General features: G+C 51.7%; 3 protein-coding genes across 4 annotated transcripts in view; all 3 read right to left on the bottom strand.

The window, feature by feature from the left end:
* The window catches only part of MIPEP (mitochondrial intermediate peptidase), a 127,349-nt gene extending 34,982 nt beyond the window's left edge, over nt 1-92,367 (bottom strand). The window contains exons 1-16 of the mRNA XM_075562822.1: nt 92,088-92,367; nt 89,328-89,501; nt 88,318-88,406; nt 85,385-85,471; nt 80,684-80,747; nt 77,941-78,123; nt 76,306-76,462; nt 73,127-73,175; nt 72,434-72,494; nt 69,600-69,652; nt 58,649-58,802; nt 56,672-56,749; nt 54,174-54,378; nt 51,119-51,228; nt 18,790-18,864; nt 15,906-16,025 (exon numbers count right to left, since the gene is read on the bottom strand). Of these exons, the coding sequence (XP_075418937.1) occupies nt 15,906-16,025; nt 18,790-18,864; nt 51,119-51,228; nt 54,174-54,378; nt 56,672-56,749; nt 58,649-58,802; nt 69,600-69,652; nt 72,434-72,494; nt 73,127-73,175; nt 76,306-76,462; nt 77,941-78,123; nt 80,684-80,747; nt 85,385-85,471; nt 88,318-88,406; nt 89,328-89,501; nt 92,088-92,276 (1,848 nt within the window). The 5' untranslated portion in view covers nt 92,277-92,367. The remainder of the gene's footprint in view (nt 1-15,905; nt 16,026-18,789; nt 18,865-51,118; nt 51,229-54,173; nt 54,379-56,671; nt 56,750-58,648; nt 58,803-69,599; nt 69,653-72,433; nt 72,495-73,126; nt 73,176-76,305; nt 76,463-77,940; nt 78,124-80,683; nt 80,748-85,384; nt 85,472-88,317; nt 88,407-89,327; nt 89,502-92,087) is intronic.
* Nucleotides 92,368-96,844: 4,477 nt separating this feature from the next.
* LOC142461638 (uncharacterized) lies at nt 96,845-104,440 on the bottom strand. The gene is made up of 3 exons (XM_075563589.1): nt 104,275-104,440; nt 100,811-100,873; nt 96,845-97,617 (listed from the first exon to the last, which is right to left on the bottom strand). The coding sequence occupies exons 1-3, from the start codon at nt 104,438-104,440 to the stop codon at nt 96,845-96,847; spliced, it is 1,002 nt and encodes a 333-aa protein (XP_075419704.1).
* A 15,093-nt stretch (nt 104,441-119,533) lies between these two features.
* Nucleotides 119,534-256,747, bottom strand: SPATA13 (spermatogenesis associated 13). Of its 2 annotated transcripts, XM_075562820.1 has the most exons (13): nt 256,529-256,747; nt 200,815-202,512; nt 185,615-185,977; nt 183,406-183,550; nt 140,895-141,031; nt 139,082-139,261; nt 138,600-138,785; nt 137,203-137,382; nt 134,877-135,109; nt 130,882-131,011; nt 129,436-129,808; nt 125,748-125,822; nt 119,534-124,877 (listed from the first exon to the last, which is right to left on the bottom strand). In XM_075562820.1, exons 2-13 carry the CDS (start codon nt 202,417-202,419, stop codon nt 124,702-124,704), a joined length of 3,783 nt encoding a protein of 1,260 aa, XP_075418935.1. In that variant the 5' UTR covers nt 202,420-202,512; nt 256,529-256,747; the 3' UTR covers nt 119,534-124,701. The 2 variants fall into 2 exon arrangements, with proteins under 2 accessions (XP_075418935.1, XP_075418936.1); XM_075562821.1 differs by lacking the exons at nt 183,406-183,550; nt 185,615-185,977; nt 200,815-202,512; nt 256,529-256,747 and adding an exon at nt 159,366-159,749.
* Nucleotides 256,748-286,916: the final 30,169 nt, after the last annotated feature.

Genomic DNA, 286,916 nt, shown 5'->3' with positions numbered 1-286,916 from the left:
TCAGCAAGGGCTTCAAGTCCTCCTCACTTTCAGCGAGCAAGGCTGTGTCATCCGCACACCACAGGCTGTGACTAAGCCTCCCTCCAGTCCCGATGCCTCACTCTTCTTCCCATAACCCAGCTTCTCTGCCGACTTGCTCGCACACTGAACAAGCATGCTGAGAGGATGCAAGCCCGACGCACACCTTTCCTGATTTCAAACTGTGCGGCATCCCCTCGTTTCGTCTGCACAGCTGCCTCTTGATTCTGACACACAACCTTGAAACATTTCAGAGACTACAAGTCCAAATGCAAGACTCAGTCAGGCTCTAGGGAAGCCTTTCCCTCTCTGTCCACTATGGACAGGGTCCTTGTCTCCTTGCAGTGCCTGTGAATCCAGTGTTTCTCGGATCCATCGTCCTCTGTCCTGTACGATGGCAGTGCGCTTCAGCTACTCGCTGATGATGTTTGTCACTCACAACAGGGACAACCGGGACGAGTGTCCCTCCATCAAGCAGGTCAGCGGCAAGGCATCCAGTGTCAGTCTTCCAACACTGCTTTCCTCAAGGAAGCCAAGGTGGCATCGCATCTGCCCAAATCTTCTCAGGTACCCTTTGAGTTAATTTTAATTCCATACAGAGTTAGGACAACTTTTCAGCAGCCAGACAGACTTGTGGGAGGGACGTCTGGGTGGAAAGTGGCTGTGCAGAAAAGGTCATCAGCCCTCCTTGGGTTATAGGCGCCCGCTGTTTTCTTTTAAAAGGCTCAGCTGAGTGAACAGGTTGTTTAGATTCCACTTGGCCCTGAGTCGGTGGAGGGGAGGAGGGGTGTTATTGCTGCAATTGTATAAATCATTTCACATATTGTTTGATTTTTAACTTCTAAGCGTCTGAGTCCCCCTTCCACCGCACCCCAAGTGCCCCGAGAAAGTCTGGCTGACTTTTCACTCTCCATAAATCAGCCAGACATTTCAAAGCTTCCCTGAGACACGGAAAAACATACACATGGGGAAAGAAGGATGGCGTCGCCGCTAGGTTAGGGGGCTGGGCGCCTGCAGAGGAAGGGGGAACATGGATCTGGGGCCCTTCCTTACAAAGGTTCGCTGTTCGTCCCAGCAATGCCGCTGTAAGGCCGTCAAACGCAGAACAATGGTGCGTGGCGGTGGATGGGGCGGAAGGCCACAGATCTGCCTGGAGTGCCCGGGGACAGCGGCCTGGATGTGGCGATGGAGATGCTTTGTGGGCTGGCCGGGGTCACCCTCAGAGTTCCAGAGAGTCTGGTCTGGAGGATTCCCAAGTTCTCTGGTTTCTCAGTTTTCTTCTGATGATCTGGCCCATCCTACACATGAGAGAAACTTCCCTCGCACGCAGCTTTTGCCCTTAAAACGCCCTTTCAGCCTGCATGCACCTCATTTTTCCTCTGATGCAGACGGAGACTCCACCAGGGTCCCCTCCTCGGGCACTACTCCTCCGGCTCCCTGGCTGGTGCGTGGGTGGCAGTCCCCTCAAGGGGGCCTTCCCCACCCAGGGTACGACACCCCCAGCCCAGCCTCCGCACCAGGCGACAGTCTCCTTCAAGATGAGTGTTATTAAGGTTTGGGGTCACCTTGGCTGGGCCAGGATGCTCAGTAGTCCTGCAGTTAAGAGCTTTCATCCCCCCCCACTAGGTGATCTAGCGCAAAGGAATCAGTCATAAGGGACCTGCGACAACCTCGCTGGGCTCACAGCTCTGATCCAATCCATGGAAAGGAAGTTCTCAGGAGGGGTAGCCTGCTTCCACTCTCTCCTCGCTCCCATCCAGCCCATTCTGACTGCCGGCAGCCCACGGGCAGCGCAGGACTGCCTCTGGTTGCCTGAGACTGTGACTCTTTACGAGAGCAGGAAGCCTCGTCTTTCTCTTGTGGAAAGCCTGGTGGGTTAGGAAGCCTTACTTTTTTTGGTTTGTATGGCATAAAAGCATAACGAATTTAACTACAAAAACCCAACAATGACAAACAAGTGCACACACAAAAAATGACAAAAATGAGAACTATATATAACAATATTAGGAAAAAGAAAGTCAGTATAAACACAGCAAAAAGATGTGAAGAGGCACTCCCCCCTATTAAAACTAAGTCACTTGGTGGTATAGCGGGCTTATGCATTGACCTGCTAGCCCAGCGGTTCTCAACCAGTGGGTTGCGACCCCTTTCACCGAGGTCACCCGATTCATAACAGTAGCAAAATTGCAGTTATGGTTGGGGGGTCACCACAACGTGAGGAACTGTATTAAAGGGTCTCGCCATTTGGGAAGGTTGAGAAACACTGCCATCAAGAGTTACAGTTTCAGAGACCCTGAAGAAAATCTCTGCCCTGTCCTACAGGGTGGCTGTGAATTGGAATCAACTCAATCGCAGGTTTAAATATATATATGTTAAAAGAAACCCAAACCCCCCCACTGGCATCAGTTGCATGGTGACCCTACAGGGCGAAGAGGAATTGTTCCCCTGGGTTCCCACCACTGAGTCTTTGAGCGAGCAGTCAGCCTCCTATTGCTCTCAAAGAGCGGCTCGTGGGATCAAACTGCAGACCTTTCAGTTCAGCAGGCAAGCACTTAACCACGATGCCGTCAGAATCCGGCCGTCTGCTCAGTCAATAACACAGGGAAAGACGTTAACTTCACTAGTCAGGGAGAACTCGATGCAAGCACAATTCCAGCGGTGAGGGTCTCTCAGATGGCACTGATCGAAACCAATGACTTCAGCCATCCGAGTCATCGGGGTGCGGAAGGTGAGCACTGTGATGGACTGCTGGTGGGGTTGGTACTGTCGGTTGGTACAATGCCCTGCAGTCTACGGTTGCGATGTGTACTCACATATAAACCAGACACCCATGTTAGCCCACGCAGCTGCAGTGTTACCACAAACACGTTTTTCATCAGCCCAGCTTGCATGTGTCAATATTATCTAACGAGGCTAAAACTCTATCCTTGCTTACTTCTCAAACTTTCTAACGCGCTCAGGTCGGAGGTGGTATTAGCAGCCAACACAAGAGCACCTGGTCACACGGACTTGTCTGCGCAGAATGCAAGCAGGCATGGTTGCTTCTGTTGCTGCCATTGTTTCTAGAGTTGCTGATTTTGTCCAATTGCCTGGCATTTTAGCTGCTGTGTTGTGCTGAGTAGCATTTGCTTCAGTGGTATCGTGGGTTACATGTTGGGCTGAAAGGTTCAAAGTTTGAAAACACCAGGCGCTCTGTGGGAGAAAGATGAGGCGCTCTACTCCCATAAGAGTTACTGTCTCGGAAACCCACAGGGGCAGTTCTACCCCGTCCTAAAGGGTCTCCGTGTAAGTAGGTATCAACGCAAGAGCAGTCGAGTTTGAGTATTTGTAAACCTTTATCCGTAGCTTTTGGAAACGAAGTAGTCGTTAAAGGGAAGGCAAGAAGAACAGCGAGAAAGGGCTTCTGCTCAGTGAGTAAGGATGCCGCCGTTCAGTGCAGACAGCTGGCACAAGCAACGCTGTGATTACTGTTCAGACCGTGAGCCATGGTGGATGGTGGGCAAACAGCCGGCCGACATGCCGAGCACGCACAGGTTTGTGACAATGCTTGATCAACAAACAGGTGAATGAAGTCGAAACTGCGTTTCAGGAGCCATCTGAATTTAATCCCGGTAGAGGCACAGTAAAGAGTTCTGGTGGCACAGTGGGTCAAGCACTGGGGCGGAGCCAAAGGGGTGGTGGTCAGAAGCCAGCAGAGCTCTGAGGGAGACGGCTGCCGCCGTCTCTGTAACATGCCAGCCGTGGAGACCCTGTGTGGGGCAGCTCTACTTGAGAGCAACACATAGGATTTCAAGGAGATTTGGGGAAACTAAGAGCTTCGGGTGCAGACCAGTTCTAAGCCAATCCGTTATTTTTCATTTATTCGCATTATGGATGAGTTTTATCCAGACAACATGTAAGTTTCCAGAATCTCGCTGTCATCTCACAGGGCATCTCTTCTAGGATATACCTTTGCTGAGGCAAATCCAGGGTACCTTAGCTTTGATTCTTCATCTACGTTGGGTTGCCCATGTACACACAGGGCCCAAGCAGCTACTACAAGGGGGCTTCCAAAAGTTCATGGAAAAGTGGAATTAAAAGATAATACTTTAATCAACTAGAGTCAGAGAACCGAAGACCCACGTCACTGGGAACCACCTAGAAAAGGCAGTGGTGTGAGTGTGTGAACGGTGTGTGTTCTCATCTGATTTTTACGGGAATACACACTCAACCCAGAATAAAATGCAATGTAATCATAATAATAAACCATCTATCCTCACTTCCATTACTATGTGACATATTTGTTAATATTATAAATTCGTTCTTAGTCTATTTTCAAACTGTGAATTCACCCTGTATCTAATATCTGTTTTTCACTGGCCTTCTTTGAAGAATTCTTTCCTAATATTAAATATTAATATTGACGCCATCAAGTCAGTTCTGATCCGTAGTGACCCTTGTACAACAGAACAAAACACTACCTGGTCCAGCACCATCCTCCAAATTGCTCCTATGTTCGAGCCCACTGCTGCAGCCACTGTATCCATCCAACTGGTCAAGGGCCTTCCTCTTTTTCACTGCCCCTCTACTCTCCCAAGCATGATGTCCTTCTCCAGAGATTGGTTCCTTCTGCTAACGTGACGTATCCAAAGCGGTGCGTGTGGGGGTGGGGGGTAGGGAGGATTGCAAATCAGGAACTGACTTTCATTCATTCAAATCTGTTCCTGCTTCCCTTGGTGCTACTGCAAGTGTGCATCCTTTTTGCTTAGCCCTCACACCACTGTCGACTTGCTGGACAGAGACCTTTTGTCTAAGTGGGTCTGTCATCTACAATTTTCTGAGAAAGCAGACATACCAGTAAGTCTATCAGACACCCTATCTCCACCCCCACCCCACAAAGATCTGTAACACAGCATCTGAATCAGAATGACTTCAAGGAGTAGAAGCTCCTTGCTTCATCACCCAAAAAGAAAACTTAATAACCTCTAGCCGTCTCCCACCTGAGCTTCTGTCAGTAATTTCTGAGAATTTATGGGCCACCACCTCTGCTGATTTAGGGCACATTATTTATCAGCAGAACCCACTAAAGTTCAGGGAGAAACCTCTAGGCCTTTACTGAGATGCGGCCAACACTTCTGTAAACAAAAAGCCAGGAGGGATGACGCCCATTATTTAGATGGTCTTTTCTAAGGGACCCATTGCTTCTCGCTCGAGGCCTTGTAGCACACCTGCACTCCCTGTTAAGAAATCTAAGAATAGAACTTGGAGATGTGTACGATTCAAGAATTACTAACTGCATTGCTATGCCGAGATTTCCCGCAATCCCAAATCTCTACCTACTGATTTCTAATGCCATCCCTGATTCGATGCATCCTACTGTGCTTGGTCTGTGTAGAACCTCTGCCTGGATACTTGTCCATGCTGAGAGCTAACATTTGTTTGCCTTCACGTGGAGGGGGGAAACCTACTCTCTACATGGACTGTAATGTCTTTCGGTTTCCTGAATCTCCCACAGCTTTCTCTCAGATTCTCCATGCTGGTTAGAGCCAATGACTTAGTCATATGGTCCCCATTAAAATGTCTAGTCATTGGAGGCCACACTAGAACAAACCAAACCAAGCTCACTGCCACTGAGTCAGTACTGACTCACAGAGCCCCTAGAGAGCACCCCGTGAGCTTCTGAGGCGGTAACTATGAGCAGGAGTAGAAAGCCCCGTCTTTCTTCGGGAGAGCCCTGGGTGGTTTAGAATGGCATCGCACCCGACGTGTTACCGCCATACCACACGGCTCTCGGACGACATTAGGTTTCTGTTTACAACGACAAAAATTATAATGAGCTCAGTCTCCTCTTGGGCAGTTAGGTCTTTTGATTTCTGCCCAAGGTATTTTTATTGATCCTAAGCAGAAAGAAACTACTTTTGCTTTTCTGATGCCCTAAACTATGAAACAACTCTGTGGGTTTCTGTGGCTTTGTAGTTACTGCCAAGTATCCCTACTACTTCGACTGTGTTCTCACATACGCCGTGTTATTTATAGCTGTAGCTGTATAGGTAAACAAACAGGTAAATAAATAGAAATGAAGAAGGACGATCACAGAAGCAGAGGGCTAAGCTACAGCTTGGTGCGCATGTCAGTGTTGATGCTCGGCTAGCTACTTGATAGCGACTGGGGTCTGGGAGGCTTCTCAAGGGAAGCAGCCCCCAGTGAACACACGGAGCCCTGCTTCCTTTCATGGGCAGTGCCCAGGTCTGTTTGGGATGGGAAGCCATTGAATACGCATGATAAAGCCCTTGTAGAAGATGAGTTGCTCTTTTGCGGGGGCAGGGAGACTTGGTCACCCTGAAGATGAGGTTCCCCACAGAGCAAGGTGAAGAGATGGTAAGTCCACGCAGAAGACGCTTTTCAAACCATGGTCAGCTAATTTCCATGGACATTCCTGACCGGATATGGGGATTATGAAGGCGTTCAGAAGATCTGGGGGTGCAGCATACCGGAGCGCCCTCCATCAAAGATATACCAGACCCCTTCTTTAGCCTTCTCTTCACTCTCAGCTCACTTTCCAAAGCCAGCTGGGGTGCAGGCCGCAGAAAGCCTGCAGGCACCCCTTCCTCTCCCCACCTCCATCTCACAGCAAGCTCTCGGGAAGCGTAGTCCTCTGTGTTGAAGCTCTGGGAAAACTTCCTTTCTCTGCAGAGAATCCAAGAACTAAAAGACAACTTCTCCTGCTTGACAGCTACCACCTCAGGCTGTAACAGGCAGGAGGCAGTGGCAAGGCCCCTCCCACATTATTTTGCTAACTGTCGATTTGGAGTCACTTAGCATGGCATTCTGGGGATATTCTGAGGGCCAGCCACGAGGACTGTGAACTTCTGTTGAAATGAAAGCATTTATTCAAAGAACACAACAATCCTTATAAGGTACTGCCCAACACAGGATGGATTTGTTCTTTCAATAGACTCGTTCATTTCAACAGACTCTCCGCTCTGCTTTCTGACACTCGTACTGCAAAGGTTGCCTGCGGAGGACCTCGTTGGTGACAAGATGTCCAGGCATGGCAGCAATTCCCTCTGGATGCCGTGACTCCAGGGACAGCAGAGAGGTCGCTGAGTCCCACTCGAATTCCTCAAGATCAGAATACGATCTAACTCAAGGCTCCACCGTGTAGGCCATGATCCACCCAGCACCGAAAATCCCCCTAAAACACATGCAGATCCTTTAAAATGCCACACTAAGCCGATTGCTCTTAAAAGAAAAATTCTAAATATTCTGAATGTGTATTTCATTATATCTTGTCTATCTGAGTTTTCTGACCAAAAAAGGCATAAAAGCATGATTCATGAGAATCGAGACAAAAATGCAAGTGGGTGACTTGGCTCAGAGGGCGGTATTGTAAAAACAACCCGAACAGTCGTCTAAGTTCCTCATGTTTTCAATCAGGGAAATCTAGAGCCGCAGCTGCCTCACAGGCTGCAACCAAATACATCTTTAGAAATGAGTCAATCAGTGAGATTAAAGTTCCGATTTATAGCACTTCTGTGTTTGGGTTACAGAGTCATAAATGAATCTAGCATGGCAGAGGAGGTAAATATTTTCTCAGTTGTTTACACTGCGGAGAGCAGGGGGATTTAACATGTGATTAGCCACTTAGGTGTTTTCAGAGAAGCACCACATGGTCTTTGTGTTTCAGACAAAAATAAAACAAAACAAAAATAAACATTGTTCTGTTTCATCTAACGGGGAGCTTAGCCAAATCGGATATTCACAACTAGGGCAACTTGGGCAGCAGCCTCTCAAGCTTACAACAGAGTTTTCTCATTTGCAGGGGACTGGGACAGAAGAGGCAAAACACGTTCACTTCTTCCCCGGGGAGAAAAGACTACATATAAGGGTGAGCATTGTTACCAAGGACTTTAGGAGAAACTCTCTGAAGAGAGTGTGAACTTTTAACCACTCCACAGACAGTATTTTGTTCGCTTTAAAATCATGTTGGAGGCCGTTGGGGGCACGGTGGCAGCCAGATAACAACCCAGGAAGACCTTAGCGACCACGGAGAGGTTCCCACCAGGAGGGGTGACCTGCACTTCCTGGCAGTGAGGAAATCAACTTAAAAACTAAGTAGACCAAGGTATCTTCATCAAGGAGAGCAGCAACCCTGGTGGATAGAGTCCCCACTGACTAGTGGTCCAAGCTGCTACCGTGAGCCTCGATCCTCCCAACACAGGAGGAGCTTCCTCGTTGGGGCTGGTGTGCTTGAATCTACTGGCCGGCCTGCTTGTGCCTGGGGGGAGTGTGTGTTCTCAGCTAGATGGGGCCCCAGGGAGAAGGAGGGTGGCCCTGTGTCTGCAGGTGCTGCTGACAGGAGGGGAAGCACCTGGGGCTCCCAAAGCTGCAAGGTGGTCACAGAAGCAGGCAGTCGCATCGTTCTCCCACAGAGTAGCTAGTGCAGTGGTTCTCAACCTGTGGGTCTCGACCCCTTTGGGGGTGGAATGATCCTTGCACAGGGGTCGCCTAAGACCATCGAAGAACACATATTTCTGATGGTCTTAGGAATGGAGACAAGACACCGCTCCTCGATCCATCTCCAGGTGGTGCTCCCACAGGCAGGCGTGAAGACTGCTACCCATGCTACAGCATGCTTCAAGACAACATTTCATTGATTTGTCACAAGAAATAAACATTTCACAATATATGGTAACATACAATTTTTGTAATGAATCAAAATGATGTTCAATTTGTAACAATGAAAATACATCCTGCATATCAGATATTTACATTATGATTCATAACAGAAGCAAAATGACAGTGATGAAGTAGCAACGAAAATAATTTTATAGTTGGGGGTCACCACCACATGAAAGGGCTGTGGCAAGAGTAAGGTTGGGAACCACTGGGCTAGTGGGTTTGACCCACTGACTGTTCAGTTAGCAGCCCACCTGTCCCACAATACCACCAGGCTGCTAATCTGGATGACAGAAATCATTTAAAGGATAATCATTTCTTATCTTTATGTATTTTCTATGAATGATTCTTAAAGCTCTTCTAAAGGAATTAACAAGGCTCGAGGATAGGTAGATCCATAAGCTGGAAACATGTTACATTAAAAGTAACTACCAGCATGAAGCAGGGAACCAACAGAGGGGTTTGAGGGTCTGGCCCCAACCCCAACTATGTGGACACCTCCCCCCCCCCCAGAAGAATTCACTTCAGAGGACAGCACTGAAGCTACAGCTCAGGGAGAGGGGCATGTCTGATCAGAGCACACAGGAGCACATGAAGGGAGAGGAAGAGAGAGTGGAGCACATCCTGACCCACCAAGTCTTGAGGACAATATTCCTGTTCAGAGCAGCCAATACAGAGAGGAACAAAGGGCCGGCCCCACTATGAGACAGGACATCCCTCACTAACCCATAGCACTACAGAGGACAACACTGGAGACACAATACGGGAATTGCACCCAATCTGACCCCACCACACTGAGGTGAAACAGTAAGGGCGTGCAACAGAACAGCAAGGGGAGCAATGAAATCCCGAAGGAATACCAAAAACAGACTTTGGGGCCAGGGCATGGCACCCCATAAATCTACTGGAAGACACTCCTGAAAGTCAACAAACAGACCTTGAACTATGTACAGTCTTTTCTTTTTTGTCATTGGTTGATTGTTGTTATTTTGTTTTCTTTTGTTGCTTTGTTTTGCTCTGTCTTGTTTTTGTGCATATTATTATCTCTGCAAGACTATCTAGATAAGATAGGCAGGATAAACAATCTGGAGGAGAAAACAATGGACTGATGGTTCCCGGGGGACATGGGAGAGGTGGAGGTGGGGGAAAGGAAGTGGGTGTTAACCAACCCATGGACAAGGGAACAACAAGTGATCCAAAATAGATGGTAAGGAGGGTGTAGGAGGCCAGGTAGGGCTTGATCAAGGGCAATGTAACAGAAAGGAATTACTGAAACCCAAATGAAAGTGGAACATGATAGTGGGACAAGAGGAAAGTAAAAGGAAATAGAGGAAAGAACTAGGAGGCAAGGGGCATTTATAGAGGTCTAAATACAGGCGTGTACATAGGTAAATATATTTATATATGAGGATTGGGAAATAGATCTATGTGCATATATTTATAGGTAAGTATTAAGGTAGCAGAAGTACTTCCTTAGTGAAAGAAAACTTTGTTCTATTAAACTGGCATTCCGTGATGCTCACCTTCCCTACATGATCGCTGAAGACAAAGTGGGTGCAGAAGCAAATGTGGTGAAGAAAACTGATGGTGCCCAGCTATCAAAAGATATAGCATCTGGGTTCTTAAAGGCTTGAAGATAAACAAGCAGCCATCTAGCTGAGAAGCAACAAAGCCCACATGGAAGAAGCTCACCAGCCTGTGTGATCATGAGGTGTCGATGGGATGAGGTATCAGGCATCAAAGAACAAAAAAACATATCATTATGAATGAGGGGGGGTGCAGAGTGGAGATCCAAAGCCCATCTGTAGGCATCTGGACACCCCCTTACAGGAGGAGACAAGCCAGTCAGGGTGCAGTGTAGCACAGATGAAACATCCAACTTTCCTCTGGTTTTTTAATGCTTCCTCCCTGCACCCCTACTCCCACCCCACCCCCACTATCACAAATCCAATTCTACCTTATATGTCCGGTTAGACCAGAGGATGTACACTGGTACAGATAAGAACTGGAAACACAGGGAATCCAGGGCTGATAAGCCCCTCAGGACCATTAATGAGAGTAGCGATACCAGAAGGGGAAGGGGAAGGTGGGGTAGAAAGGGGGAACTGATCACAAGGATCTACATATAACCCCCTCCCTGCGGGACAGACAACAGAAACGTGGGTGAAGGGAGACACTGAGCAGTGTAAGACATGACAAAATAATAATACTTTATAAATTATCAAGGGCTCATGAGGGAGGGGAGCGGGTAGAGGGGAGAAAATGAAGAACTGATACCAAGGGCTCAAGTAGAAAGAAAATGTTTTGAGAATGATGATGGCAACAAAGGTACATATTTGATTCACACAATGGATGGATGTATGGATTGTGATAAGAGTTGTGCGAGCCCCCAATAAAATGATTAAAACAAAAACAGTAGAACAAAAACGGTGAACTCTCCTGTAAAAGGCATTAAAAGATACATTAAATAAAGCAGGATCAAAACCTACAGTGTCAACTGCTAGATCCTCAAATGCCACATAGCTACCAGCACTTCCCTGTGCACATACTCACACGCATATGCTGAAGGAAATTCCTCAGAACTCCCCAAGGGCAAATGCAGGAAGGGGGGTGAGGAGGAATGGAAATGGTAAACACAGGGAGGAGGCAAGGTTAGGGAAGCCACGGTGTGGGGGCTAAAACCAATGACATGAAACAATACGTGTATGAATTCTCGAACGGAAAACTGATCTGCTCTGTACACCTTTGAGCACGCGCGCGCGTGCACGCAGGCACACACACACACACAACCAGTGAAGACAAAGTTCTTCAAAACTGACCAGCCAGTGACCAGGGAGGAAAGTAAACCTCTAGTAACGCTGCAGCAAGGCTCCACACACCCACACCGTGGGCAGCAATGCCCTGGCCTCCTCCTGGGCACCGTTACAAAACAAGAACTCCACCCTGGCGTCAACCGGCCAACGGGGCCATCAAAAGCTTTGCAGACACGTTCGTTCTATTTATTTCGTCTCCCTGCTCCCATCCTTGCCCGTGGTTAAGAGGTCTGTTTGAAAGTTGATCTGGGATGAGCGCACTGTGCAAACAACTGGGTTTGCCACGCTGGTTACGCGCCATCTCCCACTGGTAAATTGGTGGTTACTTCCCTTTGCACATACAGACATGCCAGCAGAGGGTCAGCCTGTGAAACTGTTCTCGAGAAGAAGAAAAACCCACCAAATAAATAACCACCCCAGGGATTTCAACACCAGAAGCCCTCAAATTACACATAAGTTGTATTCTAGAAGGGAACTTATTAGTCTGTTATTGGAACTCAGACCACGCTTCCAAAATAATTTCTCTATAAATATTGGTTACCCTCCAACCTACACACATAGCTGCCCTGAAATAACAGACGAAGGCAGAGTGTGATATGGTTGGGATTGAAGGAGTTGGAACAGAAAATGAAAGAGTGTGCTTAAAAATGAGGGGGTCTGGCGGGCACTTGAAAAGAGACTGGGCCAATGAGGTCCCCACCACGTTGGGTTGGCCGAGTTTGTGCGCTGGCAGACAGCCTTTCCACACCTCACTTCAGCATTCCTCTGGGCTGCTCCCAGACTCTCCCCGCATCTCAGCTCCCTGGCTATGAGCGACTGCCTCCTTAGCTGGCGTTCCTGCAGCCTTGACTGACTCTGAGATGCACACTCCTCCCCCATCAGCTGCTCCTAGGCATTTCCACACGGCTCCCACTAAGATCGCCCCCCTATGGCCACCCCACGATGCTGCTGCCCACCCGATACTCTGTGTTTCGCTGACCTCATCTTCCTCCACACAGGTGGCTGGCTGAAGACCCGGGTGTCCTTCCTCATTCTATCCTCCCTCTTGTCACTACCTCCCACCCTGTCAAACCCCACCGAGGGCTGCCTGATGGTTTACCGGAGTCTTAATCACTCTTCCATCCTGCCTATCGATCTCCCAGAGGCCGAGCAGTGCTGACCTGTGGTGTGGCCCCATGGCTACCTGCTGATGTAGAAAGCACAGGTGTAGGTTGCCATGCCAGCAAGAATGAGGCAGAATGCAGTCTGATGTACACACACACACACACACACACACACACACACACACACACACACCACCTCTTTTTCTCATGACTATTCCAGGAGCCTCCCAGTGGCTCACTGGAGGGTCAGCAGCAGGGAGGGAAACCCTCCAGGAGATGGATGGATACAGTGGCTGCAGCAAGGGGCTCACGCAGGGCAACCCTTGTGAGGATGGTGCAGGATCAGTGGTGTTTGGGTCTCTTGCCCATGGCCTCTCGATAGCACCTGACAACAACAGAGCAAACTCAAACCGCCCCACAGGGCCCTGAGCTTGCAAATCCTTACAGAACAAGATGGACACATCCTTCCCCCAGAGAGCGGCCAGTGAGCTCAAACCACTGACTTTTTGGTTCTCAGCCCAGTGTGCTTAATCACTGCACCACCAGGGGTCCTTTGCGAAAACCCAGGCAACTGTGGATCCTGTTAGCTCCAGAGGAGAATCAGTAGATCCTTCTTGGTGACCACAGTGTCAATAACACGGAGACTCGATGGCTCGTCAGGCCCAGTACTCTAAACAGTATATTGTAAGTAAGATGACAAGTGAGAAGCCAGCAGGACCAGCATGGATACAGCTTGAGTAAAGGACTCTGCTTCTAACACAACAGAGAAAACCTAGCAGAGAGTACAAAGGCCACAAAATACCCCTCTACTCTGCCGGAGCCAGACACCTCTCTCTCGCTGTCACTGAGTCGATTCTGACTCACACGGGACCGGGGAGAGCTGCCGTGTGGGTTCCTGAGACTGTAACTCTTTACAGGAGCAGACAGCCCCAGGTTCCTCCTGGGGAGCGGAGAGTGGGTTTGCACTGCTGTGGCGGCTAGCACCGAAGCACTCCACCACCACCGACATATCCCTGGACTTTTCCGTCATGAGGCTGTTAGTGCCTAAAACCAAAGGGGCCCCTACAGAGCCCCAGTTTCACCCTCAGCCTTGAATCAGCCCTAAAGGCACCTTGAGCACCCCACACTCACTTTCTCACCAAGGAGACAGGGAAGGGCAGGAGCCCTGAGCCATCCAGGAAGCCCTTGGTAACCCGGAAGGTGGGGGGAGCAGTACAGACAGACAACGGAGGAACAAAGACATGGAATAGACAGAGAGATGAAGGAGGAACATACACACAGGACGGAGGTCAGAACAGAAACTAAGGGCAGACTTAAGGAAGATCCCCTCAAGACTGATATGCAAATAGGGGAGGGTCTCCTTTGACCTCCCTCCCCACCTCTGGCCTGATGATCCACAAAGACCCCTCCAGACGGGTCTTGATCATAAAACCTCTGATAAAGGTTTCGTAGAGTCCAGATGTGCTTTATACAATTGATGTATGTATATGTATGAACTGTGATAAGAATTGTATGAGCCCCAATAAATTGTTAAAAAAAAAAAAAAAGGTTTCGTAGAAGCTACTGTTTATCTCATTTGTTGTAAGACCCAATCCACAACCAACATTTCAGATTTGGTCAGACGTAGCTTTGACCGTTCCTCCTCTCGTTTCTCTTTGCTGCAAATGCCGAATAGAATTTTGTTTCCCTCACTAGCATCATGGCATGCTTTCCCCCTAGGACCAGACTCAGCGCACTACCTTTTTGGTAAGACGGACGAGTCGGGTTTCCATCACACGAGACTGAAGGAGTTCTGCATGGTGAGAAAGAGTCTCTCCTGGCCATCCAGTCTGCGCTGAGTCACAGCGACCCACTGGGGAGCTCCGAGGCCGTAACTGTTGACGGGACTAGGAAGCCCGCGGAGCTTCTGGTGGTTTCGAACTGCCGACTGTGGGGACTGCAGCCCAACTCATAAGCTCCAAGCCACCAGAAACAGTCAGACACACGGCATATTGCCACAGCCAACACAGCAATTTTACACAAGGAACACGTGTCTTCTATGTCTTGCCCTCTCTAAAATGATATTTTTGGTCGTGCTATTATGTCCATTTTTAAAAAGATGTTGCTGTTAAAAAATAGGTATAACTCAACTTAAATAAAAATACCCTGTCACAACATCTATAAGAGCTCCCAATAAAAGGATTTTTAAAAAGAGGAAAGAAAAATGCCTCACGGAGGGAAAGCGTGGTTGGCATGCACAGGCAGAAGGAGAACATCATTTGCATTAAGACGGGTTTTCTCTCCTCGACACCCAACTGTCTTAGGGAGGGAGCATGAGGGAGTGGACAAGGCGTGCCTTCAGAACTCGGTTCTGGATCTCAACACAGCCACTCGCTATCATGGCTGCTAGTGGCTGTCGAGTGGATTCTGACTCTTGGCAACCCCGCATGTGCCTGGCAGAACTGCTCCCCGGAGTTTCCAAGGCCGTGACCTTCCAGAAGCAGAGCATCAGGCCTGACCTGAGCTACCTCTGGGTTGGGTTTGAACCACCATCCTGTCAGCAGGTAGCCGAGTGTATAACTGTTTGCACCATGACACTGACGTGCATGAGCCTCGATCTCAGCCCCACAAAGAGGAGTATGACTTGATCTTCCAGGGTGTTTTAAGAGCTGAGCAAGATCTTTTCAGAAAGCAATTGGGAAGATTTTCTGTCTCTTCAAAGACTCTCAAACTCACTGTCATCAAGTTGGCTGCGACTCAGAGCAGCCTCATATGGCAGAGTGGAACGGCCCCTGTGGGGTTCCCAGACTGTAACTCTTTAAGGGAGTAGAGTGCCTCGTCTTTCTTCTGATGAGCTGCTGGTGGTTTTGAACTGCTGGCTTCAGGGTTAGCATCCAAGCCTGGTGGACCCCACCAGGGTTCTCAGCCCCCATTAAATGCTAACCACAACCCTGCTAGCTGCCCTGACAGGCAGACTTGGTAAGAGAGCTATTACAGACCCTGCTTGTGGGAAAGCACCTGGTTGAGCGCCTGCAGCACTGAGCATGCCCAAGGAGTGTCAATCACCTTCATCTGACATGGCCAGCTCGCTCTCACGAGAGAAGAACTTGAAAAAGCTGGACGAACTTCAGCTGCCTTTTCTTACTGCCACTTCCCGGAAACCCAGGAACACCAACTTCGCACAAAGAACCAGACACAGCAAAGGGCTGCTTAGAGGGGGTGACGCGAGAGGCTGAGTGAGCACTGCTCCCAAGCTGTGAAACCTAGACCTAAGTATAAGGATGCCAGGCTCTCCGACAGGTACAGCCGGGCACCGTGCACAGGCTGGGCTCACCGTATTGGGCACATAGGGCAGCCGGTAAAACTTCTCCTGTGTCTCCTTCAGGATGTCTGTGGTCGAGCGCCCCAGGGGATGCTTGCCGTGGTAGAGCTGGTCCAGAACAGCATAAAAGACCTAGGAGATGAAGACACCACTTACTCCTGAGAGCCAGCCCCTCGGCCAACCGGCGACGCCCGAGCTGCTCCAGCGCCCCAGAGGCATTGTCACGAATCAGTTCTACAAAGGGCCGGATACAAAGGCAGCAGCTTGAGGTGCAGCTCTTACCTAGTTCATGTGGAACTGGGTGTTCTCAGCCCTCTCCTGGTCAAGGGGATTCAAGAATTTCCAACCTTACCCGTTGAGGATACTCTCTATGTGCAGAATGTGCAACCCCGAGACTGAAATTTTGCCAACATCGTGACAAAATTTCATGATATTTTCATCCTATTTGTCCCCCACCAACACCCCCACCCAGAGTTTGAAGACCCCTCGTATATGTAGTTGGGAGACGTGGTTAAACCCAGGGTCAAAACATGTGATTCCCCCACGCCTGCACCCCCACCCCCACCCCCACCCCAACCCACCCAGGATCTTTTGAGTCTGACGATTTCTCCCTGGACAACTGGTGCTTCGTGAAGGAGAGAAGAGGGAGTCATCAGCATTTGAGTTCTGTGACATGAAGAGAGGGAAGGGGTTGGGGGGGGGCGCGAGCCCACATCTGGGGGGCTCAGATGCTGCAGGGGATCCGGATGCAGCTGTTGGTGGGCCTGGAGGTCAGGTCAAGTCAGATCCCAGCACGTGACCTTGGGGGCATACAACGGAGCAGCTGCTGAGAGGGGCGTGCGCTTCCAGCTCCCAGAGGGGCTGGAGATACAGCCCCTTGGCGTACAGAACGCAGGGTACCGGGACATCGAAGGAGAATTGAGAGCAGCAAAGGCACTGGCAGGCGTGCACTGCTGAGAACCACGCGTGCTCAGAAAGCCGAAGGCCACGCTAATGAAGGTCCTGTTCCATGCACACACGTGAGCTTGATCAGAAGCCCCGTGGGCTCAGGTTTCGGGAGAAGGTGGGCAATGCTTTGTTCCCAGGAGGCGTTCTGACAGAGAAGTACAGTCTCCTGATGCAGAAAACGGAGTTTGTGGAGAATGTGCAGCTGCGGACTTGAAAGGAGCAAGGATTAGCTTGGATGAGAGAGAAATGCCTGTGACATCTGGCTGCAGGCTTCGTCTAGATATGGAATTATGGGTCTAAATTATACACTCAGGCTGAAACACCCCTCCCGAAGGAGGGGGGAACACACACACACACACACACACACACACACACACTCATTTCCTTACTCTAATGGGTGATCTAAACACACAGCTAAGTATAGCTCTCTCCACTCTACCTTCCTCAATGAGCGACAATGCACACAGTGCAGCAGAAAGGAGTCTCTGGCCTGCCTTCCCGTCACCGGAGAAAGTCGCAGCTTGGAAACGCTGGACATCAGCCGAGGGCAGGCGCTTTGTCGTCCCCCCGCCCGGGAAGAGAGTCCAGGTGGAAGGCTTTCTTGTATTCAGCTGTGCCTGTCACAACTGTTTAAACATGGAATGACTGCCTTTTTGTTTCTAATCAGAAAAAGCGCACACGCAATTAAAGGTGCGGGCGTTTGTTGCTGGCTCACTTGCTGCTAAAACCAGTGCTGGACGGAGGGGCCTCGCCACCTCCACAGGGAGTCGTTCATTCTGGAACCAGGCCCGTAGCAGCACAGAAAACCAGGCGGGGTATTTAACACACTGCCCACTCCCCGTAGGGCTCACTTCCTTTCCAAGCGGGTTTAATCTTCATTGGTTAGAGGGCATCTGGCCAGATCGGAGTGGGCAAAGCTGTCCAGCCAGGGCTGCCTTCCTTCTCCCAGCACCGGGGGCGGGGGCTATCTTTGCGAGGGGAGAGGAAGCAGGCAGCGTTGTCTTTTTGTTTGAAAAGAAAAAAGCCACCTCACACATTAGGGAATGGCCAGTGGGGATGGCTGAATCAGTGCTAACAGCAGATGTTTTGCTCTTATATTTACCCCCCCACACACACAACATAAACATATGCACACAGGTTATTACACATGTTATCTTATACACATACATGCACACGGTATATTAAAAAAGAAAGGGGGTACATAGGATTCCTACTGCAGATGGCAACACACTAAAAGACTTTTGCTGAGGTATGGTCATTTTTAAAAAGAAATTTCAAGATCCTCAAGCCGCTATCTTCCTTTGCTTCTAGTTCTAGTGATGTGGCACAAATGGAAACGCTGTGCTTTCGTGGACAGTCGGCATGTCCTGCACGGAAAGATTTCTCCGAGTGTAAAACATGGTTTTGTTTAGCATGCTCCCTAGGGGTTGCTGTTACAAGGTAACATTACAGAGCAACATTACAACATTTCAAAGCCACTCAAGAGCGGCCCATGTAAGCAGATCATGGCCGAGAAGAAAGCAGGCGTGGGGGCCATGTTGCCACAGCGCAGGGACGGGAGAGGCCATGACGCAAGCCTCACCATCTGCGGTCACCATCTGAGTGCTGTCCAGATGGCTCCTGAAGCCCTCCCATTCCTTGTTAGAGATCTGAAAGCGTGGGTTTGGAATCCCGCCCACCACTAAGGGCTACGCATGTGTACACACGTCCCCGCAGATCTGAAAAGGGCGCAAAGCCAGTCAACAGAGCGGGCGCTTGCGCCCTGGCGTGGTGTAACTGCCCCGAGCTTTGGGGTCCCGACTGGAAGCATGGGAACTTCGCTTCGCACCGGCACTGTGAACACTCAGTGAGTCCATTGCGCTCACGTTCTGATCTGAGATATTTGGACGCGTTACTGGGCTAATCCACGTACAGCCCCGACGAGTCTGAAGGTAAAGGCCACACGTACCTGCAGCTGCATGTCGGCTGCCGCACCGACCTTTTTGGACTCGCAGAGGCGGGAGACCATGTCTTTGGGCAGCGGCTGGAGAGACAGAGAACACAGGCGTCAGTTGCTTAGTGAGCCACTGCACCGCATCGGCTCCCCAGGGGTCGTGGAAATTCACCGAGGTTCAAAAATAGAAAGAAAAATGGAAGTTGATTACTGTTTAAATAACCATCACTCCTGAATGCCTTCGGTGACCAGGCAGCAGGGATGAAGGCGTGCCGGTGCATTTCAAAACGTGATTTGCCAAACACGGCCTGTACATGAAGATGCAAGCTAACAGGGGACAAAGACACTGAGGTTGATATTTTTATGCCACTTAAAACCCTGAAACAATCCTTTTGCTGTGCCTCTGAGAGCCCACTTAGGGACTCTCTGTACCTCTAAGTGCACACAATAGCCGGTGACGGGGCCCAAGATTAAGACGTCAAGGCAGGAATCATGACTCACGGCACCAGCTGGTATTAACGTCACTGAACGATAGGTAGCTCAGCAAACAGCCATGATCACCAATGGTCTGTTCCCTTCTTTTCTAACCTGAGGGAGTCCCAGGTCTTGTAACCCGAGTCCCATGGCTCGTATGATTTACTTAATCATTAGCGAGGCCTTGGTCCTCCATCAGTTATGTTCCTAGGCCTAGTCCAGCCTTGAGACAGGAGAGGCTTTCTGCTCCCGTGCAGATGAGCCCTTTCACACCCCCGGGGCGGTGCCACCCTGTCCCACAGTCGCTCTCAGGTGGAACTGACTCGACGGCATTGAGGCTGGTTTTCTGGAGAGTGTGCCAGACGGGGGAACACTCACACGACCTCCCCGGGGACGCAAACGGTGGCTGGTGCACAGGCACTCGGGAGTCGGAGGAACTTAGGAGCGCACGCATGCGTGCGAGCGTGACGCTCAGGGAGTGGTTTACGGAGCGGAAGATGACGCGTGTGCAAGGGGAGAGCTCCAAGACGGTCCCTGTCCCTTCTGCTGTGGTTCTTTCAGGGTGACCAGGAGGAGGGCAAGCCGGGCCGCTGCCCCTGTGCGAACGAGGGCGTTCCATGCTACTCCTGAGGCGGGAAAAGCCAACGGCGTCCGGGACTAAAGGCACCGAACAGGGACGAAGGAAAATGAATTTCTGCAAATGGAATTTTCTGGTCAAGATTCGGCTAATTTGTCTCTAAACCAGTGGTTCTTAACCTTCCTAATGCGGCGGACCATTTACTACAGTTCCTCATATGGTGGTACCCCAACCATAAAATTATTTTCATTGCTGCTTCATAACTGTCATTTTGCTACTGTTATGAATCAGGTGACGCCCGTGAAAGGGTCACTTGACCCCGCCCAAAGGGGTCTCGACCCACAGGTTGAGAACCACTGCTCTGAACTGTTCAGCCTTCTTCAGGTGGAACTCTATATGATGCCTTATGTGGACCTGTTTCACTGGCCGGGTCAATGTGACTCATCATGAACAAGTACAGACTCCCCGGAACTATGTCTTGGCAGAAACAATCTGCCTCATCTGTCTCCTGTGGAGCAGCTGATGGGCTTGAACCGCCGACCTTGTGGTTAGCAGCCCCGTGGGCAGCTGGGATCTGAACTGAGATTCCCACAAACGCATTTGTTGTGTAGGATTGGTTATCCCCGGAGCAATTTGGCACCAGAGGGTAATCTTTGTTATCCTGGGCTCATCCACGAAGACGATGTTATGTAGAAGGAGGTGGGATTGTGTTTCTGTAAAAATCCCGTAGGGTGGATATAGAAGTAAGACAAGAGTAGATTACTGGAAATCAGGAAATCGCAGGTATAAAGACCATGACAACTTGGTCAATGGTGGCGTACGACACAAGAGCTAAGTGTGTCCGGCAGGGTGGGAGGTGAGTAAGCAAGGAACGTGCTGGGTAACTTAGATGTGAAATGCACGCAGCTCTCTTCACTGTGGATCAGTACATTAAGTGCAAGGAAGCCTGTGCTTACATTGCTTGCTGGGTGTTCCGACCCAGGCAGGGAGCGTACATTTGAAGAGGCTTTGGCTTTGTAAGGAAGGTGCTGTGGAGCGGGGAGGGGAACAGACAGCAGCCATGCCTAGAAGCAGAGTCTTGAATGCGGCAGAAGCAGGAAACTGTGCACTGCAAAGCAGTGAAGGGGCACGGGCAGCGGGCCCATACCTGTGCGTGTGCACAGCCCGCCCTGACCGGGCAGTGGGCAGGGAGACGGGAATTGGAAGTTGAGTGAGGGGAGGGATTCTCATTTGCTTACGGTGGGAAAGGCTTAAGGAAACAAGCCCGTGGTAAAGATGCACCCAAGAGCAGACCCTCCAGGTGTGGAGGAGAGAAGAAAGAGCACTCGGTGCCTGGGAAGGGAGACCGTGCAGGTGAGAGAGAGGGCTGGCTTCAGTCAGAGGAACAGGCGGCAAGAGGTGCCAGGGATTGCATTCTGGGAAGAGAGGGCCAGCTGACTGAGAAGTGTGGCCGGGACCCTGGTGAGTCCCCCAGTGAGGTTTCCTGCGAGGCCTCAAGGCCAGCAGAGTCAGAGGAGGAGGAGAACGAGGAGGAGGGGGAGGAGGAGGAGGAAGAGGAGGAGGAGGGGAGGCAGACTGGGGAAGAGAGAGCTGCAGGGCCGGAGGAATGGTGCCAACACGGAGCTGTGCGATGGCTGGGGAGGGAGGCGCCCAGCTGTGCTCAGGGCCTCGGAGAATGACGGGCAGGGAAATTCCAAGTATTAGATCTCTGAGCCAAGCCCAAACACCCCTTTCCGTCTGGAAGGCGTGCACACGTCTATTTAGAGGCTGCATATCTTAGAGAGCCAAACCTAAATAGAAGGGGCGACTGTTGAGACAGTGAACTTGGTTTCCTTTTTCCCTTGTCAGGCTCACACCCAATGGAAGGTGTAAGGAAAAGAGCAGGCAAGAGCAGGGACAGGTGGTACATGGTGGGTTGCTAACCCCTAGGGCAGCAGTTTGAAGCCACCAGCTGCTTCTCGGGTGAAAGATGGGGCTTTCTATTCCCATAAAGAGTTCCAGTCTCAGAAACACAGGGGCAGGTTTACCCTGTCCCAGAGGGACGAGATGAGGGTGAGATTGATACCCAGGACCTATTGTCCATCCTGCAGGGAGTCCAACCGCATATCAGAAGCCAGTATAAGGAAACAAGGGTGGATGTAACATGAGGCCTAGTAGAACAGCACAAATGACAGGTATTAGCCCACCAAGGCACAAATCAGAGTGCACTTTCATGATGTGTGGAGTTAATAAGTTGCCCTACTGGCACAGCTGTTAAGTGCGTGGCTGCTGACCGAACGGTCGGCTGGTCCAATCCACCACAACCGGGGCTCTGAAATAAATTAGATCTTGTAAAATATTCTTGTAGAACACATCTTATAAAAATCTAGTTTCCGTATTGCCAACCAGATTAGCAAACACATTGCAGCTCTGGGAATGGAGTTTTATTTTTATTCCCTTAAAGGAGATTTCTTTTCTTTTTTTCCCGCCCCTCCCGCCCGGGCATTTCTTTTTTTGATAAACAAACAAGACCAGATTCCCATCGAACTTTATATGCCAGTTTGTGTGTGTGCACGTGCGCGCGTGTGTGTTTAAATAACCAATATTAGAAGTTAAATCTTAAACTTCAAGTGAGGAACGTGTTAGTCATGATAACCAATATTGAAGAAAGAGGTGTTTCTGTCATTTCAAGAGTGGTTAATGTCTAAGAGCAGCACAGATGTTTGACAGGATTGTCTCTGAAACTGAAGGCGCTTGCCCCTCATGCCCTGAAGAAGCAGGAGGAATCCATCCACGATGACAGGGGGAGCGCAATTACACACAGATGAAAACACATCTAAAACACCTGAACCAGCTGCATTCCAGAGAGTTTTCCGTATACACCACTGCTCACTTATCAACATGGCCGGGTTCCAAAGACCAGGTCATTATGCGAACATGGCTGTTACGCAAAACACACACACACACACACAAGCCAAGATGACCACATGGGATTACGGGATGGAAGATCACTCCGCCATCAACACACTGCTGCAATGTGGTGAGTGGTTCCGCGTGGCTGTTGTCGTGAAAGCCTTCGTTACTTCCACCAAATGAGCTTTTGCTGGATAGATCTGGGCAGGGGGAGGGGAGTGTGAAGTGTGTGAGATGCTGATGGGATTACAAGGTTCTTCTGAATGACTTAACAGGGTATTGTGATTGCCATCCCACTGGGTATCCAATGAGCCATCCCAGAAGCAGGAATCCCACTACCAGCAAGGGAAAAGAGGCAGGAGTGGAACACGTCCTTGGGAACCCATAACCCCTGCATATTGAACCTCCGTGATCCAGGAGGCAGCTGTGTCACCAGAGAGGCAGGAGAAGAAGCAGTAGCAGAACCAGGAACCAGGGTGATGGGCTCCCCTGCCCACCGAGCAAGTGAAGCTGAGTGCCTTTGGACAGAAGACCGGCTGTGGAGTAGGGTCTCCCTGGGCACTTAATTGGGGAAGCCTTCTTTATAGTGGAGTGGCACACTCTCTGGGCATTTATTGGCAGCCACAAGAACCCTTTGTAACATTGCCAGAGCAGGGCAGTGGTTAAGGGCCAGAGAAGAAAACTATCCTGACTGAACAACGGTGCCCTGAGTATTTCTTGCATGAATTGTAACCTGTTATGTCCTACTACACTTCATAATCGTGACGACTGCCTGTGAGTTCTTGCGGCCATGATGACCAAAGCCAGCAGAATGGGAGAGTGCCCTGCGAGGGATCATTGGCATCAGAACAGGGTAGAAAGGGAGGAGGGTGAAGCTCTGTCTGCCTTATGGCAACTGCTCTCACTGTTCTCCTCAACTGCCCATTTACGTCCTTACGTACCAGTGGGAATCTGGGCCCAGCCAGGCAGACGCCTAACCTCACCCATCCCAGCCAACATTAGTTACACTTGCCTCGCACCTCAGCATTCATTACTGCCAGACATGTCGCATTAATTGAAAACTGTTGGATCTTTGTTTTTTAACTATTCTAGTAAACATATCAGATAATAAGAGAGTTGATAGGTCAAGAGTAAGTATATGCAAATGAAAAGGTATCTGCGGCATGAAAAATGGTAAGTACTTCATTACATAATCAACTGTCCTGACTCCATTCATACCTTCTTCAAGGGTAAAAAACACGCCCTTCCTTTCCACTGATGAGCAAATCTTGCACCCCAACAGTGACATATAAAATGTCATAGTTCTTATTGGACATACTGCCCTATGTAAAAGGATAAAAAGAGTCTTACCAGCTATCAAGAGTGGGACAGGGAGAACTACTATTACCCAGACAACCCTGCAACAAAAGTCACAACGATCTACAAGTTGATAGATCTAGACAGGCAAGCTGAACGAGGGTGGGAAGGCGAATGGAACCACACCCACAACCACGTATATGTTTTCTAGGTCATTTCCACACGTGTGGTTACATGTGCTGCAGAGGTACCCAGGAATGCAGGAGTATGTACAGGGGACCAAGATATGAAAACTTCTTAGCCACAGTCAAGCATTAGGGGGCTCGGCAGCAGGGCCTCACACACTGGACCCGCGGCTCAGCATCATGGTGTCCGGGGACATGGAGGGCAAGCGTCATGACAAAGTCATAATCCTAGCTGAGTGAGTGGCAAGTGGGGTCTGGAAAGCTTCGGAGAGGCCCTGTAAGGTGAAACTACTGATCGCTCCCAGGTGTGCAGAGAAGAACAGAGCACACCAAAGACATATGGAAACAGTGCAGAGAACTAATGGGCCAGAGCCTCGGCCTCTATGACCCTGAGACCAGGACTACTTGGTGCCCGGCTGCCACTGCCGACCACTTAGAGAAGGGTCACCATAGGAGGTCCCAAACAGAATGGGAGAGAAGGGTGAATCAAAACCCAAAATGGTAAAAATGACTCGTGGTTACGTGTTGGGCTGCTGACGACAAGGTGGACAGTTCAAAACCACCAGCACTCCTTAGGGGAAAGACGGGACTTTCTACTCCCATAAAAGGTGAGCACTCTGAAACTCACAGGGGCAGTTCTAGCCTGTCCTGCAGGGTTGCTGAGTTGGCATTGACTGGATGGCAGCGAGGTTTTTGGAGTTCGGATCGGTCCGATAGAAAACAGTGGGACCCTCAAGACTATGACCTTCCGACACCCTCCAGGGGCTGGGCCTTGAACTCACCCCATTGGCTGCACAACTTTCTGCCAAACAACAGACAGGCCAATCAGGCGACCACCACCAGGGAGCTGGCACTCCTTTAAACAACCAGTCACAAGTGACGTGGCCAGGGAGACAGCTCGGAAGGCGGGAGGGAAGGCTGGATGGGAATGGTACACACAGATGTTACCTTGGGGGGTAGGGGGTGTTGGAATCCCTTCTCAAAACAACATGTGTGTACAATCTACTCTTCAAAATCTCACCCAAACGCAGAAAGTGGCAGATCAGGCATGCAGGGAGAGATGGCATGACTATGGAGCATTGGGGGCTCTGAAGACCTTGCCCAGCTTGCTTAGCTTCTGCCCGACCCCAATTTACATCATCTGGCACCCCCAGGAATGGGATCCCTCCCACAGACCTGACCCTCTTAGGCCAGGAGAGTAGGAGAACATGGCCGCCCTAACACCACCGCCTGCCTGCACTGGAACCTCCCTTCTCACGCCCTCAGTCACAGACAGCAAGGGCCCCGCTGCTGGAGTCTGGCTCAGAGATGCGAACTTGCAGGCTAAGTGGAATCATGGTGGGCATTTGACTGACCAACACTTCTCATCTGAAAAATGGTGACCACACTTTTCAAGGGATCATAAGAGAAACCGCCCCCTACCCCCCACCCCAAAAAAAGGCCCTCAAGGAGATGGAATGACGCCGCTGGGCCCCTCCGGCACAGGGCACCTGTGAGGGTGGTGCAGGACCGGGCCGCTGTGTCGGATGAACAAGGTCTCCCTGTGGGTTGGAACCGACTCGATGGCACCTAACAGCAGCAGCAGCAAACATTATGTTCGCAAAAGCCTTGGGGCCCAGTTTTAGCACAGTGTGGGCGCCGCACCCCTGGGTGGTATTAGCTGCGCTCCAACCGATCGACGCATGGCGGCCAGGGTTATCAGCACTGTGGGGACCACCACGGACTCTGCACAGCGCTGCTCCCGCTGCCACTGTCACCGATCAATGCCCACTCAGAGAGACCTGGCAGGACAGGGGGGCACTGCCCTGTGGGTTTTCCAAGACTAACTCTTCACGGGAGTGGAAAGCCTCGTCGTTCCCCCAAGGAGCCGCTGGTGGTTTCCAACTGCTGACCTTGCACAGCCAAATATGCAGCCCACGGTGACACGGGGGCTCTGGATAAGATGGTTAGGGAGATCTTAAAAATCCAACATCTAACCTTTCACCAATGCACCTGCTTGGCCAGGTCTGTCTGGAAGAGACTCTCTCCAGTCAATCCCCTGCAGGGCCATGCCTAACTCCTAGGTACACATGGAACGCTGGGGGTGCACCTGAAGTGCAGGCACCCCTTCAAGCAACAAACCCATGTCCCCAAATCAGCTGAACGGAGAACACTCCCTCCCTTTGTAAAAGCCGCTTTGCTACCAGGCAGTGACATACATGACAAGGGGTGGGAAAAGCTGAGGCCTGGTGGTGTAGTGGTTACATGTTGGGCTATTAACTGCAAGGTCAGCAGTTCGAAACGCACAGGGGCTCCTTGGGAGAAAACTGGGGCTTTCTACTACTATGAGTGGCAGTCTGGGAAACCCACAGGGGCAGTTCTACCCTGTCCTATGGGGTCACTATGAGTCAACACCGACTGGATGGCAGGAGTTTGCATTTATCTGGGGGGGGAGGGGGTGTGAGGTAGAGGGTTGGGAAAGGTATCTTGAAAATATGACATTTAAATTGCCACATGTAAAAGATAAATAATTATATGTGAACCTGCCTAGATAAATACTTGGGGCTTCAAAAAATTTCGTGGGAAAAGTGGCATGAGAAGATGAGGGACTTGTCCCAGGAGCATTTCGAAGGCCCCTGGTGAACGCATAAGTAGATGCACGTTGGCCCTGATCTCCGGCCTTCTTCCCAGTCCCGGTGGGCTATTCACTGCTCAGCTCTAGCTCTGGGAGTTGGCAAACCTTCTCTCTCTTCCCCTGCACCCAACTGAGTGCCTGAAGGCAGCCCTCCATGAGCAAGCTTCCTGTTGGAAAGGACTCTCCATGAGCTGGGAAGCCCACCACTCTGTCTCGGCCAAAGCTCTGCCCCATCTCCCACCATCTCTGGTCCTAGTGCAATGGCTAGAAAGGCCAGAGATCCGGTCATCCATGGGACTGCATCTTGCTGGAGTGTATTTATAGGATGCCTGTTTTTCCCTCTAGAGTCCAGTTGGGTCCGGAGTGGCCACAGCCCGGGCCAACTGACACCTGTACCTGTGGGGGCAATGGCAGCGTGGGAGGCAGGTTAGGCCTGTGGGCGAGACTACTGGCTCAACTCTGCTGAGCAGCCCAGAGCCTGATATCAGGACAAGGGGGGATGAGGGCCACAATGAGCGACGTCAGAGAAAATGCGCCCTGCGTCACAAGAGGCCCAGGGATGCCCATTTAAGCATTCAGGAAGGGAAATCATCCAGTGTCTGGAAGGTGACTCTCCTAACAGCTGAGCATGCCTTGGGCCCTGGGGCAATGATCTGTGGACTTGAGGGGGGTGAGGGCTGTTCGTGGTTTTGAGTTTTGCCTTGTTTCCGAGGCTGTTACTCTTTACGGAGAAGACAGCCTGTCTTTCTCCCAGGGGGCGGCTGGTGGCTTCGAACTGCTGACTTTGAGATTAGCAGCCCAACTGGTGACACCACTGCTCCACCAGGGCTCCTAGCAGTCACCCTCAGCAGACTACATCAGTCCCTAGATCCCCCACCATCATCTCTGCTCCCCACTCCCGTGTCTGTTGGAGGAACAGCGAGCTGGCACCCGATGATGGCAACCAGGAAAATTCCAGCTAATGATGCCAAACCAAGTTTCCTTTAAACCCGAAGGACGGCACTAAGTCTAGGGAGTGCTCCAGGGTGCAGCTAGGTGCTCCCGAGCAGCTCCGGTGTCCAGTTCTTACATCACTTCTGGGACTCCCCCTCACCCAGCGTTGTAGCAGCACCGCGGGAGCAGGCGCCCCAGCCGCCTGGGTGCTCCCAAAGCAAAGAGCTGGGACAGAGCCGAGGGCCAGCGCTCACACACTTGTTCTGGTATGAGGTTTGTTTGGTTTTTCAATGTCAGCACACAATTACGCACCCCTCCCCCAAAAAAGTAGGGAGGGGAGGCAGTGGGAGAGGATGGGACACCATCTCCTTAATGAAACTGACCCCTTCTTCTGGCCAGAAAGCCTGGTTTCCTGTGTAGAAACACAATTGCCTTTTTCCTAAACAAGAGCCCTACAAAGGGTCCTTACCCCACTACGTGACGCCCAAAGCAGGCAGCGACCAGCAGCACCTGGAGGTTTCTGGGACACGCAGACTGACTGGGCTCTGCGTCACCGAGAGTCCACGTGGCCTGGGTGGACTCCGACTCCCAGGGTTACTGCATTTGTAGACCTTAATGGGACAGATGGTCCCACCTTCCTCCTGCCAAACTGCCTCGCCTAATGGTTAGCACCCAACACCTACTCAACAGCACTATGGGGCTCCCTGAAAGTATCCCGAATTTTACAAAACCTTAAAGTGCTCTGAATTTAAGAAAAACAAGAACATCACAGGAACCTGGAGAATGAAGGTGAGCAACAAGAAATCATCCTGACAGGCACAGAAGCCATGTGGCAGACAGGGCAGCGAACAGGGGGTGGGAGGTGATAGGTCTTAGGTTCCTGGGCCCCCGACTTCCCCCCCTCACCCCCCAATCCCCAGGGCTGCTAATTACTTTGCGGCCTCCAGCAAGTCTCCGAAATTCTTCTGTGTTCCCCTTTTATAAAAAGCGGGCAGACAGACTTAGCTCACAAAGGAAGTAGGAAGGGTCACGGAGATAACACGTACACCACCATAGCATGTACGCCACCAAATCCCCCTGCCTAACACATGGACATTCTAGGGGGTGCAGCCTCGAGGGGACCGCATACCAGGTGGGCTGGCGCTCCCCAGGGGGCCTGTCCTCAGGGTGTGGAGACGACAGCACCCCTCGTCCTTCTCAAAGTGGCCTGGATTGGACAACACATGGCTCCGCCACCCTGGTGGTAGAGCACTGCTCCTGCGAGCTGCTGGTGTACTAAGCCTGCTGCCCACGAGCGTCAGAGGTCCAGCCTAGCTGTCTACTTTCTCCTGGAGCTAAGCAGCGGCTGCTGACTATGCCTAAGGGCAGGCGCATTCAAAGAACGCTTCCCATAACCTTGAACAAAGGGCCATCTCTCTCTCTCTCTCTCTCTCTCTCTCTCTCTCTCTCTCTCTCTCTCTCTCTCTCTCACACGCGCACACACACACACACACACACACACACACAAACACACACAGCAGAAGCCTTAGCCAACTTGGCATTACATGAGTTCTCCAAGATTCTCTCAGAACCCTGACTTGCCAACCTGGCACCTCCTTGGCTTGCAGACCCTTTGTCACCTGACGGATGTGGGCAGGGCGGGCTGCCGGCTCTGCTGTCGTTTGGCTAGGACACTTGGGGAATGTGTGCTGGCCGGCCGCCTCCATCGGAGAAGACATGGTTTCCTGGCATGGGCCTGTGTTCAGGCAGCCACGCCACCCGCCATGGAGCAGAGGACTCCGGCATCGCTTTGGAGAATGTGGTGGACCGAAGGCCCTAGAACTCGAGGAGATGTGGTCGGGCAAGACCAGAAACTACTCCAGGAGGCAGCAGCTGGGCGCCAAGGCTGCCCGGGCTGCGAGGGTAGCGTGGAGCTCTGTGGCCTGGCGGGGCTGTGGCCGCTGTGTGTGGTGGCACCATGTTGGGTGCAGGCAGGCATGGGAGGGTGTTGGACCTGGACTGGCCTCGCCTCCGTGTCCCCGGTTCCCAGGACACAGGGTGAGAAGCGTGGACACTGTGCCCAGGCTTCTCTCTGACCACTGGACAGGACACCATTCGTCTTACTTTCTAGTGGTTTTTTCCCATCCAGCCGGCTGGCCCTGGAGCAGGAATGACCAGTGAGAAATGTCATGCGTTCTCTGAGATGGTGCCGGAGGCCCAGCCTCAGAACCCAGAAGGTGCGCTCCAAGTCCAGCCCGATTTTCCTCTCTACGATACGGCAAGGGTTCCGTGATGGCCAGTTTGCGCGGCCCTTCTCTCACACGTGAATCCGACGGACCAAAATGCCTGAGGGTGTCGAGGACAAAGAAGCGAGGGCTAGGAAAGGAGCAAAGGCGGACAGACAGACGGGCACAGGCCACCACGGGGAAGGAGTAGAGGAGCGTCAGCGCATTGAGGGGACGGTCCCGGGGGGCAGACACAAAACTGCTGAAGGTCAGACTGGTGAGCCTCGTGGTGCACCTGACCTCATTCCCACTAAAGGATGAAGAGTCAGAAGGGGCGTCTGTGGTCTGACAGAGAGACAGAGAATGTCGATGGCAGGATTACGAAAGGTAAAAATTCCAAAATAAGATGCGTGAGGTTGGTAGAGAGGAATTATTAACCTTCGGTTTCGACATTATCAAATTTTCTAAGAAGCGAGCAAGGAGGTCTGAGAGAAAGTCGGGGGACAGACGCACAGTCCTCTCCCCCTTGTGGGGTGGGGACACAGGCGATGACAGTCCAATGCTCCCGTCTAGACTCAGTCGGCGAGAAGCATTCGAGCCTGAAATGGGGAAAGGCGGACAGCCCTTCTGAGCTTGCCCAAACGCATCCAGCTCCCGGTGTGCTGTAAAGTTTATCCGTGGCCCGGCAAGAGCGTGAGTGACAGCCCGTGATGAATTAATTACCAGTCTGAATGCCTCCTTGGAAATAGAACTGAAGTAATTTTGGCCTTGGGCTGACTCTCACAGAGACGGCCAGCCAAATCCTTGCACGGCTGCAGCGCACGGCAGGCTGAGATGACAGGGCTCCCCAAACTCCCTTCCATCGCGCCCCTTCTGACTCATCGCGACTCCGCAGGGCAAAGTAGAGCTGCCCCTTTACATGTCCAAGGCCGCAGAACTTGTTTACAGAAAGCCTCCTCTTTCTCCCACAGAGCAGCTGGGGGATTCAAACTGCTCAACTCGTGGTTAATAGCCCTATATTTAACCCACAGTGCCACCAGGGCTCCCGCTAGTCTTTAAAAAGTCAATACTGAGAATGGAAATAGGTCTGGTCTATGGGGAGACATATTTTAGGAATATGGGTTTGTTCCTATCATCTTGGAGGGTTCTTCACTAGAGGAATCAGGAGAGAGAAAATCCCGCCATGATATTATAACACTGACTGAATCAGAATCTTCAAGAACTTCTAACATAAAAGCAAAGCACAGACTGGCCTAATTCTTGTGGAACCTTTAACGAATGACTTACCCTGTTTGAGACTCGGTGTATCCTTCTGCAGAGCACAGATTAACTATATACCTGCTCCCTGGATTGCAGGAGAGAATTAAATATATCTTTTTAAAATGTTTTTAAACTCACAAGACAACAACTGTTCATTTCGATTATGCCTTGTCTGATGGGTATTTTGTAAGAACCTTTTAGTGCTGTGGCTAACAGTAAAGTGATGACAAAACAGCCAGGTTCTCTGACAGACCTCCTGATTAGGAATACAGGAGACACAGCGTTGATGGGTGCGGTGGGAGGGTGGGAAGCAGCTTCTCAAACGAGTAGCACCATGAGGATCAAGGGGCTGATGCGGGTGGAAAAAAAGGATGTCTGACGCATCAGGAAGATGCAATGACCCGAGACTCTCATGCACCTGAAAAGATCTCACAATGTACAGAGCAAACGTCGGCAGAGGGGAAATGATATAGCCACCAGCCTAGCTGAAGGTTCACAGCTTCCTATTTTTGCTAAATAAAGGGCATTAGATCTACGTGCATGCCACTCACTTGGGCAATGTCGGAGGGTCCTGATGGCATACCGTCCTGGTGGCGAAGTGACTACTTGATGGGCCGGCAACAGCAAGCTTATCAGTTGGAAACCACCAGCCACTCTGTGGGAGAAAGACGGAGCTTTCTGCCCCCACAGAGAGTTTCTGTCTCAGAGATTCATAGGAGCAGTTCTACCCGGTCCTAGCGGGCTACGATGAGTCAGCATCGACTCGATGGCAGTGAGCTGAGTTTGGGCCAATGTCTGACTGCACAGCCACTCATGAGCCAGGGCACCAGGCCTTATTCTTGAGGTTGGAGACTCACTTCCACCTGGCTGCTGTGTGTCACCGAGAAGCCTCGTCCTCTACCGCACTGGAGGCTCAGGCCCAAACTCCCAATAGCCTGGGTCTCCCTAGGTGCCTGTGACTCAGTGGGCCTATTCGTGTGGTTCTGTGAGGCACAGACAGATGGTATGTGCCCTGGGCACCCCAGGCACACTACCCTTTGCTGGGCAGGTTCTCACGGGCTAGCTGGCTGAGCAGAGAACACTACCACAGCTGGGCGGACCCGGCCGGCCGGGAGCTCACCTGAGGCGCCCCAGCTGGAGCTGTCCGGCAGTGTGCCAACAGCAGCCCCTGGGCCAGTACACCTGGGGTGCAGGTGGCTTGCACCGAGTCCAAGTCACATGACGTCCTTTTTCACAGCACGTCTCGGATGATACCTGTTTACTGAAAACCCGAACAGCGCCAACTTGCAACGCAGGCTGACCGAGCAAACGCTGTGGAGTCCCAGGCCCCGTCATGACAGACTACCTACAATCTCCTCCGTCCTAGCGCAGCTGCTCAAGCACAGGTGGAACGCTCGCAAAAAAGCTCACAGGGGTGAGGAATCAATACCAGGTAAACTAGCTGATTTGACAGACATGACCAAACGATATATGACTCCTCTGCAGAGGTTTAAGGTGCTAGAACTGCACTTTACAGCAATTCACTGGTCCAGGGAGGGCGTGACAATGGAGATGAGACGGTACGAAAGCTATACAACAGGATCTCCTGCGTGAAGACTGGGATAGAACTTACACACAGAGAATTACGGGTGAATTGTGTGTGCTGAAAAAGAAGAGGGCTGTGACCCCGCTAGCTCTATGCTCACCTTAAGACAACAGGGGCGGGGCGGTCAACAGACACAGAGAAGAGGAGTGGGTGAGAAAAAGCAGCAGCAGAAAATGAAGAACTGGAACAAGCCATGTAAAGAGGACAAGCAAGGGCAGCCTCTAACTTTCTCCCTCAAGTCCATTCCCACCCACAGCAACGTGCTACAGCAGTGGTTCTCAACCTGTGGGCCGTGACCCCTGTGTGTGGGGGGGGTGTCAAATGACACTTTTACAGGGGTCGCTCGATTCATAACAGTAGCAAAATGACAGTGATGCAGTAACAAGGAAAATCATGTTATGGTTGAGGGATCACCACCACATGAGGAACTGCATTAAAGGGTCTTGGCATTAGGAAGGCTGAGAACCACTGCTCTACAGGGTCCCCAAGACTAAATCTTTACCGGCCCACACAGCCTCCTCTTTCTGCAGCTCCGTGGCTTGAACTCCTAGCAGACCAACGCTTACCAAGAAGTGCCACCACGGCTCCTACATCAGTCTCAGCTCCCTAAAAATACTAAGAAAAACAGGCAAACCTCTGGAGACTGGTGGGGAGGGAAGGAGGGGGAGGGAGGGATATTTCTTAAGAAATGAAAAGAGCATAACTATAGATTGAGCATGATGAGAAGATGACGAGGATCCTATAAATAGCTTTATGCCAATAAACTTGAAAGCTTGAATTATGGATTGGTAGAAAATTGCAACGTAGCAAAGCTTACTTAAGAAGAAAGGGAGACCTGCATAGCCTTGGAACTATTAAAAGAACCACCGGGCATTTAAGAATTCTTCCCAGGGAGAAAGGAACACGCCCTGAGTGGTGTTATAGATGAATTCTGACAAAATTTCAATGAACACAGTATTATTATTTTATGAAACTGCTTAGAGGGGAAAGAAGGAGAGAGAACACTTTATGAAACAAGTGTATATACTTAGTAGCAGCACTAGCGAAGGGTGGGAAGCAGAAAAATCACACGGCTATCGCTCATAAACATGGATGCAAAACAAACCCTCTCTCTAAAGTACCAGGAGGCCCTCGCTGCTTTAGCCTGGAATGCAAGGTCTAGTGCTTACATTTGCTCTGTTTGCAGACCAGAGGAGAAAGCACCCTCTGATGACTTCAGGCCATGAGAAAACATGAACTCTGAAAAGGGGTGACCAGTATTGATTTTTTTTAAAAAAAGGCTCAGCAAACTGGAAACAGAAAGGACTTCCTTCTCCTGATTAGAAATAAAAAAAGGAAAACAAACCATCTCCAACAAAACCGACAGCAGACCGCCTTATGTAATGGGGAAACTGCTTTGAAGGGCAGGATCAAGGCACAAGGGCCTCTAGCGTGGCCGCTATTCATCCAGGTATTGGAGGGGCTGGCAAGTGCAGTTGGCAGGCAGGCCTGTGCTCCAGGAAGGATTGGGAAGCGGGTATAAAGCTCTGGTGTGGTTTGCAGCAGGCTGAACTCTGGTTAAAAAACATCAGCGATTCTACAGTTCAGTTACTAGAATGACGGGTAAGGTTTTAGTCAGGTTCTTGAAAATAAGATCAAGCTATAAAAAATAAGGTATGTATGTGGGGGCTGCAATTACACTCAAAACACCAGCAACAAAGCATGATCAAACACACTTTAAAATAATACACTATTTACAGTGGGCTGAGCATCAAAGGGCAGCGCCTGTAGGATCAAGTCTAACAAAAGATGAGCAAGACTTGGAAGAGGGGAAGTTTTCACCTTATTAAAAGCTGGGGTGTCTGGGGTCTTACAAGTTCATGCGAGGCCATGTAAAATGTGAGTGGTCTCCATTCGTGAGGAGAAAAAGAAGGGAACGGAGCAAGTCCCAGGATAAATTACAGGATCAACAGGCTACATGGACCGTGCGGCCTCTTCTACAGTGAGCCCAGAAGAGCCAGGTGGTGCCTGGTTCTAATCAACACACTGAAGAGACCCCGATCCAATGGGAGAAGACTGTGAAAGAACAGGACCCCAAATTCCTCACCACAAATAAAAACAGACTTTACTAGACTATTTCAGGCTGGAGCCCTCACCAAGACTACTGCCCTGAGCAAATTAATCTTCAAACTTTGAACCAAAACTAACCCAAGGTCACCTTGTAGCCAACACATGGCTTAAAACAAACCAAAACCAAACAAACTTAAGAATAGCACCAATAAGGCATGTTCTCCCTTAAGAAAACCAAAATCGCCCACAGTCAATGACGACTTTTAAACTAAGATGAAGGAGACTGTCAGGGCGCGGGGACTAATAGACCCAACATTAACGGACATGGAGCAGGAAGCAAGAAAACACGGGAATGTCCGCTCACTGTGACGCACGTAGCAAAGTTCACCGAATGCCCCGTGCAGACACTGTTGACTGGCGATCGAAACTGCTGTCAACCTTCACTACAAACAGATCTGCCAACCCACTGCTGTGGAGTCGGTTTTGACTCAGAGCGGCCCAGCAGGACACATGTCCAAGACTAAACTTTTGCTGATAAAAGAGGGTCACATCTTTCTGCTGGAGCAGCTGGTGGATTTAAGCCACCAACCCTTGGGTTACCAGCTGAGCACCTTATCACTATGGCACCAGAGCTCCTAAAACCCAGGGAAGTGTTACTTATTAGAACTTCACTAGCTCCAAATTGGCCATGGCTGATGATTGTACAACTCTTCTTGATGTGACTGAACTACTGAGTTGTGTGCTGCGTGAATGATACGCCAACAAAACGGTTTTTAAAAAGAGAGAAAAGAATGTGCTGATAAAGTATCATGGTACGCCTCACCCATTTTTCAAATTTTATTTCTTAATGGAGAGACTTTTAAAAACAACTATCGTTTCTCTCCCTGCCTGACGCACAGAGTGAAGAAATGTGAAGATGTGTTGAAAGGCTCAGCCCCCTGGACTACTGGACCATGTGAACCTCAGCCTCCACGACCCTGACACTGGAAGAACAAGAAGGTGCCTGCTCCCACCAGCAACGACTCAGACAGGAACCACATTAGAAGGTAAAAAAAAGTACAGCCAGGTGTTCCTTAGAGTAAAAAGTAGCACGGCTTCATCTGGTGTCCTTTGGACATGTTCTCGGAAGGGACTCGTCCCTGGAGAAAGACATCATGCTTGGTAAAGGGGTGGTGAAAACGAGGAAGACCCTCGACAGATGGACTGACACAGTGGCTGCAGCAAACGGCCAGGTGAGCACGGCGCGGGTCAGGCAGTGTTCCATTCTGCTGGGCACACCTAGCAATGTCTTCATGGCACGTGTGGAGGGAAAAGGGGCAGATGTACTGGGACAGGAGGGGACAGGGTGTGGGGTTGGTACTGGTTGGACGCTGGGGGCAAAAGGCAACTTACTCCTTAGCGGGACAGGGTGGGCAATCAAACACCAGGTGCTTGGGTAAACCAATCCATCAGATATAAAAACGAAAATTCACTGCCATCCAGGCAATTCCAACTCACATGGAGTCTACAGGACAGGGTAGAACTGCCCCTGTGGATTTCCAAGATTAACTCTTCAAGGGGCAGCTAATGGGTTCGAACCGTTGATCTGGGATTAGCAGCCCAACTTGTAACCAACCCGTATGCCCGCAGGACTCCTGAGTAACATATAGGCACTTACCCTCACAGAATCCTAGGGAAACTTCAACCTGAGACCCAAGGAAAGGACAAAGCTATGGAAATGCAAATCAGAGCTGGTGGATTCTGGGAGCAGAGTGAGATCACCTCAGAAACCCACCTAAACGCGGCTGCGTCCCGGTCCCCAATGTGGGCCGGGACCCAGAAGCCTCGCCCCTTGAGGAACCGGGCTCCAGGGGAAGTCGGAGAAAGAGGAGAAAAACTCTGGGTCCCCCAACAGTAAGGCACAGGCTAGGCTCACCGGCCCCGGGGGCTCTCTGGGGAGCAGCGGGGAGCGAGCACTTTCCCTTTGGATTAGGGGTTGTACTGTCTCCAGTGCAAGAGCCCGACGCTGTGCCAAGCCCCTGGGACCAACAGGAGTCGGAGGGAGGGGAGGACCATGTAATCAATCGCCTACACGGCCCAGGGGGTGTCAGGGGTCCGTGGGGGACATTGTACTGAAAGGTGATAGATATTTGCAAGCACATTCTGAACTACTCTTGTGGACTACTCTCACAAAGGCCCGGTTTCAGGAGTTGTCTCCCATGAAATAACGTCCCACCTTAGCCTGGTTGTGGAGGGTGAGGGCTGACCGAGACCAGGGAGGGGCTGGGCTGAGCTGCAGGTAGGGACCAGTGGGAGAGAGACGACTTGCCACCTGTCCCTCCTTGGAGACGGATCAAACAGGGCTGGAGGGGACCGTCACTATACTTCCTGGGCCTTCGGGTCAGCTTTGAGGGCCTTCTTCCCGGTGTTGTCTGTGCCCCCTCCGGGCTGGTGCGGCTGACCTTCAGAGCCATTGACCGTGGGTTCGGTTTGAGCGGGGAGCTGTGCCTTGTCTCGAGTGCCGCGGCTAGACTGGGGACCTCGGGTGACAGCCGCGAGGCACCTGTGATCTGACAGGGGAGCTGCTCAAGTGTCCTGCCACCAGGTACAGAGGTACTGGCTACGATCTGCCTTAGTTCAGATGGAAGACTTGTAGGCATTTATCAATCACAGTCACAAGATGATAAACTTGGAGACCGCAGCCCTAGTGGCCCATGGGCCACGTGCTGGCTACAGAAGAGTGGGAAAAAGACGGGGCAGCCAGCTTCCCTCAGGAGGACAGCCCTGGAAACCCTATGGAGTGGTTCTACTCTGACCGACAAAGTCGCTCTGAGTCAGAGTTGGCTTGGTGATACCGGTGAGTGCGTTCTGTTTTATACTTGAGGAGAATTCTCTGGAATATGCCCACGGGAGTTTAAAAGCAGCTTCTTCCCTGCAGCAAGGCAGGGCAGGAAAGTAAGCACAAGCAAGGCTGTCACACTCTTCAATCTGAGTTTAATGCCTTCTCCTCACAAAGGTGTGCCTTTGAGGGAATGAATTACCGCCTTGTCCTGGGGCCAAGACTGCCCTTAGAATGCAAAGAATCAGGCCTCTTGGTGCCTTAATTAGTGACAAGAGGAGGCAAGCCCCTTTTGAAAATGGGAGGCACTTGCAGGTCTCTGGCTTAAGCAACCCCGGTATCACCAAATTACTTTAAGTTCCTTGAAGATTGTGGTAGCAAGTCCCTTTAGGTCAATAGGAAGTGTCCCTGGAGTCAGGAAGCGCATATTAATGTAAAGAGGCTTAGTGCTTTCTCTTGGTCTTATCAGTCAAGGAGTCTAATCTGGACTGGGCACTGCGTGCTGGGAACGCTCCAGTAAGGGACCAGGTATAAGGCATCATGAAAAAAAAAGATATATATATATATGTATGTGTGTGTGTGTGTGTGTGTGTGTGTATATATATATATATACCATAGTGAATGAAGGGGGATGCGCAGAGTGGAGACCCAAGGCCCAAGTGTCGGCCACTGGAGATCCCCTCGTAGAGGGGTTTAGGAGAGGAGATGGGTCAGTCAGGGTGCAAGGTAGTACCGATGAAGAACACAGCTTTCCCCCAGATCCTGGATGCTTCCTCCCCGCAACTACCATGATCCAAATTCTACCTTGCAGGGCTGGATAGGGCAGAGGCTGTACACTGGTACATATGAGGGCTGGAGGCACAGGGAATCCAGGGTGGATGATACCTTCAGGACCAAGGGTGTGAGGGGCGATGCTGGGAGAGTGGAGGGTGAGTGGGTTGGAAATGGGGAACTGATTACAAGGATCCACAAGTGACCTCCTCCCTGGGAGATGGACGGCAGAGAAGGGGGGAAGGGAGACCCCGGATAGGGCAAGATATGACAAAATAACGAGGTATAAATTACCAAGGGCACATGAGGGAGGGGGGAGCGGGGAGGGAGGGGAAAAAAAGAGGACCTGATGCAAAGGGCTTAAGTGGAGAGCAAATGCTTTGAGAATGATTGGGGCGGGGAATGTGCGGATGTGCTTTATACAATTGATGTATGTATATGGATGGATTGTGATAAGAGTTGTATGAGCCCCTAATAAAATGTTTTAAAAAAAAGAAAGTATGTTCACACTGACTGAGAGTCTCTGCTTGTTCTGGACGTGCATCTCCGGCCAAGCAGCGGCCTGAGCTCTTCTTTGTTCTCCTGCCTGTTCTCTAGATAGTCGACTTTTTGAAACTGCCCGTTGGTGTTGCTAGTGAATCTCAAGCCAAGATTTTAACTTAGTTTTCTTGTTCGGCTCAAAAACCAAAACCTGACCTGGCTGCCATCGAGTCCAGGCCTACTGGTGACAGGCGACGCTGCGGGACAAGGTCGAAGTGCCCCTGAGTTTACTGGGATTCTTTGCTCCAGGAGAAAGCCCCATGCTCCTCCGGAGGGGCAGCTGGTGGCTTTAGACTGCAGACCTTGCGGTTAGCAACCCGACTTACTGGAGCCATTGAAAGGCTCCGGAGAGGCTTTAAAAAGTTTTGTTTCTGGGACCTGTGGGCACTCGCTGATTTATACTCATTTTATTCCCGCTCAGTCACTGCCATCCCGAGGATCCTGTCACTCCTCTCTCCGGCCCCTGCGGTTGCTGGTTCCACTACTCCTTCTCCTCCTGAACTTTGTCCTTGCGCAGATGCTGCCTCTTGGTCTCAAGCGCTTGACCATTCGACAGTGTGCGTACCTCCTGAGCGTCATGTCCCCGTATGACAGACCACGCCCACTGCCATGGAGTCGGTGCTGGCTCACAGGGGCCCTGGGGGTAGAACTGCCCCAGGGAGGTTCTGAGACTGTCACTTTGTACTGGAGCAGATAGTCCGGCGAACTCCCGAGTGGCTGGTGGTTTTGAACTGCGGATCTTGCAATTAGCAGCCCAACTCGTAAGCACGACAAGCTACCAGGGCTCCTTGTGTACTGAGGCACCAAGGGTGAGTTCCGTTCCAGACCTGAGCGGGCACTAAGGACCAAGTCTCAGGATCCCACCAGCGTCTGTCCAGCCGATTCGTCAGGTCTCTTTTATGCCAGTGAAAAATTCCATTATCCTCTCATCCCGTTTCCCCACAGCCCTGCTCAGTGCCCTCAGCTGAGTGTGTCCGCACACTCTGCATTCAGGTCTGTTAAAATGTGAGACGGCCCATTGCCTAGTGATGCTGGTTGCCTGAGGTGCCTCCTGCTGCGTTTCTCTCAGGGCAATTTCAAATCTCCCCACGTTTCCAGTGCCCTCTCTAGGCCCCTTACTCTCTAATATCGACAGCATTTGACACCCGAGCTTCAGATGGCCAGTGGCCTGGTGGACGGTGATGACATTAACCGACGTGCCCAAGAAAGTAACTCCGCATTGTTTCTGTTAAACTTGACCTTCTTCCGGAATCCCGTTTACAGAAAGAATCTCCGTGTGTGGGCTGCCTCCCTCTCATGGCTGACATCTAACCAGCCTCGAGGTCCTTCCATCCAGTCTTTCACACGCCAGTTCTGCTTCTGGGCCCTCACCATCCCTTGGCAAATACCTTCACCTGGGCTCCTGCTCAAGACTGAGAAAGGCCGAGTGGAGGAAGGTGGAGTGCAGGTCAGCAGGTTGCTGACGGCCGATGAGAAACTGGGTGGAGGCGGAGTTGTCCAGGCGTCACTGGCCCCAAGGAGTGGACACAATCCCTAGAGGAGGTCCGGCAGTGAGAAGCAGTCGTAAACCATGTGGGGGGAATAGCAATGCAGCAACATAGGGGTGCCAGCAGGCGAGCTGGGTGGGGCAGAGCCAGGGCAGAGACTGGGTGGGGAGAAATTCTGGAACCAAGGACAGTCAGCCGGAGCCAGGGCCAGAGAGGTCTCTCAAGGAGCTGGGCTCGGAGGCCGGGAACGCGTCCTCCACAGCTCCTGCACAAATACTCTCCCACAAGGAGGGGCGTTGGGAGGCTCCCCAAGCATAGGTCCCGCAGCCACGGTCAGCCTTGCTTCTTAAGGAAGCCCTGGCCGTTGCTGGCCCTATTAAGATTTAAGTCCAATCAAATTTCCTCCAATCCATTGTCCCCACGCCATCAGGCTTCGTTTGCAAAGATCAAAATCATAGCATGACACTTCCCTGCATAAAGCTTTTAATGATTTCTCGCTGACCCCAAGGTGAAGTCTAAACTTCTATTCATGATATGCCGACATTTCCAGTGTGAACCAGAGCAACCTTCCATCCTCACGTCTTTATCTTTCCTCTACCCTGCTGTCCTCTGCTCTAGGTACACTCACCTCCTGGTCACCCACGGAGCTCTTCTCTCAGATCGCCCTGTGCTTTGTACGACCTTTTCTCTCTGGCTAGAGGCCTTTTCTATAGCTCTGCCTTCGTCCCCTGAGAACTGAAGGCCTCGAATGCTGGGATGGTGTCTTATTCTCGGCTCTCCCTCAGTGGATACGCAAGATGCAGCACCAGTGTCTAGTATAGTTACAGAATGGCTTTACTAAAGCTCTTTATTCATATAGATTTAAATGACCATCTACAGTCTCTTGCTTTCGACCTGAAGGGCGGTCCCCTTTCCTATTCTTTGTAAGGCAGTTCTGCAAACTATCCATTTTCATTTATCTGGGAAAGTTTGTTTTTTTCCCCTTCGGCTCTGGGTGAATATAAGATTCGTGGTTGACAGGATTTGGGGTTTCTTTTTCCGTTTGTGACCACTCTGAATATGCCATACCATAGCTTGCTGGTTTTCATGATTTCTGCTGAGACATCGGCTGTTGCTCTCCTTGAGATGCCCTTGAGAAGTGAGGAGCTATTTTTCTCTTGCTCCTCTCAAGATGATCTCCATCTCTGACTCCAGCATTTTTATGAGGATGTTTATATTTGTGAGTCTCTCTGCGTTGACCTCAGAGCCTCTTGAGGCTCCTGGACGCGTTGGTTGTTTTTCAATACGTGTGGGGGGCGTTCCTGCCGTGGTGACTTCTTCAAATATTGTCCTTCTTGTGCCTCTCTTCTCCTTCTGGTATTGCCATGATGCACATGCTGCTGTGCTTACCGGCGGACCACATTCATCTGGGGTCCAGTCATCTGTCTTCATTCTTTTTTTAATCACTCTTCTTTAGCTTGATCTCTCTTCAAGGCCTGACCAAATCGACTGGTGTATCCTCTGGTGAATTTTCTTAAGTGTTTCTACTTTTCAACATCAGAAATTCTATTTTTACTTTTAAAAACTATCTCCTATTGATAATCCCCGTTTGACTCAACACTGCCGCCATGTCTTCCTGTACTTTCCAAACTGCTCTCCTTTAGTTCTGCAAGCCCACTGATAATGGTTACTGAGAAGCCTTTTCCTGATAAACTGGCCTCTGGGCACTCTCACAGGTAATGTCTGTTGCCTGCTTCTGTCCTGGTGTATGGGTTACACGTTGCCGTTTCTTTGAACGCCTCATCATTTTCCAGTGAAAACTGAACACTTTAGACTGTACAGAAGCAACTAGGTCCTGGAGTCTCTGCTCGTGGTTTATTTGTTTAGGGGCTGGTTGGATCATTTCACTGAAGTCTATTTCCCTGTCCCCCTGCAGCCCTCCCCACACACACATACACAATGTGTCTGATCTTGCTCCTTAGGGGGGTGCAGCTTTTGATATGTCCCTAGCACCCTAAGGGAACACTACTATTGGAAGGCTCTCGTTTCTCTCCTAGATCACATTCGGCTGCTAAATTCAACTGATTACATGCAGACTGATTATTGCTTCCGACAACGACCTGGGGCATTTGGTGCTACAAATAGATCCAATCAAATTGTGGCTCTTTTGAAGGAGCAGTTTGGGATCAGTGTTTGAATCAGGGCTTGGAGCCGGTTCTTATCGGTTCACTCATGGTTGACGCGGTGAAACGCAAACAAACCTGGGTTTGTAACAGGTATGTGTAGCAGAACGATAACTGGAACAAGAATTAGACGAGGAACCAGTGACACTTTAAGGGGCCGGATACAGTAAAGCAGGCTGCTGCCAGGACTGTGGACAGTAACCCACATGCAAAGTGATGCAGGCACCTTGAGGCCTGACTGAAGCCAGCTTGTTTTCAAGTGCCTCGTGGGCAAGCAAGAGCTGGAGAGAGCAGAAGAAAGAGAGGGGAAGAATTGGTGCATTTGAATTGTACTGGTGGAGGGACAAAGACCAAGCAAATGTGCCTTAAAGGAAGCGCTGCCAAAACGCCGCTGAGAAGTGAGGATGGAGGAAGCCCGTGCTACCAGGCTGAAGGGAGACTTACTAACAACCCGTGGGGTGAGCACTGCCAGCTCAAGGTGAGTAGGCCGGGGCACCATCTCCCAAGGGGGATGAGCTTCTAAGGGGATATCGACGGTCATTTTTCACATTCCGGTTATCATTGCCGTCCACCCTTCTTTATAAATTTTAGATCTGCTCCAGTTTTGATTTGTTATCCGTGATTGTACTGGATGCCCTGGCTGGAGTCTGTTCTGATGAGGAAGGTTCCTCTTACCCAGTCGCCACAGCCCCTTCATCAGATCCAGCACGCTCCTCTCCATTCCCTTCCCCTCAGCCTCCACTGCTTCCATAGCGCTGTCAGGTTCACACTTCTCCATCTTGGCTGCAAGTGAGATCCATTTCTTTGGGAGGAGCCTAAGAGCTGTGTTGAGGCCAACTAGCCTGCACCGCACAAGTGGCTGGACTGGCTGCCGAAGCATGGCGGTCCCAGCCCACGCAGGGGTCCTGCAGAAGGAAGACCTGGCAGGAAGACTGTCAAACAAGGCACAGACCCTTTGAGGGTGCTCTGCTCTGGAGCACATGGGGCTGCCAAGAGTCAGGAGGGACTTAAAGGCCACGGGTTCTGCTTTCTTCACTTTGATTGTACAGCCTGCTTCTTTCCCCAGGGCAAAACCCCCCAGCTCCGGAGCAAGGGGCAGACATACGCTAGGCCTCCCTCTAAGTGGCACCTCGGCCTAGAAGCTGAGTCTCGGAGGAGGGGAGGGCAGCAGCCTGAGGTCTTGTCGTGGAACCACCTCCTCCTGGGTCAGTAAAGGGCATCAGGGCTCAGCACTCTCAAGGCACCTCACCCAAGGCAGAGAGCTCTGCTCTGTGAGTGAGGGCTGAGGGGAAGAACAACACTGCCCACCTGTCCATCGCACACTCCGGGACTTAGCCTTGGCAGCAGGTAGCTGGGGACAACTGAGGAAGAAGGCCCTCTGGCTGGAGCTAGGTGACCAGGAGCCATGTGTCCTTGGCTGGGATCACCTGGAGAGGCTCCTTGGCTTCTATGGGACGGGAGGGGAAGTCTTGGCCCAAATATTGCGGACTCTCACTGTTCTTCCCAAACATATGTTTATAAATGCTTCTGAAGAGATGTTTCCTCATTGGCTGATAGCCCTTAAGATCATTTTCAGGGGCTTTACATAATTGAGGGCTCTTGTTTTTCCATGTTAGAAAATAATGTTTCCTGGTATCACTGAGGATGGGCCGTCCATCAGGGCTCCTCGAGCTGGCAGGCAAGCGCTGGAGCTACCAAGTCACCCAGGCTCATTCTGGGCATGTCCATGACAAATGGTCAGTTGGATCACAAATACTTCCATTTTCTCACTTTTAGTATCGGGAAGTATAGATTCTCACAACAATTCACTTAAATTAGTTATCCAGAAACTCACCCGCTTTTCCACAAAAAAAGGCGAGCATCAAAGGTTTGTGGGAAGATCCCATTAATATCATTTCCCCCACAAACTTTGATGGCTACCCTCATGATTCATTAAAGTCATATGGATGAAAATAAATGACTAAGTTATATTATGCATCTGGAGACAGAACCAGAAAAAGAGTCACAAATAAAGGTTTTTGAATGCTTCTTTTTCTGATTTGATTCATTCATTCAACTGCTTTTGAGTGTTTGTTCAAGGTGGGGCAGACATGCTAACTGTGGGGAACTCAAAGATGCATCGGATTGTATCCCTGTAGCGCCTAGGAGGGAAGCTCGTGATCTGATGGAAGAGTAAACCATCTATTTTCCCGGAGAATAGAAAGAGTGCATGCAGATAGGGAACCCTCTGATGATGATACGAACAGCTAATTTACTGTATCTTTCATTTCGAGCCAACTTATTTCACAGAATTGAAAAAAAAAATCTTTTAAATGGCAAGGCATTAATTATTTAAATCATAGGTTCACAAACTTGTTCAGCCTACCGCCTCCTTTACAGAAATAATAAGTTACTCAGCGCCCCCGGCAATTAAAATCTTTTGTGCTAGAGCCCACAATTCAGCCCCCTGGGACTATCCCAGTGCCCCTCAGAGGGGTGGTATCGCTCCTTTGGGAAACACGGATTTAAAGATGACCTCAAAATTAGGGAATTTTCAGACCCATAGACATCATAAATGGATGAATAGGTTGTTGGCAAACAGTCCAATAGGCTGCAGGTAGCATGTACTCTCGGATTACTACCATCCACGCCCTCACCACCCGTATCAGAACCAGTGTTCACATGTCCCCCTAGGCCCCTGAGAACATGAGCTTCCTGACATAGGGCCCAGGCCATTTTCCTTTGCATCCTACCGCCTATAAAGTGCCCGACACCTTATAAATATTTATTAGGCTAGACGCCTTCATTTCTTTTATGCCCGTTTCATCGGAACCATTGCTGCAAGTAGGGAGGGCTTCAGCAAGTCTCTGGGGCAATGGAGTTAAGAGACCATGTCATTTCAGACTTTTTGAAACCTCAATAATTCCCAGTCTACGACAGGCAGTTCTCAAAGTCTGCTCCGCAAGCAGTGGGGGCTCCTTAGACGTTTCCTGCAAGTCTGCACGGTTGAACCTCTTCGCACTAACACTGAGCTGGCATGACACCTCACTCTTGGACGGACACTGGCCCTGGCGAGGCAAAGACGGGGTGGAAAAGGCCGCTGGTGCGTCCCAGGGCGCCCGTCCACGCAGTGGCCCCCAGCAGCCCAGCAGTGCCGATATCCTTCACCCTCACACACTGTTTAAACCCCAAACAACGTGTTGCTGAATTCACCTAAGAATGCCCTTGACATGGGGGAGGGAAGGCGGGGAAAGATGAGGAGCTGATACCAAGGGCTCAAGTAGTAAGGAAATGTTTTGAGGATGATGATGGCAATGCAGGTACAGATGCGCTTGATACAATGGATGTGCGTATGGATTGTGACGAGAGCTGTCGGTGCCCCCAATAAGATGATAAATTACAAAGGGGGAACGTCCTGACGAAGCCGTAAACTCATTCGTCTTACTACACCTCATTCCTCGGGCACACGCCGTTTTGGTGTTCCGGGCGATGACATGAGCGGCAAATGCAACACGTCTCTGCTGGGCGAAGGAGGCTCCGAGGGAAGACCCTGCGGAGAGGGGCTGAGCCCCGTGAACACACCAGGTGCTTTCCTCTCGCAGGGCGTGCTTTGTATTCGAAAGAGCGGCCAGCAGACGAGCCACGGCCACTCGACTGCGCGTGCAGCAGACATTTCAAAAATGAGAATGAAGCGACCCTGCCACTTGCAGAAACACACATGATGAGAGGAGGAGGCTTCAAAAGGGTTCCTGGAGTTTTCCATTAGCTTCTGTTCCATTTCCCACGAACTCCGTGAAGCGCTCCTGTATTTGTAGCTAGTGATAAGACTGAATTTTTATCAAAGCCTAGGAGTTTGGAAAACCCTCTCCCACGGTGAATGCAATCACGTGGGAGACCAAAAGGCATTTCCAGCCGAGATTGGTAGTGACATTTAGTGAACTGGACCTTTAAAAGTAAACATCACATAATGAAATGTGTCCACTGAAAATCTGTAACACTTAGCCAATGGTGTTCAAGGGTGGAAAAAGGCACTCAAAAGGCAAGCCGGACCAGTGGGCTCCCTTAGAGCCGAGGACGAAAGAAAGCCTTACTGCTGGGCTCCCAATTCCAAATGCTGAGCTTTAAGGAGCCTCCACTTTGGGGTTTGAACAGAGTATCAGGGAAGAACCCCCATGAATATCTGCACTGGCTATTAAAATCCCCCCCCCCTTCCATCTCCATATCGGTGTAGGTTGGGGGGGGGCGGGCGCTGTTAAGTTACACATCCAACTGTGAACTGCAAGGTCGGGAGGTTAAAGCCCTCAGTCGCTCTTCAAGAGAACGGTGAGGGTATGTGCTCAGGGAAACCCTCACACACGGGGTCATTATGCGTCAGAATCAAGGGGACAGCAGTTCAGCACAACGTACCAAAATGGGTTGGGGAAAAAAGAGCTATGTGATCTAGCTAGCTTCTCTTAAGACACATTACAGACACAACATAGGACAAGCTTCTTCTCACTGTGCTAAAATATAAAGTTATTTTCAAGGAGCCCTGATAGTCCTATAGGTTAGGAAATGGACTGCTAACCACAAGGTCAGCAGTTCAAGCCCACTAGCAGCGCGGTGGGAGTAAGACAAGGCTGTCTGCTCTCAGAAACCGTAGATGTTAGTTGTTGATAGGTGCCATGGAGACCGCTCCAACACCCAGTGACCCCGTGCACAACAGAGCGGAACACGGCACGGCCCTGTGCCATCCTCACAATAGTTCCCATGCCTGAGCCCTCTAGTGCAGCCACCAAGTCCATCCGTCTCGTCAAGGGCCTTGCTCGGTTTTGCTGCCCCTCCACTTCACCAAACATGCTGTCCTTCTCCAGGGACTGGTCTCTACTGACAATATGTCCAAAATGCGTAAGACGAAGTCTTGCCATCCTTGTCTCCAATGAGCACTCCCGCCTTACTTTTTTCAAACAGATCCATCTGTCCCTTCAGCAGCCGTGTGACTTTCAATGTTCTTCAGCACCACAATCCGAATGGATCAATTCTTCTCCGGTCTTCTTCCATCTCCAACCTTCATATGCATATGAGGCAATGGAGGATACCCTGGCTTGGGTCAGGCACACCTCAGTTCTCGAAGGAACATCCTTGTTCTTCAGGACTCTAAAAAAGTCTTGTGCGGCAGATTTACCTAATGCAGTACATCTTTTGATGCTTCCGTGAGCATTGACTGTGGATCCAAGTTAGATAAAATCCTTGACAACTTCCGCCTTTTCAATATTGTTATCTATTAGTCCAGTTGCGACGATTTTGGTCTTCCTTAAATTGAGTTCTAATCCCTAGTGAAAGCTACAATCCTTGAACTTCCTCAGCAAGTGCTTCGATTCCTTCTCACGTTCAGCAATCAAGGTTGTGTCAGATTGTTAATACATCTTCCTTCATATGACCCAGCTTCTCTGATGACCTGCTTAGCATACAGGCTGAATAAGTATGGTGAGAAGACACGACCATGGAATTCACCTTTCCTGATTTTAAACCATGCACTATGCCCTTGTTCTGTTTGCACAATTTCCTCTGGGTACAAGTTCTGAGCGAACACAGTGAAGTGTTTTAGAATTCCCAATTCTTCTCAAGGCCATCTACAGTTTACTACGATCCACACAGTCGAATGTCTGCATAGTCAATGAACACAAGCAAACATCTTTCTGGTATTCTCTGCTCTGAGCCAAGATCCATCTGACATCAGCAATGAGATCCCTTGTTCCACGTCCTCTTCCGAATCCAGCCTGAGCTTCTGGCAGTTCCCGGTCAATGTTTACTGCAATGGCTGTTGGCTTATTACACGCAAACGGTTACTTGTGTGTGACAGCAATGATATCAGTCTATAGTTTGAGCATCTGTTGGGCCACCATTCCTTGGAAAGGGCACAAACATGGATCTCTTCCAGCCAAGTACCTCTCTTCCAAATTTCCTGGCACAGACAAGTGAGTGCGTCAAGTCCCCTTCAGTTTTTCTGGAACATGTCAGTGTGTGTTGCGTCAATTCCTGGAGCCTTGTTTCTGGCTAATGCAGTAAATGCAGTTTGGGCGCCTTCCTTCAGCACCATCGGGTCTTGCTCATATGCTAGCTCCTAAAATGGGGGGCTGTCCACTAGTTCTTTTGGGGTACAGTGACTTTGTGTCTTCTTTCCACCTTCTCTCGATGCTTCCTGCATCATTCAATCTTTTGCCTGTGGAATCTTTCAAAATTGCAGTCAGAGGCTTGAATTTCTTCTTGGGTTCTTTCCGTTTCAGACATGCTGGGCATGTTCTTTCCTTTGGGTTTCTAATGCTACGTCCCTGCACATTTTCTTATAATATTTGGCTCTGTCTTCTCTGAAATGTTCTATTGCGCTCCTGACTCCATCCTTCCTTCTCTTTGTTTTAGCGACTCTACAATTAAGGGCAAGATCAGCGTCTCTTCTAACATCCACGCTGATCTTTTCTTTCTTTCCTGTCTTCTTAATGACCGTTTGCTATCTTTATCTCTCTATCACTCACCAAGTCCATATTTTCTAACTACTGACCCTTACTGTGTTTCCAACTTTGGCATTCCAAGCACCAGTAAGTATCAATGCAGCTTGATGGCATGCTTGATCATTAGAATTCTTCAATTTCTTCATCACTAGCTTGTGTGGTTGGTGCATAAAGTTGAATAACAGCTGTATTGATTGGATAGCTTTGAAGGCAGAGGTACCAATCACTGAGCATCATAGTTCATGATGGATTTAGCAAGACCCTTTCTGACAATGAATGTCGTTCCTCAATTGTGTTATTCCTGACATTGTACGTCATATGATGTTCTGATTCAAAATGGCCAGTCCCAGTCCATCTCAGCTCACTAATGCCTAGAATATTGATCCTTATGTGTTCCATTTTCTTTTGACGCCATCCGATTCTCCTGTATCATACTTTGCACAGTCTACGTTCCAATAGTTAGAAGATTTTTTTTCAGCTGTTTCCCTTTACTGTGCGTCAGGCCCATCAGCAAACAAAGACCCTGAAGGCTCCACTCCCGCAGGCCTTACCTGACTCACGTCACCAAGGTCCACTCCCCTCCAAGAAGTCATCTCCTCGTCAGTCACATTTCCAGTGCCGTCGGACTGAGGGGCCCAGCAGCCAGCAGTATCTCTGATCGTAGTCTGCTTCCTTTGTTCAGGCTCTCCGTACTCGACGGTGCTTCAAAGCTATGTATAAGGTTTACAACGCCTTCTTCCTCCAAAGTGGGAGCCGGGTCTTTCTTGTCTGTTCTTGGTCAGGAAGCTCCGCTGAAACCTGTTTACTTTGGGTGACCCTGCTGGCCTTAGAAATACCAGTATGGCACGCTGACAGACCAGCGGTGGGCCCTACATAAGGTCACTATAAATAGAAAGTTATTTGATGGCTGTAGGTCTCAGTTTGGTGTCGTTATTTTCAATCAAAATGTGTTAATTAACATAGAATCCACTTATCGTTTTGAAATGAATGAATAAATATTTTCTCCATTTCCATTTTAGTTCCTAATATGGTAGATGTTGGTAAACACAACCTGGCACACCGAAAAGCTTGATAGGACCTCAGAAACTTGTGCCAAGGCATCGTGAGACTGAAGCATCCGAGAGCTGGAGCTTTCAAGGGTCAATCCAATTGCCCTGTGAAATTAGTGGTCTGTACTGTGGGGGGAAGGGTTTAGGCTGCCCTAAAGTACGGAGGCCTTTGTCCACGGTTGCTGAGCCAAGACTCTAGGCGTCACTGTGGCACCTTGGCCTGGACCTTTCAGGGCACACCTGACGATCCATGGATCCATGCGGGTGTGCTGACTGCGCTGGCCAGACCAGACCAGGCTCGCCTGGCAGGCTGCTGCCATTAAGCCTCAGGACGCATGATCTAGCACAGGGGTCGGCAAACTTTTGAGATGGAAGAGCCAATCCTGTCCCTCACACGATGTAAAAATTATTCCCGAGCCAGAAATGAAATCACCATTATCTGAATGGTATCCTTTCAATGAAACGAGGGTAGTTTTACTCCGGAGCCACCCGCACGTCCAGAAAGAGCGGCGCATGGCCAGTGAGCTGCACTTTGCCGATGCCTGGCATGCCGGGTCGCGCAGGCCTGGCCTGTGAAAGCACAGCATACAGAGGCTGCGAGAGCTTCCTGGCCAGTCCTGCGCACGTCTATGAGACATTGCCGCCTGCAGTAAATCCACAGTCATGAGTAATGCCAGAAAATTACAGAGCCCAAAGGTGCAGGGGACAGGGGGCCTGGAGGAAGAGACTGGGAGGTTGTCACAGTGAAAGTGAGGCTGGTCACTCACCTGTCTGGTGTCCGTGCAACCTGTGAGGCCTGTCCTGGGTGTGGGCAGTAAGAAGAGATGCACCTTGTGGGCAGTAGGTGTCAGAAATGATGGAGAAGTGGGAAGGTGAGGACCAGACCAGTCTCACATTTGGGGGGTTGAATCCACACGGAATCTTCTCCGCCACGTGACCACTAGGTACCCAAAGGGCACCATCGTATCGCTGTCCCCCTACCTGTCCGGTTTGGTAGTGCCTGGCAAACTGGCTGACCACTCGGTAATCATTGGCGAAGTACTCCATGAGAATGGAGGGAACCTCAGCGAAATCGGTGGGGCAGCGGGTCCCTGTAACGTAGAGAAAACAGAAAATCCAGTCAGACTTCTCGTACTTTGCGGGGGCCCCCTTTAAACTTTTATTTGCACTTCTGATGATTAAATCAGTATTTTGCTTCTATAAAATTTCTGTACAGATTTGCAGGCAAGTTTGCTAGAACCCTCAGTATTTGACTTGAAATTGCAAGTGAAACCAAGTGTTTGTGCAGCTGGAGACAGCACCCCACAAAGCAATGGTCCACACCTTCGGCAAACAAACCTGCCTGTGGCGCTCCCGGCCACACGGGCAATGCAAATTAAACTCTTCTGACAAGTCAGCTCACATTTGTACTGAATTCACTGAACGTCGCTAGTAAATGCCTTTTATCCTCCTGGATAAGAAGGACTTAATTCTACATCGACTTGTTTTTGTAGCAGGATCGGTGAGGACTGCCGTAGAGAGCAGGGATGTGCTAGACTAGGGACGGACGGCTCGTGGCAACAAATCCGGCTCGTTTCCTGGTGATGTTCTACAAGACAGCTCAGCCACCTACGGACTTTCCAAATAGCTTCTCCGGCCCTGGGTACTGTATGTGTGGAGTAAACTAATAAACAGAGGGTGCCAACAGTGGACTGGGAGGTTGAATGCTGACCATCTAAGGCAGGGGTCCTCAAACTACGGCCCGCGGGGCCACATGCGGCCTGCCGAGGACATTTATCCGGCCCACCGGGTGTTTTTGCCCCATTTGTTTTTTTACTTCAAAATAAGATATGTGCAGTGTGCATATGAATTTGTTCATAGTTATTTTTTAACTATCGTGCAGCCCTCCAACGGTGAACTGGCCCCTGATTTAAAAGTTTGAGGACCCCTGATCTAGGGCAATGAGCTTAGAGAAGTGACAACTAAGAGGAAAGTCTGTAACGTCATCAAATGCAATACGACCGCCGCACATCAGCATGTGCACACAGACCCACACACATCAACACACACACATCAGCATGTGCGCACATACCCACACACACATCACACACACACACATCAGCATGTGCGCACATACCCACACACACATCACACACACACACATCAGCATGTCGCACATACCCACACACACATCAACACACACACATCAGCATGTGCGCACATGCCCACACACACATCAACACACACACATCAGCATGTGCGCACATACCCACACACACATCACACACACACACATCAGCATGTGCGCACATGCCCACACACACATCAACACACACACATCAGCATGTGCGCACATACCCACACACACATCAGCGCCACATGTGTGGGCACACATTCACACACCCGCACAGACAACCTAGCAGATTATCAATTTTGAAATATCGTATCATACTTTTTAAACATCATTTATTATGTGTTTTAATTGGCTGTGAATAAAACGAGGCAACATTGTGTAAAACAAAAAATGTTAAACCTGACACTGAAATACCCTAGTTTGAGATCCTTTAATCTCTCTCTCTCTCTCTTTCTCACACGCACACTCACACCAGCTTAATAATAAAATCCAGCTATATCTGGCATGCTCTCCTCACAAGGTTGTTGGGAGGCAAATGAAATAAACTGACACTAGTAAACTTACAAAATTGTGGCTCTCACTCTTTCCCTCTCTCTATATATAGCTGTGTGTATATTCACATGTACGCATATATACATATATGCAAGTGCACACACACATACACCATTAGCATCATCTCTGAAGTATGATATTCTTTCCCCCTGAATCTTCAAGCTGAAAAGGCAGGGGTTCTGTTCACTTACTAATAATCAAAGCTCACCTCACTGACAAAGAGTCGGTCCCAACTCACAGTGACCCTGTGTAGGCTTGTGAGACTAGCAATCCTCACAGGGCGGTCAGCCACACCTGTCTTCCTGGGAGCAGCTGATGGGCTTGAACCACCGTCCTCACAGTTGGCAGTCCAATGCTTACCTGACAGTGCCACCAGGGCAGAAAGTATCCTAAAAGCCATCATCTGCCTCATCTAGCACACTGGTTCCAGTAAACACACTGGTTGTGTCAGGCCTGTGTGTGTTCACTTGGTGTCCCAGTAACTGTGCGAGGCACTGAGCAGATGCAGACGTGCACATACACGTGCACATGCCCCACCACAAACTTCACAGGGCCGTGTTGCCATGCAGTCACCGTGGGACAGAGCACAGCTGCCCCACAGGGGTTTCCAGGCTGTCCTCTTTCCTCGCTGTACCACGGGGCTCCTTGAATTCCACGTGAAAAAACGACACCGTGTAAAAGAGCACCAACGGAAAGAGGGGCAGCTACGACTGGTTCCCGCATGCCTGTGGGGGCGCTGCTGGCCAGAGCAGAGGGATCGTGTGCCCGGGGAACAGGGGCATGCTGGAGTCACAGAGGCTCTCTGAGGTGCGTGACCACAGAGGTCCCTGCCCCGCGTCCCCTCCACAGCAGAGCGACGCCAAGGGCAGGGTCGGTGATCTCCCCCTGATATCCCAGCGTTTCATATTCTCTTCCACGGAGGGGCGCATCGGTTTTACTTCGTGACTCCTGTCAGGTGTCTCTTTCCTCTCTCCTGTATGTGAAACCCAGGAGGGGGTCACTCTAGAGAGGCGGTACCTGGAGGAGGTAGGTGTGGCAGGGGAGGCTGGGGCGGATAGTGGGCGGCCAATAGCAATGAGGACAAGAGGGAAGAGAATGTTCTGAGACGGGTTGTGGTGGTGATCCCACAATCCTCTGCATGCGACGGAACTACTGAGTTGTATGACATGCGCATTATATGCCAAGGAAGCTGTTTTTAAAGGGGGGAGGGCGGCCCAGTCGAACTGCCCTGTAGGGGTTCCGGGGCTGGAATCTTCGCAGAAGCAGCGATCTGCTCTTCCTCCCGGGGAGTGACTGGTGGGCCATCAGCAACCACCCTTGACCCGCTGAGCTACCAAGGTGCTCAGAGCCCAGAGGACACGGCAGACTCACCGGTGACGTGCTGGTAGCGCGTGCGCCCCAGCATGGAGTGCATGGCGTGGCCCATCTCGTGGAAGAGGTTCTCCATCATGCCCGGCGTCAGTAAGGTGGGCGAGCCCCTGGAGGGCTGGGGCAGGTTCAGCATCAGGACCACGAGCGGGAGCTGGTAGTCGCCGTTCGCCTGCCGCCTGCCTCCGCGGATGGTGAAGTGGCAGTCCTGGGAGGGCCGGGACGCAGGCAGGACGTTAGCAATCAGACCACAGCGCCCTGGACCCACGTGCAGGGGCCCCCGCTGTCCTTTCATGTGAGCTTGGGAAAACTGGTGTCTCCCACACGGGTAACGAGGACGTGCACCGAGCCGGTTGGAGATGTACTGGACACGCACTCATCCGAGGGCTCCGGCCGACACCTTCCAAGAGTATCCCAACCAGGGAGGAAGGGCAGATGCTTAGCTCTCTGAGGAAGGGACCCTGATGTTCCCTGAGCCCCTTCTATGGGTAAGAAAACAAACTAATGGGGTTTCTCGTGCCTACTTTTAAAAAAAGCAGCTCCATTGTGAACGGGGCGAAGAGAGGAAATGCACGTTCTACCCAACAGCTCATACACGCGCTCCTTCAGCTCCTGCACCGCCGCCTATCCCACCTCTGCCCCGTGCTTCCTGCTCCCAGTCCTCCCTCTTTCCTGAAAGCTTCTGCACTTGTCCTGGGGCAAACGCTGCCCTTTGTCTCCCCAAGGGCCAGTGGTTCTACAGTGTGGCTGCCTCCCTGTGTTCCCCTCGTAGACTTGTCCCCTGTGGGGGTGAGAAGGGAGCCACAGGGCCCAGTTTAGTTCCACACATGGGAGGTGGCTTGGGGCCGGTCTCAGGGTCCCACCAGTCTCTGTCCCAGCGTCAGCCTGGACGAGCTCCCCGCTTATCACTTGGAAGTGTCGGCCCTAACACACCACAGAGCGAGGCATGTGCAGCCGCAGGCCGAGGCGGGCACACTAATTGCTCACTCTTCTTCACAGCTGCCCTGGGGGCCAGCATGATCCAGGAAGAGGTCGTGGGAAGACTGCTGTTGTCTTGGAATTCCGCACCGATGGCCTGCGCCAACAGGCACTAAGCACAGGCAGACCTTCGTCCCTGAGGTGTGCTCTGTTCCCGCAACCACGCAGGGAGAGAGCGCAGGACTGAGTCCTGGGCCCCTCTTCGGCACCAACCAGCATCTGCTCTGAGCCTTCTCTCTAGGACACCACCTCATAAATCCCACAGCGTGCCTCTGAAGCTAGAACACGCTACCATCTGTTAAAAGTGCTTCGAGCTGTGTAATGCACCCACCCAAACCCAACCCAAAACACTCCCTCCGAGTCACTCCTGACTCAGCAACTCCAGGGACAGAGTACAAGGGCCCCGCGGGCTCTCCAAGGTTGGGCGTCTTTACAGAAACAGACAGCCACGGGAAGCTTTGGGTCAGCAGCCGGGTGCTTCATCCCTGGATCACCAGGGCTCCTCGGCCCAACACAAGGTACCGACACTCTCATTCCTGTCTGCCGTCCCAGAGCATGCGGCCCAGCGCTCCCTGCAGCCGGCTGTCAGGCAGGTCCGGCCTGCAGAGGTTGATAACGGAGGCGAGCCCCGCCTCTGTCCTCGGAGAGCGAGTCTGGCAGTTGGCAAGCTCTCCGTGGGGGCCTAGCTTCTGTGATTCCAAACTGGGCTCACTGTCCAATGTGTAAGCAGCTGAGAGCTGGAGCTCCACTCAAAATGTGTGGGTTCAAATCCTAGCACTTCCAGTCCAGTGACTCTGGGTAAGTAACTTAGCTTTTCTGTGCCTCGGTTTCCCCATAATCAGAGTAACTAGTTGGCTTGCTGCCTAACACGTGAAAGAGCAATAAACGTCAGCTCCCATTACTAGGAGGCCTGGTGGCATAGGAATTATGCGTTGGGCTGCTCATCCCAAGGTCCACAGTTCGAAATCACCAGGTGCTCCATGGGAGAAAGGTGGGACTTTCTTTTCCTAAAGAGAGTTAGCCTTGGAACCCACAGGGGAGTTCTAGTCTGCCCTACCCTGTCCTATAGTTGCTGTGAGTCAGAACTGACTCAATGGGGGTCTTTTGCTGTTGCTTTTTCCCCATCATTACAACGATCATTGTCTCAGTGCCCTGATAGAAACAATGGATACAGATTCGTATCATTGTTTTCATAAATTTTACTCTGAAACTTACCCTAGTTTCAAATGTATGTATTTACTAATTTTAACTGACCCATCCTCTGCCATCAGGTAGAATTCCAACTCACAGGAACTCGACTTAGGGTTTCCAGGGCAGTAAATCTTTACGGGAGCAGACAGCCTCATCGTTCTCACAAGGAGCGGCTAGTAAGTAGCTGGCAGTCCTACTGCGCACCCGGCAGGGCCACCAGGGCTTCTGGATCCTAAGTAGGATCTCTTAAATAGCAAGGGATAACAACCATGCTCTTGAAAGCTCCCATAAACTCTGATGAACTGCGGACAAGTTTACCGAGACCAAGTCACCTGGTATGGTTTTTCAGCTCGCTGGAAAAAATCACAGTAAATGTATCCCAGCAATCCTTGGGCCTCATGAACCACAGCCTGGGGAGAAAGAAAATGTCAGCGACACACAATGGTGAACGGGGCCCATCCCATACACAGAAACATCATACAACGCCCACAGCCACCTCAAGGGCACATCAGAAGGTTCGAGGAAAACTGTGTTAAAAGAACATGGGCATTTCCCCACCAACTTTTGAAGTCCCTGGTGTTGCCAGAGTTTGGGTTCTTGTCTTTCCAAAATAAAGATTTACTTTGGGAAACCTAGGGGATCCAAAAGAGAAGTTTATTGCGTAGCTCCTCAGAGGAAGTAAACCTCCCCAGGCAGCGTGGCTGGTCTCAGTGTTGCTGATTCCACCCTAGTACACACAGACTCTTAAGCAATTGGTCACGGAAGAGATTCTCAGGGAAATTCCTATGGGTGGGAAACATCCGCTCAAGGGAGCAAAGGACTCTGGGAAACTCAGTCCTCTGATATTGCACGAATTCTGTGCATGCTGTGTCCAAATTTCCCCCTTCGCGCCCTTGACCTGTCTCGTTGGTATATGGACAATTTCTCCACATCTCACCTGGTCTCAAATAGAGTCAAATCGCCGCCTCCACCCCCCACACACATCCTTGTATGTACTCTCTGTCCAATGATCCTGTCCCAGGAAGGCTGGGTCCAGGACCGGACAGGAACTTGTTTAGACCCTTTGTCTTAACTGCCAAACCTTTATAATAACCTCCCCCCAACACAAGTAATCTCAAACCACCCCACAATGGAGTCAGGAGTAAGTGTTCACTAAAGAACTACAGTGGCCAAATGAATTTGCCTTCAAGTGGAAAACCCACACACCTTGACTCAAAAAATTAGACAACGGAGCTTCTGGCCTCAGGTGGAAGCTAGCAGCACTTTCATCAATGCCCATCTCAGAGGTACCCGTGGTCATCGAGTTGATTCGGCTTCCAACCAGCCCTTTAGGGCAGACTAGAACTCCACATGGCTGTGGTCTCACAGACGCAGATAGCTACAGCTTTCTTCTGGAGAGCAGCTGGTGGGTTCAAACTGACTGTTTGGTTAGCAGCTACGTGCTTTAGCCGTTGCACATCAGCGTTCCTTGACCCCAAACAAGCCAAATCCCCTGCCGTCCAATTCATAGTGACCTCTGGGGCACAATATAATCGGTCCATAGGGTTTCTAGGGCTGTCGATCTTTACAGGAGCAGACAGCCTCATTTTTCTCCTGTGGAGCAGCTTACTGGGTTTGAACTACCGACCAATTGGTTAGCAACCTGTGTGAGCTTAGCCCACAGTGCCACCAGGGTACCTCTCTCAAGAATAAATCAAGAAAGCCCAATTGCCATTGAGTTGGGACTCAGACCACACCTGTAGGACAGGGCACAACTGCTCCCCAGGGTTCAAGGCTGTACATCTTTACGGGAGCAGGAAGTCTCGGCTCTCTCCCTCACAGAGGCTGGCAGGTCTAAATTACCAACCTTGCTGTTAGTAGAAAGCAGGTAACCCACTGCATAACCAGGGCTCCTATCTCAGAAGTAAAAAAAAAATCAAAACAAAACCAAGCTCACTGCCATCGAGTTGACGCCAACCCATCATGACCCTACAGAGCAGGGTAGAACTGCCCCTGTGAGCTTCTGAGCCAGTGTAAGTCTTTAAGGAAGTAGACAGACCCACCTTTCTCCCAAGAAGCAGCTGGTGGTTTTGAACTGCCCAATGAGCAACCATTATGCCACCAAGTGACTTGGAAGAAAAGGTTTCTCTGGACAGTGTCCTAACTCAGATGGAGCAATTTGGGTTCCTCGGGACACACAAAGGAGGGGGGATGCGCCTCCCCTGGGCCCGACCAGGGCACAGCTGGGCTACAGATGAAGGTGCTGCTCACCCAGTGGCCCGAACGGGCAGGTCAGAGTCATGAGGCCCTATGCCAACGGGGATGCTCACCAGCTTTCGGACGTCCTCACACCACACCTCCCCTTTCGCAGGCTGCTCGGCATACAGGGAGATCCCCAGTAGCTGGTTAAACAAGAGGTTCAGGCCTTCCATGCAGGCTCCGAGAGAGAAAAACGGGCAGTATAAACTGGGCTCGATATTATACCTGGGGGAAGGAAGGTCAATTCAATTTCCTGTCCATTTAGTTATTGAGGATCACAGTAGCTGAAGAACGCATTCAAGTGTCTAACTTCACTTTGAGGGATTTTCTGACCTGGTTTTCTTCCAAGGTGGCAGCCTGGTTCTGACTCACTTATCAGCATGGTTAGCACCCGACCATCATTATGCAAATATTGGTGGGCCAGGCCTCGCTTTGGCTTCAGCGTGCCCCCAACCCCTGCCCCTAGTCACTCACCAGCTGCGCAGCGCACCAGCCAGTCTCGGATAAGAACAGCATGGTGCCCCCCACCACCTTCACCACACCTTCTCCACCAACACACAGCAGGGAGGGGCTGGGGAAGTGGGAGAGGTCAGGGGTTGGCAGCCGCCCCACTCCAGGTGTGTTGAAGGCCCCTGTGGGGACCTCCAAGCCTTGCCTCTCCACCTTCCTGTTCCACCTGCACACAGGTGAGGCCCCGGCCACCAGGGCGCAGAAGTGGCTGTGGAGATGGCAAAGAGACCTTTGTGAAAGAGATACTTCTGAGTCTCCTGCCCCAACTCCCACTGGCCTCTTCATTTTCTCTAAAAAACTATAACATATCACGTATGTGTGTATATATATTTAAAAATATATATTTACATATATAAATTCTGTATCTATATTTATATAGATATAAAAATTTATATATATAAATTCTGAGGAACGCAAAGCCAGATTCAAAGGACTGATAGCTGCCCTGCAGTGGGTTCCGGTTCATAGCGACCCTACAGAAAACAGACCCAATCACTGCCTGGTGCTGTGCCACCCTCCCAGCTGTTGTTTGGTTGGAGCCCGTGGTTCCAGCCCCTATGTCAGTCCATCTCGCTGAGGGTCTTCCTCTTCTTCACTGACCTCTACTTGACCAAGCCTGATGTTCTTCTCTGGGGACTGGTCCCTTCTGATAACTGTCCACAGTATGTGGGGCAAAGTCTCACCACCCTCACTTTCAAGGAGGACCCTGACTGTAAGACAGACTTGTTTGCTCTTTTGTCAGCCCACGGTACTTGGAATATTCTTCACAAGCACCATAATTCGACAGCATCAATTCTTTGCTCTTCTTACTTATTGTCCAGTTTTCACATGCACGTGTGGCAACTGAAAACAGCTCGGCCGGCCTTGGGTACAGATGCTCTCTGTACATACTCATAGACCTGCTGAGACAACGTCAAACTCAAGATCTGCCTGTGAATTTGGGGGGCCACCCCATCTTTACGTAGCCAGGTGCGTGCAGTGAGGCAGATTCGACTTCTGGAGACTCCCTGGTGTGTCAGAGTAGAACTGTGCTCCCGCGGATGGGTCTTCAAGGGCTGATTTTCCAAAGACCACCAGGTCTCTCCTCCAAGGGGCCTCTGGCTGGACTGTCAGTTAAGCAGCTGAGCGTGCTCACAGCTGGTTCCTCATTTGCAGATACTACCTGTGAGACTTGTCCTGGCTCACTGGGAGACCCAGCACAATGAGCAAGCACTACAGGCCGCACAGAGACCTTTGCCAGCCAGTCAGAACCAGTGTCTCACATCAACATAAAACAAGCCCGGACCATCGGGTCAACTCTGACTCACAGTGACCCTGAGGCTGTACCTCTACGTGGGCGCAGACAGCCTGGCCTTTCTCCCAAGGAGCTCTAGTGGGTTAAACCAGCAACCCTGCGGTTAGCATCCAACTACCTACCCGACAGCACCACCAGGGCTCCATAAACAAAATGCACCAAGATGTAATTGCATTCTAAGGATTTTATTTCACTGCCATCCTGTCATCACCTGAAATTCACTTATCACTCTACTAGAGAGTTATACTACTATTCTTGAGACGTGTACCTCCCTGGCGGTGTAGCAGTAACATGTTGTACTGCTAATCACGAGGTCTGCGGCTTGAACCCACCAGCGCGCCTCAGGAGAAAGACAGGGCTTTCTACTCCCACAAAGAGTGACCGTCTCAGAAACCCCAGAGGCAGCTCTACCCTGTCCTAGAGTTGCTGAGTCAGCAAGGACTGGATGGAAGTGAGTTTGTTGCGGTGTTGTTGTTTTAAATACGTCGCTGACTTGGAGCCAGGAATAATAATCTTCGAATCCGTTGGTTCCCCTCAACGAAGAGACAGAAATAAAAGCACTGTCATCCAGCACAGCTGCTGAATGCAATTCAATGAAGGCTCTGCTTTGCATTCTGGCTAAAGACAGCTCGTCTATTACCCAGTGCCTGTGACTCAATTCAGAAGCCTGAGGGCCCTCCTGGACACAGGGGAAGTGCTCCCGAGGGGTTCCAAGGCTGCCAGTCTGCACGGGAGTGGACAGGCTCATCGTTCTGCGGAGCAACTCGCGGGTCTGCCCACAGGCCTTTCGGTTAGCAGTCCGGCACATGCACCAGGTGCCCCAGGACTCCTTATGCTACCGATGGCTTCACCCATTCTCAAGAGACAAACTACGTCATCAACCTGTTAAGCGGGTACAGGATAACTACGCCTGTCTGCTTTTGATTCAGAACAGAGTTGAACGATATCACCAAATCCGCATCGAGGCCACAAGTACAGAGCCTCACATGTAGCCATCAAGAAGAGACCCTCGACAGGCAAATTCTCCTCCGTAACCACCGACGCACTCAGGTTAAGATGTAACACCCCGCCTCTTGGATTCCCTTTTAACCCATTTTAAATATCTTCAAGTTTTTAATGTTTTCAGCTTTCTTTTTGAGAGGTTTCTATGCGTTACTTCATTACTGTTAGTTTAACTTTGTGTTCATGTGTTTTGTACATGAAATCCAGGAGAGGCGAGTCTTTGAGATAGCAGCTGGATGAATGGTACCTTGGGGGCAGAGCAGGCAGGTTGGGGGATGGGAAGCTAACTGTGTTGAGCACAAGAACAAAGAAACATGTTCTAGAGCTGATTGTGATGATGGTGGTGCAGCTCTTCTTGAGGGGACTGCATTACTGAACTGTGTGGCATGCGAATTACATGCCAAGAAAACTCTTTAAGAAAAGAAAAATTCCCTTTTAGTTGCCTTCTGAGTTATATGAACCATAGTCTGAAGCACAGTGTGAGTCAGACCGATATTTTCATCGGGATGCGCCTGGGATTAAGGTAAAGAAAGAACTTGGACATTCACTCCAAAAACCTTGGCTCTGAACTGAGTGAAAATTTACCGCACAATGAAGTGCAGTCACCGAATCCAGGACGGAAAGACGGGTAAACAGAGGCCGCGGCTGCCCTCGTTCTATTCACTAACTGAAAGCGAGTGTAAAGAGAACTGCCGCTGCCCCGGTGCCGCAGCTCGCCATGGACCGGACCGCCTGCCAGAGGGCCTGTGTGGACCCGGCCAGAACCACCCACTGGAAACAGCAGTCTGACCGGGCTGTCGGAGAAGCCACCTTCAACTTTCTCAACAGCCGGTGAACTGCAACAGGCTTTGGCACGAGGAGCGATTGCCTAAGCGTGGTTGCAATGTCACAGCTGGATGGCATCTTGGAATGTGTGCCACTGCTCCTCGGTTAGACAAAGGCATGACAGCTACAAAAGAACAGAATGGTTCTGGAAACCTGTTTAACTACCTCCCAGGTAACCGTGTTGTGGTCGTCGTTAGGCGTCGTCAAGTCAGCTCAGGACCCGATGTGCAGCAGGACACAGGGCCCAGTCCTGCCCCGTCGTCACAAGTCTCATATTGGAGGTCGTCGCTGCAGCCACTGTGTCCGTCCATCTTGTCAGGGCCTCCCTCTCTCTCACGATGTCCTCCTCCAAGAACTGACCCCTCCTGCTGACATGCCCACAGTGCGCAGGGCCAAGTCCCATCCTCTTTACCTCTCTGGAGATTCTGACTGCACTTCTCCCAAGACAGATTTATTTATTCTCTGCAGTCCATGGTGCGCTTCACATTCTTCGCCAACACCATTACTTCACACGCGTTGAATTCTTCTCTGGGATTCCTTATTCCTTGTCCAGCTTTGGCTTGCATATCAGGCAAAGGAACCTACCTTTTGAAAACGTTAAAGGTGTCCTTTCAGCAGACTGTCCACTGCACTAGGTCATCTGATTTCCAGACTGCTGTTTCCATGTCCAAACAAAATAAGATCCTTTCTTTTCCCCGTCGATCTTGATGGTGCTTATTGGCCCAGTTATGAGGATTTCCTTTTTGTTTGCGTACGTTGAAGTGGGACCATACTGAAGGCGGCAGTCTTCCACGTGCATCGGTAAATGCTGTAAGTCCTCGGGTGGCACAGACGTTGTGTGTTGAGCTATTAACCACAAGCGAGTCTGGCAGCTTGAGACCACAACCGGCTCCACAGATAGACGGGGTCTTCTACTACAGTAAAGAGTTAAGTCTCAGTGACCTGTCCCTCCGGGTCCCTATGAGTTGGAATTGACTCAACGGTGGGAAGGTTGTTTTCTTGTTGTTGTTTTGACGTTAGCTTTCAACAAGCAAGGTTGTTATCTGCGTATGGCAGATTGTTAACAAGCCTTCCTCCAATCTTGATGCCACATTCATCTTCATATACTCCAGCTTCTTGGATTATTTGTTCCGCATACAGATTGAAGAAGTGCGGTGGAGCAGACACCCATGACCCACGTCTTTGCTGAATTTAAACCACTCAGCATCCCTTTAGTCTTCTTGAATGATTGCCTGTGGTCTAGGTACAGGTTCCACATGGGCACACAGAAGTGGAATTGCCATTCTTTTCCATGTCCCCACAGAGTTAGCTATGATGCGCACAGTCCGGTGCTTTTGCAGTCAGTGGCGCCGGCGGGCGTCCTTCTGGCATTCTCCTGCTTTCCATCACGCGCCATCTGACATCAGCAGTCATATCCCTTGTTCCATGTCCCCTTCTCAATCAGCTTGAATTTTGGGCCGCTCCCTGTCAATGTAGGGGTTATTATACCTAAAACAAACCAAACTCAATGCCACTGACTTGTTGCTGACTCATACTGACCCTAAAAGACAGCATCGATTTGCCTCTGTGAGTTTTCAAGACTATTCACTGGAGTAAAACACCCCATCTCTTTCCTACAGAGAGCCTGGTAGTTTTGAACTGGTGACCTTGCAGTTAGCAGCAAACTCATAACAAGTACACCACCAGGGCTTCTTCAAACAAGATAGTTGCCCATGAAACAATGCTAAGACTTTCAAAGAAATAGGAATATAAACTGGAGAGTAGATGATGCCAGTGAATTACTGAGAACTTTCTGAGGCAATGAGGATATTGGGGTTACATAAAAAAGCCCCTACTCTTTAGGGATACATAATTAATACGTACCATGGCATGAGGTCTAGGGTTTATTTTTAAAAGACTGTGTTTGAATACCAAAGGAGAAAACAAGAACAGAAGCAAAGAAGGAAGTACCAAGAAGGGAGAAAGGAAATGAAAGGCAAGAAAAAAGGATGAGTGAAGCCCATCAAGCAAATTGTTTGAAAATGATTCAATCTGGGAAGTGACTCTACACTACCTTGGCCTATCTGTAAAGATTTAGTCATTCTACTTTTGCAGATTTGGAAGGCTTTATGAAAAAGAGGCTAATTTGTAAACAATACCCCCCCCCCAAAAAAATCGCTCAACAAGACATGTGTATAGGTTCACCATGTGTGGTAGTCATCTAATCTGGTGTCAATTTAAGGATGAAGAGTGTAGGGGTGGAGTCTAGGCTGTCAATCTGGAGACAGCCAGTGAGACTTCTGTGTGGGCATGGCCTTCTCCTGAGAATTCTGGTTCTTCCCCCTTGGAGGCAGAAGACATATCTCTCTCTCTTTCTCTCTTTCTCTCCTACTCCCTGGGAGACATTGCAGAAGACAAGTCACATGGACACAACCAGACCTCGGAAGTCGGAGAAGCCACAGAGAGACCCCTGCCAGCACTGAGATGCTTACAACGCCACTGGCCCCAAAGACTTTCTACCCACTGGCTTGTGATTGTCCTGATTTTGGCTTCGTTGCATGTGTTTCATGAGTCTGAAGAGGACTTTATAGATTGGTATCAGACATATGGGCTAACATCAGACTTATGGACCTGATCTGGACTGGGCTGGGATGTTTTCTCAATATTCAATTGTTCTTGAATATAAACCTCTTTCTTATACATATATGTGTGTCCATGGATTTGTTTCTCTAGTCTACCTAGGCTAACACACCATGGAAAACCACATTACCATCTTCCCGTGAGAGTGTATAGGCACTCAGTGCTTTCTGGATAGTTCTACCACAGAGCATTCTTATTGCATTTGGTGAGGGGAGGCTTCGAATAGCATGTGGGGACATCCCATAACATTTTCATTCCATTTGTCCACAAACTGCTTGAAGCCCTCTTGTATGAATGCCCTTTAGACTTTTGGACTCCATCTAGCAAGGAGGAGACGCTATGGGATTCCATTTCCTGGTCACTATCTTTATATAAAATAGCACAAAAATAAGTGGACCGTGAGGCACTGATATCCACTGCTGGCAGAAGAGAAGTAAAGCCCCGGAAGCATTCAAAGATAAAATCAAATCTGGAGAGGCACCCTAAGCCTCCAGGGAGGGGGGAGGGGGGGCAGGGAGACACATTCCCATGAATGTGCCTGAGAGACAATTTGGTTTTTTTTGTAATTGTATGAATTTATTGACTACTCCAAGCTATAATTCAATGTTGATTTCATAAATACTTATGCTAACATGAAGCATTCGTTTTACTCTCTAATCTAAAGTAACAACCCAAACACTAAAACTAGACAAAGAGCTCTCCTCCTCCCTCTCTCTGTTCAGACCTGGCTGCTGAGATCATGGCTGTCCGGAGGCATCGCCACTCTCACCACTGGTCCTGAAGGGGTCATCCCCCCTGGATTCCCTGTGTTTCCAGTTGCTATCTGTACCAGTGTACATCCTCTGGTCTAGTCAGACTTGTAAGAGCATCTCTGGCCACAGAAATTACCTCGGGCCCCCAGTTTGACTGCCTGGTTTACGGGAACCAGGCAGGCATGCTACCTCGTTGTTTGGGGACCAGATCAGAAGACAGCATGACTTAGAGCAGAAACCTGTGCTAGTCTTCGTTTTTCAACTTGTGTTTTTAAAATGTGTCTATGCAAACTTCACCTCCTTGCCCCAAAGTATCGCTGGCAGTTTATAATTAAATAGTTTATAATAAATAACAAGATAATTTATAGTAAAATAATAAATCTGGAGAAGCCACAAAAAACTGGACAGAGAAAAAAATTAAAAATCTGGCTGTTCCTTAAGATTTACAGATTTTTAGGCTTGCTCACTTATCTCCCCCCCCCCATTTGTCTTAACTCCTTCTCCTCTAGCCAACAGACTCTTTTCTCTCGATGGACATTTCAGAAGCTTGAAATAAACCAAAAGTATTTAACATAAAAGAAAAAAAAAACAGCCCCTGGGTTTAACTTGAAGAAAGGTTCAAAGCAGAAAAAGCCCCTTCTATTTTCATTCCATGTCAAACCGCACATTTAAGGCTTTGCTCGAAAGTCAACGAATCTTAAAAGGATTGTGAAATCATCACGCTGTTCACTCTTCTGGTTCCAAAATCAAACTAGTGTGTTTTCCCTCTTTTCTTTTATATTAACAGTGCCTCGGCCCACTTTTGTTTTGCTCTGCCTTATTTGAAGCCTCAAGTCAAAATAGAGTCCTTAGCTCTTAAGCTACTTAAAATAGCCCTTTAAACCCCTGAATTGTTACAAGCCCTTCTCAGGCATTCTACATCCCTTTCTTCTTGTTTCTCTTACTCAATCAGTAACTGGGATAGTTAGATTCAGGGTTGCTTGGCTAGGTCAGGAGTCTCAATCGTTTGGTAATTAAGGCTTAGAAATTCCCCATGATGGGGCCTAACACAAGTCAACCAACTCCATAATGCAATCAGTTATGAATACCCAACCAGCTCAAAGAATATTGGGGTGGATGCAAACCCCTTACTTACATCACAGCTCTGATGTAAACAAAAGAAAGTTTCCTCAGAGGTATGAACTACTTCCTAAATAAGGGGATGCTGTGGCAAAGCTTGGGTGTGAACCCTGCATCTGGCCTTTCCATCTCTGGTCCTTTAAACGCCACCGGACAGCCTGCCATATTGCCTGCAATCTTAGGAGCCATCAGTGGCCTGCCATTTGACTTAACTGAACTTATCGATTCATTCACCTGTAGTCTTCCTGCTGATCTTGCGTTCACGATGTGGGTCAGAAGCCTTCAGATTAACTAACATCTGACCCATGGACTTAACATCTGACCTTCAGACTTGACTTGACTGCTACTACAACTTTGTGAGCCATTCCCTTGATGTAAATGTACACACACACATACACACACACACAATCACTAGCTTTGCCTCGCTAGAGAATCCAACTGAAAACAATAACCAAATAAGCAAACTAACAATGAAACTTGCTAGAAGTGAAAAAAGCTTGAAGCATTTACTGAGGAAGATCAAAGACTACAGTCTTTGGTGTGAATGTAAAGAAAACCAAAATCCTTAAAAACAGAGGACTAGGCAACATTGTGAAAAACAGAAAAGATTTAAGTTGTCAAGGATCTAATCTTGCTTGGATCCACAATTAATACTCATGGAAGCAGCAGATTAGATACTAAACTATGCATTGCATTGGGAAAACATGCTGCATAGACATCTTCAAGTGTTAGAGCATGGAGATGACCCTGAGACCTAAAGGACACCTGACTCAAGCCATGAAATTCTCAATTGTCTAATGTGCATGTGAAAGCTGGGCAATTCATGAGAACAAAGAAAACCGATGCATTTGAATGATGGTGTCGGTAAAGACACTGGAAATGCCAGGAGGTGCAAGAACACACACATTTTTTTGTCTTGGAAGAAGTCAAGCCAGAAATGCTCCTTCAGAGTGAGGGTGGTGACACTTGAGAGAGCAGTCCCTAGAGAAGGATGTCATGCTTGGTCAAGTGGAGGACCAACAAAGAGGATGACCCCCAAAGAGATGGATGGACACAGCGGCTGCAACCATGGGCTCAAACCTAACAACTGTCAGGACGGCGTGGGGCTGACCAGTGTCTTGTTGTTGTTCATGGGGTCCCTAACAATCATACGGACCCCACAGCGCCTACCTAACATCACAACTGAAACACGAACCCAGATCAACTGAAGTCCTCTGGTGTCAGCAGGTCACGTGTGTCCCAGATCACCTTGTGGTTGTTGAGTGAGAATCGCCACAGAGTCTAATTTTGGAGCGTTAGCTTCTACTTCTAAAGAGCCCAGGTAGCGAAATGGTCATGAGCTGGGTTGGTAAGCGCAAGGTCAGCAGTTCAGATCTACAAGGCAGTCTGCAGGGAGAGAGATGAGGCTTTCGACTCCTGTAAAGAGTGGTAGAGCGCTTGGGGATTCTTTACTGCTTCAGGGGCCCACGAGACCGCTGCTGAGCGCCTCGGCCTGCCCCCCCAGCCAGGAGGTGGCACAGCCAGGTTCTAGCGGGCCCCAGTCCTCAGGGCACTCACAGATGAGAAGGGAGCTGGAGGCTGCATCCCAGGAATAAGCTCCGCAGGTGAAAAGACAAGCTTGCTCGTGCTACGTTCCGGTACTTACTATCACGTTAGATGTGGTCTAGTAGGCAAGCGCGAACCAGTGTGAACTGAAACTGTGCGTGCATGGTAGACACGACACAGCAACATCTCTGCGGCAGTCACTGCATGCTACCTCAAACAGACGTAAAGGAACTTCCCTGGAGCAGAACTGAGCCACGTGCTCGGTGGGTGGGAGTTTCACACGAGGAAATTACTGGAGCACTGGAAGAAGGGGCCTTGGCGGGATTTGGCGGTATGGGGCGGTGTCCAGGTAAAGTGTGACACTGGGACTAAGCATACCCTTGTGGCCAGGTATGAGCGGGCCCTGCCAGCAGAGGGGGTGAGTGTGAGAGGCACACAAGTTTCTAATGTGGACAACGGAGTGGACAGTAAACCTCACTGCCGTCCAGTCAATGCTAACTCATAGAAACCCTACTGGGCGGGGCAGAACTGCCCCTGTGGGTTCCCCAGGCTGTAACTCTCTATGAGCACAGACAGCCTCATCTTGCTCCCAAGGAGCTGCTGGTGGTTTTGAACTGCTGACCCCGTGGCTAGTAGCTCAATGCATAACCCAGGTCACCAGGACTACCAATTGGATCACAGTCGCTATAAAAACAAAGGACCAAACCCAACATTGAGTTGACACCAACTCATATCGACCTTATAGAACCAAGGAGAACAGCCTCCACAGAGTTTCTGAGATTTACCGAGCGTGGACAGCCTCGTTTTTCTTCTATGGGGCAGCTGGTGACTTTGAACCACAAACCTTTTGGTTAGCAACCAAGCAATGAACCGCTACACTGCCAGGGCATCCTAGACATGATAACCTACTTAGCCATCGGGTCGGTTCCAACTCACGTTACCCCTACAGGACAGAGGAGCACTGTGCCCATTGGTGATCTGAGGCTGTAGAGCTTTACCAAGAGTGAACAGCCTCATCTGTCTCTTGAAGAGTACCTCAGGGGATTGAACTGCCAGCCTTTACGATAACAGCCGAGCAATGAAAACACTGCACCACCGGGCTTCTTAAGAGACACAGAAAGTCAACCAAACCAGTGTGTCGATGCCCAATCATCGCACCCGCCAAGATAAGATGTAAATCTTCACAAGCGCAAACAGCCCATCTTTGGCCCATAGTCACTGGTGGGTCGAGCCGCTGACCTTACAGTTAGCAGCCCAACGTGTGACCCTCTGCACCACCAGGGCTGCTGGCAGTTGCCAGGTGCTCGCTAGATGCGTTGCCTTCCCCCATCTCCCACCTGAGCGGAGCACACTCACCTCTCGGCACGGAGCACCCCGCTGTAGTAGGGGGGATCCCAGGGCATCAGTTCCTGCGAGGGGAGAGGTCACAATTAGGAGGGCGACCATGGTCTCAGGATGCCAACCGAGAGGCTCCTAAAACACACACCTCACACACGACCTTCACCTGTTCTCACAGCGTGGGCACCACCTCCCTGTCTACCAACCTACCAACGGGGAGAGGCAAGACACACGTAAGCCCCAGCCCCCGGGGTCCCGGGGAGAAAGCAAACAAACTCTGTAATAGACATGCAGGAATGTCAGCAGGAGTGTTCCTCCCCAATCGACCTGGCACAGCTGCCATCAGTGAGAGGCACTGCGCCCAGGAGAAGACCAAGCCTCGCTCAAAACCCGACCCGGGACACTTATGGCGCTTCCTGGGTGCTTCCCATACCAACGCAGCAGTTCAAATGCAACCCAAGCGAAGTGGGAGCGAAGGGCGGCCGAGAAAGCAGGCCAGAAAGAAGGCCCGGGCTAGCCGCTGCGTTGGACGACTCGTATGGAAGACTGACACCCAGGGAAGCGAGAGTTGCTGAATGCATTTTTTTATTAAAAAAATATATAAACAAACAAATAAATACTGCATTCCCAATAGATTCCGACCCGGAGTGACCCTGTAGGACAGAGCAGAACTGGCCCAGAGGGTTCCCAGGGCTGTACATCTTTAGCGAAGCCAAATGCCTCATCTTCCTCCTGTAGAGCGATTGCTGGGTCCAAACCAGCGATGGTAGGGTTAGTGGCCGAGTGTTTTTCCCACTGAGCCACCAGGGCTCCTTCGGCTTCTCATCTCCCCCAAACTGTCCTGTGAGCTATGATGAGATTGGGCTGTGACGTCAGGCTGCCTGGGGTTCAAGTCGACCGGCCCCCATTGTAAAACCTGGGGAAATTCTCCCTTGTCCACCGGGCCCTTGCTTACTCCAACACAGAAGTTTCTCCCCTGCCAGCTTCTCGGCCCGCCCAGCACTCAAATGCCTGCCACTGGCTGCTAACGCAAAGGCTGGTGATTTGAAGCTCTCTGGGCAGCCTTCACCCCTGCCCCCTGCCCCCAGTACTAACTCACTTGCCCCTGCTTAGGGCTGTCACCTCGCAGTGGAGGGTGAGCTGCAGGAGAACAGGGAATTGGTTGGATTCTTCCCTGTTATGTCCCCGAACCATGCCTGGCACACACCAGTCTCAGCATAAACCTTGTTTTATGAAAACAATTTTTAAAAAACTCTACTAACCCAAACCCACAGCCACTGAGTCAATGCCAACTGATAGCAACCCTGCGGAAGGTTCCCAAGGCTCCAAGTCTCCATGGGAGCAGCGGCCTCATCTTGCGCCCTCCCTCAGAGGGCTGAAGCACGAGGCAGGACACCTGCACAGACCAGGAGCTCTGGAGACGCCACCTACCGTGCTCATCGCCCTCCCACGGTCAGGAGGCTCAGCGTGGGCCTCAGTTCCTCCACAGCGGGCCCTTTCCCATAAGCAGTCACTGTGCGCTTCTCATGGGAACTTGTGACAATGTAGAACTGCCCCTGTGGGTTTTGTGACTCTAACTTTTTACAGGAGAGGCACGTGGTATTAACTAGATCCATGGAATGCCAGCCATTTTTCTGGGCAGGACAGGTTTGAACTGCAGACCTCTTGGATAGCAGCCCAACACTGTGCCAGCACACACACACACACACACACACACACACAACTAGAACCCGCCAGCTGTTCTGTGGGAGGGAGAGCTGTCTGCTTCCGCCAAGATTGACAGCCATGAAAACCCAATGAGACAGGGCCACTGTGTCCTATAGGTCACCACGAGTAACGGACTGCATGGCAGAGTCCCGGGTCACTAGGACTCCTGTGAGTTTGCTAGGATGAATAGCTGGAAAGCTGGAAAATGGTTCCTAAATCCATGCGGTGCATTTAGCAGAACCTTTCCTAGGACCAGGGCTCTGGCAGCAGCCACCAGCTCAAGAGGCCTCAGCTGCAGCTCCCATAGAGGGACCGCAAGCCAGCCCCAGCAACCCAATGCAGCCTCACACCAACTGGAGCTCCAGCACGCCAGCTGCAAGCACAACTGTGCCTACTGCAAGGTTACGTCAACCACTCAGAGCGGGGACACACGGCCGGCTCAGCTAAGCTCCATAAACGGGGGCTAGCACCGATGGGACCTTAACACTGCTGACCCAGACCTCGGTGCGGCTGATCGGCTTCAAACCACGCAGCCACATGTCTACAGAGAGGCAGCGGCCTCTGCCTGGGCAGTATCCTTGTGTGCATCTGTTCCCCTTTCTTTATATGTGGGAGCCCTGGTGGCACAGTGGTTACATGTTGGGCTGTGACCAGCAAGGTCAGCAGTTCAGAACCACCAGCAGCTCCTTGGGGAAAAGCGGGGCGTTCGACTCCTGTAAAGAGTTCCACTCTTGGAATCTCACAGGGGCAGTGCTAGGCTATGTGCTCGCTCCGAGTCGGAATCAATTCAATGGCTGTGAGTATGGGGTTTATTTTACTCTTTTTATGGATGCGTGTGTACACGTGCACGTGTGGGTGTGTGTGTGTGTGTGTGTGTGTGTGTGTGTGTGTGTATGTGAGAGAGAGAGAGAGAGAGAGATGTGTCAGCGAAAAACCAGAAATCTCGGATTTCCAGGCCCTGTAGACTCGGCCGCCTGGACCTTGACACTCACCAGAACCAAGACTCAGAATCAGGATCCCGTGGACTGTCTGTCCCGTGGACTGTCTGCAGATCACAGCAACCTTGCAGACTGAACAGACAGTGATGGGAACTAATTGTTTAGAGGACGGTTTTAAAGGAACCCTCCCGCGATGGCGTGACTCACGGCATGCTGAGGGCTGAGTTTCCTTTTCGTCCCCCGGATCATCTCGAAGTCGCGTAGGGTCCTAGAAGACACGGGCGTCACCATGGTTAGGACAAGGTGGTGATCGGCACGGCAGGGGAAAGGACGAGCTTGCTCGTGCTGCGGTGCTACGGTCCAGGACTTCTATCAAGTTAGAGATGGTCTGGACGGCAAACGAGAGCCGGGGCTAACTGAAACTGTGCATGCGTGTGTGCTAGACACGCCACAGCAACACACACGACAGCCACTGCGTTTCTACCACAAACAAACAGAAAGGAACAACATGCACAGGCTCTCATGTTGAAGTCACGAAGGCGAGGGCAGCACTGGGAACGTGGCAGGACACTGTAGAGGGAGCCCTGCTGACCACGGGCCAGGGGTGTGCGCAGTCTGGCTGTCATGGACCCGCCGTGGTTGGATCCCCGGCCGTGGAACCTTCAGACACAGGCTGGACACAAGTGCCGGGCAGTTAGCCAGCCAGGGGTAGGGGGCCGGGGGGCGGGGCAGGGTGGGTGTCAGTTCTGGTTTCAGCATCAGCAGCTGGAGGGCACTTGTGTCCTTCCAACACTGACGTTCTTAATCGGTCCCTTCTCAAATACTTACAAATCCAGACTTTGTCTTTTCTTTTGTTTTTAAATAAATGACAAATACTCTAAAGAGTGGAGAAGAACTGACCTTTCAGAAAGTTTCTCTGAGAGTTTCTCAAGGAATTGCATGACAGTCTCTAAAAGTGAAATGAAGGGGGAAAAATACAAAAGAAGTTCACACACGTGAAATAAAATGAACAAACGAAATACAATTACGTAACGGCGATCCTGACATACGCACTTCGGGGGGGGCCCCCAGAGAGCTGACTTTCAAGCCGGCACGGGGCTGCTAACAGACCTTGGGGACAGCACTAGAGGATGATGACCTCTTTAACAGACAAGCAGACTGTGGCATGGTAATGGCCCAAAGCCCTACATTGCGCCCCGGAGTGAAGAGTTCATGCCAATCCAAAATCAAAGCCGCTACCATCGAGTCAACTCTATGCAAAGAGAGCGTGGGACAGCCGTCCCTGGCCTGCAGTTCTCTATTGGAGCAGGCAGCCTCCTCTCTCGCTTGCAGAGCGGCTGGTGGGTTCAGAGGGGTGACCTCGTGGTCGCAGCCCCAGTACCTAATGCACCGCACTAATCGACCAAACCAAACTCATTGCCGAGGAGGTGGCTCTAGCTCATAGCGACCCCGTGGGACAGAGGAGAACTGCCCCTGTGGGTTTCTAAGATTGTGACTCTTTATGGGATCAGGCCACCTCTCCTTCTGCCCTGTAAAGAGGCAATAGAAAACTAAAAAAAAGAGTGAAATGTCAATGTTTCTGTCTACTTCAGGGAGAAAGATGGGCTTTATATAAACCCCCGCGGGCAGTGCTACCCTGTCCTGTAGGGTGGTCCTGTGGAGTGACCCGGCGCAGACTCCACAGCAGTGAGTTTGGCTTGGGTTACATCTACAATAAAAGGAAAACTTAAGCTTTCCAGACATGCCCAACATTCTGGCAAAATTTAAAGACACGAGTTGATGCTGATCCATTTATAAAAATCAGTACAGTTTGGATACACCATTTATTAAAAATTTGGGTTTTTTTAACATCAACAATCTTCCAAGTAAATATGTTCATGTTGACATACCAGAAACTCAAAACAGACCCCTGCCATTGAGTTCATGCCGACTCACGGCGGTTAATACCAAGAGGTAGTGAAAGGAGAGCATTAAATGTCTAAGTTGTACATACAGTAAGGGGCATTTGAAATACCAAACACAAAAACAAAACAAAAACCTGCCATCGAGTCAATTCCCACCCATAGCGACTGGACAGGACAGAGGAGAACTACGCGTTCGCATTTCCAAGGCTGTTCAAATCTATATGGAAGCAGGTGGCCTCATCTCTCTCCGCTGGAGAGACTGGTGAGTTTGAACCACTGGCCTTGTGGCTACCAGCTCAGCGCATACCCTCCTGTGACACCAGGGCTCCTTAGTCTTGTCGGCTGCAACCCTGAGAGCACTTGCAGTGCCATCAGGAGGTCCAGACACGGCGGTGTGGAGGTCGGGAGATGTGAGATGGAAGCAGGCGGATAGTAGCTACTTAAAAATTTAATTCTGAATGCAGGCTGTCATACTAGCTGCCTCCCAGAACTATTTTCAAGTAGCTCCGGGAGCTTGTTCCCCCTAAATAACCTACTTCACACTACCTTCGGCTTTTTACCTTCCCCCTAGGAGAAGCATCTACTCCGAAACGTGTACCTGGCCAATTCTCCTTGCCACACTTGCCCGCACTTGAGAAAGGGCTCACTGTGAACCAAGTTCCTGATTCACCTGTCACATCTAGGCTCCCCTCTCACCTTTGCCTCCACCCCTGCCTTCCTCCTCCTGGTTGCTCAGGTGTCACCAGCCCTTCCCTGTCCATCTCAAGTTGCTCAGCTTCCTGACACCGTCCACAGCCACATGCCCAGATAGACTCCTGAATGGCCCCAACGCCCACAGCATTTTCGGCTTCTGAGGTTGGGACCCTAGACATGTCGATAACCCTCTCTTTCTCCCTCGGAGCTGCTGGTGGTTTCAAACTGCTGACCTTGAACTTAGCAACCCAATGTGTAACCCCAGCACGCCTCCGGGGCTCCACCTCAGTCAGTGTGCAATCACGACTATTTGAATCTCTCACCACACGCCCCTCACTGGGACTCTTCCTCACACCTGTCAGGTCCCTCCCTGTCCCCCCATACCTCTCCTTCCCTGCGGCCACAGACTCATCCCCCCACCTCCTCAAGTCTTCACTCACAGTCATTTTCTCAGCGACTCCCTGCCTCCCACACCAACCCCACTCATCCCCTTCCCTGCACAATCTTTCTCCTCAGCAGGGACACCTTCTCCTCAGTACTGACGTGGTCAGGTGGTTAGGAGGAGCAGTGTTAGGCGAAAACAGAGGATGGCCGCGCCAGATCGGAAAACAAAGTTTGACTACACAATCACCTAGCTGCCAGAGTACACCATGACACAACTGCCAAATCCCGTCATCCCAGAACTGCCAGATCAGATCGTGACGCAGTTGCCAGACTTGAAAGGTAGCGAACTGCCAAAGCACCGAGCCACGGCCCGGCCACTGCCTCAGCACCCTGACAGTCACCGCCAGCACAAGACTCTCGCCTCTCACTCGGCTCCCATTGCTGCCAGAGGGGCGTGGCTAATGCTCCAGCGCTTAGACAATCAATACCTGGGCAGGTGCACTTACTAATATTTATCTTGCTCTCTGTCCTCCACAAGGAGGTAAACCACTGACTTATTTCCAGTGCCCGTATTGTCATCGACGGAGCCCTGGGAGATCAGCAGGTCCGCAACTGGGCTGCTAACGGCAACTGCCAGCCATTCGACAACACTGGCCGCTCTGAGGGAGGAAGCGGGGGCTCTCTCCTCCTGTAAAGTGCGAAGAATCGCTGAAACTCAGGGGGAGCCATCTACCTGTCCTTTAGCGTCGCTATGAGTCAGCGCTGACGCCACGTCAGCGAGTTTGAGAATGCCGTCGCGAGCCCGGTGGAGTAGTGAGTTATGATTTGGGCTGCAAACCCCATGGTCAGCAGTTCGAAACTACTGACTGGCTGATGTGGGGGAGAAAGGCCAGGCTTTCTACTTCCATAAAGAGCAATGGTCTTGGAAACTCACAAGGGCAGTTCTACCCTGTCCTGCAGGGTCACTGTGCATTAGGATCAGCTCGATGGCGGTGGGTTTTTAACTTTAAATCTTCGCAGGAGCGACCCAGTGCTTAGCCCACTATGCTTGGTTTCTTAAACACCCACCTTTAGCCTGAGAGCCAGCATGAGGCTTACCTGGAGTTTGGGCGATAGTGCCTTGGAGAGCTCTGTGGGAAAAGCTGGAGTACCCCACCAGCTTCGCCAAGCGGTCTCTGTGGCTGAGTAGTTCTTCTAGGCAGTTCAACTGGCCCGCATTGGGATACAGGAAAATTTTATAAGCAGCTTCTCGCACCTGTATTTCGAGAGCAAAGGTACGAGATGTAAATACCAGGATGGAAAATCTTACATATGATGATAGGGGCTAAGTCTTACCGTGTGCTCTGCAGAGGACGGATGACTGGTTATAAAAGTACGTCACAGCAGGTGGAGGACCACAGTCTCCCAGGAGATACCAAGATCCCTTGCAGAGCACTGTGTACGCGAGCGATGTAATACAGTCTACTTTCTACTCTGTTCGCCAAGGAGCCACACAAAAGTCAGTCTCCACAACCAAGACCAGAAGGGCTGGGCGGTGCCCGCCGGCCATTGACAACTGCTCGGAAAAGGATCGCAGGGGAACATCCTGGAGCGAGAGGGTGAAAAGTCTGGAATAAAACTCCCAGTCACAAAAGAGACCAGGCTGACTGGTTGGAGAGAGACGGGCAGGACCTCCCAAGACTGGTCCTTCGTCTGACTTCACGTCTGGAACGGAAGTCATCCTGGGTTAGAACCATTTCACCCAAGGACCAGGTTCAGACAGTGAGGAAAGATGGAGTTAGGAAGGCCAAAGGAAAACTGGGACACACTGGCGGCACATGTAGAAAGCAAATGTTTTGAGAATGATGATGGCAACAAATGTACAAATGTACTTGACACAATGGATGGATGGATGGATTGTTGTTGTATGAGCCCCAATAAAATGATTTTTTTTAAAGCCAAAACAAACGGCACAGGGACTGCCAAGTGCGAGGCTGATGACCTCGATAAGCCTTTCCCGAGTTCATGGCTTCAACGAAGCGAACGAGGCTGTCGGATTCACACACCAGCACAGGCTGCAGCAGCACTCGCTCCTGGAGTTCTAGGGGCTGTCCCGGGGCAAAGGAGGACATAATATACGAACGACAGCGTTGGCGAAGGTGGTGGCGCACACCGTGGGCTGCCAGGAGCAGGAACAACTGTCTGGGAGGAAGGACAGCCAGAGGGCCCCTGGCAAGCTGGGATGACAACTCTTGGTCTCACCTACTTGGGCCTGTTACCGGAGGGGACTGGGCCACAAAGAAGGACATCAAGTTTGATAAAGTAGAAGGCCAGTGAAAAAGAGGAAGACCGGCCCTCAACAAGTCAGACAGACAGCCATGGGAACACAGACAGGAGCGCCAGTGAGGATGGCACAGAATGGGGGCCCTGTTTTGTTCTCTTAGGCACAGGGTCGCTCTGGGTCGGCATCGACTCCATGTCAACCTAACCAGCAGAGTTTAAAATCTGCCTCCCAGGGCATGAGTCTCCATGCCCGAACACACACTTCCCTGAACGGGGGAAACAGCCAAGTGATCTAGCATGTCCGCCACAGCTGCTGTCAGCCAGACAGATGCTACGATGAGGACAGAGCTACGGGACAGGAGTGCCTGTTCTGTTTCCCACAAGCACCGCTGGGGGGCTTGGCTACCCGGAGGCTCTTCTGCGGGTGCTGCATGCTAGCATCAGCATGGGCAGGGCAGGAGGGACACTGACCCAGTCATCGGGGGCTTCGGCGTGCAGCCCATCCACGACCGCGTGCTCGCCCTCCAGGAGGAAGTGCCGGTGGAGGTGCTCCGGCAGCAGGTGCTTCCCGATCTTGTTGGGGGTGTTGGTTCCCATGAGAAACTTGCTGCTCAGATCCAAGATTTTCACATTGAGGTCCACTGCTTGCTTACGCTGTCGGGGGAGAGGGGGCGTGTGACGCTGGAAGAAGTACAGTAAGCAGAGGCCCGATCCACGCCCTCCCTCAACGGGGCGCACTGGCACGTTGGGACCGATGGAACACAAGAGCGATGAGGAGGGTGGTGCTGACTCTTTACAGAGGCGTACGGCCTCATCCTTCTCCACTGGGGCAGCTGGTGGGTTCCAACTGCTGACTGTGTGGTTAGCAGCTCAATGCCACCAGCGCTCCTTAAAGTTACTGAAGGTATGTCAGATTAAGATTCCACAATTCATAGACAACCTGGACAGACAGTAGGTCGACGTGTCTAGTGGAAATGTGTTATACTTTAATAAGATGTTAATTGAAACTATTTTAAAATGTAAACATAAGTAACCTATATAACCCACTGCCATTGAAGCACTTCTGACCAGTATGGACCTTGGAAGACAGGGTAGAACTGCCTGAACGTTTCCGGAGCTGTGAGTCTTGACGGGAGCACACAGCCTCATCTTTCTCCCTTGGAGTGGCTGGTGGGTTTGAACTGCCGACCTTGTGGTAAACAGTCTGCTGCTTGGCCCACTATATCAGCAAGGCTCCTTCTTTAAGATGCTATAGGAGGACCAATCAAGGTCCACATGGCTGGTGGGTCTACCAGAGAAAGAGGGGTACAATTGCCACTTCTTGGCCTTTTGGCTAAGATCAAGTGTAGAAAGAGGGGTGCAGGCTCAGCTATTCGTTCCTGGAGAACAAACTAGGCATTAGATGAAATTGTGCGTACATCATTCTGGGAAAGTTTTCCAATCATTAATCATATATTCTAAGCCAGCAGTTCTCAACCTGTGGGTCGCGGCCCCTTTGGGGGATCAAATGACCCTTTCACAGGGTCGCCTGATTCATAACAGTAGCAAAATTACAATTATGAAGTAGCAACAAAAAATAACATGAGGAACTGTATGAAAGGGTCGCAGCACACTGTATGAAAGGGTCTCAGCACGAGGAAGGATGAGAACCACTGCTCCAAGCAATGCCTTAATTCAACAACGATTAAGCAACATGGATAACTTTTAAAGGAGCCCTGGTGATCCTCTGGGATAAGTGTTGGACTGTTATCCACAAGGTTGGCAGTTCAAACCCACCAGCTACTCCGAGGTAGAACAATTCAAACTTCACTCAAAATAAAATGCTCAGAGACTCCGCTGAGGAGTCCTGGTGTTGGGCTGCTAACTGTGAGGTCGGCAGTTCGAACCCACCAGCCACTCCTAAGGAGCAAGATGAGTCTGCGCGCTCCCATAAAAATGTACCGTCTTGGAAATGCACGGGGGCAGTTCTGCCCTGGCCTACAGGGTCACCATTGTCAGATCGAACCTCAGTGGCATGAGGTTTGACTCAGAGTCTGGTACCTTGTTATTTAGTCCAGGATTTCTGTCTGCCTACAGAGACCGAATTTTCTACTCCCGTCAAGAATTCCGTCACAGAAACACACAGGGCAGTTCTACCCTGTCCTATAGGGTTGTTACGAGTAGGGCATTGGCTCCGTGGCAGTGAGTCTGGTTTTGGGTTTGTTGGTTTTTTGGGGGGTGGGGGTGGTGGTGGTGAGGTACTTTGTTTCTCACATGGCTATTTATCGCCACCTGAAGGCAACTGAAGGAACAGCAAAAAAGATGATGTATTTTTTAAAAGCGAAGACACCATTGCATTCGAGCCTGTCCCCAGTGGCCTCTCCTCCCCAGAGGTTTCCCACGGCTGTCGTCTTTGCAGAGGCAGACGGCCTCGTCTATCTCCCAAAGATCGGGAGGTGGGTTCAAACCGCCGACCTTCCCATTAGCGGTCAAGTGCTTAATCACCATGCCACCAGGGCACCTCCAGCAAGAAAGCACGGTCGCTGGCTGCTCACTGCACTGAGGTTCCCAACTGTCCCCCAAAGCTCTGACTCTCGTTGGTTGCCACTGAGTGCCTTTCGACTCCTCCCAACCCCAAGTAGCAGAGCCCGGGGGGGGGGGGGGAGGGGGGAAAGCAGATGGCCAGGCCTTGTTGCCACTGGGCTGCCGGGTGGGTGGACCACAAGCCTCTCACAGGGCTTCTCCCCTGATAAAATCCCTGGGGAAATAAAAGCCGGCCTCTCTCTGCCTTCCTGTTTCATGCTAGCTTTCCTGGTGGCATTGCCGGGTAAACATTGGACTGCTGATTGCGTTCAAACCCACCCACCTGCTCTGGAGGAGAAGGGTGAGGCTGTCCACGCCTGTGGATGCTGTCTGCCATCTATACCCCAAATGAGCCCCTCTACTGGCTGACTGTTTCGCTGGGGGCACATGCCCAAACCTCAAGGGTCCTTTTGCCTATAGAGTGGGACCAGACACAGCACCCGGTCAGTGCTGTCCCGGGTAGCCAAAAAGAAGTGCCGGCTTTAAACGGCAAACGCTCGACTGATTGTCATGGTCCTGACTACTAGGGAGACGGCGGCCCTTAGGGACCCGGGGCGTCTGGAAAATGCACGCTCGGGGAGTTTCCGAGGACTGGTAGCACCAGAGGTACTTCAGAGAGAGGAGCCATGGCCATAAGAGGGGCACGATTTACCTTTTCTTCATCCAAGTGGATCCCGCTGATTTCAAAATCAAACATGAAGAGCTCAGCCACTCGCCTGCAAAAGCAAACACAAAGTCCCAGGTCACAGTAAGGGGGAAGAATTACTAACAAAAATCAGTTTTCTTGTTAAGCAGATCAGTCTTTTTGAATCTTACTGTCCCAAAGCAAGATGCTCACACACACACACACACACACACACACACACACATCTTACAAGGACACATACTCCCTGTCATCTCACTGGATCCCTACGGGACAGAGTGGGGCTGCATCTGAGACTGTACATCATTACGGGAGGAGAAAGTCTCATCTTTCTTGCAGGAAAGCAGGAGGTGGTTTCAAACTGCTGACCTTCTGGTTACTAGACACAGAGCTCACGAAGTCCCTGGGGCTCCCTGACATTTTACCAGCCAGGGAAAACCATCGAGCGGCCTGACTGGGTTCTTCAGTCTCACGTGGATGTTTTTGCATCATATGGTAACACATAAATCATAGGTGACATCATGATAACTGGAGAAAAGATTGAAGTTGTCAAGGATTGGACCTTTCTTGGATCCAAACGATGCTATGCTCAGGGAAGCAGCGGTCAAGAGCTGAAAGGACACGTTGCATCAGGGAAACGCGCCGCACAAGACTCGTCAGAGTGCTGAGAAGCACAGCTAGGCAGCAGGAACCAAGCGCGAAGAGCCAAGGCTCCCCCCTCCCCCTCCGGTCAGGAGCACCCTGGGGTGGGCAGCCCACAGCGCTTCCACCTTCTTTGCTGACACCACAATTCACACGCACCGCTTCCTCCGTGGCTCCCTTACTCGCTGCTCAGCACGCCCATGCATGTGAAGCAACAGGAAACACCATGGTGCCTCTTCAAAGTGTCTCGCTCCCTAACTCCTTAACGAGGGCCTCTGCGGTCAGTTGAGAGAACTCGATGGCCTGACTGCTGCTCTCAGGGGTGCTGACTTCGGATCCAAGTAAAAGGAAATTCTGGAAAACGTCTGTGTTTTCTCCGCTTACGACGATGCTACTGACTGGTCTCGTGGAGGGCTTTTGTTTCCTGCTGAGGTACAATCCATCCTGAGGGCTGTGGCCTCTGACCTTCTTCAGGAAATGTTCCGCGTTCAGGAAGCAGGCTCCTGGTGTCTTCTGGGTGCTGCGGGCTGGGAGCGAATCTTCTCCCAGGCTGAAGCTGTACTCCTCAGCCTGAGCCCTGGTGGCCTGTCGGGTAAGTGCTGGCTGGACTGCTAAGCAAAAGGCCTGAGGTTCAAACCCACCAGCTGCTCCACAGGGAAGAGGAGGCTGGCTGCTTCCAAAAAGACTTACAGCCACAGAAACCCCTGCAGTGGGTCAGAATCACCTCAATGGCAGTGGATATGGATTTGGATTTTACATATCTATAAGCAACTGTGTGTGTGTATGTGTGTGTGTGTATGTGTGTGAGAGAGCAACATTCTATATATATATATATATGCACACACACATATATATTTCATATATATAAAACCAAAACGAAACTCCTGTCATCAAATTGAAGCGGACTCATAGCAACCCGACAGCATAGGGTAAAACTGCCCCTGTGAGTTCCCAACACTGTAAAAAGCCCCCTCTTTCTTCCATGCTGCAGACGGTGGTTTCAAACACCTGACCTTGCAGTTAGCAGCGCCCGTGCAAACCCACCACACCCCCAGGGCTCCTCCGAATCGTATATATAAGTCTACATAAATAAAACCAACTACGGATTTGTGTGTATGTGTATGAAGAGAGAGAGAGATGGTCACTACAACTCCACGCACACACACAGAGTTGTACCGGCCCACATCGATCAGGCAGGATAGGCTAACAACAGTCATAAGGGCTGAGATTCTGGGGTGCTTCCCATGATTTTGAAGGAGACATTTCTACTGTTTCACATTTCCTTTAGGGATTTTGCATAAAACGGACAAAATTTTCATGGTCTGAGGCCACCCCACTAGTCCACTGGCCAGAGGAAGACTATGTTGTGTGTATATATGTGGGGGGGGACTCTGAAAAGCTCAGGGGAGTGTGTCCCATGTCCTCTGTGGAGCGGCGGCATCCCTTCACAGGGAAACAGAGAATGCTGGGTCAACGGGGACTGCTGTGAAGTCACTGGTGAGGGAGAAAAGGATGAGGAAGAAGTGACGCACACAGCCTCGTCTTTCTCCCTCGGGGCAGCGGGTGGGTTTGAAATGCCTGCCTTGCGGTTAGTAGCCCAGCGCCTCACCCACCAGGGTTCCTAATAAGCAAAGCGGGCCCCCAGCAATGTTGAGGAAGTCAGGGTGCACACTGCCGCCTGGGGAACACAATTACAACGAGCTTTTCCTGTGGGAGCTTGTTCCTTCATTCCGGGGAGACAGGCCCGTGGAGGCCTGAGTCGCAGCGAGCGAGCGAGCGATGCGGAGCGTAACAGCCTTTGAAGCCGTGCCGGCAGCTGTGGTTTCTTGGCAAATGAGAATTTGCTCTTTCCTTTCATCCCGCTTCCTGCTTGGGACCCATTTCAAGGGTGCCGCCCTTTTCTGTTCAGTCACTGAAAAGCACAACACCCCCCAAACTGCCTTTTCCCTTGAACAGAAGCGAAGTTCGGATTGCACCTCCACTCCAGTCGGCCTCGGCCTTTCAAATGGACACCCTCCTGCCCTTGCTGCACACCCTGCCCACCACACCTTGCCTCACCTCAGGGGGCTGTTGTGGTGGCTGTGAGGGGCCCTCCAGCCAGTTCAGACCCACAGCACAGGTGGGACAGGCTGGACAGAGCGATGCTCAGTCACAGGGTCCCAAACCCATTTGCCCGGTGCCTGCTTTTCAGAACAAATCAAAGTGACTCAGCAGCCCCCCCCCACACCCCCCAGTGAAGGCCTCTGCGCTTGCAGCCCCCGCCCACCCCCAGCAGGGGCAGTATCACCCACTTTGGGAAACACCATGTCAGTCTTTCAGAGACCCAGCTCGCTCTCACTGCCATCGACTAGGAAACTAAGGCACAGGAAACCATGGAGCCAATAGTAGATCCACTTTCAGAGTCTCACGCACCTGTTCCGTGTTGAGCTACTAACCGCAAGGTCAGCAGTTCGAAAGCACCAGCCGCTCTTCGGGAGACAGATGAGGCTTTCTAATCCCCTAAGAGTTACAGTCTTGGGACCCACAGGGGCAGTGCTACCCTGTCCTATTGGGATTGACTCGATGGCAGTGAGTGTGGTTTGGGGGAGAGTTCATATTCCCAGCTACTACGACACACTGATTGACAGTAAAGTAAAACGGACACTTTTCTTTTCTCGACCTAAAAATCGGGAATTGTATCAGTTTTCCATTCAATAGTTCATGCACATTTTTTCCACCTCCATTCCCAACCCTCTGTACTCTGTCTTGGGTAAATGCTGTCCTTTGGCTCCCAAACGGGTGGTTCTCCTAAGGCGTGGGTACCTCACACATTGGGGGTCCCCTTATACACCCATCTACTGTTTGGCTGGAAATGGAGCCTGGGGGTGAGGGGAGGGGGAGTTCTGAAGCGACACTAAGGCCTTGACCTTGGGGGTTCCACCAGTCTCTATCCAACCAGTGAGGCTGGTTGGGTTGATTTTATGGTTGAGTTTTGTTGTCCATGTTTCTCCTATCCCATCCCAGGACCCTGCCACGGGATCCCTTTCCGATCAGCTGGCGGTGGTAGCCAGGCCCCAGGGAGGCCCTCTGGTTGTGGAGACTGATGTTCACATGGCCCATGCATCCATTAGACTAACTACCCTCTCAGGCTTCTTCCATTTTTATTACTCTTCTTCTCTCTGAACACGAGAGACCAACAGTTCCCCCTTAAACTGCTGCCTGCCGGCTTTCAAAACTCCGGTGACTACTCACCAAAGTTGGTTTCCTACAAGGAACGGTGGTCTAGCGCCACGTTCCTCAAGACACCTGGTTATGTGTGAGAAATTTGTGTCACTTTGCCTCCTGTGCGCTCCACCACATTCATGGTTGTATTGGTAGCATTAAATAGCCATGTACAAATATACTGTATCAAAAATATAGATATAGGTGAGTATGGCCCCACTCCCAAAGCCTGCGTGTCTCTCCACAGCTAAACTTCTAGACGCTCACTGATCTGATTGTTCTAGCAGAAGTACACTGTGCTTTTAAATGCAGTGCTTTTTATATGTTTCATGGTCTGGTAAAAGTCCTTTCTTGTGCTTTTATTTACTGGATTTTTCCTGGACAGCTTAGTGGCTAACACATTGGTCTGCTAGCTGCATGATCGGCAGTTCAATACCAGCCACTCCTCAGGATGAAAGATGAAGCTTTCTACTCCTGTGAAGACTTTGTCTCGGAAACCCACAGGGCGGTTCTGTTCTGTCCTATAGGGCAGGGAGCTCAGGACTCAAAAGCAGCTCCGTGGCAGTGTGTGTGTGTGTGTGTGTGTGTGTGTGTGTGTGTGTGTTTAGTGGGGGAAACTCTGGCGACACTGGGGACAGGCACTCCAGGAGAAAGAGGAGGCTGTCTCCGTGTGGCAGCAGCGACTTAATGGCAGTGGATTTGTTAGCTTGGGGCTATTCTTGTATAGCCACCCTTTAAGACTTCAAAACCATTTTACTAAATATGCAAACATAAATAAAACTCAAGGTACAGATCAAACCAAGCCCACTGCCATCGGGGTGACTCCGGCTCACGGTGGCTGGCCCAGCGCGTGGAAAGGAGCAGTACCTGGTTTCTGGGTCGAGGGCTTCCATGAGCGTTTGGTCAGCCAGCAATCGCTGCAGGCTTTGGTACAGTTCCACATTGGTGTTCAGCCTAAAAGAATAAAGAAATAACAAATGAAAGCTTTCCCCCTAGTATCTTTCTTTTCTTTAACTCCCATCAAAGAGCACAGTCTCTACTCCGAGCACAGATAAGCTCGGTGCATGCACACGCTAGGACGCTCCCCAGCACGGAGGGCCGGTGGGAAACACCGTGCGGTGTGGATGGGCTTGGGGGCACTATGCGGGGGAGAAGTGAGTCGCTGACACCATGACAAATGTTGTGTGAGGCCACTGTTAGGAAAAAGAACATTGAAACGGAGGATTTCGTTCCGAAAGAAGTGGCCGTTGGTGGCTACCGGGGTGGGAGGGCCAGGGAGGGGCAGGAAGCAATAGAACTTCCCAAAGAGTCCACAGCACCCCCCGGGGGCAGCGCTGGAACACGGCAGGGAGGCACGGACCTGATGCCTCCACTTTACCCGGATTCTGGGTGACAGCACGAATGTTTTTCACTGCCCAGGGGGGCGCTGAGTAATATTTTTTTCTTGATAAGGCAGCAGTAGGCCATGTAAGTTTGGGGACCCAGAGGGGGCCCAGGGGTCTGCAGACTGCGGCTGGTGGGCCAAGCCATACACGGCTCTTTCAGTATACGCCTGTGGCTCTGAATAAAGTCGAAAACGAACATAAAACCAGCGTAGCTTCATTTAAAGGATGTCATTCAGACAAGGGGGATTTCGTTTGTTTGTGAAAATACACTGGTGGCTCTCGAATAAAACGGACTCGCTTTTAAATTGTGGTGAAGGGCAGGGCTGGCTCTTCCGGCTCCAGTCGGCTGACCCTGGGGCTGGAGTGAGAGGGAGGGTGATGGTCTATAAGAGACAAGAGAAAGGGGCGGGGGCAGGGCGGGGGGAGCTATTGGGAGGCTTGATAAGTTGTCTATGTTGTTGAATTCAAAAATAATCTGAAATGTGAACTCCACCTAATTCACAAAAAACTCTTTTTAAAAAAAGGGGTGTCCACACAAGCTGGGGGTCCAGCAGTTGAGGGTTGGTCTTTGTTTTCTTTTCGAAACCAAGGAGCCCTGGAGCTTAGTGGGTTACGTGTTGGGCTGCTAATGACAAGGGCAGCGGTTCAAACCCACTAACAGCTCTCTCTGCAGGAGAACAATGAGCTTTCTCCTCCTGTGAAGACTGACAGCCTGGGAAACCCACGGAGGCAGCTCCACCCCGCCCTGTGGGGTTGCTGCTAAGAGTTGGAATCCACGTGGGTTCAAATCCCGCAGCCGTCCTCGGGAGAGAGATGAGGCAGTCTGCCCCTGTAGAGACTTACAGTCAGGGAGACGCTATTCGAGCAGCTCTACTCTGTCCTGCGGGGTCACCATGAGTCAGGACAGACCGGACGGCAGGAGAGTGGTTTAGTTTGGGGGCTGTGCCTCAGAACCAGCTCCCGGGAGCAGTTCACCAAAGGCCTTTTTCAAACGTCTTTTAATGAAAGGAAAGGTGCGAGGGTGGGTGGAGGCTGCCTGCCTGCTCAGCGGGTGAGGAGGTGTGGACAGTGGACAGGAGCAGGGGCTTTGGAGTCACAGGCCTGGGTGTCAGGCCCCCCCTGGATCTTGGACAAACTATCCATCCCTCTGGGCTAGCAAGGCCTCAGGCTGCCACCAAGCTAGACGCTGTGTGGAAAAGCACACCTTCCCTGTGTCTACATAAGGACAGTAGCTTCTGCTCCAGGCAGGGCCATGCCAGCTGACCCAGCCCCACCACACCAAGCATCCGGCTCAGCTCCCCGCCAGGTGCTGCTGTCTGCTCCCTGGGCCCCAGAACTGTCTGTGGTGACAGAAGGGCCACTGCGGGATAACACTTCGACCAGGGCTCCATCACATGTTCCCATTGTTCTCGCTCAGGCTGGACAGTGCCGTGGCCAGTGTCCGGGCCACAGGGCAGCCACAGGGCAGCCACAGGGCTGCAACAGGTGACCCAGCGGCCTTCCACCTGGGCCAGGTTCTGTTTCCCCCAAGAGACCCTACCTCCAGGCCCTCCATCCACCCAGTGTGTGGAGTCTACAGGGCCTGGCTTCGTGCCACTAGGCGAGTGGCCTCTCCGTGGCTCTCGGAGAAGCTGAAGTGTCGGCCCAACCCCTGCTCAGTGGGGTAAAGGGCAGCAGCAAGCCACCCCGACATCGTGTCAGGGTCACCAGGATGTCGCCCTCCTCCTGGGACACCTTCGGCCTGGAGTGTGAAACTAAGTCCTAACCTGCCGCCCCTCAAGGCCTCCCACTGCAGCTCTGCGGCGTCCAGTCCCGCGCCCCAGGCGTGCCACACGCTTTGCACGCCTTCTGCCGGGGCAGCTGAACCTGAGTGCCTTTGAATAGAACGCAGCTGCCACCACGTCCAAGTGATTTTAACAAGCGCTGTGGCTGGAAAATGCCGTTTCCCCAGGGTCACTCTGCACTCACTTGCTCCGCCCGCCCAGCTCCCCCAACTTGTTTTATGGTCTCCCAGGACCACTCTGTTCCCAGCCCCGCAGCAGGCGGCTCCAAGGACAGGATTTTGGTGCCCTGCCCGGTGGCCTGTGGCCACCGCAGGCTCATAGCCAAGTAATAGGGTGGCAATCGAGTAACTCCAGCTCACCATTACGTTATGAAACACCCCTTCACCCGCTGCCGTGGAAGTGACGCCTCTCAGGGGTACCAGACCCCGATGGACACGGCCTCACCCAGTCCTCACCACAAGCCTCGCAGGCGGAGGGGAAGCCAAGTCCGAGAGGAAGACCCAGGCCGAGGCCACACTGCACGGTGCTGGCAGCAGCTGGCCCCCAGGGACTCCTGCTCACGACCTCCATCCCCACCCTCACCTCCCACAGTAAGCCCACTGGCAGGGGGAGGGGAGGGAGGGGAACGTACTTTTCCACCACGGTCCCCATACTCAGGCACGTTTCTCCTGCAGCCTCTCTGAACGCCCGGTCCGGGTGAGCAATTTTCACAAAATCGGCCTAGGAAAGGGAGAGGGAACAACGGGCAGATGGTGGGCAACTTCCGGGGCCAGAGTTGGGGGGGGGGAGGTGCCACTGGGCTTGTCCTGAGCGTCTCCACGTCAGTTTTTCCTGAACGCAGGGAGCTGCCTTCTCCACAGCGAGTGCTTAGTCTTTGAGGGCAGGGTGGTCTCCTCCAAAGGAAATGCCCTGCCTGACTGTACCCTACAGCTCTTCCCCCTTGAGCGGAGACAAACGTCTAGAGAATGCTCCCCAAATCCATGAAGGGTGACCCAAGATGGGAGGTGCCGTGCCCCAACACCCAGGTGTGGGTGTGGGTGTGCTGGAACAGCCCAGGGGCCTGCAAAAACCGACATCTGCTCTTCAGCCTGCATGACAGGCTGCCGTACCAACATGGTCACTGCCAGGGGCTCAGAACCGTCTTTTCCTGGACAGGGACAGTGTCAGCTTGGGAACCTACAGTCTGTACCACACACTGCCATCGAGTTGATTCTGACTCACGGTGATGTTATCGGGCAGGGTAGACCTGCCGCTGTGAGTTTCCGACTGGAAATCTTTCCCGGGAGTCAAAAGCCCCGGCCTCCCTCCCAAGGAGCCCCTAGAGCAGCGGTTCTCAACCTGTGGGTCTCCATTCCTTTGGGGGTCAAATGACCCTTTCACAGGGGTCGCCCGATTCACAACAGTGGCAAAATTACAGTGATGAAGTAGCAACGAAAATCATTTTACGGTTGGGGGGGTCACCACAACATGAGCGACTGTATGAAAGGGTCGCGGCGTGAGGAAGATTGAGAACCACAGACCAAGTGGTTTCGAACTGCCCACCTTGTGGATAATAGCCCAACTCATAACCACGATGCCACCAGGACTGCCATGGGGAGAGGGGCAGATGGAGGTTAAGTCTGGTTCAAGGCGGCCCCTTACCAAGTCAGCCACTTGGCACAGGGCGTCGGAGAGCTCGTCGAAGATGAGTACCGTCTGCGGCCCCGGCGGGGTCTGGCTCGCCAGCTCCAGCAGCACCTCCGTCTTCCTTAAGGCTTCCTCTTGAGCCACGCGGAATCCTTCCGGGGAGCTGAGCTCCGGCACTCCAAAAAGGCCCTGACATCCAAAGGAGAGTTCCAAGTGTTAATCAACCCCGGGCCGCGTGTTAGCATGGCATAGAAATACCACTTCTAGAAGACTGGGCTGGCCGGCCAGAGGGAGGCGGGTGGGTTCCCTGAGACTAAGGACCCTCAGCGCCCCTCAGCTCTGGAACTGGACCCACCCCCGAGGCTCCATTTGCAGCCAAACAATCGCACAGCCATCGAGAGCTGATGCCGATTCACAGCAGCTCTGCGGGCACGGTAAAACTGCCCCTACTGGGTTTCCGATTCCGTAACTCTTTATGGGAGTGGAAAGCCCCATCTTCCATCTGAGATGGGGCTGGTAGCTTCAAACTGACGGCCCTGCAGTTAGCAGCCCGGTGCGTGACCACTACACCGCCAGGGCTTTAGCCCAACAGACAGGCGTCTGAAGGGAACAGGAACACTAGGGAGGAACGCACCTTAGAGCCACCAACCACTGGAGATCCAGAGGCCAGCGCTGGCCCAAGGACAAACTCAGCAGGAAACGGACAGCAGAGGCACAGGGAGCAAGGGAGTGGGATCAGGGAAGGGGTGCTGCGGGGTGGCCGTGGACTGGTGGAAATGAAATACATGCGAATTGAACGGTGACGCTGAAGGTCTACGCTGTCCCCCTGCACTCAGTTCAGTCACGTGAAGCACACATATGTGCTGCTCCCTGGACAGGACGTCCGATGCAGTGGGGGAGGGGGGGTTTTGAGTAATTAGAACTCCTATGGTCACCGGCATCACTTTCTGACTCCCCAAAGCAATGATATTGGCCTGCGACTCATCATTATTTTATCGGACAGGAAAGGGCCATGGGGCGCGATGGGTTTAGCATCCAGCCCTGGAACGTACAGGGTCCAGCTCGGAGCAGCTGGGAGGATTCAGTGAGGAACCAAACCCTCAAAACCCTCTGCCACAGAGCCGATTCTGACTCACAGGGTGCCTGTCTAGGGTTCCCGAGTAGAGAACCTCATCTGTCTCCCAAGGAGCAGCTGGTGGATTTGAACCAACAACCACACAGTTAGCAACCCAGTGCGTAACTCCACAGTACCTCCAGGACTCCTATACCCAAACCAAACTCACTGCCAACTCAGAGCAACCCTACCAGACAGGGTGGAACAACCCCTGTGGCCTTCTGAGACTGTAACCCTTAATGGGAGTAGAAAGCCTGTCTTCCTCCGGCAAGCTCCTATTAGACACACACAAAAACCGGATCAGTACCCTGTGGTGGGCACATAAAAGGAATTTAGTCGGTGTCACCTTACAAGCCTTACTTGGGAGGAGGAGGGGGCTGTCTGTCCCCATGAGGAAGTCCAGGGTGGCTCTGAGTTTGAATGGGCTCCGTGGCAGTGGTTTATGGGTCATCTGGATGGAAGCAGATCAGCACCTGCCCTTTTCTTCCACACTGCCTATGGGTGGGTTTGAATTTACGGCAAAAAAGAAAAAACACTCGCCAATTGGAAAATCTGCCACTTTCCTTCATGCACTTAGAACCACGGTGCCCCGAGAAAAGAAGTAGCTAAAGTGGGTTCCGTTTCACCCACCAGGAAACCAAGCTGCCCCTCCGTTGCTTCCCGCTAAATGCCTACCTGGTAACTTCTCTCCACCTCAAATCCTTCCCATCACTACACACATTCCTTACTCCAGAATGGGGATTTAGGCCTCATGCGTTTCATTCCAAGCGAATTTAAAATTAGACGAAGGTAAAAGTAAACGCATCATTTAGCTCTCTGCAACCCTGTCCCAACCCCTGTCTATAAGAAAGGGCGCAACAGGAGGAAGATCCTTAGCAAGGCAGAAATAAAGGTCACCCTTCGCCACCCAGAGGGAATGGACCTGCGCTCCTGGCTGCACAAGAAAAACCAAACCAAACTCTCTGTCTCTGCGGACTCATACCCACCCCCTGTGGGTCCCCGGGACTGTATGCCAGAGCAGAAAGCCAAGCCTTTCTCCCGCGCAGCTGCTGGTGGTGTCCAACGGCTGACCATGCAGCCCGGCGCTGAACCACTATGCCACCAGGGATACAAAGTCCTTTTCAAGATCCCCCTGCCCTTGCCCTCGTATGACGCTGGCCTTCCTTCCTTTCTGCCTGCAATTCGTTCCACAGATGACCAGCCTGCGCCTGCTGATGGCACACACGCTGTGGGTGGGGTACTAGGGTCCCAGTCTAGGGACTCCCGGGCGTGGGGGGTGCAGAAGACACGTGGCCATCTCCACTGCACCAGGGCAAATTAGACTTCTCTGGGCAGTTGCCCGTTCACGGAGGGGTGAAGAAAAGATTACTGAGGGGTGACCTCGCCCGTGAAATTTACTTTTGCAGCGCTGATAGTAACTGCAGTACATGCCCCACCCACCCAGTAATAATAATACATAAATTTGACACGGAGCGTGAAATCACCGGGCAACGGCGGGGCCGTGTGAGCGCGGGGACCCCGCAGAGCCAGGCCCCGGTCCCCACCCGGGGCAGCAGTCACTGCAGGCCTCTGGCCGGCTCCCTTAGCCATGCCCGGAGGTGGCGGGCCTGGTCAGCACCGCGCACGTGGGTGCGCTGCCCGGCCCCTCCCCGGCCGCTCACCCGGCGCTCGCCGAAGGGGTCCGGGAGGCGGCCCTGGGGTTTCACATTGAAGGCGGCGCCCACCGGGGACCAGCTGGTGCTGACCCCCCGGGCCCGGATCTGGGCGAGGAGGCCGCCCCGCCCGGCGCGCAGCGGCCGCAAAGCTGCCGCTCGGGCGCCCAGGCCCCAGAGCCGCCCCGCGCACTGCATCTCGTCCCCGGCCCGCGCCTCAGCTCCCAGGGAGCGCGCCCCGCGTCTCCAAGGTAGCGACCCACGCTGACACGTGACGCTCCGCGCTTCCGGGTGGGGACTGTGTGCCTCGGGACGTGAGCACGTCGTTGTCCTCCGGGCGAGAGCGTCTCCTGCCGTCCGCTCGGCATTCGCTGGTGCTGTGGCGCCCCCGTGTGTTCGGAGTAAGAAATGACTACTATGTGAGCCGGATGCCCTTGGTGTGGCCGGTTCAAATCCACCAGCCCCCTCCCATGGGAGCCAGATGAGGCTGCCTGCTACGATTAAGATTTACAGCCTCGGAAACCCTATATAAGGTTTGATGAGTCAGAATACACTATGTGGGACCTGACCTGACCTCTTGTCTGGGAAATCCTAGAGGGCATTAGTTCTGTGTTCTAAAACCCAAACCCACATTCACTGCCATCGAGTGGATGCCCACTGATAGAGGCTTCAAACCACTGATGCTTAACTGGTGGACCACCTAGGCTGCTTGTATAGAAAGGGAACAAACCAAATGCCAAGCCCGTTGCTGCCGGATCAACTCCGACGCAGAGCAACTCTATGGGAGACGGAGTAGAACTGCCCCAGTGGGTTCCCAGGCTACAAACCATTATGGGAGCAGATGGCCACGTCTCTCCCACATGGAAGGGCTGGTGAGCTCCAGTTGCCAGCCTTGAAGAGGTCGTTTAACCCCCTGCTACAGCTAAGACTGCTCCTGAGGGTGTCTTTTTAAAAAATAATTTTATTGGGGCCTCGTACAACTCTTAGCACAATCCATACATCCATCTACCGTGTCAAGAACATTTGTACACTTGTTGCCATCATCATTTTCAAAACATTTTCTTTCTACTTGAGTCCTTGGTATCAGCTCCTCACTTTTTCCCTTGGCCTGGGTTTGTTAACACTCACTTCTTTTCCCCCATCTCTCTCTCTCTCTCTCTCTCTCTCTCTCTCTCTCTCTCTCTCTCTCTCTCTCTCTCTCTCTCTCTCCCCCCCATCTCCCCCTGGAACCATTGATCCCCTTGTTTTCTCCTCCAGATTGTTTATCCCACCTACCTTATCTAGAGAGACATGCAGAGATAGAAATATGCACAAAAAAACAAGACAGAGAAAAACAAAACAACAACAGAAATGACAACAACAAAAAAAGAGTTTTACAGTCAAGGCTGATGGGGTGCCACACCCTGGTCCCAAAGTTTATTTTTGGTATCCCCTGGGGGCTTCATTGCTCTGCTCCCCTTGCTGTTCTGTTGCATGCCCTTAGTGTTTTGCCTTGGTGTGGTGGGGTCAGATAAAAGGTGCAACTCCTGCACTGTGTCCAGTCTGTCCCCTGTAGGGCTATGGGTCAGTGAGGGACGTCGTGTCCCACAGTTGGGCCGGCCACATGGTCCTCTCTGTGCTTTGGCTGCTCTGTGCAGGAATATCGTCCTCAGGGCTTGGTGGGCCAGGATGTGCTCCGCTCTCTCTTCCTCCCCCTTCATTTGCTCCTGTGTACTCTGATCAGACATGTCCCTCTCCCTGAGCTGCAGCTTCAGTGCTGTCCTCTGAAGTGAATTCTTCTGTGGGGAGGGGGGACTATCCATGAAGTCGGGATTGGGGCCAGCCCCTTACACCTCTCTGTCGGTTCCCTGCTTCATGCCGATATGTTGCATTCACATCTTGGAGCACCGGGTTCAAGTCTAGTCCCTCCTTCCCTGCCCTCCCCTTGAGAGGGTTGGTGCCCTGTGCCCCCCACTACCCTTGTCTTTCCCCCCCTTTCCCCCTCCTTTTTGGTTGGCTACCATATGTATCCCTGAATTTGGTCTGGCCTCTGCCATAGTACCTGAACCTCACTCTGCTCCTGAGGGTTTCTGAAGCTGAATGTCTACAGAGACAGCCTTGTCTTTCTTTGACTAAGCAGATGGTGGGCTTGAACCGACAATGACTTGTTGTTTGGAGAAGTGAATCACTGGGCTGTGAAAGTGAGCAGTGGGTTTCATTAACTGTGAAAGTTCAAGTGCGCCCAGAGGCACCTTGGAAGCAAAGAGTGCCGCTGAGGCTGTGGGAAGTAGATGCGCTGCTGAGAACAGAGCTGTGGCAGAGCCAGGGGAGCCCCGTCTGCTCTGACACGGGGGCCACGACATCCTCCCACAACACTCAGCCACGGCTGGTTTTACCCAGGTACCGTTCTTTGTGCATGCACAAGGGAATTCTCCCAGAAACTCTTTGAAGACAATTTCCCCCAGGAAACTGTGATTTCCTTCTCTCTTGGCTTTTAAAGGGAGCCCTGGTGCGGTAGTGGTAACTCATCGGGCGGTGACGTTGGCAGATCAAAGCCACCAGCTGCTCAGTGGGAGAAACCACTCCCTCAAACAGTTACAGTCTCGGAATCTCAAAAGGGGGCAGTTATACCCTGTCCTGTGAGGGCAATATGAATCCGCATCCACTCCATGGATGTGAGTGAGGTTGGCTTTGAAAAATCAAATGGGAAGTTATTTAAAGACCCCCCCTCACCCCAACAACTCACGAGGCCCTGTTACCGAGCGGTTTGCTAGTTCTCAGAGACCTTTATCCTGGGGCTGTGCATGTCCCGAGCAGCTACGACTCAGTGCAGGCCCATGTCCAGAGCACACCCTCCCACGGAGAGAGCACAAGTCCAGGCTTCCTGCTCAGACAGCAGCTGGCAGAACCTTTGAGGCTCAGGCACTTCCTCGCCCTCCAGGTCGGGCACTGAAGTCACCTCCAAGGCCCCAGGTTCAACCCAACAATAGACAGGTGTCAATCAGAGGGACCATACACTAGGGAGTCGCCCACACCTTAGAGTCACCAACCATGTGAGAGCACAGGGACAGTATTTCCCCAAGGACGAAGGTCCAAAGGGCTGGGGAAGCGGGTGGCATGGAGGTGAGCCGGTCTCCGGAGGGGGCTGCCATCGATGAGGGGAAACAAGCAGGGTACCAGTTTATGGGATGGAAAACCGATGAGCCGCTCCTTCCACCTCTGCCCAAGTTACCACTAAAGTGTTTAAACTGGAAGGGAAAAAACAGCGACCCTGTCATTTGAAAATGAAAAATTCAAGATTATATTTTGCAGTGATATGTATCTCATCATTAAAAAAAATAGCTTCATATACAAAGGGTCTGTCTTCGTCCAGCCCCGTCCTCAGACAAGAAGACCTGAGCTTTGGCAACAGAAGTATGGAAACCTGCAGACCCCCTCACTGGGAGAGAGGGCGTGAACAAGGTGTGTGGACTCCCAGTGAGCTGGACTACAGTCAGCCTTTCAAAACCCAGATTCCCGATTATTCCCACGCATGGGGGGAGAGGGAGCGGGCAGGCGGGGGGCGGGGGGATCATTTCAAATAGTAGATTTGATTCCCTGATCACTTTGTCTTTCTGAAGTTCTTTAAAAACATAGTTGACAGCTCATCTTCTATGTCTCCGCCCCTGCCCCGCGTGAAAGATCTAGAAGAGAAACTTCCCTCTAATCTTTCCGTCTTGATCCTAAACACATGCCTGCTCTCCAAATGGTGTCTCCCTCCAATAACTTCACTGCCCTCTCTGAGCGCACTGTAACATTTTAGGAGGAAGCTGTTGTTTTTTGTTGCTGGGGGCCTTCAGGTCAACTTTGGAGCTACGCGGATGCAGCCCGAGCCCTGGGAGCTGCAGGAGCAATGTAGAGACCCCTGCCATCGCTGAGATGCGCCTACCACCATTGGATCCACAAGACTTTGCACCCACTGGTCTGTGATCGTATTGCATGGCTGCATGAGTCTAAAGGGGACTTTATAGATTGGTATTGGAAATATGGGCTAATATCAGACTTAGGGACTTGATCTGGACTGGGCTGGGATGTTTTCTCAAGAGTCAATTACTCTTTAGATAAAGCTCTTTCCTATACATATATGAGTGTCCATGCATTTGCTTCTCTAGTCTACCCAGGCTAACATGTCACAGAGTAGAACTGCTCACCACGTCTCCGGGGCTAAACATCTATTGAGAAGCAGATGACCTCAACTTCCTCTTGAGGAGCAACTGATGGGTTTGAACTGCTGACCTTGCCTTTAGCAGTCCAATCCATGACCCACCATGCCAACAAGGGCTCCATGTAAAACACAGATGAGAGAGCCCCGAAAGTCGCACATACATGCACACACAGAGAACGAGAGAGAGAGAGAGAGAAGACTTTTCAAAGAATGGGAATGAAGGATGCTGTTCACAACTATATGAAGCAACACAAGGATTTTGAACTTTATTCTGGAAAGAACATCAGTTTCAGAACATCCCTCCCCTAGTCCCACTTTGGTGCGATGGTTGTTGCAGCGATTAGAGCAAGTCCCGCCCCAGACTCAGGTGGTGACTTCTCTGCAGGCGGAGTGGGTTGCCCATTGGGCTGCAAACAGCAAGGCCGGCAATTGGAAGCCACCAGCCGCTCCTCAGGAGAAAGATGAGGCTCTTAACTCCCATACAAAGTTAGAGTCTCAGAAGCCCACAGGGGCGGTTCTACCCTGTCCTACAGGGTGACTAGGAGCCGAATGGACTCACTGGCAGCGAAATCCTGGGGGGCGCTCAGGAGGTGGTGAACAGCAGGAAACCAGTGAACGTGGTATCGTCATCCTCATCAGCGAACAGGCCATTGAACCTCTCACCGCCGGTCACCTGCACCCACACCTCGTCGCCCAGCTTCAGCTCCAACACCACGCCGCCAGACGCCTGGTCCTCAGAGCTCAGGTAGCCATCCTTGGTGTGCAGGACCTTGGCCCCGTTCCGGAGCAGCGCCACCTGCACGTTCCTGGAGAAGACCGTGATGTGGTAGGTGAAGTAGTAGACCCCGGCGAGGTGGCAGGTGAACTTCCCGGTAGCCACGTTATAATGGTTGAGCCCGTTGTACAGGACACGATCGAACTGGATGGGCACGTCCGACGGTGGGAACTTGCTCAGCACCGTAAGCCCCACAGAGAAGGCACTTCTGGGCAGCACGGGGGTCTCGCCGACTCTCCCCTTTTCTCCCCGATCCCCCTTCCAGCCTCTCATGCCCCGGGCTCCCGGCTCGCCCTGCGGCCCCACGGGCCCCGCATCCCCCCGGGGACCGGGCTTGCCTATGGGGCCCACGGGGCCACGGAGGCCAGTGGGGCCGGAAGGGCCAGGGCTGCCCTGTAAGCCTTCTAGCCCCGTGGGCCCCACCTCACCCTTACTCCCCTTCTGCCCTTGAGGGCCCAGGTCTCCTTTGAAGCCTTGCTCCCCCATGGGACCCACAAATCCCTTGGGCCCATGCTTCCCTGGGGGTCCTTGTGGGCCGGGCTCCCCTTTGTTGCCTTTGGTCTCCACTTTCCCATCTGCTCCTACGTTGGGGGAGAGGAGAGAGGAAGAGAGGGCGTCAAGCTGGGCCTGATGGGAGGCTGCTTGTCTGTTCTTGCTGCGAAACACATGCATGGTACACACGTACGGCACAGCTATAGGGGGTCTGGCCCACTGTTCTCGACTACACACACACACACACATACACACACACCACATCCAGCATGGTTAGGAAGGACCTGTTGTGGTTGTGAGGTGCCTCGGAGGCAATTGTTGACTCACAGCAAACCCGAGTCCCAGGCTGTCACCTCTGTCTCTCCCTCTCCCTTCATGCTGAAGCTCTGTGTGTAGAGAATGGGGTGCAGGTTTGCAGAGCAGACCAGCTGTCTTCCACTCAACAACGCACGTGACGGCCGCCCTCCTCCTGCGTCCTCCTGGGTTTCCCATATCCATGCCTCCTTCTCTCCTCTCCTGGGCTCAGTGCTGCCCTCTGATCTCCAGTGGCCGATGGTTCTAGGGCAGTGGGTGTCCACCTTCCTCATGCCGCGGCCCTTTCACACAGTTCCTCATGTGGTGGTGACCCCAACCGTAACATGATTGTCGTTGCTGCTTCATCACTGTCATTTTGCTACTGTGATGAATGGTCATGTAAATATCTGATCTGCAGGCTGTCTTAGGCGACCCCTGTGAAAGGGGAGTTCAACCCCCCCCCAAAGGGGTCGTGACCCACAGGTTGAGAACCACTGTGCAGACCTCCCTCAGGTGGCCGTTGTCCTTATCGGCTGGCTACCAGTGGGCTGAGAGCGGAGCCCAGGCCATGTCTACAGAAGCCAACCGCCAGGAGCTCCAGGGTTCACCAGTCTGGCTCTAACGCCATGGGGACCACTGTCTCACAAGCTCTGGTGGCACCATGGTTACGCCTCGGGCAGCTACCGGCAGCTGCTCTGCAGGGAAAGAGGCAGCTGTCTGTCTACTCCCATAAAGAATTAGGTGGGGGGCTGTTAACCACCAGCTTGGGGGTTCGAACCCACCAGCCAATCTGAGGGAGAAAGAGGAGTCTGACTGCTCTGGGAAAGACGGACAGCCTGGGAACCCCATCGAGGGCTGCTGTGGCCGAGTCTGAATTGAACTGATGGCAGTGGGTTTGGGTTGATTGAATTTTGGGAGGGGACGCATGCGAGTCAATTCCTGAAAAACCCATCGACCAATCTAGCACACACTCACTGCCGTTGAATTGGTTCCACCTCATAGTAACCCTATAGGACAGAGCAGAACTGCTCCAGCGGTGTCAGGGGCTGTAAGCCTTTATGGGAGCAGGCAGCCTCACCTGTCCCTCATGAAGGCTGGTAGGCTAAAACTGCTGACCTTTGGATTAGTAGCTCAGTGCCTAACCCACTGCCCCAGCAGGGCTCCGCACCCAGCACATTAAAAAACCAACGAACCCCCTACCCAATGTGCCCCGTTCTCCCTGAGGTGCCGCTAGTAGGCCCATTGAGGCAGGACTCCATGCCCATCCACTGAATCAGGGCTCACAGGCAGGACCCAGCCCTCCACCTGGTATCATACAACCCACGCTTAGCATGGCTGACATGTCTCAATGACCACAAGCACTATTTCCTGCCCCGTGAGAATGATATCAAATCCAAATGTCCCTGCTCACAGATGAAGCTGTATTGGCATGCAGCCAGGTGGATTCATTCACGTGGCATCTTGTGGCTGCTTTCAAGGAGCCCCGTGGTGCAGTGGGTGAAGTGTTGGACTGCGAACTGCCAGGTTAGCAGTTCAAACCCATAAGGAGAAAGATGAGCCTGGCTACTCCCAGCTAGACTGACAACTTAAGAAACTCCACAGCAGGGCAGTTCTACTCTGGGCGCAGAATTGACTTGATGGCAATGTGTGTGGCTGCTTCTCACTGTGACAGTTGAGCAGTGAGGGTGACAATGCTGAAGAGCTTTAGTGCTTTACAGAAAGCTTTTTTACTGAACCTGCACCGAATCCTAGGATCCCTGGGGGTGTAATGGATACAGCGTGGGCTGCAACTTCCATGTCCGCAGTTCAAAACCACCAGCCACGCCGAGGGAGAAAGATGGGGTTTTCTACTCCCATAGAGTTACAGCCTCAGAAACCCACAGGGGGGCAGCTCTACCCTGCCCTGTAGAGTCTCAGTGAGTCGGCCTTGACTCGAGGGCAAAGAGTTTGGTTTGAGTTGAGAACTAAACCGTAGGCGTTTCTAGTTTTGTTTGTTGGAAATATACACAGCAAAACACACACCAATCCAGTGATTTCTACGTGTCGATGATTACGTTCTTCAGATGGCAAAACCCGTCTCACCTCGTTGTCCAAGTTGGTCCTCGCTCATTGACATCAGCTGCCTGTTCCCTAGGGTTCTCATCTAACCTTTCAAGTTGCCGTTGTCAATTTCATTCCAGGTAGATTGTTCTCTCAAAGAGCACAATGCTCAGGATGAGCATTATTTACTAACAAAGATAAACTGTTATTGATTTAAGGAGCATAGTGGTGATGAGTGGAGGTGCAAGGCCAGCAACTCAAAGCCACCAGCTGCTCTGTGGGGGAGAGATGGGGCTTTCTATGCAGTCCAGTCTCAAAAACACACAGGCAGTTCCACCCTGCCCTGAAGGGTCGCTGTGAGCCGACTCAATGGCAGTTTGGTTTATTGTTGATTTAAGGAGCTCTGGTGACATAGTGAGCTGGACATTGGACTGTTCACCACCAGCCCTTCTGCATGGTGGGGGAAGATGAAGCTTTCTGCTCCTATGAAGATTTACAGCTGTGGAAACACACGGGGGGCGGAGAGGGGAGCAGGCAACTCTACTCTGTCAAAGGGGGCCACGATGAGTCAGAATCAACTTGATGGCAGTGAGTTTGTTTTGTTTTGCTTGTTTGGGCTTATTGTTGATTATGAGAACATCAGGGGAATAATTTAAGGCTTAAATATTATTTTATGGCAATAATGTTGGGATTTTATCCAACATTATTGGATAAATGTTGGCTCCAGGAAGGCTGAATTCTTTCAGAATTTGTCATTCTGTTCCACATTTCCTCCCTTTGATCCAGATAGCTGTAAGAGGGCAAGAACTATGTTGGTTTATCCTTGGATCATTCCAGAACCTCACAAAGAGCTTACCCTTCCTAGGTAAGCACTTAACGATTACCGATAATTGGCTGAGAGCTCAGCATTAAGAGTGTAGCAGATGACACAGGAAGGCAATGTCTGACCTCGCTCTCCTTTCACTCCATCCATTCCATCCTTCCCCGGGTCTCCAGGAAGCCCTGCTTCTCCTAGACGAAAAACAAAACAAAACAAAACCAGGCAAGACGTCACATTCTGATTCTGACATCACAGACATGGGTCCTGATGAATGATGGACGTTGGGGAGCAATAGAGGAGCGGCCCCCACCCCCAGCCCTGTTATACAATACCTCCCCTTGCAGAAGTATCCGTAGAAAGAGGCAGATGGTAGACAGGTCAAGCCTGGTACTGTTAAGTCCGTTCTGATTGATGGTGACCCGGTGGACAGTAGAAGGAAGCCCGGTTGGGTCGTGGGTGACGAGCTGGGCTCCTAACCCATCGTCAGCAGTTGGAACTCACCAGTCACATGGATCTGCCAACGGATCCACAGGAGGAAGTGGGAGCTTTCTATTCCCGTAGAGATCTCCAGCCTCGGCATCGCAAAGGGGCAGTTCTACTGGGCCCGCAGTGTGGCTATGAGCTGGAGTCCAATAGACAGGAGCTTGAGTTTTGGGCCCAATGAAATGAGACGCTGCCTGCCCGACCCTGTGCCATCGGCTGTGTGATCACCGATACGGCTGAGTCCGTGGTTGCCGCTGGGGGTCCTCCCGCCTCACGGAGGGCTTCCCTCTCTTCTGTTGACCCTCCGCTTTGCCAAACGCAGTGTCTGCTCCAGCAACTGGTCTTCCCGGAGGACGTGGTTCAAAGTCCACGGGCAGTGGTCTCCCGCGACCCTCGGACTAGCTTCAGTTGAATAGAATCGGTGAATGATCGAAGGAGTGGGGTTGACTCCAAGATGGCCCAGGAGGGCAGAGTGCACAGAGTCGCGGGCTACGGAAGGGTGCGTGTGCAATGACGACCATGGTCACATAGGTCTCGTGTGTCCAGAGCTCATTCGGTGGTCTGAATGCAGGCGGGACTGGGTGGCTGTCTCCTTTCTTCTCCTGGCCCATTATCCCTGCTGGGAGGAGGTAGAGTACCAGCCCCACTAGCTCCTATGAAAGCACAGAGGACGGTAGCTGCGTGACACCGGGGTGGTATGGAGGCTTCTGGAAGGATCTCTCTTGCAGGAGCAGTGCCGAGAGGAGTGGCCAACACCACATTGGCACAGGAGACCCGATGTGGCCACCATCACAGGAGTCTTACCTTTGAAGCAGGCTACCTTGAGCTCCACTTCCTGAGTTCTTCATATGTGACTCCACGCACGGCATTCATTGATGCTCATGAGGCCGCAGTTCACTCCTGGGTCGGACTTTCCCCCTGGTAGCTGAGATGCCGTGTGCTGGTCTCCCTGACCCAGCTGCAGGCTGAAAGGTGCAGGCTCAAGCCAGCCTTCAGTTGTCTAGACAAGATCCCCAGGGGAAGATATGCAAAAGGACCTTGAGATGAAGCTGTCTTCCCAGACCCAGACACCTTTGACTCTCTGACTCTGCCAGCAGGTCCTGGCAACAGTGCTTCCACATAAGCAAGGAGGGAGAGACTCGGTCTCACACATGTTGGACATGTGTTCAGGAGGGATGTGTGCCTAGAGAAGGACCTCGTGCTTGGTAGAGCATCACTGAAACAACAGGAAGACGCTCAAAGAGCTGGATTGACACGGTGATGGCAACAATCCCCTCCAACACAACTGTGCTCGCCTGGGTAGACCAGGGGAACAAATCCAGAGACACTCACATGCAGAAGAGAGAACTTCATATTCAAGAGCAATTGTAAATTAAGAAAACGCCCCAGCCCAGTTCAGATCAAGTCCATAAGTATGATATGAGCCCATATGTCCGATACCAATCTATAAATTCCTCTTCAGACTCACGCAACACATGCAATGATGCCGAATGCAGCAAGATCTCAGGCCAGTGGGTGGAAAGTCTTGTGGATCCAGTGGTGGTGGAAGCATCTCAGTGCTGGCAGGGGTCTCCACGTGGCTCCTCCAGCTCCAGGGCTCTAGCGTAGCTCCATGTGTCTTGACACCAGGAAGATGAAGCAGAGAGTCTGTGTGTATCTGGCTTCCAGTGAGCTTATTTATCCCGTGGTGCCTCCAAATGAGGTCGTCAAGCTGTGATCTGATTGACAGGCTTGACTCCGCCCCTTCACAAGTTGACAGGGATGATGTAACTGCCACAATAACTACTGTGAGGGTGGCCCAGGATCTGGCGATGTTTCATTCTGTTGCGTGTGGTGTCACTGTGATTGGGAACCAGCCCCGAGGGACCACACGAGTGACCTCTGGGAACCGCTGGTGCCTCTGCTTGGAGTCTCCCCTACAAGTTCCCCTTTCTGTTTCTCACCATGTCCCGCACAACCCACTTGACATATTCTCCTCTCCCGGTGTCTTTTTGATCCCTCTGCCTCATCCCAGGATTGCCAAGATCTAGGGGAGCGGAGACCAACCTTCTTTGATCACATACTGGTAAGTAACAAAGTGTGAACACATGCTGGGACCATGCGTACGTGAGTGCATGTGTATGTGTGTGTATAAATAAAGTATAGATAGGTGGTATGCAAAGAAGCTGCCAAAAGTCATGGGAAAAGGGATTTCAAAGATAATGGAATTTTCCTATGAACTTTCTGAAGTCCTCCCATCCTGAAATGTGTGAGCAAGATAGAGTTTTAGTATATGCAATGTGATGTAATATCCTTCTTACGTTCATCACTGCTTTTTAGCGATGTATAGTACTCCATTGTATGTATATACCACAGTTTTTCAATCGACTCGTCAGTTGATGGAAATTTGGGTTGCTTCCAGCTCCTTGCAATTGTGAACTGTGCCGCAATGAACATTGGAGCACACATGTCTGGTCTTGGTTTGTTTCTTGCCTCTTCTGGGTATATGCCCAGTAGGGGGATTGCTGGGTCATATGGTAACTCTATTTCCATCTGTTTTAGGTATCGCCAGATTGATTTCCATAGTGGCTGTACGTACTTACAGGCCCACCAGCAGTGGATCAGAGTTCCTGTCTCCCCACAGCCCCTCCAACACTGGTTGCTTTCTGATTTTTTGAATTGGGCTACCTTTGAGGGTGTCAGGTGATACCTCATTGTTGTTTTAATATGCATTTCTCTTATGGCTGCCATACATGGGATCCCCATGAGTCCATCAATTCAATGCAGCTATGCAGCTACATGCCTCTGGTTGCCAAAGTCCCACCACACCCGTTGCCTGCGGCAGGACTATATACACCGCAGCATATGCTCCCAAAATGCCCCTGAAGATCTCCAGAAAGATATGTTTCATGAAATAAATGAGTGAAGAGTAGATGGATGGATGGATGAATACGTGAGGTGGATAAATGGAAGGATGGACGAGTGAGCAATGAATGGATGATTGCAGAATGAATGGGAGGATGAGTGGAGAGGTAGATGAATAGCTGGATGGATCAATAAGATAAAACAATAAAAGGGATGAGTGAAAAGGCAGCAGGAGGCCACCAGTGGGAGTGTGGGGGCGGAGTACCTGCATCCCCTTTGTCCCCCTTTGCTCCATCTCGCCCATCTCTTCCAGGCAACCCGTTGTGCCCGGGATTCCCGGGGATGCCAGAATGCCCCTGCCTGCACATGTCCTGTGAGTTTATGTTCCTCATGCCGGCGCCAATGGCCAACAGGACCCACCAGAATCTCATGGCTCCGTGGGCAGCGTGAACTGAAAGAGGAAAACACAAAACAGAAATGATAAGTTTACGTCCTTGGGAAAACACACACAGACACGCAGACACACACACCCCCTCCTAGCCATGGAAACAGATGGACTGCGTGCTGCCCCAGACCCACAGCTGAAGGGACTTGGGAAGAAAGACCAGTGCAGGTAAGGTTGACAACCTAGTGGCCCATCAAGCTTGCTACCATCAGAAGGAATTTGTCTTCAGAAGGTAATGTGACCCACGTGGTCTGCAACTCTGGTAACAGGGAGCAAACAACAAAGAGGCCCGTGTTGAAGCTAAGGAACTGCAGAGAGAAAAATGTGACCAATAAGCCAATTAGAGCTATAATTGATAAGATAATTAGGGGTCTGAAAAACTCTTTGAAAGCAAGAAGCACTGCTACAGAGTAATGAGCTCACCACACTGAAGTCCTAATCAGCTTATACACAGCACAAATCACCTCTTGGGGAGCTCCCCAAAGGGAGATGTAATGTGATTGGTGGCCATTCACTTAGGGGGTAGGCAGTGGCTTGGGCTGATATGTTACAGATGCCTAGCCGCATTCTGTGGGATCCAGAACCAAGCCAAACTCGTTGCCAACAGGCCGATTGCGACTCATAGAGACCCTGTGGGTTCTCGTGACTGTAAATCTTTATGGAAGTAGAAAGCCTCGTCTTTCTAGCTATGGCTAATCTAATGAGCTAAACGCTTCCCCAGACTGCCCGTAACATGAGTTTTCGTTTCTGGGAAGTGTTAAGGGTTAAATTGAACAACGCCCTCCTTGTGGGCAGAAGCTGTCTACCTCACGGGATTATCTCCTTCTGGGGCACAGCGATCACAGGGGAAAGATGCGGACCCGGGACCAGTACCTTTGAGCGTGGCTGCCACGCAGGTGGTGGGTTCCCTTCTAGGAGGGTCCGAGGCTGTGTCTTTTTATCATCTCAGAACACCCACCCTCCCAGTTCCAGGATGTGCATAGCGTAGTCTCCCTCTAGAATCAATTCTTGGAAGGCGTCTCGTTCCCGTCTGAGATAAACTTGGGAACCATCCACTAGAGATGCCAGGATTCCGAGAGTTTGGCGAACTGGAATGTTGGCAGCCCCGGTGCCACAGTGGTTCCACACTGGGCTGCTAACTGGTAGGTCAACAGTTTGAAACCACCAGCTGCACTGAAGGAGGGAGATGAACTTTCAGCTTCCGTGAAGAGTTATAGCCTCAGAAGCCCACCAGGGCACTTTTACCCTGTCCTATAAGGTCACTATGAATCAGAATCGACCAGTGGCAGCTGACTGTGGGTGGATATGAACATCACAGGTCTTGGGGGACTGGCACCTCAACTCCCTGCCATCGAGTCAGTTCTGACTCATACCAACCCCATAAGACTGGGTAAAATTGCCCCCGTGGGTTTCCAAGATTGTAGCTCTCTACAGGAGTAGAAAGCCCCATCTTTCACCCATGGAGTGGCTGATGGTTTCAAACTGCTGACCTTGCGGTTGGCAGCCCAGTGTGGAACCGTTAGGCCACCAGGGCTCCTCGGTGAACTGGCACAACATGACAGATTTCCTGGGTAACTCCTCACTTATGAACACAATGAGTCTCCATCGGCCGGGTCGTTACGCAAAGTCAGCCTCATGAGAGAGTTGAGGCAGTATAACGGTATCCACCCTTGGACCCCATCCCCCAGTTGGGATCCACTTGGTGTGTCAGTTCCCCCTTTCCCACCATAACGGACCCTGTGGGGTTGAGGTGGGGTCAGGTGTTGCCTACTACCTGCTGCCTCCCTCAAGCCAGGATACCACCTGTCTCCCTCCTGCCACCAGCCACCAGTTACCGCCGCTCCTGAGTGGAGAGCCTGCTTATCTCTGTTTGGCCTGGACCCTGCAGCCGCAAGGTGCCCTGCCCTTTACCCCCTTCCATCTCACCCCCACTGACCTCCTAGCACCTCTGGGGCCTTGTCTAGCCTTCTCTGCCTGCCTTCAGCCTTGAGCTGTCCACTGTCCCTCTGCACCTTCCATGACTGGATTGAGACTGCCAGGACAATGGGAGATGGGGTTCTGTCCGTGGTCGGCCACATCCCTTGTGCAGCCTGGTTCTGTCCGGGGCCTCTGAAATGTCATTCGGGTGGCCCTCAGAGGGCACCCTTAGACTACTGTGGCCCGGAGTAGGGCCTGAGCCACCACAGGTAACACCTGGGACTATTTTCAGGTAACTAGAAAGTAATTGAGGAGGAGATATGCACAGTAAAATGGAAAAATATTGCTACAGAACTTTAGAAGCTCTCATTACCTCTCTCTCTCTCTCTCTCTGCCACCAAGTCATTGCTGACTCATAGTGACCATGTTGTGGAGTTCTGAGACTGTAACTGTTTACGGGAGTAGAAAGCCCAGTCTTTCTTCCACAGAGCTGCTGGTGGTTTCGAACCGCTGACTATACAGATCACAGTCCACAGCATAAGCACTACAAAATATCAAAATGTGGAGCTGTTGTTTCATGACATATCCTCCGTCTAGGTCTATATACTTCTGAAGGTGGAATTTCTTTTTAAATTTTTAACAGTTTCCTCGACACTTCGTGCCCCTATCATACAAGTCAAGGAGAGTTGTACAATCTTGACCACAATCCATTTAAAACATTTTCTTTTTCCTCCATGCTCATTGTTATCCACATATTTTTATTTCCAATTTTGGCAAAATGTACACAGCAGAACATTTTTCAATTCTTTAACCTGTACATGTATATTGAAGATGGAGTTTCTCTCGCTCTAATTGTGTTCATTTGGGTAGACTAGAGAAACAAATCCAGGGAGACTTATATGTGTATAGGAGAGAGCTTTATATGAAGAGTGATTGTACATTAAGAAAACATCCCAGCCCAGTCCAGATCAAATCCTTAAGTCTGATATTGTCCATATGTCCGGTAGCAGTCTGTAAATTCCTCATCAGACTCACACAACACGTGCAATGATGCCAAGAACAGGAAGCTCGCAGGCCAGTGGGTGGAAAGTCTTGTGGATCCAGTGGCAGTGGAGGCATCTTAATGGTGGTGTGGGTCTCCACGGGACTCCTCCAGCTCCAGGGGTCTGGCTGCCATCAGCATAGCTCCATGTGGCTTCTCAACAGGAATGTCTCTCAGGGAGTGAGAGTGTGTCCCGCCTCCAGTGAGCTATTTATCTCCGTGGCACCTCCAAATGTGGTCGCCAAACTGCAAGCTGATTAACAGGCTAAACTCCACCCCTTCACTCTTAATAGTCTCAAATTGGCCACAGATCATATAACGACCACACTAACCCTTCCCTGGAGAATTCCGCATTCTTCGATCTGTACATCTAATTGAAAGGTTTAGCGGCCTTGGGGGACTCAGGTCCTGATCCTTTGAAGTGTTTGGGTGTTTGGAACCTGAAGGAGTCTGAGGGGGCAAGATCAGGGCTGAAGGTGGGTAGGGTGAGGCTTGCCAAGGAAATTCCTGTAGGGCAGCCCTTGCTACCCTGGAAGAGGGAGCAGGCATTTGTCATGATGGGAAAATTCCTTCGGACAACTTTCCTGACTTTTTCTCACCAATGCCAGTTTCAATTTTCTTAAAACTTTTCCTTAATGAGCCTTCCTGATCATCCTGTGCCTTTTGAGAAAAATCTATCAAGATTACCCCTTGGGGTGCGATGCAGCAACAATGAAAAATACAACTCTCCTCTAGTTCCTAAATGCTTCCTTCCCCCCCAACCCCCAACTAACATGATCCGAATTCTACCTTGCAAGTCTGGCTTGACCAGAGGATGTACACGGGTACAGACGGAAACTGGAAACGCAGGGAATCCACGGTGAATGATCCCTCCAGGACTAGTGGTGTGAGTGGCGATACTGGGAGGGTAGAGGGTGAGTGGGTTGAAGAGAGAGAACCGATTACAAGGATCTACATGTGACCTCCTCCCTGGGGGACAGACAACAGAAAAGTGGGTGAAGGGAGATGTCGGACAGGGCAAGATATGACAAAATAATAATTTATAAATTATCAAGTGTTCATGAGGGAGTGGGGAGAGGGAGGGGAAAAAAAGAGGGCCTGATGCCAGGAGCTTAAGTGGAGAGGAAATGTTTCGAGAGTGATGAGGGCAATGAATGTACAAATGTGCTTGACACAATTGATATATGTATGGATTGTGATAAGAGTTGTATGAGCCCTAATAAAAAGATTTAAAAAAAATTACCCCTTGGGAATCCTAAATGAGGGCTGATCTACCCTTCAGAGCTGACTTCTCTGCCGTGGATTTAACTTCTCCAGTGGGTTCCCTTAGAAGTCACTGCTTCGGGTGGTGAGTGGCCTGGCTATCATGCAGAATGCATTGGAAAGTAGATTGCCGCAGATGCAGGCAGGTTGGAATTTAGCACCCAGTTGATCTCCCTTTATGAGTCATTTAAATTGGCTTTAGTCTTTTTGTATTTTCTGCTTTCTTGTCAATTGAGGTTTTTATCCATTTTACTTTATTATCATTGTTTTTAAATATGTTTCTGTATGAGCAATCCAGGGGAGGTAAATCTATAGAGACATTTACTGGATGAATGGCTCCTTGGGGTCTGGCAGGGGAGGGTGGGTGGAAACGTGGAGCTAATAATGATGAGTACAAGATGACAATGTTCTAATGCCTGTTGTGGTGATGGTGGCTACTCTTCTGGATGTGATTGAACTATTGAATTGCATATGTGAACTATATGCCAATACACCTGTGCTGTTTTATTTTTTTTAAGTAAAAGGCAAAAAGAGTCACTGTGTTGATTGTACTTTTAAAGTCCTTCCTTTAACGAGTGTCTTTGGTGGTGCAGTGGGTTAAGTGGTGGGTCATCTGTTCCCATAAAGACTTACTGGCTTGGAAAACCCATGGAGCACTCTGCTCTGCCCCACAGGATCACTAGAAGTAAGAATCAGCTCACTGGCAAGGGGCCTGGTTTGGTTTAATGAGACTGGTGCAAGTGTATCAGTCTGAGACAAGCTGTCTGCAGAGGCCCACTGATCACAAAGACAGGTGTAAACATGCTCTGTTTGAATAAACCTGGATGTGCATGTGAACTGAAATCCTGGGAGCGATCCATTGGGATTGTCCTTCCTATCTCTCAACCGAGGTCTCAGTCCAATGGCTCTTGGAAACACCAAGACTCAGGCAATGCACCCCAAATAAGCAGAACAAAAGTCTGACCTACCAAGATGACAGCCAGACCCCACACCTGCTTTGGGCCCAGTCCGAGTTGGGTGTGACCCAAGTCACTCAGTAAAACTGGGAGCCAAATGGCAGAGAAAGTGGAGTCTGAGCCCAAAGAGATGGTCCCACGTGTGAGGCTGGTGCGTCCTTGTGGACATGGGCCCCAGTTCACTCACCAGCCGGACTGGGGCTGGGCCTTTGGATCCCAACAGGAAGTACACTGAAAGCAAAATCTGATTCCTACGTCAACTTGGTTTTATAGGGCAGGAAAGAAACCACCTGTTCTCCAGCAGGGAGGATTGAGCGTGTTCCTTTACCATTGTCATCAGCTCTGTACAGGACAAATTGTTAGGGGGGGGGTTCTTTGCCTCAAGGGAAATGTGAAGCAATGGTTTATTGGCTTACTCAGCCAGGAGTGACTTAGGTTGGTTCACTGTGAGCCTTCTATTGGCTAGTTATGACTAACTAATTACTTAAGCGTCACCCAGAATGTCTTCATGATGATAGTTAGTTACTGGGAAGGGTTAATTATTTTATTTAAACAGGACTGGGAGGCATTGTCTTTAATACACTCCTATTTAACTGTAAGACATGGAGCACAGCATTGTCCAGCCAGAGGAGAAATAGATGCCTACTTAATGTTGAGTGTTGTCATGACCGAATTAGATGACCTTGTGAACTCTGAAAACATACTCATCACCAACCATTCTAGCAGTCTGATGAGATTAAGACACAGTCCTTGGCTTTTAGGCTCTGGCTTTTTGTTTTGTTTTGTTTCTTTCCCAGGAGGCTTCTGTGAAAATAGGACCCGCCATTGGGCTGGCATTCACGCTAGGGCCTGTCTGCTAATCACTGCACACCTGTGTGGGACAAAGGACTTGAATTGGCCTTTGGCCTCTGCCTTCTAAAAATAGCCCTTGAACTTCCCCAGTAATTAAAAAACAAAACACACACTGTCTTTGTTTTCATTTTTGCGCACAGCCTGACCACACTTAAAGGGATACCAGGGCCACACCAACAAAGGGACTTCAGGAAAAATGGCGGGTGGGCAGGATGGAAGAAGCTACGTCTCTCTGATGACCCAATTCATCATTGACTAGGTCTTGAGGCCCCAGTCACACATCTACACGAAGGTCTCAGTAACTATTAAAAGGTGCCCTGAGGCTCTTGGAAGGGTCCTTAAGCTTCTGAGCCGAGGATGTCCCTAAAAAACCTTTATGTCACTGGGGACTTGGAGCTCCAAGCTGAAAACTCTACCCTGAAACCTCTTCCCTGGCCTTGGTGTGTATCTTCTTTTGCTCAACTTCCATGATTAAAGTGAGGATAGTCCTTTCCAAGTGTTCTGTGAGGCATTTTAGAGAATGCTTGAGCCCACTGGGGAGCTGTAACGGCCAGCAGGGTCTGGGGCCTGCCTATTGGGCAGTTGATGAGAAGAACTCACTTGTACAGAGCCAGCACTTGATGGCTGGTGGGTAGAAGAGGATGGCTTTGGAAAGGCGTAGTGTTGGGTGGTTGGGGCTAAGGAGGAAGACTGTGGGCCACTGGTGTCACAGGCGGTGATGTGGGAACGTGGGAGGCAATGATCTCTGTATTTGGAGGCTCTGCCTGTGTTGGCAATTGTTGAGTCTGCCTCCTTTGGGTTGTTGGTTTGCTTTCCATCTTCAGGTCAAGAGTGGTGCTGTGACGTTGTCAAAGCTACGGCTATCTTGGGGAGTGAAATCTCCAAGGAGCTCTGCTGGCACTGTAGAGTCATCACTGGACTGCACATCACAAGGTCGATGGTTCAAACCCACTAATTGCTCTTCAAGAGAAAGGTGAGGCTATCAGCTCCCTAATTATTAACAGGCACAACAATCCCACACAGGGTCTCAATGAGTCAGAAGACCTCTTTAAAGTGCAGAGAAGCAAGGTTATCACTTTGAAGACTAAGATGTGCCTGACCCAAGCCATGTGAAGGATGGACATCAAACATTAATGCTAATGAAGAATCGATGCATTTCAATTCGGGTGCTGGTGAAGAATATTGAAAGTGCCACTGCCTGCCAGAAGAACAATCAAATCTGCCTTGGAAGAAGGGCAGCCAGAATGGTCCTTGGATGCAAAGATTGAAAGGCTTTGTCTCCCGTATTTTGGGCCTGGTCAGGAGAGACCAGTCCCTGGACAAAGACATCATGTTTGGAGGAGGAGAAGGACTGGGAGAGGGAGACCCTGGACAAGATGAACTGACACAGCAGCTGCAGCAGGGTCGAGCCTAATGTTATGGCCCAGGACCAGGGAGTGTCCCACAGGGTCCCGTGAGTCAGCAACGACTTGATAGCACCTAACAGTAACAACCACGTGAGTCAGAAGAGGAGTCCTGGGGGATGCAGTGGATTGTGTCGTGGGTTATGAGTTGGGCTGCTAACCACAAGGTCAGCAGTTCAAACCCACCTGCTGCTCCTCAGGAGAAAGATGAGATTTTTCTGCTCCAGTAAAGATTTACAGTCTTGGAGACCCAAAGGGGGCAATTCTACCCTGTCTTATAGGATCACTATGAGTCGGAATTGATGAGGTCAGTGATTTCGGCTTTTGTTTTATTTTAAGTAGAAATCTAATCAATGCAACCAATACTTGTGAATGACTGAACATGTTTTAAGCCAAAATAAGCAGTGAGGAGAACCCCTCAGGAACAATAATGAGAGTAGCAATACCAGGAGGGGGAGGGGGAGATAGGGAAACCCGGTCACAATGATCTACATATAATCCCTCCCTGGGGGATGGACAAAAGAAAAGCAGGTGAAGGGAGACATCCGTCAGTGTAAGACATGAAAAAACAATAATTTATAAATTTTCAAGGGTTTTTTAGGGAGGGGGAGAGGGGGAGCAAAGGGGAAAATGATGAGCTGACAATAAGGGCTCAAGTAGAAAGAAAATGTTTTGAGAATAATGTTGGCAACAAGTGTACAAATGTGCTTGACACAATGGATGGATGGATTGTGATAAGAGTTATATGAGCCCCCAATAAAAAGATTTTTAAAAAAGAGAGAGTGAATGATAGTGAAAATTTCCCTTGAGCTTTTTGAAGCTCCTTCCTATGCCTTGTAAGTAGCTCTGGTGGCATAGTGGTTACACATTGGGCCGTGATCCAAATAGTTGGCAGTTCAATACCAGCAGCAGTTCCGTAGGAAGAAAGACTGGGCTTTTTGCTTCCATAGGCAGTTCCAGTCTGGGAAACCCACAGGGGGCGCTATGAGTCAGCACTGTCCCCATAGCAGTGAGTTGAGCCCCAGGGCACTTAAAACAATAACGAATGACATTTATGCCTCACACAAAGTCATGGTCATTAGCTCAACTTGAATTTTTCCTTTCAATTCTGAGGTCTGGTCTTTCTCCAGAAAGCTCAACAATGACAGCCTCTAGCCCCTGTCTTCCATCTTTCCTTGCCATCAGCTCTACCAGCTTCTCCTCTCCTTCCTTATCTGGAAAACACACACACACACACAACCACACACACACATGCATACACAACCACACACAAATGTATACACATACACATGCATATACATACACACAACCACACAGATATATACACAAATATACATATGCACATACATATACACACACCTCACACACATACACACCCCACACAGACACACACATACATGAATACACAAACACACACATGCACACAACCACACACAAATGTATACACATACATACACACATACATACAGATATACTTACAAACATATACATACATATGCATACACACAACCACACAGATGTATACACATACATACATAGATATACATATATGTACACACCACACACATACACACCACACACGCATACACAAAACACACACAAAGATATAAACACACACCATACACATATACGCACCACACCTACACATACACCACACACACATATACATACACACACATGCATCCCTGCTCTGAAATCTGTCCTCCCAGTACCACTCAGTGGAGCACTTCCATGGGGATTCAGTGGCTGCAATCTCTATCAACTTGTCCTTGGACTCGCTGGGTGGGTTAGAACCACAAACCTTTAGCTAATCAGAAACCACATGTGCCACGCAGGCTCCTCCTGCACCTGTTGCTGTGTGCCATCCAGTGAATCCCGACTCACGGCCTCCCCAAAGGACGGAGTAGCAGTGCCATGGGGTGTCTGGGCTGCCACCTTCACGGGAGCAGATGGCCAGCACTTTCCTCCCGTGGGGCCATGGTGGGCTGGAACCACTGAGCTTTCAGTTAGTCAAACCCAAACCAGACCAGAGCATTGATGCTGACTCACAACGACGCTACTGCTTGTCAGGGTCTTTGTCCTTTTTGCTGTTAAGGGGCCACATGTGAGCTTTTAAAGCCCCCGAGCACTATGCAACGAAGCCAAACCGAAAACCAATGCCATCAAGTCAATACCGACTCATAGGGACCTACTGTAATTGTGTACGGGGGTCAAAAGTCCTGTCTTTTTCTCTCTCTCGGCAGCTGTAGGTTTCGAACTGCGGACCTTGTAGATTTCCACCCAACACATAACCACTCTACGCCACCAGGGCTCCTGTACACAATGACCCAGGAGGTAGAATAAGCCAAGCCAAGCCAAATCCACTGCAATGGAATCGGTTCCAACTCATAGGGATTCTGTAAACAATGGAAGGAAACGCACTGCCGAGCCCAAATGATCCTCTTTGCTGGAGGCCACTGTCAGGGCCACTGAGTCAGTCCATCTCTTGAAGCGTCTTCCTTTTTTTTGCCCACATTTTAATTGACCCAACGTGATTCTTAACTCCTTCAAATATTAAGACTTATCACAGGCCTGCCAGAATCAAGCCGGATCATCCTTCCCAGGCCACCAGACCTCTGAGCCTCAACTGATACCTGTGTCTAGAACGGGGAATGACACCCCACCCCACCAAACCCCACCAAAATATTGTGACAGTGTGGTAGTCTCCAAAGCCAAACCAAGCTCCCTGCCCATCAAGTCAATTCCGACTCACTGAGACCCCCAAGGGCAGGGTAGAACTGCGTCTGATGGTTCCTGAGACTGTCACTCTGGATGGAGGTAGAAAGCCTCATCCTTCGCCCGAGGAGAAGCTGGTGGTTTCAAACTGCTGGCCTTGCGGCAAGCAGCCCAGCGTGACACCCATGACACTAGTAGGGCTCTCGGCCAGTCTAAGAATCAGAAAATTCGCCATCCTTGAAGGTGCCGTCCATTCGCTGCATACGCGGTACACCGAACCCGAGTTACATGCACTGGACGCCTTCCAGTAAGGGCTGTTTTTTAGTTAAGGACACGGGAAATTAGCAAGGCCATCAGTGTGAAACGCAACTAGGACAAGCTGCTGTTCGATGGAAAACCCTAGAAAACGGGCCTGGTTTGTCCTGTTACTTTTATCCCGCCTCCCAGCCAGTTAGCACAAAGTGTTAACATCTGCGTCTTTTCAGCCCCTGCCCCAAGAAGGTGTTTGGGAAAACAGTTGACTGGTTCCCTGCCCGCAAACATCGCTTTCTCTCTCTCCCTTGCAAAGGAGCTAAGCAGAATTATTACAAGTTGATCAAATAAGAGCTGTCTCAGCCAACCCCCTTCCCCATTGGTGCCTTGGATTGAATGTACAGAAGTCTCCCCACATGCACTTACCTGAATCCTGAAGCTGCAGGCTGTGCCAGGTGCCCGGCAGATCCGTAGTCACAGGCAAACTAAGGAGAACCACGCCTTCCCGTCAGCCTGGCCCCAGTGGAGAAGCCTGCAAAACAGCAGGAAGGGGAGGGGACCTAGGAAGGCATGGGGCATAGCAGGACTGCGGAGCTCCGCCTCCCCCCACTCCATCCCCGAGGGCCAAGTAGTGCCTTCTGTCCACTAGCGCCCTTCTCTGTCCTCCTTCATAACATGAAGGGCTAGATATACTTTCGAGTGGACTATTAAGGAGGCTGGGAACTACTGTCCACAATTCAAAACCACCGAGGGAGAAAGCCGGGAGATCTACTCCCATAAAGAGTGACAGTCTTGGAACCTCCCAGTGGCGGTCCACCCTGTCCTAGAGGGTCGCTGTGAGCCGGAATCAGCTCGAGGGCAGTGAGTTTGGTTTTCTGCTTTGGAAACACGGTGGCTTAAGCAGTGGATTGCTAACCACCAGGACAGAAGTTCAAACTGGGCAGCTGCTTTGAGGGAGAAAGAGAAAGATTTACAGCCTCATAGAGACTCAAGGGCACCCAACTCCCACCCTTCGCATCCATGCCCCTCACTGTTCCTAGTGGTTTGCTGCCTTAGCCGTCAATTCTTGGACTAACCCATGACTGTCAAGTCCTTTTTGACTCGTAGCGACTCTACAGGGCAGAGTGGAACTGCTCCCTAGCGCTTTCAAGACTAAATCTTTATGGGAGCAGACAGTCGCATCTTGTGCCCACAGAGCACCTGGCGGATTTGAACGGGCAATGTTGTATTTCAGTCCTGGAAACCTTAAGAAGCAGACCTCTGCCTTACAGGGCCGCCAGGAGTGAGAATCCACCTGACTGCAGTGTTTGGTTTGGGTTGGTTTATTCTACCTCCTATTTTATCCCATAATGCCCGGACGTTATGGAAGATACATTAATTGGTCTCTATTCTCCTGAAGAAAGAGAGGAGGAAGGGGAGTCAGGGACAAGAGGAGGAAATGGAATGTGGGATTAATTACCTCCTTGAATAACTGCCTCCTTTGCCACCAGATCAGAACTGAACGGTGTCGGACTACCACTCGGGAATATTTTGATCAACTATTCTGTAGAAGAATCCTGATCAAAAGGGGGAAGCTGTAGAACAGAATTCCAAATTCTCATGGAATCCAGACTTTCTGGAATCAGTAAGGCTGAATGTGCCCCAAAGCTGTTGCCCTGAGGTCGTCGTTATACCTTATGCCCAAAATGGCCCCTGACATCTTCTTCAAACCACAGTGTAAGCTCACTTATTCAGAGAAGAGTGTCTGCCTTGAGCATCATGCTCTTCTGAGAACTGTCTGTCCAGGCACAAATGGACAAGAGTAACTGGAAAGGCCGGAGGGGAAGCTTCGGGGGGGCAGTGAGGTCATGTGAACAGGGGAGGGACCACGTGGGAAGGAGGGCAAGAATGGAGAAATGGAGACACCGTTGACTGGGTGTGCGTCATGGTGCTGGGGAAGAATACAGAGTCCCCTGGGCTGTCAAAAGAACCAACAAATCTCTCTGAGAAGAGGGACAGCCAGGATGCTCCATGGCAGTGAGGCTGGTGAGACGCTGTCTCATGTGTACTTTGGGCAGGTTGTCAGGGAAGACGAGTCCCTGAAGAAGGACGGCCTGCTTGGTCAAGTGGGGAGACAGCAAAAAAAAAAAAAAAAAAAGGAAGTCGCACAGCAAGCTGGGTTGGCACAGAGGCTGCGGCAGTGAGTTCAGGGATGGGAACCATGGGAGGATGGCACAGCACCGGCCACTGCTTCGTTCTGTTGCACAGAGTGGGGCGAAGAGCTGGAACTGACAGGACCTGACAGCAGGCGTGGTTGGGGGTTAGCTCTGCATCCCTGCTTCCACCAAAAAAATTCAGGCCTCCCCTCCGGGACACCCCTCCGAATCTCAAATCCTGCCACATAGATGAACCATTGAATCACGTGCACGCCTCACTGGACCTGCCTTGTACCTTCATGAGCTTGTCTTCCCGCCTCCATCGCCCGCTCCTTTGGAGAGGTCCCGTCTTGCCTTGGTCCCTCGAAGGCGCTCTTTCAGGGCCACCCCATTTTTGTCACGGGTAGAACGAATGGTCCCACTTGGTCAGTTTCTTTGAGCCCCATGGAAGTAGACCCTTAAGCGTGTCTTCTGGGGCCACTCGAGTGGGTTGAAGCTGCTGACCTTGAGGCTGACAGTCGGGGCAAACTGCTCTTGCTCACCTAGGGACCCTCTACGGACACGCTTCCCCCCTGTCGCCGTCTTGGAGGCAGAAAGGGGCGCACTGAGAGGAAGACCTGCTGTTGTCAGTACTGCCGCCCTCCTCCTCAACCCGAGCGGGTACCCTCCCCCGGCCCCACCCTTTCTGGAGCGGGGAGCAGATCGCTTTGGGAAGGAGGTGGGTTTTCAGAATAAGTAAATAACACAAGGGAAGTGGCTATTTGGCAAGCGTTACAGGCTGTCCCTGGTGGCAGCCACAGCAGACAATGGCTGGCTGGCTAATGAGCGTTTCTGAGCTGCTGGAGAAGGAAATTCTTAACAACCGCATCCCCCAGGGGGCAATGGGTCCAGGGATCTCTGGCGGGTGGAGGAGTCCGAGAGGGCTTCGGCACGCTCATGGAAAAATGGAATTATAATGGGATTTCCCACACAAACTCACAGCTCCCTCGTAGGAAAGGTATGTAAAAACAGGAATGTTCTCTTTACGTATCTTCCATTACCTGTGGCCAAAGATGGGCTCTGGGGGTATTGGCTCTATCGGTCTTCTGCATTTCCAGTCTCATCCCAACACCTCCCTGCTCTAGTACTGGACTCTCCTGCCCCCAACATTTTGAGATTTGGGTGAAAGTCCAGCAAGCCAGGTGGGATTCCATTCAACAATCTAAACATCTTGTTTCAGGACCCGGGACCCAGGATCGGATCCCCGGAATCTAACTGGACTCACCCCGCTGCCTCCCTGCTTCTCTGTCCTTCTTCCCTGCCCCTTCCTGCCTTCTGGACTTTGTCTCTGGGCAAGTGCTGCCCGTGTCTCTTGTAGGTGTTGGTCTGATGAGTTTGTACCTCCTCAGCATAACTGTTCCCCTTGGAGGCGCCTTGTCTGGCTGAAAATGAGCCCCGGGGGTAAGCTCACTCTCAGGCATGAAAATCTCCAGTCGTGAGAGTTTCACCAGTTCCTAGGTGACCAGTAATCCTGCCCTTTTTTATTATTACTAGCTTTGTTCCACATTTTTCCTCCAACGCAATCCAGGAGCTTCTATGGTGCTCCTTTAGTGGTATAGCCGGGCACCCTCTAGTCTGTCTGGTCTCAAGAGTCATAGAAGCATGGGTTCACCTCTGAACTAACAATTCCAGGTAAGTTTGGATTGCTTCATTCCTCTTTGCTCTGGACACCTTTGATGGCCCCCTCAGGATCTTTGAATATCCCAGTTGCTTTTCCCCAAAGTAGGATGTACATGGTCTTTGTGGACTATGTGATGCCAATGGACCTTGATGTCCTTAGAGATGACCCTGAGCCCCCAGACCGTGACTCGAGGTGTTTGGCAACGACTGAGAAGTATTCCTAACTTTGTCTTCGGTATGCGCCGCTACATTCATGGCCATGTATTTGCAGGACATATGCACACCCATAAAAATATCCCATCCGCCATTATGTAAGTATATTTCATCCATTGTTATGTATCTACCTGTACCCACTCAAAGATGACCACTGCTACCATATACACTGCAGGGCTTGGGAAGTCATAGTATTTACCTTGGTCGCTTTTAACTCTTGGCCCCTCCCAGTGCCCTTCTTTTCCCTGATCCTTTCCTGCTGACCTGCCCCTAATTGTATATTGCCTTTCCCAGCATGCAAGGGACTACCTGTTAGGGATTTACCCTCCTGCTCCTGCTAACCTTCAGAGACGGCTTCTTTTGGTGAGAAGACCCTTCCTGGACTGTTCAGCATGGTGATCTCCCACAACTACCTGCCCTTTGGCCATGGCCAAGTTTCACTTAGCAGAGCCTCCCATTTTATCCCCCTACCTCGCTTCCCCATGGCTCTGGCTCAACATCAGGCCAGCTGTTACTCAGCTAAGCACAGGTAGGAACTGGGAAATCCCAGAAAGTCTCAGGGCACCCCCACCCCCACATCTGTTGTGCTCTGATGTTCAAATGCACTGCTAGAACCAGGTTGGCAAAGTACGTTTAATGTACGGATACAAAACAACAAATATAGATTCAAGTCATTCATGAGAAATCATACAAATACCATTGTAAATACATTTCTTTAAATTTTACAAAAGAACGCCTTTCAACAAAATACACATCTGGTCACAGCGGCTATGGACGCGCGATCATCGTGCTCGTGGGCTGGGCACTGTCTCTTGACTAAGCTGGGTGTCCCTGCACTGGGGCGGAATGCAGGGAAGGGCAGGGCAGGCTGCCGGTGTAGAATGCACCGATGACTCCATGGCAGGATCTGCTGGGGAGGAAGAAAAACCGTGCCTGGGAAGACAACTAGGGAAGGAGTGAGGAAGCTGTGGGGTGGGGTCGGGTGGGGGGCATTGGTGAAGTCGCTTGTCATTTGCCACCGGAAGGCCGCGGAGTCTCCGTGTGTCCTCTGCCCACCAGAGGTTCATGCACTCCGCCTTTTGCATCCTGACAATGCCATTATCCACGAGGGGCTTTTAAGAGATTATCTAGAGGTTAACTGAGCTCAGGACAGGGACACCTGAGCTTCCTGGTGGCAGAACCGTAACCGGAAGTTGGCATGTCCCAGCATCCCTCGGGGCCTGTGAGTGCTGGAGGTGCTTGACTTGCTGGCCCCGTGACCCTCAGAGGGGTAACGGTTCTGTGGCTTTCTCCTCCTCCGCAGAATCAGACGGTGGTGGCTTCAAAGGTCCTCGGGCAAAGAGAGCGAGGAGAGAATGGAGTCGCCCCATGAACATTTGGGGGAGACCTGGGACAGCTCATCTTAGCCCTTCCTAGGATGGCTACTCTCCGACGTGGTGCCGGCTCCCTGCCGTGGTGTGTAATGCTCACTGGGGTGGCCTTGGGTGCCCAGGGCTCTGGCAACACAGCTACGGAAGCCCCCTTCCCTACGGACAGGGTGTGGACACTCGAGTCAATGTGCCCACCAACCAGGGCCTCAAGTCGAGTCACCCCCTCCCTTCCATAAAACTCCTATACAAGGGGGCTAAAAAAGTCCCGGGGAAAACTTCCATGATCTTCCCAAGCCATTTTCCCCACACATCACCATCACGGACCTGCTAGCCTCCCAGTTCAGGTTCTTGGCACCTGACGGCTGTCGGCCCCCAACACCACAGGACCAGGCTGCCCGGGTCCGGCCAGGTGGTTAACCTGCATAGAGGGCGGCCGGTCAAGTGCTGGGAGTCCCATGGCTTTTACTGACCACTTCTATCGGGAAGCCCGGTTGGAATCAGTGGACATCTGTCTGTCGACAAGGCTAGTAGAGGATTATAAGAGAGGCCAGGAGTCAGTCAGTCTTCTTTGGAATTCAGAATAAGAAAACACAACCATGTGAAGGGGCTTAGAAAAATTTGGGAAAACATACCATTCTCCCCACACCCCCACCCATGTTTGAAGCTCCCCTGTACACAGAGATCATATGGAGAGGTGGGTGAAGTCTTTTCAATGGCGCAGGTCTATCTACCAGGAAAAACGGGTTCAAGGACCTACTGGAGGATGGAGACGGGATGCATCGAATGGTGGTGCTGGTGGGTACCACTACCAGTACCGCCAGGTGAACACCACACGGGCCTGTCTTGGAGGAAGTAGAGCCGGAGTGCTCCCTCAGGGGACGATGGCGAGACAGTGTCTCGCCTGGTGTGGACATTTTATCAGGAAGGACCAGTCCCCAGAGGACAGCATGCTCGGCAAAGTAGACGGGTGGCACCAGAGAGGGCGACCCTGAACGGGCTGGACGGACACAGCAGCGGCTGCAACAATGGGCTCCCAGTAACACGATGGTGAGGAGTGTGCTGGCCCGGGCAGTGGCGTTCCCTTCTGCCGTGTGTAGGTTTGCTGGAACCCCAGTTCAGGATGGTCCTGCTCCCCAGTTCAGAGCTGGGGCCAACTGCTGCGAACTTCTTGCTGCTTTGGAGGCCCCAAAGGCAAAGAGCTGCTCTCTCTTGGGTAGGTGACAAAGGGCTTTCTGTTATCCTGGTGACTGTCTACCACAGGGCTGGTAACCCACTTTAAGTCCGGATCAAAAGTTAAGGGCGTACTTTGGACCCCAGGCCATTTCAGCCATTCCCGGCACACACGCCCCAGGCAGGCTTTGCCAATTCTGATCACATGAATGGAAGAAGAGCTGAAATTCTTCAGCTCTCCAGTGCCTGGTTTTTCCCCTCCCTGTAATTACTGTCATGTGGGGTGGAAGAGAGAGGCGAGGAACACAGACTGTTTCCGGATGAAACTCATCACTCGGCCACGTTAACAGGCTTTGTTTTCTGTCTTTCTTTCTGTCTTTCTAGCCATGAACTGTGGACTTTAGTCAAGAAGGGGGCTTGGCTCACCTGCAAAAGCCACCTTCCTGCATGCGCCATTCAAGCTAGATCCAAGCTAAGCATCATGACCTGCAGAAGCTACAGGGACTTTCCTCCAGTAGATTTCTCCATCCTGAAGGATGCTGGGGACCCTCCTGACATGTGAGCATGTAGGGTCCCCTTCCCCCAAACTTATACCAATTGCGGGCCTTCCATGCTGCACAACACACCTACTGGGGCCACAGCAGGACGAGTCCTGGTTGCATGTTCTGAACGGTACCTGGTGCACTCAGGACAAGTCCTGATGCTCCAGGTGACTACATGAACCAAGTCCTCACAGACACGCAACCACTTCCTGAAAGTGATCCTCTTCTGGAACAATCTATGGAGGGGCGCTTGGAAAAGTTCATGAGAAAAGTCAATGATCTCTCAACTCCATTTTCTCACATTTTGGAAGCGTTCTCATAAAGCCAAACAAACGGCAAAACTTCTGCAGGTACAAGCAACTCTACTTGGCAGAGACCCCTGGGGAGGTGGCGCTTGTACTGCATTGAGTTTTCGAAACTTCTTATATGGTCCAAAAACTCAATGCCATCGAGTTGGAGTGGCCCTCGAGGACAGAGTAGAACAGGCCCTGTGGGTTTCTGAGGTTGTAAATCTATCCAGGAATAGCAAGCCTCCTCTTTCCCCAGGGGCCTGGCTGGGGGCTTCGAACTGCTGACCTTGAGGTTAACAGCCCACTGTGTAACAATGCTGGTGCACACACATGCACACACAAGGCTGGGTGTGCATGGAGCCCCACCCCCTTCTGGGAATCTTCCCGAGGGAATTCTAACAACTTCTGACTCGGAGCTTGGGACACAGTAGGCCCACAGGAGCACCACTGCTCAGCGATTCTGCCTGCAGGGGGCCGGCCAGAGAGTACTACTGCTACAAATATCCAGCTCCCACAGGCCTGGGTTTGTCCAAACAAAATGCGCCTAAACCTGTCGCTGCCATCGGGACGGCTGTAGACAAGTCCTCTCAGTACCGCACTATCTTGGTCTCGTCAGGGTGCTGTCAAAAACAAACGGTTCAATCCGCACAGTGGCTTCCAAGGGCCACCCCGGGGCCAAGTTCAAGGCAGAGCTGTCAGTTCAGAAGGTGACGGTGACTGGTCCCAAAGGGGACATCTTGGTAGATTTTCTCAAAGGACACAGGGTGATCACAGGGGCTTTTAAGGAAAAAGGTTTCTGAAAGTGGAAACTGCGTTTGTGAGAAAAAGGACTAGGAAAACTGCGCCAAGGGATTCTCAGAGGACAGCAAGGGCTGCCCCGGGGGGGAAGGGGGTGCCCTCGGGGATCCTTACCTCACCCGCAGCCCGGAATTCACCCCCCTTTCGACTTCTTTGTTCCCCAAACCCGAGAGACAATACAAAGGAGCCTGATGTGGGCCCCTCGAGGGTAGTGCAGACAGTAATGGCAGAGTGCCCGGCTCTCTGGGGGACAGTGCAAGGACAGACACTTGCCTTCACAAGGGTGCAGCCCTCTGGAGGCTCTGCCCAGAAACCACAGCTGCACAAGGCGACATTTCTGGGGTGGGATACAGGGGTCTGTGGTTTGGAGCCATCCCTCCGGACTCCCCCTGGCAACCTAGGCAAGCAGGTGTGGACTAACGGGGTAGACTGAGCGGAAGTGACTCCAGGATCACTACGAACACCCGCCAGAGCTCTGGTCACTTCCTTCCCAACAGTCCAGGGGGTCAGGGGTCGGGGAGCCACACACTGGACACTCGGATTACTTGCTTGTCCTCGTCACCACTGAGGCGTTTATTCTCAGGCGAATGCCTACTAGGACGACGCAGGCGCATCGAGAGCAGCAGTGCAGGGAAGGGGACTTCAGCAGGAGGCCATCCCAGCATGTGCGCCCGCACTGCCCACCCACCTGCCCGGCCAGCCAGCACGTGGAGTGGGCGAGAATGGAAGACACACCAGTTCTAGCGTGTACAACAGAGAGAGAAGGGCAGGGACTGCAGCTGTTGGCCAGCTGGTGTGGCCTTGGTCAACCCCCGCCCCTCTCCATCTTCAGGGACCTGTGGGCAGGCGGACGGCAGCATGGTCTGGGGCTGGTGCAGCCACGCCAGCTTCAAACCCTGGCAGGCTCTGTGGGCTCGTGCCTCTGTGGTACGCAGGTGTTGTCACGGGACTTAATCTGTGTGGGCATCCAGACCACAGGTGGGAAGCGCGCCAGCAGGGGAGGAGGGCGCGTTACTGTTGTACAGGTTAGCGGGTTTGCCCCATCACACAGTGCAAACAGGTGTCTGCCTCGCAGTTTCTGAGGCCATAGCGAGGTGGGAATTCTGCTTGCAGAGGGAGGAGGACAGCGCCACTCTCCCCTGGACACCCCAGTCCCTTAGAGCGCTGCATTCCCCCTGCCCCGCTGGCGACAAGGAGCCACTGGGGTTGTGTGAGGTGGCGCCAGGTCAGCCCTGGGCAACTCAGTGGACTCCAGGGCGCTCTCCACGGTGCCCTCAGTCCCCAGTGGCAGGGGCGAGTCAACAGGCCTCAGGGACCAGCCCTGCCTGGGTGAATCCCTTCAGAACTTGGAGCGCATGTGAGCCCCCTTCCTCCTCCAGCTGATCCTCAGGACCGGGCACTCTGGGTCCGAGACAGATGGGCTCATCACCAGCCGACGGGGCACCCACTCCCGAGTGCGCCTGGCCTCCGGGGGAGCCCCTTGTGTGCCTGAGCGGGCCCGAGGGTCCTCGCAGTGGGGCAGCCATGCGTCACGACCTCCTCCTCCCTTCCAAGAAGGTGGCCAGGGTTCTGGAGACAGGCAGCGGGCCAGAGTCTCCCTCTCCTGCGGCGGTCCCCGCTGAAAAGAAGTGCTCAGCCCTAGGTCCGAGCCGTGCTCCGTGTGGGGCGCGTCACTTCTTGAACGGGGTGAGCTTGGTGAAGGTGTGCCAGAAGAGCGAGGGCTTGCGCTTGGGCTCAGCCAGTGCGAACACCTGCTGCTGTGGCAAGCTGGTGGGCACCGTGACGTGGCGCTGGTGCAGCGGGAGCAGGTTTTGGTGCGGTGGTGGCACGGGGCACCCGCTGTAGCCTGGGCGGGGAGGGGGAGAACACAGGGTCACTGACACCAGCCAGCCCGGTCCCCTGCTGGCCCTCCCTCTTGCTCACTGCCATGTGCCACTGGCCTACTGCACAGCCACTGGACCTGGCCTGAGAGGAGCATGGGGCGGGGGTAGGGGGGCACAGTAGTGAGGCGCTCATGCCAAAGCCCTAGCTGCTCCGAGAGGGAAGCCCCTGAAGCCACTGAGGCTGCAGGCCCTCAGGAAGTCACCGTCCCCAGTCCCCGCGGAGGAGACGGGGCCACATCAGCCAGTGCATTTCCTTTTTGTTCAGTGTATTGTGCCGAAACATGGTTTATTTTTTCTTAAAGAAATGAGAGGGTTGCCTACAGCTGACTCGGACATTAGGGTTGGGGATATCCCACTTAACACACCCCAAAAGCAGCAGCCAGAGGCCCCTGTTTGCCCCCGATGGGAGAATGGCCACAGCCTGAGGGAGGCTCCCGAGGCTGTCTGCACCACGGAGACCTCAGAAGCACTGGCACAAACCCACTCCTCAGTGACCCTGCGTGGGGTCCCGGAGGTGTTAAGTCTCTATAGGAACCCGCGGCCTCATCTCTCGTACAAGGAGCAGCAGGAGTTTGAATCGCCGACCTTGCGGTTAGCAGCCCCACCCCTAACCCACAGGGCCACCACTGGAAATGTGATGGACTCAGCCATCTTCAAGTGCAAGCGCCGAAGCACAGTCAAGGCCAAACGTCAGTCTGGCCTTGGCTCTCCCCTCCCGGGCTCACCCACATGCCTTCCTGTAGAGGGGATCCTGGACCAAGGGTGCTGGCGTCTCCGCCCTCCCCAATGTAACCCCAATGCTGGCACTGCCTGAGGTGGCCACCAAATCTCACCTTTCGACTTCCCCTGCCCGGCCCTTTGGGCATTCAGCATGGCGAGTTTCTTTTGGTTTTCTGAAATCTCCATTCCTGGATGAAAAGCAGATGAGACGGGTACTCAGAACAACGGAAGGCACACCCTACTCAACCCTGCCCCCAAGCAAAGGGGCTGATCCGCAGGGGGACCGTGGACAGGTGGCAAGGATGACCGCCACCAGGTGGCCACCCCAAGTGCCCTACAGTCAGAGGCAGTAAACAATCTTCGACTGTGTTTTCGGTGACGGCTTACATAACCGCTCAGACTTCCTCAACAACGTCCACCACGTGGCTCAGAGATACTGGCTACTCGGACCACCATGCCATCAGTCCCGGGACTTGTTTCCATGGCTCTGTTTCCATTCGCCTGCGTTTCCAGCCCCCTGACTCTCATCTCGGTTTGGAGATGAATGGTTACTGTTTGCTGTCCCATCGGTGACCCGCCGTTTGAAGGTACGAAGAGATTCTGCTTTACCTGTGAGCCAGGCCTGCTGTCCAACCACCAGGGGACCTCACAAGTCAGTCCTGAGGGGAGTCCTCCAGCCCAACCAGTGCAGCAGGCCTGCCTTCCCCGCCTCGTTTTGAGGAAGTTGAGCTTCTGTTCCGTTTTACTCCCATCTGGCGGGGACCTGTCTACTGCGGTCAGACGGCTGGGAGTGGCCTGTCTACGACATTCTAAAGAGTGCACCAGAGCCTCGACTGACCCGCGAGCAGTCCCAGACTCTGCCGGTGGGTGTCCACAGAGGGCTACCCTAACGATAACCCTAAAGAATGAAGTCCTAAGAGGGGAGGATGTGTCACAAGGCCCACCTCCCTGCAGGATGGTGACATCGGAGTGTGAGTGTAAGTCGCTGTACCACCAGGGCTCTGTGCTGAAACCCAAACCCACTGCCAGCCAGTCGGCTCCAACTCACAGCAAACCTCCAGGGGTCTCCAGACCTGCAGATGGTTATGCATGAAGCCGGCCTCGCCTTTCTCCCGTGGTGCAGCTGGGGGCTTGGAACCGGTGGCCTTGCGGTTCACAGCCCAACACTTGCCACTAACCAGGACTTATAAATTTAGGTTCCTCTTTCTCTGAACTGTGGTGGGACAGAGCTGAGAAAAGGTCAGGGGACATGGAAGTGCTGCCACTTGGGGGTGGTGCCAGGCCCTGCATGGCACGACAGTCCGTCCATAGCTGTCTTACAGGGCTCTGCCGGGGGACATTTTGATCCCTGCGAGAGTGTGCCCACACTGGTCAGTCCTCTTCCAGAGGGGGCACAAAGGTAGGGATCTGCTGGGATCAGACTGATGACGGGGAGCACACCGACACTCACAGGGCAGGGGCCATCTCGAGGAGAGCGAGGTGCCCATCATTAGGGCAGCTCAAGTGCAGTTGACGTCAGCTAGCCGACCACAGCTCAGCAGACTCACCCTCTGCCTGGTGATTCACCCTCTGCCCGATGGCTTACAAGACACCTCCACTCACCCCCAAAGGCCTGTTTTCACACCAGCTTTCCTCTCAGCAAAGGCGGCTTGTCCCTTCTGTGGGGCAGGGTGGGGAGGAGTGGGTCTTCTCCTGCCCCTGGGGACCTATATGTCTGAGGCCGGAGCTCCCCTGGACTGTAGGGAGGACTATCCTTCCCTGAACCTCGGCTCTGGTAGCCACAGCGCCGTGGTAATCCTGACTTTTATGCCATGGTTTTCGCTCAAGACCCCAGTGAGCTTGGGAAGGGTTTCGACCTTGAACTTCTAGGCCCCCGCTGCCGCCAACACTGACACTAGACACGGGCGCGAGTCTGGCCAGACCAGTACTTATCGTGAGGCTTGTGGGAGGTGGCAAATAGAAACCAAAGAGGCGCAAGGAACAATGGGCAAATGAAGACGCACCACCTTAACTGGGACACGTGGTGTGTGCTGCTGCGCCCCATGGCGAGAGAGGCGAGGAAAGACCCGGGAGAGCTGCAGGGCTTGGCCTCCCCCGGCAGCCAGGTAAAACCTACAGCCAATGCACAACTGATGTGGCCGTCTGAAGACCTGAGAGTCTGCAGAAGAATCCTGATTGAAAGGGGGTTATGTTTAACAGAATTCTAAATTCTTACAGAATCCACGTGTGATTCCCAAAAACTAGTGCCCTGGGATAGTCTATCTGCTAATGTCAAACTCAAAATATTCCCTGACGTCTTCTTTTAACCAAAGAATGATACAATTTAACTAGTAACTGCTTTGAGCATTGGGCACTTTCAAAGAACTCTCTCTTAAACACTCTGCCACTGACTAGATACCAAACACAGTGCCCCTACAGGACAGGGCAGAATTGCACCTTTCGGTTTCAGAGGCATAAATCTTTATGGGAGCAGGCGGCTCACCTTCGTCCTGCAGAAGGCTGGTGGGCGAACTGCTGACCTAAAGACGAGCAGCTCAAGGGGCGGCCCGCTGCACCACCAGTGAGAACGGTCACATCACTTGGGGAATGGAATAATGCCACTGAATTGTCCACGCAAACTCTGTTGCGTGCGTGCCTATTTTGCTGTCTAAACTTTCAACGACAATGATCAACGCCAGGGGAGGACTCGTCTGAGCAAATCAGTAGAGAAACTGGAGTATATGCATCGTAAGACTGTGGCACCGGGACTGGAGGAAGTGACCTGGCAATGACACAACTGTGCTTGCTGACATCGAGGAGGACTTGAAGCACTTGCTGACAGAGATCAAGGACTGTAGCCTGCAGTGGGGATGGCAACTCAGCTCAGGTGAGGAGTCACAGGTGCTGTCTTGCCTGGATCCACAATCCAGGCTCAGGGAATCAGCAGTCACGGGATCCAATGCCCCCTGCACTGGGCGAACAGGATCTCTTTAAAGCGTGGGAAAGCAAGGATGCTACTTTGAGGACCAAGGTGCACCTGACCCAAGCAATGCTCCTCTCCGCTGCATCATCTGCAGGGAAAGCTGGACAGGGTGAGGAGACCCAAGAATTGGTGCATTTGCATTGCACGCTGGTGAAGGACATGGAAACAGCACGGGCCACCAAAAGAACAACCACGTCTGTCTCGGAAGAAGGGCAGCCAGAATGATCGCTGGAGGCGAGGAGAGTGAGACTGCTTCTCACATACACTGGCCATGTTGTCAGGAGAGACCCGTCCCTGGAGGAAATCACGCTTGGTGGAGTAGTGAGGCAGCGAGAAAGAGGAGGGCCCTGGACAAGATGGGCTGACCCAGTGGCTGCAACGACCTGCTCCAGCATAAACAGAATCGTGAGGCGGGTGCAGGACCGGGTGGGCGCTGTGTCGTTCTGTCGTGTGCTGGGTCGCTAGGAGTGGGAACCACCTCTACAGCCACTGTCAGCAACAAACCCATTAGGCTTAGCTGTATGGGCTGGTCGGGGTCGCTATGACCCAGAACCAACTCGATGGCACCTGACAGCGAGTCTCGTCATTGGCTAGTCTCACGGCTCGGGTACAGGTGGACCGTCTCTCTCTCAGCCTCGCCTGTAAGTGTGTGTGTGTGTGCAGTGCTGGGGAGCCTGGGATCCACTACGCCACGCCCCAGTGCCCACTCATCTCCTGGCCCCGCTGCCCCCGGACCCTCTCCTCCATCAGTACATGCCTGCAGCTCTGACTGCATACAGTGTGTGCTCAGGAGAGGAGGACCAACGGCTCACGGCGCCGTGCCCCAGGGGCATACTCACCCATCTCCCGGTCCTCCTGCACCCGCCGCCGCTCGTCGGCACATGCCTGCAGCCAGCGCACCTTGTCCTCGTGCTTCTTGGCACAAAAGAGGTGGGCCTCGTCGGTGGCCCGGCTGACGAGTTTGAAGGCGTTCTTGACGCTGAGGTTGAAGTCGCGGTCGCGGCCGTCGGGCAGGTCGACGGGCACCATGGCGTCCATGTCGGTGCGGCCTTTGTAGTAGAGCACGTCCCGGCGCAGCAGGTCCTTCCTGCAGGACACCAGCTGGTGGTCGAACAGGAAGAAGGTCCGCTGCTGGCTCTTGCCCTGCGGCGTGACTTTCGTCAGCTCGCCCGAATGGATCAGTTCCGAACTCCGGTCCAAGATGTCCAAACCCTGGAGAGACAAGACGCACACACGTGTTCTACCAGTGCTGGCTCTATGAGGAGGGGAGGGGACACCCACCAGCCCTTTGCCCTACGTAGAGTTCCCTTTGGGCTTCTCAGGCCTACAGGAGCTCCCGCTACTGCCCCCACGGCCGTTTCACACCTCAGCTTATGAGCAATCAATCACCCCACGCAGTCTCTGCAGAGGCGTAGAGCAGGGGAGGCGCCCAGGCAGGCTTTACCCAGAGCCAGCTCCAGCCGAGCCTGGAGGAGGAGGCAGCTTGAGTGCACAGAGCACAGCTCTAAATAAACACATTGGTTTCCTGAGCCCTGCTGGCATAGTGGCTGTGGTCTGCAAGGTCAGCAGTTTGAAACCACCATTTGAAGAGAGGGATGTGGCTTTCTACTCCCCCAAAGAGTTAGTCTCAGAAACCCGCAGGGGCATTTTCCCTGCCCTCACAAGTCAGATGAACTGGACGGTAGTGAGTTTGGAGTATTTTTGCTGAGTTAGGTGAAGAACAGCTCCCTGAAGTAATCAAAAACCAATCAACCAACCAGTCAACCCACTGACCCCAAACACCCACCACTACTGAGTCGATTCCGACTCCCATCAACCCTATCTGTGTAGGGTTTCCAGGTCTGAGGATCTTTATGGGAGCAGACAGCCTCATCTTTCTCCCTAGAAGCAGCTCGTGGGTTTGAACTGCCAACCTTGCCGTGAGCGGCTCAGCGCTTAACCAGGAACATAGTTCTAAATATATTTTTGCTTTCTGAATGAGGTACAGAGTAGGCCCCTAGAGCTTGCAGTTAGCAGTGCAGTGCCTAACCCACAGTGCCACCAGTATTCAAAAAGCCCTACACACTCCTGCTTTTTAAATGCTGCCCCGGCTGGAGCCCGAGCACAGGCCCTCACCGAGTCGGACTGCCTGGGCATGCGGGTGGGGACCGGGGTTGATGATCCAACAATGCGGTTCACTCGCCAGAGCTGAGTCTATACAGTGTGGACCACAATCAGCGCGTTTACGGGGGGGGGGGGGGGGGGGGCGGTGCAGAGGTGTAGGGGGCGAGCAGGCACGCGCGTACCTCCCAGCCCACGATGGACACCTGCCAGCGGGCAATCTTGTCGATGCTCTCCAGCTTCCGCTTCCGCTCGTTGATCAAGCAGGCGACGTGCTTCATGGCCTCATAGGCCGCCTTGATGTTGTTGTAATCACTGCAAAACACCGGGGGCTCGGCTCAGCCGCGGCGCATGCTACTCCCAAGGAAGACCTGGCGGGGGCGCGACCCGTGTTCCCGGCAGCGTCTAGACAAAGTGGCATTTCAGGGGCCACCATTGTGCCCCTGCTCTGGCCACACCCCCCACCCCCATGAATAAGACACAGTTTGCGCAGGGCCAGAGAGCTGACCCTGAGCTCCCCCGTGAAGAATGCGCCCCTTCATCCCCGGGAGCAGCACTGACAATGGAGGATTTTCATCAATAAAGGGGTTGGATTTGACTCTGAAATGCCCAGTTCTGCGGCATCAAGTCCGCAACACGCTGCTTGCCCTCTCTGCAAGATCACCTCTTTCCAGTAGCTCAGGAGAGGGCGCGAGCAGATGCTTGAAGGAGGGGGGGGGGTGTCAGACAAATGAGGGGTGGCATTTATAAACCCCATACCCAAACAGATGTTCGTTCCTGCTTTCTGGACTGTGGCTGCCCTAAACCAGTTAAACCAACCAGAAAAGGCTCCCCAATGGCCTCCGGTTCCTGAGCCGGACACTGGAAGGTCTGGGGGCTTTCATAGTGGTCACTGCTGATCCAACTGCCATGGAGTCTATTACAGCCTCCTCTTTCTCCCTCGCGGTAGCTGGTGGGTTTGAGCTGGCAACCTTGTGGTTAGCAGACCAGTGCTTTTCCTCCGGCGCCACCTCACTCACCACTCGGGGTTGTGTCAATCCATCACCAGCTAGAGGGCTGCAGACTGCTTACTTCCCAGACCCAGCCGTGAGCCTCAGGTCAGGGCTGGACTCCAATCCTTTTGCACAGTCGGGGGACAAAGCCACGGGAGTGGACTCTGGGCTAGTCTCCTTATGGGGCACAGCTACGCTCAGCTCCTGCTCCATCCCAAGGTTTCACCACAGGCAGAGACTGCTGGGAGATGGGTGAGCCCCAGAATGAGACCCTGATGGCACCCAGGGGCAGAGCGAGGGAGCGAGAGTGATTTAAATGGACAGCTGGGTGCTGGTGGTGGTGGCAGTGGGGTGGGGAGGGGGAATCGTGGTACCTAGCCCCAGAAAAGGGCTCCCAGTCATGCTGGAAGGGGGCCAGCCACTCTGCCCTTTTCCACCCGTTTCTTTCTGTACAATTCCAAGATCAAGGCACAAGGCTGCCATCTGTGGTTTGCTGTGTTAGGTACGAACACGGGCTTTTTGACATTTCCTTTAGAACAGGGTTCAAAACATACCCAAACCTAAAAATCTACAACGTCACTACATCGAAAGCTCACGCTGCAAAGTGTCCGAGCAATTTGCTTACTTACTGATGAGTGACGCACCAACTCCGGGTCACTTTACGGCCTTGGCATTTAGTAAGCAGCCTACCTATGTCTTGTAAAGTGTCTTTGCATTTTAACTTCTCTCGCTAGCGGTCAGAGGAGCCCTGGTGGTGTGGTGGGTTATGTGGAGAGGGCTAACCCGAAGATTGTTAGTTCAAGCCCGCCAGCTGCTCATCTGCTCCTGTGAAGACCCCTGGCCTCAGACCCCCCCCCACCCGAGGGCCTCTGTGTGCCTGACACCCTGCAGCAGTGGTGGGTGCGTTCCTCCCCCTGGCTCTAACCAGGGGTGGGGAGAGCTCCGGCCTTCTAGCTTCCTCAAGGACCTCCTCCACTCTCATTCCTCTGGTCCAGATCCTGCACATGAACGCCCAGGCCCAGGGTCTCCTGTCTCTGCATGACCTTTCCCATCCTCCCTCCTGCTCCTCTCCCCATGAGGCAGTAGCAGAGAGGACAAAGGAACGGTGGCAGTCTGCTACCTCAGAGCCCACGGCACGGGTCTTCCCCACGGTGAGTTAATCCAGTAGCAGCAGGGTGGGGGGTGGGGGGGTGGGCAGGGCCCACCATACAGGGCAGCTCTACATGATGCCACAGTCGACCTGATGGCAGTGAATCTGTCTCCTGGTTTGTTTTGGGGGAGTACAGTGGTTGGAGGTTCAGCTGCTAACCAGAAGGTCAGGGTGGTGGTTCAAATCTGCTAACTGCTCCTCGGGAGAAAGATGAGGCACAGTCTGGGAAATGTTATAAATTCAAACTCACTGCCATCAGCCAATGCTGACTCAGAGACCCCACTGGGTTTCCGAGACTGCAACTGCTTACAGCACAGTCTTTCTCCCTCGGAGCTGCTGGTGGTTTTGAACTGCCGACCATGTGGATCGCAGCCCAATGCATAAACACTACACCACCAGGGCGCCTATGGAGTCACTTTATTCTGCCTCTTAGGGTTGCTATGAGTCTGAACACACTCGCAGGCACGGAGTCTGGGGTTTGGAGTGTGGTCAAATTTTGTAGGTGAAACCCCGACGGCTGGGGTTTGCTCCGGCAAATTTCCTCTGGACACGATTCTCTCTCTCTCTGTATCTCTCTCTCCCTCCCTCCCTCCCTCCCTCCCTTCTTCCCTCCCTCTACTAGAACCTTCCAGATAAAATTTTCAAGGGTGGCAGGTAAGGCGCAGCACCAGTGCCAACGTCCTAAGAGTGATTGGTTTGGTTCTGAAAAAGGTGGAGAAGACTGAAACCCCTGCCCGGGCCCATGGCATGTCCAGATCCAGGTACCAGGGGGCATGCTAACCACCATGTTCCCTTAAGGCCCGCTGGTTGTGGCCCAGGAACCCAAACCCCCAAAACTGAGCCCCTAGCACCCATCGAACTCAGTCGATTCCGGCTCACACATACCCTGTAGTGCTGAGTAGAAGAGCCCCTTCTGGATTTCCAGACTCTCTACAGGAGCTGGGGGTCTCCCCTTCTCCCACCCAGTGGCCAAGGAGCATGATCCGCTGACCTGTGACCTGTCGGTTAGCAGCCACCACACTCTACCCGCATCCCGCTGTAGAGACACCTGTCGGGGCAGGCTGACAGTGTCATCACAGGTGTAAGGAAACAAGACGTTGAGGTGCTGAGTGGGAGGAGGCTGAGCTGCTGGGGAGCCAGAGCCCTCCAGGAGCACCCACCTCTGAGATCCAGAGACAACGAGGGAGGCACCGGGCGAGGGGGTGCCAAGACATGAAAAAGTGACGTTACAGGGAACGAAAATGTCCCCCACACTTTGTTTCTCCCCAAACAACACGGGGTTGTAAGTGAAGTACAAAATGAGACAGGACAGGGTGATACGCATGAACAGGACGTGACGGGGGTGCTCCCACCAACCCCTGCCCGCCATGCACCCCCAAAGCCCTTCAAACGACCTCCGGCGGCTTGTTGCGGTCGCAAATGCCGGCCTGAGTGAGCTGCTATGAGAACAGGGAAGCAGGGAAGGTGGAGGACGCAGTCAGACTTCAAGCATGCCCCGGGCCTCTTTAAGTAGTGCTGAGTCACCCACCAGGTAGGCACACAGGAACATTTATGAAATTCATGCAAACTATAAGGAAGATCCCCCCCCCAGACGATGACTGCTTCAGAAACCCCTCTAGAACCTCTCCCGTTACCCCTGCTGCCGCTGCAGCCTCTGATGCCACGCCCACTGTGTCCCCCTAGGTGGCTGTGACGAGGTGTGGCTGAATCCATTCCCAGCCCACCCGTGACCCCATGTGCCCGAGGGCAAGGGTCTCATGGCACATCCTCCTGGGCTGAGATCTTTATGGGAGCAGAGTACCAGTTCTTGCTCCTTTGGAGCGAGCACCTGGTGGATTTGAACCCCGCACCCCTGGGGTCAGCAGCCTGGCAATAGATTAACCATCCCAGCGTGCGACCAGAAAATGGCGATGGTATTATGTGGTTCTGTGGCACCCCCCAGATCCACGGCCACCGGGTAGCTGGGGGGAACTGCCCCGTGTGGTGTGAGGCGGGAGCAGCCAGCCTCTTGGTGTCCCGCGGGCCTGAGGGCTCCCACCTGTGCTGCGGCGTGGTATACTTGAGCAGCTCGGCCAGCTGCAGCGGGTACTTGCAGATCTTCTGCACAGGCGTGAGCAGGAAGCCGTCGATGGCGATGTCTATCATCTGCTGCAGCAGCCGGCAGGCCTCGAAGAAGTGCCGGTACTTGCCCTGCTTCATGAGGTTGGCCAGCTCCAGGCAGGCGCCTGGGTGGTTGTTACAGTACTCCGAGTAGATGGCGAAGCCCTCTTGCTGCCAAGGGAAGGCAGAGCGCAGTCAGGGCGCGTGGAGCTCAGGGCATGCACTGACCCCGTCACAGGGGATGCCCCACCTGGGCCCCAAGAGCAGGCATGGAGCCCAGGGCTCAGCTGACACCCTGAACCACCATCTCTGCAGGGAGGGGGAATGACCCCTGAGGGGGTATGTGGGAGGATGTTCGGGGATGGGGGGGCTGGAAAGGCAGTGAGGGGCTGGGCATTGGGGTCCCACCCTCATCTGCCTTTGGTGGCCCCCAAAGTGGGTATCCCCGGTACCTGAGCGCCTTCTGTTCGCCCTGCTCTAAACACTGACTCAGCTGAGTAGAGCATGGGTGGGGGGCTCACTGCTCTGCCCTCCCACTTGTCCACCATCTGACACCCTTCTGATCATGTGTTCTCCTGGGCGCCCTGGGCCACCTCCAGCCTCCTTCCCTCAGGACTTGAGGTAACCCCTTCCTAGCCCCTGCCGCTCCGTGAGCTCTGAGAGGCCCAGTGTCTGGACCTCCAATCCGACTCCCACCTCTGAGCTGGCTCGCCTGTGCCTGCCCTCCCCATGGGTGGGGCAAGTGGCTACTGTTGGGAGGCTAACAGAAAGGTGGGTGGTTCGAGACCACCCACAGGTGCCTTGGAAGAAGCGCCGAGCAACGTCTTTAAAAAAAACAAACAAACCAAAAAACAGCCCTAGAAAACCTATGGAGTTCAGGAAGTCAGCAGTGCCCCTAGCTAGAGCTGCCATTCCTTTTGGGTGACATCCTGCTGAACGGTTTACACCAGACGTGCTGGGACATGGTTCAACCATGGCCAAGAGCGTAGGCTCTCCTTACCCGGCTGCAGGCTCTCTGGGGCACAGCCCTAGAGGCTGCGCTGACCGCTGAGTTTCTCTGCTCCAGACCACCAGTCTCATCAGCAGCTCTTCAAAAACACTAATTCCAACAGATCCCTCTTGCTCTTAAAAATGGCCCCCGTACCCAGAGAGGCCTACCCCATCTCCCTCTTGGCTCCCCTGTCCTCTCTCCACAGCTACGCAGGCCCCTGAGATGGCCCCGCAGCCCGACCTCACCCAGCTTGGAGCCTTCTGGTCCTGCCAGACAGGCCTAGTAACAATAACCTCAAATATTGGGGGGCTTAGGGGGGGCTTCAAAGAGTTCTCAGGTACAGCGCGTGTTCCCAGGAACTTTCTGAACCCGCCTCGCCCTCCCAGTGAGGGAACAGGGCTGGTCTGAGCACCCGCCTTACCTGCCCAACCTCCTTCCCATCTGCCGGAGACCCACCCACTCCGAGGGTCAGCCCTAGGAGGCTGGCGAGCCCCCTGCACACCAAGGGCGTAAACTGCACCTGTCACTCCCTGGAGGCTTGGGCTGGGGATAGAGCCTCCTGCCCCCCAACTCTCTCAGCATTAAGCAAGTCAGTCACCAGTGCCAAGACAGTGACCCAAGGGCCTCTGGCAGTGACAGCGGTCACTGTGGGCTCCAGAGGCACGCAGCTTGGGCTTGGCTTCAGACCCGCCCCTTCCCACTCAGGGGGTGGCCCCGGGTCAGCACGCAGCTTGGGCTTGGCTTCACACCCGCCCCTTCCCACTCAGGGGGTGGCCCCGGGTCAGCTGCTCGCCAGGCCTCAGTTTCCACATCTGTCAAATGGCACCAGTGCCAGCACCCACATGAGTACGGGGGCAGAGGCCAGGCGTGGGCCTCCAAGAGGTTCTTGGGGAAACACCGTGAGCTTTCCATGCCGTTAAGAAAATTCCACGATCTTCCCATTCCATTTCCTCACGAGCATTTCTGAAGCCCCCTTGTCTAAGGAGAGTCCATAAAATAGTTAAGACGCCATAAAGAGTTAAGTATTATTAGAAGCGCCCCCAAACACAAAGCCCCCAACTCAAGTACCACCTGTTTTAAAAAGAGGACTTGGGGTTTTGTCTCGAGGTTTTGATTAACTCTCTGGACCAATTGAATGACGGGTTTCCCAAAGGACCCTTCCATGCTGTGGAAAAGGAATCTAGCTACCAAAGAAACCAACAGAAGGGCTCTTATTTTGGTGGGGGGACATTTCCAAGGCTGTCATTAGCGGGCCCGTAGGCGGGTGACGTACATGTTGGAGGAAGCAGGACCCGATCTCGCTTAAGTGAGGCTCTTCTTTGTTGTACTGTCTCTCAAGGTCCTTCAGGAACTTTCTTTGGAACTTGTAGATCTCTTCAATGTTCCCAAAGATAGTGGCAAGCTGGGCCGCCGTGAACATCCCCGTGTGCTTGCGACACTGGCGGATGTAACCCTGCACGGGGGAGGGGGTGGGGGAGGCGGGAATACACACAGACATCTCTTAGTCGCCTGATAACCCAAAAGGAAATGACTCCGCCACAGTCCTGAGCTAGATAGATTTCAGTTGGAGGGAAAACGAAACCTCTGCTGGGCTCTGCTGAGTTCTGCTGAGGGCCCCAAGTGGCACAGTGGGTTCCTGCCGGGTTGCAAGCTGCGAGGTCCTAAGTTCGATTCCACCAGCTGCTCCCTAAGAGAGGGATAAGGCGGTCTGTCTCTGTAAAGGCTGACAGTCTCGGAGACCACCAGGAGCAGCTCTACTCTGTCCTGCAGGGTTGTTATGAGCCAGCATCGACCCGAGGGCAGTGGGTCTGGCTCAGGCTGGCCCCTGATGGTGTTACCCTGGGGCCGGGACTACCCTGCCACACATCGTTTAAAGGCAGCAGGAGAGGGGAAAGGGACTGATGGAGGGATCAATCATCCAAAAGACCATGCAACGTTTCCAGATTAAACTCGTGAGCGGAGTTGCTGGGTTTCAGGTGCCAGGTCAACGAAAAAGGAAAAGTAACAGGATTGTCCCATGTGCGCGATCATGCGTAAGAGAGCCATTCTCCTGTGCCGAATTCCACTTCGCCACGGAAGGAGCTGGTCACATACAGCTGCCCCCTGTTCACTGGTTCAAACCCACCCCCAAACAGACACAAGCACCTCACCCTAGACTTGGCCACTTCTCAGCCGCTTTCGCCCAAGCCTTTCATTGGAGGATGGAGAATCTGCTCTCGCAGGACAACAAACCACACCTGGGCAGGGACGGACACCAGTGGCCCAGGATGGAGAAGCTATACCTCTCTGGGATCGCTAAAAACTGGTGCAGACACTAAACCTGGTTCTTGTCACGGAAGGAGCCTGGGTGGTGCAGTGGCTCCTCACTGGGCTGCAAACTTCAAGGGCAGCAGTTTGAGCCCACCGGCCGCTCCTCGGGAGAAAGATGAGATTCTGTGTTCTCATAGAGAACTGCAGTCTTGACAACCCGCTGTGCTGTAGGGCCACTGAGTCCCAGTCGAGGGGACTGCAGCGAGATTCTCGCACCCTGGAGTCCGGGATCCTACTGCTGGACCACACTGCCGCCGCCACCGGGGGTATGCGGGAGGGGCACACTGCTCTGAGAGGGTGGTCTGCGCCAGGCTGGATGGGCCTGAGCCAAGACGCAGAGCAAAACCCCATGGCACTCACTTCACAGATGTCCTGCAGGTGCTTGATGTACACGCGCTCCGTGTTCATGATCTCCTGGATCACGTTGGTCCTCATCTGCGGCTTGTTTTCTGAGTGCTTGGGGCGGCTGTGGCCAGGCCCCTCCTCCCGCTCCTCGCCAGGGGTGCTGGGGGAGCTCTCTGGCTGCTCCTCCTGGTTCACTCGCAGCTGCGGGCAACACGATGCAGGGGTTGCCAGCCGCCCCCGGGGCCACGGGCTGGACCACCGCCTGGCTGCCTCACCAGTCTGATACGAGGGGCTTTGTTCCGGAGGTTTGGGGAGAGAGTCCCTTATCTTCTCATCCCATGCACTCTAGGAAAGGCTCCCCCCTCCACCCACTGGGCCCGCTCTGGATTCAAAGCCATGAGGGCAGAGCGGGTTCTGGGCAGCATGAGACTGTCACGCCTCCCCCCCCCCCCAACACACACACACACACACACACACACACACACACACACACTCACCCTCACAAAGCTGGCAGGGAACCAGGCTTCCTTGTCCTCGTTCCGGCCCCACCACCAGTCCTTGTTGGCAGCCTCCAGCACCTGGATGACATCTCCCGCCTTGAAGCCCAGCTCCTGGTCGTCCATGGTCACGTGGTCCCACAGGGCTTCCGCGCAGACCACACTGCCATCGCTGATGAGCTGGAGGGGCGGACACACGGCTGGGCTCAGCACGGGGACACAGCGGGGCAGGGGGCCTGTCCCGCACTGCTCACCGCAGGGCCGGCACCAGCCGTTCCGTTCAGAGGTGGGGAGACAGGGCTGCCGGCTCTCACAGGGATTTTTGGCCTCGGAAGCCCTCTGGGGAGGGTTTCCCCTGTGCTGTATGCGCCCCCTCCCCAAGTTGGGATCTTCTCAACAGCAGTGGGTTTGGATCCTGGGGTGGGAAAGGGACCCCAGTGTCGGACCCACCAGCTGTTAGTTCCACAAGAGAAAGATGGGGCAGTGTGCGCTCACCGAGTGTGATAGCCGAGGGGCTAGCCTACTCGGTCCCAATGGGGATCCCCGTGAGTGGGTTTGGTTTGGGGGTACCGACAGAAAGGTCGGCGGTACTAAACCCAGAGGTGTATCAGAAGAAAGGGCTGGCTATCTACTGCCCCACCCTGAAGCCCCACGGAGCATAGTTCTAATCTGATGCCGTGGGTCAAAACCAAGGCCAGGGCTGGGCACCCCGTTAACACCTAAAAAACCAGCGACACACCATGAACTCTAAGCTCGTACGAGGGGGTGTCAAAAGTTCGAGGGCAAATCCCATGATCTTCCGGCCCCATCTTCCCCACAAACTCACGGAACACCGCCCCTCCCAATGCCACGTACAAAAACACATCGGCCGCCAACATCAGAGAGCACGGCGGTCTCTGGGGAAGCCCAGCTCCACTCAGAACAGAGACAAGGGGGGAAATCCTGCAAAAAGCCAAAACGGGTCACTGGCTCGCGTCTCTGAAAACAAAACGGAGTCTCTGGATGTGGCTGGAGAAGCAAGGAGCCCCCGCCTGACGTGTCCCCAAGGGCAACTTAACAGGGACTCTGAGGGTGAAAACACGAGCCAGCACCATGCCAGACTGACCATCCTCCCATCTGTCCTCCTGCCACAGCCCTGCGTGCCCACAGGCACAGCTCGGGGAACAGCGCTCACTGCCCGTGGGAGACGTGGTCAGAGGCCGGGCAGCCTGATGACGTTTAGTCAATTGCCATCATGTCCTCCGTCGCTCCCTCTCTGGAACACTCCCTTGTAAAAAAGCACTTTGATGGGGGTCCACCTTGACCCTTGAGAAGGACTGCTGCCCGGTGGGTTCTGACTAATAGCGAGCCTCTAGGGCGGAGAAGAACTGCCCCTGTGGGGCTCCCAGGTGGGGACTCTTTAAGGGAGCCAGCGGCCTGGCGTTCCTCCTGCAGACAGCGGCACAGCAGGGGGGTGGGTTTACACCCACCGCTGCTGGCCTTGTGGTGGGCGGGCAGATAACTCGCTAATGCCACTCTCCCAAGGGGTGACAGCTTTCGCAAAGGGAACCGCCTCACCTGCATGACCATGCCCTGCTGCCGCTCTCCCAAAGGGGGCACCCTGGATCGATCTGGAGAGCTGACCCCGGGGCCTTTCCTGGGCAGCAAACTGGGGCTGCTCAAATCAGAGGTCGGGGTTTTAGAGCCTGGCTTCATTCACAAGCCGACCAAAGGGCAGGCAGGCAGGCAGGCGAGCATGCAGGGCAGTGTCTGGGTGCAGAGTGAGCAGGGGGGGATGGGGCGGGGTGGTTGGCCCTGGGCATCCCACACACACCTCGTTGATGGCTAGCTGCTCCCCGCCAGGCTGCAGGTAGCGAGGCGTGGCCTGGCAGAGCTCCTCATAGCTGTAGTCCTCCTCGCTCCCGTTGTCGTCCACGAAGGCCGAGGGCTCAGGACCACCGTCTGCCGAGACTGGAATGAGAGGGAGGGCCTGGCTTCTAAGGCAAGGCCAGCACATCTCTCTCTCTCTCTCTCTCTCAATCATTTTATTAGGGGCTCATACAACTCTTATCACCATCCATACATACATCAATTGTGTAAAGCACATTTGTACATTCATTGCCCTCATCATTCTCAAAACATTTGCTCTCCACTTAAGCCCCTGACATCAGGTCCTCATTTTTTCCCCTCCCTCCCCGCTCCCCACTCCTCTCTCCCTCATGAACCCTTGATAATTTATAGATTATTATTTTGTCATCTCTTGCCCTGTCCGACGTCTCCCTTCACCCACTTTTCTGTTGTCTGTCCCCCAGGGAGGAGGTCACATGTAGATCCTTGTAATCGGTTCCCCTTTTCCAACCCACCCTCCCTCTACCCTCCCACTATCGCCACTCACACCACTGGTCCTGAAGGGATCATCCGCCCTGGATTCCCTGCAGCACATGTTTCTCTTGAGGCCACCTGGCTACACACCCCACCCCGTGGAAGGCGGATGGCTGGTCAGCCACCCTGAGAATGGCTCCTAACATTCCCGTCCCGAGGCCCAGACAAAGCTATTCCCTGTTTCCGAGAGGGCGGCCAGCAGGTACTTACACGCTCAAGGATCAGGATTAGCAGTGAGCAAGGCAGTGGGCTTGGTGGTGGATTTAAACATGCCCTTCCACCTCAAGTGTGTTTTGAATTGCTGGCACCAAGTAGAACTTCTCCAAAGGGTTTCAAAGGCAGTGTGCATCTTCACGGATCGGGGGTGGGTGGCAAGGGGGCTTCAGAAAGTTCGTGGAGGAAAAATGGAAAGGACAGAATGTGGCATAGCCCCACAAACTTCCTGATGCCCCCTCGCTCCCTGTGTGATGTAGTGAACGAAACAGAAACTCATGGGCGGAGCTAATGAGGATGAGTTAAGAGTGAGGCGCACGTTCTAAGACCGATTGTGGTGGTGATGTGACACCCTGCTCGATGCAACTGAGCTGCTGGATGACACGACATGTGAACTATGTGCCCATAAAGCGAATTTCAAAAAATAAAACCCACCATAAATATGTTTCCAAGAAACGTGTTAATAGATCTGACAAGGGGGGAATTCAGACCGTCAAGGAGGAAAGTGAAGTCTTAGATTCATCATTTTCCTTGCAAGACGATTACTGTATTATTAAAATTCAAAGGTCCTAGTAGCGTGATAAGATAAAACAGATCATCGTTCTTCTCATTTGTTCATAAGCCAGAGGATTACGCGCTCAAGGATCAGGATTAGCAATGAGCAAGGCAGTGGGCTTGGTGGTGGATTTAAACAGGTCTCCCCACCCACCAAAAGAGAGTGTGATTTTAATCCCTGGCACCGAGTAAAACTCCTTCAATGGCGGTGTGCGTCTTCACAGGGGTGGATGGCCTCCTCGGCCTCCCGGGGCTGCTGGTGGGCGTGGTTAGCAGCCCGGTCCTCTACGTGGCCCTGACTTGATGGCAGTGGGCTTGGTGGCTCTGTTCTGTTTTGATGGGTGTGGTCTTGCTTGGAAATGAGGGTTTTCCTTCCCCATGTGGCTGAAGCCAGGCTGGTGCTGGGTGGAGCCCAGACCCGATCATGTCGGAGTTCTGTAAGGAGCAGAGTGGATCCACAACGCACATGGGGGCAGGCAGACACCACGCTAGGGCCGTCTATCAACTACAGCACCAGGTGACTCAGACGGGCACCTTTACCAGAAAGAGACAGGTGTGTGTGTGTTTAAAACACTGATGTCTTATTTATTTCAAACATCACACATACATAACCATGCTAATAAAAACACAAAACAATAACACACGAAATCAATTTGTCTACATTGATGTCAGGTCTCCCTTAAGCAATACACAGCAGCCCTGGTGGCATAGTGGTAATTTGCCAGGCAGTTCAAAATGTATCAGCTGCTCCCTTGGGAGGGAGATGAGGCTTTCTACTCCCGTACGGAGTTACCGTCTCAGAAACTGCGCTATCGGGTTCGCTGTGAGTCACAATCAACTTGATGGCAGTGAGTTTGTGTTGTTGTTGTTTGAAGCAGGAGGCAGGCTTGGTGGAATAGTGCATAGTGTGTTGGACTGCTGGCTGCAAGTCCATCAGTTTGAAACCACCAGCTGCCCCGAGGGAGAATGGGGACGCTTTCTACTCTTGCCAAGATTTCTAGTTTTGAAATCCACAGGAGCCTTTTTACTCCGACCTACAGGGTAGCTGTGAGAAGGCAACAACTCGATGGCAGAGAGTTTGGTTTGGTTTCGCAGCATCCAGGCAAGAAGGATACTGTCTTAAATCCTGACCAGAACTCAGGACATAGAAGTTGAGTGAACAGACTAGGTTATAGGAATGGGCTAACACATGCTCTCTCCTCCAAACACAAGAAAGCTTGACTTTTAAGTTTAGCTTGTGCTGGGTAGGTGCTCTGGAGTGTGTTCCGACTCATAGGGACCCTGCCACGCTCACCCCCTTTCCTGTGTGGGAGCCCCTGGTGCAGGCCCTGTGTCAATCGCTCACACTGAAGGCCTTCCTCTTTCCCACTGACCCTCAATCGGACTGAGCACGGGGTCCTTCTGCAGGGACTGTCCCCTCTGATGACAAGTCCAACGTTATTGTGAGCTGAAGTCTCTCCATCCCAGCTTTGAAGGAGCAGTCTCCCAACACAGATGAGTTTGCTTTCCTAGCAGCCCACCGCACATCTTCAACATCCCTTGTCAAGACCACAGCCGAGGGGCAGCCGTCCTCCCTCGGGTTTCCTTACTCCCTGTTCAGCTGTCGCACGCACACGCGGGGAGTGAAAACACCACGGTTGGGCTAGGCACTGCGATAAATGGCGAAGGAGCTGATTTCCCTATTGTCACAAGGCAGGGGTCAGACATGCCTACCCGCTCCATTCTTCACCAACCGTTCCTTCCCTGCTGGGTTTGGTAATTTGTTGAATTTGCCAAACAGAACCCACAGACATCAACTCACAATTAAATGGGTTTATTAGGGAAGTTAATGGGTGACCACAAATCAGGATCAGCATACAGTAAGAATACAGTTTGCTGATACCTGGAGTCTGCTCAGGTAGCAGCGGAATCTCTCTGATTCTGTCTCACAGCCATGCCTCTCTCCGGTTCTTAGTCTCTTAGCCACGTGGTCCCTTGGCTTTTCCCTCTGCGGGCCAGGAAGCCAGCCTGCCTGTCACTCCGTCCCACAGTTCCATAGTCGCCAGCCAGATAAGGTGAGGGTTGCCCATCAGGGCCACAGTCTGTGATGTACCTGGTCTCAGCAAGCCTCCATCACTTCAGAGGTTTGGAGCCTGCTCTTCCAAGGTCCCCTGGGTTTCTTTCTTCTCTGCCGCTATTTCAAACCAGGTTCCTCCTTATAGCCAGGGCGTTGGTAATGAACCAACTGATCCCCTTATTAAGTATTACACGGTGCCAACCCATCATTTGGTTACAGAGACTTGGGTAGAAGAGCCAGGTTAAGAAATTTCGCTCCCCCACAGACACGCATTAGACTTCAAAGTGACATTTCTACATCCTCTCACTTTAAACAGATCTTTCGCAGCCGTTTTGCCCAGTGAAATGCGAGTTTTGATAGTCCGACTGTTGCTTCGGTGAGCCCTGATGGAAGATCCACTGGAAACCAACCCTTTGAGAACTTCCATCTTTTCTCCTTCTATCAGCGTTGTTTATTGGTCCAGCCGTGAGGAAGTCTGTTTTATATTGAGATGTCATCCACGTGGAAAGATGAGTACGGACTTCAAGTGCTCGCTGCTCTCATAGGCAGTGTAACTGAGTTTTCTTCCCAAGCCTGATGCCAAGTTCATCTAGACCGCCTTCCCGGATTGTGTGTTCACCATCTAGGGAGAACGTGAACGGTACGATGCTGACACATGGTCCCTAACCACACAGTGACCCCTTGCTCTGTGGGAATGGCTGCTTCCTGCTCCACCACACCTTGGCTGCAGAGTCTGGGGGAAACTTCCATCATCTTTTCATTTCCCCGGGAACTTCTTGAGCCCCCTTTGTATGTACGGGTTCGGCAGGAGGAAATAGAAAGCGTGCTGGAACCCACGATCTTCGCAATGCTCTCTGGGCCCTGTTAGGATCTGCACAGTGGAACGAACCCCTCGCCTCCTCGATGAATTCTGTTCTGTTTTCAGACAAGGTCGACCTGATGCCACAATTATGTCCCTCATGCCACATCGTGTGAGTCCGGGTAGACTCGAGAAACCAGTCCATAGAAACTCCGATGTATATAAAAGTTTTATATAAAAGGTAATTGTACATTAAGAAAGCCTCTCAACCCAATCTGTGCAAGCCCATATGTCAGACAACAATCTATAAAGTCCTCTTCAGACTCACAAAACACATGCAATGACGCCAAATGCAGGATGATCACAGGCCAGCGGGTAGAACGTCTTTGGATCCAATGGCGTTGTAAGCATCTCAGCACTGGCAGGGGTCTCTTCGTGGCTTCTCTGGCTTCAGAAGTCTGGTTGCATCAGGGTAGGCCCATGTGGCTCCTCCAGCTCAGGGCACTAGCATAGCTCCATGTGTCTTGTCATCTGCAATGTCTCCCAGAGAGTGAGCAGAGCAAGAGATTGTCTCCCACCTCCAAGGAGGAAAACAGGATTTCCCAGAATTCTCAGAGGAAGGCCAAGCCCACAGAGAGGCCTCACTGGCTGTGATCCCATTGACAGCCTAGACTCCTCCACCCCTTCATTCTTAATCCTCTCAAATTGACACCAGAGTATGTAACTACCATGCACACACATCCTCTTCTGAATTCAGCTCAAATTGCCGGTTGCTCCCTGCTAATGTATGGCTGCCATCATTTTTTAGTGTGTGTGTACTTAACTCTTCTTTTTAATTTTTTTAAAAATCATTTGATTGGGGGCTCGTATAGCTCTTATCACAATCCATCCATCCGCTGTGTCAAGCACATTTGGTACATTTGTTGCCGTCATCATTCTCAAAATATTTCCTTTCTGCTTGAGCCCTGACTGCCGTCATTTTTGAGCTTTACTTGCCTGAGATATGAATGAGAGCTCAGTCGTTTCCGCATCCTGTTGGGTCACCTTTCTCTGGAATGGGCGTAATATGGTCCTCTGCTGGTCAGTTTTGCCCAGTAGCTGTCTTCCTCATATCTTAAGCATAATGAGCGAGCATCCCTACATGTCACTTGAGATTCCATCTGCTCCTTGGGCCTCTTTGCTCCCCAATACTTTCAGTGCAGCTTGGAACTTCTACCTCCAGGACCATCTGCATGTTCCGCTGGCAAAGCTCGGGTTTTCCTGACCTCTGACCCTTCCATCTTTGCCTGAGAATAACTGTTGACCAATTGGTTTCATATGTTAAAAAAAAAAAATCAATACCAAACCAACCAAACTTCACTGCCAAACTCAAGTCCATTTTCAACTCACTGCACCCCATGTGATGGGGGTTTCTGAGACTTTACGTCTTTACATGCGCTAGGCAGCCTCGTCTTTCTCCTAGGGAGTGGGGCTGGTGGGTTGAACCGCTAACCCTGTGGTTAGGCAGCTCAGTGACTAGCCCACCAGGGCTCCTGTTTTAATGGAGCACCGCACTGGGGGGGAGGGTCATCTTTATTTTGTGAGAGCCAACCTGTCATGTAGCTAGAGGTGATCTGAGGGTAGGGGGTGTCCGGGCTCCAGGTTTATGGGGCATCTCCGAGCAATAGTCTCAGGGAGTCCCCTCGCCTCATCCGGTCTGGGAGATCTAGAGTTTCGGGAGCCTATCGGAGTGTTCTTTTTTTTTTCTCTTATTCTGCCAGAATCCAGAAGGCGCCCCGTGGCTTGCTTAGTGGTTGCTTGTTAGCTGCTAATTTCAGGGTTAGCAGTTTGAAACCACCACCGCTCCCAGGGAGAAGGAAGAGGCTTTCGACTCCTGTTAGTCTGGGAAACCACAGGGGCAGTTCTACCCTGTCCTATCTGGTCGCTGTGAGTCAGCTGCCTCCATGGCTGAGATCTGCATATATGCATATCTGTCAGACTCCACCTGTTGTGATTCAGACCACATGTGCTTTCTTTCCCTCCACCCTGACAATCTAGTAACTTTACCCTCAGGGAGGAGCCCAAGTTGGTAGTGCAAACCCAACCAAGTGGGAAGACCAGGGACTCTGCTTCCTGTAAAGTTCACAGCTTATGGGGCAGTTCTACTCGGCCCTCTAGCATAGGATCACTACGAGTCACAACTGACCCCATGGCATTGGGCTTGTGTGTGGCTTTGTGGTTTTACCCTGGGGGGTAAGGGGGGGTGGGGTGGGAGGTCTCCATCCTAACCTCAAGGACTTACAAAGAAACAGTTTCCAAAAATAGTCCCTCCAAGTCATATATTGAAACAATGAAAAACAAAAGGTTTTGTTCAACACTCATAATCAGTGGGTGATACATACAGAACATAAGTTACAAAAGATCACCATCGAGCTGTGACTCATGGCAACCTATTAGGGAGGGCTTTGCTCCACAGGGCTTCTCTGGCTGTGAAATCTTGGGTGTGTCATCTCTCTCCAGCAAAATAAACCGCAGGAAACAGTAACTATGTTCTCCACTATGTGCTGAAACCCGAAACCCTGTGTCTGTGAGCCACTGCCCCACCCCAGTGCAGAAGCAGGCTTCTGAGTTGGCAATGCCAGGGGTGAAGGGCTTCCTGGGCCCTGAATCTCAGCGGTAACGATGTGATGCAATGACCGCCCACGATGCAATCTCAGGTGACCAGCCAGTGAGTGGGGTGCTACGCCTCCGCTCGGGTCACAGCCCTGACCCGGGACAGGCGGGGCTCCCTGGGGCATGGCTGGCAACACTGGGGATCTCACTGAGATGAAAGGAGAGGTGACACGAGCAGGTATCAGCGGGACCTGCTGCTGGCCACCCAGAGAGGAGAGGCAGACTTGAAGCCCATCTGTTGGACCAAGGTCGCTGGGCTGTGAAACTTGGGAGACCCAGAGGAAGATGGGCTGCCAAGCCTCACCAGGTGCTCTGCTAGGAATTGCCGGCCTGCAGAAGCTGAAGGGAGTGCCAGCCGCAAAATGAAACTTGCCCCTAGGGCTGGTTCTCTGAATATGGACTTCCAGCCCCGTAAACAGGTGGGAAAACCAGCTCCTGTTTGTTAAAGTCACGTCCCTGATGGTATTTCTGTGAGGGCGCGTGCGCTCCATCACTGGGACGCAGAAAGAGCAGGGGAGACCAGACCTACTGGAGGAGGGCAGGAGGAGGGGCCGGCACACGAGGTCCTCCCCCAGCAGCCAAGACTTGTGGCCTTGAAAACTGAGCAAAGGCGTGTCTCTTCTTGTGCAACTTGTCATAGCAACAGCAAGGCAGTTGAGACGACATGCAGGGGGCGGAATGGAGCCAGGTGCACAAAGCTCGAAAGGGAGCCAGATGGAAAGTCGCCCGGACACAGCCCACGCCCACAAAGCCCACGGCTGCAGGAGGGGAGGAACTGGAAAGGTGAGCAGACACGCAGGTGGACACAAGTTTGCCCGTTCAGGTCTGGTGGCCACTTGGACGCTGGCCCAACCACCTCTTACGTCTTTCTGCTCCATCCCCCACATCCCCTCAACACTAAAGCCAAACATTAGACAAAAATGTTTCTGCTGATCCCCGACAAGCTGGTCTCTTCTGGGGGTCTGTGCTTGACCTGCCTTTCCTGCTGCCTGGAGGGCCAAGGAACCTAGGAACATCTTACTGCCTGTGGCCACTCCCCCTCCCGCCTCTGGGCGTGAGCATCTTCTTCAGCATTCTGCAGCAGCGAGCTCTAATCCAGCAGCTTAAGTTGCCCTGCCTCTTCAGTGCCGGGAACAGTTCAGGAGAATGCAAAGGGACTGGGACACCCCAGAGCTGACTTGCTTCTTCCTGGTCCCTCCCCTCCCCAGCCCCATCTTAGCCAGAAGTGCAGGGCCTCCCTCAGACAGTGAAAAGTGGAAGGAAGGTGGGGGTGTGGGCGGGGGTGAAGGGAGGCCTGGAAGAGGCAGAGACTCAACTGCCAGGAAACCACCTCCCCAGACCTTCGGGTACCGCCTCCTGGGCCCGGCTTCCTAACTAGTTCACCACAAAGAGAGAGGGCAGGACTTGCCTGGCCCCAAGGCCATGCAGAGTCCAGGTGAGTGGGGCCAAGGGCAGGCCCAGGCCGTGGGTGCTCGCTAGCACTGGGTGACTCTTGTTCCTGAGAACCACTAGTTCTTGGGGCCAGGTCGAGCCCCACCATCCTCCGGGAGAGTGGGCCGTGTTGTTGCTAGGACCACAGACACTTCTGTTACCCAGCACCGGGGTGGGGGGGGGTATTGGGGGGAACTGGGGGGGTTGGCTTGTCTTTCTCTGGCCAGGCTTCTGCTGTCTGAGAAATGGGCCTGAGGCTGTGACCGCTCCTTACGAGGTGGCTTCAAGAAGCCCGTGGAAACGTGGCCTTGAAAGATTATGGAAATTTCCCACCAACTTTCTGAAGTCCCTCCCCCGCACCCCTACCCAGAACGGGTAACTTCTGCGGACTAGAATAGGGTGGAATGTTTTCAAGTGGGCAATGTCAGGGGTTTATGTTTTTATCACTACACACACGAGTGTGTCTTAGATTACTGGGTAAGGGATGACCCTCCCCCTGCACTTGGCCTTCTCCAGCTGGGAGCCTCCAAGCCAGCTTCCCAGACCCCCTTGCTGGAATAGGCTTTCATGCTCCGGGGCACAGTGAACACACAAATCCTCAAATCTTTCTGGGGGCAGCGGACCTCACGCTTCAGATTTCAGCGTGCACGCACGCACGCACACACTTATCAGGCAGCGCCAGGCACAACGGCCCTTCTCCTTATCACGTTTCAGCCAGTCCGACACTCAGCAGAATGAAGGGCCCTGGTCTCCTCCCTCCAGGAGCCACGGCCCTAACCCAACAGCTGCTCTCAAGCCCTCACCGCAGAGCACACAGGCAGAGGGCAAGGGATGCTCCCCCCACTTTCTGAAGCCCCCCACCTTCTCCTGGAGGAGGTTCTATGCCATAGAGATCCGATGGCTGCTGCTATGGAGATCGGTAACAAAATACGACTGTATTTTAACGAACGTCAGCAGGGCACACATCTAGTGGCACAGTCCCTTAGAGCAGTGGTTCTCAACCTGTGGGTCGTGACCCCATGGGGGGGGTCAAACCACCTTTTCACAGGGGTCACCCGAGTCACAATAGTAGCAAAATGACAGTGATGAAGTAGCAACGAAAATCATTTTATGGTTGGGGAGGTCACCACACCACGAGGAACTGTATGAAAGGGTCGTGGCATTCGGAAGGTTGAGAACCCCTGCCCCAGAGTCTAACGCAATGGGAACAGGTTAATAGGTGGTATCCCAGGGAAGCCCTCTGGAAACAGGGAGTCCCAGGCAACTGAGGAGGAAGGTGGCTACGAGTGAAATGCTTCAACATGGGAGCAGGGGTGGGGGTAGGGGATGGCAGAGTGCCACTCAGCGAGTGCTCTTCTTACACACAGTGCCACAGGGGGTGAGGAGGAGATCCTGGCATGGTGCAAATAGTTGGCTCAGCTGCTTGTGCAAAGACTGGAAGCTTGAGACCACGTAGGGGCTCCTTTACAGAGAGGCCCGGGGATCTACCAACGAATACCAGACACTGAGAACCCTGCAGAGCATCATTCCGCTCACACATGCCTTTCCCTACGGCTGCCAGGGCCCACAACCCACCAGCAAATACAACAGGTCTGTGCCCTCGGCCTGAGGACACTACCCCACCCCCCAACCCCCAATTAAAAAGCAAACCAATTGCCACCAAGGTAATCCTAACTCGTGGTGATCTGGTAGGACCCAGCAGGGACAGCTCTCTAAGGTTTCCAGGAATATCAACCTTTCTAAGGAGATAGCCTCGCCTTACTCAGGCAGAGCAGGCTGGTGGGTTCACATTGCTGCCCTTCCTTAGCAGCTCAGCACCTAACCCACTACACCACCAGGGCTGGGTTAAGATCACAGTAAGCTCCAGGCTTCTTCAAACCTTCCCTAAATGAATGGATTGTTTTTAACTCTCAAGGGCTTCTAAACTTTTCATGTGTTTGTTTGAAATTGGGAGGAATTTTACACGATGTAGTCACTATAAATTCTTAAAACGTATTATAGCAAAACTGGGGGAAAGGAGTATAATAAAATAAATAAATTCAATTGACTCCTTTGTTGAATAATTAAGTGTGGAAACACCTTTATTTATTTATTTTTTTAAAACACACCTATTTTGTAAGCGGGGAGCCACAGGGCTTTAGGCAGAAACCCCAAACTCCTCCAGGGCAGAATGCATGCTGCAGTAGCTAGAGCCAGATCTCTCCCAGAAGCACTTAAGGCTTCAGTGAGGCCGGCTGTGAGCCCCATTGATCACTGAAAGCCGGGGTACTCCATTGTCAACGAATCCCTCGGACTGGTGCTTTCTGAGACAACACTCCGTTCTCCACAGGGTACCACCAGCGCCAAATACGTAATAAAATGGATTGACGGCACTCTTGTTCATTTGCTTTTTCATGGCAACCCTGTAAGGCAGAGTAGAACTGCCCTGCCTTTTTCCCTTGGAGAGGCTGGTGGTTTCAAACTGCTGACCTCGACATTAGCAGCCCAACTTGTAACTACTAAGCCACCAGGGATCCTTCACAATTGGATAGTCGCTCGAAATCCCACCTTTTCTTGTCCCCTCTGGTGTCCTTCTGGGACCCGTCATCTTCCCACCTCACTGGCTGCCCCTTCACTACCTCTGTCCCTTTAGCAGCCAGCATCCGAAAGGCTTCTACTGGATGGCTCTGCCACCCTCCAGGTGGGGGACGCGCCCCCCCCTGAGGCTAATGCAGCCCCATGGCCCTCATTTCCAGCCCCCCACCAGAAGCAGCTCCAAGACTAACTATGTGACTTCCAGCCCGCCTGTTCAGGCAGGATATGGGCTTTTTTTTTTTTTAAACTCAGTAGGGCTTGGGGCAAACAAACAGCATTGAGAGATGACAATGTAAGAAGAGTTACATCAAGACACCAAATGTAAACAACTTCCATACTTCTCAAAACTGGCCAACTGCTGACAGACTTCTGTCTGAACTTCACCCTGGTGACGGGATCAGACCTGACAGGTGACTGCGCCTAAAGATGAGCATTGGGGATGTTAAGTATCAAACCGCCACCAGCCTTGGTGCAGGCAGTGCTTGCCAAGTGCTCGGGGCTTCTGCACACACGGGAGACAGCCCCCCCCCCCGACCCCCCGGCCTAAGTGGGTGGTTTCCTCGTGGCGTCGCCCTGTCCTCGCCCGCCTCCACCCTGCTGTACTCCATGCATTTAAGCCAAGGGAATTTTCTTCTCCACACCAGTGGCCGAGGATCAAAGCGCCACATCTGGGCGTCCCAGGCCGTGGTTTGGGTCCCAGCCAGGCCACCGTAGCTCGGGCCTCTACGTCCCCAGTCCCCAGCTTTGCTGGTAGAATGAGCGTCAGGGCGAAGCTCAAGTGCCTGTCTCGCGCACGACACGCATGCGCGCGCGCCCCCCGCCCCCCCGTCCGCGCACAGCGCGCGTGCGCGCGGCTCCCCCCCCCCCTCGTCCGCCCACTGCGCCTGCGCAGGCATTTCCCGCCGTGCGCGGGAGACTGCGGCCGCGGCCGTGGGAAATCCCCGCACCGGAGCCATCCGCCGTCTTGAGACGCACGTCGCTGGCGGCCGCCCGCCGAGCACGCAGACTTCCTCCGCCGGGAGCTAAGCCGCTCTGCTCCCCAGCCCAGCGCCGGAAATGGCGAAGGCAGCTGTGGGCCTGTGGTCACCAGGATGCTGGTCAGGGGGGTGGGGTGGGGGGGCGGCTGGAGCCCGGCGCCTGCCCCCCTGGGCCTCAGGCCGCGGGGGAAACACGAAACAAAGCCGGACCTCGGGTTGCGGACGTCACACACCGTAGGTGGGCTCCCCGGCGTAGGGGGCAGCGGCGCCTGCGGCCCGGGAGAACTGAATCCACACTGGTTCCTCCCCTCAGCCTGCCTCTCCGGGTGGCGGAAGGTCGGAGAACCTATTTTTAATAGTTCCCCGGGTTATAAACACCGTCCTGAATTCAAAGAAACTCTCAAGAAGGTCAACAGACCTTGGACGAAAAGGGAGAGAACACTTGGGAGCCATGAACCGGACCAAGGGGTACACGAAGCGCCCCCACCAGACAAAGCAACTCAAGGAGGCAATGATGGGCAAGGACTTGAAGAAACTCTCTCCAGACAAGTCACAGAGCGGACCACTGAGCAGGGAGGGTCAGGTTCCGAATCAGGAGTCACTGCCACCGAGTGGGGTTCTGACTCTCGGGGAGACCCTATCAGAACGACCCCGCGGGTTTCCCAGACCGAATCTTTACAGGAACATAGGCCTCGGAGCGGCTGGTGGTTTCAAACCGCTGACTCTGCAGTTAACCACCAGGCCACCAGGGCGCCTTCCCGAGTCCTTAGGGAGATGCAAATCAAAACCACAGCCGGCGGATCCCGGTTCCCACCCACAGGGAAGGCTATCATCAGAAAGCAGAAATAGGAAGGGCTGGCCACGATGCGGAGGAGCTGGAAGCCTCGTGGCTGCCTTGACTGTGCCTCCATCAGTGGCCGCTGTGGAAAGCAGTTAGGCGGTTCCTCACAGAGTTAAACCGAGAACCTCCTGAACCAGCTCCCTCCACGCTGAGGGCTATCCGCGCCACCCCCCTCCCCAAGGAGGTGGGGCTCCAATGGATGTCTGGACACCTACGTTCATAGCATTTCCAGTTACGACAGGTCAAGGGTGGGAACAACCCAAGTGCCCATCAACTGACGAATGGATAAACAACATGTGGTATATTGCTTGAACAAACGAATATTCCAAACCCGAAAAGCCAACCTCACAGCTGTTGAGTAGATGCAATTCATAGCGACCCTAGAAGGGCAGGGCAGGATCCCGAGATTGTAACTGCCTACAGGAGTAGCCAACTACTCACCAGGCTCCTGTAATGGAACAATAGGAGGCCACAAAAAGGAATGAGGTCATGATACATGTTACAACCTGGATGAATCTTGTAACATGCTGAGGAGTAAATCAGGCACAAAAACATTTTGTGTAGTATTATTTGAGGAACAGTCTTAAACAATCCTCTTCATATGAGGTATTCAGAATAGGAAAACGAGAGATAGGAAGTATACTTGAGGTTCAGGGACTGGGGCAGGGAGACATGGGGAGTTATGGGTAGAGAGTTTCTGCTCGGGATGACAGGGATCTGGACTACCAGGTGGTCACGGGTACACAATTTTAAGTATATTTGATAGGTCATGGAGTAACATACCCTGAAAGTCAAAGTGGCGGCGCTCTCAAGGGAAGTGCTGGTCTGCTAACCTCAAGGTTGGTAGTTTAAATCTACCTGCCATTCTTCAGGTAAAAGAGGTCTGCTTCCTTAAAAGATTTCTAGCCTCAGAAACCCTATATAAATGGTCGCTGTGCGTCAGAATCCATGCTATGAGTCAGAATAGGAGATGGCAGTGGGTATGGTTTGGGCAGGGGCCCTGGTAGCGCAATAGTTAAGCACTCAGCTACGAATCATAGGTCTGTGACTCGAACCCACCCAGTGGCTCTGCAGCAAGAAGAGCTTGGTCTAATCCTCTAAGGATCCTGGTCTAGAAAACCCCATGGGACAAGTCCTGCTGTCAAAAGGGGACACCATGAACTGGGACCACTAGGCAGCACAAAACCACCACCACTACTAGGAAGAAAAAAAAAATTCCCAAGTGATTCTGGTGCTGGCCACTACTCCCCACCCACCTGTGATACTCACTTGAGGGTGTCCCCCCCACTCCGTGGCCAACTGCTGATCTCCCGTCCCCTCCCTATCTCAACCTCGCCCTCCACACCAGCTGTCAGTCTGTCCTGCAGGTCCTCATGGCACTTGGGGCTGGCCTCTGCCAAAATCACTGTCACTATATTTCAGCTACCTCCTAATAGGCAGCCTTACCCCAGCTATGCTGCCGTAGGGCATTGAATTGATTCCAACTCACAGTGGTCTCATACAGGGTTTCTTGAAACTGTTCATCTTTATGGGAATCGATGGCCCATCTTTCTCTCAGGTAGCAGCTGGTGGGCTTGAACTGCCAACTTTGTGGATAGCTGGCCGGTGCTTAACCTACGGTGCCTCCAGGACTCCTTTCCTCAAGAGAGCACCAGTGTGCAGATTATTAGTCAATGACCATGGGCTGGATTAAAGCTAGAAACTCCCAACAACAAATTTTAAAGTGTGGCCAGCACAAAAATAGCATCACCTCTCACCCAGATTTTTACCACAAACCCAAACAAATGCACAATGCCAAGCTCCCAGCGACCCCAGAGGACAGGTTGGAACTGCCCCTGTGGCTTTCCAAGGCTGTGTAACTCTTTACAGGAGACAACAGCCTCTTTCTCCAGAGTGGCTGGTGGGTTCAAACTGCTGACCTTGTGCTTAGCAGCCCAACTCCTAACCACACCACCACCAAAGCTCCTCCTACCCTACACGTTGTAAGTAATAAGACTGCACAGAGTCCTGAGACTGAACCTATGAACCGTCAAGGAGGACCCTTTAAGGTGCCCTGGTGCTACAGTGTCAGGCTGACAGGTCAGCAGTTTGAACCCAGCAGCTGTTCTAAAGGAGAAAGGTGAGGATGCCTGCTTTCGTGAAAAATCACAGCCTTGGAAAACCCCTCTGGAACTGTGATACTCTTGCTATGAACTAGAATCAGCTCGATGGCACTGATTTGATCTCTGGTTTGGAGAACCTTTCATAAAAATCTAAATAACCTTTAAGAAGCCCAGAAGGCGCACTGATTAAGGTGCTAACCAAAAGGATGCCTGGTCAACCACCAGCTGCTCCTTGGGCGAAAGATGAGGCTGTTGTGAAGATTTACAACAGTAAAGATTTATAGTCTCGGAAATCCTGTGAGGCAGCTCTGCTCTGTCCTACGGGTGTCTGCATGTCAGATGGACTGGACGGGAGTGAGGTGAAAGGTCTTTTATGATGCACTGGTAAAGCACTTGGCTGAAGCCCACGCTAGTGACTTGCTCCTCGAAAGACAACAGAAGTCACTGTGGATCGGCTTTGGCTCAACGACAGGCCCCACAACAAGCCAACAGAGTCTTTTAGAATCCGTAACCCAGCACAAAGATTCATGTCTGCATTCAACTCTGGGCAGCTGCTGCCCTGGAGCCTGAGAGGAGCCCAGTCTCATGGGGCTGTCACCGTGACCCAGCCCCCCACCCCAACCTCACAGGGCTCCCAAGGTGGCCCAAGCTGCCAAGATTGGGTTTTCTTATCACAAATGGTTTAATACATTTCTATTTTAATCAAGTAGATGGTCTCCGGAATAATTTCTGCTACTAATTCAAAGCAAACACTTGCCCTGGAGCTGTGTTGAGCATGCACAACTCACTTTGAAGGAGCCCCTCGGCCTGCCTGTGCTCATCAGGAATGGGCCGTTTGGTCAGGGTGCTCTGGGGACAGTCTCGGCTTCCTTGCAGGGGCCAGTGTTCAGGTTTCAGGCAGGGCTCCTGTGTTCTTGTCTGTCAGTGCTGCTGTATGGCTGAAAAGACTCAGTGGGGCCTCCAGACTAAGGAGACTAGGAAGGAAGGCCTGGTCATCAGCTAAGGAGTGTCCTGTGGGGCACTGCAGTGGTGGGGATGTCCCTGGGAGTCCACACCAAGGCAGCAACCAGGGAGGGAAGGTCAGGACAGGAGCCCGAGCCAGATAGGGCCTCCAAGGCACCCCAGACCCTGAAGGGCACCCTGCTGCCTGCTATCCTGAGGCTAATCCTCGGTTGTCTCTAATTCAGACTGAGATTTAGGCAGCAGGTCTCTACCTCCTGCTGTGTGTGAGCCATTAGCTTGCTTGGTACATGCCAGTTCCTCGGCCTGGTCAGTGACTGGACCCTCCACCTCAAGTTTCTGCCTCCATTCCACTGCCACCTGCCAACCTGCTCTGTGCCCTCTCTGTTGCTCTGTGCCCGATACTATGATCTGCAACCCCCAGGCTTCTCAGCTTTGCTTCTGCCTCGGGCCCCATGCTGCGTGCGCCCCAGCCACAGGGCACCTCACAGGGTAATCTGCACGAGTGCCTGGAGGAAGCCTGAGGTGGCAGCTGGCACAGAGGGGGTGGCACCGCCAGTCGGCTTGCCTCTGAGACACGGTGTTCCCAGCAGCCTCCTAGGTCACACCAGATAGAGCCCGCCTACCTCAGCATACACCACTGCCAAAGTGCCTCCCCCCAGAGAGCCTGCCCAGCTTCTTCAGGGATCCACAGCTCCTTCCCATCAGCCTGTCTTCTTCAAACACCAACTTGCTGCCATCGAGTCCATTCCGACACCGAGCGGCCCTCTAGGGCAGGGCGGAACTGCCCCCTGTGGGCTTGAGACTCTTTATGGGAGGAGAAAGGCTCATCGTTCTCCTGCAGAAGCTGGTGGGCTCCAGCCACTGACTTTGAGGTTAGCAGCTCGTAAGCAACCCTCTGAGCCTGCCTTTTCAGGACTCTCCAAGTGCACCATGCGCTTATTTTATGCAAGCACATCTTCTAACCAGCGGCCGCCAGGGTGACTCTGACTCATGGTGCCCCCTGTGTGTCAGGGTAGAACTGCGCTCCAGTGGGTTTTCAAGGGCTGAGTTTTCAGAGGTAGAAAGTCAGGCCTTTCTCCCGCAGTGCTGCGGGGAGGACTCAAGCCTGCACAACTCAGAGAGTCCCAACACATGGGTCTTCATGGATGCAGACTGCCACATCTTTCTTCTGCTGTGCAGCTTGGTGGGTTTGAACCGCCAATCTCACAGTTGGCAGGAGAGTGCTTCAACCATTGCGCCTGCAGGGCTCCTAGTTGTGGAAACACTGTGGTCAAGTACATTATACATACACGAGAAGGTTCATGGGGAAACGGAACTAAAAGATACGGGGTTTCCCCCGAGGCCTATCAGAAGCCCCCAGCACACACACCATTCAGAGGGTCCGGGAAAGACCACCATTTCCTTCGGGAGAAGGAATGCACAGAACTGACAAACGTCCAGAGTAGAAGACTGGAACTGGCCTCCTAGTTAAGAGTCTACCAAGATGCTCTGCTTTGGCCGACCACACAAAGGTCAGGGACAGAGCCTTCCCCAGTGCCCTGCCACATCTAGAGATGTGGGGGGCAGGGTGGGGAGGAGAGGGGGCAGGCCGAGGTCAGCGCCTGGGCCAGTGTGGGAAGGCGAGCAGGAATGCTGTGGGGAGGCCTGGCAGATAAGAGACCTGAGCGTCACTATCTCAGAGACTGCTCCCCCAGCTCCCCACACCCTGCCTCTCCCCCCAGCCTTCAAGGATGAGCCTGACAGACGGATGGACAGCAAGGCAGGCAGCTGGAGACCAGTGCCTCCCACAGGGGCTCGGGGCTGCTACCTGACAGCATGGCCGTGTGGGTAGTGAAGTAGAGCCCAGGCCGGCCTGGCTTTTCTGAATCTGTCGCGACACATTAATCACAGCGTTCCAGCAAGGCCCGGGGACCTCCAGGCTGTCAGCCCCCTCTCCCTCACTTCCTATTCAGATAGCACGGGCAGTGAGGGGAAAGGAGAGGCAAGCTCTGTCTGCCAGTCCATCTGGCTGTCTTCCCCAGCACACCCCCTAAAGAGTGTCCCCACAGCCGGCAGTGCCTGATCTTCCTATGAAGTGTTTTCTTCTCTTGTCCCCTCTGACTTCCTTTCAAGACTGCCAGGCTCACAAGTGAGAAGTTCCTGCTGGGGACAGGGCAGCGCCTCCTCCACATTTAAGTAGAGACCAGAGGCTGGGCTGGCTTGCAGCCCTTAAACACGGGCAAGGAAGGGTGGGGGTGGCGGACACCGAACAGTGGCACTGCGGAGGAAGGGCCCTGGCAGGCGACTGGGACTTTCCCCAAATCACCAAGCTCACGGTCCTGGGCCCAGACCCTCCTACGCATAGACAAGCGCGGTCTGGCATCTCCAGGGCCACTAGGAGCTCCTGGACCGGAGTGTCACATACAAGAAGCGACACGCAAGCCCAACAGACCAGCCCATCGATCGCAGCCCCACAGTCCGGGCGAGCGCGGATAGGTCTTGGCTAGTTTTACTAAATCCTGTGTTTGGTAAACAAAAGCAATTCCTCAGCGTCACCAAGCGCGGCCTCCACGCCCCCCAGCCCCCCCAAACTGCCAGACGGGTGTGCCCTACAAACTTCTACTAAAGAAGAAGAGAGGGGGAGAAGAACCCGGAGCGAGCGGGCGAGGGAGGGAGGCAGGGAACACTGCAGCTCCGAGAGGGCAGGCGTCTGTCCGTCCTTCCGCGGCAGCAGCGGCACAGCCACAGCCCCGGGGCGCTCAGTCTCGGCGGCACACGTACCCAGATGCAGGCTTTCCAGACTCCAAAACCGTGCGATTTCCCCTCGCGCCACCATCCTGTTTGACCGCCGAGGGGGACATGGGGGGCAGGGCTTGGCGGGGAAGCAGCAGCGGGTCCTCCAGGAATCACGCACGGGCTGCAGCTACAGGAACTGCAGGAAAGAGCTTATTCACTGCCCTGCCCGCGAGCCGAGCGCACGAGCCGGGCCGAGCGCACGAGCCGAGCCACGGCCCGCTAGCGGGCTGGGCGCTGGCAGCTCGGCGCTGCGGACAGACAGACAGACAGCGCGAGAGGCTAGCTCGGCCCGCCCGCCCGCCGGCCGGCCCGCGGGGACCTCGCAGGAAACTCGCGGGGACGGCAGAGCCTCTCGCCTGTCGCAACCCCGGCGCTCCAGCATATCAGGTGCGCGCAGAAGCCTGCGTGTGCTCGCAGGGACGGCCCCGAGCCCGCCCCCGCGCCGCGCCGCGCCCGGCCGCCGTCGCCGGGTTGCCATGGTGCAGGGAGAAGCGAGGAGGTCCTGCAGCCCGGGCAGGAGTTAGCGTTTCCCGAGAGGGCATGGCAAAAATGTGAGCGGCTTAGGGCGTCCCGCCCCAAGAGGGGCTTTGTTTGGAAGGCTTTTGCCTGTAAAGAGGTGGCTGGCTCGCCTTCATCGAAGCCACAGAAGAGGGAGCTCTCGGAAAAGGGAGTTGAGATGACAGTTTTTTCACCACCGTTCTGAAGCTTCCCCAATTGTATACACGGTGTGTGTGTCTCTACACACACACACACACACACACACACACACACACACACACACACACACACACACACACACACACCACTCAGGGCCAGCGAGTGGATGCCGACTCATAGCGACCCTACAGGACCGGGTAGACCTGCCCCTGTGGGTTTCCGAGTCTGTAACTCTTTACAAGAGTTTGGAGACGGCAACTCTTCCTCCCAAGGTGGTTTCGAACTGCTGACCTTATAGTTGGCAACCCAATGTGTAAGCACTTTATTTATGGCTCAAACAAGCCCAAGCCCACTGCCATCCAGTAGGCTCTGACGCATGATAATCCTAGCTAGGGGTTTCTGAGACGGCACATATTTACCGGCGCAGACCAACCTCTCCTCTTTCTTCTGAGGGGGCGGCTGGTGGGTTCATACCGACAACCCGTGGTTAGCTGCTGCAACGCCTAACCTACAGCACCACCAAACCCAAAGCCAAACTCACTGCCATCAAGTTGATCAAGGACAGCGCAGAGTCTAAATCTTTACGGGAGTCGGTGGGTTTGAACTGCTGACCCCCGTGGCTAAGCAGCTCGGTGTGAAACCCACCGAGTCACCAGGTCTCATCTATTTACTGCGTCCACTACAGATCCTAAAATAATTTCCAGAGCTTTTCTTCAGATAACGGTAGGGCCTATCTTTAGTTTCTCTTCCTGCTTTTCTCCGTTCTCCAAATGACCTGAAGTGACCAACGGGCTTCCCCCCTCTGTGACACAGTGATTGCAAAGGGAGCAACTTCCTTCAAGTTCTTCATTACAGGGTGGGGACCGTGGGACCCACGGCCTGCTCCTGAGCATCACCCAAAATGTGCTAATACATGCAAAGTAGTTGGCACACTGTCAACTTGCCATAAGTGGTGGTTAAAAAAAATCACTCACGGCGCCATTTAGTAAAATGCGTGGTGGCTGTTTGGAGCCGCCAGGGCTGGGTTCAGATTCTGCTCCAGCGTAATAGACTCTCCCTTTGAGCAGGCCCTGTTTCCCCGGCTGTGGAGTGGGAGTCACGCGGCACCATCCACCCTCCCATAGTTTTGTGGGAACGTTGTGTTTGGAAGGGTGGGATTAATCCACGGCGGTGGTCATGCTGGATTCCCGAGGTTCCAATCTCATCCCAGCAGCCACAGATCAATGACGCTGACAGCACTGGCTTCGGTGTCCGGCCGCACGGTGAGCTACACCATCAGGCTGACCAACCGTCCATTCAGTTGTACTTTCTCCCAAGCGTTATGGCCATTCCTACTGACTTGGACCTTTCAGTCCTTCTGCCTGGCTAAGGAAACTATCCTGGGGGATTCATAGCTTTGATGAGTCACCATAAACCTAACCTAACCAAACCAACAAATAAACATTTCATGGTTTGATGCTAAGATTGATTGGTGATCTGATGAGAAGAGTTGATTCCGACTCATAGTCAGCCTACAGGATGTAGTAGAACTGCTGCTTAGGATCTCTGACACTACTGACCCTTATGGGAGCAGACAGCCTCATCTTTCTCTCTCGAACTGGCTGGTGGGTTTGAACCACCTACCTTGTAGTTAGCAGGCAAATGCTAAGCCCATGACACTGCCATGGTGCCTTGACCACCATAACGCTGTAGTTGCTAGGTGCCACGGAGTCAGTTTTGTTCCATAGCTACAGTGGAACAAAACTCTGCCAGGTCCCGCACCATCCTCACACGTATTCTTATGGGTGAGCCCACTGTGGAAGCATTCTAGTGTCTTACGGAAGCAAAGTAAATGCACAAAAACATTCAAACACACACACACACACAGAGTCAGGTCTGGAGACCAGCATCTAAGCTCTGTTGTCTCATCAGGCACCATCCAGTCAGTACTGGCTCACAGCAAGCCCAAGTTGAGTGAGAGAACAGGACTGTCCCGTGTGTGTGTGTGTGTGTGTGTGTGTGTGTTGTTGGGGGGGGTGTTGCCAAGTCTGCTATCTTCATGGGGGCAGCTCACCACAACTCCCCCTACGGACCTCCTTGACTCAAACCCAAACTCACGGCATTCATCTATCCGGACTCATAGTGACCCAACAGGACAACCCTACGGGTTTCCAAGACTGTAACTCTTTCCCGGAGTGCACAGCCTTATCCTTTGCCCGAGAAACAGCTAGTGGTTTTGAACTGCTGTCCCTACGGTTCACAGCCCAATGTATAACCACTCTTACTGCGCTCCCAGAGCTCCTTTGGGTGGGTTCCAATGACCAGCCTTTAGGTTAGCTGCACGTGCTTAACCAGAGCTAAGGCCCCAAGGATTCAAAAAATTGTTTCTTTTAAAAAAATCATTTTTGGGGGGGTTCTTTTAATCCATACATCCATGTGTCAAGCACATTTGTACATATGTTGCCATCATCATTTCCAAAACATTTTCTTTCTACTGAGCCCTTGGTATCAGCAACTCTTTCCCCCCTTCGCTCCTCCACCTCCCCACCCTGGTGAACCCTTGATACATTAGAAATTGTTATTTTCATATCTTATACTGTCTGATGTCTCCCTTCACCCACATTTCTGTTGTTCGGCCCCATCAGCGTCAAAACAAAGGATTTCAAAGAGTTAAATTGTTAAAATGTTTACTAGATAGCAGTTATCTCATTGTAATGACTTTATAAGCTCCGGAAGGTTAGGGATCAGGCTTGTTTTGTTTGGTCTGGTATCCCCAGATGCCTGGCAACATAGTAAATACTGAGGTAATGCTCGTTGAAGGTTGATTCTGAAAGCGAGGCTCAGATTAGTTTAACAAAATTGCTGTCCAAGGCTACAGAAGTGACCTGGCACCCACGCCCATCAATCATTCCAGAGTACGCCCTCAAAACAAACAGAGAGCGAGAATGTTGACCAGATAGCTCCCTCAACAGGGGCATATCTCCTCTCCAAACACTGACGACATTACAGCACAGCTTCCCAGGCCCCCTTGGCATCCTTTTCCAGAGCCTTCGCTGTCAAGCTCCCTGGGCGTGCTGCATGGGATCCTAATGCATATTGTGCTCCGTGAGAAAAAGCCAGGAAGCCTCCAGAGACAGTAGTGACCTCTGAGAAATGTACAGAGCACTAGCGATCAAAGGCTCAAAGCAGTCCAAATAAAGCCACGATTCTCAACCTGTGGGTCGCGACCCCTTGGGGGGTGGGGTTGAACACCCCTTTCATGGGAGTCGCCCGATTCATAACAGTACCAAAATTACAGTGATGAAGTAGCAAACGAAAATAATTGTATGGTTGGGGGGGGGGTGTCACCACAACATGAGGAACTGTACTCAAGGGTCGCAGCATTAGAAAGGTTGAGAACCACTGAAATACAGGCACCTGGTCACCCCACTGAGTCCAGAGTGCCCCCCATTTTACCTGGCCACAAATTGTTCTTCCACGGTGTATCTGAGGGGGCCTGGGGGGCCAGCAGCATCAGCCTGATCTGGGAGCTGGTTGGTTAGAAAGACAGGGTCCAGGGCTCCAGTTCAGCCTCTCGAAGGCAGAACTTGCATTTTAACAAGAGGCCAGTTTGTTCAAATGCACCGGCAAGTTACGAAGCACTGTTTTCACAAGAACCACAAATCCCAACCAAACCCACTGCTGGCGAGTCGATACAGGACAGGGTCACCAAGTCCATGCCAACTCCCGGCCACCCTACGGGACAGGGCCGAACGGCCCCTGTGACTTTCTGAGGCGGTGACTCTTTGCGGGACATAAGAAAGCCTCTTCTTTCTCCCAGCAGATTAACTACAGAGGGAATGGATTCTAATGGGAATGTTTCTAACAAAGCCAGCAGGAAGCAAATAAAATCCAGAGAGCTTTCTTTTCTCCAACTCCCCTCCGCCTTTTTGGTGCTGTTAAAATGGCTAGTTTTCAAGGCAAAAAGCCTGCCGTTTCCCCCCCACACCTCTTAGCCAGCGACTTGTTACTTTCACTTTTTCTTGGCCTCTGGTACTGATAACTTCTGTTTCCCCGAGGATTTTTTTTCTTTCTGAGATCCAAAGAAGATGGGGTAGGGGTTCAGGGAACTAGTTGAAGGTCCTCGGGAGTTTGAGGTGTTTAAGCCCTTGGGGGGGGGGGGGTTCACTGAGGAAACCAGTGCTCCACATTCAAAAACAGAGATAGGAGAAGGAAACAAAGCAAACAAATCCAAACACTGTTTCAAAGAAGCATCCTCTCCACGCCCTTGACAGGCCGGAAGACACCCCTGGGACAAGTGCAGAGAGGGGCGTGGGGTGCCACCAGGCGGTCGGAAAAGAGGTGCCTTAAACATAACCTTTCAACAAGTGAAGAGAGCCTAGAGCTTTCCCGGAACAACAACAAAACAAAACAAAATAGTGGAACCCAAACTGCTGCCACTGAGCGGATTCCGACTCATGGAGACTGCAGGACAGTGTATAATTGCTCCATTGGGTTTCCCGGGCTGTATCTCTTTATAGGAGCAGACAGCCTCATCTTTCTTCGGAGGAGAGGCCGGTGGGTTCGAACTGCTGCCTTTGTGGTTAGTAGCCCCTCCCACCCCCACCCCATTAATCTCTTCTCAGGTAAGGACCTCCCTCGCCAGGACAGGGGAGTTACACACACCGACCACGGCTGCCCTGTCCCGCAAAAGGGCAGGCAGCGCTGCTTTCCTGTCTATATCACATACTCAGAAATCCGACAGGGCTGGAACCCCACGGTGCTGTGGTTACTTGCAACCCACGGAGGGGGAGGACCTGGAATGACAAGCTCCCTAACTGCTCGAAGCCCACAAACACCAGAGTGTGCACAGAGAAAGGTAACAGGGTCGCTGTGAAACCGGAGAGGGGCGGAGCTGGGGCGATGGAGGGGGCGGGGCTGGGAGGATTGAGGGGCAGAGCTGGGAGGTCCACCGCAAGCTCACAGCCCCACCCCATTCATCTTGGTTCTTTGCCCTGCCTCCCTCCCCGGCTTCTTTAATTTGATGACTTCGTGCTCTGCTGGGTTCCTTTGACATCTGTTGTCTTCTTACTGTAAGTGCAACAGGGTCTGTTTTTTCTTAGGTGGGCACCTTATGATCACGCATGAGCCCTGGTGGCACAGTGGCTTAAGTGTCGGGCTGCTAACCAAGGTGTCTGCGGATCAGGGTCCCAGGCCCCTGGCAGCCCTCGCTGTCTGCTTCTTACAGGTTCGGAAACCCCGTGAGACTCCTACTCTGTCCCAGCGGGTCCCTAGGCCTCAGAGTGGACTCGGAGGCAGGGGGTCTGCTCTGGCCTCTGTTGATGATCTGGCGCAGAGACCTCTCTGCCATGGATGTCCCCAATGGGAGCTACAGGAGCTCTTTGGCCCTGCGCCACTGTCCACTTCAGAAAAGAGCGTGGTGGGGGCGAGTCTCAGCCCTGGTGGGCTTGGCTACACAGCATTCCCCTGTGTGTAGACAGTGACCACACAGGACCCAGAGTGGCTTGACCAGGGATGCTCACCCTCTGCCTCCCACGGGAACTGAGGCTCATAGAGCTGATAACTAGCGCATGTCCCTTGCCGCCTGTTAGTCAGACCAGTGTTCCCTTGTCAGAAATCCCACAAGGACCCAAGTGGCTGGACCAGTGGCAAACGGAGGCTGAATGGACAGGGGCGAGTATCCAGACTAAGAATGGACCAGGAAGAAAGGTCTGGTGACCTATTTCTGAAAATCAGCCAAGACAAACCCAGGGGATTATAACAGTCTGATGTGCAGCTGACTGCAGGACGGCGCAGGCACAACATGACCACAGCATTACGGATCTCCTGAGCAGTTGAGCTCTTTTCCAGGGAGATCTTAGCAGGCATGTGGCACTTTTTAGGCTCATCTGGATGCTGACTGGCCACCCCCCAGGCTGGCTTGATTTCTGTCCTAACAAAGTGCGATTGGGCAGCCTCAGATTTGGCACCGGAAGGGAAGGGCCTAGCACCCAATACACAGAGTCTGCACTGAGCACTTGGGTGAGAACAGCCGCCACCCCTGTTCCCATGGAGACAGGTTCTGTCTGGGTGCCCTCACAGTGACTGGGGAGATGTGGGCACCAGCACACATGGTGGTGGGAAATGAGCCCTCCCAAGGTTGAAGTTGTCAAGAATTTAATTTTGCTTGGATCCACAATCAGTGCTCATGGAAGAGGCAATCAAGAGATCAAAAGATGGGTTGCATTGGGTAAATCTGCCACACAACACCTCCTTACAGCATTGAAGAGCAAGGATGTTACTCAAAGGACTAAGGCAGCGGTTCTCAACCTGTGGGTCAAGACCCCTTTGAGGGTCGAATGCCCCTCTCACAGGGGTTGCCTAAGACCATCAGAAAACACATATTTCCGATGGTCTTAGGAACTGAGACACTGCTTCCAGGCGGGTCCCCCACATGCAGATACACCCACACACGAGTGCCCAGCGTGAAGACTGTTACCCATGCTACACCATGATTCAAGACAAATTTTGTATTTGTAATTAGAAATAAATATTTCACAATATATAATTAAATATTTTGTGATTAATCACTATGCTTTAATTATGTTCAATTTGTAACAATGAAAATACAGCCTGCATATCAGATATTTACATTACAATTCATAACAGTGGCAAAGTTACAGTTATGAAGTAGCAACGAAAACAATTTTAGGGTTGGGGGTTCACCACAACATGAGGAACTGTATTAAAGGGCGGTGACATTAGGAAGGTTGAAAAACCACTGTACTTAGGTGTGCCTAACCCAAGCCAAGGGACTCTCCATTGCATCAGGTGCATGTGAAAGCTGGACACTGAATAAAGACGATTGAAGAAGAATCAAAGCACTGGAATTGCGGGGCTAGAAGAGAATATTGAAGGTGCCATGGACCGCTGAAAGACAAACCGATCTGGATGGGAACAAGGCCAGAGTGCTCTTTAGAAGCAAGGATGGCAAGACTTCATCGGACGTGCTTTGAACATATTGTCAGGAGAGACCAATTCTGGAGAAGAACATGATGTTTGGTAAAGTAGAGGGTCCGTGAAAAAGAGGAAAGCCCCCAAAGAGAAGGATTGGCACAGTGGCTGGGTCAGTGGGCTGGAGCATGGGAACAATTGTGAGGGTGGGCGGGGCAACCATCTCCGCAGAGGGGCCGAAGAAGGCAGGCTCTGTGGGGACACAGACTACAACTTCAAGGCTAACTCAGAAACAAGCCCAAAGTGGCCTTTTAAGAGACAAGGTGCTGCCGTCATCTCAAGATGGTTGACTTTCCCAAACTCTGCAATTGTTCATGCTTTGGGGCCTACCAGCACATAGCTGTCGCATTTCTCCCTATGTCTTGGGATGGTTCGGATCAGAGAGCCCATGGGGGCTTCGAAAAGTGCGTGGAATAATTTTCCATTATCTTTTGACTGTGAGGTGGGGGGAAGCTCACAGGGGGAAATGCCATTATCTTTTCATTGTGTTCTTCTTAAAACTTTTGGAGGCCCCTCAGATGTGTCAAACTCAAGCCCACGGCCATCCAGTCCACTCCTGACTCATAGCAACCCTACAGGACAGAGTGGAACCACCCCCGGGAGGTCTCCGAGGCTGCAGATCTTTATGGGAGCAGACAGCCTCATCTTTTTCCTGCAGTGCTAGTGGGGTTCAAACTGCTGACCTTGCAGTTAGCAGCCCAAACACGTAACCCGCTCTGCCACTAAGTGCAAAGAGCTGCGGGAAGAATTTCCCACCTTTGTTTTAATAAAAGGCAGTTATCGGGAGAACCCAGTCTTAAGGCCATTACCCAAAGGGCAAGTACATCTTCACATTCATTTGTGCAAATCGCGCCTTTGTGACGGAGGCTCCGTACACGGAAGGCAGAGAAGCCCGGGCTCCAGAAGCCCAGCTCCTGGGCTCTGATCTGGAAGCGTCCCCCATGGCTCTGTCCCCCACTCAGCACCTATGGCTGAAGCCTTGCTGAGCTGCGCTGTGCTACGGGAGGTTCCTGGACATTTTTGACTTCGCATTCCTCATCTGTAAACCCAGACCGGTAACACGTGCCAGGGAGCTTCAAAGGTTTGTGGAAAACTGGGAGAGCGTCGGAAAGTTTGTGGAAAATGGAATCGAAAGATAAGGGCGTTTTCCTCGTGGACAGCTCCGAGGCTGCAAATCTTTACAGGAGCAGAAAGCCTGTCTCCCCCTGCCGATCTTGGTGGTCTCCCCCTGCCGATCTTGTGGGTAGTAGCCCACCTTGAAACCCAACTACTGATCACAGCTCCTCTTGAGGGTGTTAGGAGCCAGGAAATCCTTTTTACTTCAAGTCCGCGTCTACAGGCAGGAGAATAGATCCATCTGGTTTCATAAACAAATGCAGCCAACTTCCTCTATTGGTCTTAGGGCATCAGGGGGGGTGGGCAGGAGAGAAGGAACCTGGAAAAGTCAATGGATAATCAGGACTACTTTCCTGTTAGGAATATCTCCGATTTGTTTCCTGATTTCTTGCTCCCCCCTGCTCCATGGGGATTCAGCGAGTCAGACAGGAAATGCCTACTCTCTCCCCCTGATGGTCCGGAAAGCAAGCTGGATAAGAGGCTGAAGTCGAAGGAATTTTTAACAAGGAAGGGGGGGGAAAAGTGGAATCTCTAAATATTTGGGCAATTCATTAAGTAATCCCTGAAATTTTGGGGCAAGAGAATCAACAGTGAAGATTCCATCTACTCCCCTCACCTCCCCCCCCCCCAATAACCTGAGTCTGACTGAGTAAAAGGTCCTTGGGTGGGCTTTTCATCCACTAAATAAACGGTTGGTGGTTCAATCTCTATACCCCCTGGGTGCTGCGGAAGAAAGGCCTGGCGTGCTGCTTCCATAAAGACAGCAGCCGAGAGAACCCCATGGGGCAGTGCTACTTACTCTGTAGCACATGGGCTGAAGCCAATGGATGGCAACTTTTCTTTTTCTTCTTCTTTTTTTTTTTTAAACAATGACTTTAAAGTGGGTTTAAGCCAGGCTCCTGGGCGTTGTTCCTTCTGTCTTTGAGGAAGTTTGGGTGTCTAACATTAACCCGCTGGTTAGTCAGTGAAGTCAGGTACCCTGATCAGCTCACCACAGGCCTAGTCCCTGGCAGGCAAAGCTGCTTTTACATCTTTGTCAGAGCAACCCTGAGCCACTCTTACACATCCGTGGGTTACACACTGTCAGACGATATATGATAAATACGATACAAAATTAAAAACAACAAACCCACTGCCCTCACGTGGATTCTAACCCTTCGTGCACCCACAGGACAACACAGAATCCTCTTCAGAGTCCCCAAGCTTGTACATTTTTACAGGAGCAGACGGCCTCGTTGTTCTCCCTCAGGGCGGCTGGTGGGTTCGAACCCCCACATTGTGGTTAGCAGCTCAACACACAGGCCACTGTGCCTCCGGCGCTCGCAATTTAAAGCCACCATATATTTCTAAATATAGCATAAAAATGGTTTCTAATTAGTCCCGGCATGTGGGGGCTCCGTTCCCCATACAATGGGAAAACTGTCAAAACAGAAGCAGCAAAACAAACAAACAAAAACATGCAAAGGTGCCAGAAAGAGTTCATGGACAGATGGGATACAGAGACGGTGGCATTTCCCCACATCCTCCATGTTGAAACACCAAGCCTTCACTTCCCCAGCAGACTTCCCCTCTCCATCCTCTGACACCGCAGCCCTGAAAGCAAGCGGCTCTTACCTAGGTCACCAAGCTCCTCCCTGCCGCAATCCCAGTGGCACTGCATTCAATCTGAAAAGAACTAGACAAGGAATGCTGGTGGCACAGTGGTTTAACCACGGGGCTGCTAACCAAGCGGTTGGTGGTTTGAACCCACCAGCAGGCTCTTTGGGAGAAAGATGAAGCTCTCTCTCTGCTTCTGTAGAGATTCACAGCTTCAGAAACCCTCCCAAGGGCCATGTCCTCTAGGGGTGCTGTTGATGCAAAATGCCTTGAGAGCAGGTTGGGTTGGGTTTATCAAACTTAACCCACAGGCAAGGGAAACTGCTAGGCTCCTGGAAGCCATGCCCTCCTCAGCACCTCTGACAGCAGGCTGTCCACCTACCTCCCTAGGTACTCTTATTCTTTGTCTGTTGCGGTTGTTCGGCACAGTGACCAATGCACAACAGAAGGAAACACCGCCTGGCCTTGCACCGCCCTCACGGCTCTTGCTACCTTGGAGCCCTCTGCGGCAGCCTGTGTCCATCTGTCTCCTTCAGGGGCTTCCTCCTTTTCACAGTTCTTTGACTGGTCCATAAATGCTGGTTCCTGCTCCCAGGAACCTTTCTTTTCTTCCACATGCCCAGTCTGGACCAGTGCCCTTGCTGATTAGTCCCAAGTCTGGACGCCCCATTGGGTGGTCAAGGCCTTTCAGAATCAGGTTGCCAGGCCCATACTCCAAGGCACCTGTGGGTGGGTTGGAACCACTAACCTTACAGGTAGCCAGTAGTCAAGCATGTCACCACTTGTGGTAGTTGCATAATCTGTTGTCAATTTGAGACTTAAGAGTGAAGGGGTGGAGTTTAGCCTGTCAATCAGGTAGCAATTTGATGAACTCATTTGGAGGCATTAGGAGATAAATAGCTCACTGGACAATGGACACACACACACACACACACACACACACACACACACACACACCCTTCCTGTGAGACATTAGTGACGACGAGCCTGATAGAGCCACGCTGATCCAGAGTTCTGGAGCCAGAGGAGCCACGTGGAGACTCCTGCCAGCGCCGAGAGGCTTCCACCACCACTGGATCCATAAGCCTTTCCACCTACTGACCTGTGATCTTCCTGCATTTGGCATCATTGCATGCGTTTCGTGAGTCTGAAGAGGAATTTATACATTGGTAGTGCACTTGATCTGAACTGGGATGGGATGATTTCTCAATATTCAATTGCTCTTGTATATAAAGCTCTTTCTTCTACACATGAATGCCCATGAATTTGTTTCTCTTGTCTACCCGGACTTACACAACTTGAGTCAGATACAACCGAGAGGGCCTCAAATCTGAACAGATGCATTCATCCATCCCCAGAAGGAACAGTCTAACAAACTACAATTCTTGGTGTTTATGACTTAGGACCAGAGCCTGGGGAGCCACCTGGCTGCACCTTCCTTCTTTCCAAGGTGAACAGATGCCTATCAGGGCCTTTTCCGTGTTCGCCCCTGTCTCTGCTCATCTACTTTGACAGAAAACATTGTTCCAAACAAGTCTTTACAGAGTTTTTCCACACACGCAGTTCTCTGTCAGTCTCGAGTTTACGCGGGGTGTCTGAGCTCTGTAATAAGTGTAACAATAAATGTGTCTGCCCCGGGCAGGCTTGGACCCCTAGTAGGGGGGTAGCTAGACCCCTGGTAGGGGGTTAGCTCCCTGGTCCGGGAGCCACAGTCAGCACGTGTGGGCTCTGGCTGGCATGCGATTCAGTGAGCACCAGGACCTGGTACTCTCAAATGGCCCCTCCTTTTCCTGGCCATCTTCCCTCTCCTTGGAATGCACCCTCTGCCTAGCGAACAACGCCCATCCGCGCCCCAGGGTGCAACTTCAGAACCTCTCATTACCAGGATGTCCCTTGACTGGACGCTCAGGCACATGCCTGCCACTTGGAGGGCACTGCCCCCCTCCTCAGCGCCACATGACAGTGGGTAGCGGGGGTGTTCTCGGGATCACCCAGAGAGCGTCTAGGCCGACCTGGCAAAGGAAGGGCACACAGGCCATAGTGACTGAACAAATCACTATGAGTATCTCTCAGGTCAAGCGCACAATTCACGCGGGTCCAGCAGAGGCGCTATAGCACACTGGCCAGGCCTTACATCACACGCTCTGGCTGTGCCCAGGTTCCCAGGAAGCGCTGGTGGCCTGGTGTTTCGGAACGCGGCTGTTAAAAGGGAAACGTTGGTGGTTGGAGGCTCCCAGCTGCTCCGACAGAGACAGGAGGTGCAGTCTGCACCAACCCCAAAGGGGCTGTTGGGGAGAGGCTATGGCAGTTTGCTTCGTAATTCGCAGCCTTGGAAATCCCAGGGGGCGGTTCTACTCTGTCCTATCCGCCGCTGCGGGTGGACTTGACCAGATGGCACCCAGCAGCAGAGAATTTCACACCCATTTTTAGCGTACAGACTTCAAACCCCTTCTGAATATTTTTGCTTTATCCACCCGTTTCCTTCCTCAACACCCACAGCCATCGAATCCATTCCGACTCACGGAGATCCCACAGGGAGGGTTTCTGAGACTTTAAGTCCTGACAGCGGAACCAGCCTCATCTTGCTCCCCAGGTACAGACGGTGGGTTTGAAACCCCCCATCTCGTGGTGTTAGCAGCCTGGCACTTTAAGGGAACACTTCACGCTTACCGGACATCGTTGGTCAACGCTTGAATCTTTTATGTTTCTGAACGGACACATTTCATGACGAAATCAAAGCAAAGAAATGCGAGTTCCAGACATGGAAGGGGACGAGGCTAGCGTGGGCTTCGAAATCGCTGTGCCTCCAGTGTCAGGGATCCGTCCCTTGGGACGAATGGACCCGCCTGGGGTCCGCGGAGGAAAAGCGCAGCGCACACTCATTGCGCAGGTGCCCGGTTCCAAGCGGCCGTTGGGGGGTGCGGGGGGGGGGGGAGAGCGTGGCTGACAGGTCCTCGCTCGCGCTGGGCCGCCAGCTCCACGTGGGACCCTGAGTCATGCGAGGATCTAGATGTCCAGCACGGGCGCGGGGCGCGCTGGCTGTCAGTTTAAGAAACGTCCACAGCGGGTGTTGATGGGGGTGAGCGATGGGGGGAGGGCGGGGACAGGAGACGGAGGGGGGGTGTGTGTGGGAAGTTCTGGTGATCCAGCCTTCCGCTTTCAACCACCTGAGAGCGCTCTCCAAAGGCTACTTACTACTTACTACTCAGCAGCCTTGTTGCCAGGAGAAGCCAGGGCACTGAGCAGGCATCAAGGCACTGGGGTGGGCACCAAAGGCAATCTTGGTCTGAGGTCAATTGTAGCTGCTTAATATCCCCAAGAGGAGCCCTAACCCCAAGGCCAGCGGTTTGAAACCACCAGCCACTTCCAAGGGAGCGAGCCGAGGCTTTCTAGCCCAGCGAAGGGTTAGTCTTATTTGGGAACCCACAAAGGGGCAGTTCTACCCTGTCCTGTAAGGTCATTATAAGTCAACATCGAATCGATGGCAGTGAGTTTGGTTTTTTTGTTTCTTAAAACCTCCAAAGCTGCTGAGTTTACAATTCAATATAGTGGATGTCCAGTCTACTCTACCTCTCCACTCTGAGGCCTAGGCAAAGGTTCCCAGCGGGTCTTTGGGGATGGGGACACAGTGGAGGGACAGCCTCCCAGTCACCCTGCTGAAGAGTGACTGTGTTAATCTGGGTAGACTAGAGAAACAAATCCACAGAAACTCATGTGTATATAAGAGAGAGTTTTAGATAAAGGGTAAGTATACATTAAGAAAGCATCCCAACCCAGTGCTATCCAAGCCCCTAAGTACATTAGCTACAAAGTCCTCCTCAGTCTGACAAAACACATGCAATGACACCAACTGAGTAAATGAGTGAACGTGTAAGCATCTCAGCGCTGGAAGGGGTCTCCACACGGCTGCTCCAGCACCCAGGGCTTCATTAGGGTGGGTGGGTCCCTGTGGCTTCTCCTCAGGGATGTCTTGCAGGAAGTGAGCCTTTCCAGCTGAAGCAGGGAACTGGCTAAGGCAGCTGTACCCTGGTCTGAACAACAGAGATCACGAGACCCGAGAACTAGAAAGGCAAGGCTCGCCGAGCCATTTATCTCTCTGCTTTTCAGTTAATCCCACATGTGTTTATCGGCCAGGCTGGCACAATAAACCTTAACTATCTCAGTGACCTTTAAAAAACTGTCCGGGTACTATGTGGTTGGATGAAAAACGTTTGCTTTCTTAGTACTGGGTGATTTGTTTGCCAAGGGCTTAAGTGGAGAGCAAATGTTTTGAAAACGATGGGGGCAATGAATGTACAGATGTGCTTTACACAATTGATGTATGTATGGATTGTGATAAGAGTTGTATGAGCCCCTAATAAAACATTTAAAAAACCAAAGAAATCCTACAATTAACTGATTCCTTACACTGTGTTTTAGTGGTAAGTCTTGATGAAGTCAAGGATCAATATAAGTGTATTTGTTTCTATATCAGTTCGAGCCTCAGTGGCATAATATGGTTATGTGTTGGGCTGCTAACCACAAGACCGGCAGTTCGAAACCACCAGCTGCTCCTTGGGAAAATGGAGGCTTTCTACTCCCATAAAGAGTTACAGTCTCAGAAAGTCACAGAGGCAGTTCCACTCTGTCCTACAGGCTCACTGTGAGTCAGAATAAACGATAGCAGTGATTGAGCATACACACACACACACACACACATATATACATTTATATACTTGATTGACCCTGGTGGTGCTGTTTGTTGGTAAGCACAAAGATGAGGGTGTCTGCTCCCAAGAGATTTACAGCCTCAGAAACCCTAAAGTGTCAGAATCAACTGCATGGTGCTGGATATTTTCTTCACAGCAGAACCAGGGATTTGCAAAACCTCAGAGCAGAAGTTTCACGATTTTACCAGGTCCTCCATTCCCCAATCACTGTCCAGCTCTGGTAGGTTTCACAGGCGGGGTTTTGAGAGTTGGTAGAAATACCGTATCCCCTTTTATTCCATTTTCCAGGGACTTTCTGAAGCATCCTCATATGACCTGTGTCCCCCTCTGTCCTCTGTAGATCGTGCTGGTCAGTCTAGCATGGCTATGCCTCCCTGAGTTGGGGGTGGACTCCAAATGAAACTGGTGGTGGCGGTGATGCAGAGTTTTACAACCTCACAGTGATCTTGCTGAGGTATAAGTGGCCTTCCAGAGGTTTGTGGGGAAATTTTCTGATATATTTAAAATTTATTCTGCCAGCCTGGCCGATGAACACATGTGGGGTTAATTGAAGGGCAAAGGGATAAATGGCTCGGTGAGCCTCGCCTTTCTAGTTCTCGGGTCTCCTGATCTCTGATGGTCGGACCAGGGCACAGCTACCTTAGCCAGTTCCCTGCTTCAGGTGGCAAGGCTCACTTCCTGAAAGACATCCCTGAGAAGAAGCCACATGGACCTACCCCGATGCAGCCCTGGGTGCTGGAGCAGCTGTGTGGAGACCCCTTCCAGCGCTGAGATGCTTACATATTCACGGATTCAGGTTTCCTCCTGCAGTCAGCATCATTGCGTGTGATTTGTGAAATGGAGGAAGACTTTGTAGAGCAGTGTCGGATGTAAGGGTTAATGTTGGATTTGTGGGCTTGGGCAGCACTGGGTTGGGATATTTTCTTGATGTGCACTTAATCTTTATAAAAAACTCTATCTTATACATGAGTTTCTGTGGATTTGTTTCTCTAAAGTACCCAGACTATCACAATTTCATTCTCTTTCAATTCCATTTTTTCCATGAATTCAGGATGCCTGGGGATCACACTATTTTGCTGGAGATCAAACAGAGGCAGTGTAGCTCACTAGAGGGTTAGACTAGCACAATTCGATTTTTTTCCTAGCTACGAGTCTGCATCTATTCGATGGCAGCGAGTTATTCCAGAGAATGAAAGAAAAAATATTTTTACCAAAAGAAAGCTGCACAACTATGTGAGTAAGTCTGAATTTTTCTTTAAACCCCATCGAAGTCTAACCACATCAACTCACCATGTTTGTATCTGCTCAGAAGGGGAAAACATCTGACCTAGTTTTAATACTTAGTTATTACTGTACCTAATAGTTTTGTCTTGTTCTCTGAGCAAAGTACTATTCGTTAACTAAATGACAAAGAACAATATTTGATTGTGTGTTCCGGTTCCCACAGCAGTTCAGGGTCCCCCTCAATGATCCCTACACATGTTGTTAGGCAACACTGATGATGTCAGTTCCATCCTGGTGCTTCTGTTTCCGCTCATCTCATTGTCCCTCCCCCTGACCTTCTTATCTCTGCATTAAAGTCACTGCTGGCTGTCTGGTTTCACTTGCCCCGGTCTGCTGGAACTCACAGCGACTCACAGGACACAGCAGAACTGCCCCTTTGGGCTTCTGGGATGAAATCTATATTACGAGAGCAGAGAACCTCGTCTTCCTCCAGCAGGGAGGCTGCTGGCCTGGAATCGTTGACCTTGAGGTTAGCAGCTCTGAGTGTATCCCCTTGAGCTCCAAAGGCTAGCAGACTACCTTCGCTCTCATAAGTTTGCAAAAGAAGCACAGTATAAACGGCTCCTCTTTTAGCCTCCTCAAGACCAAATTACTCTCTGCTTTGAATTTTTGGTTGAAATCATATGCTTTCAATAATGGAATCTGTTTTGAAGGAGATGGGGGAAATTATGGAGATAATATGAATTATGGTAGGATGGGTGGGACCCACAAGTCCTGAGGGGGGTCTCTAGTCCTGGGTCTGGTGGGACGAATCCCCTTTCTTCAGATTTATACAGACCCACCCCCGCCCCCGCCACACACATCAGATGGCTGTATGCACTAGGGGCAGTGTCCAGTCAAACTCCTAACTCCAAACCTCACTGCCGATTCATAGTGACCCTATAGGACAGGGTAGAACTGCCCCGTGAGTCTCTGAGACTGTCACTCTTTCCTGGAGAAGAAAGCCTTCTCTTTCTCCTCAGAGCAGCTGGTGGTTTTGAACTGCTAAACACCAGAGGCAGAAACACGTAGGTGGGCACTGTATGACCGAAAGGGTTAATGTAATAGACTTGTTAAAAAAATTAAATGAATCACATCTAAATGTACGGATTTTCAATACACGGATGAACTTTGGTTTTTAAAGACAGATGAACTTTTGACATATGGTTGTGACCTACAATAATACTTCCACTCAAGTGTGAAAGCTTCAAAAACAAACACACTCACTGCCATCAGGTCATCGCCAACTGGAGAGCAGGGTCAAACTACCTCTGTGAGTTTCCCAGACTGTTAACTATTTAGGGGGCTAGATAGCCCCATCTTTCTCCTGAGAAGCCACTGGTGGGTTTGAACTGCGGACCTTGCGGGTGACAACCCATTTATAACCGCCCTGCCACCGAGGGCTCCTGTAATAACTACTGAGACTGGCAATCTGCTCTCCTGGGGCGAGAATGATGAAGGGAATCACATGATTCATCACAAGCGCCAAGGGACCTGAGCCTGCGGAGTGGCAGGTGAGTAAAAAGGGCAGGTGAGTGGGCCCAGTGAGTCTCTTTCACTTCTGGTCCACAGCATCCCCACGAACTAAGGGAGGGAGGCTCAGGCCCCCGGTGAGAGGGGACGTCCACACTACAGTGCAATAGAGTTGACTTGCAGAGAGAAAGTCCTGGCAGGCGGGCAACTTCCTAAGGGCTAGGAGGACCCAGGGGACAGGCCGGACCACCACCATCATCCCCATGGCCACGGCTACAGCTGGCAACCTTCCAGCAGCTTTGCAAGGCAGTCCAGGCCGCCTAGTGATTCAGTGTCCTGATCTAAATGCCACGCCCAGCTGTAAGCAAGCGTGACCTCTCGGTACAGAGATGGCAAACACACACTCTCATACTCAGGTGCAAATCCCACTGATGCCCAGCAATTCCAACTCGGAGTAACTACACAGGGTTTCCTGAGTGGAGCCTCGGCTTTCTCCCTCGGTGCAGCAGCTCAGGGCTTAAGGCACCAGCCCACTAGGACTTCCTCTCCACAGAGCGGGAGAAATGGCTGCGTTACAAGCAGCACTGAGTGCTGGCTAGGCTCCGAGAAGGGAGAGACTACTGTGTCTTGAAGGAGATGGTCTTCATTTGTTTACACAACCAACTGACAGGCTAATGCTCATCTTCCTCCATTTGGAGAACAGTTAGGTTGTGGGAAGTCCGTGATCAGGGGCTTGGGAGAGCACTGATCAAGAGGAGGAAACACACTTTTCTTATTTACGGAAAAAGCAGGGAACTTCCCAGGAAACAAACGCAGAGCTATGACTCCGAAGGGGTGGTTTCCACACGGTTGGGCAGACATTCCATTACCATGCAGTCCCACTTTTCCATGACCTGGGGCAGGCCCCCTGTCCAAGAAACTCCATGAGGAGTCGGCCATCCTCAATGTTTTGATGATTTTGTTTCTCATAAGCCCTTTTCGGGGAGGTGGGTCACGTGAAAGCCAATATCATACATAGAGATTCACGCAGGAGAGAGGAAACAAACATTTAAAAGGACAATACTGCCAGTACCATCATGAACACGGTTAATGGTAAATCCCATTTGGTGCCTGTCCATTTTCTGAAAACGATCTCATTTGACAGCTTTCTGATCGGGACCAAGATCCAAAGCTCACATAGCGCATTTACAAGACACACGTGAAGACCCAGCATGTTTTCCCCAAGTGGCTCGCTCATGGGCATGCTGCGTGTGGGCTATCCAGCACTTGACTGGATAGAGGGGCCAGGCATTCCCCAGGAGGAATGTGCAGACTGGGAAATGACAGTTCCTGAGCCAGATTATCATCTGAACCTCACCCATCTCCCAAGCCAGATGATGAAGGGAGCAGGAGCCTTTATAAGAAATCCACTGGCTGCGCCCTCCAACAGGAGCTGGCATAGCAGCAGAGCACTGGGCTGGGAACCGAACGGTCAGGGGTTCAAACCACCAACAGCTTAGCCCTTCCCCTTGCCGGTGGGTACGCAAAATGGTGCGGACAGTGTACAGAACAGAGATAGTTCCTCAGAAAACTGCCAACAGGACTATCACACAACCCCGTGATGACACTCCAACACACACCCTACAGACTTGAAAGCACCATTCACAACAGCAGCCTACACAGAAATCACCGAAAGGCCCTAACCTAAACCGCTCACTGGGTACACAAAACCCCATAGGTATGTACAACGGCATACTACGAGGCCAGTAGGAGCGCTGAGGTCCTGAGGATTCTATGGTCCGGATGGAGCTAGAAGGCACGGCACAGGGGGAAACAGGCCAATCACAAAGGGCAAATACTGTATGACATCCCATGTCAAAAGACAAGAAAAGGCAAATGTATAAGACACACATTTACTACTAGGGATGAGGAGGAGAGGGAAAAAGAGAGGATACCAGTGATGGACAATTACAAGCCTTAAGGGGGCAGTTGCACAGCCAATTAACATAATTGCCATGGAGAAAGTGTGCAGCTGTGCAGAATGCAGTAACACTGTCACAAAAGTTGTGGAACAGATACTGTTAAGAATTAGACTGTGTCCCTGCCCCCACCCTCCCCCCCGAAAGAGTACATGTTGCCAAATCCTAACCTCTATGACTGGTTGTAATCTCACTTGGGCATGGCTTGTCTTCATTACGCTAAAGAGGCATGGTTAGTGTGAGGGTGTTGTAAGTCAATCTCTTGAGAGATGAAAAGTGACAGAAGCAGAGACGGGGAAAGAGAGCCACTGAAACACACGCAGGCCTTCAAGGAATCTGGAAACAGAAGCTGCAGCAATAAGGAACTTCCTCCAGAGGTGAGTGAGTGAAAGAGAGAGAGAGAGAGAGAGAGAGAGAGAGAGAGAGAGAGACAGCCTTCCCTAGAGGTGATGCCCTGAATTCAGACTTCTAGCCTCCCAACCGTGAAAGAAACAATTTTGTTTGTTAAAGTCATGCATTTGGGGTATTTTTGGTATAACCGCCCTAGGTAACTAGATAGTATTTATAACAATCACACACATACAAAAGTAGCTGACGAGGCACTTAAACACACCCAATACCTTATGAGATTTGGTTCCTTGGTTTGGAAGTTTGGGTCATGGTTTCATAGGCACCCCAGTTAAGTGACCTGATACGGTGGTTAGGGATTCTCTCCTAGCTCCAGGTTCATTGGGTAGCGGGTGGGCTCTTTAAAAGTTTGCACGTGGACAACCAAGGCGCAGCTGGCCTCTCTTCGCCCAGAGCAGCAGAGGAAGGGAAGCCAGGAACGGGCGGACATGCAGTGCATGGCCCAGTGCCTCGATCACAACTGCCTCCTTCACCCCCACAGCAGAACGGCTGCATACGCGGACCACAGATTCTACGGGAAACATCCTGATCTAAAGGGGGGACATGCAGAACCGTATTTACAATGATCACGCTTCTAGTTTTCTGGAGCTACGGAGGGAGGGTGAACCCCGCAAACTCTTCCACTGAGATTGTCTTTAAGCCGCAAAGCAAAGCAACACTTCTGAGGCCATCTTAAAACCAAACAAGAGTTTCGCACTATGCTTCTTTAAGAACAACCTCTATAGCAGGGGTCCTCAAACTTTTAAAACAGGGGGCCAGTTCACTGTCCCTCAGACCCGTTGGAGGGCCAGACTATAGTTTAAAAAAATATGAACAAATTTCTATGCACACTGCACATATCTTATTTTGAAATAAAAAAACAAAACGGGGCAAAAACACCAGGCAGGCCGGATAAATGTCTTCAGCGGGCCATAGTTTGAGGACGCCTGTTCTACAGGATCCAACGGACAAGAGCAGCGTGGAAGATGCCGTGGGAGCCTAGGTGGGCCACGAGTCTACGTTAACGAGGGACTCAATACAAGAGACAGAGGATGGCTGCAGCACGGGAAGAATGTCCTTAATGTCACCAACCTGTACCTGTGAACACCGTTTAAAGAAACAAACTGAATGCAATCCCTGGGATAGTGAGACCGGTCATTCATCAGGGCATTCCGGGATGGCATCTGTAGGTGTGCTGACCGCCTACGAGCAGTTGGCCATGAGGAAAGGAGATGACCGTCCAGGAGGCAGGTGGTCTCCTGCAATCAGGTGGAAGAAGGCCCCAAAGGCCCAGCCTGTGGCTTCTAGATAAGCAGCACTTCTGCCTGAAGAAGGCCATGCCGACCGTCGCCGAGGTCCAGTCTCCCAGCCTGCTTCACAGACCTTGCAACCTGCCCATTCCTTCAGCTGAGTGGGCCGATTCCGCAAAACCAGTCCATCTCTCGCATTCCCGGGACATATCATAACATGTATAAACCAGACGGGTGGCTGAAGAAGTCCGTCGGGCTCCTGGCGATCCCATGCGCTGCACCGGGAAGAGAGCCTGCTGATCTACTTCACAGTCCAGAAGTCGGATCACCAGCTTTTCCCTCTCAGATGCCTCTGGGTGGGCCCCCGCTGCCACCCCCTGGGTGGTGGCCAAGTCCTTAATCATGTGCACCACCCAGGGACAGGGTCTGTCGCTCCCCCTGCTTCTCTGGAGAAATCTGAGGGGTACAGTCCTCCGAAGACACAGTGCTTCCACTGGAGTGGACGATCCAGGCCCCACTGGATTCAGCCTTCTCATGCCAACCAGCACCCAGCGGACACACAGGCACCTTGTGTGGTGGTCTCTGTGCTCCCGAACATGCACAGCAGCTTTCCTGCCACCACCACCCCCTGTTTCCCCCCTTGCTGACTTGCCCCCTCCATTGTCCTTTCTCCCTGAAGCATACATCACAACATTTCCTTCTTTTGTGGACAGTGGCTTCTGCTCACACTTTGAGTAATTGAAACTTGTTGTCAGGATCGGCTAGATTTATAGTGGTTCTCCACCTGTGGGTCGCGACCCCTTTGGGGGGTTGTCAAACGACCCTTCCACAGGGGTCTCCTGATTCATCACAGTAACAAAATGACCGTTATGAAGTAGCAACGAAAATAATGTTATGGTTGGGGGCGGTCACCACCATATGACAAACTGTATTAAAGGGTCGCGGCATTAGGAAGGTTGAGGACCACTGGGCTAGAACCTGGCTACTGATGGCCAGGGTCACTTCTCCTCCCCCAACCCCTTGGCTGTGGGCACCTCATCATGCCCTTCCTGTCTCAGCATGGGGGGCTCCTTCTGGGTGGGGCTGGCTCCCGTGGATCCAAGCTCAGCTGGCCCCTGCTCCTCTCCAGGTCTCCCCTGTCAGCTCTTGAGAGAGCTTGCTCTCCGCACTCCCTCACACCTTCCCAGCACAGTGGTTGGTGCCTGAGAGGTCCCAGGGAGGGACTCTGCTAGTCTGCCTGAATGCTAGAATGTGTCTTTTTGTTCTGCCAGACTCTGCTGCGTTCCATCTGATAACAGCAGTGCCAGGCTCCGCGGGCGCTCTGCACATTTTTGTAGCTCAGATGCCACCTCCCTCAGCCTAGAGCCCTACCAGGTGAGGTGCTGGGCAGAGGCAAGGGCAGCACACAGTGGGGCTGCAGAAGCACAGTCAAATACCTTACAGGTAGAGGCAGACATGTCCTTTTGCCATGTCATGGGTGAAGCCAGCAGTTAACACATTTCACTGCTAACCAAAAGGCTGGTGGTTCGCGTCCACCCAGCGCCCCTCAAAAGGAGCCTGCCGACAGACAAAACTCACTTCCATCGAGTCCATTCTGACTCGTGGGGCCCTGTGCACCTGGAACGAAATGCTGCCTGATTCTGCACGAGGCCAGTAGTTGGCTGAGGCTCCACTCCAAGGTCCAACATCCCCTACGTATGCAGTACAGCTGGTGGGTTTGAACTGCTGACCTGCTGTTGGCGATCCAATACTGAACCCAGCACACCGCCAGGGGTTCCGAGGGCAATAATAACCAAAACCAAACTCAAAACTCACTGTCTTCGAGTTGATTCCAACTCGCAGTGACCCTACAGGGCAGGGTAGAACTGCCCCCGTGAGTTTCCCAGACGGTAACTCTTCATGTGAGTAGGAAGCTCTGTCTTTCTCTCGAGGACCAGCTGGTGGTTTTGAACATACGACCTTGCAGTTAGCAGCCCAATGCGTAACCACTACACCACCAGGGCCCCTGAAGCTATTGGTCACATCTATTAAATAAGTGAGTGCATTTACGGTGTCAGGGGCAAGGTAAACAAATGCCAGCTCTTCCTGCTGGTTTCACGCCCACCCGACAGGCACCAAAGTGAACATCAACGTCGGGGCAGGTTTTGTTTATGACGAGCTTTAACGCCTTCAAATAAAGCAGCATTTATAGGCAGCATTTACAGGAGAGTTTGCGAGAGAGGACCACACGGGCATGTCTATCTGTTCACCAGAAGGGTGGCAGTCTGCGTCCACCCAGAGGAACCTCAGAAGCAAAACCTTCCAAAACTCAGCCCCTGAAAACCCCACAGCCCCACAGCACTACTCCGATCGAGCTGAAGGAAACAGGGGAAAACATGGCGAGAGCGGATTAACGGCTGCATTGAGGGACTTCCAAACTTCTTCGGAGGAGTTGCCACCGGAAGAAGCGAGGCATTCAGAGACCATGTTAGAAGATGACTCCCCAGGGCCAGCGGGGGCGGGGGGCTGGTCCGATGCTGGTCACCGCAGCACCAGGAGTCACCAGCAGGCCAAGCAGCAGAAGGGAGGCAGTCCTGAGAGGCGGAGACGGCGATTTCAGGGGGGCCGTCAGGCAGGCCAGGCTGGGAGGGGACTGGGAACTTACTGTTAGATGCTCGCATCTGGCGCCGGCGGCCCACTCGATCCAGCCCGATGGGGGTGCTCTGAGAAAAGGTGAAGGGTCGGAACCGGGCGGACACGGCTTTGTACGGTGGCACCTGGTGAGCTGGCACTGGAGGCCGGGTGGCGGGCTGCAAGAGGAAATCAAAGAGCTGTGAGGGGCTGCCAGGAAGTGACAGTTCCTGCCGGCAGATCACACGCTCCCAGCTGTGAGGCGCGCAGGGTGCTGAGTTGCAGAGCCTCCTGCCTGCAGCTGCTAGAGGTGCCTCCCTCCCAAAGGGCCAAATAGCCCCTCCCTGGGCCTCCCAGTCACCAGGCTTGTGGACTCCAATGCTTATTGGATCTCAGCAAAGGAAGTGGTGGCGTCCCGGCACAGGTGGAAGGTCTGAAGATGAGGAAGGCCACCAGAAGCCCTACAACAGCCAGCGTGGCCAGATGGTGGCCTCTTGCTCCCCACTCTCCCCCACCCAACTCCCCTCCCAGCTGCATACACTGTGGGAAGCTGGCAGAACTCTGTGGGACTGAAGGTAGTTCTTGTTATGCCAAATCCCCGCATGACAATCCAGCTTTCTTTTAAAGAAAAGGTGGTCTGCCCATCAAAGTAGCCTGGCCTCCTTGGACCTGACTAGAGGACCTTTGGATTCTCCAGATTAGCCCTCCCCACAACCCTGTGTCAAGGGCAACATCCGCTCATGCGCTTTCTTCCCACGAGGGGGCTTTGAAGTGTTTGTGAGACGTTTCCATGATCTTTCCGTACTACCGCCCTCTCACCACCCCGAACCCCAGCGTCCTGAAGCGGTCCCACCCAGCTCGATGCATGACGCTCCGTTGCAGAAACGTATTTCTGATACACTTCTCTGGTGCACGGATGTGGAATACTGCCCAGGTGCTTCGGAATGGCTTTCCTATGCTCCGCTCCGAGCTGGTTAGCATTCAGTGTCGCTCAGAACTATTCCCCACCGAGCGACAAAGGACATCTTAAACCACCCAAAAGCTCCGAGAGGTTGCCTGGGTCTCCCCAATTTAATCTGTTTTCTCATTAAGAATTCCATTCAGCCCTGTTCGGGGAAGGAGAGGTTTCTGACTGCTGGCTATCAACTGGGCGGGCCTTGTGCTGAGGTTGATGGGAGGGGCGTATGCACACATGCATACTCTAGTACTAAGGCTGACCCAGCATTTCCTTGTTCAGAGAATCCAGGGGCGATCTATGACATGAGGTAACTGGACACTCCATCGCCATCTACGGTTGTGTGATAGCCTGAACCACAGCCTGGGGACCGACCTCACCAGATCCCTACAGACTTCTCCCCAACATTCATGACACGTCTTGTAGCCTCACATCCTTCGCCGGCTACTTGCTGGATTCATGAAAGCATGCTACTGGGCCCCAAACTCGCTGCCATCGATTCCACCCTTAATGGCCTTACAGGGCAGGGTAGAACTGTCCCCTGGGGTTTCCGAGACTGTAAATCTTTACGGGAGCAGCCAGCCTCCTCTTTCTGCCTGGGAGCGACTGGCAGGTTAGAACTGCTGACTGCTCCCCTTACTAGCTTGGTGCAGTGTTTGCTATACCACCAGGAGCCTTCACAGAGCCAATAAGTAAGATTGTCATCTATTTAAGATTTTAACTTACTTCATCTGTTGTTGAAAAGATGTAAAAAGTACAGATGAAGATGATAAAATCCTATTGCCTAAAGGGTGTGTGTGTGTGGGGGGGGGTCAAATTGATTCCTTCCTCAGATCCTCTCCCTCTGGGCTTTTCCCACGGTGGCACATCCTCCTTCAAGGATTTCTTGTCCTGAGGCAGCTCGCGCTGTATACTCCACCTGTCCTGTGAAAAAGCTCAGAAACCGAACTCACTGCCATCGAGTCGGTTTCAACTCATGGGACCCTAAAGGGAGCTTCTGAGGCTGTCGATCTTCACAGGAGTAGACAGCCTCATCTTTCTCCCATGGAGCAGGCTGGAGGCTTGAACTGCTGGCCTTGCGGTTAGTAAAAACCCACAGCAGATTAGTTGCCCGGCGTAAAAGGAGCGAGAGAGGTTAGTAGTGCTCGGGTTAGCTGGAGCCCGCAACGTCACGCAGTCAGGAAAGACAGATGGAGAGTGTAGACAGATGGACGCAGGAAGGCAGAAGCGGAGGAGGGCACAGCCCCCAGAGCTGGCTCCAGCCCTAGGCAGAAGCAGCAGGCCTTACTTGGGTGAGCAGACTGTCCACTTCCGCCGCCGGGGTGCTCCCATAGAAGCTGACACCGCCGATCACTGACATGGGCCGGCGCCTTCGACCCCCTTTCGGGCAGCTGATGGGCGCCAGGCCTGGCGTGGGCTGGCTGTCCACAAGGTCCATTTCCTGGGTGTCTACAGCCACGGAGTCTTCAGGGATGGACAGACTCCGGCCTACTGACTGGCCATAATCCGAGAGGGGCCTGGGCAAGGGTCTGGACCTCTTGCTAGAACTCCACCTCCTCCTGGGGACCCTCGGGGCCTCCGCTCGCTCTTCATCTTGTGCCGAGGCTGAGGCTGAAGCTGAGGCCCTCCGCCGGGGATCGTCAGCAAGCACCTTTTCAAAGGTGAACAAGGCAGGTGAGCTCAGATATCCAAGAAGGTATTAAACCAACACAAACTGTGCTTCCCTCCCGCCTTCTCGTTCCTTCCCCCCAAATTTGCGGTAAACTGGCCTGTTTTGTCTGTTTATTTTTGTTGTTTACGTTATTTACGTAGAAAGTCAATTCCCACTACCAAACTCCATAGGGCAGAGTGGAACTGCCCCTGTGGGTTTCCGAAGCTGTAACTCTATGGGAGCTGACAGCCTCATCTTTCCCCCACAGAAGGTGGGGTGGGCTTGAACCCCGAGCTTGGGGTTAGCAGCCTAAGACTTAACCTGCTGTACCTCAAAAAGAACTAAAACAGGGATTAACATAGGCAGATCCAACTTTCGTCTGATACGAATTAGACACTGTGATTTGAAGCTGTGACAAGAACACCGCCCCCGCCAAATCAAACTCACTGCCTTCCAGTCACCTCCGACTCTGGGGACCCTCCGGGGCAGAGCCAACCGCTCCGTGGGATTTCTGGGACTGTCGGTCTTTGCTGGAGCAGCCAGTCCAGTGGTTCCCCCGAGGTCAGGCTGGCGGGTTCGAATCGGCGGCCCATCGCTCAACCCACAGTGCATGGTGACCAGAGGCTACAGAAACGATCACTACTGTTCCCTACATGAGCCGTGGCAGGCAGCTCCCCAGATCTCTGTAACAAAAGCCGGGTGCAGCAGGCCAGCCAGTAGGAGGCCGGAATGTGTAAGGCTATCCCCGTTGGGATTCTGACATTTTCTTTCAATAATGTGAAGGACTTAAAAATAGAAGGTGCTGTGAGAAGATTAGACTGGGCGCTGCTAGGATAACCTTGCGGGGCTGTGGGGCCCCAGGGCACTGGGGTGATAGATGGGGGAGTGGCTCAAGGGCTGAGGTCAGGTGAGCTGTGTGGCCATGGGCAAGTCACAGGCAACCTTTCCAGACCTCTGCATCCCAATCAGTTAACCCCACTCTTCCTGAGATGCCATGATTCTAAGTACCTAAACCACCCCGCCCCCTTCTCATTTCTCGTTGCTACGAGATGTCCTGGGGAGGGACGGACGGACAAACCACACAGGAGCTTTGGGTTTGGCTCTGCCGGGTCTGGCTTGGCGCCTGCTAGCCTTGCTCACCCTGCGCTGCTGCTGCTGTTGCCGCCGCCGCTGCTGCTGCTGCGACTCACTGATTCACTGCTGGCTGGGCTGACAGATCCCAGTGTGGGTGAAATGCGACAAGGGCGGAGACGGAAGGACCTTATCAGTGGCCCTCTGTGATTGCTCTTAAAGAGCTCGGCCACAGAGCAGCGGGCCCAGGAAAGAACCAGTCTGGGCAGACAAACCAGGGCCCTGCTTGCAGAGGCAATGTGACAGGGTTCGGGGCCTGAATGTCAGCCAGTGCCAGGTGACTTCACTAGTTCCATGTCTGTGGTTTGTTTTTAAACCAAGGTCCTCCCCACCCCCCAGCCTCCAAACAATGCTGCTGTCAGGCGGGGACACAGGGGGGACGGGATTCCTTGCACCACCAGGCTCCATGTCACTGCCCTCAAGTCCATGTACAACTTGCCCCTGGGGATTTCCCAGGTAGCACAGGGGCTGACAAGTCCTTCTCCGGCACCCACAGCCTCGGGACGGGCTCCACGCAACTGTGTGTGTGCTTTGTGTCTTGTCAATAAGCAAGCACGCAGCAGCAAACTCCCTCTCCAGGGAGCCAGCAGCCTAGACCTGGGAGCGCCGGGCAGGCAGCGGCCGGGCACACACACACTGCAGGAGCAAGTCGGGGAGGGCACCCATGCTTTCTAACGGATCCTTTTCGCCTTTCAGACACCCCAAAGCAGGGGCATTGCGCCGCATCCAGCCTCTTTCACAAGCGGGCTGTCTGCGTGGGAGAAATCTCAGGCTGTCCCCGCCTGGATAAGCCATGCACGCCCAAGTCAGAAACACTTGCAGGCAGGCTGGGCCCTGTAACTCCTGCTTCTCAGCATCCGTTTTAAAGAGTCTGTATTTCTGGACAGCACCAAGGAGATGATTGATTAGACTGCCTTTATAGGAAAGCACTCAGCCTTCTTCTAAGACAGGGCTACCCACCCAAGATAGGCCCTACCACCCCCTTAAGGGGCACTGGACAGACCACCCCCCCCAAAAAAAAATCCACCAAACTCACTGCCAAGTCAATGCCGATGACGCCTGACCCTACAGGACAGGGCAGAACTATGCCAGTGGGTTTCTGAAGTTGGAACTCTTTACGAGAATAGAAAGCCCGTCTTTCTCCCAGGGAGAAACGCAGTTCATCTCCTTGTTACCAAGAGGGATGCGGCACACACACCAGCCATTCACATGTAACCAAGGTCCTCCCCTTCCCCCGGAAAAACGGAAACAACAATGTGCTTTAAAAGTGTCCTCTGGACGGTGATGGCCTTGTCCCCTGGGGAGCAGATAAGGCATTTGTCAAAAATGTGCGACCGGCCCATGCGTCCGAGCTCCTCCAGGCACAAGGGGCGCGGGGTGGCGTCGCCAGGCACTTGGGTTGTCCTTGCACGAGTACGACAATGACAAACTGCGCTACACGCAGAGATGCTATTTTTACAGGGCCCTGTAATTTGCTTTATGGGTTGATTAGGGAATTTAATAAGAAGACAAAACAAACAAAAGGTCGCTGGAAGCGACACTGTCAGCCCAGTTCCGTGAGCATTAAAAATAGATAAAATGCCATTCCTGTGAACGTGTCCAGGGCGGCACTGAAGACACAGAATTGATCACTCAGCATGCTGCTGTCGGGCGCCGTCTGGTCGGTTCCGACGCACACAGAATGAAACTGCCCAGTCCCGCCCCATCCTCACGGACTTCACGGCTCAACCCACTGTGACAGCCACGGTGTGCGGCTGTTTCTGAGGGTCTTTCTCTTGGTCACTGACCAAGAAGGCCTTCGGTAGAGACTGGTCCCTTCTGGTGGCATGTGTCCCCAGTACGTGAGCTCGAGTCTCTCCACCCTTGATGCTAACGAGTCCGCTGAGTGGCTCTGCACTTTTTTACAAGACACGAAGGCCCTCATGCTGCACGAAGCCGGGTCCCCAGATTGCTTTTCTTCAGTTTAGCTACGCACACTCAACGCACCCAGTTTCCACACTCCATACACTCCTGCCTCTTTCCCTCCTCCAGGGTCTAGAATGAAAAAATCCAAGCCAAGCCGGCTGCCCTAGGAATGGATACCGGGGCCTGTCGAACGCAGAGTACACTGAATGCCTCGTAGGGTGTCCACGGCTGCAGTCCTCCTAGGCGCAAACTGCCCCCATCGCTGTGCCGCAGACCCGCTGCCAGCTTTCAACCACCACCCTTTCAGCTAGCAGCTGAGCTCTTTATCACGGTGCCACCAGAGCCCCTAAAACGCCCAACCCAAGCCCCCGGCCTTCAAGTCTGCTCTCACTGACAAAACTCAGGAGACCCAACTCATTCCCATGGAGGTGATTCCGACTCAAAGGGCCCGTATAGAGCAAAGAACTGCCCCTGTGGGTTCCTGAGATTCTTCTAACTCAGCGGTGCTCAACCTGTGGGTCACGACCCATTTGGGGGTCGAACAACCCTTTCACAGGGGTTGCCTGGTTCATCACAGTAGCAAAATGACAGTTATGAAGAAGCAACGAAAATAATGTTATGGTTGGGAGGTCACTACAACATGAGGAACTGTATTAAAGGGTCTCGGCATTAGGAAGGTTGAGAACCACTGTTCTAACTCTTTACAGTAGAAAGACTCCTCTTTCTCTCTCAGGACAAGTGGGGGTTTCGAACTGCTAACCTTGTGGTTAGCAACTAAATGAGAGAGCGATCCACTATGCCACCAAGGCGCCTTCCTAACTCACAGCGGCCGAATCTAGGGTTTCTGTAATTAACTGACAACCTGCAGTTAATTGGTGTAATGCTTACCAGACAGTGCCATCAGGTCTCAAAGAGGCTATAACAAAACCCAGCCAAGCCACCGAGTCCATTCTGCCTCATGGTGACCCAACAGGACAGAGTAGAGCGGCTCCTTAGGGCTTTCCGAGACTATACATCGTATGGTGGCAGAGTCTCTTTTTCCTCTACAGCCACCCGCTAGTGGGTTTGAACCATTAACCCTGAGTTTAGCGGCCCAATGCTTAACCCACTGCAACACCAGTGCTCCCTGACAGGGTGGAACCCAAACCAAATCCAGTGCCATTGGCCCTATGCTGAATGAGAGTGATTCCACACACTGCTGCCCTCAGGGAGCAGAGAACCTTGTCTTTCAGCCTCGGCCTGCCATCAGGCCCTGAGGAACTGACTCTGGACAAGTGAGCGAACAAAGGGGACCTTGCTGGGGGGCAAGCCTGCATGCAACAGGAAACCAATCCTCCTCTCTCCACCCTGCCTCCCTCACGCCACGGCGCCCGGGAAGCAGCAGACAGCCTCAATCGTCCTTCCCCACCGCCCACAGTGCGTTCTGAAGTCTCGGCATGTACCTCGGAGAAGATCCAAGGCCACCGATGTGTTCTAACAAGTTACAGCCCCACGGCTTGGGGCAGGACATACAAGGAGCGATAAGATGCGACGGGATTTCTTGACTTCCGTCTTCTTGGGCTTTCCATTCATGCTGGAAACATTGCAGTTATGGGTGGGGGAGGAGGCTTGAGAGGAGAGGGAGAGGAAGTAATGAAGGAAGGAAGTGCGAGGAGGTATGGAAAAGCCCGTGGCAACATCTGGTGATCTTTCCATTCCCTCTTTCCATGGACTTTTGGAAGCATCCTTGCATATAGTAGTAGGAGCCCTGGTGGCATCGTGGTCATGCCTTGGGCTGCGATCTGCAAGGTCAGAAGTTCAAAACCACCAGCCGCTCCTTGGAGAGAGACTGGGCTCTCTACTCCCGTAAAGAGTTACAGTCTCGGAAACCCACAGGGGTTCTACCTGTCCTGTAGGCTCACTGAGTCGCCATCACCTCAGTGGGAGTGAGTTTGGTTTGGTGCATAATGGCGGTGTTAACACAAAAGAATCGAGCGTGCTTTTGAATTCTTTCCTCTGTCTGCAGCTTTCTCGGATTAAAAATACATTTGTCCCTGGTTTAAGAGTCCAGGCAGCCAACCTGCTGAAGTAAACGTGAACTTTTGTTCTTTTTTCCCCACCAAGTGGTACTGTGGCTGAGAGCCACGAGGCCCAGTGGGTTACATGTTGGGCTGCTAACCGCAGGTCGGCAGTTCGAACCCACAAACCAACATGCAGAAGAAAGATGAGGCTTTCAGCCCTACCCTGTCCTAGAGGATCGCCCTGAGTTGGAATCAACTCCGTGGCAGCAGGTATGGGGTTCTGGGTGACCTGTGGGCAGGGCATCGCCCGGCTTTTCTTTCTCCTAAGGAGCCCCGCTCAGGAAACCAGCTCACGGCCAAGCTGATGCCCACACATGGCATCCCTACAGGATCGGGTAGAACTGCCTCTGTGAGGGTCCCAGCCGGTAACTCTTTCACGGGAGTGGAAAACTCCATCTTTCTCCCACGGGGCGGCTGGTGGTTTCAAACTGCAGACGTTGCAGCTAGCAGCCCCACACGTGACCCACAAAGGAGCCGCTGGATGGGCTCCACGCGAGACCTCCGGTGAGTGGGTGAGCGAGCCCGCCTCCTCCAGCTGTGGGACTGCCTGCCGCTCTTATGCTGACGAGGCAGCCACACTGCTGGAGTTTCAGAATGAGTTGGTTAAGGTCCCGTTTCCTGCAGTGGGTGGAGCGGCTGCTGGACCCAGGCCTCCAGGTAGGGACTGCACGCCCCACTCTCCCCTGTCCGGCTTCTTGCTGAGAATGTCTGAGTGGTGCTTTCCTGTGGGGTGGTTTCCCTCTCGAAGGAGTTTCTTTCCATTGCTGGAGAAATGCACACCCAGGTGAATGAGGGAAGAGACACAAACTCTTGCTGAGAATGTCTGAGTGGTGCTTTCCTGTGGGGTGGTTTCCCTCTCGAAGGAGTTTCTTTCCATTGCTGGAGAAATGCACACCCAGGTGAATGAGGGAAGAGACACAAACAAAAGGATTAGCAAGCCAGCTGCTAGCTTTTCCCAAGACGGCTTCTCTTCCCGAAATCAAGGGTGAATCTGAGTAGGTCTGAAAGCGAAATGCTCCCAGTGTAGGCCACCTCCACCAAGGAGCCCTGGTGGCGCAGTAGGTTAGGCATTAGGCTGCTACCGGCAAGGTCGGTGGTTCAAATCCATCAGGGGCTCCCAGGGAGACTTAGGAGTCACAGTGAGCCCTTTGCAGATGAGCTGTCACCCGCTGGACACTTGTGCGAAGCCCTGAGTGGTACCTGCACTCCCATGTCCTCCTCCAGTCTAGACACCTGCCCTGTAGAACAAGGCTCCTCGGGCCCTGATGATGGGTGAGGAAAAGGGGGCCAGAAGCGATAGGTCACTTAACTGTTGTGCATGGAAGAGGCTGAGCTGAGACGCGAGGGCCCTGGAAGAGCTTATCGCACCCATAGCACGAGGTACGGGCTCCTTAAGTACTTGTCCCATGGTGGCATTTCCATCAGCAGCACGACAATCTGCCTATTAGGCTGTGCACCCTGGAGAATCCAGGCAGGTTGTCTGGGGGAGTGTGTGTGTGTGTGTGCCTTTCTTGCATGTAGCATATAAACTAGGAGTGGCGGTTGAATTGATTCTGACTCATGCCAGTTCGTGTGTTAGAGAGAACTGAGCTCCTTAAAATGACTCCCGTCACAGTGATATGACCCTGCCTGTAAAACCAGCCGACACAAAGCTACCAGAGTGAACGAGCAAATCCAAAAGGTCTCCACGCAGAACCAGCGCACTTCCACACACCCAGAATGAGAAAGCTGAAAAAGAAACAAGCAGCGAAGGAAGCAGCTACCATTCACAGTGGCATCTGAGAGGAAAACCAGGGCTCACCGTAACCGGGGGCTGAAAGGCTATACAATGGAAGTGACACAGCGGGCTGAATGAAACCAAAGAAGATGTGAGGTAACTAGGAAGACACGCCATATTCGTGAAACGGAAGACGGCAATACCACCTAAAGTGATCTCCAGATTTAACCCAAGCTCTACCGCAATGCTTTCTTTGCAGAAATGGAACAGTCAGTCACAAATTGATATGGAACAGCAAGAAACGATGACAAGCCAAAGCAATCTTGGGAAGAGACCCAAGGGAGAAGACAAACACTCTCTGATGCCAAGGGCTTAAGTGGAGAGCAGACGCTTTGAAAGTGATGAGGGCAATGAATGTACAGATGTGCTTTACACAATTGATGTATATATGCATTGTGATAAGAGTTGTATGAGCCCCTAATAAAATGTTGTTTTTTTTTTAAATAAAGAAAGAAAAAGTACACTAGAGCTACAGTCATCAAAGCAATCTGTTATTGTTGCTCCTAGGTGCCATTGTGTCGGTTCCGACCCGTAGCCACCCTGTGCACCAATGGAAGCCCTTCTCCAGGGACTGGTCTTCCCTGACAATATATCAGGAGAACTCTGGTTGGATCCCTTCCAAGACATATCAGTTTGTCCTTCTAGCTGTTCATGGTATTTTCAATGTTCTTCTCCAGCAGCACAGTTGAAAGGCATTGATCGATTCTCCTTAGGTCTTCTTTATTCAATGTCCAACTTTCACATGCATACGATGCAAGGGGAAATACCATTCACTGTGCGCCCAGGTCACAGTAGTCAACACAGACCAGTACTAGTACAATGACAGAACGGAGAGCCTGCAATAAACATGCAGAGTCAACTCTTTCAAGAAGGAAGCGAAGTCTAGTCTATAGGGAAAGCACAGCATGGTAATAAGTGGTGTTGGGCAAATTGGATTTCCACACATGAAATAGATGGTGCGGCTTCACATCAAAACCTAACAGAGGCAAGTGGGCTGAGAATGGGAAATGGAGGCCCGAGCTTGGAGCAGTGGGCTCTCAGCAATGGCAACAAAACACACCATTGGATCCTCTGGGCTCCGTCAGGATCAAACGCCTTCGCCCACCAAAGGACCTTCGCCACCAAAACGAAGCGGTGGATTTCAGAATGGTTGGGAACCACGTTATCAGCTAAGGATTCGATGTCGAGACTGGATGAATTAGTCCTGCAATTCAACAAGAAGACGACAAACAACCCAATCTTTAAAATGTGCTGAGAACTTGCATAGACAAGTCCCCAACGACAACACCGGGGACCACCCGGGGTGCAAAGGTACTGCGGTCAAAAGCACTCCCGGTGAAAAGGTGCTCTGTGGGAAAAGATGCTCCACGTGAAAGTGGTCTACATTAGAAGTCCTCCGCGTGAAATGACACGCTGCGTGAAGAGGCACCCCACGCCACTAATCACTAAAAGATATCCACGCCAAACCCCTGGCGCTGCTTTGATTGCGACGTGTGGCAACCCCGTGTGGAACACTAAAGCTTTATGGGAGCAAGTAGCCCTATCTTTTCCCCCCAGAGTGGCTGGTGGGTTTGAACCACTGCCCCTGTGGTTAGCTGTCCCATGCGTACTGCACGGGGGAGATCGGTCAACACTGCAATGAGAGAAGATACCGCTGTGGCCCTGCTAGGATGCAAAATGACAAAACAAACGGGTGAGGATGTGCAGACGCTGGGACCTCGTCCATTGCTGCTGTGGCAACAGTCTGTTGCTTCCCTTAAAGACTTCAGCAGAGAGTTGCTGGGAGACCCAGCAATTCCACCTTTGGGTGTGTGCCCAGAAGAACTGAAAGCAGGGATTCAAATCAGTAGTACATGGACATCAGTGTTTGCTTTAGCATTACACACACACACACACACACACACACACACACACACGGTGGAAACCACCCAAATGTCCATCAGTAGATGCACAAAGTTTGATGCATCCATTCGATGGACCATTATTCAGCCATAAAGAAGAATAAAGTTCTGATACTTTACAAAACATGGATGAACCTAGGAAGCACTGTCAGAAACCAAAGAGAATATATTGAATGACCTTGTGTGTTCGTCTGGGTAGACCAGAGAAACAAATTAATAGAAATTCATATGTATATAAGAGGTTTATATACAAGAGCAATTGAATATTGAGAAAATGTCCCAGCCCAGTCCAGATCAAGCCCATAAGTCCAATATAAGCCCAATATGTCTGATACCTATCTACAAAGTCCTCTTCAGGCTCATTAAATGCATGCAATGACGCTGAATGCAGGAGGATCACAGGCCAGTGGGTTGGAAGTCTTGTGGATCCAGTGGTGTTGTGTGCATCTGACAGGGGTCTCTATGTGGCTTCTCTGGCTCCACGGGTCTGGTTGCATCAGGGTAGGTCCACGTGGCTTCTCCAGCTCCCAGGGCATAGAGCCATGTGTCTTGTCAGTACAGCATCTCTCAGGGAGTAAGCAGAGAGAGTGTCTCCAGTCTCCAGAGAGAAAAAAACAGATTCCACAGAATCCTCAGGAGAAAGCCATGCCCACACAGAGGCCTCGTTGGCTGTGACCCGATTAACAGACTAGACCCCACCCCTTTACTCTTAATCTTCTCAAGTCCCAAACTGACACCAGATTATGTAGTTTACCACACCTTGTATGAAATCTCCACCGCTGGTGGTCTGTCGGCGTGTCGCACTGTGGTGGTGTGTGTGGCTGTGACTCTGGAGGCCATGTCCCTGGTGGTTCCCATGCCAGCAGGGTCCCCCAAGGTGAATAGGTGTCAGCAGAGCTTCCAGACTAAGAACAGACAACGGAGAAGGAAGAGGCTCCCCACTTTGAAAGAGCCTCTGAGAACCGTATCACGGTTTGAAACGTTGCCGGATACTGGGGACCTAATGAATGGAAGCAGAGCTCTGTGGGAGACAGTCCCAGAGGAAGGTCCCGTGGCTGGGAGGCCACTCGTGCATTGGGGTCCACGAGGCATTAGTGAGCTGAAGTGGACTGGTACTGGCAGAAGAAACCAGTTCCTGGGGGAAGCCATTACGATTGGAAAATAGATAGGGCAGCCAAAAGAGAGGATGAACCGCAAAAACATAGACTGACCCAGTGGCTGAGCAACGGGTTCAGGTCAGGCGTGGGAACAATTGTGAGGACATTCAGCCACTGCGTGTACCGGTTAAAAAGCACGAAGACACTCTTGCCTGAGCCTTCTAAGGAAACAGACTGCACTCAAACTAACTCAAACTCACTGTCCTTGAGTCAACTGCAACACAGGGCAGAACCGCTCCACGTGGGTTCCCGAAACTGTCTCTTCATGGGAGCAGAAAACCTCATCTTTCTTGAGCGGCTGGTCTTGAACTGCTGACCTTGCAGTTAGCAGCCCAACAAGTAGCCCAGTCTTCCTCCAGGCCTCTTACGAAGAAGTAAATGCTAAACTGCATTTTGAATCCAGGGACTTTGGTCAGCCCACCACTGGGGTTTCTGACAAGGTTAGCCACGAGGTGGCAGCAGATGCATAGCCTTAGCAAGGCACGAGCTTTCTCACCGTGCGCTCGCTCCTTCTGCTGTCCGGAGAAAGATGGGGCTGTGTGCTCCAGCCTTAGGAAGCCCACACACAGGGTCCCCATGAGTCCGAAGCCCCTCGAAGGCAGTGAGTTACAGTGATTCCAAACTAAAAGGTGTGTCTGCCTGACGGAAAATGGCATACTACAGACTTCAGAGGGTTTTCATTCTACATTTAATGTTGCGCACCCTCTGACTCATAGCGACCCCATTGTGACAGAGCAGAAATACCCCCCTTCCCCCCCCCCATGGATTCCAATCTGCTGCCTTCTAGCCACCGCCCTGTCAGCTGACAGGTCAGTGCTGACTCGCTGCATCACCATGCACCACCAAGGCTCCTCCAACATGTAATAACACAGCTTACAGAGGCTCTAATGCACACTGACTGTCAACGAATTAAGTCGGAAATAGCATATGGAATTACACTGCATGCAAGACTGACTGCTATAGAAACAGGCAAAACTGATGTCAACCCATGAAGGTTGGAATTCTCGTGTCTTAAAAGATGCACCATGGGACAGCGGACACCCTGGTGGGTGGCGAGGTGGCCCCTGTGGTGGGGGAGGCAGGTAAGTGGTAGATTTCTTCTCAGAGCAGCTTGGTCCTGGCTCAGAGAGGGACATGCAATGAAAGACTTGGGTATCACGCATGCGGTGCCTCACCTGTCCAGCTACTGCCACTGCCCCTTGGCAGCCACCTGGACCAAGTGCTGTCCCTCTCCATGGTCTGGACCAAGCACCCCTTCTCGGATCACAGTTGCAACAAAGCAGTTCCCAGTCATCGAGCCAATGCTGACTCATCGTGACCCCACAGGACAGGGTAGAACTGACCCCGGAGAGTTTCTGAGACTATAACTCTTTGAGGCAGAAGAAAGGCCCATCTTCCTTTCTGGAAAGTCTGCTGGACTGCAGTGGAAGGTCTGCCGCAGCTTACAAACAGAACTGAACAACTGCCAAAGCATCAGAGGGCCGGGAGAAAGGGCACCGCATTTCATCCTCAGTAGCCACAGGCTCGGGAAAGTGGGGAAAATGTGTCGTTGACCCAAGGGTCTCTCCCAAAACGGCTGTTACTTCCAAGCACAAAGGGAGGGTGTAGCAGTGGAATATATGCACTCTATTAGGGGGCTTTTCAAACATCCTTAGTCTCCCAGGAAGAAGCCCTAGTGGCGCAGTACATTAAATGCTGAGCTGCCAACAGAAAGGTTGGCAGTTCAAACGCAGGAGTCAGCAGTCTGCTTCAGTGAAGATTTATAGTTTTGGAGACCCTGTGTTCTGAAGGGAATCAACTTGGCAGCAGTGATTTGGATTTGATACACCCGGAATAAAACATCATAAAAGCCTGCATGGACATCGTAGGTACTGACAAGTCATGCATTCTGAGACAAGCTCATCGACATTTTGACAGCCCACCGTTTTATTAAACCTGCCTATCTTTTCCCTCGTGTTCTTAAAAAAAAAGCATTCTATAAAAAAAAAGAAGAAAAGTTATATTTTTGCAAGCTTTCTTCTGACAGTTAGCTGCTGCTCTGAAAGGATTCTCCAGGTACAAAATGCACACTGGATAAAACCATCGTTCTCGTTTCCCTTCGGAACACTTTCTTCCAAAGTACACGAGGCAGCTCGATGTGCTACAGAGGAATCTTGAGGCAATTTAAAAGCATGAGCAATTTAAAAACATGATAGACATTCTGGGGCAAATTTGCCAAATTAGACACAAATGTGCACCTGTACTAACTTCAATTCCCACAGAGTGAATATGCGTGGGAGGAGTGCCAGGGAAGGTAAGAGAAAATGCATCTGCCGCCCTCACAGCTGGCTGCGTCTCCCCCGCTCCCCAACCATGCACGGCTAAGGGGTCGCACGCACGTACCCCGTGGCAACTGTGCCTCCGAGGGGGCGCCGTCTGAATGCTGTTGGGGACGACGGGAACACTGCTCGCCGCGCAGCCTTGACAGGTATTAGCTCGCCCCATTCCAGAGATGCTTGTGCTCAGCTCTCAAAATAAGTGCAAGAACCGTCACCCTGCGAGCCATCATCCTTTGGGGGCTGACAGGAACCCCGCAGAACATTCTGTACACGTTCCCACGCCAAAAAAAAAAACAAAAAAACCCCGCCAACATCAAGCAGGCGTTAATGGTGGCCGTGCACGAAGACGCGCCTTTATTCACACATTCTGTGGATGTGGGGAAAGTTCAAAACCTCTGTCTGGAGGGGACAGCTCTGGGGAAATAGTGTTTTGGAAATGACAATCATGAAAGCCCGAGTGGACCTGTCTCCCCAGAACCTACCACGGAGTGTGAAAACCCAACCCACACACCCGCCAACCCACACACCCACCATGGACCCTCAGCTCGCACGTCCTCATAGCACCCTTCTAGGGCAGAAGACAGCTGCCCTGCCCCTACCGTCTCTGAGGCGGCCACCTTTCCAGGAGCAGACAGTCTCATTGTCCTCCAGCCACTCTCTCATTTTCCCTTTCTCTCATTTTCACCCAGAGAGCAGCAGGTGGGTTGGAACCGAGGACCCTGTAGCCTGCCGTTGAGCACGTCATCATTTCTCTCTCTCTCTCTCTCACACACACACACACACACACACACACACACACACACACGCACACCGTCATTGGTGCCCTGCCGGACAAGGCAGAACTGTAGCTCCATCTCTGGCAGTCACTGGTGGCTTCAAACCGCTGACCTTGACATTAATTAGCAGGCCAACGTGTAACCCAGTCTGTCATCAGGGCTCCTGAGACTCTAACGAGACTAACTCTTTCTGAGAGTTGAAAGCCCTGTCTTTTTCTCTTTGGTGGTTTCAAAATGCTGACTTTGTGGTTGAGCAGCCAAATGAGTAACCCACCGTGTCAGCAGGCTTCCTCTAGTCACTGTTGATGAGTCGATGCCAACTCAGCGACCCTACAAGACAGGGTAGAACTGCCCCTGTGGATTTCCCACACAGTAACTCTTCATGGCAGTACAAAGTCTCCTCTGTCTCCCTCGGAGCAGCTGGTGGTTTTGAACTGCTGACCTGGTGGTTAAAAGCCCAACAAGTAACCACTACACCACCAGGGCTCCTTCAGCACATAGTAAACCAAACAGGAACCCACGGCTACTGCTGTCGAGTCGATTCTGACTCAGAGTGACCCTACAGGGCACAGTGGAACTGCTCCTTAGAGGGTTCTGCGGCTGTCAATCTTCACAGGGTGTCACGTTTCTCCAGAGGATCGGTTGGTGAGTTCAAACCAAGGCCCCCATGGTTGTAGTTAATAACCCAACACTTAACCCAAAGACCACCAGAACTCCATCTAGTTCATAGTACGGGATCAGTAAATGTATTTTGAAGGAATGGCATGGGAAATGCCATCTCCAGGGATCTCAGCCATTTAGCAATTTAGGGCAAGAGAGAAAAATTTAGCAGATGAATTTGTCCAGTACACGGGTACTTTTACAGCAGTACAACCAGCAAGAGGCCACTGTCCTTGCTAAGCACTTCAGGGGTAAGGAAAAACACCACTTCAGAGGTAGAATTCCCGTTACCATGTGGGAGGACTGGGGTTCAGTTCCTGGTCAATGCTCCCCACGTGCATTCCCACCCCTCATCTGTCAGTGGAGGCTGGTGTGTTACTCCGTGACTGTGGTAGTTGCATGATAGTATGCCAACTGGACACTCTCAGCTAGGGGTGGAGTCAAACCTGTCAATCAAGTGGTAGCTTGATGACACCTCTTGGGGGGTGTGACCTTTTGTATCAGGGTGAGGGACTCTGGGAACTGCCTCACACTCTGCCCCTCTGCCTTCTTGCCTGCTGGGACTCTGGCTGCCTTGAAGGATGGCCCTGTGTGGGCTGCCCGACCCTAAAAGCTGTCTGTACCCTGCCATGTCCCCACCAACTTTGGATTCACAAGAGTCTGCACCTACCTGAGATCTTCCTGCTTCCTGGTTCCACCATTCTGTGTCACTGGCACTGCCTCCGTGAGTCTGAAGAGGGACTAATGGGCTAGCATCGGACTTATGGACTTGAGTTGGACTGGGCTGGGATACCTTCTTGATACAGGCTTATTTCTTGATATAGAGCCCTTTCTTACACAGAGACGAGTGTCACTGGACGGGTTTCCTTGGTCAACCCGGCCGATCACAGATGCTGAATAGGTATCGCCAGAGCTGCCAGAGGATGACTGGCTAGGAAGAAAGGCCTGGTGATCCCCTTCCAAAGCCAGCCAATACAAACCCCATGGATCAAGACAGGTTTTCACCTGGTCATGATTAGCCAGCTGACCACCACCAGCAGCCACCTGGGCACAGGGCATTCTCCAGATGAGGATCTGACAATGCCCTCCCACCTCCCCCTCTGCTCATCGGTCACCAACAGAGCACCACCTGGCCCCTGCCCATGTCCTCACCTCCTCCTTCTTTTCTGCTGACCCAACAGTTCCACTGAGGCTCAGCTGGGAGTAGCTGCTGATGCCGCTGTCTTCAGCACCTTCGTCACCACAGGGGGTCTGCCCCCCTTCTTGGAAGGGCCCTGAAGCCTGCTCCTTGGGAGCAGAACCCTCAGGCCTGTCTTCACTCTCCACAGAACTCAGGGACAGGGCGCTTTGGTGACTCGGGCCACCCAAAATCACGCTGCCCACACCGGGGCTCTGGGGCTTGGGGGTGGTGGGCCGCAGAGGAGTGGAGAGCTGCTCAGACCCCAGTGCTAAGTGGCCCCGAGGCGGTGGGTCAGCAGCATCCCTGGTGGGCACTTCCCGGGTGGCCAGGCTCAGTGAGGGGCGGCCAGGGTGAGCCCCGGCACTTTCTGACGCCTGAGAACTTTTGGTTTCCAGCGGGCACACGGCCGTGTCCACATCAATGTGGGGACCCTGAGAAGTGGCCGGACTGGGGACAGGGTCCACCGGGAAGGGCGCACCCTGCCGTCTGTCCGGCTCGATGCAGGTGGACACCCGGCGGGAGTAGTCGTCGTGCAGCCTGCTGTGACGCTGCAGCCTGAGGCCAGGGTCGCTGGGTGCAGGGGGCCCGTTCTTGGGGCTGTCCCTGTCCCTCTTCCTCGTGGCATCCGCCACGTTGCTGACCAGTTTCAAGACGCGGTCGAAGTCCTTGGCTCTGAGGGGGCTCTTCCAGCGCTTGGTCCTCCTGTCGGAGCCGAACTTCTCTGAGTCGGCGAACGAGCTGCTGAGAGTCCTCTGGGGTGGCAGCTTCTCGGGGCCCACTCGGAGGTCGGCGAGGTTGGAGGTGGACTTCCGCTTGAAGGAGCTCTTCTTGAGGAAGTTCAGGTTGTCCGTGCTCCTGCTGCGCCGGTAGACCAGGCGGTTGTTTGCGGGCTCCTGGACGGTGACCTCGCAGCAGCGCGGAGGAGGAGGTGGCGGCGACGGCACCGGGGGTGGCCGGGACTGGCGCTCGCCGCCGTCCCACAGGCTGAGCCGGCCCAGGCCGTAGGCGCGGCGCAGGCTGCGCGAGCGGTGGGTGCTGCGCAGGAAGGTGTCCTCGGGCTCGTCGGGCTCCGACGCGTCCGAGCTCGCGCCCGGGTCGCGGGGGGCGCCCGGGCGGCCCGAGCCGAGCAGCCTGGAGGCCCGGGCTCCCGGGGGCGGCGGGGCCGTGCCATTGGCGGCGGCGGCTCGGCCCGCCGCGCCTTCCCGTGCAGCGTCGGCCGCCTCCCGGCTCTGGATGCCCTGCAGCACGGAGGACCGGAGCTTCTTGAAGGACCCCATCTTGCGGAAGGAGGCCAGGGCGTGCCAGGTGGCCGAGTTCCCTGCCAGGCCGGCGGGCGGCGGCCTCTCGGGCCCACCCGACCGCTTCCTGCTGCCCGAAAAGAGGCGCAGGAGCTTAGAGGGGCTCAGCTTGGCCTCGTGAGGCTCCGTGGCGGCGTCCCTGCCCCCCAGGCCCCCATTCTGAGTCAGTGTCCCGGGATCCGCGGGCTCTGGCGGTGAGCAGGTGGCCGTGGCCACGGTGGTCCCGTGGCCATTCTGGGCCGGGGCTAGGGGCCGCGGGGCACCCAGGCTCAGAGCCATGGCTGAGTCTCGGGGGGCCGTCCCCAGCCCTTCTCCTCCGTGGCTTCTGTCTGTGCTGGACACATGGAGCTCCTCCGTGGTCGCCACCACTACCTGGGACAAGAAGACAAAGCAACGATTAAGTCAGGCTCACCGAAAAGATGTCAAAGTCTCCACTGCCAGGGGGTCGATGCCGACTCAAGGTGACCCTACCAACCATGGGCTGTCACCCTTTACAGCCTGTCTTCCTCCCCCAGTGACTGCTTCGCCGAAAACACCGTCTTTTGGTTAGCATCCCAACCGTGGCCCCATCATCCCACACCAAACCCACAGCCATCAAGTCCCATGCTGGCTGATGGCATCCCTATTTACACAAGTCTGTCAATCTTTACCGGAACGGACAGCCTCATCTTTCTCTCCTGGAGCAGTGGGTGGGATTGAACCTCTGACCTAGGTGTCAGCAGCACCGAGCCTGAGATGTAGTCAATTGCCTGTCATGGCCCTTCTAGCCACAATCCCTTTTGTGCTGTCTTGTAGGCTAGACTCTATGCCTGTGGCAGAGAGGTTACCCATGGGGGCCGCAGTTTGCACCCACCAGTCACTTCGTAGGAGAGAGAGGAGGCGTTCTGCTTCAGGACAGAGTTACAGTCTCAGAAACCCTCAGGCGCAGTTCTCCATCGCGATCAGTCGGAATGGGCTCCACGGCGGGCAGTTTGGTCCGAGTTTTGGATTTAGTATGTCTGTGGTCATAGTTCCGGTTTTGGAGCGTTCTCGGTTACAGGACTAAGGTGGGCTCTGTCCTGACTCTCCACCTCCCGAGAAGGAGGGACTCGCGTCACCATCCGTTTGCTTTCCTTGGGGTTGTGGTTCTCTGAAGGACAGAAACAAGCCTTCCCCTTTGTGGCCTCTGCTTCCTGACCGAGCATGGGGAGAAGACCTGCATTGACCTTTGGTCATTTGTGGCTTCTGGCTCAGTGCCCTGCATCTGGCTCACCTCTGCCTGACCTAAGGCTCTGGGGACTTGAGGTGCAGTTCATCCATCACCTGACCCGGTTTACTTCTGAAGCCTCGTGGATGAGGGGGTGCCTCCAGACAGGTGCCTGAGCTTCAGCTCTGGGGCATAACCGCAGCCCCAGCCACGTGTGTTGACGCAGGGGCTCAGACGTAACTGTGATCACGGTGGTGCTGGACTGGGCGGATATCTCTTTCGCTTGTACACAGATCAGGCCACTCTGAGTCCACCACACCTGACAACAACAACACCACGTGAGCCCTTTCCGCAGTCTCAAGAGTTCCGTGGGAACTTGTGCTGAAATGCAGATCCCGGGGACACGAAGGAACACCAGGAAAATGGAGCGGTGCAGCGTCTTGGAAAAGGTGGGCATTTGGGACATCTTTAATCTCCACCTCCTTGTAGACTCAAACCAGAACACTCACTACCATCCAGTTGACTCTGACTCATAGGACAGGTCAAAACTGCCTCTGTTGGTTTCTGAGACTGTACCTCTTCATGGGAGTAGAAAGCCCCATCTTTCTCCCTCGGAACTGGCCAGTGGTTTCGAAATACTGACCTGGCAGTTGACAGCCCAATTCGTAACCCATTAGGCCACCGGGACCCCTTCCAAAACCAAACCAACCTCACTGCTATCGGGTCGAGCTGACTCATAGCAACCGGATAGGACAGAGTGGAACTGTCCCTGTGAGTTTCTGAGATTGTTGCTTTTAATGGGAATAATATGCCTTTTTCTCATGGATAAAACCCCCACGGTTTCAAACTGCTGACCTTGCAGTTAGCAGCCCAAGGGATAACCAATACACCACCTTAAGTGCCACCTTAAATCACATACCACGGGGGGAGGGGAGAGAAAGAGCTTTCTAGTTCTGTAAAGAATTAGTCTGGATTAACGATTCCTTGGGGGTATGGCAGATGTTGGGGGGAAATGAGGCGCTGTTGACGATGAGTCCCAGAATGAAGAACATGTTCTAAAACTGGCTGTGGTGATGATTGCCAAGTCAGTGTGACTGAACTATTGAATTGTATGATATGTGAATTATAAAATGCCAATAAAAATGTTGGAAACAAAACAGTCTTGGAAACAAAGGGGACTCTGTCCTGTAGGGTCCCTATGAGTTGGCATCAACTCGAAGGTGGTGAGTTTGGGGATTTTAGATCACACACACACACACACACCCCTACCCCATCCTCAATGAATGATCATTGAATGAATGAATCAAGAGAACCATCCTAAGGATGAGGGGTGGCAGGGTGGGTGGAAGTGGGGGTGGGGTGTGTGTGAACAAGATCATTGAAAAACTCCATGATCCTCATTCCATTGTTCCATAGACTTTTTGAAGCCCCCTCATATCCTCACATGTAAGTACTAGGTACTTAGAACCATCAGGCTGCTGGATACTTCTAACCAACTGACGGGGTCTACAGAATGGTTTTCACTTCGCAGAATGAAAACAGAGGTGTGGGCAGGTTGGCTCGCTTGCCTATGTGAGGCCTATACAGCTAACTGCCTGCTCCAGAGCCTGGGCTCTACCCACAGCGCTGAACTCGGGAGCAAAGAGGGGAGCCAAGCGGAGTTAAGAACCCAGGCATCGGATTCCAGGTTCACCAGCCACGGTGCACCCTGAATTCAGCCAAGTCCCAGCAGTCCTTATCATGCCACTCGAAGGCATTACTTCTAAAGGCCTCCTATCCGTGGCAGGAGTAGGAGGCAGGAGAACAGGGGAACATTGTACAAACAGATTAACCCAGCCATTTGCAAGGAACAAGTAGGGGCCTTCAACTCCCGTTCACGAGGGACAGTCCCGGAAACTCACAGAGAGCAGTTCTAGCCTGTCCTATGGGGTTGCTATGAGTCAGAAGTGACTGTGATGGTGGGTGACTTCGGTTTTGTTTTTCGCTTCGTGTGAAGGTTAAGGCGACCTTGTACAGAGAGGGCTGTATCCCCTGCTCTGGCCCCCCACCTTCTGGGCCATCTTCCACACAGGTCATCGCGCCTGCAGAAGGCTGGCCGGATCTGCACTCAAAGAGGCCACAGTAACTTGGATTCTGTACCACGAGGGCTCTCTAGAAAGAGGTCATTGATGAGGGTGGCCCTCTGTCACCGCTGGCCCAGAGACGAGGAGCTGGCAGAGAGGAGGAGTCAGCGAGAAGAGGTTAGCTCTCCAACACTTGCCAAACACCTGGGGCAGGCAGTCCAGCAGCACAGCTGGGACTACAACAAAATCCAGACTCACTGCTCTCAAGTGGATGAGGACTCATAATGCCTGGATAGAACACGGTAGAACTGCCCCGTGAGCTTCTGAGACTGTAATTCTTTGTGGGAGTAGAAAGCTGCCCCCTCCCTTGCAGTGGCCGGTGGATTCAAACTGCTGACTTTGCGGTTAACAGGCCAACCTGTAACCCACCACGCTACTCGGCTGCCTCAAGATGTTGATGGGAACTGAAAAAGCCACCGTAAATAAGGTTTCAGGTACAGATTTAGTGGAGTATATGCAGAAAATTCTAGCTTCCAGTTGGGGCCATGTCTTTGTTGTTTTACAAGAAAGGCTGGCAACTGACCCCTTCGTTCGTGCAAGGGAACAACGCGACTGTCGCTCGCTGCGTAGAACGAGACTGAAAATCACCAGGGAAGAACCTTTTCCTGGGAATTCCTGAGCAACATCCCCAGCTGTGTCACTTCAGACAAGTACTTTGACCTCTATGAACTAACAAGGGTTGCGATTGAATCCAAGCTTTATGAGGGGCGAGTCTCATAAATTGTGGGTGCCTTGCCAGAGCAGTCCATGAAAAGAACCCCCAGAAAGCATGTGTGATGGGAAGATTGTGAAATCTATTGTTGGCAGAGAGGAATGTGGAGTATACGAACTTTGGAATGGAACATTTGTTTCCTTTGGTAATGATGAGAATTTTCTGAAAACAAGAACTTGTGCTTGAACTTGAAATGTAGGAAGCCTGCCAGGGTTGAATGTACAAGGGTTCTATTCAAACATGATTATTTTAAAAAAAAATCATTGCTTCCTCACAGCCACTGGGTCTATTCTGACTCACGGAGACCCTACGGGGCAGACAGAAGTGCCCCCTTTGGATTTCCAAGGTTATCCATGTGTACAGGAGCACAGTGGCTACGTGTTGGACTGTGACCTGAGAGGTAAGCAGTTTGAAACCACCAGACGCTCCGCAGGAGATAGAAAGGGCTTTCTACTCCCCCAAAGAGTTAAAGTCCAGGGAACCCGCAAACACAGCTCTACTCAGTCCTGTGGGGCTCCTATGAGTCGGCATCGACTTGACGGCAGTGAGTCAGTCTCTCTCTCTCTCTCTCTCTCTCTCTCTCTCTCTCTCTCTTTCCATCTTTATGGGAGCAGAAAACCTCATCTTTCTCCTGGTGGGTCTGAACTGCTGACCTTGTGGTTGGCCGCTCAACAGATAACCAAGACACCACCATGGCTCCTGTATGAAACCAGGGCCACCTTCACTAAGCAAAAATACCAGCATCCGAAGCTATTCTGTGTCAACGTATCGCCCCATCTAGGTCTCTCCCCTTCTGAGGGTGGTGCCACCATTAACCCTTCCCACAGACTTCCGTGGTCCTCGCTGTGCACTGTGTCAAAGCGGGGGTTGGGGCATGCTCCAGGGATGTTCGCCGTGCCGCTCATTGCTGTTTGGGTTTAGGGAACACAAATTTACGTCAAGGGGCGAGCGCGGGCGGGGCTGCAGGGTGGATGGAGTAAGGCTTCCCGAGGACACTTCGGTTGCATGGTCCTTGCTACCCTCCAAGAACAGGCAAGTGCATCGTCATGATGGGGAATTCTGGGGCACAGCTTCCGGGCCTTCTCTTCAAAGCAGCTTTCTATTTCATGAGACATCTTCTTAATAGATGCCCAGGATCATACTAAGTCCTTTGAGAAAAATCAACCAAGAAGACCCTTTTGGAATCCCAAAACATACTTGATTGACATAACCTTCTGGACTGACCTCTTTGCTTTGAATGCTTTGAACTGGCCTGGCAGATCCCATAAGGCACCCTGATGGCGCTGTCAGGAAGGCATTAGACTACTAGCCACAAGGTTTGTGGTTCAAACCCACAAGCCACTCCTCTGGAGAAAGATGAGGCTGTCCGCTCCCGTAAACATTTACATCCTCGGAAACGGTTTGTAGGGTTGCTCTGAGTCTTGGTGGCAGCGGTAGGTTTTTTAAACAGGCCCCTCTCCGAAGGTACTATTTTAACTGGATCCTTTATTAGAAGGCACCCCAACGAGACTAGGATAAGTGTTCCTGAGAAATAAGTTTCCGAGGCCATTCACGGATGGCAGAGGCGTGTTTCGCTACCTTTTGTTTGGAATAAACTCTTGCAGATATGGTTTGACTTCTTCAGACGTGAACACAAGAGGGTTCATCTAATGCATGCTTTTTCCTGGGAGCAAAATGCTGAAGAGGATCATTAACACATAGCACTATAGGACAGTGCCTTGTTGCTGCTGGTTGTCACATAAGCCAGCTCTGATTCGTGGTGTCCATGTGTGAAGCAGACGAAACGCTGCCCCGTTCAGGATCAAATGTTCACAATCATGAATGACTGACGCCCTCTGTGTCAGGCTGTGCGTTAGTCCAGGTAGACTAGAGAAACAAATTCATAGACACTCATGCGTGTCTAAGAAAGAGCTTTATATATGAGAGAAACTGAGTATTGAGAAAACATCCCAGCCCAGTCCAGATCAAGTCCATGAGTCCGATATTAGCCCAGATGTCTGATACCAATCTATAAACTCATCTTCAGACTGATGAAACACATGCAATGACACCCAATGCAGGAAGATCACAGGCCAGTGGATGCAAAGTCTTGTGGATCCAGTGTTGGTGGAAGCATCTCAGTGCTGGCATGGTCTCCACGTGGCTCCTCCAGCTCCAGGGCTCTAGCTGCGTCAGCATATCTCCATCAGGCTTGTCATCGGTAATGTCTCATAGGGAGTGAGCATGTGTCCCGCCTCCAGTGAGCTATTTATCTCCTTAGTGCCTCCAAATGAGGTCATCAAGCAATGACCTGATTGACAGGCTAAACTCCACCCCATCACTCTGAAGTATCAAATTGACACCAGATGATGTAACTACCCCAGGCTGGGTTCTCTAGAGAAGCAAATCCACACAGTGGAAGAAGCAGGCTAGTTCCACGACCCTGGGTCAGATGTTAGACTGGAGGCTTCTCCTGACTCATCTAAGTGCAAGGGTTGATGAACCCGCGGGCCACAGGAAGATGACAGGCGTCTGGCTACAAAGGCAAATGAACTCACAGTTGGCACATCAGGCTTTTATCTGCAGACATGAATGAATGCAAGGGTGTGGCAGGTACGATGACATGCAATAGGGTTCAAATCCAAAGAATCGGAGATCCACTAGCCAGATGCAAGATCCAGACCCAGCAAAAAGCAAAGCAGCATCTCCGCAGTGTCTGCTTATATTGGAAGCAGGCCACATCCTCAAGGAGACTTATCCTGGGTATTCCTTGTATTGGTCATTTTACCTTCAATCCCAGGAGCGTCGATGGCAGAGTGGGTTACAAATTGGGCTGCTAGCCACAAGGTAAGCAGTTTGAACGCACCAATTGCTCTGAGAGAGAAAGATGAGGCAGTCTGCTCCCAAAAGACGTATAGCCTTGGAAATCCAGAGGGGCAGTTCTACTCTCCCCTCGGGGTCGCCATGGCTCAGAAGTGACTTCACGGACATCTTTCAACACCTTGACTTGGAGCAAAAGCTAGAAATCGGAGTCTCACACATTTTATGAACAGGCTGTATTCTAATGGGTTATATATAGGAATATAATGGTCTGGATACAGGGGAAAATGGTCTGGACATTAGATGAGTATTTTTAGACCAGCCCACCGTCCTACCGCTGACTACACAGCTACCATTGAATTAACCACAATTTATAACACAGCAGTAAGAGATGATATCAAAGGTTCAACCACCATCTGGAATTTCAGGTACCAAACTCCTCCCTCCACTGCCCATTCCCAACGTGAGACTCTCTCCTTCTGCTTCCACCCCAAAACTCACACCCTAAGGAGAGAAACGGCCCCTTACCCACAGACCTGAGGGATGGGGGCGGAGAGCGGGGGGGGGGGCCTTCAAAAGAGCCAGTAGCTCTGGTTTTAGGGAAACACCAAAGCTAAAGGAACGTGGATCCAAAAACCTAAATGTGGGTGAAATTGGGGAAGATGTCCAGGCCACACTAACATGTGACTGTCTTAACTTGTCTTATGGGGTCCCTGAGCCGATGAACCTCATCCTTGTGCAAGATCAGGAGGTCTCCCCTGTGGGAATGGATGGCTCCTGGGATGGGGGTGGGGAGTGTGGAGAAAATGAGGGTCTGTAAAGGAGCGCTGGCGGCATCGTGGTTCAAGGGTTTGGCAGCTAACTGAAAGGTCTAGCAGTTCGAACCCACCAGCCGCTCCATGGGTGGAAGATGAGGCAGTCTGCTTCTGCAAAGATGTACAGAATCTTAACCGTCTCAAGGGCAGTAGGTTTGGTTTGGTTTTTAGAGTTAAGAAATAGAGAAGAGGCTTCCCTCTCTTTCAAAAATCCGGGATCACCTGGCCCACCAAGAGACGCCCGGATGAGTCTGCATCTGGTGCTAGCTGGCGCGGTCCTCCCCTGCTGCCAGGTCCGAGGAGGTCTGGCGGCCCGTGGTTAAGTGCTCAGCTGCTCCCTGGAAGGCTCCTGGTTTGAATGCACTCCGTGGGAGAAGACGGGGGCCAGTTGCTTCCGTAAAGGCGTCAACCTTCGGAAACCCAATGGGAAGCTCTAACCTTGTCCGAGAGGTTCGCCAAGAGTTGGCATTGACTCCGTGACAATGGCACCCATTTATGCCCAAAGGACCCACAATTGTCGCCTCCGTCCGTCCGGGTCTGTGCCCTTAAACTGAAGGGCTGATTTCAGTCACACACACACACACACACACACACACACACACACACACACACACACATACACCCAGTGAAAGGAGCGCTGATGGCACAAAGGTGAAGCATGCTCATCAGAAGGTTGGCAGTTTGAAGCCCGCCGGCAGCCCCAGGCGAGAAAGACCCAGCATTCTGCTCCTAGAAGGATGAGACCCAGAGAGCCCGTTACTCACGGAGGGTGCTCCAAGCCAGAGCGAAGGAATGGCGCCAACAGCGACTCCCCATCAAAGACCTCAGTTGGTCTTAGGTCTCCTCTCCCTCCACCTTCTCCCTCCCTCCCTCCCACTCCCTTTCCTGCAGTGGACAAAGGCCAGCAGTAAACTCCCACCTCCAGCCCCCAGCCCCCAGCACAGTCTAATGCCTGCGACCAACCAACGGCAGGTCACCACAGAAACCGGGACCCCCCACCCCCACGTTGTCCTCTTAGAAGCAAAGAACATTTTCCAGATGGATGGCCCTAATCTGAGAGGCCCTTTGAAGGTCACTGGAGCAAAAACAAGGCCGCTGCTGGCGACAGGCAGAGTTCCCAGAATCTCCACCCCAGCGTCACCAGGCTCCCGCTCCAGGAAGTGCAAGGAGCCCTAGAAGGACAGGCGCTGACTTTGTGCCAAGTGTGTGGCTACACGCTCTCAACGGTTGTGCCAAAGAGTAAGATTGTGTGCGCGCGTGTGTGTGTGTGTGTGTGTGTCTTCCTGCACTTATCTCAGTGCACGGGTGTCTTCTCTTTAAGGAGCCCTGGTGGCAAAGTGGGCTTCTAAGCACAAGGTCAGCAGTTCAAACCCACCAGCCAGTCCTCCGGAGAAAGACAGGGCTGTCGACTCTGGTAAAGAGTTACAGTCTCAGAAACCCTCACGGCAATTCTAGCCTGCTCTGTAGGGAGGCTATGAATAGGCATCGACTCGATGGCAGTGAGTCTGCTCTTTTGGCTCGGCCTTTGCAGTGTGCATGATGCATATTTCTAGGAATCGAGGCTCAATTCACCGAGGAAAGGTGGTCAGCTTTCGGCTGAGCCTCCAACCAGAAGCCAAGAAGGTCATGGTTTAGAAGAAGGCCCGGGATCGACAATCTGCCAACCATGAAGGTGAGCGGTCCTCCCAAGGCGGTGTGCTCTCCTTCTATTGAGTTGGGTGTCTCATATTCCCGACCAGTGTTGCCCATTAAAGCAGCTTGTTGTTACTGTTGTTAGGGGCTGTCGAGTCGGTGCCAACTCAAAGTGACCTGATGTACAACAGCACAAGGCACTACCCAGTCCTGTGCCAGCCTCACAATCGTTGCTCTGGTGAGCCCAGTGGCAGTCACTGTGCCAAGCCATTGAGGCTCTTCTTCGCTGACTTTACCAAGCATGATGTGGTAATTACACAAGTTCATGCCAATTTGATAAATAAGTAGGAAGAGGTGGAGTCCAGCCTGTCAATCAGGCCACAGCCTGGTGATCCCTCCGTGTGGGTGTGGGCTTCTCATGAGGATTCTGGGACTTCTCTTCCTCCCCGGACAGGGACACTCTCTCTTTGCCTGGTCTTCCTGTTGGCAAGCCACATGGAGCCATGCTGATGGCAGCCAGAGCCTTAAAGATGCATCCACTACCACTGGATCCACAACGCTTTCCACCCATTGGCCTGTGATCTTCCTGCACTCCGCACCATTGCATGTGCTGTGTGAGTTTGAAGTGGAATTTATGGACTAGTATAGGACAAATGGGCTAATATTGGACTTACAGACTTGATCTGGACTGGGCTGGGATATTTTCTCAATATACAATTTCTCTTGATATCAAGCTCTCTTACACATGAGTGTCTCTGGATTTGTTTCTCTAGTCTACCTGGACTAACACACACACACACACACACACACACGAGTTCCTTCTAACGAGGTCCTTCTCCAGGGACTCACCCCTCCTGATGGCGTGCCCAGCGCACAAACAAGACAAAGTCTCCTCATCTTGGCTTCCATGGGGCATTTTGGCTGTACTTCCTCCAAGAACAGATTTGTCCATTCTTTGGCCATCCAAGCTATGGTCAATCTTCCTCACCAACACCCTCGTTCAAAGGCCCCCATCGCAGCCCTAGAGAACAAGGTAGAACTGCCCCCTGTGGGCTGTAACTCTTTATGGGAGTAGAAAGCCTCTTTCTCCTGAGAAGCACTGGTGGTTTTGAACTGCTGACCTGCTGGTTATCAGCCCAAAGCATCACCCACTACACTACGAGGTTCCTTCAGTCTTCCTTAGGTCAATTCACAAGGCCTCTGAGTTGGGCAGGCTTTGGATGTGATTTCCTGGCCCACCCACCTCATTTCCCCGAGGCACAATGGCATTATGGTATGACATCATCAAGGAGGAAAGCCAAGGGTAAAAAGGGCTCCCCCGGAATGACCACCTCCGCCAGCCGGTCTGCACTCCCCAGGCTGTCGGCGCCTCTTTGTGGCACGCTGAGAGGTGGGGCTGTTCTTCGGAGCCCTCCTCGGGGACATCACTCAGAAGGCCCGCTGTGCTGGCACACACAAAGGGAACTTCCTGGTGCTGGTCAGGACACCAGTCTCACACCGTTCAGTGACTCAGAGGAGCAGACGGACCCCAGCTAAGAAGGAAACCTGGAACGAGGATGAGGGTGTGGAACCGGGTGAGGAGAGCGCATAGTGGAACACACTGCTGGGGAGTGGGGCCTGAACTATAGTGACCCTACAAGCAGGGCACAACGACCCCTGGGGGTAGTTACAGGGGCAGAGAGCCTCATGTTTCTCCCACAGCGCTGCTGGTAGGTTTGAACTGCTGACGTTACAGTTAGTAGCTCAACACACAGTCCTCTACACCCCCTAAGCTCCGAGATGTGTATGAAGAACCACAAAGCCAAACCCACTGCCATCAAGTTGATTCAACAACTCCTATCAGGGCCTGGTGGGGAAGTGGTTACACACTGGTGGGCTACTAACTGCAAGGTCGGCAGTTTGAAACTTCCAGCTGCTCCTCGGGAGAAGACTGGCCCATACAGAGTTACAGTTTGGGAAACTTACAGGGGCAGTTCTACTGGGTCACCCTGAGTTGGCCTCTACTCTCTGGCAGTGAGTTTTGTTTTGGGTTTTGGTTTATTGTCCCCAGAGGACAGAGTAGAACTGTCCCTGAGGGTTTCCAAGGCTGTCATCTTAACGAAAGAAAGCTGACTGCCACAGCCTTCTCCTGTGGGACACCTGGTGGGTTTGAACTGCCGACCTTGTGGCCAGCAGCCGAGAGCTTCAGGCTCAGAGAAAAATGCCACGCAGTGCTCCCTCTTCCACTGCCAAGCACGGATTTCTCCCGGAACGTTGGTCCCGCAGGAAGGGGCAGCACAGGAAAGTTCCTCAGCTGCTTGGGAAATGTACCATTCCTTCTCCCACCCGTGCAGATCAGTGGCTCAGGGCGACCATGGGATCCGCGGCCTGCACCGTGACCACGGGGTGTGTCTGTGCAGCTAAGACGTCCTGGCAATGGCAATCGCCTCTACCCACTGTACAGATGGAGCCAATGACAACTTACGGCCACCCTAATGGACAAGACTGTAACTCTTTGTGGAAGTAGAAATCCTCGTCTTTCTCCCACAGAGCAGCTGGTGGATCCAAATGACTGGCCTTGAAGTTAGAAACCCAATGCATACCCACTATCCCACCAGGGCCTCTACCACCTATACAGACTGTCATCACTGCCCAACTCACAGAGGGCAACGAGCGTAAAAGACAGGCCTCAGCCCCTGCTGCCACTGAGACATTCTAATTCAGAGTGACCCAGTGAGACGGGATGGAACTCAGAACTGGCCACACAGGGTCGTGAAGGCTGTCCATCTGTGTGGGAGCAGGCAGTCTTACCTGTACGGTGACCCTGCTGGTATATGACACCCGCTGCCATCAAGTTCAATTCCAACTTACATAAACTAATGCAGGCATTTCCGAGACTGGAAACCTTTACAGCAGCAGACAGCCTCATTTTTATCCCTTGTAGGAGCTGGTGGGTTTGAACTACTGACCTTGTGGCTAAGCAGCCCAACCCACAACCCATAGTGCCATGAGCTCCTTTATGAAATGCCAGTGCATTTTAAATGTGCCAGACACTCGACAGGGCCTGAAATGGAGCTGGGTACTTCATGCTAACTGTAGTGAGGAGTTTAAAAAAGTCAGCTTGATATTTAAAAATAAATAAATAACAGACTCTCTGACAAAGAGTTCATCAATACCGACTCATATAGACCCTCTAAGGCAGTAATTCTCAACCTGTGGGTCACGACCTTTGGGGGTTGAACGACCCTTTCACGGGGGTCGCCCGATTCATAACGGTAGTAAAATGACAGTGATGAAATAGTAACAAAAATAATGTTATGGTTGGGGGTCACCACAACACAAGGAACTATATTAAAGGGTTGTGGCATCAGGAAGGTTGAGGACCACTGCTCTAAGACAAGGTAGAACTGTCCTGGTGACTTTCCCAAACTATTAACTCTTTATGAGAGTAGAAAAGCCCCATCTTTCTCCCTCGAGGCGACTGGTGGTTTCGAACTGCTGACCTTGCAGTTAGCAGCCCAACGTATAACCACTATGTCACCAAGGCTCCTCTAAGTTTAGTACAGGTGCTTAAAAAGAACAAAAAAACAACTGGGATTTTGGGCCTCCTCTTAAATCTGAAAAGGAATTCAGAGCAGGTACGCTGAGAGGTGGGACAGGGTCCCCTCCCCTGGACAGTGGCTCAGGGGTCTTTGTTCTTACTAAGCCTTCCTTTATCTCTCACTTCCTGCTCCTGCACTCAGGTTCCCCCAGGGGGCCCCCAGATGTTCCTTACAAGGTATTTCCCACGCTCATTTAGAGGATCATAGGTGCCCTGGCGGCACCACAGCCTGGGCCGCTAACCAAAAGGTCAGCCGTTCAAACCCTCCAGCCGCTCTGCAGGAGAAGGACGAGCCAGTCAGCTTAGGTAAAGTTCTTCTGTCTCGGAGCAGTTCCCCCTGTCCCAGAGGGTCGCTGGGTGCCGGCATCCACGGAACACCAGAGGGTGGGTTACCAGCATCTAGTGTGTTCAGAACAGAATCTTCTCTCGGGATCAATGCTCACCTTACAGCCGCCGTCTTTCTACGTGGGCTTGATGGGCCCGGGCTCTCTCTGGTTAATGGAAAATGTTTTCCGGATCACGTAAGACGTGAGATGGGCTGGTGGAAGTGGTACGATGCTAAAGCTCTTGACGGTGGCCCGTAGGACAAATAACAGTCCCAGCAGGCTCGTGGGAGGCAGAGGGTCCCACGCCTGGGTACCTGCTACCAGCTCAATGGGTTGGGGGCCAAATATGGCGGGGGGCCAACAGAGGGCCACCTAACTGGAAGTGAGGAGCTGTGACTACTTTTCCAAAGACAGCTTGAGGTCAAACATACCATCATTGTGATCTGGTGGGTAGAATCTTTGGTGGCACCATGGTTTAAGCACTGAAATGCAAACTGAGATGCCGGCAGTTCAAACCCACCAGAGAAAGATGAGGCTGCCTGCTCCAGTCTTGATTGACATCCTCAGAAATCCTACTCTGTCTTACAGGGTCACGATGAGTCAGAAGTACATGCGTTCATGGGCCACATGTCCCTCACTGTGGGAAACAGAAAGATTTCTCCGAAGTATCTCTCCCAAATATATGCCAAGCCCAACACGCTGCTTGCTACACATGGCAAATGGCTTTACACTAGATCATTGAATGTAGGTCAGAGGTTATTCTCCTTAAGGGTATCTAGAGCAACCAGACTGTACAGTCTGACTCACCTCAGTAGGGTCCACTGCCTTCTGATACTGTTCCCTTGAAGGAGAGCCCCAAGGCCAGCCCGGGACCACTCAAGGATGACTAAGGTTAGGTGACTATATTGAGTCTAGGGTCCACCCATCTTGTCACATATGTACCCCTATTCCCTTCCTGTACTATTACGTGTACACCCCTAGGTCATCCCCCTCCTAATGCTTGCATTGTGTATGTTATAAGCCCTTCCTATGACGTAGGTCATTATTTGTAATCATAAGGCTTTGCATGCCCCCAGAGATATATAAGCTTGGGTTAGAAATAAAACCTCACGAGAGCTCCCTCCTGCCTTCTCGTCCCCCACCTCCACATGGACCACCAAGAGGAGCTGAGGTGAGCATGCTACCATGAAATGTGTCTGACTTCCTTATTTTACTCTCGCCTCTATCTATGACTTTACTATGCTCTTTATATATCTTAACCGTACAATTGTGCCTATCAAGCCCACAATTAGTTGTGGGGGGCTGGCTAGCCCCACACCCCACCTCACTCTATCCAATCACCTTTTCATCTCTAAAACCTGGCCCCATACTGTGCGATCCTAATAGAACACACCAGGGGAGCCAGCAATTCAAACCGATGGAACAAACGGACAAACAAAACAAGACTCACTGCCATCGAGTCCGTTCTAGCTCACCGTGACCCCGCAGGACAGGGCAGCACGGCTCCCTTGGGTTTCCACAGCTGTAAATCTCTGTGGGAAGAGACAATCTCCTTTTTCTCCTGCAGAACAGCTGGTGGAGTTGAACTGCTGACCCTGTGGCTGGCAGTCCAATACATAACCCACTAGGGGCTCCTTTAAAATTAAAAAATAAGATGGGCCAAACTCTTGCCACTCTGTCTCCTGGAGACAGGTTAAAAGCATAACTGCGGTTCAATAGGAAACTGGGGTGGCTGCCTGGCCATACTGATTGCTGAGATTAGCACCACCTTACAGCTGCCCTTCCAGGTTGAGAGCCTAAAGTCAACAAATGCCTACTGCAGTGCTTGCCCACCTAGGCTGGCAGCAGGTGAGGTTTTCTGTTGTTTCCCTGATATAATTAATCTTCAAATGCAGGTGGGGAATTCACTAACACTGCGACCTGTCCAGGAAGGCAGGGGCTCTGTTCTCCAGGAGACCAGAACCCGGCCCACAAGACAACAAACACAGAACTAGAAGGGTCTCCTGAGTCCCAGGCGCAGCTGGTGTCCAGGGCACCTCATGCTCAGCTGCCACCCATCAGTCCGTGCAGCCTGACCGCTGCTTCAATGCGGCACAGGCCTCAGCAGAAAGCTTCTGGGCAACAGACGACAGAGCAGGAAGAAAGGCCTGGCCACCAGCTACTGAAAACCTGCCTGTGAAAACCCTGTGGGCCAGTGCAGTCCATGATGCAGCCAACCACCGGCAGATCTGTTCTGCTGTGCACAAGGGCACCGGGGATCGGAATCGATGCCAGAGCAACAAACTGGATCAGGATAATTTCCCAGGAACTCTGCGCTGCACGTGTAATTTTAGAACACTTAGGGCTTAAAAACAAAAACCCACATCCAATTTCCAAACAAGAAGTCAACATTTCCTCTTAAGAGTCCTACTTGACTTTGGACCGAGCTCAGCACACACATTTCTGAAGAAGCTAAGAAACTAAACAAAGCTCAGGGTCGTCAAGCCAATCCCAGGTCATCAGGACCCGAGAGAACAGGGGAGAACTGCCCCAGTGAGTTTCCGACACAGTACCTCTTTTCAGGAGTAGAAAGCCCTCTTTCTCCCCGGGATCGGCTGGTGGTTTCGAACTGCTGATCTTCCAGATGGCAGCCCAACGGGTAACCCACTATGTACGTAGCTGTTCTTAATTCCCTTTACCCCCTCTCCATACTAGAAACATGCCTTTTCAGACCAACCTAAGACCAAACCCACTGCCATCCTGTTGATTCTGACTCACTGCAACCTTGTAGAGCGGAGTAGAACTGCCCCTGCGGGTTTCGGGGGATTTAGGAAGCTGAAAGTCGGATCTCTCTCCAGTGGGGCGGCTGGTGGGTTTGAAGCACTGATTTGGAAGTTAGCATGTCAGCTTGAGCAATACCTGGAAAGCTGTCTACTTATCATGGTTCAGGCTTGTGTGTCAGACCGGTAAGTGAGCCCCCAGACAAGGGCTGGAGGCAGCTTACCCAGAAAAGCCAGCGTAGTTACCACCTCAACAAGGCGTACAAGCAATGTCGCTGCCATCTAGACAGGAAGTAGAAACATTTCCCCCGCTTAGCTGCCATCTCGATAGGAATGAAAACAGTTCTCTAAGAACTCTGCTTCTGCCTAGTCACGTGATGGAAAGCCAGTAGCCCTGGTGGACTATAAACTCACACACTTCCGCCTCAAGCGTCCAAGGGACTGGTTTAACAGGTTCCAGAGTTTGAGCGCAGTAGATCACGCATTAGGTTGCGAACCTCCAGGTGAGCAGTTCAAAACAAGCAGCCGCTCCTCAGGAGGAAGATGAGGTTTCTACTCCCATAAAAATGTGCAGCCTCGAAAGACCACAGGGGCAGGGACAGTCAGCTTGACAGGGTCACTATTGAGTCAGAATGGACTCCACGGCAGGGGGGTGTTTGGTTTGGTCTCTGTTTTATTCTCCAGGAGGCCATTGTGGTAGGAACAAAGACCCAGTGCTCTGAGAAACAGCCAAGGAAAACCCCACTGATCGTGACTGCCCCACCCACAGCTAAGGGATCGTGGGGGCGTCTCGTCCCGTTGTAGTGTGGCTGCCAGGACTCGGGACAACTTGACTGCATCCAACAACAGCAACAACACCAGCACCAGCACCAGCAGTACCGTTTGGAATCAGAACCACCACATATCTAACCAACAGGAAAACGAGTCACTCCCAATTAAGCCACTCGCGCGCATCCTAACTTCCAATCAGGCAGAATCAATGGAAAACATGCCTCCCTCCTCTTGCGCAGCGGGTCCTTGAGCCTAGACAGACCCAGCAACTGTGGGCCTCGGCCAACCCACGTGTGTGCCTGCCTTCTGCCCAAAACTGCAGCTCCGGGCTCAGAGATGTTGGCCGCCAACAAGGCCGAATCCTGTCACTTGTCTGCGGACACGCTGCATCAATCACACAGCACCATCACCCACCCACCCCCGGCTGAGTTCCTTAGTCCCCACCGGTCACTTACAGGCCTTCAGACAAAAATAGCAGACGAGGGAGAGAGCCTCTGTGAGCCTCATGATGTCCACTCCCCGTAGCCCCCTCTGCCATCACGCCCACCTCTCAGATGCAGATCAGAGGCGACCTCACAGTGGGAAGGGACACCCTGGCAGCCCGGAAGGACCAGGTATCTGTGCCCTCAGGCCTGCTGCCCAGGCAGATCTGACCTCAGGAGACCTGACCTGGCACCTCTATGGAGCCCTGGTGGCCCAATGGGTTAAGAGTTGGTTGGTCTGCTGGCCTTAGGGCCGGGGGTTCAAACCCACCAGCCACTCCTTGGGAGAAAGTGCAGAGAGTGACAGCCTCTGAGACCCACAGGGGCAGCCCTATTCCGTCCTCTGGGCGGCTGTAGTCGGGACCAACTAGGTAGCAGTGGATGAGTAGTGGAAGCAGAAGGTTGTCAAACTCCTCTGCTCGAAACACTTGCTAAATCTGTAGCTTCCTCCTTCCGGGTGTTTTGTAGTTCAGTGCTTTTTCAGCGTTTGAAACAAAGGAGACAAGAACAGGTCTCCCCACCCCACCCCCCACCCCCCAGCGATTTCTGACAGCGTGTGCTTTTGCAGCCACCGAGAAATTCCAAGGTGCCCCAGTGGCACGGCGGTTAAAGTGCTCAGCAGTGGTTCGAGCCCACCAGCCACGGCTCTATGGGAGAACGAGGTGGCAGTAGCCCGCTCCAGAAAGATCCTCTTGGAAACCCACAGGGGGGGCAGTCCGGCCCTGTCCCAGAGGGCGACCGTGAGTGGGAAGAGAATTGGCGGCTACCGGAGTGGTTTGGGTCAACATGAATGCCACTATAGCCCCTGCCACTGGAGGAAAAGAAATGTCCACGTGGCCGCCTGGAAGTCAAGGCCAGAGTCAAACCTAGAGCGAAGCTGCGCTTGTGTTTGAGGGCGAGGATTGATTCTGACGCCAACAGCCCCAAGGTGGCGGAGCCGAGCTGCCCCACAGAGTCATCTTTATGGGAACGGATGACCTGGACTTTCTTCCGCAGAGCCGTTGGGCGGGCGGGTTTGAACCACTGACCTTTCAGTCACCAGCTGAGCATGACTGTACCGCACCACCACCCTCCAGGGCTCCCAGATACTGCTTCAGTCTGTGCGCCCAGCTGTGGCTCTGCCCCCCTGCACTCCTGAAAGATGGGATCCTCTCAATCAGCCCTGCAGTCTCAGCAGATGGCACTGGGTTAAGTGCCTGTGAGCAGCTCTCAAACATTTGATGTAAAAGTCAGGGCCTCTGTGTAAACATTTGGTTTGGATGGATACAAAGTAAACCTATGCGTGAGAGAGACTATACAATGTAGCCTCATGTCTTAGTTATACCTCATCGGATCAAAAAGAGAGACTCCTCATAGAGTTTGCGCCCTTGGACTGCTACCTGCAAGGTCGGCAGTTCGAACCTACCAGCCAGCTCGTAGGGAGAAAGACGGGACTTTCTACTCCTGTGAAGATTCTCAGGAACTCCCAGGGCAGTCTAACTCATCCCGACAGAGTTTCTCTGTGTCGGCATCATCTCGACGGCAAAGGAGTTTAGTTTTAAGACTTACTTACCTACATCAGCGCCCTGGTAGTGCTGTGGGGTAAGCATTGGGCTGCCAACTGCAGGGTTGGCAGTTTGAGCCCACCAGCCACTCGCGAGGGAGTCTGCCTGGGAAACCCTGTAGAGCAGTGAGCTGTCCTCTGTCCTACAGGATTACTGGGAGTTGGAATTGTTTCAGTGACAGTGGTTTGGTTTGATTCGTTTGGTTTGTCTTACCCGACCAAGTGTGGGGTGGTGGTGGTTTGGAAGATAAGTTAACGAACGGGAGGACTCACTACACGGCTGTTGTTATTGTAGGCGCCATCCCGTCAGCCCTGGCTCCTGGCGACTGCATACACACGCATACAACAGAAGGAAACACCACAAGTCCCGTGCCATCCTCACAATGGTTATGAAGTGGAAAGGGTGGTAGTTCGAATCTACCAGCTGATCCTTGAGAGCAGACTGTGGCAGCCTTGTTTCTGTAGAGGGCAGCCTTGGAAACAATGAGCTATTCTCCTCTGTGTTATGGGGTCACCACACGTCAGTCAGGATTGATGAACGGCGACAGGGGTGGTCTGGGCTGGTGTGGTCCAGTCTGGCACAGCTGGGGTGAAGGGGGTTATAACCACCGGGTGCAGGCAGCGCTTCTGCACGATGGATTCCTTGGTGGCTGCTAACAGATGGTCAGTAGTTTGGCCCCACGAGCAGAGAATGACCCACGGGAACAGTCCTCCTCTGCCCTGTAAGGGCTCCTGTGAGCGCCAGCAGGGAGTCTGGGGTCCATTCAACGCCCAAACTACACTGATGCGCCCTAAGTCCATCGCCATCATAGTCAGCACTACATCTAAACCCCTCCAGCCCCCAAGACCCCGGGGGCTCGCACTGTTCAGAAGCAACCTCATGCAACACTGTTTTCAGAACTCGGGTTGAAGCCCTGGGCTGAAGGAGGTGCGGGACAGCGCCCGCCTTCTGAAACGGCTTCATCTCCCCTCGTTCCCACACACAGGGCTCGGCTGCCAGTGTTTCAGGAGAGTCTCCTGCACCCCTGCCTCTGCTCAGGCTGGATTTCCCACCTGGCAGGCCCCCCATGGCGTGCTGCCATGGTGAGGGGACTCAGGACCACCCCGTGTTCAACAGAACGTGCCCGGCCCTGCGTCCTCTGCCAGTTATGAAGTGTGAGCCCACTGTTGCAGCCACCGTGTCCGTCCATCTCTTTGCGGGGCTGCCTCTTTCTCAGCGACCCTCTATTTTCACCAAGCCTGGCGTCCTTTCCCGGGAACTTAGCCTTCCCCATCGCATGTCCCAAGTCTGTGACTTGCCCTCCTTGCTTCCAAGGAACATGCCGCCTGTACTTCTGCCACGACAGATGCGCACATTCTGCCCGCAGCCCCGGAGACGCCATCATTCGAATGCCTCTCAAATGCCTGCAAGATCTTGAAAGCTGGCTTTGAATCGCACCCTTTCCCCCTCATCAAATCTTTCCACCTCCCTAAGGAAGGCACTGCACTGGGAGCCTGGGGCAGGCATGTGTCACCTGGGGACACGGAGGGGAGGACGAAGCTGCCTCCATCCAGCACAGCAGGGCTCAATGTATTAAACGTGGACCCAACAGTCAGGACCTTGGGCCTTGACTCCAAAGAGGCGGTGCAGAGAGAAAGGATGAGGTCAGGTGACAGCTGAGGTGATGGGGTGGGGCATTGAGTCAGAAGAGAGATCTAGAACAAACACCTCTGCTTGAGGTGGAGGAGGACATGAGCGGGCCCGGAGGCTGAGCGGGGACACAGACGGAGGGCATTCCTGTTGACAGGTAAGCAGTGAGTCTGAGGGAGGAGGAGACGGACAACATGACGGTTGCAGAGGACGGAGAAGACTCCTCAGGGGCGTCAGGTCCATTCTGACTCACAGCAACCCTACAGGACGGAGCAGCAGAGCTCCAACGAGCTTCCAAGGCTCAATCTTTAGAAAGCGGACGCCTCGTCTTTCTCCCACGGAGCAACGGGTGGGCTTGAACCGCTGACATTTCAGGGAGGAGCCCAATATTGAACCTGCTGTGCCCACCAAGCAGAAGTACTAGGACAAGGCCACGGGCCAGCAAACTCACAAGGAGTCATTTGTGTACATGACAGCGCCTCTTAAATACATTCAGAACTACGGCCTGGTGAGGAAGAGGAGGGAGCTCGCTGTGGTCCACTGACTGCGCAGCAGAGCTCACTGAGACTTCGCGATAGCAGCGATGGCTCCAAAAAGCAGCCACCTACTCAGCAGGAACCACGTGCCTCCAGTTAACAGCGCCAGGGTGCGTGCCTAACTCTGGGGCAGGGCTGGGTGTGCAGGAGGAAACAGCAGGCGTGGGTCTGCCCATCTCTAACTTCTCACTTTGCACGGTGAGGGACCCCCCCCCCCCCCCCCGGGGCTTAGAGCCCAGTCGTGCTCCCTCGGTAATGGGACGGGTCTGCAGAAAGCAAACCATGGCCAGGCCCTGGTGTTTGCTGAAACAGGTTCCTTACAGAAAACAACCCTCGTTGGTGAGTCCTTGTTGCCCTGCCCGGCTGCAGCCCACACCATACACACCGTGCAGAACGCTTCACAGGCAGGAAATCAATTTGGTGAAGCATTGCTGTCTTTGGGGGCCATCAAGCCAGCTTCGATTCACCACAACCATACATACGGGCAGTGCCAAACACCGCCTGGGGCGGCGCCATCCTCACAACTGTGGCTGAGTTCCAGTCTGCTGCTGCAGCCACCGTGCCAGTCCATCATCTCCAGGGTCTTCCTCATGTGGCGTGAGCCAACCACAAGTCCCCCAGGCACACAAAGGGGGGGGGGGGGTTGCCTTTTTCTTTCTTCTCAGCTTGGCTGGTTCTTTCCATGGTTCTGTTGCCAGGGACAAACAAGTCGCCCTGTGCTCTCTAAAAGCCATCTGGTCCATTCCAACTCACAGTGACCCTACCTGTTAGGGCACAGGAGAACTGCCCCTGTGGGTTTCCAAGGCTGGACCGCTGGGCGGGAGCCCACAGCCTCATCTTGCTCCCGTCGAGGGGCTGGTGGGTTTGAACCGCCGACTTGGTGCTTCATAACCCAGCATGTCACTCCCTCTGCCGCCAGGGCTTCATACACCAGACGGGCCTGCAGACAGCACCCAGTGATTGCAATGAAGCGGTCCCACGGGACTATGTCCTCCCAAGGCCCGGTTCTACTGATTTTCATTGTGTTCTGGAGGTTGAAGATCAACGTTCTGTCCTAGGTAGACTTGACTTCCTTCCTCCCACATCCCCTCCCCGTGGGAGGCCTGCTAACACCTGACAGGTGACAGACCCCAAGCCTCTCCCTTTGTTATACTGCCAATCCCTCCGTGCACCATCTAACCCCACCATGGTTACTCCCAGTTTTAAAGCTTTCTAGCTTTTACCATTAAGTACATCTACACTTGGTGAGTGTTGATGGATGGTGATTTCTCTGTGACACACAGAAATTGGGACACCCTTTATGCCTATTTCCCCCCTGGGTGGTCATAAAGGAAAGTTGTACTGATTCATATGTCGTCTGTGTTGTTGCTTTAGATGCCATCGAATGGGCTCCAACTCATAGCCACCCTGTGGACAACCCAGCGAAACGCCGCTGTGTCCTTCGATATTGCACGATGGCTGGAGCTCACGGCTGTCCATCTTCTGACGGTCTTCCTGTCCCACCCCCACCCCCAACACACACACACATTGCACCCCACGTGGTGTCTTTCCTTCCTCAATGACTGGTCTTTCCCCAGACTACATCTAAAATCCAGAAGAGGACGTCTTGCCGGCCTCACTTCTAAGGAGCATTCTGACAGTACTTCCTCCAAGACAGGGGCATTTGCTCTCCATAAAGTTAGTATCCAAAATAAACTTCAGATCCTTTGGCATGAGCTCAATGGCAGTGAGTCTGGTTTGTCTTTTTTTCCCACTAACCCCACAATTCAAAGGTATCCACTCTTCTTCAGACACCCTTATTCGGGATCCAGCTTTGGAATGCCTGGGAGGTCACGGAAAACACTGTGATTTCCAAGCGCCATCTTTGCTTCCCAAGTGACAGCTGTCTAATGTGAGCTGTGGGTTGATTTCCGGACGGCGGCTTCCATGGCAGTTGGTTGTGGTTCCCAGTCAAAGTCAATTGTGACAGCTTTACTCTGTTCTCTGTGGATCACTTATTGGTCCAGTGGTGAGGAGTTTCTATTTCTTTATGTTGAGGCTGTAGCCATCCATCTTCATCAGTAGGTGCTTCAAGGCTTCCTGCCATCTGAACATCGCAGGTGGTTAATGAGTCTTCTCCTAACCCTGAACACTCGTGAGTTTAGTCCGACAGAGACCAGCTCTAAAATAGATGTGAAGCATTGGACACTAATGACCACGTTGTCTTCTACGTTAGTCCTAGTTCATTTAAATCCCTCAGTAAACTGCTTCCTGTGATGCTAAGCAAGGTAAGCCAAAACCTCCTTGCCATCGAGTCGATGCCAACTCATAGCGACCCTGTAGGACATGGCAGAACTTCCCCTGTGAGTTTCTGAGACTGTAACTCTGTACAGGAGTCACAAAGTACTGAATGACTTCCCTTATAGGAGAAGACAAGAAAAGGCAAATGTACCGGGGGGGGGGGGAGCTTCAAAAACCCCATGGAAAAACACCATCTTTCAATTCCATTTTCCCACACAGGTTCTGAAACAGCCTAGTCTGGAAACCAACAGTTTCTAAGTGGCTGCCAGGATGGAGGACGATAGGGAGCATTAAAGATGATGGAAAGGTAGCGTTGCCCAAGGGTAGAGCTACACAGCCCATTTTAACAGCTGTCAGCAAGTTATACACTGGGGAAGAGCGAAATTGACAAACGTTTTGATGGGATATACTTAAGACAAAAAAGAAGGAAGGACAAGTAGCTGCTGAGGCTGCCTATGGTCAACCATCTCGTGGGATGTAGTTCCTTGGTTTGGAGGCTGAGGGGCATGGCTTCATGGGACTTCCTGGTTCATGGTTTAATACCAAGTTTGGTGCTTCTGCCCTGCTCCTGGTTCACTGGGCAGTGCCTGCAGCGGGAAATGCTCGCCAGAACCTGCCAAGGCACAACAACGGGTCTCGATGAACCTGCAGCAGGAGTGGACAAAGGAGAGGCAGGACTGGGAGAAAGAGCTGGAATGTCTGGCGAACTGCCCCATGATTGACGGCCTCCTTTGTCATGAGACCAACCCTGGACGGTGCCCAGCACCATGATACACACTGTAACCAAAGATCCTATAGCTGAATCCCGATCAGAGGGCGGAGGGGACAATGCAGGGCAGAATTCATATGCTCATCAACTCTACACTTCATGGAGAGTAGAACTCCTGAAACTTGCCCTGAGATAATCTTTAAATCGTAAGCCAAACATAGCTCCTGAAGTCGTCTTAAAAGCAAACAATGCTCCAGCTGAACTAGTCAAACGAGGTCTCCCTTGAACATGCTGCTCTGTTAAGATCTATCTATAAGGGACTCAATTGGCAAAGGCAACTCAAAAGCTTACACCGGCGCCTTAGGGGCCTAGAATGTATGTGTTTAGGTGACTGAGGGAGGAACCGCTCAGAAAAGGGCGGGTGATAATGGTCACGCAACTCAGTGAGTGTCCGCAGTGCCACTTGATGGGCCAGGAGGAAACTGTTGAATTCATGTTCTTTTTGCCGGTGTATGTCTTCAGCAACAAAATAAAATCTAGGTGGAAAAATCCATCATTTGAACGAATCAGGTCTATCACTTTGAAACCAATGACTGGTTTTGTTATTGTTGTCAGGCAACACTGAAGTGGTTCCAACGGAATCAACCCTATGTGCCACAGAAGGAAACCCTGCTCGGTCCTGCACCGTGCTCACAATTAATGTTCCAGCCCATCACTACAGCCGCTGTTCCACTCCATCTTGTCAGAAGTCTTCCTCTTTGTCGCTGCCCTTCTACTTTACCAAGTTGGATGTCTTTCTCCAGGGACTGGTCTCTCCTGACAACACATCCAAAGTACAAGAGATGGAGACTGGCCATCCTTGCTTCTAAGGTACACTCCGTCCTAAGGTACACTCCGTCCGTACTTCTTCCAAAGCAGAATTGTTTGTTCTTTTGACAGTCCAGGGTATGCTCGATATTCTTCACCAGCATCATTCATTCAAAGGCATTGATTCTCCAATTTTATTATTCATTGTCTGGCTAACACATACAAAAGACAAAAAATAGCATGGTCCAACACATCTTAGTCCTCCAAGTGACAGCTCTGTTTTTTAACCCTGTAATGGGGTCCTTTGAAGCAGGTTGGTCCAGTGCAATACGTCATTTGATTTTTCGACTGCTATTTCTACAGCATTGACCGTGGATTCAGGTAAAATGAAATCCTTGACATCAACCTGCTCTGTATCATGGTTGCTGGTCCACCTGTGAGGGTTCCTTTCTTTATGTAATCCATCTTGGAGACTGGACCCTTTCACCTTCGTCTTGACCTTCAGGAAGCAAGTGGTTAATGAGTCTTCCTCAGTTATGAACCCCTAAAAATCATGCCACGGCAGTATTCTTCCAATAAAAATTCTTGGTGATTAAAAACAAAAAGCCCTTCCCAAAGAGATCCCACTGCCCTGCATCCCCACCACATGGAAGCGGTGTTTTCTCTGTTCAGTTTGCATGTCCTGCAGGCGGGTTATTAACGAAAATGCTTCATGACAGCCCTTTGACACACCAGCCAGCCTCTACTAACAAACACATTGGCGGTTCTTTTGTCTCCCTTTATTAGGAGAGGCTCCTACCCAGTTACCTAAGGGTGGGTGTGGCCTAGTACTTGGCAAACACAATTAAAAGGCAGCCTCCCCCCTGACTCCAAGAGAAGCAAAATAGCTACAGGAATGTGCTTTTCACAACACACACACACACACACACACACACACACACACACACACACGGGCTCAAAAGTTGTGACTCCTTCCAGAAGAATGACAAGCGTGTCTGAGATTCCGCTGACCGTGCTGAGCTGTGGCCACCCTCTGTCCATCCCACCAGCTGACCGTAAATTCAGAACAAGTCACAAACCGGTGCCTTTCCCTGCATCTCTGATAACTAAAGGCATATTGTTTGGGGAAAAAAAGTATCAAGAATAACCTAAAACGCAATACACCGTGCCTTTCCAGATCCTCAGAGGGCTGTGAAAGGGACAGACTACGGCATGGAAGGTGAGGTTAAACTTTGGGTCGACCTGTCACGCCAGAGCGTGCGGAGCGTGAGGTCATCAGAGTCTGGATTTTGTCTAGCCCAGAACTCGGAACGCCACTAGTGGTGGCTGGTAAGCTCGGGCCTCTGCCTGGCATCAGGTTAATGTCTAACCACTATTACACATCAGAGAGAAAACCAACACGCTAAATGTAGTCACTGGGAAAAGGCAAACTGGCTACAACCACCGCCCCCAAAGTGATCGCCGGGATGGTTAGGCTGGCTCTCTGGACGCAGGTCTGTGTGTGTGTCTGTGCACGTCGGTGAGGAGACAGCTTGGCTGTGACGACATAGTGGAGGGGTGCGTCTTACTCAGCCTCCCGCTAGTCTGCTCAGTGCGCACAGGTCCACGGAGCTGGATGCTTCCTGTGGAACACGGGGAAGCTACTCGGCTATTAGGTGGGAGGTGGGCGGGAGGCCCGAAGGATCTTCCCAGAGAATTTCCTGTGTACAAGGGCAGCATCCAAATGCAGTCAGCACTGATTTTTCAAAGCCAAGTCATTCTCAGTACGCACAGTCCGAAGTGTATATGAAACTCAAGCAAAACCAAAGGCACCCAACCTCTTCGCCATCAAATCACTTCCGACTCCTAAGGACCCTACAGGGCATGGTAGAATTCTCCCTGTGGGTTTCCGAGGATGTAACTCTTTATGGGTGTAGACTACGTCATCTTTCTCCTGAGGAGCATCGGGTGGTTTCGAACTGCTTGCAGTTAGTGGCCCAACACGTAACCCACCTACTCCACCAGGGCTCTGAAATTAGTCCAAGGAGGTTTCAGAAAGTTCTCGGGGACATAGGAGGAAAAGATAATGGCGTGATCCTGCAAACTTTTTGAAGCCCCCTCACGTTTGTTTTCAGAGCGATGGACCCAGGCAAGATCCAGAAGGTGCCAGTGATGGCTCGCTCCATGCTTGGAAGAACTGGGCATCTAACTAGAAGGCTGGAGGCAGCGGAAGAAAGACGTGGTAATACAAGAGCAAAATCACTACAGGGTAGACGCCTCTGGTTTTCTCCCCAGTGCAATGAAGAACACAGCCAGGCTGGAGCAGCACATGTCTCAGTCTGGTCCTCTCTGAGAATGCTCTGCCCAGAAAGCATTCTGATTTGGGGGCACCCTGCTCTTTGTGTGTGTGTGCCCAGCTCAAAGAACCCTCATCCAACCAATAATGAGAGTAGCGATACCAGGAGGGAAAAGGGATGATGGGGGAAGAAAGGGAGAACCAATCACAATGATTGCCATATAAACCCCTCCCAGGGGGACTGAGAGCAGAAAAATGGGTGAAGGGAGACATCGGTCAGGGTAAGACATGAAAAATAATAATAATTTATAAATTATCAAGGGTTCATGAGGGAGGGAGGGAAAAAATGAGGAGCTGATACCAAGGGCTCAAGTAGAAAGAAAATGTTTTTAAAATGATGATGGCAACCTAGGTACAATGGTGCTTGGCACAATGGATGGATGGATGGATGGATTGTGATAAGAGCTGTACGAACCCCCAAAAAATTATTTAAAAAAAAACCCTTATCCAAGACTTCTCGTTCATCCAGCCAGTCAAATTTGGCTCTGTCATCGCGATGGCAGTTTTCCATCAGGAAGTCGAGATAAACTACATCTAGCTTGGAAAAAATGTGCCTTCGATCGATTGGACTTGATAGTTGGGAAAAAAAATCCTTTCACTACCAAAACCGCCTCTACACACCCATGAGCGAAGACCACATGAAATGTGGGATGTTAGCCAGAGGGTTCATCATAGCAACATTGCAAACAACGACAACACTAAGCTTCGGACTTAAAACCATGAGGTCCCGGACACAAGTAGCAGCCCTTCCTCTCCGTGTCCTGGCACGTGACCGGAATAAGGCAAGAGGATGTCCTTCTTCTGAAGCCTCGTGCACTCCGGCCAGAGACACGGAGCAAGGACAACAGTCGTGGCCCTGAAGGCCCCTGGGACATCACCCAGCACTCGTGACCTCAGAGTGTCCTGGCCATGCCCCCCCAGGCAGTCGCTGTACTCCTGTCATGGTCTTTGGTTTAAGGGCCTTGCTGTGTCGAACTGGCCTGTTTGCTCAATGGAGGAGAACTGCACCCCGGGGCTCCTTAAGCTGATAAAATCTATACAGGGAGACAGTGTTCACTTTAGCAAAAAATAAAATGTGCCCAAGGACTAGGCGTGAAGATTTCAAAACCGAGAGAAAATCAAGCCCGGATGACTACAGAACCGTGTTCTTGCAGCCTCACTATGTGCACGTGGAACTAAAAACCCAACCCAACCCGTTCATTGCCATTGAGTCGATTCTGGCTCAAAGTGACTCACCCCACACAGGGTTTCTCAGGAGAACAGAAAGTTTCACATTCCTCCCTTGGTGCAACTGGTGGATTTGAACTGCTGACCTGAAGTTAGTAGCCCAATCTGTAACCCACTATGCCACCATGGCTCCTTTGTGAATAAACTAAGGTTGGTAGGAAGCCTAAGGGTCTTCTACCTGCAAGGATCCCTTCCTACCACCCCTAGTTTGTTCATCAAGAAGCCACGGTGGCGTAGTCGGTTATACATTGGGCCACTAATTTCTGGGTACTTCTGGCTAGAAGACCCTCCAGTCTTTGTTGGAATCAGCGCACCTGTCACAGAGCCAAGGCCTCTCCGGGATGCAGGCATCTTCCCGCAGAAAATCAAAGCACCAAACAACAACCGAAGCCTGCAACACTCTGCCATTCCAAAAGCAGTTTCATAATTTCCACAGAACTGCTCCCTCAGATCCGACTGCGTGCTCGGCACAATGCAAAGGGGCCCTGCTGGTACAGGGGGGTAGGCTCCAGGCTGCTAACAGCAGGGTCAGCAATTCAGATCCACCAGTGAGCTGCTGGCGGGGGGTGGGGGTGGGTCGGAGAAAGATGAGTCTATCGTTTTTTTATAACGATTTCAATCTTGAAAACCCTCTGCAGGGTCGTGATGAGAATCAACTTGGTTTGTGCTAAAGAGTGAGAACATGAGAAATACAATCCGTTAACCCAAACACAAAACAAAACAACGATGCCTTGCTTTTCTGAATCCTGGCAAGCCTGCTACTGAGAGCAAAGCTGCTCTGAAAGGTGTTCTTGGTCTTGGTAGCTAGCTAGTGGTTAGTCATTTGTCACTGTCGGGAAGGTCTGAAGCCCCTGCTCCGTGGGGGGAAAACTACCTAGTGATAATATGCTCCCCTGTAAGACCAGCCTAGAAAACCCTAAGGGCACTCCCCCAACCCCCCAACCCCCCCAGTTTCTCTGGGGTCCCAACAACAATAGTAACAGCTGCCGTTCAGGAAGCAGGTTGCCAGCTCCTTGTCCTTACCCCCCAGTACGTAGCCGATAACACATGGTTTGTGCCACTCAAGGTCGTACATAACAGATGAAACAAAGCAAACCCACTGCCATCTTCTTGGTGGTAGCTCATCACAGCAAAGGTTTCTGGGGCTGTAAATCGTTACAGGAGCAGATTCAAAACAAGCACACGAGTCGATGCTGACTCACAGGGGATACTATAAGCCAAAGCAAACCCACTGCCGTAGAGCCAATGCTGACTCATCGTGACCGTCCGGGATAGGGTGGAACTGCCCCTGTGAGTTTCCTACTGCAAGTCTTGACGGGAATGGAAATCCTTGTCTTTCTCCAGATGGGAACAGACAGCCTCGCCTTTCTCCAGAGGGCCAGAGGGTGGGTTGGAACTACCAACCCTGTGGTTAGCAGTCAATGTTTACTCAACACTACCTCCAGGGCAGAGCACTTGATCCATGCCAGGTTCTCTGCTCAGCGCTTCATCAGCAATGTCCCTGAATTCCCAGAAGAGGCCTAGAAGTCCACGTATTCGTCTTCTCCCTGAGATCCAGATGAGGAAGTGGAGTGGGTGACAAGGAGCACGTGGTGGTGCCACTTGAGCCCAGCCCGGGGTGCTGTCCGTGGAGGCCATGCTCTTGGCACTTCCTCAGAATCTCACAGGGTGTGCGGCTCTCCCACCAAACGATGGGTGCCAAAGACTTCCCCGACGATGACGAGACACAGGTAGAGCTCCTTCGTCAAAGGAAACTTCCCCCTGGGCAGCCACGTAACAAGTGCCAAGACTTTGAATCAAGCCATCTCAGAAGGACTGACACGGTGTCTGCAACAAGGGGTCAAGCCCAAGGACGACAGCGAGGACGGCGCAAGACCGGGCAGTGGCCCCTTCTGTTGTGGGCGCTATGAGTCACAACCCACTCGTTGGCACCTAACGACATTTATTGGTTCAAATAAAGATGGCAAGTGACACAGTTAAACCCCCTTTCATGATAGAAACAACCAAATCAGAAATCAAGGAGAAATGCCTCAACCTGACAGAATTATCGATGAGGGACTTAGAAAGGATCATAGAAAAGGGGAAATGAACAGATAATGAAATCCAACCCCCAAAACTTTCCGAAGCCCCCTCAGACAAAAACCTACAGCTCATATCATCCCTTCCAGGAAGAGAGTGACCCCTTTCACCTCCAGAGCAGCAACAAGGCAAGGATGTCCCCAGACTGGACAGGAGCACACTGCACTGGAGCAGCTTGTCACAACAGGGAGACGAGGAAATAACACAGCGACATTCATATAAGGAAGGAAGACGTGAAACCAGTTATTCTGCAAATGGCCTGATCAGGGACTTGGAAAAGATCATCGAAAAGGGAAAGGAATCTACTAAGATGCTACAGAACTAGCAAATGAGTTGGGCAAGGTTTCAGGACACACACACACACACACACACACACACACACACACACACAATCCCGTGCTACTTTAGACTTGTCATGAACCATCCAGAAATGAAACCAAGGGAGCGGTTCCATCTTCAATCACCTCAGAACGAATAGCACCCTCAAGCATGGCTGTCACAGTGAAGCATAAAACTGAGCCTCCGAAGATTACACAATTATTTCCCAGAGAAATTAAAGGCCTGAATACAAAGATGCATGACTCGGAAGACTCTCGTTAGATGGAATGATTCCCCGATCACAAAGGGACCCATGGGGCAGGATTTCACAACTATCAAAAGACAAGTAATGACCACAAAAGAGCGGGAGGGAGGGCGGAGGGGTGGCTACTGCTCACCTTGTGCTGAGTTTCAGTTTATGGTGATGGACAAAAGTGTATTGATTATGAGTACGGTTGCACAGCTGGTTGACATGATTGCTGTCGATATGTTGTACACCTGTAACAAGGCGAATTGGCGAAAGTCGTGTGATGGATCTACCTGCAACCACCAGCACCACCACGAGAGTCGCTGCAGAGGCGGCTCCTGGACAAACACACCTCATGGGATGTGGCTCTTTGGCTTAAAGCTGCAGGGCCTTGGTTCCAGGGGACAGCCCAGTACACTGGCCCAATAAAGTGTTGAGCCCAAACTGGTAAAACCTCCCAGTTTTGTTGTGTAATGCCTGGGATCTTAAAAGGTTTGCAAACAGCCATTCAAAGAACGATTGCTCTCTGAGACCAGGAGTCACAGAGGCAGAAGGAGAGTCAAGAACAGCAGAAGGAGAAGGAACTTGTGGTCAACTGTCTCCAAGAGCAATAGCCTCCTTTGCCATGAGACCAAAAATACTCAAAACCTGGAAGGGTACAAAACGGCCAGGCCGCCCTGACTGAGCTTCTGACTAAGGATCCTACAGAAGAATCCTGATCCAAAGGGAGAAAATGCCGAGCAGAATTTTAAAATTCTCACAGAGTCCTAACTTCATGGAGCCACGAATCCTTGAATCAATTCCTGAGAAAATCTTTACAGCTTAACAAAACAACACAAACCCCCCTGAAGTCTTCTTTTAAAAAATGAGCAACAGTTTAGTCTGAGTAGGTCTTGTTGGAGCGTTATACGGTTTAAGATCTATCTGTATGGGATCCAATTGACACAGAGGCACCTGGAAAGATTAGATCAGGACCTCCCCGGCCCCTGGGTTTATGTTAATGAGGGAGGAACAGGCAGAGAAGGGCTGTCATGAAGGAGGTCAAGGAGGTGTGTGGGCAGAAATTCTCGAACTGGCCTCATGGTTTTGCCGTGCACATCCTCAAGAACAGAAATAAACATTTTTTAATCGATGGAGACACTTGAGGGGGCTTCTAACAGTTGGTGCAAAAACGGGAATGAAGGATAATGGAATCTTTCCACAAACGTTTCCAAGCCCCATCCCCGCCCTCATAGGGATCTACAGACATAAGGCCATGCCTCTCGGAACCCTAGCTGGCTTCTCTGTTGGCAGTGACACCCCCACCTCAAGGGGAGAACAAAACAGATTTGGAAGATGATACGTCCCATGTCAAAACCGACTCCAAAAGCTCCCCTCAAAACCCATGATCGCCAAGTTGACTCTGACTCATTGTGACCCTTATGTAGGGTTTCGGCGACCGAAACTTTACTGGAGCCGACGGCCTCATCTTTCTCCTGCCAAGCAGCTGCTGGACTTGCACCGCCAACCTTGTGGTTAGCAGCCCAGTATCTAACCTACAACACCACCAGGCTCTTTGGAAAGCTACAGGCACAGAATGCAAAGGAGGACAGCTAGGCCACACGCGGCTGCTAGTCTTAAGGAGCGCATGGACTAGCGGGGACAGGTGAGAGAAGCCGGAGGAAAGGAACCCACACGCAGCAGCCTGCGGGACAGAGAGGAACTGCTCTGTGGTGTTGCTGACCCAGTGAATCAGCATTTCCCCACGTGCACGATATTGCCCCCGGGGGCACTGGAACAATCGCGGGGGTGGCAAAAGCAGAGACTTACACTTTATCCTGGATTATGAGCTATACTGAAAACATTTTTAATTGCCAGGGGGCACTGACTTTTTTTTCTTTCTTTTTTCTTTTCTTTTTTTTCCCCAAAGGGGCAGCAGGCCAGGTAAGTGTGGGAACCTATAAGTCTTTATGGACACAGACCACCTCAACTTTCTGCTTTGGAACAGCTGGTGGGATTGAACCACCAACCTTTTGGTTAACAGCCCAATGTTTAACCTGTGGTGCATATGACTGACCAGATTCCTTTACTTAGAGAGGGGGGGGACCCCACCAAGGCTGTAAGAAAGGATATGTCTAATCTAATTTGACCCTGACAAGCAAGATGAATATAGGCTTCAATTATGAAAGCAGTCGATCACTTTCTCCCCAGGAATTGGTCTGGTCTGCCATGCTTCAAACTAACTACGGGAACAACAAAAGAACCTGCCCAAAGACTGTAACTTTTAACTGCTTGGTATACTGGGGAGATAGGAGATGTAATGGTAGAAAATAAATCATATAACATTGACTAACCATTGATAGCTTATCAGCCAATCATCTGCTAGGCATTTAGACCCCTGGGACTCCTTTAACAAATTGCCAGGTTCCATCTGCCACAGGAAACCATTAGGCAGCCTCCAGGTGGGAGAAGGAGACTGGCTGGGCATCTTTTGTAAGGCCAAAAGCCAGGAGGCAGGGCCAGTGTGCTTAACCCGACCTTGGACTTGGCCTGGTCCGATTAATCAACATGTTTTCCTGGCTGCAATGTAGATATTAAAGGGAGACCATGATGTCATAGGAAAGGAGAGCAAATACTCTGATGTAACTGACTGTGGCTTTTAACTGTCGGGGACAGGCAGCAAGAAGCATAACAGACCAAGGTCTTCACTGCCCTTCTGAAACGGCACCTGGTGAAACAGGTTAAAAAATGGTGCAGCTAGGAAACAACGGGAACCCACCTCAGGATGGACCTGGGGCCTGTCTGTCCGTAAGTGCAGCGTAATTCACGTAGCAATTGCTTACAAAGGTTTCTTGTTGAAAAACCAAACCCATTGCCTTCAAGCCAATTCCGACCCATAGTGCAATTAGATAGAACTGTATCTGTGAGCTTATGAGGTTGGAAATCTTTACAGGAGTAGAAAGACTCAATTTTCTCCTGCAGAGCCACTGATGGGCTCGAACTACTAACCTTGCAGCTGTCGGGTCAAATCAAACCCCACTACATCACCAGGGCTCCTCGTCTTGACGAAAAGAATCTATACAGAGGCTCTTATTTCCCAAGAAATATAGAAAAACCTATGCAATACGACGTAGTTGGTGTCTGTCACGGTGGTCATCAGACCCAAGAAAGGAGAAATCTACCAGAACTACTGAATGTTGCCCCCACCCTTGCTTAGGAGCAAAAGGAGGATGTTCATTCTCCCCACCCTTGATCAGCATAGGGCTGGGGGTTGTTGGCAGTTCAATAAGGCAAGGAAATGAAATAAAACACATTCGTATCAGAAATAAATCAACTGATCTCCTCTTCCACATAGGACACAGTTGTCTACACAAAAAAATCTCAGAGAATTGGAGAAACTGGAGAATCTAGTTTTTACTAGAGAAACTAGAATTTAAAGCAAGCTCAGAAAAATCACAAGCTGCAAGCTAAAGAGCCCAAATGCAGTAGCATGTTCATATATCAGCAATGGACATGTGTATATGAAATTAAAAGTACCACACCATTTACCATTGTTGTTAGGTGCCTGTAGAATCAGTTCTGATTCATAGCAACATAGGTACATAAACTCAAAACCAAATTCACTGCCATTCAGTCAATTCCATCTCAGCAATCCTATAAGAGCATAGAACTGCCCCTATGGGTTTCCAAGACCGTCAGGTTTTACTGGAGAAGAAAGCCTCATCTTCCTCCCACAGAGTGGTTAGTAGTTTTGAACTGCTGACCTTGTGGTTAGCAACCCAATAGGTAACCCACTCGACCACCAGGGCTCCTAACCAAGGTACAGCAAATAAAGCACGACCCAGTCGTGCAGCATCTTCACAACTGTCATTTATGCTTGAGCCCATTGCTGCGGGCACTGTGTCAATCCAAACTATGAAGGGTCTTCTCCCTCTTTTTCACTGACACCTCTACTTTCTCAAGCGTGCTGTTCCTTTCCAGGGACTGAGACTAAAACCTCACCATCCTCACTTCTAAGGAGCATTCTGGCTGTCCTTCCCCCAAACAGGTTTGTTTGTCCGTCTGGCAGTCCTGATACTTTAAGTACTTGTCACGTTGTCATATTGTGGTAGCTTATGGGTGATGCAGTGCTGGAAGCTGTATCCCTGGTATTTCAAATACCAGCAGGGTCATCTGCGGTGAACAGGCTTCATCCAAGTTTCCAGACTAAGGACCGACTACCAAAAAGGACTAGGCTGCCCATTTCAGAGGGATTAGTAACTGAAAGCCTTATGAACAGCAGAGGGAAATTTAAAATTACTCATTTAGAATAGTTAAATACATACACACATACCTTTGGCACAAATTTAATAAGATATATACAGGATTATTAGGCTGAAAACATGATGCTAATGAAAAAAATCAAAAATGATCTAAGCAGAGGGGGAGCCACATCATGTTCCTGGATTGGAAGACTCAAGAGAGCAAAGATTTCTATTCTCCTCAAATTCCTACCAAATCTCAGCTAGATATTGTGTTGGCATAGAGAAGATTGCTCTAAAATCAGATGGCAAGGCAAAGGAATAAAAATAGTGTGGCAGTTACATAATCTCCTGCCAACTTGAGGAGGGGTGGAGTCTAGCCTGTCAATCAGGTCATAGCCACTGAGCCCTCTGTGTGGGCAATGCCTTCTCCTGAGGATTCTGGGAACTCCTTCTTCCTCCCTGGAGGTGGGGCCCACACGAGTTTGAGAATTTCTACACAAACACCTCAGTGACCTCCATGATCACAGTCCTTGAGCTGATGGGGCCAGAGCATAGCTAAAAAATAGAGACCATAATATAATAATATTAGAGACATCAAATATATATATGTATATGGCCTTCACACTGGCACAAAAGAAATAAAACTCTATTTGCAGATGATATAATCTTAGAAAAACCCAAAATTCCATCTAAAAAATTGCAGAACCTAATTGAAGATTTGACAGCGTAGCAGGCTCTAAAATCAACATAGACTAGAAATCAGTTGGATTCTTGTATATTAAAGAAGATGACACCAAAAAGGTAATTAAAAGAATAATCCCATTTATGATAACCACCACAAAGATAAAATATTTAGGAATAAATCTTACCAGAGAAACAAAGGAAATGATAAAACACTTATACAAGAGACCAAAGCAACATTTGGAAGAATGTTCCATACTCCTGCATTGGAAGAAGTAATATAGTGAAAATGTCAATATTACCAAAAGGACTTCATATATTCAATGCAATATTGATCTAAATCCCATTATACTTCTTTTTAAAGAAATGGAAAAATGTATTGCCAACTTCATATATAGAGGCAAAAAACCCAGTATAAAAAATGAAAACAAAAACAAAACATTAAAAAAAAAAGTAGGAGGCCTTTCCCTCCCAGATTTCAAAGCCAGTTACACAGCCACATTAATCAAAACAGCTTGGTATTGGTATAATTATAGACATGTAGGCCAATGGATTAGAACTGAGAGCCCAGAAATACAATCTAGCACCTACAGGATACCTGATCTTTGTCAAAGGAGGAAAACACTTTAAGTGGGACAAGAGAGAGCCTTTTCAATCCATGGTAGTGGAAATATGGGATCTCTACCTGAAAAAAAAAACTAAACAAGATCCATACCTCGCACCGTGTACAAAAACGAAATCCGGATGGATTAAAGACCTAAATATAAAACCCGGAACCATAAGGACCATCAATGAAATGTTGACAGATATGGGGAAGGTGGCACTGAACCTGGACAAAGCTGGCACAGTCTGAGCCATGGTGTCAGTAAGCTGTACACAGAGAGTGGAGATGACTGGGCAAAGGCTGAATCGGTGTGTGGTTTTAAAACAACAACAACCAAGAAAGGAGTGGTGGGTGGGGCTGCAGATGCTGAAGCCAATTAGACCAAACCAAACACCCCATGGAATTCATTCTCTAAGTGGTCTCATGGGACCACGCAGCCAGTTAGCATAATGGACCGTAAAGCCTGCGAAAAGCCACACCTGTGTCAGGCAGAAAGCCTGTCAGGGGAACGAAAACTCAAATAGTTTCCACCAAAAGAGTGAGAGAAAAGGGCAAAGGGCGTAGTCTGTCAGTGGTGGGGACCCTGTGAGATCCAGAAATTCAAGGTCTTCATCCAGTTGAGTTCCCGCTCTGACAGGTTTCACCATCATTCTAGAAGTTGATGTTCAGCCTCCTAGTGTCTGGGATCGTAAGAGCTTGTCATCAACCATTTGAGAGACAACTGTTCGTCTTGATTAATCCTGAACTAAACAGAAAGAAAGAAACCCAGGAATCGCGGGTGGACGTGGACTATAGAACTGAAGGTCTAACATAAATAAGTGCTCAAACGTACAGTATTTGGTCTACCACCGCTTAAAAAAAACAAAACAACTCAGTGCTCCTCTGGCAATTAAAAACGTTTGAACCATGGCCAGTAACCCAGAATAAAGTGTAGGTCTCTATTTTTGCAGCCCCAGAATGATTCCCGTCCAACCCCCACCCCCGAAGTGAAAATGCCCAGTTTGGGAAACACTGGTCGACTTGAACTATTGCCTCCTCCACCTTGAGGCCAGAACTAGATCGGTGCCCGTTTACCATTACTAAGCATTCTGATCAGGCACCCAAGAGAGAAATCCTGATAGAAAGGGAAAGATACGTGGTACCGAATTTCAAATTCGTGACGAATCCAGGCCTACCGGGACAGCTGCATCTGGGGAAGCATCTGAGACAATGCTTCTGAAAGAGCTCTTCAAGCTGAAACGTGGAACTGCCTCCTCAGCTCGCCTTTCAATGGAGTAACTCTTTCGCCCAGAGTGAGGATGGTCGTAAGTATGATGTTATTTCTTAAAATTTAAAAACGACACACACATATAACTAGATGGCCAACGGCTGTTTTAAAGCACGGATGAGAAGAGAGAGGAGCAGGGAGATGGAGGGAATGGAAAGGAAGCGACTAGAGCAGAAATAGCGAGAATGCTGATGTGAAGGACACAGCCAATGTCATACTCATCGTTAGGTCTAGAAACCCTGACACGCAGGGGAGGGGAGCTTGCTGTGTGTGCTTAGACGAAGAATAGAATAAAGACCAAGAATTTCTAAAGTCTTCACTGAAACAACTATACATTGTCTTCATTTTCTAATCCCTTCTGCCAACTCTTGCCCTTTCTGTGTCACCCCAGGCTAATAAAAGCAAACAATATCGGCTTCCACTCAGCCAATGACCAGGACGTTGGCCTGGCCCCTATCTAGAAATTCAGCAAGAGTTCACAGAGAGCTTTTCTTGAGACCCCTGGCGGCACAGTGGACTACACATTGGACTGCTAACTGCAAGGTGAGCGATTTGAAACCACCGGCGGCTTCAGGGGAGGTAGGTGAAGCTTTCTGCCTCCAAACGATCTGCAGTCTCAGAAACTTACAGCAGAAAGTCTACTCTGCCCTATAGGGTCACTATGAGTCAGCATCGACTCACTGGCAGTGAGTTTGTGGGGTTTTTTGGTTTTGTTTTCTTGAAAGCCCATGGAGCTCGGCAGGTTTAGGAGAGGAGCCGGGGACCAGGGCTCACTTTAACACTGAACTCATTGCCACAAAGTCGATCCTGACCCGGAGAGAGTAAAATTCTCCTCTCGCATTGGTTTTCCGAGATTTAAACGTTGACAGTCTCACACAGCCTCCTCTTTCCGCCATGGAGCGACAGACGGCTGGGTTCAAACAGCTGTGAGTTCCTTTAACCTACACGCCGACGTGAACCCCATCATCCTCTGAAGGAAGCGTGATTCTGTCTGCTGTCTGGCAGAGGCAGGATGTCCAACCGGTCCCCAGGGAAGGCCCTTCCTCCTTGCTCAGCAGATGCAGGATGTGATGGGCTATGCCCAAAGGGTCTTCACGGATAGTGGTGTCGATGTTATCTTCTGCAGAGTAGACTCCAGGAACAAACAAACACACTGGCTCCCACAAGTCTCTCCTGCCACTGTCCTGCGACCATCCTGTCATTCACTCAAGGTTAGGCACCCTCCCTTGCAGTTCTGCCCTTTTAACCAATCAGGTGACTCTGCCCATAGGCCCTCAAGCCCCCTGCCAACCAGTAGGTCTCAACTCATAGTGACCCCCAGCTTCCCACGCTCAATGGGGTGTAATGCTGCCTGCTCCTACGGCATCCTCACAATGGTGGTCATGTTCGAGCGTGTTCTTGCACTAACTCAACTCAACTCAACTCCCGGCCACGGAGGGGATTCAGACTCACGGTGACCCTACAGGTCAGAGAACTGCCCCTGTGGGCTTCCGAGGCTGTACATGGTTACGGGAGCAGAAAGCCTCATCTTTCTCCATCAAGAGCGACTGGTGGGTTCAAACCACTTACCCTTCGGTTAGCGCTCCAACAAGCAACCCACTCTGCCACCATCCTGAAACACACTGGAAAAGGAGCCTGAGTGGCACTGTGGGTTAAGCACTGGTCAGAGGTTAGAGCCCGCCTTGCCATGGGAGAAAGAAAAGGCCACTGCTTCCACAAAGATCCAGTCTCAGAACCCCTCCAGGGCGGTTTCACCCTCCCCTAGCCCTGCTGGTGCAGTGGGCTGCACACACCGAGTGAGCTGCTGGCCACAAGGTCAGCAATTTGATCCTACCAGCTACTCAGAGGGAGAAAGATTTCTGTTTGCTCCCTTAAAGATTCTGAAAGTCTCAGAAATCCAAAAAGGGCATTCTCCTCTGCCCTGTGGTATCTCCATAAAGCTGGAAGGGGCTCAGCAGCGGTGAGTTTGGTGGTGGGTGAGGCACTGGGGTCAGCAGTGTGAAACCAGCAGCAGGTCCGAAGGAGAAAGATGAGGCTTTCTGCTCCCATAAACAGTTAGGGTGTCAGAAACCCACTGGGCAGTTCTACCCTGTCCCATAGGGTCGCTGTGGGTCAACACAGACAGTGAGCGTGGTTTGGGGTTTGCTGAACGCAACATCAACTCCATCGCAATGGGTTTTTGTGAAACAACTCTGCACCAGAGGGGAAATGTGCTCCCAGCGAATTCCTTTGGAATCCGGGGTGGGTGAGTTTGTGCACAGGCTCAGTCACCAGGGCCATCTTCCTGGGGCGGAATAATGGTCGCCCAGTGACCCCCGTTCTCTCTTAAAACAGCCTCACGAAGGAGCCCACTCCCGCTGGGAAGAGACACGGAGGAGAACAGAGGCCTTTGTCTCCAGCCCCTGTCCACACAGGATGAAAGTGCCTGCAGCTTCTTCTCAATGGGCAGAGGCTGGGGCACGGGGGAGGGGCTGACGCGCTTGCTTTGCATTACAAAGGCTCGGGTCCCTCCTCCTGAATGAACCAGGTCTCTTTGTACAAAGGCCTTTTTATCTCCGACTCATCTGCTAGAAAACCTGCCTGAGGCCAGTGTTCCAGCAAACACAAGGAGTCCCTCCTTGGAACCGCGGGCCTGGGGACTGGGCAGATAACACAGTGAGAAGGCTCAAGCTGGCTTGGAAAGGCCTGCTTTCCAGGAATGCCCAGACAACAGGGACAGGCCCGTCCCTCTCCCTTCAGAGAGCCTCCAGCCCCCAAGGGAACGTGAAAACCAAGAGAGAAGTCGCGTCCACTCAGGAAACCCAGAAAAGGGACGGGACTCCCGGAGGAGGAGACAGCCAGGGGAGTTCTCAGTGGCCTACACGGTCCCAATCCAGTCAGGCGAACAGCAGTGAAACTTCATAAGCCACCGAGCTTTAGAAGAACTGTTCACGGGGCTTGGCTGCATTAATCACAGCCACGCTTTCAGAAAGCCCACGGAAGTCAGCGTGACACACTTCCTTCCTATGTCGTGATAGTAGAAACATAAGTAACTCTGCTATCGGCTCCAAACTCCAAACCCAAACTTACTGCCATGAAGTCAAATCCGGCTCACAGGGACCCTGTACCCAGGTTACTGTGGTGCGGGGTCCACCTCCACGCATTTTCAGGCCACTGTCTTGCAGTGGTTACACGTTGGGCTGCCATCCCTGTGGTCGGCAGTTCGAAACCACCAGCAGTTCCATGGGAGCGAGACTGGGCCTTCTACTTCCGTAAACAGTTACGGTCTCGGAAGCCCCCAGGGGGTTGCTCTGCCCTGACTCAAGAGCAGTGAGTCCTCATTTCCTTCATTCTGTTCTGCCTCTGCCGGGGAGGGTCATCGTGAATAGGCTTTGTAAGGCAGCTAAAAAGAATAAGAGCACTCATTTGCACCCACCACAGCGCCATGAGTGGGTTCTGACTCGGAACTGCCCCAGAGGGTGTCGGAGCTGTCGTTTTCGACAGGAACAGACAGCCTCTCATCTTTCGCTCAAAGGCCAGCTAGCGGGTTCACGCAGGTGACCTTAGGCTTAGCAGTCCATTGCATAACCCCCTGCGCCACCAGGGCTGTGACTGATTCCTAGGGCTGCCATCACAAAGCATCCCGGACGACGGAGTGGCTTCAACCCAGAGCTGTGGTGTCCAGCAGTTCCGGAGAGACATCCCACCAGTCAAGGTCTCGGCAGGGCTGGGCTCTCTCTGAAGCTCTTGAAGGGAGGAAGCCTTCCTGCCCATGCTAGAGGCTGGTGGCCACTGGCAACCCTCGGTATCCCTGGCTGATCCCTCCCACGTCGTCCACGGCCATCACATGGTGCTCTCCTGGTGCCTTTTCTCATCATCATCAAAAGGACACCAAAACAATAACAAAAAAACCCACAAAACCAAACTCTCTGCCGACGACGACGGGTTGATTCCAACTCACTGTAACTGCTGCATGGCTTTCCAAGACTAACTCTCCGGCCGAGCAGCTGGTGGTGGCAAATGCAGGCAGACCTTGTGAGGAGCTCAAACTAAGCCACCAGGGCTTCTTCCCTCATCACAGTACTCCCTCCCTGCCAGAGTCAATGCCAACTCACAGCGACCCCAGAGGAAAGAGCAGAATGGCCCCTGTGGGTTTCCAAGAACTAACTCTTCATGCGAGTAGAAAGCCTCATCTTTCCCCAATAGAGTGACTGGTTGGTTCCGAACTCCAGAGCTTGGTGCTAGCAGCCCAAGGCATAACCTCGACGCCACCAGGGCTCCTTCAGTGAGGACGCCTGTCACAGTATGTTAGACTTAAGACCTACCTTGCCCCAGTATGACTTCATCTTAACCAAGGACATCCACAAATATATATGGCATTCCCAGGAAGCCCATGAATTTGGGGCAGAAGGGGGAGGGTGGGAACGGCAGCAGGAAGGAGACACTATTTAACACAGTACAGACCTAAACTATGCGAATGTGAATATATCTGTTAAAAAGGGATGGTCTGCTAATGCTAAACTTGCTTCAAGGTCATTACCCAGTAAGGGTGAGTGCTGCCATCTTGGTGGCATAGTGGTTATGCGTTGGGCTTCTAGCCACAAGGTCAGCAGTTTGAAACCACCATCAGCTCCTTGGGAGGATGAAGCTTTCTACTCTTGTAAAGATTTAGTCTTGGAAACTCACAGAGGCAGTTCTATCCTGTCCAATAGGGTCACTATGAATCAGAATCCACTCGAGGACAATGAGTTTGCGTGAGATCCGATGGAAACGAAGCATGAGCAGCTGCATGCTTCCTCATCCAAGACCACCTTCTGTATCCGATGGAAGCTTTCCTGGCCCGTGTGCACAGCAGTGGAAGCGGGCTCTGTTTTCCTACTTGGGAGTGGAGCCATCAGAAACACACATGGCCTGCAGGCCTCGCAGCTCCAGAGAAAAGAGGACCAGAAATCTCATCACCTTCTCCTCCTGAACCCTCTGACCAGGGCCAGGCACAGAGACCAGTGCAAGCAGAGGGAGGTGTCTGTTTCTAAGAACCAGGGGACTCGATAGTTCTGGTGGAGTTGCCTGAGGACACAGTGACACATCGATGCCAGCGTCCAGATTCGCCTACTCACACAAGGAGGCTTCTCAGTCAGAGGACCTGGGAAGGGCTGATCACCGGGGAGCTTAGATTTTAAGCAAGTCCAAGCAGAGAAAGGCTGGCAGTTCTCACAACAAACACCCCCCTCAGAGGAGCTAGCTCCCCTTTCTTCAGGGTCCATGGGGGAACTTGCTAACAGTTCGTCAACAGAAACATACTTCTTGGCCTTCTCGTGTTTTAAATATATAATCCTTTTCCACATTACTGGCTCGACAGGTAGAAATGCATTCCCTTTCTCTCTCTTTTAAAAATCCTCTCGAAAGAGGGCTTGAAGGATATTATTTCAGAAAGGCTGCTGGGACATTTAAGCAAAGGCAGGGCCTTTGAATGGCAGCGTTTGTGCACGCTATTCAGGAGGCTGGGTAACCGGAGCAGGGCTGGGCAGAGGAGACCATGATAGCTGGGTTTCACCATAAGACTAAACTCCTTGTGCGCTGGCCCCACAGAAGTCTCCTTAGCGGTGCGTTTTAGCTCAGTCGTGGGCAGCAGAACAAATACAGTGATCAGTCATTTCCATTTGCAATACATAGTTAAGTGTACCAGGGAGAGCCTCGCGGTAAACATCAGTTCCTGGCAACCCTATACGATATTGAACGTTAAGAAAAACCAAAAAACCCATTGCCATCCAGTCTTCCTGACTCCTAGCAAGTCTATAGAGCAGAGTCGAACTGTGCCAGTGGGCTTCCAAGACTGTAAATCTTTCTCACCTTTCTCCGTCTTTCTCGTAGCCCCCGTAATCGGGTAGGGGTACAACTGCCCTTGTGGGTTTCTGAGATGGTGATACTTCGTGGGAGTAGAAAGCTGGATCTTTCTCACACAGAGTGCCTGGTGGTGCCGAACTGCTGGCCTTGATGGGCAGCCCACTGGGCAATCGCTCTGCCAACAGGCTTGTGAACCAGGGAAGGAAAACACACACCCCAACCATAATCTCATGTCTCCACAGAAAGGGACAAACCATCAGCTTGAGAGCCAACTGGACGGATTTCTGCTTCTGACAATCTGTCTGCGCAGGGAGGCCTTGCCAATGGGCTCGAAGCCTCGGGAGCAGAAAGACTGCAAACAGGTCATCCGTGTGTTCATTCTGAGGGCATGTATTCCCATCTTAGGGCAAACTCAATTTTAATAACGTGTCAGGATATCTCAGCGTAAAAAGCGTTGCATGGGGTTTGATTTAATTAATCTCAGCAGGGTTCAGGGAGGTGCCAGTGAAGCCTACATACTCCATGATTACAAGCCCAGGAATGATGTCACCCAAAATAACGGGCAGAGAAATGGCGTCGGCGGTGAAGCACAAACCCAAGTAAGCCTTCGCACCCACTGATGGGGGAAGCGTGCGTCGCACTTACGGTTTCGAGCTCCAGAAGAGGTATAAAGGAGGGTCCTGATATTTGTGGAGTGAATCCAGCAACCAGCAAAGGTGGAAGGGATCATTACGGCACGCATGATGCAGATGTGGTTATACCTTCTGCCGACTCATGGTTAGAGACACATGATCGACAGCATGCTACCATCCAAGCAGCCCTGGTGACATAGTGGGTGAGGAGTTGGGCTGCTAACCACAGGGTTGGCGACTCAAACCCACCAGCCGCTCCATAGGAGCAAAATGAGGCTGTCTGCTCAGAAACCCTAAGAGGTAGTTTCACGCTGTCCTATGGGGTCTCTGTGAGTTGGAACGGCAGTGCTGTGGGGTAGATGCTAGAAGACAGAAGTGTTACCATCAGGACACAGGGCTGTGCTGTGTGGAGACCTGCACTGAGGCCAGAAGAGATGCGAGGGGGGGGGTCGAGCATCCCAGCACCTTCTGCCTCACAAAACACAACACAATCTGGCTGTCAGGGTTAGGAATCCTGTCAACTAGACACTCCTGGCTAAGGAGTAGGGGTCAAGCCCAACCTATCGATCAAGTCACAGCCTGATGACATCTCCTTGGATGTAGCCTTTTGTAAGAGAGCCCGAGCAGAGTCGAATCCTCTTTGACTCTTCGCTTTCTGCTGGAGCTAGAGCTGTGTCTGCCTGGATCTTCTGTTGCATCGCCTGCTGATCCCAGGAGCAAACAGCCATCTACAGATGGTGGATTCATTCAGCTGAGTTCGGATCTCTGCATCCACCAGCCTGTGCCCCCTGCTGTCTCTGCTTCATTCATCCTCCTGCTTCCTGTTTGCCAGCTTTCACAAGTCAGGGGAAGCCTGGCTTGAACTGGCCTGTACTTACCACTTTCTACAACTGTGTAAGCCATGTCTTGATAGAAGTCTCTTTCTTTATACAAACACATGCTAGTGTTACTGATTTTGCTTCTCTGGAGAACTCGATCTAAGACACTGGTGATATTGCCAAAGCTCACGCGTCTGCTGTCACCAAACCAAACCCTACTGCCATCGAGTCGATTCCAACTCAGAGCAGCCCTACAGGGCAGAGTGAAGCTGCCCCTTTGGATTTCTGACATAAGTGTTTTATGGGAGTAGACAGCATTATCTCTCTTCTGCAGAGTGGCTGCGGGTCTTTAACTGTCAACCTGGAGGTGAGCAGCCCAATGCATAACCCCACTACAACACCACAGCTCCTCTTTTATTGTGCCAACCCAACCAAACCCACTACAGTGAGTTGATATCAATCCATAGGGATCTTACGTAGCGTTTCTGAGATGACAAATCTAACTCGACCACAATGGCGTCGATGAAGAGCTTCATTTGCTGATAGGGCCGGACTCAAAATGAGAAGAAACATCTGTAAACATCTATTAATAGTCAGAACTTGGAACGTAGAAAGTATGAATCTAGGAAAATTGGGAGTCATGAAAAATGTTGACCAAATAAAGATCCACAGCCCAGGCCTTCGTGGCAGAAAGGGGCTGGATTTGATAGGAAAATCTAAAAGCACACAGGACATGCAAGCAGTCCACCAATCATGTCACCAAAGCTAGTGATGAAGACATGGAGCTCTAGCAGCGTCTCCAGTCTGAAATTGATCGAATACGCCATCAAGATACATTGACAATTATCGGCGATTGGAATGCAAACGTTGGAAACAGAGGAAGGAACAGTAGTTGGAAAATATGGTCTTGGTGATTGAAACGAAGCTGGCGATCACAGAATTTTGCAAGACCAACGACTTCTTCATCGCAGATACCTTTTTTCAACAACACACGGGCTTCTACAGATGAAATGCACAGAAATCAAACTGACTGCGACTGTGAGAAGAGATGGGAGAGAAACTCCGTATCAACAGCTAAAGCCAGGCCAGGGGCTGATTGTGGAACAGACCATCAATTGCTCCTATGTAAGTTCAGGTTGAAGCTGAGCTGAAGAAGATTTTTTAAAGTCCAGGAGAGCCAAACTGTGACCCTACGTGTACCCCGCCTGAATTTCGAGACCATCTCAAGAACAGGTTTGACTCATTGAACACTGCTGGCAGAAGAGCTCACAAGCCGTGGGAGGACATCAAGAACATCATGCATGAAGGAAGCAAAGGATCATTTTAAAAAGACAGGAGAGCAAAGAAAGATCGAGGTGCATGTTAGAAGAGACGGCAACTCGCTCTTGATCACAGATTAGCTAAAGCAAATGGGAGAAATGATGACGCCAAAGAGCTGAACCGAGAAGTATTGTAAAGGAACGGGCAAACACGTGTGGTCAGAAATCCAAAATGCAAGAATACGCCCCAAACATATCAAGCTGAAATTGCTGAAGAAAAACTTCAAGCCTTGCGTTGCACTTTTAGAAAATTCTATGAGCCAAACAGGAGCCCTGATGGCACAGTGGTTACACACTGGGCCGCTAACCACAAGGTCACTTCAAAACCACCGGCGATTCGAAACCACCAAATCGTTCTCTAGAGAAAGACCCCAAGCTTTCTACTCCCAGAGGAGCTACAGTCTTGGAAACCCACAGGTGCAGAGCTCTGCCATCCTATAGGGTTGAAATGAATTAAACTTGATGCAGTGAATTCAGCGGCTATCGACAAAATATAACAAATGCAAGAAGCAACAAAAGATGATGGAAGAGATGCCCAGAGTCGCTGTATCAAAAAGAACTAGTTGACACTCAACCATTTGGAGAGGTAGCACATGATCAAGAAGCGACGGTACTGAAGGAGGAAGTCCAAGCAGCACTGAAGGCGTTAGCCGAAAACAAAGCTCCAGGAATCATGGAATACCAAGGGAAATGTTTCAACCAGCTGATGAAGCTCTGCAAGCACATACGCCAGAAAATGTAGACCACCTGGCCAACAGCCTGGAGGAGATCCCTGTGTACCCACGCCAAACAAGGTGGCCCAACAGAATGCACAAATTATAGAATAGTATCATTACTCTCACATGCCAGTAAAATCTTGCTGAAGATCCTTCCACAATGGCTCCAGCGGTCCATTGAGTGGGAGCTGCCAACAATTCAAGCCAAACTCAGCAGAGGATGTGGAAAGCCTCATCTTCCTCCTACGGAGTGGTTGGTGGGTTCGAATCCCCGAACGCACGGTTGGCAGGGCAACATGATGCCACCAGGGCTCCTGATCCCACGGCAGCACAATGGTGGGAGCGTTTCAGGCCAGTTCTAGAGAGCCAGATCTAGAACAGATGGTAGCTTTGAGTCAGGCACACGAGATATGTCTGTCTTCTTGTTTCAGGTGCCCTAGTGGTGCGGTGGAGTCAGCCGTTCAAAACTACCAGCCTCAGAAACCTACAGGGGCAGTTCGACCCTGTCCTACAGGGTAGCCGAGTTGGAATCGATTCGATGGCAGTGCGTATTCTGACTTAGCCCACACAGACAGGCTGCTCCTGCCTCCAGGAAGGCCCAGCTGGAGGTCAGTATCACCCAGAAAATCTTGGCCAGGTTAGGTAACAGTCCTCCAGCGCAGACCTTCTGACCAGGCGTCACAGGATGGGCCCTCACTCACAGACGAGGCTGACATCCAGGCCACAGCAAATCGTGACCAATGTCTGATGCGGTGGGGGGAGCCCCTCAGTCACAATCAGAGTGGGAAGCGAAGTGAATCAGGCTACACAGGGAACTTGGGGCAGCCTCCCAGCACCACCTGCGGCCACTCCTCTGATGTGTGACCTGCCTGCCGTCAGCAAATCCTCTCCTATCTCAGGACAGCTCCACGGTTTTGACCCTTTGGGCTGAGCAGACGGCCACATAGGATGGGACTTTCCCACTATCTTTTCACTCCATTGCCCCTGGAGCTTTTGAGGACCCGCCCCCCCTCGTAAAAGCACGCGGAGCAAGACACCCCTGAATTTAAATCAGCGGCAGCCCTTAATATGTGGCTTACCCCGCGGACACTGCTGGAGCCTCCATTGCTGCAAATGTGTTAATCCCACTGCTGTTGATTCCGACTCGGTGACCCTATAGGACTGAGGAGACCTGTCCGGTGGGTGGTTTCCCAGGCTGTAAACCTGCACCGGAGTAGACTGCCTCGTCTTTCTCACTCAGCGTGCCTGGTGGACTCGGACCACTCACCTTACGGTTAGCAGGCCAGTGCTTAACCCTCTGTGTCACCAGGGCTCCAAGTGTAACTGGGGAGCAGTAAGACCTAACCTCAAATTCAGTTACAACAATCCTCCTGAAAACCACAGAGCGCAACGACTTAACTGAATTAAGCGAGTGACTTAAACTTGAGTCTTCTTAATTCTCTCAAAGAGGATATGTCTACTCCTCTCATCCGAGGAGGAGCCCTGGTGGTGGTATAGTGGTTACATGTTGGGCTGCTAACGGAAAGGTCAGCAGTTCGAAACCACCAGCCGCTTCTCAGGAGGAAGAGGAGTCTTTCTACTCCATTTACAATCTCCGAAAACCAGAGGCAGTTCTACCCTGTCCTCTAGGCTTGTGATGAGTCCGAATTGACTCAATGGAAGTGAGCTACTACATACAACCTAGAGCTGGTGGCCCAATGGGTTAAGTGTGGGGCTGCTGACCCCCAGATCCATCCTCCCTTCCGTTTAATCCTTCGCAACTCAACCTTCAGGGAATCTGGATGGCACTGTTCACCCATGATGATGCTTAACTCATTCCATTCCAACCTTCTTGACCTAAGAAGCCCTGTGGTGTAAAGTTGGGCTGCTTATGAATGGCTGTGGTTGTTGTTGTTGTAGTTGGGGGTCAACAAGTCAGTTCCGACCCATAGCGACTCTGTGCCCAACAGAACGAAACACTGTCCGGTCCTGCGCCATCCGCACAATCGTTCCTGTGCCTGAGCCCATGGGTGCAGCCACTGGGTCCACCCATCTCCTCGAGGGCCTTCCTCTTTTCGCTGTCCCAAGTGAAAGGGAGACTCTCTCCCGCCGTCCCCTGCACTTGGAGTTCCGATGCTAAGATGAAGGCAGCCATGTAAGCACGTTCTACGGATGCCTTCCTCGCCCCAAGAGGAAAACACAGACACACATTCCGGTGACGGATTCGGAAGCTGCCACGTTCGCATGCAGCCCGCCTCTGCATAGCGGCGTGATTTTGGTGATTCTGCAGATACAAACATCCCTTCTACAACATTCCAGTTCATATGCCATTACATGCCTCAAAAAGAAACATTTTCCAAACAGAGAGCTTTACACACACGCACACATAAACAAAAAGAACACTAAACTAAACCACTAAAATCTGTGAGCGAGCCCTTCCCCTGACTCAGGAGGGCAGCCCAGGTTCAGTTTATAAGCCATGCAGAGCCACGTAACTCACTAAGATACTAGGGGCCACGTCATGGTGTCCAGGCTTGGACTCCAAGTTGGAAGACAGTGCTTCTAAGGCCATTCCTCCATCCTACCGGGTCACCATGGCGATACGGTTCCATTTCCTTATCAGTGGAACATAAGGTCCCTTCCAGGGACATCAAGGTGACTAACTTTACTAGCACTCTGGGAGTCAGTCAGGACAAGTCCTGGAGGCATGGCAGGCTAAGCACTGGGCCTGCTAACTGCAGGGTCAGAGGTGCAAACCCTCCAGCCGTACCCCAGGAAAAAGATGAGGCTGTCTGCCCTTGAACTGTCTCTGAAGCAGAGTGGACCTCTAGGCCTGTCTTCTGAGAAGACTTCCAATCACGATCCTTTGAGTTAGCAGGGCTTCTCCTCTGTCCTACAGAGGCATCTGTGTGCCATCGAGTCGATTTCAACGAGTGGAGACCCTGTGCAGACAGTCTCCAGGGCTGTAAATCGTTACGGATGCAGACAGCCTCATTTTCCTCCTGTACAGTGGGGTGGCTGGTGGGCTCATCCAGCGGTTCGCAAGTTGGTGCTTACCCCACAGCACCACCAGGCCTCCTTCTACAGAATATTATTAAAAACAAAAACTATCCATTCAATTCAGATTCAAAGCAACCCAATACACAGGGCTTTCAAAGGCTGTAAATCTTTTGGGGAACAGGTGTTTTGTAAGAATTAATACCAGACTCATTCCAAGGAGTTAGGGATTGAAGAAGTCCCAAATAGCCAACTCTTCCAAGATGCTACCCCGCTACATTTTCACCCTCCACTCCTCCCTTGGGTATTGGGATAGTTAGGTTTTTTGTGCCAACTAGGCCAATAGGAACATGTGGGTGGAGTTTAATCAGGTCACAACTTGATTGGAGGGCGAGTTAAATGGCTCTGCAAGGTCCACCCCTGTCTCCCCGGTGATCAGACCAGCATGCTGCTGCTTTAGCTGCTTCTCTGCCTCAACCTGTGTACAACACTACCTGTGGGCCAAGCCAACCCGGGATCATGTGTCTAGAGCTGGAGGCTACTTCCAAGAGCTGCTTTGCCATGCTGCTGGTGCGTACGCGGCTTGAGCTTGAGGCTGGTGCATCCGGTTGTGCCCGGGAGTTCCAGATCCCATCAGGGCCTGCTTTACTAAGCTCCCAGGCTACTGACTCTTGCTGTCCCACCTGCTGTTTGTTGCTTTCAGGTAGACTCTGCCTGCCTTATCTGAGAGAAGACTCAGGTGTCTGTTTCCGTAAGCTTGGACATGGCAGTCCATGTAAGTTAAAGGACTTCCAGTATATTACCTGCTCCATGGAAGTGTGTTGAACTGAGCCCTCTGTACAGCTGTGTGGCCTAATTAGCTGTTACAGTCCTTATCGCTGTATAAACCTGTCTATCTACTTATCTAACTTTAAGTCCTGGTTTTGTTTCTCTAGAGAACTCTGCCTAACACAGGCATGTTCCCTGACGACCTGGATTCTGCAATTCGCTGCAAAGTCCCTCAGAAGCACATGAAATGCCAAGGCAATGATGTCTCAAGTGGTGGCGGCTGTTCAGCCCTAAATCTGAGGGTCAGGCCGAGGTGAGCCAAATGCAGGGTCCAAAGCTAGAAACAAACCAAAGACGTCCCAAAGGCATGTCTTCTGGCTTCTACAAAAGCTCAGTCAGGAGAACAGAGGTCGCCCTCTCCGGCCACGTGGGCGCAGGTGTGCAGAACTGCATGGTGGTGCCACTATGTACCCAAGGAAAACAAAGAGTACGGCTTGGTTCACACCCAGTACTAAACCAGAAAGCCAAATGCCCTGGCACCAAGTCGATGCCGACTCACGGCGACCCTACACAGCAGGGTGGAACTGCCCCTGTGGGTTTCCAAGACTACAACTCTTTCCAGGAGTAGAGAGTCCAGCCTGTCTCCCGCCTAGTGGCTGGTGGTTTCGAACCTCGGACCTTGAGGATCACGGCCCAGAGTGCAACCACTATGCCACCAGGGTTCCTTACTCAGTACTAAAGTGGGGTCCTATAGATACCCTCAAAGAAACAAAAGCTGTGGCTCGGCCTACACCCTCCACCAGGTCAGCACTAGGGCTACTATACTACGAGGTGGGCAGTTCAAACTCTGAATTCAGCAGCCCCTCGGGAGAAAGGCTATCCAGAAACCGACAGGGACTGTTCTCCCCTGCCCTATCGGGTCGCTATGAGTCTGGATCGAATCGATGGCAGGTTGTTATGAGTGGTCTGGGGGTATTTTTTAGCACAAATGCTAAAAGGAGCCCTGGTGGTGCAGTGGCTAAGTGTTGCACTGCCAACCACAAAATCAGCAGTTCAAACCACCAGCCAAGCTCACTGCCATCGATCCAGTCAACTGAGACTCATAGCAACCCTATCGGATAGGACAGAACTGTTCTTGTGGGTTTCCTAGGCTAACAATTCTTTACAGGAGTAGAAAGCCTCATCTTTCTCCTTAGGAGCGGTTGATGGTTTTGAACTGCTTGTCTGGCCTTTAGCAGCCCAACGCATAACCTATTAGGATACCAGCTGCTCCACAGGAGAAAGATGAGGCTTTCTGCTCCGGTAAAGAGTTACAGTCTTGGAAACCCACAGGAGCAGTTCTACCCTGTCCCAGAGGGTCCCTATGAGTTAGAATCAACCTGATCGATAGCAGTGAGTTTCAGGTTTTTTAAAACGAATATTCATCAAGTATCCCGCATTTCAACACGAAACAAACAAGCACAGGGGCACAGTGGGAAATGGCCAAGTCCTTAAAGCCATGGTCCTCCCAGGGAAAGAAAAGGAAAAAAAAAAAAAAGCAGCTGCTGGCACCCTGCCCCTTCCTGACACTTCCACATCAAAACCGGAGGCATTCAGAAACTAAGAGCTCTTGCAGGGAGGGGAGGGCCTGCCTGCCTGCCGGGAACAAGAACGTGGGGGACCAGGGGTGGCAGCATCACAAGGTCCCACAGAAGAACTCACAGGACTGTGCTGCCTGTCGCGGCGGCAGCTGCAGGCTGCGGGGAAAGCACTTGTTAAGAGAGGTGGCAATGATTAAGAAAGGGCTGTGGGAGAGAAATGTACATACACACACACACACACACACACACACACACACACACAAGCACGAACCAGAGAATCCAACAGGCCGGGAGAGGAGGCTGGGGCCTGGGGAGCTTGATGCACCGGGAAATGTTGGACAATGAGAAACACCCTCCTGAAACTATGCTGAGAGGGGCGGGAAGGCTCCGCTGGCGAGGTCTAAAAGGAAAGGGGTAGGTGCTCAATTAACAGGCAGTCAGAGAACAAGGTAGAGAGGAAGTTTGGGGGGTGGGGGTGAAGAGGAAAAAGTGGAAAAATAAAAACAGGAGCGAAATGCCTGCTCCTGGTAAGCAACCAAAGGAGTCCAACGGGAGCAGTGGACGCAAGATGGATGGTCAAACCCACTAGTCGCTCTGAGAGTGAAAGATGAGGCTGTGAGCCTGAGAAATCCACAGCGGCCGTCTGCTCTGTCCTACAAGGTCTCCGCGGATCAGACTGGACTAAGGGCAGTAAGTCTGGGGTGGTGAGACACTGAATAAAGAGAAGCAGGCTGGAAGGGGTTAAGAGGGTGGTAAAAAACACCAGGCAAAGGTAGAATGGGAGGCTGGCACCCTGCAGAGAAAGCCTGGGGGGCTGGGACAAGAGCTGCACAGGGCTGATAGACAGCACTGCATGAATTAAAGTGATCTTTCTATTTATCCAACAGGATTGATCAAGGGCTGAGAAACATCTAACAGAGATGGTTCTGTTTATTTTAGTTGGTTTTTATTTGTCTACTTATTTATTCACTTATTTCACATGGAGGGAGGTACCAGTCGCAGTCTGATGGGGAGCCGGCCAGCAATGGTCACCTGATTTGGGCTTGGGTTTAAACCTTCCTGGGTCTGGCCAGCCAACAACCCCCCTCCCGCCACCCCCACCCCCCGCCCTGCCGCGCCGCCCCATCCTCCAACGCCGCCCCCCCCCCCGCCCTTCAGCACAAGAACAGAAACCCAACAAAGCAATCCTGTCTATGTGCTCCCTCAAATCAAGTGAGGCGCGACCCCTCCCCCTACAGTCTTTCTCCTGAAATAGGACCCCCTTGGGAAACACAAACAAGCAAACAAAAACAATTCCCTGCCCTCCAGTCCATTCTGACTCCCAGCGACCCTAGAGGACAAAGAGTAGAACTGCCCCGGCGGGTTTCTGCGGCTATAGCTCATTCCGACCGCCTCAATGTGGTGTTTTTTTTCGGGGGGAGGGGAGAGGGGGAGAGGCTGCATGGGTTCGAACTGCTTACCCTGCGGCTAGCAGTTGCCCAACTACCAAGAGGAGCAAAAGTTCCTTTAAAAGGTACATTCTCCAAGCCCAACAGTGTCGCCCAGCCCGGGGTAGGTCCTGCGTGGCTCTAACTTACTGCCCGGTCCACGCGGGCGGGAGCAGATGGTAAGAGGACGCCGCCACCCCAAACCTTCGTCCGCCCCACCCCCGGTGCAGCGCTCTCCTTCCAGGGACTCGTCCACCGGAGCCCAGGATAGCGTCCCTGGAATACCGTCCGTTTCCCGCTGGAAGCTGCCTTTTCAAAGGATCTTCAAGCACACGCCCTCCCCGGGGGCGATAGCGCGGGGAGGAAGGGAGGGAAGGCTGGCGAGGGCACCAGGCGAGCGCAGCGTGCCAACAGGTGGGCAGGCGCCGGCCGGGATTCCGAGCGGCAGAGGGGCGGAGGGACAAAGCGCTCGCGATTGGCCCGCTCCTCGACCCCCGGTCCTGCAGCCCAACTACGCCCCGGGAGGGTCCTGGACGCGCCTGAGCTGGACGGAAAGGAACCTAAGGGCTCGCCCGGCGGACAGACGCGGTCAGCCGGCGCAGCCCGCGCCCTCCGCCCCGCTGGTCCCCGAGGAGAGCGGGTCCCCCGGCGCACTCACCTAGTCTCCGAGACTGGGGACCTCGGCGCGCACCGCCCGGAGCAGCTGCAGCTCCGATTCAGCTGCAGGCTCTCCAGGTAGATCACGGACCTCCCTGCGACCCAAAGGGGGTCGCCTCCACCCTCCAGCGACCCCAAGTGGGTCCCCGCCTCGCGGCCTTGCCAGCAAGCTGGTGCCCGGGAGGAGCCAGCGCCCCGGGCTGACCGGACGGCGCTGGGCGCACGGGGCACAGAGCTGCCGACTGCCCGGCCTGGGCTGCTCGAAGCCCCGCCCTCTGTCCGGCGGACCCGCCCAAGACCCGCCCCCCGCACGGCTGCCTGCTCGCTCAGGCCCCGCCCAGGTCAGGGAGGAGCGCGGCCGCGTTGCCTGGCAACCGCCCCCTACTCGGCCCGCCCCGAGTTCACCCCGGGCGAATGCCCTGGGCGTCTGTGGGCTGCGCTCTGCGGAGCGCAGGGAAACCCAAGGTGAGGGTTTTTAAGCTGCCCACTTCCCCAGGGCGCGGGACGAGGCTTGTTTTGATTGGGTCACGGAGCCAGCCCCAAGGACTCGCACATCCTGGGGAGGCCCAAACCTCGTCCTGGTCCCTCTTGAGGCTTCCAGACCCGAGCTCCTGAAGCACGTCCTGATGGGGCGCTGGAGGGGCGCACAAATAAAGGCAAGTGTTCCAGATTCCAGTGTTCTATGATTCATTCATTGTGAGTGGCTGTTATGTATCCGTCTAAGAACGTCAAAAAGAGGCCAATCTGATTCTTGGAATCTGTATTAAAATCCTCCAAATTCGCAGACCATGCATTTTAAAAGCATTAAAAATGCATAAACTATGGGAAATTTTAACTATATATATATGCAAACACCGCATGGTGCCCACGCCAACTCCGCGACCCTATCGAGCAGGGCAGAACTGCCTCTCTGGGTTTCCGAAACGATAACTCTTTACAAGAGTAGAGAGCCTCGTCTTTCTAACGAGGAGCCACTGATGGTTTCGAACTGTTCACCTTGTGGTTAGCAGCCCAACGCCTGATCCCTAAGCCACCAGGGGCGTCTCTATCGGAAATTATTGAAACAGAAAACAAAAAACTCATATCAAATATTTCATTTGATAATCGTAACAAAATCTTCATGAGGTGTTCATAAACATTAAAAATGAAAACTATTTTAGTATTGGTTCATAAAAGGGCAACCCGATCAAAGCCTAACCCACTGCCATAGAATTGATTCCAACTCCTGATGTCCCTATGTAGGGTTTCTGAGGCTGTAAATCAGGATAGCCTCTTCTTACTGCCATTTCCCAGCTGGTGAATTTGAACCTCTGACCTCAGGGATAGTGACCCAATATTTACTGGACTGGATCCTAATCTAGGAATAAATTGAGGGTTTTCTGTAAATCTCTTTAGAATTAGCACAAATATAATAAGCAATGCTGGGTTGTTGTTTGTTTGATTTTTACAAAATTCTTACCACAAAAAATCATTCTGGCCTGCTTGGAAACTACTATTAACATTTAGATACCATACTTGAACTCAAGAAAAAAGAAACAATATTCAAGTCCTTGAGAAAATATGGGGCACTCAACTAAGTGTTTTTCTTCCTTTTTAACAATTTTATTAGCACTTCATCCACATGCCATACAATTCAGTCATCTCAAGAAGAATTGTACAATTGTCACCATATTCAATTCTAGGGCATTTTTTTCTTGTCATCATTGTTGTTCATGTATTTTTTTCTAATTGGGACAAAAATATACCAGAACATTCTTCAATTCCAGGCAAAGTGGATTTCTTTGGAGTTGTACAGACAGGGCCTAGTGAGGATGGAAATCCAGGTGCTGTGTTGTTAAGTGCCCTTCGGTAGGTTGTGACCCAGTGACCAATGCACAGCAGAAGGAAACACTGCCCGCCCGGCGCCTTCCTCACAGCCCTGGCTATGCTGGAGCCCATTGTTGCCCTCGGGCCACACTCTTCCTCTTTGTCACTGCCCCTCTGCTCCACCAAGGGTGACTGACGTCCTTCACCAGAGACAGGTCCCAAAGTACATGAGATGTTGTCTAGCCATCCTCGCTTCTCAGGAGCATTCTGCGGCCCCTATTCGTAGTGAAATGAAATGGCTTGGCATGGCTCCTCTGTGGACCATCTCTGTAACTCCACATCGTGATTGGGTGAGATCATGCAAAGTGGGTGTGTGAAACTCTCACGGAGAGGATTAGTGGGTCGAAGAGTGAGCCAACTCAGAAGCAGAAAGGAAGGAGTCCCTTGGCCATCACAGAAGATGAGCAACCAGCAACGCATGCGTCTGAAGTGGTGGAGGCAACAGCTGGACACAGGCACAGCACCAGTGCCATGAGACAGAGCAGAGAAGCCGCCAAGACCATGTGAGAGAGCAGGCAGAGGCGGAGGCCAAGTGATGGTGTAACTGACAGTGCGAGGACCAGCATGGCTGAGATGAGGCTCTACAAACCAAAGAACTGTATCCGTAGCCTTTTGTAACCTACTTACTCTCATAATAAATCTCCATAATCACAGGTATTATCTGTGAATTCCAAGTGGCCATTGTAGTGAGCTATCAAACCAGCAGAGGAGTCGAGTCAAGGGAGGGATGGCTGGTTTCAGAACAGGGTAAAGAGAGATGGGAGTTGGCCGCGTGGCTGACCAGGGTCTTGTGGCAATCGGCCTTGGGCTAGCGGGCAGTTGGATTCTCCTCTCTTCTGAAGCCAGAGGTAGTCAGGTGTGGCCTTCACGTCATTTCCTCACTCTTCCAAGACAGAGTTGTTGTTTTTGTCCCCCTTGACTGCCTTTGGTAGTGTTAGCCACTTCATGTTCTGTAGCCCCACCAGATTTCAGGCTCACCCTTGTTTTTTGCACCAAGCAAGGATATTCTGAATCCTTGATAACGCATTATATTTAATTTATTTTGGTATCTCCTAGAATGTAAAGCTGCCATGCAGTAGGGGTTCCATAAAATAAAGATACTACACCAGTACTTATAATGGTGTGCTTAAAAATGATTGCAAATGCGCACAAAAATTGGAATTTAAAAACAAAAACAGCTTCTAGAGGCAGGCGCTATTTAGGGAGAACACCAGTTTTTTTAGCTGATTTTTATGACGCTTTTCTGAAAGCAGTAATTCTTTTTAACTCCAAAATTCTAAGCACACTCCTAATAACCGGGATAGCTCACAGCTTTAGTCTGAGCTGATACTCCTGACCAGTTCTGAATTTTGGCTCTCAATAAACCCTTCCATTTGAAATTCAGGTTTATTCTTTTTTTCCCCACTGACTTGAAAAGTGAAGGAAAAGGTATGGCATTGTTCTTGGGCTCCTGAAAGCTAACAAGCAGCCATCCAAAGTGCAATTCATCTCTGTTCTTCTAAAGCAGCAGAGAAAAAGAGAATCCAGAACAGCAGAAGGAAATGGGATGTGTAATTGCTGCCATCCACAACTGCCTCCTTTGTCATGAGAACAGGAAAACTAGATGGTGCCCATCTAGCATTACTGAACATTTTGATAAAAACCAAACCAAACACACCTCCATCCAATTAATGCCAACTCATAGTAACCCTATCGGACAGGGTCGAACTTCCCCATGTGAGTTTCCAAGACTGTAACTCTTTGTGGGAGTAGAAAGCTCTGTCTTTCTCTCGCAGTGGCTGGTGGATTTTGACTGCTGACCTTGCAGCTAGCAGCTCAACTACATCACCATGTTCTATAGAAAAATCCTGATCAAAAGGGGGACAACACAGAACAGAATTTAACATTCTCATAACGACTCATAGTGACCCTAACAGAACATGAAACAACAGCTCCTGTGGATCCCCAAGGCTGTAACTCTTTACAAGAGTAGAAAGCCTCATCTTTCTCTCTTGGAGCAGTTGGTGGCACAGCAGGTGAGGTCTTGGTCTGCTAACTACCAGGTCAGCAGTTTGAAACCACCAGCTGCTCCTTGGAGAAAAATGAGACTTTCTTTCTGTTCCCATAAAGACTGACAGCCTCGGAAACCCACAAAGGACAGTTTTCTCTGTCCTACAGGGTCACATCGACTTGATGGCAGTGGATTTGGATTTCTGAATAGCATTCATCACATAGATTTGGTGTGACCCTTCCAAAAAGGACCAAACTCCCACCACTGAGTCAAGGACAACTCACAGTGACCCTATAGGACAGGGTAGAACTGCTCCCGTGACTGTACTCTTTATGGGAGTAGAAAACCCCATCTTGCCCCTGCAGAGTGGCCTTGTGGAGCCCAGCCCCATGCTTAACCACGATGTCACCAGGGCTGCTGGGGAACCATAGGTGAGCTCAGATATAAATTTGCTCCTGAAAGCGAGTTGACTAAACAGTAAGTCGTTATTTCCATGTTGGACTCAGAGTTAAGCCTCACGGGACTAATTCCCAAAGTCATACTCTTCCCACCCACTTCCCCGGCCCGTCCAGTAGCCATCAATCTCCGCAAGTGTTGCAAAATCGACTCTTCGTTTAGATTCCACTTTCCGCATACGTCCACAGAAAGTAAGGGCTCTTTCAGCGTTGTTGGAAAACTAACAGGAATTGCAGGCCCAGCAGCCTGAGGTGTACATATGATTTTGTAAATCCTTGCCTGGTAGGCATGCTCATGGAAACCAGGAACCAGCAAGCAGTTCTGAAACTTTGCTTTCCTTACCTGGCTCTCTGCCCCCACCCCCCACCATGGGCTTTCCATGGCTCTCTTTGCTTGTTAGAACAGAATTCACATGTTTATGGGTTTTGCTTATCTAATTTGTTCTGCTGAATAAGCCCTGCGTGTGATGGTAAAACAAACGATGGGGCCACTTGCCAACAGAGCAGTCGATGGGGTTTTCAAAATTCATTTTACTGGGGGCTCATCCAACTCTGATCACAATCCATACACGCCTCCATTATGTCAAGCACATTTGTACACTTGTTGCCGTCTTCATTCTCAAAATATTTGCTTTCTACGTGAGCCCTTGGTATCAGCTCCTCATTTTTACCCTCCTTACCCCCCTCCCTCATGAGCCCTTGATAATTTATAAATTATTATTGTCATATTTCACACTGTCCAATGTCTCCCTTCACCCTCTTTTCTGCAGTATGTCCCCCTGGGAGGGGGTTATATGTAGATCATTGTAATTGGTTCCCCTTTTCTCCCCCACCTTCCCCTCTACCCTCCTGGTATCGCTACTCTCATTATTGGTCCTGAGGGTTTTATCTGTCCTGGATTCCCTGTGTTTCCAGCTCTTATCTGTACAAGTGTACATGCTCTGGTCTAGCCAGGTTTGTAAGGTTCTGTGTTTTTTGAACATTTTATTATGCCAGAATGGAAGTCTGCGTGGCACATGCCTTTCCCATTCAATGATTCATACACAAAGTGTTGGCGACATTGATGGCTGTCCCCACAAAGTGTCAGCTCTCTCCCCATTCTGACCCTGCCTTCCCTGCGCCCATCTGTCCAGTTTCCGGTGGTCGTCCTAGCCTTCTCACCTTGGCTTTGGGGCCAACAGTGCCTGTTTGATGAGGTGGAGTTGACTGTCCTAAGGAGCGCATTCCTCCTGGGTGTTCTTGTTTGGTTTCATAGACCAAATCTCTCCTTTGCCTGAAAGCTGGTCTATGCATGTGGCTCCAAACCAAACTTAAACTCACTGAGGCTTAAAGCCCAGTGTAATCACGGCACCACCAAGGCCCCTCATTCCAGCGGCTCTGGTTACGGAGTAAAAGAGTGCCTGAGGGCGATGCCTTGTGGGTTCCTCCCATTTCTCCCTGTCCTGTAAGTCTGGTCTTTCTTACGAATTTGAGTTTTGTTCTACATTTTCCCTCCCTGTCTAGCTCGGATCTTCTATGTATCCCTGGTCAGACTCATTTGTAGTGGTAGCTGGGCACCATCTAGGTCTTCTGATCTCAGGCTAGAGGAGACTGTGGTCCGAGTGGGCCATTAGTCCTGTGGACACATTCCCTCTTTGGGCTCCTTCACTGTCCTTTGTTCCAGATGGGAAGAGACCAGTAGGTTTATCTTAGGAACCCAAACTCCACCGACCACACCAAACTGGGATGTAGGGTAGTACTTTAATGAACTACTACATTACGTCAATTGACTTCATTGTCCCCCGAGACTGTGGTTCTGAGCCTTCTAACCCAGTGAAGCAACCCCTTGAAATGTTTGGAGATAGCTAAAAAATATCCCAGGCGTCCTGGTGGCATAGTGGTTATGTGTTGGGCTGATAACCACAAGGTCAGCAGTTTCAAACCACCAGCCAACTCCAGGGGAGAATGATGTGGCTTTTTACTCCTAAACAATTACAGTTACCCCTTGAAAAATCATAGGGGTAGTGCCCGCCTGTCCTATAGGGTCCCTATGAGTCAGCATCGACTCGATGGCAGTGAGTTTGGTTCATTTTTTTTGAAGGTGTGTTCTTAATTGTGCCCACTATGTGATCTATAGTATGTTGACTATAGGATGGATATCTCGTGGCATTGTAAGGTACATGTCGGGCTGCTAATCACCAGGTTAGTGGTTTGAAACCACCAGCCACTCCTCAGGAGAAAGATGAGGCTTTCTACTTCAGTAAAGACTCAGTCTTAAAAAAAAAAAATTCAGTCTTGGAAACCCTCAGGGGCATTTCTATTTTGCCCGAGAGGTCACTATGAGTCAGAATCGACTCCTTGGCACCGGGTTGCGTGTGATGAATTTAGGGATCTTCAAAAAGTTCATGGTAAAGGTTTATTATCCTTAAATTCTCCATGAGCAATCTGAATCCCTCTCATGTATGAAGCACATCCATACACGTGTATCTACCTGCCCGTAAATATACATATATGTGCACATGCATGTACTACTATAACTCCTTCCCATTCTCATACATAACTGCCTATGGCCACTCACTAATTTTTTAAATTGTAATTGTTATTACCGTTGTTGCAGAATGTCACAACATGACTATCTGTCACAGTACTTACCCTTGTTGCCGTTAGGTGCCCAGCGGGTGCCACCCTGTGCACAACAGAACAAAACACTCCCCGGTCCTGTGCCACCCTCACAGTGGTTCCTCTGAGCCCATCGATGCAGACACTGTGTCCGTTCAGCTGGTCAAAGGTCTTCTCCTTTGTTTGCTGCCCTGCTGCTTCACCAAGCACGATGTCCTTCTCCAGGAACTGGTTTCTCCGGACAACATGCCCAAAGTACAGCCTTCTGGCTCTACTTCTTCCAACACAGGTTTGTCTGTTCTTCTGGGTCTCGTTGAACTTTCCATTTTATTTACCAGCACCATCATTCAAGTGCACTGGATCTTCTCCGGGCTTCCTCATTCAAAGCCAGTGTCTGTATGCAGAGGAGGCCATTGAAAATAGCCTGGCTTGAGTCAGGTGCACCTTAGTCCTCAAAGTAACGTCCTTGCTTGTCACCAGCTTTAAAGAGGTCTTATGCAGCAGGTTTTGCTTACGGTCAATTCTGTTAAAGTCTTCCCTGCACAGTTCTGCCTGGATCCCTCATGCTATACAGAAAGGGATGCTGAGAAACCAGACCACTCACTTAGAACAGTCATGGTTAAGGTTTCAGATCAACTTGGCTGGGCAAAGACTCTCAGCGATTTGGCAGTGAAGGCCTAGTGAGCCCCTGTGAAAGGAACCCTGGTGATGTAGTGGGCTATGCACTGAGCTGCTGACCACCAGGTCAGTGGTTTGAAACCACCAGCCACTCCTCTGGAGAAAGATGAGGCTGTTTGCTTCAGTAAAGATTTACAGCCGTGGAAACTCAAGTAGTAGTTCTACTGAGTCCTATAGAGTCGCTTTGAGTTGGATTCACCTCAATGGCGATGAGTTTGGTGGGGTTGTTTTTTGAAACCCCCATCACAAGATCTCCCTAAGGGTGTGGCTTGCTTCCAATATAAGTAGGCACTGTGGAAAAGCTTGCTTGCTTGTTGCTGCATGTAGCTCAAGGACCTCAGTTCTTTGGACTTCAGCCAGAGAAGTCTGCTGTACTGGCTGATGATCCTGGAAGTCATCGGTGGCCTGCCCTCTGACCTGCCGATGCTGGGATCCTTTGCAGCTACAAGCCTGTCCTCTTCCTTCATCAGCCCCTGCAAGCTATGCGAGGCAGAAGACCCCAGCCTAACATCTAACCCACGGACTTGGAACTTGCCTGCTTCCACACCGTGTGAGCTATTTTCTTGATATAGCCATCGATACATAGTCTCTCTGTAGCATCGATAAAAATCACTGGTTTTGCTTCTCTAGAGAACCCAGCCTAAGACACACAGTTTTAGTTGTGGTCATGATGTTGCTGTAGTGCCCTGAAGTCAATTTCAACTCATGACAACTCTGGAGAACAGAGTGGCGCTGCCCGTACGGTTTCCAGGGCTGGAGTCTTTACCACATCCAACAGAAATGGTTCACAGAACATTGGGAGCCCGTGGAGGGACCCACGAGGGAGATGCTGCCATTTCTTTGGACAGATTCTTGTTTCTGAAAGACATCCTGGAAACTTGGTTCCAACACCCTGCAAGAGTCAGGGTCTGGCTCAAGTTCCCTGGATATGTCACAGTGTTATAGAAGCAGCAATAATTAATAACCTCAAAAGGGAAGAGGAAGTGGAGGTTTGATTATCATTTCTTATTGTGCGCGCGCGCGCGCACACACACACACACACACACACACTTTAAATAAAACAAAACACAAGAACTCAAATGCACTGCCATTGAGCTGATTCTTATATAGGATTTCTGAGACTACATCTTTATGAGAGCAGACAGCCTCATCTCTCTCATACAGAGCGACTGGTGACTTTGAACCACTGACCTTGACATTAGCAGCCCAACCCACCTCACCACCAGGGCTTCTTCCATAAACATGACAGTCTAAGAAACCCTACAGGGAAGCTCTACTCTGTCACCAAGGGTCTCTGTGAGTCAACTCGACTGCACCCAACAACAAGGGTCACAAACATCTGGCCCTAGCTTATTCCTCTTCCCTGTTCCAAAGTCCCCAAGGAGAGAATTTCACCAGCTTTCCTTGACACTCGGAGCCAATGATGAAACTAACTCCCTGCCATCAAATCGATGCCAACTCACAATGTCCCTATAGGATAGGGTAGAACTGCACCTGTGGATTTCTGAGACTTTACAGCAGTACAAAGCCCTGTCTTTCTTCAAAGGAGCAGTTGGTAGTTTTGAACTGCTGATCTCACAGTTAGCAGCCAACGCTGAGCCGATAGTCAGACATCTTTCACCATTTGGGTTATCCAGCCAGTTGGTCTTGTGTGGCCAAAAAATCAGATACTTGGAAGACAACAACAGGGTGTGTACATTTTAATCAAATAGCCTTTCTACTAAGAAGCCCTGGTGTTGCAGTGGTTTAAGCATCAGGATGTAAAACGCCAAGTTGGCGGTTCAAACCCACCAGCTGCTCTGCAGGAGGAAGATGAGGCATCCTGCTCCCATAAAGATTTACAGGGGAGAGTCACTCTGGTCTCCCTGGCAGCGGGTGGTGACTATTTACATCCTCTCCCGTCATGACCCATACCAGGATGCTCAAATGATGTCAACATCAAGTGACATCAACATTCCCAGGGAGCGGAGAGAAAGCACACGGAAGTTCTTTGGACAGGTCCAGGTCAGAACCAGCAGGTCCTTATGGTTACATTGCTCCCACTTTCCTTCCAGCCCAGATTCTAATTGGGTCCTCTCTCTCCTCGGATACCACCTCACCCAGACGCCCCGTGGCAACCACTTGCTCACTGTCCACGTAGTTCAAATTCTGGGGGTGAAGAAAGGAAGGGTTGCTGGGAGAAGCCTCAGTCCCGTAAGTCTGAAAGATGAGCTCAGACCAGGAATTTAAGGACAAAGGCCAGGCTGTTCTGAGCCAACAGATACAGGACCCTAGACCCCTCACCTCCCTATCTCCTCCCCATTGCTCAGGACAGCACTACTAAGCTAAGCCGGCAAAATCCGGAAAGCATGGGAGCCTGTCAGAGCAGCTGCCGCTGGCTGGCACACCGCCACCAGGAAGGAGCTGCAGTGCCTATTTGCAGAAATGTGCAGGGTCTGAAGGCTGCTCCCTCCCAACTCCCGGGAGCTGCTCAGCTGTATTTGATGAAGGCTCGTCCGTGCCAGCACCTGCATTGCTAACACCCGGCAGTGTGAGCGCAGCAGGACGGGGTGGCTGCATAGTAAAGTTTTCACCCCTCCCCACCGATGCAGGAGACCCCAGTTTGATTCCCAGCCAGACCACTTTAAGGGCAGTCACGGCTGTCAGTGGAAGCTTTGTGTTATTAGGCTGCTGAACAGGTTTCAGCGGACTTCCCAGGCTAAGACAGACCAGGATGAAAGGCCTGGCCATCAGCCCACAAAAAACCCTACGTACAGCTCACAGCAGCTCAATCTGCAACCGATCATGGGAGAGGGAAGGACAAGACAGCGTGATGAGCCATTGTATCTGGGCTCCCCGTGAGCTGGGAGTCCAGCCAGCAAGCCGTGGCCGTCGGAAAGGAGGGCTTTGTGTTGCTGCTGCATGGTGGGTGGCAAGGCTGCTGACTGCAGGATGCCAGCAGCACGGTGGGCAAAGCCTGCCCGGATTAAGGGTGTGGGAGGGTCCGAATGAATCCAGTTCCCTCCTGGAACAAGATCCAGGCCTCATCGTCTCACGTCTCCATTTCTCAGCTTCATCTGCAGGACTCCCCACCTATTCTGAGCCAGGTCAAAGCATCCCTGGTGCCTTGGGGTCCTCCCATTGGGGAGCAGCTGCAGTCTCTGGAGGCTGCACATCTCTCTGCACTGTAGCCCAGCTGGTATCTCTCCCAGGGCCCCTCGCTTTCTGGTCTCCTGGGACTAGGTCACACCCAGCTGGAAGGACTCTACTCTGTTCCTCTTCACCCTCTGCTTAGGTAGCCCTTCTCTGTCACCCTGCTGCCCAGAGCTGCCTCTGCACAGATCGCCTCCGAACTGCCAGCTCCCACTGGCTCCTGGCCCTGGTTAAGTCCCTGCAGCAGCAGCTACAACCTGCACGGAGACTCCGGCCACTGATTGTAACCAGAAAGCACACCAGCAGAGAGGTGCCTCAGGAATATCCAGGAGCAGTCCCTGCTCGGAATCCCCACTGTTTGCCAGGGACACGCCCCCTTCTGTATATGGAGGCTCCAAACACACTGCTGTTGAGTCCATTCCAACTCACCTTGACCCCACAGGGCCGAGAAGAAATCCTCCCTGGGGGTTCCAAGACTTGACAGGAGCAGACGGCCTCAGCTTTCTCCAGCAAACCAACTGGGGCGTTTGAACCCTGATCTTGAGATTAGCAGCTCAACGCTCAACTCATTGCACCACTAGGGCTCCATCCCACAAATCTAGGAGGCCCCTAAAAGAGCTTTCTAGACTCCTGGCCCCCCAGCTATTGGGGCCTTGGGATGTAGCCAACTACTTAATATATAGGCCTTTCTAGCCATCTTCCCTTAGGGGATGCACTGTACATTCCGGCCTCTGTCCTGTTTTGGAAGGAGTTGTCTGCTATGATAACGGACCAGGTTAAGGTGGGATTGAGTCTGAGGGTATGAACCAAGTCACCACTCTTTTTTTCTTGGGAGTTCAGTCTGCAGAAAGATAAAAGTCATTTCTAGGTGGACAAGAGCTGTCTCAGAAACAGAGAAATCCCAGGGCTGTCAGAAGAAACACAGGTCAAGTACTTTCAAGGTCTCTGTCTACTGAGGCTGGGGCTGAGGCCAGAGACCCCAGAAACTACGGCACAGAGACCCTGTGATAGTTAAGGTTTATTGTGCCAACCTGGTCGAGAAACACATGTGGGATTAATTGAAGGGCAGAGAGAGATATGGCTCAGTGAGCCTCACCTTTCTTGTTCTCTGATGGTCAGACCAGTGTGCAGCTGCCTTAGCTGGCAAGGCTCACTTCCTGTGAGACATTCCTGAGGAGAGGCCACATGGACCTACCCCGATGCAGCCCTGGGTGCTGGAGCAGCCACGTGGAGACCCCTGCCAGTGCTGAGATGCTTACACATTCACTGATCCGGCTTTCCTCCTGCAGCCGGCATCATTGTGTTTGTTTTGTGAGATGGCGGAGGACTTTGTAGGTTGGTGTCGGACATATGGACTAATGGGCTTGGACAGCACTGGGTTGGGATGCTTTCTTAATGTACACTTACCCTTTATAGAAACCACCTTCTCATATACATATTAGTTTCTGTGGATTTGTTTCTCTTGCCTACCCAGACTAACACAGACCCTGTGACAGAGCAAAGGAGCCAGCCGGAGAACAGAGGTCCAGGCAAGGAGAGCTGGCCCGAGACAGAACAGAGGAGGGGCAAGGAGACTGTAGACCGTGCGCCAGAGGAGCACGCCAGCTTCCTCGCCTCGGAGACAGAGGCCAAGGGAGCCCATGTCTGAGAGCTGAGGACAGGGGTTGGTGTAGCACCATGACAGGGCACTTCCTGCAGTTCATTGATCATTGGTTAACGTCTCTGAGCAGCCCCCTGGGTCAATGAGGATTGCCTGTGAGGCCTGCGTGGCCGTTGCCCCAGCCAGGTTATGGCACACAGCTGAGAAGGAGAGTGAAGAAAGGTGGAGGGTGGAGGCATGGCGGCCCTCTGGCCTCGTGGTCATAGGGAAGGGAAGCCCAGGGAGGCCAGAGGTGGTCCTCTCTGCCTCTTTGCCCAGACTTCAATGGATACACTTGCCTTGTGTCCTAGTGCGGGACCATTTTTTGAAAAACAAGGGCATCTTGAATGTTCTAGTTATTTTCAGGAACCAGAGTCCTAGGGCCCACCCAGTTTCCTTGTCCCACCCTTGTTCCCGTTCACCAAAACGAGGAGCCTTGGGTGGCACCCAGCACCACGCTGGGGCGGAGTGGGGGTGGAGTGAAGGCCAGTCTCTGTCTTTCCCTCCACTTTCTTTCTGGCATAGGACAAGAGTGCTTGCACACCCTTTCTTCATCTGTTTTGAGGTTGGGAGGATAGGGCTGTGACGTTTGCAGGGATACTGGGATCACGGAATCAGACAGACCTGGGTTCTAATCCTGACTCAGCCCTTTATGGTGTGTGCAGGGCCATGGCCTCTCTGGGAAGTGGGGAAATGTTAGGAGTTTAATAACAACCTCACAGGTTATTAATAGGATCGCCTGGCCTGCGTCCAGAGGGCTTGGACATTACCCAAGCCCTAAGGAAGTGTCCGCCCTCCCCTCCCTATGTGTGCTACGAGCCTGCTCAGCCGGTCCAGGAGCAGGAATGTTTCATTTTTGCTCTTCATGTTCTTTCATAGTAACTATGGGCTGTTTATTTCCATTTCAAAAGTCGATTCTGGTTCTTAGCACAAAGATAGGACAGAGCAGAGAGGACTCAGAGGGTTTCCAAAGCTGTAATCTCAACGGGAGCAGGCTGCCTCATTGTTCTCCCATGGAGTCACCAGTGGGTTCGAACCGCTGACCTTTTGATTAACAACTGAGCACTTCACTTTGATCTAGGACTCCTCTTCTCCCTTGGCAGATGAGCCTGCTGGATAAATCACTTGGACTGCAGGCATGTAAGGAGGGGAGGCCTGGTGGTGTGGTTGAGTCAGCAGGTCAAGCCCACTGGCTGCTCTGAGGCAATAGGCTTCCCTAAAAATGAAGGCCCAGAAACCCCCTGGGGCAGTTCTCCTGTCCTGGAGGGCTGCCAGAGCCGGGCTAAACTTGATGGCAGTGGCCCTGGGTTTGATGAGGGGCATCTGATTGGAGGCCAAGGCATATGAAGCTCCACGTGTCCAGATCGCAGTCAAAGCCCTTTCACCTGGGAACATCATCTTTTGTCTTTTTTTAAAAAAATTTAATTTCAGAGGACACATTTTTTTTCTATTCGGCTACTGGCCTTTCCTCTTAAAAATGGAGTGAATCATCACTGGACGCAAAGAGAACATAGTACACTAATGAGAGTGCTGCCGGGTCTGAGGGGTGGTAGCAAACCACAACCCCCAGTCTGACGTCCTTCCCTCCCAACACCCCTCCCCAACGCAGGCCAACACGGTGAGTGAGAACGGAGGGGACCGGACCACAGGCCCTGTGGGTGGCCCTCCCATGGGGCAGGACACTCCCAGCGACCTTAAACACGAATGTGTCATTGGAAAGCACGTGTGGCTGACGTACTGCCTGCAGGCATTCTCGGGTCTGGAACATTCTGGAAGCCAGGCGGTGAGAACTCCCGGCAGGCCTCACCCAGTGGGCAGTGGAGGTTGGAGATGATCCACCCATCTTCCTTCCCCTCCCGGCATCATGCTTCCTACAATCGTTGGTGTTGGGTGCCATCGAGCTGGCTCTGACTCAGGGCCACCCATCAGACAGAGACGTGCCCCGCAGCGTGTCTTGCACTGTGATCTTTGCCGTACGAGGTCACCAGGTCTCTCTCCCTGGGAGCCGCTGGACATGCTGCGACGGCCAACCTTTAGCAGTCACGCCCTTCACCGTTGCCCCATGAGGACTCCCTTTTGCTGGGGTCGCCTTGCAAATGAATGACATTCCAGGTCAATGCACCTCACACGGTCCCCCCACCACCACCACGTGTCCCTCGGGGGAGGACTGCATAATGTGATGTGGCTGCCCAGCTTTTGGCAGAAGGAAAAGTAATTAGGAAGAAAGATGTAAAACTTCAGGTGGACTAGGAAGAAAGGCCTGGCGACCTACATCTGAAAACCCACCGCGGAGACACCTGTGGTCACCATGGTCCATCGTGGGGATGGTGCAGCACTGAGCAGGCAGCCGGTGCTCCTTCGCCATGGGGCCACCTTGAGTAGGAAGGGACTGATAGGTAGCCAATGACAACTGCGCTGCGGCCATTGTCTGAGGGCCAGCATCCGGTGACTCAACTCCAGGAGCATTTGTGAGCAGCAGGGGACCGAGACCAGACTGCAGCCCAGTGCCTCAGACTCCCCTGATGATCCAAGATGCTCTGCAGATGGGAGAAAACCCAGGAGACCGGAGCCATCCATCCTCTAATCACTCACAGGCAGGGGGATGGGATGCAGGTTCTCTGAGGGAATCTCGGCCCATGAGCCAGATGCAAATGATGAAGTCTTTTGAGGGACCATTCTAATTCCTGAGGCTTCTAAAAAACAATAAACAACAAAACCCCAATCTCACCCCCATCAAGTGGATTCTGACTTGTGGCCACCATATAGGACAGGGTAGAACTGCCCCCATGGGTTTCTAAGACCGTGACTCTTTGGGGGAGTAGAAAGCCTCATCCTTCTCCTGTGAAGTGGCTTCAAACTGCTGACCTTGTGGTTATCAGGCCAACTATGCCACTAGGGCGCCTCTCTAAGACAATATAGATAATATAAAGTACCAAAAAAGATGATATTCTTCGAGTCAATGCTGTAACTGTAACTGTTTAAAAGAGTAGAAAGCCCAGTCTTTGTCCCACGGAGCTGCTGCTGGTTTGGAACTGCCGATCATGCGGCTCGAAGTCCAGTGCTTACCAACTATACCACCAGGGCTCCTTAATTTACATTGTAGGGAACAATAATCCTAACAAGTGTACGTGCCCTCGAATAACCACCCGTTTGAGATCAAAAGGGCAGCATCGAGCCAAGGACAGTGATCAGATGCTTTAGGAAAGAAGACAGAATGGAAACAGGAAACGCAGGAAGTGGAATCATAAAGGATTCCATGCCATGGGGATGGTAATCGATGAGCTGAAACATAATGTGTACAGATTGTCGAGTATAAAACCGGATCTGCTCTGCAAACCTTCACCTGATTCACAATACAAAGTTAACCACCAGTGTGATGATTCAATTTTATGTCCATTGGACATAGTGGGTGAAGGTAGGGGTGGAGCACAACCTAGCAATCAGGTCGCAGCCTGATGACACTTCCTTGGGAGGGGGGGTGGCCTTTTGTGTAAGAGAGAGACTGGACAGAACCAAGGTCTGTCTCTCTCCTCCTCCTCCTCCTCCTCCTCCTCCTCCTCCTCCTCCTCCTCTCTCCCTGTCTCCCTCTCTCTCTCCCTCTCTCCTTCACCTTCTCTCGGATATGGACCCTGCATCTGGTTCTTTGAACTCCTGTTGGGTCACCTGCCGATCCCAGGCGATGTCAATGGGCTGGGATCCGTTGACTGACTGGGAGCCATCCAATTCCGCATCCACCAGAGCTCCTGTTTAATCTTCCTGCTTCCTATTCACCAGCTCCTGCAGCTCTGTGAGTCAGGAGACGCCTGGCTAGACTCACCTACTTCTACAACTGTGTAAGCCTTTTCTTGATATGAGAATCTTTCTAGACACACACACATACAAGCATCACTTGTTTTGCTTCTCTAGAAAACACAACCAAACACAGCCAGAGACAATGGGGGGGGGGGGAATCAATGCTGGCCGGGGTGTGAAGAGACTGGAGCCCTCCTCGCACACTGTTGGTGGGACTGTCAAATCGTGCGACCACTGGGGGAGACTGTAGACACGTCATGAAAAGTTTAATCATAGGAATCAGAAATTCCTCTACTAGGCATAAAAGAGCTTAATAATGCCCATGCAAAAATGGAATAGAAAGATAAAGGAATTTTTCCAAGGGCTTTTTGAAGCCCCCTTGAATGTATTAAATATGCACTGAAAAAACATCCATGAATAGAGTAGAACAGAGAGATGGCAACCTTACGGAAGCTTCGGACATACACAATGCTTTGGAGGGAAACAGTTGCTGGGTCTGGGGGATTAGGACCAGAGTCTCATAACTTGGTCCACAAAGACAATCTTCTCCACCCTGCTTTGATGAGTAGTGACTACGGTCTTAGAAGTTTATCAGCAGCCTCCAAGACCCTGAGACCAGAAGAACTAGATGGTGCCTGGCTTCCACTGCTAACTGGCTCTGAAAGGAATTCACAGTTTGGAGTTTTGTGGATAGAGTGGGAGCACAATGGTGAACAAAAACTCAGAATCTTTAAAACACACAAGCAAACAAAAACACCCAGGCTTACTGGTCTGATAGAGACTGGTAGAGCCCCTGAGACTACGGCCTTTAGACCCCCTTCACACCTGGAAACGAATTCAGCCCTGTGGCTAAACTTCCAGCCCCAAATAGGCTTACAAGGTGATCATTTACAGGTAGGAGGTACTCAGTAGAGCAATCAATCACGGGAGACCCAGAGGGCACCTCTTGTCCAGGGCCAAAGCTCAGGAGGCGAGAAGGAATGGGAAAGGCGGGGAAATGGAAAGGAGGACTCCAGGGAGGAAGTGGGGACAGTGTAGGGATGACAATCCACGTCATGAATTAAAATGTGGATGAGTCTTTGAATGGAAAGTCAATTGGCTGTGTGAGCTTCCACCCAAATCACACGGGGGGGGAAATAAAATTTTAAAATATTTTCAAATAGCAATGTACGGTGGGAAAAAAAAGAGAATGCGTCAAATAAATGTTCTGAAAGCTTCCCATTTCATTCTATGCTTTGCTTTTTATTTAAAAGGGAGGAATTTTTGTGGGCTGCCCATGAGAGACCATTCAGAAATTTAGGCAGACATTTCCTGTTAATAATCTGCTTAGAAAAACTTCTCCCACACACACCAGCCCAACTGAGCTCTCTGAACTGCTTCTAGCGGGGAACACAGAACTCCCCCCTTGGTTCAGCTCAGAAAAGTGAACCCATTGTTTTCAAAGGTTTTGCTTTTTCTTTAAAAAAAGTTTTCAGACTCCCATTTTCTTTCGGATCCTGTTAGGTTTGCAAACTCCGTGAGGCTAATTGGGTGAAGCAAAAGGTCTGCTTCCGAAGATCCAAAGTTTATATTTACTGCCAGGACATGCAACTCGCATTGCTTTTTCTTGTTTTTTCTTCAGTCAGCAGTAATTCTAAGAATTAGCAACAAGCTTATGAAAACAACAAAACATCCCCGTCCTGTCCACTGAAACCCAGAGCGCCCTCGTGGACAGAGTGGAACTGCCCACAGGGCTGCCAAGCGTGTAGAAACCCTCACAGAGCCAACCTTCCACCTTTCTCCCGGGTAGCAGCTGGGGGGTTCGAACTGCTGGCCTTTCGGTTAGCAGCCGAGAAATTAGCCATTGCCATACCAGACTCTTAGAAACTCAGAATTGGGGATAACGAGCTTGACTGAAAAATTATTGCTAGCATGTAAAAGTGAAGCACATGAGATCATTCTTCTGTGTGAGTGAGCGATCTTTTCCAAAAGACATTCATTTAGCCTTGGACAAACACGGTGTCCTGGCCACACAGCCGGGAGCAGCCGTTAAAAAGGCATTGACATTGAAAATAGATGAGCTGTCTCTTGCACACTTACTGGGTCAGAGCGAAGGGCAAGGACTTTGAATGGAATGATGAGTAAAACCATCATTTAAAGAGCTCTGGTGGGGCAGTGGTTAAGCACCCAGCCGCTAACCAAAAGGTCCCTGGTTGAAACCCAACAACCACTCCACCGGAGACAGATGTGATCGTCGTTTTTTGTAGGGACCACCGCCTTGGAAATCCAGAGCAGCCCTGCTCTGTTCTGTAGGCTGACTACAGTCCTCTGAGTCCCACAAAACTACTCAAACAAAAGACAATAAAAATCCCACTGCTGTCAAGCCAATTCTGACTCATAGTGACCCGATAGGCCAGAGCCGTACTGCTCCACAGGTTTTCTGAGATGGTTAACTTTTTATGGAAGGAGACTTCATCTTGCTCCCGAGTAGTGGCTGGTAGGTTTGAACCGCTGACCTTTTGGTGAGAGGCCCAGCACTTAGCCGACTGTGCTACAAAACTCAAATACCAAACTCACTGCCATTGAGTTTATTCCAACTCATAAACACCCTATAAGGCGGTAGAACTGCCTCTCAGTGTTTCTGAGACGGTAAATCTTCATGAAAGTAGACAGCCTCATCTTTCTCCTGCAGAGTGGCTAGTGTGTTCAAACTGCCAACACCTGTGTAACTTCTCATCGGTCTTGGTTAAAAAAAAAAAAGTGAGTAAAATTTCTGCCTCTTCTTGAAATTGAAAGGGAAAATGAGACTGAAATATTTGGGGCTCCTGCACTGATTTGCTGAAGCACATAATTTCTTGGTCTAGCAAATGTCCTTGGACGCGTGTGGGTGAATTCACAAGGATGACCTTCTGGGAAAAAGGGTTCTAGTGGCCCCACAGCTTCACTGGGGGTAGAGGAGGCACAGCACCACTCACAGGCCTCCCAGTCAGGATCTCTACTGATGTTCCCTTGCCCTTCCCCTCTAGAAGCTTCCATTACACTGCTCTCCTGCCCGCCCCAAGCCATGCCTCAGGCAGAGGGGAGGGTGTCCTGGCAGCAGGAGGAGACATTCACTGAGTCTGAACCTGAAGCTGGCGATAACAACTTGCGCATCTCTATCACCAGCTTACTTGGCCCAAAAGGGCATGTCCTCTGTACCATCGATGCCTCCCAATACCCACTTACAAACTCCTGCTGGCCAATACAGCTACTACACACCCGGGGGGAAGTTTCCCAAACCGGTCCTATCCTAGATTAGGTGAGCTTTCAGCCCTTTCGGTGAACCACCCCAGCCCTCCAGTGCCTCACTGTCAGAGGATTTGAGGCCAACTGTCCCTAAACACCTTTGAGCTGTGTTCCAGCAGGACTTCGTTCTGTTTTAATGACAACACCCCTAAAGCTGTTATACCCACAGCAACACTTTTCTGATGCCTGGATGACAGGTCTCAATGCCCAGGCATAGTAGAAAACTGTGCTAGCTTACCTTCGGAATCTTCTAATGTGCCCTGGGCAGAGCTGTCATGATTACCCAATGGTCGTGACGCTTTTCATCACGTGGGTTCATCTGCACCACCTGCAAGCGTGCCCCGGTGTTCTCATGTCTGGTGTTTTGTAGTTGATGATGTGGGCAAGTTTCCTGGTCGCTTAGCGACACTACTGGGGTGAGGAGCAGTTGTGAGACTTTATCAATACCTTTTTGGAGAAGGCACAGGAAAGAAAGGAAGAGGTGCCTGCCCAGGAACTAGTAACAAAGCATCCAATCATGCTGTGGTTCCAGCCAGAACGACTTGACACCTCCTTTTGTGGCTAGTATCTACACGATCTGACCCATATTACACTTACAGTGGTCCCCTCTCGGTCCATGATTCAAGTAAACAATAAGCTTCACTAAGGATTCTGCTGCCCAAGGCTTTACAGTGTACAAGAGCAAAGATGTCACTCTGAGGCTAAGATAGTCGTGAGTCAAGTCGTGGTATTTTCAGTCTCCTCACATGCATATGAAAGTTGGACGGTGAGCAGTAAAGACCAAAAGAGAACCCCTGCATTTGAGTCCCGGTGTTGGCCAAGGACAAACAAAGCTGTCTTGGAAGGCGCACCACCAGCATGCTGTTTAGAAGTGAGAATCGTGAGATTTCATCTCACCTCCTTGGACATGCTGTCAGAAGAGACCTCAAAAACTCACTGCCAATGAGTCAATGTCGACTCAAAGAGACTATAGAACAGAGTAGAGCTGCCCCTGTGAGTTTCCAAGCCTGTACCTCTTTATGGGAGGAGAAAGTCCAGTCTTTTCCCCTCAGAGTGGCTGGTGGTTTTGAACGACAGACCTTGCGGTTAGCAGCCCAACTCGTAACCACTATGCCACCAGAGGCCCTAGCATCAGGAGAGACCAGTCCAGGGGGGAAGAACAACACGTTTGATAAAGCAGAAGGTCAGTAAAAAAAGAAGATGCTGGATGAGTTGGACTGACACAGTGGCTGCCACATCCGGGTTCCACCATAGCGATCGTTGATTGTGAAGATGATGCAGGACCGGGCGCCAGCTCCTGGTCTCCCTGTTCTGCTTCCCCACCTGTTAGGGAACCCCATGACACCCTTTGGCCTACCTACCACCTGTTCCTCAACTCTAGCTATTGGACTTTGACCCACCTGACCTGGTTTTCTCCCCCCACTCTCAGGTGTACCTAGCACCTGCGCCACCACTATAGGCATATCTAGTCCATTTCTGACTCTGTCTGTCGTCCTTGGGCCCATTGACATTAACCCCTTTGTTGCTGTGGGTGCAGGTATTGAAATTGACATGCAAACTGCTTACAGGCAGACACATGTAACTTTTGATTTCTACCACCCATCTCAAATTGCCCCAAATGAATAAACCAAACAAACAAACAAATCAAACTCAGTGCCATCGAGTGAATGCCAACTCACAGAGACCTGATAGGGCAGGGCAGAACTACCCCCGGTGAGTTTCCGAGACTGTAACTGTTTACGGAAGTAAAAAGCCTCATCTTTCTCCTGTAGAGCAGCTGGTGGTGTTGATCGGCTGACCGGGGGGCTGAAAGTCCCACGTGTAATCAGTAGGCCTCCAGGGCTCCTTCAGGACGGGTTATTTCAACTTGGACCAGAAAGGTCGGTAGAACATGTTCGTGGAGATTTCAAACAGTCTCTACGGGAGAAAGAGGCGGTGGGCTGCTCCCGTGAGGATGGACAGCCTCTCTCGACGAGTAGGTATCGACTCAGCAGTGGTAAGTTCAGTGTGGTTTCTGTTGTTGTTTAACCACAGTGGAGGCTCAAGGGTGGAGCGTGAGCCTTCCCCCCAGGAGATACAGGATGGGTTCCTGGACAGGCACCTGTCTGTCTGTACGTAGTGTCACCCATCTGTCTTTGGAACCTGTGTGTTTCTGTGATGCGGAATAGGTTCCAGCGGTGCTTCCAGACTAAGATGGACTAGGAGGAAGGCCGGATGCTCTCCATCTGAGAACCCGTCAGTGGAAAATCTATGGATCACACTGTCTGATGCCCAATTGACATGGGAACAGTGCAGGACATGGCAGTGTTTGGTTCTGCTGCTCATGGGAACACTTTGAGTTGGATGCCCACTTGATGCCAGCCAACAAGAACAGTGGGGTTAACTCAATCTACCTGCCTCTTCCCCTTCCCCTGGGCAGCACCTGCCACTGGGCACGAGGAGTGGTTCCATCTGCATGCCATCCCCTGGTTCCCAGGTCCATGGTCTCATCACCCTGGGTATGTGGGCATCAGCCTCTCCTGGGCACATGTGCTATTGGGCCCACCTGGTGATGGAATGTATAGGGTCACAGCTGTGTCTGTTTCCAGTCATAGCCCCAAGTTTAAGGTGTACCCCAGTTCCTGATGTACTCAATGACTTCCTTGTCCCAGTGTGAAGCCTACTCTAGTGTCCCGGTTCTCTTAGCCTAACTCCATGTCTCTGTGTGGCAGGCAGGCTGCCTGGATCCCCACTGTGCCCCTCCCACCCCACCCCCACTCCTCTGCCCCGTGACATCAGGGAAGCCATTTCCCTGCCATTTCTCCTCTAAAACAGTCACACAGAGGTGACAAAAGATGCTGCAGATGAATACTGAGACCATAACTCCTCTGGAGCTACTTTTTGATTCTCCCCTTCTTGATTCTCTAAGGAGCCATGGCGTCATGGTGGGTCACATGTTGGGTTGCCAACTGCAAGGCCAGCAGTTCAAAACTACTAGCAGCTCTGAGAGAGAAAGATGAGACTTTGCCACTCCTGTAAAGGATTTTAGTCTCAGAATCCCACAGGAGAAATTCTACTCTGTCCCATAGGGTCTCGCTCTGAGACAGATTCAATCTGATGGCAGTAACTTGGCTTTCGCATTGAGGGCTGAGTGGGGAAAGAGGCAGGCACTTCTGTCTCTGCAGGCTGCATCACCTTCTTCCTCTGCAGCCCAGCCAGAGGAGGCCCTTCCTCTTCTCCCGGATGCCTCTGCCTGCCTCTTCAAAGGACCAGGCTTTGAAGCCCCTGCGATGAAGCTGCTTGGAAACAGAGCCAGTCTCTCCTTTTCTCAACAAAGGCCAAGGCTGGTCGTTTGTGCTTGGGTGTTTACAGTGCTAGCTCTGAAAATGACTTCAGGAAACTCTTCTGCAAGTCTGAACCAATTGTCACTCGGGCCCCACCCTCCCTGGGAAGAAGCCTGTCCTTCACTCTCAAGGGTGAGGACCGCAGGGCAGTCACAGCACCTGGAATACAAACAACAACATCAATTCACTGCCACCGAGTCAATGCTGACTCACAGTGACCCGCTGTGGGTCACTAGGAGAGTCACTGCTGACGGCAGTAGAAAGCCCGGCCTTTCTCCCTTGGAGCTGCGGGCGGTTACTGCTGCTGGGGACACACAGAAAGCTTTACGCTGTTCAAGTTCCCCCTTTAAAACGATGTTAAAACCTTTCCTTCAAGGTCAACTGTCATAGCAGAGTCCACAAAGACAATGCTCTACATCCTGTTTGTGAGTGGTGGCTGAAGCCTTCAAAGCTCTTAAGCAGTCCTAGAAGGGTCAAGCATTGCTCTCGCTCGGCCCGGAGAGGGAAGGAGTGATGAAAATTGGGAGAGCCATGGAAACAATGAGTCCATCAGTCTCCACAACCCTGAGACCAGAAGAACTAGATGGTGCCTGGCAACAGTAGGCGGTCCTGAACAGACTGGGTGAAAACTGCGCCACAGAACCCAAAATCAGTAAGATACCATGGTTACTGGTGGGCTAGAGACTGGGAGGATCCCTCCCCCCCCCCCCACGGTCCAAAAGTGGCTCTTAGTCACCCTACTGGTCTGGAATTCATGTCTGTGTTAGAATAATCAACTGCTTTTTGTTCAAAGGGCAGCATTTACCCAGAGACAAAGTGCAGAGGGTTAGAAAAGAATGAGGAATGGAAATACAGGATGGAACCAGGGTAAGTGACATTACATGAAGGGGATAGCAATGGATGAGTCAAAACCAAAACTTGTATGAATTCTTGGATGTGCAACTGATGATCTAGTCTGTCCACTTTCACCCAATTCATCATACAGAGCTGTTGCTGTTGTTGTTGTTTTTTTTATCATTTTATTGGGGGCTTGTACAACTCATCACAATCCATACATACATCCATTATGTCAAGCACTTTTGTACTTTTGTTTCCCTCATCATTCTCAAAACATTTGCTTTCTACTTGAGCCCTTGGTATCAGCTCCTCATTTTCCCCCTCCCTCCCCGTTTCCCCACTCCTCTCATGAACCCTTGATAATTTATAAATTGTTATTATTTTGTTGTATCTTATACCATCTGACGTCGCCCTTCACCCACTTCTCCAGTGTCCCCCAAGGATTGGGTCATATGTAGATCCTTGTAATCAGTTCCCCCTTTCTCCCGCACCTTCCCCCCACCCTCCTGGTATCACCACTCTCACCACTGGTCCTGAGGGGATCATCTGTCCTGGATTCCCTATGTTTCCAGTTCCTATCTGTACCAGTCATAACATAATAAGAGTTGTAAAAAGATCCTTCTTGGGTTCCTGTTGCCTCAATTCCAGTCCTCAGTCTTTGGCCATTTATGCAAGGCCTTCCTCTTGCCTCTCTCCCGTCTTCCTCTCCTGTCTCCCTTCTCCCTTTTCTACCAGGCTCTTGGTTTGCATCAAGTAAGTTGGTCATCTATTCTAATGCTTCCAAACCCAACAAGAACGGTTACGGCGGATACTGTGACAGGCTCGGCAATGACCGCAGCAGAGGAAACTAGTGGAATTCTGAGCCCCATGGCAGCGAAAGCTCTTTTGTAGGGGAATCTCTTGAAATTTGCTCCTGTCGTTTGAAGATTCCAAATACTCGCTTTCATCACTTGATTTGTCAAAAATAAAAGATGACTTGAAGCACTTAGCTCTGAAGGTCAAAGACGCCTCCGTAGACTTTGTAGTCTGTAGGGGTTATGCCTGCAAGGGCAAATGGAACACACACCGAGCACTGTTGAGTGGCTTCTGACCCAACAGGGAGCCTGTGGGACAGAGCGGAGCTGCTCCCCCTGGGGGTTTGGAGGCTTTGCAGGACACAGACAGCCTCGTCTTTCTCCCGTGGCACAGCTGGTGGGCTTGAACTGCCCACTATGTGGTTAGCAGCCCAATGCTGAACTCATGGTGCCGTGGGGCTCCTTCCACATGGAAAAGAAGAAGTACTGCCCTCGGGTCCTTGGAAAAGGATATCGTGTTTGGTGACTAAGAATGGCAGAAAAAAGAGGAAGACCTCGATGAGACGGACTGACACAGTGGCTGCAACGAGGGGCTCCAACATAACACCATGGCGTCGCTAGGAGCTGGAAGAGACTTGATGGCACCTGACAACAGCAAGGGAATTGAGGGAAGAAACTCCCTTCCCCTACTCGCGTTTGTCAGGCTTCACTTGAAATAACCTGTCCCACTCAGCGCTTTCTCTGCCTTCGTTCAGCGCGTGTCAATCAGGAGTGGTTCCTTAAGGATTTGGGAGCCATGTCTTTTGAAATCAAGGAAGCCCACGCTCCCACGTCGTGGTTTCCTAGGAGACTGGCATCTCGTCAGGTGGGCTGCCACAGAGATGCTGGAAATGGATCATTTATCACAAATAAAAGACAGCTTGAACGCTTAGCTCTGAAGGTCCAGGGCGCCATCCTTCGAACATGTATGGAATGAGTTGTATCCACAGGGAGAATCGGTCTGTCCCTGTGATCTCTTCAGCGGCTTGCTGGGATGCAGCCCATTCTCCCTCTGTTTCCCGGCAGTTCGATCAGCAAACACTTCACAAAGCAAACCATTCGATAGTTCAAGCACCACAAGAAGCATGGGACAATCATCAGCACAATTCATTTTAGAACATTTTTTTCGTTCTTGTACTCCTCATTGTGATTAGCTCCCCATTTCCCCCCACCCTCTCCTGCTGTACCCCAAGGAAACGTGACTCCAGGTCCTGTCTCTGTGGATGTACCTATCCTGGATTTCGTGTACAGACATATTTAAAAAGAAACCAACCAAAATTAAAAAACGAACAAGAATAACAAAGTGAAACAGACATATCTAACAGAAACGGAAAACACAACGGAAAAGAAAGCTAGTTAAAAACTAGAATGCATTGAAATGGAACATCAGAGAGATCAAATGATAGGGTGCTACATTTTTACCTAACGGCATCGGCAACAATCTATTTTCCTATGCCTTCTGCATGACAGCATGGTCAGAGGGGATTCACCAGGGGCTTAGCCCACTGGCAGTTCCCTTTCACTTGTTTTCCTTTAAACTGAAACAGCTTTACAATGAGTCAAAGGGAGAGCAAATGTTGACCAACCTGTACCTGCCATATTATCACATCTTGTTCAATGAATATTATCCCCCAATGCAACTTCATTCTCTTTTATTTTTGTGCAGAGGGTTTCCAGGTTGGCAGGAGATGGAAGGGGACGTCAAGAGTTTATGTGGAAATGGGATTTTTCCATGAACTTTTGGAAGGTCCTCTTCACCCCCTTGTATTGTTTCTTTTAGTAATGGTCCCTAAGGAACTTAAAGAAAACACAAATCCTCACAACTGGATCGACGATTCCATTCTACTTGGATAAAAAATCCACACCCATGGAAGTAGACATCAAGAAATCAAATGATGGATAAAAATCCATCACAAAAATCCTCTTTTTAAAGTTTTTTTTTTAAAAAAAGAAAAGTTGTCACTTGGATAACCAAGGTGAGTGACTCAAGGGATAGTATTATCAACCAGCTGGAGAAAGCATAAGAGGGAAGACAGGAGGAGAATTGACACATGTGAACGGTGGCGTGGTCAAAGAATACTGAAAATACCATGGGCTGTCAGGAGAATGAACAAATGTATCTTGCAGGAAGTACAGCCAGAACATTCCTTCGGAAACAAGATGGTGGGACTTTGTCTTGCTTACTTCACACGCATCATCAGGAGCAACCCGATAGAAAGCACATCATGTTTAGTGGGGTCAAGGGAGCCCTCAGAGGATGGTCTGATGGGTGGCCATGATGGGCTCTGACATACGAAAGACTGCGAAGGTGACTCAGGACTGGACAGTGTTTTGTTCTGCTGTGTATAAGACAGTCCAGGGTTGGAGTGGACATGACAGCAACTAACAACAGCAACTACATGTCTACGTCAAAACTCCATCCAGTTGACCACGTGGAACGGAAGATTGAGTATAATGGCTTAATTAAGGTTCATTTTCTCCTGTAACAAGGGCCTTAGAAATAAGTTGTCAACGCTAACACGTCAGTCCCACGATGTGGTCTGGCTCCAGGCACTTTGGATGCACATGGGTTTCATGAGTCTCACACCTCTGAGCTCCAGGAGGAAGGGAGAAGACCAAAGAGCAGCACCTAAGACTCACCTTATCGCCTACGCTGTCCTGGAAGCCCTGCCTAGTGACCCCACTGGCATCTTCTTGGCCTGAATCACAATAGCTGGCCAACCCTAGCTGCAAGGGAGTCGGGACAGCTCGGTGTTTTAAGCTGGCCACATTGCCTTTCCGAAAAAATCCTGAGCCATTCTAAGGTCAATGGGGAGAATGGGTGGGTGACTGTCTACATCTCTAGCCTGCTTTCCATTGGGATGTTGTCAGACAAGCACTATCTGATCAACCAGGCTGTGCCCTGCTTCACGATGCTTGGTAAGAATCTTGCCCCCATCGTGGCCTTGTTCTCCCTCACCTCAGTGCTTCACTTGCACAAAGTGTCACCCATGCCACGATGGCAGCCCCTGTGCCTCAGCAGAACTTCTCTTCCTTGTCCTAAGTGTTAAAGCAGCAATCAAGTCAAGTAAGTTGTAGATAGGCTGACAAAGAGCCACAGCAATGGACTCAAATCGACCAAAGGTCATGACGCTGGCGCTGGGCCAGCCAACGGTGTACATCAGGTCTCCATGAATCAATGCTAAGTCTAACAACAACTAGCAACAGCCTGTTGTTCACCTAAATTGTGTTATTAGTTCCTGCTTCAAATACACAGTCTCGTTGTTTCATAAATCATTGGCATCTTTGGTAGATTTCAATATTTCAACTTGTAGGCTTCACTTCCCAACCCCCACCCCAGGTGTCTGGAATCAGTACAGAATTCCTTGAGGGGATGTGTCTTTCTGTGGATTTATTTTTAGGCTGTGGGGATTCTAAGGTGATTGAGACAAGGACCCTGGGCTCAGGTTGCTTGTTCGCATGGATATGAGGGGTCACGTGGGAAGAACAGTTCCCACTCAGGGTAGGGAAGGCCCATGGGTCACTGAAGAGGAGGACCACAGCATCCAGACGAGTCCAGGAAATGTCCCAGAGAAGGGGGTGATTTGGCTCGGACAAGGCACGTGCACAATAAGGTGTGGACGTTTCTTTCTTATTGTCAGTCAGAGGCAGGAGAACCTACAATCCCAAATGGCTGTTGGTGTTTGCGAAGCAGCCGACTCCATGGATTTCACCAACGCTACTTTGGTTTCAAGCGTTTCCCAACCCCTCTTCGGCATCTCTTTCTTTCTTAAACTTTTTATTGTGAACTGGGTGGAGGTTTGCTGAGCGGGTCAGTTTCCCTTTCCACAATTTCTACACGTTGGCTTTCCAATCATCGATTGTCGCCCCTCCACACACCATCCCTCGCCCCACTTCCTTCCTTCTCGCGTTTCTCGATCCCATTCCTCCCCCCTCCCTAGCCCTTTGGAGGTTAAAATCTTCGGGTAAATGCAGCTCTTTCAGTCTCCCAGGGTCAATGATTCTAAAGAGTGTGTACCTCCCTGGTGTTATGACTCCCCTCATAGACCTGTCTCTTGTTGGGGCAAAAACGGCCCCACAAGGTTGAGTTCAGTGCAAGAACTCATGTATTTCATGACCTTCAAGCTCACAGAAAACACCTTTGAATGTCCTCACTGGAAAATCCTTGTCTCTTAAGGTGGATTTACTTTTGGACACATGGACATCCCAGCAAAGGGATATTGGTAGACAGCAAGACCTCGTGCTACAAGCTAGGTGGCACTCTTGATAACACAGGAGACTTTTTGTTTATGGAGTTTCCCTACCAAGAATCTCAGCCCCATAGACTATGCACAGGGCACTGACAGAGGTGGGGGTGGGGTGGGGCAGGAAAGGCAGAAAAACACAGTCCAGGTTTGAAACGGCTTAGCCCTGGGGGTGAGGGGGCGGGGTGTGTATGATCCTGTTTCTGTCTTCTCAGCCATCAGATAAGCAGACACCTCTTCTCATGTCAGGACACTTGGTGGTGTACCAGTGAAGCGTTCAGCTACAGACCGAAAGGCCATCAGTTGAAAACGACCAGCTGCTATGTGGGAGGGGAGGGGGCTGTCAGTTTCCAACATGATGACAGCTTCAAAAACTCAGTGGGGCAGGTCTACTCTCTCCTTTTGGGGTTGCTGAACTTGAGAATCCACTTGATGTGTTTTGGGGGGAATCCCAAGAAGGGTCCATATTCTTCACCTGGACTGCCACAAGGGCAGACCGATCTGTCTTGGAAGAAGTAGAACCAGAGAGCTCCCTGGAGGCCAGGATGGTGAGACTTCATCTCCCAGACTTTGGGCATGTTGTCAGGGAGACCAATCCCTGAAGAAGGACACCGTGCTTGGTAAAGCAGAGGGGCAGTGACAAAGAGGAAGGCCCTCCAGGAGATGGACGGACACAGTGGCTGCATCAACGGGCTCAGGCACAGGAACCATGGTGAAGATGGCGTGGGACAGGCAGTGTTTCGTTCTGTTGTGCACAGGGTTGCTACGGGGTGTAGGCGACTTGATGGCACCTAACAACAACAATAAGGAGGGAGTTCTTGATAGCATTTCTCAAAGGACACAGGATGGTTGCAGGGGCTTCGGAAGAAATATGAAGAAAATAAAAAACTGTGCTGGTTAAGACAAAGGCCCAGAAAGTGGCACTGAGGAATTTTTCCCATCACGACATGCAGGCTGCTCGGTCTCTGAGGTAAGCAAGGGCTGTCCTATGGGAGAGGCATTGGGAAACTGTACCCATGCACCCTCCTGCCCTGATCTTGCCCCTATAAGGCTTCTTTTGACTCACCAAATCCCAAACTCAAAACACTCACCTTGGCAGGGTAGAACTATAGGACAGGATAGAATTGCCTGTGTGTTTCTGAGACTGCAACTTAAAAAAAAAATAATTTTATTGGGGGCTCATACAATTCTTATCACAATCCATCCATCCATCCATCCATCCATCCATCCATCCATCCATCGTGTCAAGCACATTTGTACATTTGTTGTTATCATCAGTCTCAAAACATTTGCCTTCTACTTGAGCCCTTAATATCGGCTCCTTATTTTCCCCCTTCCTCCTCCCTCCCCCCGCCCTCATGAACCCTTCATAATTAATAAATTATTATTAATTTGTCATATGTGACACTGTCTGATGTCTCCCCTCACCCACTTCTCTGCTGTCCATCCCCCAGGGAGGAGGTTATATGTAGATCCCTGTAATCGGTTCCCCCTTTCCACCGCACATTTCCTTCACCCTCCAGGCATCACCACTCTCACCACTGGTCCTGAAGGGGTCATCTGTCCTGGATTCCCTGTGTTTCCAGTTGCTATCTGTACCAATGTATGTCCTCTGGTCTAGCCAGATTTGTAAGGTAGAATTGGGATCATGATAGTGGGGGGGGGAGCGGGGGGGGGGGGAGGAAGCATTTAAGAACCAGAGGAAAGTTATATGTTTCATTGTTGCTACCCTGAACCC

This window comes from Tenrec ecaudatus, chromosome 11, assembly GCF_050624435.1.
Source record: "Tenrec ecaudatus isolate mTenEca1 chromosome 11, mTenEca1.hap1, whole genome shotgun sequence".
Classification (NCBI taxonomy): domain Eukaryota; kingdom Metazoa; phylum Chordata; class Mammalia; order Afrosoricida; family Tenrecidae; genus Tenrec; species Tenrec ecaudatus.
This window is presented reverse-complemented; position numbering and strand designations above follow the sequence as displayed.

Excerpts from the sequence above, each read along its gene's own strand:
- LOC142461638 (XM_075563589.1), bottom strand. The coding sequence starts at position 104,440 with ATGAGATTCTGGTGGGTCCTGTTGGCCATTGGCGCCGGCATGAGGAAC. Across the intron at positions 100,874-104,274 it reads GGGGGACAAAGGGGATGCAG|GAGAAGCAGGGCTTCCTGGA; the intron begins GTACTCCGCCCC and ends TTTTTCGTCTAG. Across the intron at positions 97,618-100,810 it reads TGGAGTGAAAGGAGAGCGAG|GAGCAGATGGGAAAGTGGAG; the intron begins GTCAGACATTGC and ends CCCCCAACGTAG.
- SPATA13 (XM_075562820.1), bottom strand. The coding sequence starts at position 202,419 with ATGGCTCTGAGCCTGGGTGCCCCGCGGCCCCTAGCCCCGGCCCAGAAT. Across the intron at positions 185,978-200,814 it reads CAGCAGAAAAGAAGGAGGAG|GTGCTTGCTGACGATCCCCG; the intron begins GTGAGGACATGG and ends ACCTTTGAAAAG. Across the intron at positions 125,823-129,435 it reads GCAGGAGGACCGGGAGATGG|GAATGGAGATTTCAGAAAAC; the intron begins GTGAGTATGCCC and ends CTTTTCATCCAG.